At 40.2% G+C, this 288,358-nt stretch overlaps 1 protein-coding gene and 1 long non-coding RNA gene across 10 annotated transcripts; both read left to right on the forward strand.

Annotated features, from left to right (window-relative positions):
- The first annotated feature begins 18,563 nt into the window (after positions 1–18,563).
- TFEC (transcription factor EC) lies at positions 18,564–208,220 on the forward strand. Of its 9 annotated transcripts, none has more exons than XM_075929387.1 (9): positions 18,564–18,652; positions 72,678–72,924; positions 148,599–148,850; positions 150,689–150,775; positions 173,862–173,976; positions 174,873–174,929; positions 180,335–180,410; positions 192,952–193,099; positions 204,986–208,220. In XM_075929387.1, exons 2-9 carry the CDS (start codon positions 72,787–72,789, stop codon positions 205,118–205,120), a joined length of 1,008 nt encoding a protein of 335 aa, XP_075785502.1. In that variant the 5' UTR covers positions 18,564–18,652; positions 72,678–72,786; the 3' UTR covers positions 205,121–208,220. The 9 variants fall into 9 exon arrangements, with proteins under 9 accessions (XP_075785502.1, XP_075785461.1, XP_075785479.1 ...); XM_075929346.1 differs by lacking the exon at positions 204,986–208,220 and adding an exon at positions 193,995–198,999; XM_075929364.1 differs by lacking the exon at positions 204,986–208,220 and adding an exon at positions 193,995–198,999 and having other exon boundaries at positions 174,876–174,929.
- Positions 208,221–260,527: 52,307 nt separating this feature from the next.
- On the forward strand, positions 260,528–266,577 carry LOC142829519 (uncharacterized). Its single transcript, XR_012903956.1, has 2 exons — positions 260,528–263,479; positions 263,530–266,577. It is a non-coding gene; the product is annotated as an uncharacterized LOC142829519 (long non-coding RNA).
- The last annotated feature ends 21,781 nt before the right edge of the window (positions 266,578–288,358 follow it).

The following is a 288,358-nucleotide window of genomic DNA, read 5'->3' on the forward strand; positions in this document are numbered from 1 at the left end:
CAAGAAGCAGTGGACTTAAATTGCAGCAAGGGCAGTTTATGTTGGACATTACAGAAATCTTCTTAACTTGCAGGGTGGTTAAGCACTGGAATAAGTTGCTTAAGGAAGTTGTGGAATCTCCATCATTGGAACGTTTTAAGAGTAGGTTTGACAAATACCAGTCAGGAAGGATCACTTAGTCCTGCTATGAGTGCAGAGGACTGGACTAGTGTTCTATCCCACTGCTATGATTAAGCTGTAGCATGTGGCAAAAATGACAAATATCAGCCCTATGCAATATATTAACATGTTATGTTTGCATAGGACCCATTTCTAACTAGCAAAGTTTCTATATTTTCAAGTGAAATTTGCTGATCAGATCACTTTGTGCACCAGTAGGGATAGATTGCATGTCCATAGTTTGTACTTAGTGTGTAGACTTGAATGTACATGAGCTCCTAATGTAATTCTTCTCCATGAGTAAGCTTTTGTACATACAATGTAGCATCTACTCCGCCCAATAGAAATTGTAATCGGGTGAAAGTAGACACCGTGGTTTTTCTGGTGCACCCTGCATTGGGTCCAGCATTTTTAGCAAGGGGGTGGGCAGCTCTGAGTCCTCAGAGACTACATATAGAATGCAGGCTTCTTTAGGAAGAAGCTTTTCCGGAAGATAGCATCCAAAGCACATCGAAAAAGTGATCTGCTTTTTCAACAGTGTCCACACTGAATGGATGCCATCTCACATGTAAGCTGTGATTACTATGGGCGGAGTGGCCTGGAGGGCACCTGTGCTTTTTCCTCTTTCCTCTTCTTTTCAAATAACTCCCCCTTCCCCATCCACACACGCCTTTTTCCAAAAGAGCTCTTTCACAAAAGGCTTCTTCCTTGCAGAAAGAGGTTTACCAATATCAGAGAAACCCCTTTGTTCTTTCAATTTTTTTTGAAAGAATGCAATTGCAGTGTGGATGTAAGTGAAGTTTTTCCAAAAAAACCTCTGTAGTGTAGGCATAGTCAGAAAGGACAAGGCCATGGGTAGAAGGGGTGGGGCCTCAAGCAGATCCCTCCTCTCCCTCCCCCCCCACCCAGTCCTTCATGACTGGCAGCTGGGACCCTGGGACTGCAGATGTGGAAGCCTGGAGCCCCTGTGCGCTGGCGGTAATTTGAAGAGCTCGGGGTCACACCTGCTACCGCAGCAGCCAAGAGCCCTGGGCCCAGCTGTCCCTTTGTTCTCCTAGCTGTCAGTGACCCAGCAGTAGGGTGTGCTGCCCCTTTAAACTTTAACTTTGCTGCCCGTTGTAGCAAAGCACTGCCATAGCAGCATTACCTGTCCCTACTTCAGGGCTGCCAGCAGGGGGGAGCAAAACGTTGGCTATGTGTGGACCGGATTGGCAGTTGGTTCTTACTGGTGTGCCTCACTGGCACACACCAGCACACTGAAACCTCTGGTTTTAATTTGAAATTGTCTGGGCATGCTTTATTAGCCTTTGGAATACTCTAGAAACTAGGTTTCAGTGACACTCATGACACTTTCTTTAGCTTTCAGTGACACTTATACACAGGCCAGTATTGGTGTTAGAGATGACAATACACATCTTCATGTCATAAATATTACAAAAGCTATGAGGGAAAGAAATTAACTAACAAGAAATACCAAGGACAAAATCCACAAATCCTCTGCACTGAAGAGCTCTTACCATGTTACAGCTCTTACCAACCATGTCCTCAACAATATAAGCAATCCATTTTACAGTGAACCACATCCAGAGGTAACTGATCAATGTATGTGGAATATATCTACTGCATTTTAGGCTTTTTATGGGGCCTTGGCGAAAGTCACATATGGTAAGAATTTTCAAAAGGAATTGGAATGCTTCACTGGAGTCATGGGGATAAATGCATTACAGACTAAGAGGTGACTAAGTTGCTTAGATAATGTGGCAAACAGGGTAAATATAATGCCTCATAGGTTATATGGGAGTAATGAATCTCCATATGTGAAAATGACAATATTAGAAACAGCTGATCAGTTGTTTATTTAATTCTGTTGGTGTGGTCTATTCTCCTCTTTTGAGAGGATAACATTTTAACAAGAATTCATTTGGTAATTGATGCAAAACCTATTTAGATTAACAGAAAATTTCCCATTAATATCCACAAATTTTGGATCAGATTCTTGGCTAGGTCAAATTATTATAGCTTGAATGACAACTTGATTTATTTCCTTCCTAAATTACTTAAGTTTGTTCATTACTCCATTTAAAGAAGATGCTCTGCATTTAGAAAAACTGTATTTAAAAAAAAAAATCAAGTTGCGGTTTAAACACTGTTTTCAAAACAAGATTATCAAACATGAAATATAAGCAAAGCTCTTAGTAAATCTCAATGCAAGTTCGCAATCATTCATTGCATATTATTAAACATTTTTCACAAATCACAGTGTTGTCACTCTAATTAAAAGCCTCTTTAGGTGGCATTATTAGTTTGTTATTTTGACACAAATGTTATTAATACCAGGGTCTTAAATATGACATCTACATTAAAACATTCTTGCTTTTGAAACACCCTGATTATTCTGTTTACTTTAGAGATTTTCACATCATTTAGAAAAACTTAATAATATATTAGGGTATGTCTAAACAGCAGGGCTAAAGTCAAATTAAGCTATGCAACTTCAGCTACGTCAATTGTGTAGCTTAAGTTGAAATAGCTTAATTCGGCTTTTGGCATTTTCGACACAGCAGGAAGTTGAAGGAAGAACACTCTTTCTTCGACTTCTCTTACTTCGTGTGAAATGAGAGTTACCATGAGTTGGAGTAAGAAGTCTTCCAGCTCAACAATATTTTGAAATAATGGCTTGCTGTGTAGACGCACACTATGTTATTTCAGAATAACTGACATTATTCGAAATAACACTGATGTGTAGACGTACGTTTAGAGACTTTGTATTTAATCCTGGTGCAAATCTGATTTAAATTTGTAAAGTCAGTAATAGTCTAAGCTGATTATATTTGCAACTTACATGTTATAACTAAGGCTGGACTTCTAGTATGCTTGCTATAAGTTTTGGAACCAGTGATTTTTACAAAACAGCTATGGTTGGTGGATTTTTGTTTGTTTTTTTTTGCTTTTTTTTTTGTCTTTTGCATTTTCTACATATATGTGAGTGGATGGGAGGAGGGTGAATAATAAATAGGGGAAGAGACTTTAATGAGGACCTCAAATGCTTCAAATTTAAGTCATGGACTGCTTGAGGAGCTATTGGAGAAAAGAATCTTATTAACAACTATCTTTAAGAGATTAAATCCTCCATGATGTCTTAAAGCCCCACCCCTTATCCAGAAAAAAATCTATTAACTTGGAGAGCCAAAATGTATCTCCATTATGGTAACACATTTGTTGAGACCTGTTTACTCCACTGTTAGTCACAGGACTATTCATTTTGCAAAGTTTGTTACTTGCAGTAAAAGTATTTGGAAAAAATAAAAGCTGTGGTGGATGCAAAATAATGCCCGTGATGTCTGACATTTTTAAAACTATATTTCCTTGACTTCTGTCTTTCATGTCACACAGCCCCGCTGATTCTTTACATAAAATACCATTTATATTTAAAAAAATCCATGATAAATTGAGTTTTAATTAGAATATACACGTATACATATCAGATTGTGACCCAGATGCTTAGGGAAGTAAGAAACAAAATCTCCATGGTTCTCTGGAATTTGGGAGTTCTTTCTTGCACCACTCTTTGCACAAAGTAGACTGTACATATCAATTTAAGATTAAAATTATAAATGCAAAAAAATTAGAAAAATCAGAACGGGGAAAGAAACAAGAATGTCACAATAAGATTACCTTCTCCATGTTACAGGTACAGAACCAAATTCAGCTGAGGTGTAAATGTATCTCTAATTCATATTGACTTTGATGGGAGATGCTCTCATTTACAGTGATCTCATGATAAAAATACTGGCTACGTCTAGACTACATCCTTTTTCATAAAAGGGATGTAAATTAGACGTATCGCAATTGCTAATGAAGCGGGGATTTAAATCTCCCCCGCTTCAATAGCATAAAAATGGCTGCCGCTTTTTTTCCGCACGGAGCTTTGTTGTAAAAAAGCGCCAGTCTAGATGCTGATCTTGCGGAAAATAAAGCCTTTTCTGAAAGATCCCTTATCCCTTATTTCATAGAGGGATAAGGGATCTTTCGGAAAAGGCTTTATTTTCCACAAGATCAGCATCTAGACTGGCGCTTTTTTCGACAAAACTCCGTGCGGAAAAAAAGTGGCAGCCATTTTTATCCTAATGAAGCGGGGGAGATTTAAATCCCCGCTTCATTAGCAATTGCGATACGTCTAATTTACATCCCTTTTACGAAAAAGGGATGTAGGCTAGACGTAGCCCTTCTGTTACTAGTTAGGTTGCTACATGTACACTTCACTATACTGGGGCCACCAATCTTTGTAATCTTTGTTACTAAGGGATTTCTCTATGCCCCTAAAGAGAAGTGAGAAGCTGCACAGTGTGAGTTCTCAAGGAGAGCAGAGTGAAACATAGAGGCTGCTGTGAATAAGCAGGCTTCACCAAAGAAAGCTTGGAGATTGGAGGGATGGGGCTGAAACTACAGATGGGAAAGGCCTGGGAATGACTTGATAAAGAGGTAAATGGAGGGACTTGAAAACTGTGGTTTTTTTATGTTTCTTATTTTAATAAAGCAGATGCTAAGAAAGGGCGTGAATGGACAAAATGCTTTGTGACAGAGGCGCCAACTCCATGGGTGTTCTGGGGCTGGAGCACCCAATTAGTGTGTGTGAAGCACCATCAGCATCAAGTTCCACCCAATCTTCCCTCTTGTCCCCCATGCCTTTTACTTGCTTACCAACTCCTCCCCCCTCAGTGCTGCCGGAGCCTCACCATCAGCTGATTGGCAGCATTCAGGAAGCTCCAGGAGAAAGGGAATAGAGTGAGGGCAGGGCATGCTCAGGAAAGGAAGTGAGAAAATGGCAGGGTGGGGATGAGTTCTTGGGGGAAAGGGTGGAATGCAGGTGGGGAAGGGGCAGAGCAGGGACAGGGATTTGGGGGAAAGGGGTGGAATAGGGGCAGAGCTTAGGGGCATCCTGCAGAAAGTGCTGCAGGAGGTGCAGCACAACCTGCAAGAGCTGTCAACTGCTGGGAGGCAGGACTGGCTCTATGTTTAGAGAGCTGAGGTGTTCGCAAGGGCAACCACATCAGACAAAGGAAAGGCTTTGCTGTCCCTCAAGGAGGTAGGCAAAGGAGAAGGATTTGAGACACGACTGTATGGGGGAGCCCTTTTGAGCAAGAGCCTCAGATAGCCTCAGGCAGCAGGAAGTAAATGCTGTCCTGATATCCTGCCTGAAGAACTTCCGTTGGCCTTAATTGTGATTCAGCATTCCATGAGTATGGACACTCTGTTTTGAAATAGCTCTGTGCTATTTTGATGGGCATTTGCTGTGTAGATGTACCTTCGGAGTATTTCTTCTGGAATAGCTTATTCCAAAATAAGCGTGCAGTATAGACGTACCCTCATGGAAGAAACCCAGAGCCTCTTTACTCCCAGGCTACGTCTACACTGGCCCCTTTTCCGGAAGGGGCATGTAAATTTCACTAGTCGTCGTAGGGAAATCCGCGGGGGATTTAAATATCCCCCGCGGCATTTAAATAAAAATGTCCGCCGCTTTTTTCCGGCTTTTAAAAAAGCCGGAAAAGAGCGTCTACACTGGCCCCGATCCTCCGGAAAAAGTGCCCTTTTCCGGAGGCTCTTATTCCTACTTCAAAAAAGTGCACTTTTTCCGGAGGATCGGGGCCAGTGTAGACGCTCTTTTCCGGCTTTTTTAAAAGCCGGAAAAAAGCGGCGGACATTTTTATTTAAATGCCGCGGGGGATATTTAAATCCCCCGCGGATTTCCCTACGACGACTAGTGAAATTTACATGCCCCTTCCGGAAAAGGGGCCAGTGTAGACGTAGCCCCAGTGTAAGAGTCTTTCATCTTGTGAGACTTAGAATCTTTAGAAGGCTGTAAAGCTTTTCTTAGGGCTCCAACAAGGATGCATTTCACTACACTAAATTGCATAAGTTTTCAGACCAGCCACATCATTTCCATTTTTCATTGTGTGCAGTTGGAATGAATGTTACTTTGTCATAGTCTTGAAAGCTGAGTGGCTTGGTAAACAGGCTGCTTCTCTCTTTTTCTCTCTGTGAAGTCATTTCTTAAGATTAGCTTCCTTGAAAGCTTCTAGGTCAGATCCTAGGGTTTGGCTGGTCTGCAAAGAATGCAGGTTGATGTGGGTGTACACACAAGTGCAAAGGGGGTGCAAAAGCTCTGCAATGTATTCTCCTGATTTGAGGTCATTCTCCTGCGTGCCAGGCTAATGCAACCTGAAGGCTGCTCTAAATTACTTGTAAACAATACTACAGTACAGCTGGGAATTAGCTCCTTATTAGGGCATAAATCCTTTCCCCTACTACACAGACATCAGGAAAGGGGAATGGAGTAAGACCTCTATGCAACTGAAAGGAACAGCATTACTTTCAAGTGATTTTGCCAGACTGATTATGCTTGTTTTACTTGTTAGGAATAATTTATAATGACAGCTACATCAGGCCAGTTAATCTGTCCCTTTCTGTTTGATAGGAAATCTTCAAAGATCTTGAACATAGTGTTGGATGAGGAAAGTTTCTTTGTAAAGATCATTTTCTTCTGTTATTTTAGTCTACTATAGGGGTATGTCTACACTTGCATCCTCTTTCGAGAGAGGGATGCCAATACAGATATTCAAAATTGCAGATGAAGCCGTGATTTAAATATCCTATGCTTCATTTGCATATTTGCATTATGGCGCTATTTCGAAATAGCGCTATTTCAAAATAACAGCCGCTGTTAAGATGCGGTTATTTCGAGAGAAAACCCTTCTCTCAAAATAACCCTTATTCCTCATACAATGAGGTTTACCAGTTATTTCATGAGAAGTATTTTCTCTCGAAAATAACCACATCTTAACAGTGTCTGTTATTTTGAAATAGCACTATAATGCGAATATGCAAATGAAGTGCAGGATATTTAAATCCTGGCTTCATTTGCAATTTCGAATGTCTGCATTTGCATCTCTCTCTTGAAAGAGGGTGCAAGTGTAGACATAAACTAGTGACACAACACTTCAGAACTGAATCGCTGTGCTTTTTATTGCTTCTTTAGAACTTTCTCAAATATCTATTTAGGAGATGCTGGAGCTTCTTCCAGGCCTTGAAAGATTTAATTTTTGTTACACAGATGAGAAGATTTTATTTCTTATACTGCTTTTCCCCAAGAGTCATGGTTAACTTAGCTTTTGAACAAAATCCAACATTATATATACAGTACTGGTGAAGAGTCACAATTCTTCAAAGTAAAAGTTCAACTCATACATTTTCTCAGCTAATGCTGCTCTAGTTTCAGCTCTATTTTTCAAAAAGTTTAGCCCAGTTAAACTTCACATCTGCTCAATGACCTAATGTGATATTGTTTTCTTTAAAAAAACTTATTTCCCTCTTCTTAATTTTAAAAATGTATCATGATTAATGTTGGTACTTTGTACATGACAAGGCAAAACATGGTCACTATGTCTGCATTAATCAGGGTAGTATAAAAACAGATGGTTTCCAGTAATACAGTAATTAAAATAGAAAGGGAAGAATGATATTTCTCTAAGATCAGGGACAATATATGTTTCCATATCTACATATTCCATGCTCATTTATTTTTATTTGAGCTGTTAGGAGTATGTTGGGTGCATGATTCTTTATGGCAGCACAGGAATTAGGACAATAGTGTTACTTGTGACTCATGTAACAGTAAGAAATGAATGCGATCTAGACATGGGAAACACCTGTGTAAAGACTAAGGAACCATAAATGTGTCCCTTCAGAGAGTTGGTAAGGTGTGAAATCTGCTAAAGCTTCAGTTGGAAATCCTGTGGATCTTAGACACTCATGGAAAGCAGAAATGAGGGTCTTTCTTCTTCCCTTTTCCTTAGTCCCAGCACTAAGCATCCCTCTTGTTAGAACCTTCCCACAAGAGGCTTTCTCATTCAGTTGAAATTACCTAGCATGCTGGAGAACCCATGGAAGGTAATGCTGATTTAGATTAACAGTCTTTATTCCCCAGGATGGTGCACAAGCCAAAAAAGAACACAGCGGCTACGTCTACACTGAAGGCTTCTTGTGCAAGAATCTTTTTGTGGAAGAGATCTGCCGCAAAAAGTTCTTGCTCAAGAGAGCATCCACACTGCATGGATGCTCTTGCACAAGAAAGCTCTGATGGTCATTAACAGAATGGCCATCAGAACTCTTGTGCTTTTTCTGATAAGCTGTTTTTGCACAAGAAACCCCCGTTTGCTGTCCACACACACCTTTTTGAGCAAGAGCTCTTGCGCAAAAAGGCTTATTCCTCTTAGAAAGAGGAATAACTCTTGTGCAAAAACCCCTCTCTTCTTACAATGTCCTGTAAATTTTCTTGCACAGAAACGCATTTGTAGTGTGGACACTCTGCAGCTACATCTACATTGGCATGATCTTGCGCAAATACTCTTTAATGCAAGAGTTCTTGCGTTAAAGTATTTGCCAAGAGAGCGTCTACACTGGCATGTGCCTTTGCGCAATAGATGTGCTTTTGTGCAAGAGCATCTGTGCCAGTGTAGACACGTTCTTGTGCAAGAAAGCTCCAATGGCCATTTTAGCCCTCGGGCTTTCTAGCGCAAGAAATTCATGTTGCCTGTCTACACTGGCCTCTTGCGCAAAAACAGTTGTGTAAGAGGGCTTATTCCTGAGCAGGAGCATCATAGTTCTTGCGCAAGAAGCACTGATTTTACACATTACAATGTTAGTGTTCTTGCACAAGAACTCCCCGCCAGTGTAGACAGGCAGCAAGTTTTTGCACAAAAGCGGCTGCTTTGGCACAAGATTGCACCAATGTAGACACAGCCTGCGACTTTTTGTGCAAAAACAGCTGGTTTTGCGCAAAAACTCTGCAGTGTAGATGTAGCCAACATAACTTTTAAATCCTATGTTGAGAATTCATGTCTGGCAGCCAAGCGGGTAAAACCCTTCATGTGTAAACTGAAGAAAATTGATGGGGGAGACATTAAGAGGTATTAAATATGGAACTCTAATCACACCTTTATTGTGGAAACACATTTCCACCACAAGGTAGGAGGGGGATTTCTGTTCATGCTATGGCACATGAAGCACCAGTTTCCAGCAAGCAGTACATAAGCATATCCAACAGAAAAAACTTCCAATTTACTGGCTAGAGACCATGATATCTCCATACAACAGTTGTTATAGATGCCTCAGAACTTGAAATGTCTGTTCTTAGTCGGCTCTCCCACATCCTGGTTTTGCTATCAAAGGAGAGCAACATTTGCCGGGAAGGAGGTAAGCTAGGTTCTAGAACAATATTTCTTAAACTTTTTAAAACCGAGGAATACAGTTTAAGAAACACAGTTTAAGAAATGTCCTCAGGAACTTAAAGAAAGGCAGGAGGACAGTTGCATCCTCAGTATTAACCCCAAGTGTTCAAAAATCAAAAGGCGGGTGCCCAAAATCAAGAGGCTGGTTTGTTTTTTCACAAAGAGGAACAATTTCTTAATTTGTGCTATTAGTTTTTCTTACTTGAATAGCCAATACATTTTGATACTGCTGTAGACATGGGACCAGAGGATTTGCGTTAGATTGAAAGACCTGTCAAATAGACTAGAACCAGTCACATGGTATTTTTGTCATACAAAACTTTTCTAGCCAGCTAATTGGCATTCAGTCTCAGTATACTGAAATGTCTAATATTTCAAGACTTCTGTGGTTTTTTATTATGGAAACTTATGTGTTTAAAAAACCCTTCATGTATCAGTGACTCTTGTTGGATTTTTTTTAATGTAGAATGAGATATAGCAAACTGCACAATTTCTTTACAGAACACAGAAGAAGGATATTACGAATTCCCAACTCCTGCTACAGAAGAAGTTTGCTGCCACCTTATGGGTCTGTGAAGTATTTTTTGTGTTCCTTGTAATAATTCATTGCTATGGTTGCGATGATACTTTTTCTTATGAACTCATTTTTTCTTTTAATTTGTATTGGTTATTTGTATTAGAGAAGCATGGAAAATCCCCACTAAGGATAGACGCCCCATTTGCTGCATGTTAAATAGAAGTATACTTTTTGCCATATTTTTTTTAATATATTTTTTATTCCTTCTTTTTCTGACATTAATAAAAAGATGCCCTGGTATTTTATTTTTTCCATTATAGCTTTCCCCATTGAGACTCCTTTGATTAGCTACTAACATATTTATAAATTCTTCTGGGTAAATATATCTTTGCAGATATATTTGGTGTAACTTTAAAAAACATTAATAGAGTGAGTACCAGAAACTGTACCCTTGGCTCACTTTACTACATACTTTACTGACAACAAAGTCTAATAGGAGAAGGCCGATGGAATCTAGTCTTGGACATACAGATGTACCAATTTTATATTTTCTCCTATAGACCTGTAACTATGGAATATCCTGCTCCCTGGCCCAGAACTAGAATTAGCTCTTTTTCAAAGAGATTTAAAGCCTCTCATTTTAGAGGATAGTCATTTTAAGTACTTGGTACATTTTCATACCCAAGAAACTTACAATATTCTAATGGCTGTTGATACAGAATAGGGAGATGGACAGTAGCAGCCACTGGCCACTTGAAACAAGTGACTACATAAAACGCCAAGGTGAAAAGATAGATCACAGATGCCAGTAATATTTTACATTTTTTACTGGTACCGATGTGCCTTTTACCTCCCAAAATCTAATCTAATGTTTGTTTTGGGAATCGAGCGTAATTCATGAATGGCTTTAAAGAAAAACTAAAAAAACAACGAATGGTCTAGCAGCACCTTAAAGACTAACAAAACATGTAGATGGTATCATGAGCTTTCGTGGGCGCAACCCACTTCTTTCATCTGAAGAAGTTGATTGTTCCCATGAAAGCTCATGATACCATCTATATGTTTTGTTAGTCTTTAAGGTGCTGCTAGACCATTCGTTGTTTTTTTAGTTTTTCCAGTTACAGACTAACTTGGCTACCCTTCTGAAGCTTTTAAAGGAAAAGTTCAAAGAAAACTGTCCAAACATTTTTTGTGGTTAAATAATTACTTTGCGAGTAAATAATTAGCCCAAATATGATATTTGAACTTCACTTTTATTTGTTCCTCTAACTGAAAATACTGAACTGCTACCCCATCTAACTTTCTTCACAGCTACTGCTTAAAATCATGTCTTAGTTATTTGAAGACAGTAGGGTGAAAAATTAGTGTCAGCTGATGGTCAGGGCAGTGCATGTGTGTGTGTGTTATACACCTGAGTCTTCAACTGCTAGAACTCAAGGTTCCTTCGCAGTGGGCGGCCTAGGGAAGGTCGACAGGCACCCCAAAGTTTTACGTCCGTGTCTTTAGCTGCTAGGATCGGGTCCCTTCGCAGCGGGCAGCCAACAGGCTGACAAACGCCCCAGAGTTTTTGCAAGAGAGCTTATTACACCCGTGTCTTTAGCTGCTAGGACCGGGGTCCCTCTGCAGTGGGCAGCCTATGGAAGGCTGACAGGCGCCCCATGGATCTGTCCCCTGGAGGTGACACGATCCAAATGCCCAGCTCTGCCTGCGTCTGCTCCCTCTGACCGGCTGAAGTTCTTTTAAATTGTGTTTGGTTCTGTTACAGCAACTGAAGGAGTCAGGTTAAAGCTTAAACAGTTATAGGTTTATTAAAGAAGCTTATAAATCATATGTTACAATGGCTATTGCTCTATTTCTTAACTGCTAGCAAATATAGATCTTAAAAATGGTTACAAAGAAAATAAAGATAGAAAATAGAAATAATGGTACCAAGTGACAGCTTAATCTTTAAAGAGCTCTAAGTCTATGTGTACACTTAAGACAAAGGACACATCCAGGTACAATTTTTACCCCCTTCTGTGCCTCTCGACTCCAGCGTATCAGGCCAGGGATAGTCCCTCAATTCCTAGGAAAGATGAATATGAGGTGGGCGTTCCCGTGGAACCTCGGGAGGCCAATCACCTAACCTGACCAGCAGATAGATGGTAGATTGACTCTCAGAGTAAGTGTGCTGCTGGGCCCATATTTATACCCATAGGGGCCCGTATCCTCTTTCTTATCTAAGCTGCCAAATTGTGTTGGTCCATCTTTGTGATGCCAGTTCTTACAAGGGAGTTTCAACTTAATTTACACTTGTAAGAGAGTTAACTAAATTGTGAGTACTGGACATTCATTACTGGGCGGGAGATTCCTCCCCCCGTGGACGGCTGTGTGTTTGTATCAATATAGGTGCCAGCCAAGGCAGTTCTCGCAGCCTCAAGGTCAATAGTTGGCGTATCTCTTTTACAGCCATCCAGGGTCACTGTGAGCTAGCATATCCGGGCCTCCTGTCAAGGCTTCAAAGACTATGCTGATTTTACTGCTCTGTGTGTGCTCTGTATGCTCCAGGCAAGTAAGATGGATGTTACAGGTGGGGGTTCTGTCTGGCTACAATAAGCAAAGTTCTTAACAGTTGTATCTACTTTATTAGTTCTTATGTGAATAGGGTTAGTGTTCCCTCTAGTGGCTAGTTCCAGCTTGGAGATAACAAGTGAAATGGTTCACTCTGCAGAGCTCCAGCTGGTAGAAACTGCAAAAGAATATCTGCCTATCAGTAGAGGTCACTATAAATCAGGGCAACTTTTTTTGGCCTAAGAGAAACATCTTTATATGAAAAGTATATGGTGGGCCATGAATGCTCTTGAAATTGGGAACTGGAGTGTAAAAGGGGCTGAGGGGTATAGTGGGGTGTGCAAGCTCTGGGGTGAGGCCAGAAACGAGGTGTTTTGAGTGTAGGTGGGGGGCTCTTGGCTGGGGCAGGAGGTTGATCTGTTAGAGGGGGTGAGGACTTTGACTGGAGGTGTGAGCTCTGGGGTGAGGTCATGGATGAGGGCTTTGAGGTACAGGAGGGTGCTTGAGCTGGGAATAAGGAGTTCAGACACTAGGAGAGGTGTCAGTGTTAGGCAGGGGGTTGGGGTGTGGTGGGTGTCAGGGCTCCAGCTGGGTGTAAGAACTCTAGAGTGGGGCTGGGAATGATGGATTTTGGATGCAGGAGGGTGCTCTGGGCTGGGATCAAAGGGTTTGGAATGTGGGAGGAGGATCAAGGCTCAGGGGTGTGCTTACCTCAAACTACTCCTGGAAGCAACAGCATGTCCCACCTCCGGCTTCTATGTGGAGGTATGGCCAGGCAGCTATGTATGCTTCCTTGTTTGCAGGTGCTGCCCCTGCAGTTCCCATTGGCCACAGTTCCTTGCCAATGGAAGCTACAGAGCTGATGGCTAGGGCTGACACAGCATGTAGTGCCCCAAGCTGCCCCTATACATATGACCTGGAGGGACATGCTGTTGCTTCTGGGAGGCACATGGAGTGGGGCAAGTCCCTGACCCTGCTCTCCAGTGGGACCTGGAGGGCCAGATAAAAGGTCTGATGGGCTGCACACAGGCCATGGATCGTAGTTTGCCCACCTCTGCTGTATACACATCATCCTAATGCTGGTCTCCCACTTAATATGCACTGGATTTCAGTTGAATGCAAAGTCCTGATCAAGGTGGCTCTCCTATTATAGAAAGCCCTTCATAAGGTTGGCCTTACTTATAGTCTCTTTCTCCACGATTCTGACCTGCTGCATTAACTACAATCTAATGAAACAATGAAACTGACCAATACTGATCTCAGGGGTTAGGAGAAGAGGTGCCAACCTTTCATAGGAGTAGATCCTGGTCTATGGAACGTATTCCATAAGAGATCAAATTACGATGGGCCTTTCAGAGCTAAACTTCAGCTCAGCACTCCCTCAATGTTTTCCTCACACTTCACTCATACAGAAAAAGAAATGGAGTTTGAATGTGTGGTATATCTAGTTCTGTAATTAGGGTTTGTGTTTTTTTTTTTTTTAAAGCAATGGATACATTGCACAATAGCACCCAGAGGTTCAGTGCTTGAAAAATGTATGGAGCATGTGCTAGCCTGAAGACTATGCATGCTAGCCAGATTTTGTTTTTAAATGCATGTAATACTATGCAGCTCTGATCCCCAGCTCATATGCCATCTTAATGCAAATGAATAAAACATTTGGAGATATGTTATTTGGTGACATATTGTCATTCAACATAGAAGAATAATATTGAATTTATTTGATAGATTTTACTAATATCTGTCCAGTATTACCCTCCCTAGCTAATGTTAGACCAGATATAGAGGTGATTGGATGCCATTTGATTTGTTCTACTTTTAGGCTCATCTAAACTCCTAAAGCTAGCACAAAACTGCTGGGAGAGAAGAACCACGACTGATTTATGGATTCCCTTCCTTCAGCTCCATTCTATCTCAACCCAGTATAGAATTTGGGCCAGTATCTGTTGTGTGTTTAGATATCAGTCAATCCAAAGAGACCATGGGGTGGTAGGCATCTTCAGATGTGTTTGCCTGTCTGTGTGCATCCACTCATGCTCCTGAGGGACAGCAACCATCTAGCAAGCACGTGATAAGGGCATTGGTCACCATCATGAGCTCTATTTACAGAAGAAAAGTTGGCAATTTTAGAATACTGACGATCACTGCTCTGAGAGTATGTCTACTCTTTGAACTGGGGCTGCGATTCCCTGTTCAAGATAATGTATCCATACTAGTTCATCAAGCTAGTGCACTCAAAATAGTGTATCCACGGCAGTGTGAATAGCAGGTTGGACTAGCTATTTTTAGAATGCACTAGCCCTAGGAGAGCTAGCATGAATACATTATCTTGAACTGAGTAGAACTGTAGATGTACCATGACTTTGCTTTATTGGTTACTCACTATGTAAAAGAGGCTTGAAATTCATTAAAATATTTTTTCTAAGACTGGTCTTCTTTATCTAGCTATATTTCTCTGATTGTATTTAGTTTACTTACAAAATGATTGAAATATATTTTACCTTACAGTTTTAAAACCTAAGTACTCTGCACTGGTGTAATGTGGGTCTTGTTGAAGCCAAAGGAAACTGAAGACTTCAAAAGTCCACCTGCAAAGGATTGTTGTGAACACACAGGTCATCTGAACTGTAGATTGGGACACGGAACCTCCAGCCCATTGGCCAGACCTGGTTCATAAAGGTTTGCTCCTGGTGGATCAGCAGACACTTTGTTTACCTGAGCATTCACATGCACGGTCACTCACAGTTCTCACTGGCCGTGGGTCACCGTGCCCAGCCAATGGGAGGAGCCAGAGGCAGTGGCCTGGCCCACACTATTTCCCACAGTTCCTACTAGCTGGGAACAGTGAACCATGGTCACTGGGAGCTGTGAGTGGCCATGTCTGAGGACACTTCAGCAAATAAAGTGTTTGGCCGCCTGCCAGGTGCTAACCCTGGCAAACCACATCTGGACAGTATGCCAGAGGTTCCTCACCCCTGCAGCAGTTGAACTCAGAGCCAGGTTCTGCTGAATAGTGCCTTACTCCTTGAATATTCTCTCTGAAATCAGAAGAAGCACTGATGAAAAAAAGATACTACTCAGCATGAGCAAAGGTATCAGAGTCTGATCCACAGAATTCTGTTTTGGATTCTCTTGAAAATGTACAAATTGGACCTTCTTGGTCCAGCTCCCTAGAGACCTGACCGGTCCCGGATGAGGGATTTTTTCGGATTGGAGAGGTCACTTCAGGCTGCCCCCAGTTAGTCCCACTTCCTGTCTCTCCCCTTCACAGCTCAGCTGAGCTGTGCGCCAGGTCCCTCCCCCGCCCTCGCAGCTCAGATGAGCTGTGTGCTGTCTCCAAGGCCCCCCTCACATCCCAACTGAGTAACAGTTCCTAGCTTTCCCCTTGCAGCCCAGCTGAGCTGTGCACTGGCTCCGGGACCCTACCCCGTTGCACTGCGCTGTGACTCTGATCCTGGAACATCTGTGGTCATTCCAGACCATGGATTTTGCTGGAGCAGAGAATCCCGGATTTTAGAGGTGTAACCTGTATTTTGGGGGTGGAGAGTCCCTAACCTAATAATTATCTTTTTGATTTTCTCCTCTTATGTGCTGTCCCAGTCACATATTTATTATAACTTTTGTACAATAACCCCTCCATACATAAATCACTAATACCATTGTAGGAGAGTTCAGTATGCTGTTTTATTACATCTGCTTTGGTGGCTAGCATGTTCTGAAGTTTTTTTATTTTTGCTAAGTATCAAGAGTTTCCAGAATGTCTTTTAAACTTTTATATTATATATAAAAACAGAAACCAAAAGGACATTTCCAGGTTACAATGACATGCCTTTATACTGAGTGATGGACGTTAAACTCCACTCTATTGAACAGCTTGCCACAATTCTCCAGCAACATCACCATGTTTTTGTAATAGTTATGTCCAAATTGGGATCAATGAGAGAAAAGAGTTAAAAAAGTTGCCAACGTCTTGTGATTTACAACGTGTTTTTGATATAATCCAGTAAATTTAGAAAAAATATTCAAGTCATTTATGGTACAGTCAGATGACAGTGACTCAGCAGTTAAACTCCAGCGTCTGCCACAACAACACCTCTTGGGAGTTTCTAACAAGAACTAGACAGTAATTAGTTCAAAAATTACTTGAATTGAATAAAGAGGAACTACTCTGAGTGAAGAAGGGGCCTATATAAAAACTTCCAACGACAAAATAGGAAAGACTCTATTATCTTTCTTTCCTACTTCAGCGTGAGTGCTGTACGAAGCAATCTGTTCTATAAGGCAGACAAGATGTTTAGGAGACTGACTCTTGAGTATTTTCTGTAGTACCAATAGGATAAATTCTGCATTCAGGACGTGCTCCTTCTCTAATTAAGTCAATGAGAATTTGCTACTGATGTCAACGGGAGAGGGATTGGACCCAGAAGACCAGTAAATATTCCACTGAGGCAATGAAATCTATTAACAAACGTTAACACATTACCTATTTCTACCATTTGTTTTTTCTCCTATCTAGTGTACTGCTGTTCTGTGAGAACTTACATAGGTTGTAAGGAAAATATAACATTTTTCAAACTATATATCTTCCAACTTGCTTTTCCTATGACTGCTATCACAAAAAGAGTGCAAATTAAATTTTATAACAAGAGATAATATTTTGCATAGATGAGTAGGAGAATGGTGGAGGGGGAGGGAGTCTGCTCTGGGAATTTTAGGGCATCCAAAACAACATCAGAGAGGGTTTTGTGCTAGTGTTTGGAGTGAGGGTTAGTTATCCTTTTGCTTGTAGGATTATCAATGCATATTCCATCATATGTTTTACATCCAACATACAGACAGAGGTGGGTGCTCCAGTGGGAGGGTCTAGTGTGGAGTCCTGAAATTAGATGTTCAGTGTCAAGTTGAAGGCCTTTTATTTGAGGCCTGGCTGTCATGCAGAGTTGATATTTCTGGGCCACTAATATTTGTATTGGCCAATGGTACATCAGCAGCAAACTTACCAAATAGTTTGGCAACTGGCCAGGGGGGATATTAAAAAAAGGGAGGGATGACTAGAATCTTGATATTTGGATCCAAAAGTCACAAGTAGGTCCTTAGAGGGTTAAACCCATTCATTAATTCTTAATTGTAATGGTTCAGAAAAGATTGGTGTGAGTTCCAAATAGCTGCTTTGTGAAATAAGCTCTAAATTACTGTTTTGTAAAATCTCTACTAGAGGAACAACCCTTTTCTTTGTTCAGAGAAGCCATTCTATGGGTACAGAAGGACCAGTACTAATGAAGTAGTAAGGTCTGAAACACAGAATTTACTTCACAAAATTCATTAGTGGAAAATATCCAATTGAACTCGTGCTCAGCAAGTTACGCAGCAAATATAACTGAGAAAGAGAAACTATTCAACACAATTTTCAGCCAAACATTGTGCTTCTGCATCCAAAACTTTAAGGATAGAATGGTACATATTTTTATCTCCTGAATCCAAATGTCATTTTATAATTAGACTCCCAAATTGTGTACATCATATATTATTATCATCGTGTGTGTGTATAATATACATTTTAATAATATAAGATTAATTAATTGAAAGATCTATATTGTATAATGAGAGAAATCAAACTCATACATTAAAATGTTAAAATAGTTATGTATATTTTGCATTCATTTATTTGGAGAATAAAGAAAAATATTTATTTGTCCTATTTTGTTTATTTTTATATTGGGAATTAATATAATATTTTGAAATAAAAGTGTGCATTTTTATTTTTTTCTGTAACATGGTATATTGTATTGTAAGAAATATTGTATTCTTTCAACTGCAGTGGAATTATTTTAGGGGAATAGGCATTTTAAAAAAGCACCCTGTTCATCTTCTTGAAGAAACATACTAAAGTAATCCAGCAGGTTATGATCTCTTAAAACAGTGATACTGTACTATTAGTCATTCAGTTGAACATTTTAGTTTTAATAAATGAGAGATGAGTCTGATGTGAAAAAGAGGAAGCAACTTGGGTTGATATAGCTTGATCTCTCTTCAGGGGACAGAACTGCTCATTTAAAACTGATGGAAAGCACATACTGTGTCTGAAAAGCCAGTGAAGAAAACATATACGGCAGATCATATGCCTGAGATATTACTGAAGGTAACGTTTTTCTGAATAACTTTACAGGAAGTGGATACATAGTACCTTTGTTATAGCAAGTTGTGAACATTACAATATTTTCGCTAGATTAATTTGTATTTCATTGTGCCTAGAGAACCCAACAAGGCTGGGTATCTATATACAGATTTATAGAAAAAGACACTTCCTGCCCTCATAGAGTTTAGAATCTTAGTTTAAACCAAAGTTCAACATGTCAGTGAAAAGCTGGGGATGATGGGGGTGAGTTGCAATAAGATGAACATTTATTCATAGACAGTTGTGTACATGTTGTGGAGTTCAATACTGGGTCTGAAATTCAGTTGATACTGTGTTTTCTGATTGCATATCATAAATTATAATTTTTAATGATGCGTACGCTAAGCAGATGTTTTCTTTAAAATACACTCCAATTTGAGTATCATTCTTCAATGTATGTTTTAAAAACTGTCTTAAAACTTGTGTAAATTTAAAGCTTATAAATGGTCAGCATTGGCTGGAGTCAGTATTCTAATATTATACTTAGTGCTAATTACAGAAAAAAAACAAGGAACAAGATTTTATCATCCTCCTTAATAGGATTGTGATCCTACTCTTTTGATGCAAGCAAAACCTATTGTTGCAAATGGGAAATTTGCTCTTAAAAAGGCCGTGAAACTTTTGAGTTCATCGACTAAACATTGTTCCATTCAGTAGTTCATGACAGTGCTAGAACATCTCTCCAATAAAGGATACTTTTCCTACATTCCACATGGTAATCACTTTCTTCACATTGAACACATCCTTGGAGCTCTATGTTCTTAAAGCACTTAGCACATGCTTGGTCTATCAGTAAATCTCAGATTCTCTAGCAAATTACATATATCATAAGGGTTTTATAATTACTCAGGTGTACACACATTTCCCAGGTAAGATAGTTGCAAAGAGGCATATGTAAGAGAAACAAAATGTAAAACAAACAAGAAAGTCTCCCACAGCTTCCCTTGGTTTCAAACGGCGAACCGGACCCAATGGGACCCACAAAGCTGGTAAGTAAACAAACCAGCGCAGCCAGTTAGCATGTTTCTCAAAGTGGTTTCGCAGACCACTTTGAGAAACACTGTAACAGAACATACATGTCAGTCAAAGGGAATGTATGTATGTAGTAAAGGGATCCTATTGTTCAGTGAATACGTTTGTTCTGTTGAGCAGCAAATGATAGCTGGCATCAATAGCGGGTTTGTTCCTTGTGCTATAAGAAGCAAAGCAATAAGACATCTTGCTGTGACCTCAGTATGTCTCTGGTATTGCAGACATAGTTGGAATTTTGTTTATGCTGCACTTACCTAATTTTTAATCAAATGGATTTTGAAACTCTTCAAAGACATATACCTGTTGGTAACAATTAATTATGTATTACTTTGATGGTGACTGGTGTATTTATATTGTTTAATTTTAATTGTTGGATGGATATGCTGCAGATTTGTGCTGTTAAATCCTGAACACATTGGCAGGCATCTTGCCAAATATTTTACCAAATTCAGGAAAGAAAACCCACTCCATTTTTATATAGTAGATATCCAGTTTAATTTTCATTTAAATTGGGTTCTAATTGTTGACTGTTCTAACCACTGGGTACAAATTTTAAGGGAGGCACTACTTCATTCTCCATTTCTTGAAAGGAATGACTTGGGTGCCTCAGCTCTGAATCAAGCAGAGTTGATTTTTGCTGTGGATTGCAAGCAGAGTGAGGTGTGGCCCAACCTACGGTGCATATCTCTGTGGGGAGGGAGGAATTTAGACACATCTCACTCATCAGCATCTGCTGTTAGCTAATTCAGGCGGTCACCTGCCTAGCATGCTGGCTTTTGTGGATCTCATACTTGGGTGCCTATTTCTCCCATTTCTCAAATAGAAAGCCTAGTCACTTAATCCAGGCTTTTTGGACTTCAGTGATTTTTCAAGGTGCCTAAAAGTTAATTGTTACAATACCTAAGTTCCCTGTGGATGTTAACAAAACTGTAAGTTTGAAGGAAGCGGTGGGGACATTACACCACCTGAAAAAAGAAACTGAACATCAGGGGTATTTGGGGTAAGATGGGCTATTGGGAGAAGAAAATAAAGCTTACAGTGTAATGTGCAATGAGAATCATCAAATCTAGTTCTGGGAGAATGTTAGTATTGTATTTGATGTAGGAGGCAATTTGGACATGGAAGAGGGCTCTGATTTTGGTGTAGGACTGATATAACATGGGAAACAGAAAGTTGCAGTTGGGACAAAAAGTTCAGATAAGTATCCAAAAATGTAGGAGGTCATTTAAGCTGAAAACTATTTGAGGTCAGTCCAAAATACAACTCAATATTTTTACATACAGCTTAATTGCCATTTCATACAACATGTACTTAGTATCATACATTAACTATTCAGGCTTCCTAAGAGTTGACTGATAGGAAAGCACATTAATTCGAGTTTGCTTTCTTCCATTTATAAGACCCATCCCAATAATTTTCTTACACAAGAAATTCACAAAAAATGGAATAATGGCACATTATAAATGCCATTTCCCTTGCTCCCCTCACACTTTTGGAAAGTCAAGGAACAAGTCATTGTGTTTTAAGAAATGCATAACACAATGCAATGCTAAGAATCAGATTCTGATACATATATTCATAAAGGATCATAGAATCATAGAATCATAGAATAATAGGACTGGAAGGGACCTCGAGAGGTCATCGAGTCCAGCCCCCCGCCCTCAAGGCAGGATCAAGCTCCGTCTACACCATCCCTGACAGATGTCTATCTAACCTGTTCTTAAATATCTCCAGAGAGGGAGATTCCACCACCTCCCTTGGCAATTTATTCCAATATTTGACCACCCTGACAGTTAGGAATTTTTTCCTAATGTCCAATCTAAACCTCCCCTGCTGCACTTTAAGCCCATTACTCCTTGTCCTGTCCTCAGAAACCAAGAGGAACAAATTTTCGCCTTCCTCCTTGTGACACCCTTTTAGATATTTGAAAACCGCTATCATGTCCCCCCTTAATCTTCTTTTTTCCAAACTAAAGCCACCATGCGTCACAGGTAATCTTGTGGATTTCAGTGAGGCTATTCAAGAAAAAGGAACTACATTACATGAGTAAGGGGTTCAGAATCTGGCTCCACACACTTTGGAAAATACATGTTGTCCTGTAAATGCTCCACCTCTGGGGATACTTTAAGAGTATATATAACAATGATTTAGGTTTTTTAAAACATATTTGACCACATAACATGACAATGCTGAAATCCCCACATCTGCTTATACACAAGGGCACACTTCCTCCTTTCAAATGTCACTACTTATTTTTAGATACAAAAAACCTGGGATCTATATTCTTACAAGAGACTGCACAAACAAGAAGTTTGGGAAAAAGACAATGTCATGCATGCCCTTTTTTGGTTATTTTTTTGGCACAAATCATCCATACCCCCACTATTTCTCTACTCCTTCTTTCTCTGAAATGAATCTAGAAACTTATGGGTGAGGATGTTTGGAGACTTCCTATTTTCTGGTTGGTGGTGAGATTAACACACTTTCCCAGCACATATTTCCTCTTACACTACAGGAATTGTCTACAGAAGGTGAGAGGACTGTGGCTGGGCTCAGCTGGAGGGAATTATTCTGTCAGGTGGGATAAGTTATAAGAGGAATATGGAAACCAGATTTGCCATGGCTTTGAGAAGCTTTTGTTTTATTTTGTTTGCTTGACCCTCAAATCTGTGTTGCTTTTCTTTCACATGACCATTGATTTACTTTTTCTATCACATTGTTGTCTGAACTCACTTTTACTCTTTACAATGATTTCTTATTAGTTTGTATGAAACAGTTCTGAGCTGTACCATTCCTTTACTTCCTCTTTTTAGCATACAACATTTCACTATTCACACTAGTAATCCTCTCCATTATTTGAAAGTGATTTGAAAGAACATGGAGGAAGGCAGGGAAAGAGTATCACATAGGTAAAAGAAGAGAAGGAAAGGGAACGGGGCAGATGAAAGAAAAGAGAAACTAACAGATACTGAAAGATCAGCATAAGACAAAAGATTTACAATAAGACTTAACCACTAGGTTACATTTGATCAGTTCTCCTACTACTGGCACCTGAATCAGAGCAATGGCACTAAATGCATTTTGTGGTTCCATAATGATGTGTCCTAATGTTTGGAATCAGAGGCAGTCTGGAATGGGTTACCTAGGGAGGTGGTGGAATCTCCATACCTAGAGGCTTTTAAGTCCCAGCTTGAGAAAGCCCTGGCTGGGATGATTTAGTTGGGGTTGGTTCTGCTTTCAGCAGAGAGGTAGGATTTGATGACCTCCTGGGGTCTTTTCCAACCCTATGATTCTAAGCAACATAATGAGTGCAGCTGGGTTAAAGTAGTAAGCTACCCTATCTGATTGGTAGGAAGAATCAGCAGACCACCTGTGAAACCCCACAGCAGTTTAGTGGATGCTCAAAACATTCACCCATGGCTGTGATAGTGTCTGTACCTGTTCATACTCATGCTCCTGCATCAGACTAGCCTGTTCTCCTCTGACCATTTTGGTTATGACCTGTGACTCCAGTTCCTGATTTCTGTGTCTAGCCTCAGACTCCAGTTCTGATCTTGGGCTTGCTGGCTACTGACTCCTGTTCCAGTCAGGCATGACAGTCCAAATTCTTGTCTCTGGTACTTGAGTCAAGTGTGGTGCATTATAGGGTAGGATGCCTGTTAAAGATTGGAGTCTGATACCATTCAACAGCTTCTAGGAATTTTTTTTCATCTTGCTTTCACTAAATCAAACTGTGAAGGTATTTCTCAGAGGAAGTTGGTAGATAGACCACCTTAAAGAGCACCTTAGAGAGCACTGTTTGAGAGAGCAGGACCTTCTTTTCTGTTTTGATCATGAAGGGCCATGTTTCAGTCCCATAGGTCACAATGCTGAGCATTAACCATTATATGTCCTTAGCTTCATCTCTCTATTTATCAAGGTGATTGGGGTTTTAGTGATCTTCTGGTGCTACAGTAATAATAATAATAATAATAACAAATAATAAAAATTAAATGAATGGACAGGAAAAAAGTGAAAGGCATACGTGATAAGCAGCAACAGCTTTTAAAAGAATATATTTAATAGAAAGTGGAATGCCAAGCTATTACAATAAAATATTATCAATGTGAATAGCACATGCAGGTGCATTGGCATCTATATTAATGGCATTAGAGGTTTGGAATGAGTACCATATGAAGAGAGATTAAAAAGACTGGGAATTTTCATCTTAGAAAAGAGGAGACTCTGGCTATATCTACACTTGTGGCTTCTTGCGCAGGTACGGCCGTTGTTATGCAAGAATCTGCAGAGCATCCACACTGCCCGCCTGCTCTTGCGCAAGTAAATTTACAGTACGGCGTGGTAAGAGGGGCCTCTTTGCGCAAGAGCTACGCTCTTTTTTGACAGGTGTAAGCCCTCTTGCACAGGAGCTCTTGTGCAAGAGGGCAGTGTGGATGCTCAGCAGGGATTTCTTGCGCAAGAAAGCCTTATGGCTAAAATGGCCATCAGAGCTTTCTTGCACAAGAGAGCGTCCACACTGCCATGGGAGCTCTTGTGCAAAAGCACAGCTCGCACATGGCAGTGTGGACATTATCTTGCACAAGAGTTCTTGCACAAGAACACTTGCGCAAGATGTTCTTGCGCAAGAAGCCGCGAGTGTAGACATAGCCTAAGGGTGGATATGATAGAGGTCTATAAAGTCATGACAGGTATGGAGGAAGTGAATAAGGAGAAGTTATTTACTTGTTCCCATAACATGAACTAGGTGTCACCAAATGAAATTAATAGGTAGTAGATCTAAAACAAACAAAAGGAAGATTTTCTTCATGCAGTACACAATCATCCTGTGGAACTTCTTGCCCGAGGATGTTGAGAGACCAGAACTTTAACAGGGTTCAAAACAAAACAAAACTAGATAAATTCATGAAGGTTAGGTCCATCAATACTTATTAGCCAGAATGGGAGGGAATGGTGTCCCTTGCCTCTGTTTGTCAGGGGCTGGAAATGGATGACAGGAGAGGGATCACTTGATGATTACCTGATTCTGTTCACTCCTTCTGGGGCATCTGACATTGGCCACTGTCAAAAGACAGGATACTGGGCTAGATGGACCTTTGGTTTGACCCAGTATGGCTATTCTTATGTTCTCATGTTCATCTGATAGTTCACAGTGCTATCTTTCTGCTTTGTTATCTTATTACGTTCAGGAATAATTGACTACACATAGTGCAAAGCATTCTGTTAGAGAAACTATGCACTTCAATCTAGCAATTCTACCACTTTATCTAAAGAAAACTGTCAATGTTTGCTTCCATGTATGCATTTTTCACTTTCACTTTCACATTATAATGTCATTTTAAAAACATCCCAGTCTTGAATGTTCTCAGGTTTTCATGGTTACAATGCCCTCTGTTTGCCTGCTGTTTTATTCTGTGGCTTTCATCTTCCTGCTTAGTACATTAGTTTCTATTTCTTGTTTAGAACCTGATGCTGCCACATTTCTTCATGTTGTTGTCTCTGTGGATAGTCTGAAAGAAACCTAGAACTGGGCTCTTGGTTTGAAAATATTAGTGCTAGGAAGTCTCTCCAACTATATATATCTTTTTATGTCACGAGAGAAATATGATTGTGTTCAATGACCCAGATTCTCTAACCTGGCAGCACTGCTCCTGACACTGGATCAGAGGAAGGGGGAAAAGATGACTTTATACCACTGATGCAGTTCCCTAATTCAGAGGCTGGTAGGAAGGCACTCTGTCCTCGTGCTGGGGCTATCCAGCAGTGCATTGGTGCTCCACCCTTACCTGCTTTTCTTCATCTCACTGTACTCAAGCTGGTAGGGGTTGGCGCTAATAACCTGGCTTTGACCATCATCCTAGGGAATGCTTTTATGCAGGGGAGAGCCTCAGAAGGCCAGTTAAATTAAGGCTATGTCTACACAGCAGCGTTATTTTGGAATGAATTTGAAATATTGGGCTTCTTACTCCAACTCCTGTAACGGTCATTGTATGAAAAGTAAGGGAAATCAGGAGAAGAGTGCTCTATCTCAAAATAACTGCTGTGTAGGCAAAAAGTCAAAATAAGCTATTTTGACTTAAGATATGCAATTAGTGTAGCTTATTTCGAGTTTAGCTCTGCTGTATAGACATACCCCAACTTCATGGCTCCTATTCAGCTTTGGAGCTGGACTAAGGATCTAGCCCAATGTTTGCATAACTTTATTTCAGGATGTTATGTTGACAAGAAGTGAAACTGTACTGAAAGCCCTCATCAAACATCTATGAGGTATGGGTCTCGGGGATAAGAAATTGTGCATACTTTTTTTTTCTTTGTGGGCTTGAAAATCATGAGAGAGTGACTCAAACTCACATTGTATTTATGTGACTTAATAAAACACCATCAAATAGTTCCGTAGTAATTGTAAGCCAGTTTGATAAACCTGTGCTGCAGCATGGGACAATGTAAAGTACCACTGGAAAATGACTATAGCTTATAGTTCAGAAGTATCATTATAGATCCTTTTTTAGGATCTAGAACAATGCAGAGAAAGGGAAAAATATCAGCTTATCACTGAATGCTTCCTTAAGCTTAAAACATGAAGTATGGGATCTAAAAATTGTTACTTGCAGTTACTTCATAACTGCTTTGCAAAAATTTCAAAGTAAAACAAAAAACAAAAAACAAAAATGTGAATTTTGCTGCAAACTTTGATTCGGGTTTTTATTGTTTCACTGCAAATAGTTAAGGCCAAATTCTGGCATCGTCCCTACATGTATTTTCATTAGAAAGTGTGAAATTTCTATCAGAATTCAGGGGGGCAAATGTTACTTAATATTTAAGTTAAAGTGTCCAGACAGTGAGCTGCTTTGAAGACCTTACCATCTAAATAAAGATATGTTTTTACACATGCATACAGAACATGGAGCTAGAGCCTAGGAGAAAATAAGAAAGGTTTAAAATAAGGAAATTTTGTGATTGTTTAGACAGTACTGCATGTGCACTGAGAAATCTATTAGTTGTGAATTTTGTTTTATTTCTTCATCCTAAACTATCATTTTGCCTAGAATCTGATGGCAGAATACCTGGCAGAACCCATCTGAATCTATTCATTTGTTCCTGCTTTAGAAGAAAAGAGCATGGTTTGGGGAGGGAAAAAAAAAAAAAGGAACATATTCCATGCAAAAATCCATCATTTTCTGGTCTTTCCTACCAGGCTCAGCAAAATGCTCTGTGTACCTTAGCTGATGACAACTCAGTTGCTACAATAACAGTTTTGCTAACCCTTCACGTTCAGAAATCATGAGTCCCTAAATAATCATGGGATTGGTTTACATATGAGATTTTTAAAAGATAACACAACTTTGAGATTTCTTTTTGTTTACTGCTGATTACTATTTTTATTATTTTTGAGCCCTTACGGTTCAAGTTTGATCACACCCTTCAAAACAAATCACTCCCATTCACCGAAACAGCAATGGTACTTTCCCTTAAGTACAGCTTTCTGAATCCTTTCTCCATATCTCAGACTTAATTAGGTTTCTGTTTAGGTTCTTATTCCCAGAAGAGCAAGTACAGCTCCTTATAGTAGAAGTTCTCTCTCTCATTCATAAGGACAAACAGGCCTATCTCTTTGCATCAATATTCACACTTGCATAAGCTCTTTGAAAGCAGATTTCCATTTTTAATGGTTTTAATTAGCATTTACGGAAAACTGGTTTCATATGATATAAAGTGACAGATTTAATTCGTTAAGTGGCTAATAATAAAATGTGAATTGATTTGTTTCAATAGAGTTTAAAAGGCTTCTGCTCAATGGGGCCTCCTTGTTAATTCATTAAGCATGCTTTGGACCTTATGGAGATTTTTTTATTTAATTAACAGATGACTCCCAGGAGATAGTGCCCTCCACAACCGTAAGTGATAAAGACAGTAATTCAAAACCTATTTATAGGTCTTTGTTTTAATTTACTCTAAAGGGGGATTTTTTTAAAAAAAAAAAACCCTACACAAGATCACTGTAATACAGCAACAGCTATTGAAGTCCTGGAACAAACACACATATTATGGAAAGATGGTCTTGCAGTTAAAGCACAGGTCTGGGCATTGAGAAATCATGGTTAAGTTCCTGGCTCAGGCACTGAGTTTTTTATGATCTTGGGCAACTCACTTTAGGCAAATTTTTTAAAAATAGACACTTATTTTGGATGCATCACTGTGTAGGATCCTATCTTTAGACGTCTGGAGTCTATATTTCTGAAGTTCTGAGCACCTACAATTCCATACAGTCAATGGGAGCTGTAGAAATTCAGTACATATGAAAACGAAGCCCAGAATGGGAAGGTGTCACCTGAAGCATGAAAACTCATTAAAAACAATTTGGCTACTAACTCTATATCTTATTTTTTCCATCTAAACAATGAGAATAAATATAGTTACTTAACATCTCAAGGACATACTGTGAAGATTTATTCAGTATAAGTGTCTTAGGAATTAACCCACCAGCTTCAAAATTCTGATTAGTTCAAAAAGCATTTGCCCGTTAACTCAGGAATATTAACTGACCAAATCACATTATTCGAGTGCTCTGCTTTCTAAACCGGCTACTCATGGAATACAGACTCAAGTTAAAGAATTTGGACCTTATTTTTCAAAGCTCTTCTCTGGAATTGTCCCAAGTTACCTCAGGTACTACCTTATACTACATTGTCATGATCTTCCATGGGAGCTATGTTCTATGAGTGCCGTGGAACTGTTATACTCAAGAGAAAAACGTTCACATTTTGGAGGGAGGGAGGGAGGGAGGGAAGGAGGAAGAGAGAGAGAGAGCTTTCTTGACAACTGGCTATGGAATTCTCTTATAGGAAATAAGAACCCCCATGAATATCACTGACTTCAGATCCATTATTGGCAATTCTTAAATCAAGAGAGGATGTTTTTCTAAAATATGTGTTCATGTTCAACAGAGAATAATTAGGAAAGTTCTACAGTCTGTTATGCACAAAGAAGACCATAGTGGTCCCATTCTACCCTTTATAATCTATGCATTGGATCAAATAGTTAAATCCATTCTTTTGACCTGATCTTCACAGAATAATAAAGCAAAAATAAAACAAATCCCCGCAATGAGTAGATGATAGAGACTGAGGTAATGTCTTTTAGTTTTAGGGTGGTGGAATACCGTGGTATAAATGTCTAGACAGAGTAATGTTTGAGATCTTTGATTGGAAAACATTTAGGATATGTCTATACTATGGAATAAGCAGAGATCAACAAACCGTGGCGAAATCCACTCAACAGCCCCGCACCATGCATGCGCTAGACCCGCACTGTGCATGCAAGCCCCGCTGGTGAACGGGGCGACCGGCTGAAATCTACTCACTATGGGCGAGTAGATAAATGGGTTTGTCGATCCCTGGGGATAAGGATGAATTAAGATATGCAACTTCAGCTATGTTAATTGCGTAGCTGAAGTCTAAGTACCTTAACTCGACTTTTGGCGCTGTCCACACTACAGAAAGTCAAATGGAGAACATTCTCCCTTCAACTTCCCTTATTGCTCTTGGAAGTAAGACTACCAGAGTGCCCCTCTCAGTTTGAATTCACGTGTCTTCACTAGACCCACTGATTCGAACCCTGGAAGATTGACAGCAGCAGCTTTGATCTTCTCTATAGTGTAGACATACCTTTACTGATATGCACAGTATTATTATCCTCAGCTGGATTTATTTTTTGGTATCATGCACTATATATCATCCAATTTCTGCATGAGATGAGGCAGGGTCCTGAGGAAAAAATATTATGTGATTCCACAATTAAAGACTGTACTTGATTTCATAATTAAAGACTATATCCTAATGCATTTGCATCAGGGAGTGCAGTTAGTGTTGCATGACAATCTTCCCTGAGGGTCCGTCTACACAGCATCCTAAACTCAAAATAAGATACACAATTTGTGCTATGCAAATTGCATATCTTATGTCGATTGAATTTTGAAATAGCATATTTTAAAATTTGACACGTCTACACAGCCCCAAATTTAAAAATAACGCGCTATTTTGAGACATCCATTAACCCTTGTGGAACGAGGGTTACAGGGATGCCGAAATAGCGCATGACCTATCTCAAAATAGCAGGTATCCTGAAATAGCCCCGCTGTGTAGACATACCCTAACATTAGGGCAGTTTATCTTGCAAACTTAATATATTTTGCATATTGTTTTTTGGAATGGATTTTCCTGCTTTTTTAAATAAATAAAGATTTGAAATGCAATCTTGTTACTATAAGAATGCTTTGTTTCTCTGAGTGTGCAACTCTGAGCACTGAATGAGGCAGATCTCCTCAAGGCTTGCCTCCTTCAACAAAAATATTAAGGCCATGATCAAAATCCTTTGAAGTCAATAGAAAGATTTCTGCTTGACTGCAGTGGGCTTTGGAACAGCCTGTAATAAAGCACACAAAATGCTCTTCTAGCCCTGCCTTCTTCAGAGCTCTACTACACAGAGCTCTATGGTAATGATGGCTAATCTTTTTTTAAAATGGCAACTATTGTTTGTATTTGTTTCAGGAAGGTTTGGTAGAAATCTTCCCAATAGCTAGTAGGGCTCAGAATCTTGTGCTTTCTATGGGCTTTAATGACATTTTCTCGCTCCTTTGTTTCTGGTGATTCTATGAAAGCTGCTGGTGTTCAATATGATTAATCGGAAAATTCTGTATTTTGGTGCTGAGATCAGGGATTGCTATTATTCACTGTAAAGTTACATATAGTTAGCAAAGGTTGGAGATTGTTCTTCTCCTTTGTTGGTTATTTTATTCTGTATTGGATGGCAAATGTAGAGGATTGTTCTGGAGGACTGCTGCTTCCTCAGATAAAATGCCAGCAGTGTCCTTCCTCTATTCCACTGTTCCTAAGTTTTATTTTATACATGCCGGTTTAGTTTTCATTTAATTTTATTCAGTTGAATTCGATTGTGCTTTAGAGATTTTTAGCACCTGTTGGTTGGATTTTTTTTGTGTTGCATTTCTAAGTCATGGATTATAGAAAAATTCATCGCTCGAGACTATCAATGGCTTTTTTCTTTTAAGAAAGCATTTATTTTTCCTTTTGAGGATTGCTTTTAGGATTTGTCACAGTATTATTGGTGATACATCTTTATTGTTGTTAATTTGTAGGTAATTTATTATTTCCGTCAATATAAAATATTTAAAAGGAAAATCTTTTAAGGATGGGCAATTAAGCTGCAATGATTTTAATATATGGTGTAGGGGCTGCTTATGGTCATATCGAAGACAGTTGGCTGATGCATGAGATATTAGGAGGGAACTTTTATCTTCTGAAGGTTTGTTTTCCACAAGAAAAGTTTAATAGAGCTCCTTGAGAAATCAACATTTTTACAACCATTTTTATTTTAAAATTTTGCAGTGTTTTTTTTTCCTCTTCAAAACAATTATTTTCATGAAAACATTTTCCAGAAATTCAAAATCCAGGAAATGTCAGTATCCTATAGAATGTACACACATTCTTAACTTTTAAGTTCCAACAACTTCAGCTTTGGGCAGAAAGTTAGGCATGTGTTTAAGCATTTGTTGAAGCAAAGCCTGAATTTCTAGGATATGAAAGGGGCCTATCCAGGAGTAAATAATTCCCTCACAAGAAAAAAAAAAAAAAACTTTGCTAAGGTTTTGGACACCAGAAGTTGAAAGTATATTACCTATCAAGAACACTAGAGTTACAAAAACAAAACAGAGCAGACCTTAGAAAATTGAGTAGTTCAGAGTTAATTGCACTGCTTACACAAGGCATCTTGGACTCTGTCCATTTAGGAATGCCTTGAGAATGCCAGAAACTTGTACTACTTCATCCTTCCCAGTGACTTAATTTTCTCAATGACTATCCCAGAATACCTTTCTTGCATTTTATTGTATTAGGACTGTCAAATGATTAAAAAATTAATCATAATTAATCATGAGATTAAAAATAATCACACTGTTAAAATAATAGAATACCAATTTAAATTTATTATAAATATTTGGGATGCTTTTCTACATTTCCAAATATATTAAAACACAGAATACAGAGTGTAGAGTGCACAATTTATAGTATTATTTTATTACAAATATTTTGCCATCAACAAGTTGAAGCATAAAGGAGCTTATGAATGGTTAGCATTTTTGGCACATAAATACTTTGCAATGCCAGCTACAACAATGAAATATGAATGCCTCTTCTTACTTTCAGATAACATTGTAAATAAGTAGTGGGCAGCATTGGCTATGTCTAGACTGCAGGCTCCTTTCGGAAGAAGCTTTTCTGGAAGAGATCTTCTGGAAAAGCTTATTTCGAAGGAGAACGTCCACACAGCAAAAGTGCAAGGAAAAAGCAATGTGGTTTTTCAAAAGATAGCATACCCACTAATTGGACACTATATCACATTTAAGTTGTGAATAGTATGGATGGAGTGGCCACCAGGGCACCTGTGTTATTTCCTGGAGGCCTCTTCTTTCGAAAGAACTCCCTCTTCTGCGTCCACACACAGTTTTTTCCGTAAAAGCTTTTTTGGAAAAAGGCTTCTTCTTTGTAGAAAGAAGTTTACTGCTGTCAGAAAAAATCCTCCATTCTTTTGACTTTCTGTCGAAAGAACGCAATAGCCGTTTTTCAGGAAAAACGCTGCAGTGTAGTCATACCCCTTATCTTCCATAAATGGAAACAAACTTGTTAGTTTTACTGATTAGCTGAATGAGAGGTATGACAGAGTGGATTTCTAGTTACTAAAGTTTTACATTATTTTGGATTTGAATGCAGCTGTGTAAAAAATTCTATGTTTGTAAGTTGTATTTTCATGATAGAAATACCACTACTGTACTTGTACGAGGTAAATTGAAAGATAGTATTTATTATGTTTTTCGTTTTACAGTGCAAATGTTTGTAATTAAAAATAATAAAGTGAGCCCTGTACACTTTGCATTCAGTGTTATAAGTGAAGTATATCTGAAAATGTAGAAAAACATTGAAAAATATTTATATTACATTTAAATTGGTATTCTATTATTGTTTAACAGTGTGATTGAAACTGACATTAATCACAATTAATTTGTAATGGATTTAATTTGTTTTTAATTAAACATTTGAATTAACTTCGATTAATTGTTAGGCCTAAATGTTTTATTGCTTTATGGGACTATATAATGAACGTTGAAGTAGAGCTTCCTGGGATTTTTTCAACAAAATATTTTTTGTCAGTAAAAGCAGATTCACTCAACCCACAATTATTCACAGTGGAGTGACCACATGTCCTTATTTTATTGGATCAGACCTGATATTCAGGGCTTTTTCTCAGGGCATGTCTACGCTATACACTACTTATCGATATGGCTGTGTCAATACAGTCATATTGCTAAAAATTAGGCAGTGTTAATGCTGTTTGTCAGCATTTTATGACAAAAACCTCCACCGCCCACAAGCGGCATTTGCTTGCTGATAGGAGTGCTTCTGTCCTGATTTTTCACACTTGCCATCTGATTACCCTAGTTCATGGGAAAGGGTTAGTTCTGATAAATTTTCCATTCTGAAAATATTTGAATATTGAAATGGTCAAATCATCCCAAATTAACATTTTTTAAATAAAATACTTTCATTTTCAGGTCAAATGGCTTTTTTATTTCAAATTTTAATTTATAGTCTTTTTTAAAAAAGTAAACAAAATCAAAATCAAAACATTTTAATTGACTCGATCTGAATTCTTTTTCAAAATATCAAGTGTGTGGAAAATGTTGAAATTTCATCCTGATTCAGTATGGTGACTTTAAAAAAAATCTCCTAAAATCTCATAGGATGGAAAAACACTTCCCTCCTGGTTTTACATAAAAGAATACTAATGCCTTGGCTAGACATATATAATAAAACTTCATTACGGTCTGGATCCTGTGCGGTATTCTGAGAGTATTCTGATCTATAGGCAGTGATCAGAACCTCTGAGAGTTGTGCTGAAGATCCTGCAACCACCCAAATGTTATATTCTTCATATGCCTGGAATAATATTTATTCTAATTTTTCCATCCATGTGCAAAATAAATGTTGTTTTGTGAACCAAGGCATGTGCAGATATGCACCGCCAGTAGAAACACATGCTGCCCACGGTGGGTGGCTGAGGGCACTCTGCTAATCAGCTGAGTGGCACCAGAATCTCTTGGGTGGCAGCCCAAGTGCTCAGCTTACAGGGAATGCTGGACTGAAGTGAGAAACAATCTCACTTTCATGAGTAAAATAAGAGTATTAATAGCATATAATATTGCATATGCACAAGTATGAAACAAATGATAAAATCAATATGTACATATTTTTTATAAACTTCTTATAAAGTTGGGGAGATGGTAGGCTGTTTTCGGGGGGCAGAGTTAAGTAGTTTAGGTATCCTGCTCCTGCTTGAGATGTGTAACCTTAACTTTGCTATTCCTGGGTTTCTAATGTCAATCTTATGGTGATAAGGTGGGGCTGAAGTTCTTGACAGTAATATACAGTTAAGCCCCTGACATGTGCCTATAATTGTAGCTTCATCTAAATGAAGTTTTTTGTGTTTGTTGTTATTTCCTTCATTTTCAAATAGTTCTCCGAAGGTGATATAGTGAGCACTGCACACTTCGTATTCTGTGTTATAAGTGAAGTATACCTGAAAATGTAAAAAAACATTGAAAAATATTTATAATACATTTAAATTGGTATTCTATTATTGTTTAACAGTGTGATTAAAACTGGCAATCACAATTAAAATGGAAGAATGCCGAGGGGCATTATTTTTATTTTATTTTATTTGCATTCACTGGCAGCCAGCTGCTCTTCCTCCCCATGCCTCCCACTCACCTGCAGCCCTGCCGATCAACTCCTTCAGCTCCCTCCCAGTGCCTCTCACCTCCTGTGGATTAGCTGTTCCACAGTGTGCAGGAAGCACTGCAGGAGAAGGAGGAGTGAGGCAGGGTGTGCTTGGAAGAGGGAGCAGAATGGAGAGGCAGGACAGGGCAGAGTGAGGATGGGAGAAGGCCGGTGGGGGACTTGGGGAAAAGAGGTGGGGGAGGTGGGGCCTGAGATAGAGTGGGGGCAGAAAGGGATACAACGGGATGGGATTTTGGGGATGGGGTGGAGGGGGGATGGGGCTAGGGTGAAGCAGGGGCAGAAAGAGATTGGGCTGGGGGAAGGGGTGAAGTGGGTGCAGGGTCTGGGATGAAATGGAAGCCATAGGAACTTGGCAGTGAGAGGTTGCTGAGGGCATTGGAGGCTGAAAACATCAGAAAGGGCTAATTGGGGGAACTGAGGAGCAGCTCACCACTGCAGGAGAAGACATTAGAGAAGCATTTTCAGTTCTCTTACGTCTGTAGCCAATGGAACTTGGTCTTTAGCAGCAGGACACCATCCAGACATGAGGGGAGCTTTTCTACAGGGCATAAGGAATCTGTCAGTAGCAAAGAGTTCAGGGGCAGGAAGGGGGCAGTTGAGTAGATTGAAGTGCAAAAGATGGGAAAGGAAAACCACTAATGTTTCCTTACACTGTCCACCATATGAACCTTCTGTGGTATGTCAGAGAGGAGGCTCACTCTAGCAGAGTCTTACAGGGCCTGAGAAAGTTTAAACACATGTGAGACTGGGGAGAACCGATGTCTTAACATGGAGAAAATTGGGAAAGTAGAGGGATATTTCCCCTTGCTGAGTTATGCTGGAGGGAGAATCCCCACCAGGCATTAGTCAGTCAACCATGTGAACCTCTGAGAGGAAAAGTTCTCCTTTTCTATTTACAAGCACCGCTCATAGTCTGGTTACACTTTAGCTTTTTTTCCCTTGCAGACATTATGCTCAGAGATGAAGGCCTGGATCCACAAAATGACTTATGCACATAGAAAATCACTGGACTTTACAAAGCCTGAATGAGGCTTCCTGTATAATACATTGGGAAGGACACATCTCTGAGAATAGGAGCCAACATTCTTGTGAGAGAGTTGCCTAATCTAGCCAATGGGCGATGTTGACAAGATGAGTGTATCTTAAGTCCCGATGCTCTCACATAGTTCAGACTGAGCTGTAGGGAGATGTTTGTCATCTGCAGCCAAGAACCCTCTCCTGGAGTCAGGCAGCTTAGGCGTCTGAGGCCAGTCTGCACTAGGGGGCAAAGTCGAACTAAAGTATGCAATTCCAGATACATGAGTAGTGTGGCTTGAATTGGCATGTCTTAGTTCAATTTACCATGGTATTCCCTACCGCAGGTGGTCGACAGGAGAAATTCTCCTGTTGACTTCCCGTACTCCTCATGACCCAATGGTGACCCGGGGTTGACTGCCTCATGAACAGCAGTTGATTTAGTGAGTCTTTACTAGATCCGCTAAAACTACCTCCAGGAGATCGATTTTCACAGTGTGTAGACAAGGCCTAAGCCATTTTTGCAACTCCACACAAAAGAGCTGAGGGAGGGGAGGAGGAGGAAGCCATTTCAATATGAGATATTTTGTTGTACATCTCTCTCAATCTCTCCCTCTGAAGCCATTATTAAATAATTAAACATTAATTGGCCAGTAAGTGAGAATCACCCTATAGTCCAGTGGCTAGTACATGTATCTGAGAGCTGTGAAACCCAAGTGCCAAATTCCTTCATGACATCAAACATAGGGGGCAACTGAACTGAAGTATCCCACATGATCCCAGGCTAATGGCATTAAGGAAGCCTCATCTTTCTGTTTCATAGGGTATGTCTACACTACCCCGCTAGTTCGAACTTTTTTTTAAATGCCGGCTAGTTTGGCCTTGTGGAACGAGGTGTACATCTAGTTCGGATTAGGAAGCCTAATCCGAACTAGCTACTCCGTGCCGTGTGTAGCCGCGTGGCACGGAGTCCGAACTAGCTGGCATTTAAAAATGGCGCCGGCCGGCTTCATGCAAATGAAGCCCGGGAAATTCAAATCCCGGGCTTCATTTGCAAGTGCGGATGACTACATTACCCCTGCTAGTTCGAACTAGTGGGGTAGTGTAGACATACCCATATAGCGCTTCAAAAACAGTTTAGGATTGGTGGTTCTCAGTCATATACAATGCCAGTATCAGAAGAGAGAATTAAACCCAGCTTCCGTAATTCCTAGTTTGTCGGGACTCACTGACTTGACTACACTGCCCAATATGTCATTTTCCTTCATAAATGCATTTGAGATTTCAGTGTGGAGCTGCCCTGTGTATTTTTCATTTGAGGACACAATTTAAAAATTATCTCCCATGTGAATTTAGGGGTAAATTGGACATCACTTCAGCCAGTGTGAAAATATCAGGAGAATCTTTGTTTGATATATGGTTTGGCTCACCTCCACTAATATTAGTGTTCTTTTGTTTTATAACTGGAGATGTCTATTTTTGTGACTGAGAATGACTATGCCATTTTTTTGCTCTTTTATTTTATTTAAGAGGAATAGAAATGTTGTCCTGTCCAGCTCTGTTAGTGGAGTTGTGATGGATATAATTTTGAAGTATGGCAACTTGAACACTGTTTTTTTTGTTTTTTGTTTTTTTCCCCCCAGAATATTTAATGGTCACTGCCCTCTTTTTAGCTGGGTTAATCATACCCCTCAGACACACTAGAGCCTAGAGCCACTAAAAATAACATACTTTTTGTAGACCTTTTCACAAAAACTGAAGGTTAGGAATTTTTTTCAAAATTTCAGTGAAAAAGTATAATCAAATTGTCATCTTTTATCCATTTCTATCATAGGGCTAAATGGTGAAATCCTGGCCCCGACCCTGATGACTCTGATTTCACTGCAAATAGAATTTGAGCTCTAAGCATTCAGTTGCTCTATTCTTTTATTTCAAGTGTTTGCCTTATTTCTCTCTAGCCACTAGGTGTCTCTCTACCCATGTTATTAGGAAGTTATTTTTTATTTGAGACTCTCTTGTTTTTGTTTTACCTTGTCTTGCTACATTTCAATTCTGTGTCTCTGTACATTTTACTCTTGTGCGTTCTTTTTTAGAGCAGTGATTTCATCCCCAGCCCCCTCCACTTCACCTATGTGTGAACTGCAGACATGGTCAGTGATCCTTTTTACCCAGATGAGGTTACAGTTAATGATACAACTTTTGACCCTACTTAGATTCTAGCACCATGGTCACCACTGTGTTATTTGCTTACCTGCACAGTGGCAGCTCATTTCATATTGTTTCCTACTCCACTGGCCATTTGCACTTCCCATTTGATAGCTAATGGAACTAGTTGTATTGCTTTTCAGTAGAGCCCTGGAAATCCATGGATATCCACAGGTATCTGCAACTGCTGATGTGGCTGCAGATATTCACAGCTAATTTTTGTGGATATGGATGTGGATACAAATTTTGTATCTAGGACTCTGAAACTTTGAGGATATCTGCTTTATATCAACAGGTATCTGTAGCTCATTTCTTTTTCCGGATACGCATGTGGATACAAAATTTGGTATCTGTTTGGGGTTCTACTTTTCAGCTTGCCTGCTCCATTCCAGAGCTGTGGTGACACTGAATTCAACACAGGGCATAGGGAATGCTGAATTCCTCTGAGAACTCTAACTGTGTACTAGAGATATGTCTATACCGCAACAAGCTTGAGACTAGGCTCAAGTCAAACACCACTTGTGTCGAACACTGCAATTGCACAAATCCAAGGCTCGGATTCAGGGTCCCAGGACCCTGGAGGGTTGTATGAGCTTGAGTAAGGACAGGACCCAGGACCTGAGCTCTTATGCTTTACAGTGAAGACACAGCCCTGCTTGATTTGTGTCCTGGGAGTCAGCAGGAAGTATCCCACTTTTCTGTTGGGCAACTTGCTTTGCCCTCTCTATTCTAATAATCTGCAATCCATTGTATTGAAAATGGAAGCCACTCTCCCCCTTTGGAAAGGACAGCAGCTCTGGTCAGCAGTTACTCATTGTCTTCTGATCACTGACCTGGGTTTGCAATCAACAGTGACCTGATCATGCTCCTAGATTTACAATTGAGAGTGAATTGATCAAGTTATTTGCAAAGAAAGCTGCTTGGCAGTCACTGAAGTTTTCTGACAGTGCACTATGGTGCACCTAGCGCTAAAGTGGCCCAATTTTGATGTGGTGGAGAGGGGAGATGCTGGGAATTCTGGATTATGGTTACTTATACTTGTGTCTGTGCATTTCACTGTGGATGCTAGAGCTCTAGGTTCGAGCCTGGGTTACAAAAATTTTAACATAGGGTTAAAACACTGGAACCTCAAGCCCAGAGGTCCCTAATACAAGTCATCTGACTCAAGTCCCAGTAATCCAGGGTTTACATTGCAATGTAAACATAACCTAGTTGTTGTGCCTTGCTGGAGGAAGGGCCAAATGGGGAGTAAGTATCTTATCCCAGCTCCTTTGTCATCTAGGGGAATGCATCTATCCTTTATCCTCCCATAAGCAGCTATGGTAGTCATGTAACAATCTCACTCCTGCTTTTCACTAAACCATGATGAAAGCACTCTCAGAAAGAACTCACCACTGTTCTCCTCCTCTCCTAGGCATTGGACCATCAATCCGAAAGGGCTTCTCCAAGGCCACAAGGCCTGATATGTCACATGGGAAGATGTTCAGAATTTCTCCAAAAAGGCTGTTGGAACTGAGATAGAACAGAGGTGGGCTGAAAGGATTTGTAAATTCAGAAGTAAGGAAAAAGTAATGACCAGATTCTTAGCTCTTGATACTGTCTGTTCCACAGCCCTACAGCACAAAGAAACCACAAAGCTGCCCTAATGTGGTAACCAGAGATTTTCCCCAACAAAGGAGAATCTAGGAGGCACAAATGTTAAACAATTTGACTACAAACCTCTTCCTCACTCATTGTTTGTCATGTTATTTCACTGGTTATTTTCACTGGTCTTGTCATAAAGACTCACGGACTAGAAAGGATCTGAATTTATGAGGAACAAACTGGAAAAAATAACTCCTGTCCCTATCCCCTCCCCTTTGAAAAAAATGAAATTAGTAATAAAAAAAAAGCTGCCTCCTGTTCCTTTTTGTTATTAGTCAGTCTTTTTTAGGGTGTGGTTTTTCTGTTGAAAAGATGTTTGGAGATTTTTGCATACAAACCACTATTTCAGCCCTTGTACAGGCTTAAAGGCATATTCAACTGATTATTGGAAACTAACACACTAGAAAGGAGGTGGACAATGTGCACTGGTGGGTTAAGTGCACATTGCTTTGTTTTCTTTCCCCTTAGATCTAAGTTTTGTTATTGCTGGAATCATGCTCTTTATTGTCACATTAAGTCCCTCTGGTGATGGTGATGTGCCATGAAACCACTGGAGGTTGCAAACCCTCAGTCAGTGTTTACCATTGTTCAAGGGCGTGTATTAGCTGCAGGATGAAAGGTCATTCAGACTACTTCTTTTTTTGGTTTATTATTTTGGTTGGTTTTTGTTTTGGTTTGCCCTCTCTGCCCCCACCCTCTGGTGCTGCTCATCTGCACAGTATGAACTTTTTACCTGATGCCCTAAGAGTCAAAACATGCTGCTAGAATGTTTCCGGTTTGAGACCTACTGGCGCCGTTTTGGAATCCTTTTTGCATTCCCTGAGCGCAGCAGATGCAGAACTGCTCTACTCTACTGATCTCCCACCCACAGCAGCACTTACAACCGAGTAAGAGCAAAAGCCTAAAGCTTTATACAGCTTACTGAGTTTTCAGAAAAGTCAAGGTATTGCAAGATTAGTTCTAGTTCCACTTGCCTGCTTTAGGTTTCTAATATTCCAGCTTTGTTTCCAGCCTCCCACACTCTGTTGCAGAGGGCTTTTTCAGGAAGGTGGGAAAGGCTTAAAATGATATTTGTGATCATGCCAGAATTTACTGTGATCTTACCTTGAAGAGCCATTAAAACTCAAATAATCATGACTCCTGCTGTTAACTCAGTCTACTGTAAATGGGCCTATGTAACTGTTATATCCCTTTTGAAAGAACAGGTAGTACCTTCCTTAATTGGGACTCTCTGTTCTGGCAACATCCATGGTCTGGCAGAACCATAGATGTTCCTGGACCACAGAGCTCAGGTATAGGGAGTCTAGCTGTGGGGCAGGAGCGTGATGGAGTAGGGGGGAAGGAGCAACGACACAGCTGGGAGCCCCATGTTGAGGGATGGGGCGGGAGGTGGGGGGCAGTGCAGCAGGGAGATTTGGCTGCAGTGGCTGGGCAGTAGTGTAACCCACATACCTAGTGGCTGTGGTTCACTGTCCCATGTTGTGGCACTTAGGTCCCTTACAGGGAGAGATAAGAATGAGGGAGCTTTACAGCCTAAGCTGAGCGCCAGCTGGCTTTATAGATCAAGCTGTAGAGGTTCCTACACTAAGCTCTAGAAGTCCTAGGTTCAAATCTGCCTGGTTGAAGTTACAGCTAGCAACAGCCAGGGAACTGTGGCCCCAGCCGTGCAGTTCCTGCCCTGGTGGCAGCCAGGGAACTCTGGCTCCAGCAGTAGTGGGGCCACACAGCAGCAGGGCTGGGCTAGAGCCCTAGCTGGGGGCGTGTGGGGGGGGGAGGGGTCAGTGTTAAGCATGGGCCATGAGGGAAGGAGCCTCCCCTCATTTAGAACCTGTCAGGTCCTGAGGGTGCTGGACCAGGGAGGTCCAACCTGTAACACAGTTAGAGGGTGTTTGTTGGGGGGGGGGGGAGGAGAGGGATTGTTACAGCTTCCTTTTTGAAATATAAGAATTTTTTTACTGTAAGGATTTCTATTTTTTACTGCTTTGATTGCTTAAATATTTTCATGGAAAAAAGCATACAAGATTCTTAATTGCTTCCTAAATTGGGTAGCTTCTATATCTTAGGCAGAGAATTAAATTATTGCGTTCTTCTTGTAGATCTGTGTCTTATTAATCTTCCAGATAAAATGAACTCTGGAGTGAAAATCATTAATCACAACATCTTAATAACACGCACTTCAAAAGAAGTATATGCCCTTTCAGATTAAAAAGATTCTATCTGTGAAGCCAATGCTTAATGCAACATACTGGGGACATCTAGTGGCAGAAAGCTAAAATAGTCAAGATACTGTAAAGTTTGCTGAGGATTCTTCTTACTCATTATCGTTGAGAGAGAATCAAGATCCACATTATTTGCACCAAATTTTGCTCTAACTTAAAACCCCATATTATTTACTTCCAGACAATAGAAAAAACATTCTGAGTTTTTGTATGATAGTGTTAGTAAAAATCAACTCATTGTACATGCCTTTAAGTAACACATTTTAAATATTTAAATTTAGTTTTAGACACATGGTTCTATTTCATACCCTTCACCAGAAATGCTGTATATTCATCAGCAAGTAAATTCACCTCTGAGTCTCAGATTCCTCATCTGTAAGAAAGGGAGGACAATATTAACCCAATTTCCTAAAGTGCTTTGAGATTCCTGGATGGAAGATGCTCATATAGGGTACATCTAGACACCGGCGCTATTTTGGGATACTTCCAGTATTCCGAAAGAACGTTTTACATGTCTTGACAGCACGCCCGTTAAAATATTTTTCAACCCCAAATATGGTGTTCAGTTAGACCTTAAGCATGTGGCCAGGCTGTATTAGAAGTGTAAATGGGACTTCTTTCACAGGAAAATCTGGCATTGAAGTTAATTTGCAACTAAGTTTATTATTTATTATTATTGAACGTACCCTTTCATTAGCTGTGATGGTAGATGAAACATTATCAATGTAATTTGATTTTTGGGACCATTGCATCAAATTCTAATCTCTCAATCTGTTTCTCCCCTATCACTAGAGTATCTAGTCATTGGCCCTACTTTCTGAGTCTATCCTGAGTAATTCTGACTCTCCCACTCTCCCACTCTTCATTCTGAAGAGGTATATTGGCTCCTGACATCTGCTACTAGGAGCTCTGCACAGGGCTGGCATATTCTGAGATTGGTCAGGATTTCAAAAATTCTGTGGAAGCTCTTTCAGCAATGTGGCTGCCTGTGGCGTTGCTACTCTCTGAAAGAGAAAGTTGACCATGAGGGTACAAAAATGTCCTCTTTGGGTGGAATAATCGCTTGGGGCTTGCCAAGAGCTGTACTCTGTCGAATGTGCCCTCGATTGCTTTAGTACCCCTGCATGTATGAAAGAGTAATTTGGGCCTCAGTAGGTCTTTCGTTCTCACCTGCCAGCCCTCTTTGAGACTGCTCTGTTACTATGTGCCTGGCTGTCCCTCAGCTGGGATGCTAACATCCAAAAGGCTGGGAAGTCAAGACACTTTCCAGTGCCCTTTCTCCTATATATGGTGGTATGGCAAGACTACTCAACACATGGCCCGTGGGCCTCATGTGGCCCGCAGCTCACTTGTTTGTGGTCCGTGGTGCAGTTTGGGTTTACACAAGGCTCAACATGTGGCCCACAGGTGGGATCTTTCGAACATGGCCTCCGCTGGGCACATGTTCCACAACGTCGAGGAATCTTCCAGGTTGGCTGAGCACTGAAAGATCCAAGTGGACAGGCTGGCTGGAACAGACGAGTACAGGGTGTCAGCATTTCTAGCCCCCAGGAAAGAGGTGCCAGGAACACTGGGTCATTATGTGAAAGAAGCTATTTGCATATGTTTGTATATACATTTGCATGTATATGCAACCACACTTAAGTTGCGGTCCTCAGCATGTACTGTATCATTATGGCCCCTGGGACTTCCAAAGTTGAGTAGCCCTGCAGTATGGTGTTACTGGCTCTGTCCATTGGCAAGGAGGATGGGCATCCATGTTTGCATTTGTATTGCATCTATACAACAGCCACTCCGGGGATGAAGCCTTCCTCAAAATTTAGCTTCCCCATTGGGACCACAACAACTGGTTGAACCATGGCCTAGAAAGCTAGGCAGAACCATAGGCTTTTGGCTGAGGATTTGGTCTGTGGAATGAAATGGCTCTCAGAATATTCTTTCATTCTGGCCACTAGTAAACAAGAACTGTATCATATTGGAAGGAATTTTAAAAATGATTAAACAGCTGAAGAGATTTAATATGTAGAGTGTGTCCCAAGTAGGGAGAGATGTTATAATAATTTTGAAGTGCTATATCAGAAAGTGTAAATAGCGAGGAATTGTTTAGGGTGACTAAGGAGGTATATCTAGAGTAATGATTTGAAATTAAACAAAGCAAATTTAAGCTGCCTACCTAGGGGCAATTATAAATTCTCCAGCTTTTACTACAGTAACAAACTCATATTCTGCATACCTCTCCTAAGTGAAGAAAAGACTATACATCACCAACAATTGAGATCTTACAATAATGTGTGAACTGCCGTTATAATATGACCACAACCTTGTCAAGTAATACTTAATATTCATCTGCTGTCTCCTCAGATATCCCACTTCATTCTCCTACCCACTCCCATACAGGTCTGGCAAGCGAACCCTAGGTTTTGCTCCATGGCAAGGAGGTTATTAAATGAAGGTTTTTCGACACTAGCTAGGGTGGTATTTCTCAAATGTTTGTACAGGTGACCCCTTTCACACAGCATCTAGCTTCAGAGTGAGACCCCCCCTTATGAATTGAAAACACTTTTAAAATACTTAACACTGTTATAAATGCAGGAGATGAAGCAGGGTTTGGAGTGGGAGCTGACACTTCATGACTTCCAATTTAATAACCTCATGATACCTGGAGAGTCACAAAACACAGTTTGAGAACCCCTGAGCCAATGGAATAAATTCCAAAGTCAAGAGACCTTCATGAAGAACCAGGTAAACAGCAGCTATCTTCTGTTACTGAGTGCTTTATCCAAACACTTTCACTGCTCACCACTCTGCCAGTATCACATAGCTAAAAAGATGACCTGCCAGATAAATGGGTCCCAAAATGTTTAGGGCTCTCCAGGTTAAAGCCAAGAACTTGAATTAATAGATTAAAAATAATGGCAGCCCATGCAAATCTCAGAGCAGTGGTGTAATGTGCTCTCTGCATGACACGTCAGTTAATAAGAAGCCAGTCATATTTTGCACTAATTTCTGATCAGAATAGTTTCAATACATAGCCCCATTTAGAGTTGGGGCCTAGTCTAAAGATGATAAAGGCACAGATAGTGGTGGCAAAGATCACTATGGAGAGTATTGAATGCATTGTCCTATCAGCAAGAAGTGGAACAAAGCCTTCTTTGTTCCTACTATCATCCACATGTCCAGAAGTATCTCAGGATCTAATGAAGACACGCAGATCCTCATCTGGAGGTGCAAATTGTGAATGCCATTGAACTAAGATAATCTTTGCTAGTTCTTTCTTCAACCTTCTGATGTTGTCTTTGCCTGGTCTGGCATGGACTGAAGTTACTTAACCCTCACCCAAGTTCAGTTTCATGTAGGCACTGGGTCATTATTTCCATTGGACAGAACCAGTCAGAAATATAATCAAGATAGACCTTACTTGGAACAAAAGATAGGCCTATGTAGCAATTTAAAGACTAACAAGATGGTTTATTAGGTGATGAGCTTTCGTGGACCAGACCCACTTCTTCAGATCAAATTGTGGAAGAAAATTGTGGAAGACTAACACGGCTGCATCTCTATTACTAGGTTGGAAGTGAGGGAGAAATAGAGGTACTGTAGTTATCAGTATAGTGAGACATTACCACTCATATCTCCTCACAAAATCCCCTAATGGCTGTCTGTCTGTCTGTATCTCTCTCTCTAATTGGAGGGGTGACAAAATAGACTCCCTGCAGCATTATGCAGGAGAGCTTTATTTGCCCCACACTTTCCCTTTTGGGACATCTCCAAAAGAAAAGAACAAAGTCACTTACAAGCAATTCTGTCTGCATTTCCCAAGAGCTGTAGTCATGGCAGTAAACTTCATAATTAACAGTAGCAAAGGAAACTAATAATTCCATGAAATGCAATGGTCCTCATCAATCAGAGTTAATCTCCTGGTGCAACTGATGTAGTTTCGGTCTCATATCCAGACCTATAGCCTGATTATTTTGGTTATAGAAAATCAAGACTCCAAAAACTGCCATCACAGCCTAGTCATAAATATATCTATGTCTGTTCTCCAAAACAGAAGATTTGAAAGCAGTTCATAGTCAGCAAGATTGTCAGTATTCAGAGTTAGCTTAATGAGTGGAAGCCCTACTCACTGTAGCTTCTTTAAGAACAGCTAGTTCCAAGATACCATGTAGGTCAATGATGACAGCTGCTATTGGTCCAATACTTCTGTTGGCCTTCACTGGGCTATACTAGGAAATTATTTCAGAATAACTAAATTTGACTTAATAACTCCCAATGTTACAAAATTGAAATAGCGTGTCCCCTCAATGGGGAAGCCTCAAAATTATTCCGAGGCAGTCTCTGTTAATGTGGACGTGCTACCTTGACTTAGAGCCCTGGGAAGCACTGGGGAGTAATGAGTTCGAATTACTCTGGGGAATAGTTATTTCAAAATAGTGGCACCAGGGCATCCACAGTAACGCTGTTTCAAAATAACTATTTTGAAATTAGTGTTATTCCCTGAGGAAAGCAGGAGCACAGATGTCGAAATAAGCAGTCCATTATTTCAAAATGGTAGTGTGGATGCTCTGCTCTGCTTATAAATTGAACATGAAGGATTATTTTGAAATAAAAGCCTAGCGTAGACCAGGGCTTAGTACCTTCAGTTCACCTAAAATGATAAATGCCATTAACCCAGCAAGAGTTTCCCGGGTGTAATAGGTTGACTGATATAGCAGCACTAGCCCCATTCTGAGATGTGCACATGAGATGGGAAAACTTGGTTAAATATTTGTTGTAGTCTGACTCCTATATTTCAGACTTGACACAGACAAAAAAAAGCACAATTATTTTTCCAGTACAAACTTCATTTTCCTCATGCTTTAGGAAGCACAACCAAAGACAGCTGCCCCAGTGGTGCTTCCAAAGCCTCATCCAACCAGCTCTAGGATACATATGCACAGTCAGCAGCCTCATAGATTGAAATAGCATATTTCATCGTGTGAAATAGCATCTCAAGGGAATATTCATAGTGTGAAATAGTGTCTCAAGGGAGCTGATGGAAAATCTGTAGTTTGACTAATTTAGAACCGTATAAAACACTATACTATGTATGCATGTTTGTGTGGAAAGCTCATTGGCAGGAGAAAGTGCTGAGATGACCTAATAGGTGGAAGTGATATATATATAATGAAAAACACTCAAAAACGGTGGGAGATTATGATGGTTATAGTGATTTGGAGAGTTGAAAGACATGACTGACATTTGCCTACTGACATTTGTTTTCTTTGGAATTTGCAATAGAAAGTTATTTATAATGAATTTAGGATTTATTTCTACTATGTAAAAGGATTACATCATTAGCAATGTAAAATTTGGATCTGGTAAAAAAGGTAATTTACTGTATTAATGACAGCCGATTAATAGCAACTAAAAATTCAGATTGAATTTAAATTTCAGTTCCAGGAATTTCTAAGTTCCAGGAATTTCTGTCTTCCAGAAAAACATATCAGTACAGGCAGTCCCTGGGTTACGTACAAGATAGGGACTGTAGGTTTGTTCTTAAGTTGAATTTGTATGTAAGTCAGAACTGGTACATATTGTAGGGGAAACTCTAGCCAAACATTTCTCCAGAGCTCAATTTTATTCTCCCACACCTCACTTCCCTCAGTCCTTTATTCTCAAGCTGAGGTGTCTGCTGAGAAAAGCCGCTCTGCATCTCCCTGGTCTGCTAGGGGGGGTGCTAGCTTCGCGTCTCCCTGGTCTGCTGGGGGGAAGCAGCTAGTGCGGGGTTGCCTCACCCCGTTCGTAAGTAGGGATCCGATGTAAGTCGGATCCATGTAACCCGGGGACTGCCTGTACACAGGAACAGTTAATTGCCTAATGGTTGCATTTTACTGAGATAAATAGATGAGATTTATCAAACATTTTGTTAAGACAACACTGACCAGAATTGTGAAATATTCCCTGGGTCTTGATTATCTGCTCTGCTTCACAATGAAAGCAAGTGTTACTGGAATAGATGTCCCCTGGGACGATGAATGCAAGGAGTGCTGTCCTTAAGACATTATGCACTCTCCTTCATTCCCACAGTAGATGCTACATGTGTACTCTGGAGGATTTGAACTCCACAGTCTTGGAAAGGAAGATGGCCAGGATGGGAGGAGAGAGGAACCGATATCTCTGGCAGTCTCTCCTCAAGAGACAATAAATATCCATTCAGACATGCACACTCAAGTTAATACTGCTTTGCAACATTATTGACATTAGCTCCATACCAGCAATGCCCTCAGAGAAGGAGATTTCCTCAGGCTGGACATATGTTTACATAGGGCAGAAGAGGGATTAGCTAAGAGGACTGTTCTACTACTGGACTCAAGAATCTCTGTGTTGCAGGTTCCCTATGACTTATGGCTTTCGGAGGCTGTGCTTTCCTTCTTCTGAAAGGCAATACTTTGTAGAAAATTGTACAAGGTCTACCTCTAAGAATTTTCTGTCCTACCTCCTGCCTTTCCCCTTCCTTAGAGATGCCCAATGGAGGATAAGAGAAGGGCTTTTTGCCTCATGAATAATATTTTCACATGAAGGGCCTGAGCCTTCTCTCCCAGAAGTAAATTGGAGCAGAATCAGATCCTCAAGGTATTTAGACAGGAGTGGGTTATATTTTAAAAGTGTATGCATATTTTTTTCAAGATGTATACTTTGTATAGACATAATTAAATTAATTTAAAATTATCATGTATTAATTGAAAATGAAGCACAAATAGAGTCAACCCATCATTATTTTTTTGCTCAGTAGCTATTAAAGTGTGTGGTGAGGGAAGAAGCCCTAAACTAATTCAAAATGCCAAGCCACATCACCTTCCTTTCCAGGTATATGCCTTATGCATTAAAAGAAAATGCCCTTGCTGTACCTTTTTACAATTTACATAAGCTCAAAATCCATGATATGGAGAAAAATATGACTTGCATAATGAATTTATCACTAAAAGATGACGGTATGTAAAATAAACAAATCAACCAGATGAATACTAATTATCTATAAGCAAAATCTGGAAACACTCAGTATGCAGAACAAATCACTTATTGCAGTGAGCACTTATTACTAATTTCCTGCAGGAAGAATTTTTTCCACTAGCTTTAGTGAATTTATATACACTATAGAAAGGTTGTAGCTAAACAAATATTATTTTAGTTTAATTGGATTAAAAATTAGAAATGCAAATTCAGATGCACTATGTCTCTAAATCCTTGCGTCCCTTTTTATGGTAATACTCTTCTAATGGTTTAAGCCTATGAAGAAAAAACACTGGAAATTTTAACTAGCAGCTTTGCAGGGGGGCAGAAAGAAGCAAAGAAGATTTAGTGGTGAAAAGAGCAAATAAATAGGTGCTCCAAGATTAAAAAGAGGGTAGAAGTGCATGCTGAGCTGTTGAAAGACCTCTCTGTGTTTAAAGAAAAATATTGTTTGGTTCTTTCACCAGTGCATGATCAAAATAAGAGGTACAAATTAGTTCATGGCTGCTGAAGCTACAAAACATCATGCAGAGAGCTGTCTTTGGGAACGTTTTAATGAGGAGAAGAGGTCATCAGACTGTGACATTGCTTTTCAGAATTCTTCAAGAACAACACAGACTTCCTGTTCCAAATGTGGTAAAGAATAAAACAACCTTAGTAGTAATCGTACAACTTTTGAACCGTGTTCCTTGGAAATACAGTACAGTGCTCATTTTGTAGCTTTAGTTAGCCATCTCAAAGGAACGCTTCCATATTTTCCATGTGCCCTTATTTCAAAAGTACAGTGAAATGGTAGAGCTTCAACGAGGATTATATTTATAAAATAAAGTTTTATTCAGTCTTCTAAAGAGATTTTAATGTTTTCATTGCTCTAGGTGAAATGGTACACTGTGGCTCTGTTCATTAACATTTATCATCAGTGCAAAAATCAAGGATTACCACATGCAGTTTGAAAGGACATCCAAAATGACTTTGAAATTAAATTCACTACAATCTTAGTTTTGCAGCATTTCAAAACGTGATTTTAAAATGTATAAGTTAAGATAATGGCATTCTAGGTCAAATACACCCAGCCCAATAACAAGTCCCACATAGACTGTCATTACTTAAACTTGCAACATACCATTGTGTGCTGAATGAAATAGAAGAAGCTTGATTTTATTTGACCAAAAAAAAAAAAAAAAGTCTCGATATTGTTTAGAGAAGCCATTGGGGGACAGGAAGCATTGGTAAATCAAATAATCGTTCTATATTTCAGTAGCAGGAGTTTCACAATTTAAGTGGCTGCAGGATTAGACTCCATATTAGTACTATTGTAAATAATTCTAGTTCCAAACAGTCAACAGTGTACTTTGCTCCTAATAAAGAAATGTTAGTATATAAGCCAGCCCTGTACTGACACATGCACACAATTCTAATTCCAAAATCTCTGTTACAAAACTCCATAACAAAAATATGGAATACAAATAGGTATAATACAACCAAAATAGTGATATTATTTTAATTTAAGGATATCCTGGCTGATAAAGCCAATGCTTTACTTATAGAAAGCACCATGTGGCATTGTACACTTTATCTTTCTCTTGTTTAGAATAAATTAGCTCTAAATGAGCATTATCAGCAGTGATACTGAAAATATAAGAGAAGGAATTCTGTTTCAGTGTTATGCTATGTTTCTGTTATGTTTCATATGCCATTATAGTACAACTTTTACAGAACGAAAGTGAAATAAGAACTCTATCACTTCAGCCTTTTGTCTCTGTTTATTTCATCAAATGAAGAAAAAGTTAAAATGCATGCCCAATCCTGCTCCCCTAAAAAAAACCTTCTCATATTAGTTTCAGTATAATTTTTTCTGGAATAAAAAAATGAAGGAGAAGACCTGTCCTCTGACTTTTTGTTTACATTGTACCCATTTATGACTAATATTGGACGTTTACAAAGGATGCATAGCTATGTATATGTCATCTCCTTCTTCTAACAAAATAATGAATGAATTATTAAATGCAATTTTAAAAATATTTTTTATCTTAGTGGAAATATTAACAGCTACCTTCATTTATAATCATCTCATTCCAACACTGAGGAAACTTAGATCAGTTTTCTTAAACATAACCACTACTTATTTTCAGTATAGAATATACTAGTACTTTTTCATATTTACATGTTCTAAACAGCACTGGGAAATTATTTAGTTGGATATTTCAACTAAAAAAAATCCCATTGTCAATTTTTCCCACAAAGACTAACAAGATTGCTGATTTTCAGTTTAAACCTTTAATCCTGTTTGAATGGATTGATGTCTTTTGCCTTGATTTACCATAGTCTTGTGTCAGTGATTACGGTCTGGGAGTTTGGTCTAATCTGAGATTTTTCCTCTTTTGGTATTGTCATTCCAGTGCCCATTATTATTCTTTTTTTCCTGTCTAAGAATACCATTGTATTCTGTTCAATAACCATTGCTCACTAAAAGAAGATGTCTTAGATAGCCAATTAGCTGTTATGCATAGAGTTTTTAGCCAGCATGGTAGCAGTATTTGTTACACGACTGTAAGCAAAGCACTGAAAAGTAAATGTTAAAAAAAGAGACAGTAGAAGAAAAAGGAGATTCTGAAAATCTGAATTTTGCTTTCAATTATCCCAAACTACATCTACAGGCAGTAATGACAAGTGTCAGTTTTCAGAATCAACATGATATGAGACAGGAATCTTTGATTCAGTGGATAAACTGTGATGTGGACTAGCTTTACTAGTAAGTATGCTTTTATAATTAGTGTATCAATGACTCTATGTTTAATTCATAAGTGATACTGGGATCTTGGAAACTTTTTGCAACTGTCAAAAACAAGACACTGTATCATGTTCTTAAGGTCAAATTCAGTTAACCCAATGGGAACTTATTGACTACAGCAGAGTTACAATGATGTAACTGAGCGCAGGATTTGTCTCCATCTTATTCAAATTGTATAAATTTCAATAGACTTTGAAAAGCAATGATCATAGGTGTTGCTAAAATTATTGGATATTTTGTAGGAAAAAATCTTTTATATACGATCAGAGTCTTTTCATGGTAGAGTACTGTCAAAATATGTTTTGAGTGAGAAATGAATTCTTTGCTTAAGCTAGGGATATAAAATTAGTGTTTTTATCTTTTTTTAAAGAAGAACAGATCACTCATGCTTAATGATAATTTAAAACTAAGGTCCTATAAAACTACATATATCACATTGTGTGTACATTATTAACATAAATATTCATTTTTTTCAGAATTAGTTATTTGATAAGTATTTTAGTGATTTTATGTTTATTTCAGATCTAGTTTTTTATCTGTTGGTTCTAATTTAATTTAATGTAAGAATTATAAAAATTATAGTGATATTCTATATTAGCAATGTTCTATTTTCATTCTATTCTTCAAAGGATTTATCCTTCAAATTCCCAGTAAAAGACTTATGCACATGCCTAACTTTAAGAACATGAATTAAAGTTGGTTGAAAAATTGGAAAATAACTTCAAATAAAATAAATAAATAAAAGAGACCCATTTCCTGGGTTTTGTAAAATTTTCAGACACACTCTTTATCTACATCTTTAGAATCTGGTTCCTAAAACCTGGGCTTCTCTGAGAAAATATGGGTTTTGATAATCACATTGAAAAACCAATGACGATTTTGAAAACGATTTCAATAACAATTTTTGTTAAAATATGGCAGCAAAATTTGCCAAAACCGGTACATTTCTGTAATGTAGAAATTTTTTCAAGAAACATTCGAATTTGTAAAAAGGCCATTTTTCAATAAAACAACCCTGTGTGAAAACTTTTGACTGCATCTCATGTTTATAGAAGCCAATGCAACTTGTGCCCAGAGTGCTTGGCATCTTGGTAGGCTGATTCTTAAAATTCTAAATATGTAAAAGAAAATCATACTGATTCACTATAGGATATATTATTTATCACCAGATTAGACAATAAGTAAACCTGTGATTTTATAATCTAATAGTATTTTAAATAACCAAACTTATATATGAGTAGGAGTTGTATAGAGTAACATAGAGACCCAATATTGTATTATATCTGACCTATGGCCATAACATCTTGTTTTATGGTCTGATTAGATCTCACTAGTTAATGCAAATGTGTGAGATGTCGGAGGAAAATCTAGGTTCTGTAAGAGGTGGTGCTGGTGATTCAGCAAGTGGTATAGCTTCCTATACATCAGTAAAGAACTTTGGATACAGGAGGTTGTTATGGGGTACTGTGCTGCTTCAAGTCACTAGTTTTTGGATGAGATACTAAGTTGATACTATGCTGTTGTGCTTGGTAAAGATCATATGGCAGTATTTGAAGGAAAAGGTATGTTAGCCACTGTATCCTAACTAATTTCTTGTTTGATTAATTACATTCTGCCACTTCAGAGTTCTTTCACCTATTTCAACAGGACACAGTTTTTGTTTATGATTTGTTTTTTTTTCATTTCCACATTGTTTTCTCTTTGCTACACAGCATCATGTCCTACAATTATTTTAGCATTGGGCACAGTGAGCACATAGATATTCTGGTCTAGAATTTTCATGTGCACCCCCTGAAGTTGACATGAGTTTCCTCTGAGATAAACTAAAACCTAGAGATGGAAATACTTTTTTGGATAAAAGATGCTATGTATATAAAATGTAAGAATTTATTTGTGGACTATTTTTCTATATATAGCCTATTATAGGTAGATACATGTTGTCAGAAGAACTCCATTTGAAACACTAACATTTTAATTATGAGTCATTCCTATCTTGCTTGTTTACATTTTTATGTTTTTAATGCACTGTGCCATAATGCATATGTAGAATATTACATCTCTAGAATTCTGAGTCCATAGTCCTAATTCTCTTTCCCTCAGTGGAAAGGAGCCAAATGGAACCTAGCTGAGTCATGGAAATGGAAAAGCCTTCCCTATGAACTAGTTTCCCATTTCTTGGGATCCTATAGAAACTCCTCCAGCAGAACCCTATAGCATTGTTCATTCTAAGAAATTTAGTCATCGAGCAAGAAGCAACTACCCTCGGAAATGTGACTGGGACAACATAGTGGACAGCCAAGATGCAGTTAGCCAGTGGCAGCATTGGATTTAAAGGGCACATGCGGCCATGGGAAAGGTCAACAGGGCAGCTGTTTAAAGACAAAGGACCTCTGCTGGTCTCCTAAGACCCAGTAACTTATTAGGCAAAACTCTCTATTCACCCATTCCATGGTGGCACGAGGTGGTAAATTGGCCCCAGCTTCAGAAGCTCCCTTCACAGGAAGATGAGTACTGGGAGATTGTGGCCCATAGACTTACAGAGTGAGAAGGCATGTCGTCACTACAGCCTGGATCAACAGGGCAGTGATTGATCTAGCAGGAGCCAATTTATCACCTCTACTATAGATACAATAAATCAACTGAGGATCGCTCTTCTCTCCCGGCGACTCCAGCCCAAGGGGAATCAACAGGAGAGTGTCTCCCATCCATGCATAGCCAGGGAAGACACTGCAGTAAGTAGATCTAAGTATGTTGATTTCAGCTACAACAAAATACAGGACTATGTAGCACTTTAAAGACTAACAAGATGGTTTATTAGGTGATGAGCTTTCGTGGGCCAGACCCACTCCTCTGAGGAAGTGGGTCTGGCCCACGAAAGCTCATCACCTAATAAACCATCTTGTTAGTCTTTAAAGTGCTACATAGTCCTGTATTTTGTTTCAGCTACACCAGACTAACACGGCTACATTTCTATCACGATTTCAGCTACATTATTGATGTAGCTAAAGCAGCGTAACTTAGCTTGATCTCCTATGGTAGTGTAGACCAGTCCTGAGTGAAGAAGAAGAACAGAAAAATAACAGGAAAGAAGCAAATAATTGGTCATATAAATCCAATGCCATATAAATCCAAGTCACATTTTAATGAACTGATAGCTGAACTGTGAGCCTGTGGTAACCGTGCCTTTCTTGTACCACCAACAATCATAAAAGCTACAAGGTTAAGACGTAAAAATACAAATTCTGGTCTTCCAAATGATCAGAATTATTATAATTATGGCCAGACATTCCATTTGATCCTGTTCTCTAGGATCTGTCACTTGGTAGAAGACAGTCAACCAGAATAGCATGCAAGGAAGGGGCAGGATGTTAATTTTTTTGTAGCAGGTTTTAGGTCAGGGATGGGCAACCAGGAGAGGTGGGTGGGCAGCATGTATGGCCCTCCTTTACCTTTGTGGGCTGCAAAAGTCCATGGCCCACTGGGGTTCCACCTGCTGCCCAATGGTCTTCTTGTCTGACCCCTCCCCATGCACTTTGTGCACACCGGGGCACCAGAGCCTGACACTTACTTGTTCCTCTCTTCCCTTCTGGCACTTTCAGAATATGCAAATCACTTGATTTGTTCTCTGTCCTGGCTCTTCCTCCTTCCTTACTGAGTTGGAACACTGCAAACAGCTGATTTGTGGTGTTCCAGCTCTGGGAGGGAGGGAGAGGAGTGAGGATGGAGTGGGGATGGAGCATGAATCAAGTGATTCGTGGCTCCTATGAAAGTGCTGGGAAGGAGGTGGGAGGAGCAGGAAATGCAGGGCTCCTGTGCCGTGGTGCATGGTGCAGTGGGGTTGAGCAGGCATCCAGGAGGTCCTCTAGCCATGGATGGATCCTCATCGGGCTGCATGTGGCCAGGGGCCCCCAGATTGCCCACCACTGCTCTAAGTGATGTTATTACCTACAGTTATTCTGAAAAATAAACAAAAAATGAATAGTATTTATTTGTTTTCCCTATTGGATCAGTGTATTGCAGCATGCATATCTGTATTTCAATACAAGTTGTGAATGTTTTACTCTTTCTGCAAAGATGCATATTCCAATTATTTTTAAATCATGTAAACTCTTGCTCACTGCCTGAGCTTTGCATCTGAATAATGAGAAACTGCCTGCAGTAGCCAAAACCCCAAAGTGATTTTCAGATCCCTACGGAAACACCTTTATATTCATATGCCATCGCTCTTCTTTATTTCAAAGAATAGAGAGACTATCGCAAGGCAAAGGTGAAGAGCAGGTAACGAAAGGAGGGTAAATAGATCAATTTTCACAGTCTAGCTAATGCATTTTGCTGAATTTTCAAAACTATATACAAAATACTGTCAAGGTCAAAGTTTGAATTTTTTTGCAGCGCTTATAACTTCCTAGCAAAAGAAATGTGTGGTGCTTTTGTTGGTTGGTTTGGTTTTTGTAAAGAAATTTACCAGTATGTATTTTTACTACTCTTTACAAGGCTGGGGAACCATTTTTGGTTGGGGGCTGCTGACCTACAGAAAAATCAGTCAGGGTCCATACACAAGTGAGAAGCAAAGTGAGAAGTCCCTGACTAAGAAGGAGAAAGACACTCTCCACATTCCCCTCACACACCGGAGCCTAAGGTGGTTCAGGCTAGTAGATTTTGTGTGCTCCAGGCCATTGGATGGGTAGGTGCCTGCATGGGCTCCCCAATGCTGAGCCTCAGGGGCTGGATCCAGGCAAGCTGAGGGCCACATTCAACCCCCAGACCTGAGATTCCCCACCCCTGCTTTAATATCTAGCACTGAATTTTTAAGGAGACAGTGTCTGGAGGAATGTTAACTCAGCATGTAAAAAGTAAGTATGTATGATTATTATTCTCATGGCGGTATGGCTGAAAACTGCAATTCCATTCACTCATTTTCTTAACTCTACATGTCATGTAGCATGACGGAGAAAAAGGTCTCATGAAGGCAGGAAAAACAGCACTAGCAAATGCACTTGCCAGGACAGTTCACCCTTGTATAATGCAGTTGCATTTGCTAGCAAAATGTTGTTAAAGGTGTGTAGTGTTAAATGTGAGTCATGAATGAAGCAGGAAATAGCAGGAGGAGAAAGGAGGGCCTTGTGATTAAGGAAGTAGAATCCAATTAAGTAAATATATTGGATACCATTAAATGCTGTTATCCAAATATCAGTGGGGATTGACTGATCAAACAGATGTTTAAAAAGAATAAAAAGGTATACTAAAGGTGAAGCTGGCAGCAATATTTATTGTTAAGGTTATTTAAAATGTCCCATTATAATACACTGCTTTCAGTTACTTGTAACTTTTCTGAATCATTTGGTGGGGGAGGAGGGTTAACTTTTTTATGCCAGGTCTCTTCCTGAATCTGATTTTTTGAATGTTTCCCCCAAACTGGTACTAGTGTCTCTGAGAATGAGGTTAGGGGGAAATAGGTTTGTTTTGCCAATATTAAAAAATTCTTACAATTCTTGGAATTGATAAGCTTTTGAGCCACACAGAGCTCTTCTTCAGTACCTTTCCCAGAGCTGGAAAAGAGCTCTGTGTGCTTGAATGTCCATCTCTCTCACTAACTTAAGCTGGTCCAATGAATGATATTACTTCACCCACCCAGTGTCTGTAATATTCTGGAACTGACATGGCTACACTACACTGCATACAACTGTTGGAATTGAAACTTGCCAGGGGGTTGCCATGGGATCAGAAGGATGAATGTCTGGTTTTTCAAATCATCTGTAGATCCTTGTTAGATGGTGCAAACAAAATCCTCCAATTTCCTCTGCCCAGAGTATGCTTCATAACCCCAGAACTACTGAGAATGTTTTAGCCTACGGTTGCAGAGGCTGAGTAACACTTTTACTGCTGTTGCTCCTTTTGCCTGCCAGGATCCACTTTGGTGGCCAGTCATCAGAAACAAAAGCCAGGAGATTCCCTCTCCAGTGCTGTCAATGTTCCCCCTTCAGGTATGTCACAGGCATAAGGGGTAAGAAAACTGGTGGCAAAGTCAGCTACTCAATAGTTACGAAATGATCAAGTTAAAGTAGCCCTTTCAAGTTTATTTTGCCCCTTCATGTTCATCTATTACCATACCATCTTTAATTATGTGGTCACACACTATTAATGCTAGAAGAGCTCTGTTTTACTCTCTGTACAAGATGGATAGTGTTTTGGGAATGAATCAAGGTTGTGTAGAGCCCTTCTTCATTTGTTGCAGAAGTTGGAAGATGTGTAGTGAATAAAGCAGGAAATGGAGGGAAGAGAAAGATGTCCTTGTGATTAAGGAAGGAGAATCCACTTATCCAGGATGGGCTTTAGTCTTTTGAAACTTTTCACAGGTGCCCATTAATTGTTTTCTGCATTTTTGGGTTCCTCATTTTTTTGCAGAAATGCTGAACACATACAAGTGCAGTTGAAGTCAATGACAGCTTGTGTTTTGAACATATAAAGTGACAAATGCTAAGTACTGCGAAAAATCAGCTCCTTGGTTTCTCACTCTATGTACCCAAAAGTAAATGCCACTTTTAATATTTAATCTCTCTGTCATGGTTCCACCTTACTTTGCAGGGATAGTGTGAAGACAAATTTGTGAATGTGAAGCATTTACATGCTGTAGTCCAGAACACTCTGTTGTCTGGAATGATTTTAGTTAGCTAGATGTCTGCTTTTCATCGGTGTGGCCAAGTTTCCCGCAGTCCCATAAAGTTTGTTTAGAGCCCCCGAGGGTGCCAAAATAGAGAGGTTCAACCTGTATAAAAAAAACCATGAAGAAATCAGAACATTTTTATTCAGTGCAAGCTATGAATGTTTTACAGTACATAAGGCATATGGCCATATACTGAATGATGAGGAAAAAAAGAAGCAATTAATAGCAACCTGTTAATTGAGTTCTGAATGAGATAGGGGTCCTTTGGGAAAAAATAGTAGGTTATTATATAATTAAAGACTTTTGCCAGGTCTACACTATAAACTGGAATTGGTAGAACTGTGTCACTCAGGGAAGTGAAAAGTCCACACACCAGTGTAGATGGTGCTATGTTGGCAGAAAGGCTTTTCTTGTCCACATAGCTACCATCTCCTGCAAAGGAAGCTCTCCTGCTGGCATAGTAGCATCTCCCCTGGCTACATCTAGACTGTAGGCTTCTTTTGGAAGAAGCTTTTCCGGAAGAGATCTTCTGAAAAAACTTTGTCCAAAAGAAAACGTCCACACAGCAAAAGCAAAGTGAAAAAGTGATCTGCTTTTTTGAAAGGTAGTGTCCATTCAGTGTGGACGCTATCTCCATTTCAGCTGTGATTATTATGGATGGAGTGGCCACCAGGGCACCTGTGCTTTTTCCTCTTTCCTCTTCTTTTGAAAGAACTCCCTCTTCCCCATCCACATACGCCTTTTTCCATAAGAGCTCTTTTGGAAAAAGGCTTCTTCCTCATAGAAAGAGGTTTGCCAATGTTGGAAAAACCCCTCTGTTCTTTCGATTTTTGCAGTGTGGACATAAGTGAAGTTTTTTCGGAAAAATGGCCTTTTTTCTGAAAAAAAACTGTAGTGTAGACATAGTCCCTGAAGCACAACAGTGGTGCATCTGTGCTGTTGCAGCCTCTTACATGTAGACCTGGCCAGTATCATAATGCATTTACACAGGGGATTTGAGCTAAAGTTGCATGGACAAATTAATTTGGGCATTTCCTAACTGGTAAGTGCCTTGGTTTGCAACCTTAATGATCTTTAAGTATAGCTTTTCTAACATAACTTAGCATTCTATGCAGTTCAGCCTAGTTGTTGAGAGAATTTTTAGGCTCTTCATCTAATGTAACATGCTAAATGTTAGCATCTGGCAGATGGGTTTGTAGTAGCAGCTCTATTGTTTCTTATAGCAGATTTGTGTCACAGTAGGGTTAGATGTTCCCAATATAGGAATTTTTCTATCCCAGTCTGTGCTCAGGACCTGGTTTTGACACCATTGTACCATCACTGCTGCTACTTCAGGTTCAAAAGTGTCAGCATGGCTTAGTTTGAAGCCCTGACTCCAGAAGGAGGCTCTTGTGTAAAGACATCCCATGTTATAAAATAATTGGTGAGCAGCTGCATACTCAAACAATTATTCATCATTTTTTTCTGCCAAAGAGGTGTAGACCTGTCCTGGGGATGCTAAAACTCACAATTTTCTCACAAGTCTTACAACATTTTGTATTTTTCTTAAAACCCTCAGCTCAAGGAATCAAGTAAACTCAACAGAGTGTCAGTTTTCGTTGTTTTTATAGTAAATGTCTCACTCCCTTCATTGCTGAAAAAAGCTGGAAAATGTGAACTCTAGAGGTTCTTAAAGCAGAAGGCAATTAAAAAAGAAATCCAAATTTATTATTGTTAATAAATCTCATGTTTTTAAACCAATTCATAATTTTGAGACCCAACTCATTTTTTTAATGCTTGGAATTGACAATTTTGCTTTATATGTTTTTGAAGGAAGTTGAGCCTGGCAAAGTATGGCTGTTTCTGACAGCCCAGGAGCCTTACACTTGGGGACAGAGAACAATATATCCTCTTTAAAGAGCCTTTGATTCAACAGTTTCCCCTCCTCACCAGCTGAAAGAGATTGACTTCAAGACATATTTACAAAGACAAAGTAAGGGACAGATTCTGCAAATACACATGACAACTGTGTAGCCCCACGTGTTTCAGAATCATAATCCGTCCCAACACAGCCCAGTTTACCTTGGAAGCATGCATGCTGCACCATCCCTTACAATGAGGCAGCTCACTTCCTTCAGCAGAGTGGTGCACACTGGATAGAGCCTTCGTTGCCCTCTTTGGAACTCCAGGCACTAGGATGGAGCAATCTTTGTGCTCTCATGAGACCTGCAACAGCGCACTTCATGGGGAGCAGGAGAGGGAGGGCTGCTTGTACCCTGACCCCATATGTCTATGTCGAATCAGGAAACTATGTAGTCATAATGAGGGTTTGATAAAGATTTGTTCTGGGGAGAGGGGTTTACTACCTATTATGGTTTGGGAAGTTGTTTTAATATACACATTGTTATATTTTTCTCCATGCAAGTTAAGAGGTATTGATTAGTGCAATATAGAAATGGGGGGAAATGAAAAGTTAAATACAAATGTGGCATCATTAATCATTGGACTGCTGGTGTAATGTGCTTAATTCAAAGTAGAACTGAGCAATAAGGACTGAAATTGTGCCACTCAAATTAAACAGCTGAGTGTGTTGATCTTGCCCCCTAGTGGCTTGCAAAGAAGATAATTGCTAGTACTACTGTTAATTATTAGATCTACTCTTTTTGGATCCGTGGGTGGGAAGTTTAAATCCCAGCAGGTATAGATTCCTCCCAAATTAAAAAATTGCTGTTCATATCAAAGGGACTGATTTAATTTTGCTATCGGACAAGTCGTTTGCTGTAAATCCAACATCCTGCACCGGGTATGGATGTTTTATAGTCTTCTATGTATAATATTCATCTGCTTCATTAACATAATTAGAAACTGAACTTATTAAGCATTAGATACATTTTTAAAAATAGAAGCTGCTTGTGTGCTGTCTTCATTTCCATCTTGAACCTGCAAAGGTACGTCTACGCTGGGGTTGACAAACCTGGGCTAGTAGAGGGCTCCCGAGTACTCTAAATATAGCTGTGTTGACAGCACTTTGAAGTAGAGGTTCAGGCTAGATCCAGGGCTCTGAAGCTGGCTACAAACTGCTGTGTCCAGAGAGGGCTCTAGAGTGAATTGACATTAGGGATTAGGGAACTAGACAGTGTGAGGAACTGAGCACTTTCTGGAAGGGGCTAAGTGCCCTCTACTCCCAGGTCTGTACTGGGGAGTTATTTTGAAATAACCCCCCTTACAAAAACTTATTTTGAAATTATAACTTATTTCAGGAGTTATTATTTCAATTAAGTTATTTTGTGAGTTATTATTTTGAAATAAGAACTCCTAAAATAACTATTTTGAAATTACTGTAGTGCAGTCCAGGGCTAAGGCACCAAAAACTGGTTTCTTCTTCGACTCATGTACATTACATGTAAAACTAACAAACACAAATGGATTTTCTCATTGGGAATGTCTACACTAAGAAATTATTACAAAATAACTATTCTGAAAAAGTGTATTGCTCTTCACAAGCAGGAGTTATTATTTTGAAATAACAGGCTTGGTAGTGTGGTCAGTCGTCTTGTTATTTCGAAATGTAGAAATGCCAGTGTAGACATGCCTGTATTGTATTCTACAGGAGTTAGCAGCACTTGGCACTTATTGATTGACATCACGCCCCCAAAACAGTTGTTCTGCTAAAATCCTCCTTGAAATAAGTCCATGGGCAGCTCAATACTGTAACAGCCTGAAAATAGGAATAGAAATCAGGAGCAGAATTTTTAAAAAGCATCTAACTGACTTAGGGTACGTCTACACTACCCCGCTAGTTCGAACTAGCGGGGTAATGTAGGCATACCGCAATTGCAAATGAAGCCCGGGATTTGAATTTCCCGGGCTTCATTTGCATAAGCGGGGCGCCGCCATTTTTAAATCCCCGCTCGTTCGAACCCCGTGCCACGCGGCTACACGTGGCATGAACTAGGTAGTTCGAACTAGGCTTCCTAGTTCGAACTACCGTTACTCCTCATGGAAGCCTAGTTCGAACTACCTAGTTCGTGTAGCCGCGCGGCACGGGGTTCGAACGAGCGGGGATTTAAAAATGGCGGCGCCCCGCTTATGCAAATGAAGCCCGGGAAATTCAAATCCCGGGCTTCATTTGCAATTGTGGTATGCCTACATTACCCCGCTAGTTCGAACTAGTGGGGTAGTGTAGACATACCCTTAGAGGCATGAGGCCCATCTATGGTCCATGAAACATAACTTTGAGGTCACTGATGCTCTTTTGAAAATCCCACCATAGAATGTCATATTGGGATTATAGAGTGGTTGAATTTTTTTGAAAATCTGAATTTTCAGTGACTTTTTGGGGGGCAGGGACATGGATGGCAAATAGACTGTTCTGAGGGACTTCGAGAGCCTTCCTCACACATACCGCCATCTCTCATTTCTATTGCTTGTATTGCCATAATGTCAAGGAGCCACAACTATAGAGCAGGGTCCATAGACTCTGCAAATAACCAGAACATACCTTGCTACCCAATGTAAACAAATGATGGAGGAGTGAGGCAATTTCAGGCCATTCATACAAAGCCTCCTGGGGTGCATAAATTCCAAGCTGCCATATCAACTGGGCTGCTAGCCACACTGACTAGTTCTGGGGCTGCACCCTTTTCCAGTGCACACAGGAAAAGGGAAGCAGAGAAATAGCACCACACTCAGCCTGCAGGAAAGGAATTGCTAGAGTGGTGGGAGGCACGTGTATCTCCATCTCCTTTTCTTCCCATGTTGGGCTTGAGGAAGAAGCCCAAAGTCTTTATCATCCCTTATAGCTTCTGCAGGTGGGACAAAGCCAAGATGAGGATGGGTTTGTTTTCTTTTAAATTAAAACAACAAAAAAGGGGTACCTGTAGTGGATGGAAAGTGTTCCTTGTGCTGTATCGCTGCCTGGGATGGCTGTGGAATCTCTATTGATAGAGATTTTTAAAAGCAAATTAGACAAACACCTCTTGGGGATGGGCGAGATCATACTTAGTCCTGCCTTGAGTGCAGAGGACTGAACTAGATGACCTCTTGAGGTTCCTTCCAGTCCTACAACTATGATTCTATGTTTCCCCCATACTCGGTCACCTACGGAATACTTCATTACGCTTGAATCTTGAGCCTCCCACCCCCCCCAAGCACCCATTAGGGAAGGCAGGGGAGGGCTGAAGCTCCCCCATCCCTCATTCATATGGGAACATTGCTGGCTGTTCCCCTTCATCAAAGAGTTAGGGGAAAGCACAGAGTTTGCTCCATTCCTCATTCTGGCTGGGGGCAGGGGCGCAGGGGGCAGACTAACGTGGAACTGCCCCAGCTGGGGACATGCATTGCTCCCCTGGCTGTTTCAACTGGAGCTGCAGCGGCCATGGAGACACGCTTCTCACCTAGCTCCAAACTGCTGCGATGAGAGAGGGCCAGAGTAGTCTCTCCGCAGGGCAGCCTGCATACTGAATCCCTCATCCGCAACCCCACCCCAGAGCAATGATTTAAATGAAGCATTTTCATTTATATTTAAAACTTCAAAATTATTTGAGTTAAGGAACTGAGCAATGTTGGGCAAATCTTCCAGTAATTATATATAAGAAGAATGTTTAAATATTATGGTTTTCTTCTGACTTTTATCAGATAACTGTACAACCACTCTTACCTTTCCATTTCTCCCAGGGGTGACACTGAACAGTGCTGATTACATGGACATATGATGCAAGCATCTGACTTAGAACTTTATAGGTTCAAAAACATGAACGAGAAATAAGACCTGATAGGTCATTTTGTCCATTCCCTGCCCATACAGATTCATGACCTCCTGTCCAGTATCTGAAATAGTGCGTTGCCAAGTCTAGTTTTAAAGGACTCTGATGATGGGGCTTTTTTGGGACACAATCATTGTCTTTTAAGATTCACTGTCAAGAGTATTTCATAGTATTCTACCTGTTTAACATCCTTAATATAGCTATCATGACTTCCAGTTTATATTACTATAAACAATGACGGAATTACCATCATTGGAAGTATTTAAGGGCAGGTTAAATAGACATATCAAGAATGATCTGGATGGTGATTGTTCCTGTCGTGAGGGCAGAGGACTAGATTTAATCACCTTTCAAGGTCCTCTCCAGTTCTAGTATTCTGTGATTCTATTATCTAATCTCTTTCCGCAGTATTTACATCTTCCATCTGCGTTTGGATTGTTATACATCCCCCCCGCCCATTTGTCACTGAATTCTTATAAAACAATCTTCTGACCCCTTAGAAATCCTTGCTATTCTTTCGTATAATTTCCTTCTAGGTGTACTCATCTCTGGGTACGTCTTGACTACAGGCTTTTTTTGACAGAGGCTTTGTTGACAGATACTGTTGACAAAACCTCTCTTGAAAAAGAGTGTCTAGACTACAACTATTACTGTAGACAAAGCAAGCCGCTTTTTTGAAAGAGAGTCTAGATGCTCTCTTTCGAAAAAGCACAGTTTGCATGCAATAGCGCCTTTTTTCAACAGAGTACTATTGAAAAAAGGCGTTATTCCTTGTAGAATGAGGTTTACCGCCGTCGACAAAACTGCCGCGTTCCGTCGACTTAGGGTACGTCTAAACTACATGGCTCCGTCGACGGAGCCATGTAGATTTGTTGTTTTGGCAAAGGCAAATGAAGCCGCGATTTAAATGATCGCGGCTTCATTTGAATTTACATGGCTGCCGCGCTGAGCCGACAAACAGCTGATTAGCTGTTTGTCCGCTCAGCGGGCTAGTCTGGACGCTCGCCTGCCGACATCAAAGCCCTTTGTCGGCAGCCCCGGTAAACCTCATCCCACGAGGAATAACGGGGCTGCCGACAAAGGGCTTTGATGTCGGCAGGGGAGCGTCCAGACTAGTGCGCTGAGCGGACAAACAGCTATTAGCTGTTTGTCAGCTCAGTGCGGCAGCCATGTAAATTTAACTGAAGCGCGATCATTTAAATCGCGGCTTCATTTGCATTTGCCTATGTGTCTAATCTACATGCCTCTGACGACAGAGGCATGTAGTCTAGACACAGCCTTACTGTCCACAGAACTCGGCGGTAGTGTAAACGCAGGTATAGTTTTGTCGACAAAAGCCCACCTTTGTCACAAAACCCTGTAGTCTAGACACACCCTCTGTGGTGAGAGTGCTCAGACCTATATGTAGTTGTAAGTGCAATGTGATCAGTGGAATAGAGAGAAAGGATATTGCCTGGTCCATAATTTGATGCCTTTGGAAATATAACCCAAAGTCTCACTGTTCTTTCTCCCTGAAACATTGTAATGCAAGCTCATACCTAATTTTCTGATCACTTCTTTCTCTTCCCTTTCTGACTCCAGTCTACTTTTTAAACATTATTGTTGCAATTCCAATTCAGTGAATAAATTGAGGAGTTGGCCAGGACAAACCTGAATAGTGCTGTGATCCCATGTGCTGGATTACAACACTCTGAATAGGGAGCCTACCCTCACCCCATGGGACAGGAACTAAGCCAGTGCTATGGGACAAATGTAGGTAGGGTTTCTCTTTTCAATGATAATTTTTTTAGAATGTTGGGCAATCTGAGTTTCAGAGTTTTTCATAGGCCCCACAAAACCTACACATACACACAAACACCCTCCTTCCATTCCAGTTGCAAAACCCACTTCCATCACAGCTTACAACTATCTTGCCAGTTTTTAATTCAGGAAGTTGGTATCTCAGATGACAACAAAAAGGGAAAATATGAAAAGGCCATAGCGTGCCTTTAAAAATAATCTTCACCTAATCTTGGTTCACAGATAAAGCCTTATTCATGATTGTATTTTATAGAATGATATCACTACAGGGTAGATTTACGTTTCTTTGAGATTCTTTAACGCTGCATTTCCATACCTGAATACGTGGAGCAGTTTTTTAAGTGTAAACTTAATTCCAAATCCCTTCAAGGTCTTTTACCTTTCAGTTAGTGCTATGTACTCTCAATGTGAACTCAATTTTCACATTTGTTTTTTTCTTTTTTGATCTTGGCATTCCCTTGACCAGTGGAGCTAGTATGAAAATTTTGAAAAGTTCAAGCAGGAGGCAATCTTTCATATATATATATATGGCTACCATTGACTGAAATAGATAATTGCCTTGGGGCATTTTTGAAGGGGAAAAATAAATGAAAATGACTAAGGGTATGTCTACACTACCCTCCTAATTCGAACTAGGAGGGTAATGTAGGCATACCACACTTGCAAATGAAGCCCGGGATTTGAATTTCCCGGGCTTCATTTGCATGAAGCCGGCCGGCACCATTTTTAAATGCCGGCAGTTCGAACCCCGTGCCGCGCGGCTACACGCGGCACGGAGTAGCTAGTTCGGATTAGGCTTCCTAATCCGAACTAGCTGTACTCCTCATTCCACGAGGAGTACAGCTAGTTTGGATTAGGAAGCCTAATCCGAACTAGCTACTCCGTGCCGCGTGTAGCCGCGCGGCACGGGGTTCGAACTGCCGGCATTTAAAAATGGCGCCGGCCGGCTTCATGCAAATGAAGCCCGGGAAATTCAAATCCCGGGCTTCATTTGCAAGTGCGGTATGCCTACATTACCCTCCTAGTTCGAATTAGGAGGGTAGTGTAGACATACCCTAAGTTCCTTTGTTTAGAAGAACTACTGTTCTGCATATTATCCAGTAACATTTTTAGTACACTAGAGAGGGAATTTTATTTACATGGGACTGTACTTCAACAGTGGTATCGAAATTGACATAAGATTGCAGAGTCAGAACTCACTGGGGGGGGTCATATTCAGTAATGAGCCTGAATAACTCATCTATGCCCTGGGCATACAAGTCATCGGTTTGGAAGTAGAAACTCTAATGGGTTGCAGAGTGACTGTATAACACTCCGCAGAGGCTAGTATAGGTCAATGACTGGAATAGTTTTCTTGTGGCCTTATGTGGCCCTCTCAACCCTGCAGTACAAAGAAGAGAATGTTCCTGTAACCCACCTCTTTGTTCCTCATATCACACTTCCTGCATGGTGCTGCATAGGGAGCTCATGCTTGAGCCAAGTTCCATGCTGTGAAGAGGAGAATCAGATCCATCTCTCAGTGAAGTCATTGGGAGCAGAGCATGCCCAGGGTGTGCACCCTTTGAGCAGTACCCCCACATTTAGCCTCCTTTGTGTGGAAGAGTGGCACTCATACTGCTGCAAATGGGGCAGGACCTATGTGTCTGCCAAAGAAGGGGATGGATTTTCACTCTTAACACCTGATTTTATATTCATATTAAGCCCTCAAATCCCATTGAACTGAGAGAGGCAATTTGGGATGTTCAAAGAATGCATGATATTAAGGATGTGATGGAGCTAAAGAACATCAATGAATATCTCTGGGATAAAAATAATTCAATAACAAGGAAACAGAACAGCAACAAAGCAGTCGGGTTTATTTTCACTTCTTCTTTGGTGGCTTTGGGCTGTGTTCAGCTACACAAGCCATTTAATACCTGTGGCTGAGGCACAGCCCTGGGGGCCAAGAGATGTAGCAGGGTTCTATTCTCAGCTCCTTTGTCACTTTGGGCAAGTTAGCTAAATCACCTGTCCTCAGCTGTAATGTAGAACTTTGGTAATATGCTATTTTGAGATTCAATTTGCTTATGTTTTGTAAAGGGCTGTGAGAGCCTCAGCTTGATAGTGCCAGAGAAGAGGAAAGGAAGACCTTGATCCTGAAGCTTATTACAAGTGGCCATTGACTTCAGTGGATCTCCATGTACACTTTCATGGAACAACTTGCAGGAGCAATGCTTACGTTATTACACTGTTGTTCAACCAAGAATGCCCTCCTTCTGAGTTCACCTTAACCACTGTCAAATGAACTGAGAAGGATGACACCTCAGTGAGAGAAAAGTGCACAAAAGTTACTAAGCTCTCTTCCACTGAACTTCAAATAACAATAAGAATAAATAGTAATATTCAATATAATGCATTAAAACATTTTTAATGTTCCTTGATGTGTATTGACATGCTAGCTCATAACAGCTACTTAAAAGCTATCATGGTCTAATAGACTCATAAAATGTATTTTTTCAAGAGACTCTAAGTAAGAATTTGCATAATGGGGAAAGGGACTTGCAAAAAATAATGTACATTTTAAAAAGTCCCAGGGATGTACATTTGGAACATTGTCTTATTTCATATGTAGATGGTAGACTCTAATGGCTTTCTATTTGGTCATTACAGATTTTTGGAAACTGTCAAATTTCATACTTGTCTCTTCCAGGCTTCTTCCTTTCTTCCCTTTGTTTTTTCCAATGAAATAAGTTATTAATTAATATTATTTAAAGTTGATTAAAAACAATCCCCAAAAGGCAGCTTATTGCACAGTGTGAAATTTGTCCCCATTTTACTTGATCTTTCACCTAATATAACCCTCTACCAGAGGCCTGCAACAGTGATCTCATGTATCAGGCATGTTGCAGCACATAGACCCACCAGAGTGAATTAAAGAAGCATGTATCCCGAATTTCCTCTGGCAAGTCTGTAGACGCCATCTGCATAACAGTATTTTAAAGTCTATAATGCAGATTCTGTAAATCCTTATGTTAATTACACTTGCTTGTGCATATGAATACTCCTCTTCACTTCTGCATGACTATATAACATTTATAAGGATTACTATTGAACTTCAGGGTTTTGCAGGAGTAGGTCTCTATTTTGTATGTGAGGTCTGGTCTACACTATGGCTATGTCTAGACTTCAAACCTCTTTTGAAAATGAGTGTCTAGACTACAACCAGTACTTTCGAAAAAGCAAGCCACTTTTTCAAAACAGAGCACCCAGGCAGTCTGGATGCTCTCTTTCGAAAAAGCATAGTTTGCATTACATAGCGCCTCTTGCGTTATTCCTCATAAAACAAGGTTTTCCGCGGTTGAAAAAACTGCTGCGTTCTTTCGATTTACTTTCGAAAGAACATGGCAGCAGTCTAGACACAGGGGACGTTTTTTCAAAAAAAGGCCAAGTGTTTAGTTTGAAGTTAGCCACTTTATAACCAGTGCGTCTATACCACCAAGCCCCTGTTGTCAAATTTAAGGGCTTTTAAAGTTGATTTCTACACTCCTTGTTGATGAGTGAAGCAGTGCCAAATTCAACCTTGTATGGTCATCTTTGGGATAGTGAGATACTGTGCTGTTAAAGTTGATGCTCTTGGACTCCGGGAGGTGTACTACAGTGGCTGAGTGTGGCTGCTCAGGCTGCACTTTCAACTCTGCTGTACTGTCAGGTACACGGGAAAAGCCCTGGGAAATTTTGAATTTCATTTTGTATTTGGTCAGCATGGCAAGCCCGGCAGCACACTCGACCATGATTGTGTAGGGTCACAAATTAGTACCATCACTCATTTGTGCATTAGTTCCTAGACCTGATTGCTGTATAGGGAGAGGCAGAACTCTGAGGCAGCAGAAAACCCACTGATATATATGCCAAAATTGTACAAGGCATTGTGGAAAAAGGATATAGCTGGGATACCCAGGAGTGCCAAGTGAAAATAAAGAAGCTCAGGCAAGTGTGCCAGAGACAAAGGAGGAAAATGGTCAATCTGGGTCATCACCGCAATCATGCCGTTTTCTATGAGCAGGTGCATGAGATTGTAGGGGGATCCAATCACTGTCCCAAAACTGTCCATGGATATATCCCAAGTGACTGTTCTGGTAGCCACAGGCAACAATATGAAGGAAACTGTAGATGATGATGATGAGAATGCTCAGTAGGCAAGTGGAGGATCTGAACTCACTGACAGCCAGAACCTTTTCCCAATTTTGGAACCAATTCCCTCACAGGACTTTTTTTCTGCCAGACCCTGATGCCGGTGAGGGCAATTCTGGTGAATTTGCGTTTGTAATCTTGCTACAGTGGTTAAATGTAATTGGTGTCCAGTCTGTCTATATAGTGGAGGTTCCCCAGAAAAGTTTGTTAACGTGTCTGGAGATGGAGCAGGAATCCTCCCTGCACAGCTCCATAAAGCTCTCCTAGAGGAACTCTTTCATCCTTCTCAGGAGGTTTCTGAGGAGGCCTGCCTTATTCTGTCCTCTGTGGTAGGACACCTTTCTATGTCAAGGCAGCAGTAAGTGATCTGGCATCATTGCAGAACAAAGCTTTGCAGCATAAAGTCTACAAGGGGCATCTTGATAAGAGCAACATACATTAGGTCATTCGTGGAACTGGTTTTCAAAGTCTCTCTGGTTCACAATATCTCTCAATGTGCTCTCCTTATTTCCCTAGTATCTAGCGACTCATAATTAGCCACTAGATGATCTGCCTCGACCCCCCATCATGCCAGAAACTTTCCCTCCTTACTTTCACATATATTATGGAGCAAACAGAAAACAGCAACAACTATGGGAGTATTGCTTTTGCTAAGGTCTAACCTAGTCAATCAACTGTGAAAAAATCCCTCTAAATGGCCAAAGCCACATTCTGCCACCATTCTGCACTTCCTCAGCCTGTAGTTGAACTGCTCCCTACTGTTGTCTAGGATGCCTGTGTATGGCCTCATGAGCCATGGGAGCAAGGAGTAGTTTGGATCTCCAAAGATAACTATTGGCATTTCAATGTCTCCAATAGTAATTTTCTGGTCTTAAAAGAAAGTTCCAGCTTGCAGCTTGCTGAAGACACAGGAGTTCCTAAAGATGCAAGCATCATGCACCTTTCCCTGACCATCCCATGTTGATTTCAGTGAAACAGCCCTTGTGATCCACCAGTGCCTGAAACACCATTGAGAAGTACCTCTTCTGGTTCATGAAATCTTTGGCAAGGTGGACTGGTTCCAAGATATAGATTCGAGATGTTAAATGGCATTTAATCAGCTAATCGACTAGTCAATGGAATTTTAAAAGTATTAAGAGCAATCCACTATGTCCTGCATGTTTCCTACAGTCACTATCCTTTCTAGTAAAAGGGTGTTGATTGCCCTGGGTACTTGGATCACAGCAGCCCTCACTGTTGCTTTACTTTGAATTGATTCCCAACTTGACTGGTAGCAGTCTGGTGTTGTAAACTTCCCCAGGGCAATTGCCACATGCCTATCAACTGTCAGAGCGGGTCTCATTCTGGTATTGCTGCACTTCAGGTTGGAGGAAAACAATTCACCAAGTTTGATGAAAATAGCCTTACACATGCAAAATCTTTGCAGTCACTGCTGATTGTCCCATAGCTGCATAACTGTTCAGTCTTACCGGTCTTTGCTTGTCTCATGGGACAAGAATCGACATTCCACTCTGTCAACAGACCTAACTACTGCCAACATATGCCAATTGCTCAACTCGGTGGGTTCCTGCACATCTGTGTTCATAGCCTCCTCACATTGTTCCTCACAATGGTGGCTTCTTCCTAGGCTCTGGACAAACTGTAGCATAATGCGCAAGATGTTTGCAAAGCTTGTAACAGCAGTTTACAGCTGAGCATTTGCCTGGATAACCAGGGAAAAAAGGGTATGGAAAGATTGTTTGACATTGCTTTCAAGCAAGGAGGGAGAGGGGAGATAAGTGAATTCTGGGAGACTGACAACATATACCCAGAACCATTTGCTGCAGTGTCTTTGTCCCATCAGGTACTGGGAGCCTAATCAAAATGTAAAGGAGTGGCAGGTAGTACATTGCTGTTGATGTCAAGGGTAGCCACGCTACTGGGGACATACTCCATCAATTTTATGTGCTCAGTGAGGGCCCAAACCTTCGACTTTTTGAATTTGGATGCTGAAAAGTCGATCTTAAAAATTCATCCTACATTCGTAGTGTACACATATCCTGATTGCACAGAATGAGGACTGTAAAAGATGTCTGCCCCCTAAACATGGATCGATAATATACTTGGCTGCTAACAACACAACTCCTTTAGCAAACTAGAGTGGACACCACATATGGAATTAGTTTTGCCCTTCATTGTTTTTTTTTTTCAAGAGATTACTTACCTATAAAATATAGCTGCTATAGGACAAGTAGGAAACAGAGTAAGGAAAAATGCAGGCTTCTATCAATTGTACTCTATTCTTTTTAACTGGCAGTTGTTCCTATGTTGAGTGTTTGTTTCTACTTTAATGAGGATATCAACTTTCATCCAGTGAGATATGTGGGTCACTTTGTTAGTGCACTTATATACACCAAGGCAATGCAGCAGCTGGAAATTTTGACTTTTAGCTGAATTATTTCTCTCCAGCAAATGGCTTTCCTTTTGACATATTTTAATGTACTTGCACACTGAGAGGAAGAGTGGGTGAACAGAAAACAGACTGTTTTATTAACCCAGCAGTCACCTTTGAGGTTCATACATGTCCACTTCTTTCTTGCCTTTGTACATAATCCCAAGAGACTAGTACCTGGCTTCCCTTGGAATAACAAAGTCAGTCACAAACCTCCAAACATGATTGTTAACTGAATGCCAACTGTTTCTTCTCATCTTTTAGCAATACGTTGGGGATTGTGTTCTTATGGGTGCACTCTAACCACCATAACATTAATTTGGTTTTCTATTTAAGGAACTGTTCTTTCACTGTAGTAGCCTTACATTGTGATATAATTAAATTGCTGCTTCTATTTTATTTTTGTGTTTTTTTACAGTGATTCTTCCCGCTCTGCTAATAGTGAAACAGGAGGAAAGAAAGCTATGTTGCAGACACTAACTGTACTACAATTTCAGCTCTGAGGAAAGATAGCAGATAAGGAGCGGATGGACAAATACCATCAAGAAGAGTCCCGGGCACATTATTCATGGTGCTATATGCCCATTCCACAGTATCCAAGATTCAAAGGATATTTTCCAGTGGGACCACAAATTTCATCAAATAAAACATCTGATTTCTCTGAGGTACCTGTATTACCAACAATAATTGATAAAGCAAAATTCAGCATACTATACTATAAATAGAAAGATTGGTTTTTAAATACTCTTGTTGTAGAATTAACTCTCTTGGATCCTGAAGGGAAAGGAAAAAATGCTGCTGGAATAAACACATCTTAACAGAGGCCCAGGCGTCAAGTAAATCTTAGCACATTGCTCCTCTTTGGGCCCATCGCTGGTCAAAAACACCCTATGTGAGCCAGAAAAAATTTAGGTTCAGCCTTCCATTGCCCCTAAGCCTGCCTAATTACAGTGGATCGGTGGGTGACCTTTGAAAGCCTAACCCTTTCTCTAAGTGTGGTGGAATCATCCCAAGGTTTACCTTATGCAGCTTACTATACTCATCATCAGCAGATCAGTATATGGCAGCTTTCCTGGCTCACCTTTCCTCCTCCATTGATGGTGGGAAAAGTCCTGGGTAGCCTTCAAAACTCAAGTCAAGTCAAGAGCAGCAGAGGAACAATAAGAGGTGGGATGACTGCCCTTGCCCCCACCGCTCCCAGAACCCAATGGCTCTGAGGGGCAATAATACCTAATCCATCTCAACCAGGATGAGTCTGAGGTTGATATCTATGGCCATACTCACCCATGTTATTTTGGTGGTGGTGGTGCATTATGATATTTGCCAGGAATTTCCAAACAGCGGTATCAGCCCATACAACTATATTTCCCTCTCCAATAGAAGATTATTGTGGTCTCTCAAAGGCCACATGGTGGTAGCAGTTGATAAATGCTGACAGTAGTTAGCTGAGAGTAGTTTTTTAATGCATTAGACCAAGGGACACTAATTTATAAGGAATGAAATGACCAAATACCCATTTCAGATGTGATATTCCAGGGATCATAATCTGGAATTTTAGTGGGTTTCTTTCTTTCTTGAAAATAACTACGTTTAGCTGCGGGAAAAAGACACAAGCAGAAATTCAGTTATTATACAAAATCTGAATATGACCATGAGTGTTCTAGGAGTGTGTTTGACGGCTAATCAACTTTCCTACCCCTACTTGCCATTCCTTTTCCTTTGCCCGCCCCTCCAATCACCCGCTTCTGCAGTCTACCTCACCATAGCCTGGGGAAAAAAGAAGGGATTTTTTTAAAATAAAGTTTTTATTTATTCCTTACAGCTTTTCTGCCCCTGTGGGCATTTGTCTACCTGTCTGGCTAATGTGCTGTAATGAATTTGCTCTCTGCCATATATACACCGTTCTATCAATCAGCGAGAGGAAATGCTGAGTATGGTGAGCACTAACAAGCACTCTCAGTGGGTCGGTACACGTCAGTTCAAATGTATTGGCACTTTACTTTTTCCCTACAGGCTGCCTTTAATTGGGAGGAAATAAATGAGGCCTGCATGTGGTTGAGACCATGACTTCCTGCCAATCTCCTGCTTTGGCAAACTGACCAACAGTTTTGACCTGCATGACAGCGTTCACTCCCCTTTTTCTCTATGGTCACCTGAGACAGGGGGCGCTGCAGGAACAGGCACTCAATACTGTGTCTTGCAGGTGATCAATATGTGCTTAAGAGCCTGCAGGGATATTACTTGCCTTCAGCTAGAAAATCATAAGGGCAAATGGAGAGGAAGGGACAAATAGAGAAGGAGGAAAATGAGAGGGTGGAAAAGTGAAACATGGTGAGAGAGAGGAAGCAAAGCAGGCTTGGTGGGTGGCAAGAGAAATTATTTGAAGAAGGAAAATGGGGGAGGAAGCAGGGATGGCAAGTAGGTTGGAAAAGAAAGGGAAGAGAAAATGGAAAAGGAGGAAAAGGGATGCAGAGGAGAAAGAGGTGGACAAAGAGTGTAGAAGTGGAAAGAAAACAAGCTAGAAACAAAAACAATAGAGAGGGGAAAAAAATCTCATATCAAACTAAGTTTGCCCCCTTAGAGTGGATTTGTGGGTGATGTTTAAAAGCCAAGCGCTTTCCCTATATGCGGTAGAATGGTCCTGGGTTTCACCTTATGCATCCTGTCATTGGATCACCTTATGGCAGCTTTCCTGGGTTACTTTTCCTCCTCCATTGATGGTGGGAAAAGTACTGTGTAGCCTTCAAAACTCAGCTTCAGTCAACAGCAGCAGATTGCCCTTGACCCTGCTCTGTTCTCACAGCCCCAGCTATCAGTCACAGATAGGAAATGTTGACTCCAAAAAGCAGGAAGTGTCCAAGGATATGTCTACACCATGGGATAAGGTCGAATTAAGATACGCAATTTCAGCTATGTTAATTGTATAGCTGAAGTTGAAATACCTTAACTTGACTTTTGGTGCTGTCCACGCTTCAGGAAGTCAAAGGGAGAACACTCTCCCTTTGACTTCCCTTACTCCTCATGGAAGCAGGACTACCGGCATTGACCGGAGTGCCTCTCTCAGTTCAAATTAGAGTGTCATCAATAGACCCACTAATTCGAACCCTGAAAGATCAACAGTGGCAGCTTCGATCTTCTCTGTAGTATAGTCTACCCTAAAGGTTCAAGAAAGACCAAGTCACCTGAATTAGGGTAGACATTTTTAAAAAGGCTTTGAACAAAATAGACAAGTCAGACTGAACACTTTATCAAAGTGTTGGTGCTTTAAACTACCATGCTGGAGACAGGTTCATTTCTACATATGATCTCCCGACGTGCTGGCTGGGATGGCTAAGAAACTCACTAGCTGGAATGTATGCAATGCTTGTCATCACAGAAAACAAGTTGTCTGATGGATTAAGATTTGCATTAATTGACTTAGAGGAAGTCCTAGCTCACCTCAGCTGGCAGCGAGTTCAGCAGGCGAGAAATTGCATGAGATAATTCGAAGGGTTTTCAAGCTCTGAAAAAGATACAGAAGCCCCAATATGAACACAAGGAAATATGAGTGTAGTAAGTTGTGTCGTGTGATGGGATGCATTAGGCATTTGTTCTTCTCTGTCTTGGCATACCCCATCCTCTAAAACTGTGCTTTTGGTAGAGAAGAGCAACGAGTTTGGATCTGCAGGGGACTCCCAGGATCAGCTAGTGGCAGAACCAGTGAGATTTAGTTCTCCAGCTGCTAGAAGGGCTGGGAGGAGGCAGAAGCCAATCAGGACAGGACTGGCCAGGTAAAAAGGATTACCTGCCTTTTTTCAAATGCTGGTTCTGGATGAGACTGTGGTAGGCCAGGCTGACAAGCTGTCAGCGGGCAATCATTCCCTGTCTTAAACTTAGATGCCTGGCCTAGTCAGGGGCCAGAGAGCATTGTGGTCAGATCTGTGAAGGGCTATCTTTTCATATTATAGCCCCTAATGCCTAGGTGGGCTAACTGTTTTTCTGTAAAGGTGAGCTTTGTCCATAGGACACCCTGGCACCGGCAAGCCCATGTCAACTTTATTTGGAAAATGCCGCCATTTCCTTCATATGCCTGACTTCCAGCCCTAGCACTGATGCAACTATGTTACAACTGCAGCAGAGCAACTTAAACTCTCTTTTACAAATGAATCTCAATCTTCTTTTCTCACTGTTCCTGGCTCTGGGCTATGAAAATCCATCACGAATCAGCAGGCTGCCATAAGACAGTGTTTGGAATCAGCTCAAGAACTTGAGAGGTGGTTCCCTTTCAGTCGATGCTGAACCATTGTGCAGCTAGAAGGGCCATTATTCAGATACAAAGCCACAATCAATGTTCTGACCGCCTACGATCCCATTGCACTTCTTTTAAGAATATTCTCCACGTAGAAACTGAAGTTCAGTTTTGATAATTACTAGAAGTGGTCCAAAGGTTTGAATGAAATATGTTTTCCACTGGAAAAATTGCCTTTATTAAGAATTATTTTGTGTGAGTTTACTTCCGCAATATCCACTTTTTCCGTTTTTTTAACAAGTTATGGTGTTTGGCTTATTGTTTTTCCTTTTCCCCGTCTCCTATTTATCCTCTCCTTTTCAGGGGCAACGTGAGGAGAAAAGAAACAAAAAAGCAGAAGCTAAAAAATAGGAAGAAGGTGGGGTATTAGAAAACCTCCCCCCCCCCCGAACATTTCAAAACTAAATATTTTAATTTTTTATGAAAAATAAAGTAAACTTTGAATTGTGCTGTTTTTAAATCTGGACCAATAATGACTTTAAAACTTTCCCAAAATAATATTTTGCACTTTTTAACCAGCTCTAGAGATTACACTTAGCTCACCAAAGTTCCCTTTGCAGATTCTCTGAAACTATCCACTCAATGTACAGCTGGAGTCAAAAAAGCAAACAGAATGTTAGGAATCATTTAAAAAGGGATTGAGAATACATAATAAAATTATACCTCTGTATAAATCCATGGCATGCTCACATCTTGAATACTGCATATAGATGTGGTCACCTCATCTAAAAAAAGATATATTGACATTGGAAAATGTTCAGAAAAGGGCAACCAAAATGATTAGGGGCTTGGAATAGGTGCCATATCAAGAGAGATTAAACAGACTGGGAATTTTCAGTTTAGAAAAGAGGAGACCAAGGGGGGATATGATAGAGGTCTATAAAATCATGAGTGGTGTGGAGAAAGTGAATAAGGAAAAGTGATTTCCTTGTTCCCATAACATAAGAGCTAGGGGTCACCAAATAAAATTAATAGGTAGCAGGTTTAAAACAAAAGGAAGTATTTCTTCATGCAGTGCATAGTCAACCTGTGGAATTCCTTGCCAGAGGATGTTGTGAAGACAAGGACTTTAACAGGGTTCAAAAAAGAACTAAATAAATTCATGGAGGTTAGGTCCATCAATACTTATTAGCCATAATGGGTAGGAATAGTGTCCCTTGCCTGTGTTTGTCAGGAGCTGGAAATGGATGACAGGAGAGGGATCACTTGGTGATTACCTGTTTCTGTCCATTCCTTCTGGGGCATCTGGTCATTGGCCATTGTTGGAAGACAGGATGCTGGATTAGAGAGACCTTTGGTCTGACCCAGTATGGCTGTTCTTAAGTGCTTTGATTAGTGAGTCTTCATTGTAGACAAAAGGGTGGTTCCCATACATATATACATATTGATCTTTAGGGCATGTCTAGACTAGATTTAAAAAAAAACTGCCCTTTTTTTCGAAAAAACGTCACCTGCGTCCACACTACAATCATATTCTTTCAAAATTAAATCGAAAGAATGCAGGGTTTTTTTCGACATTGGTAAACCTCAAATTACATGGAAGAACACCTTTTTCGAAAGAGGTCTTTCGAAAAAAGGCATGTGTAGATGCAGTAGAAGGACATTTTTGGAACAATGAGGCAATCAAAAAAAGCACAGGTACCCTGATGGCCATTCTGTGATTAGTAATCAGGGATTTCTTTTGAGAGAGTGTCCATGCAGGCTCGACACTCTCTTTCAAAAAAGCAGATTGCTTTTTTGATCCAGTTTTGAGGTGTGGATGCTCTCTTTCAAAAGAAACACTCTTGAGTGGTTATACTTGGCAGGCAAGTGAAGTAAAGCATATACTATTACTTCAAATGTCTCAAATATTTTTTGTTGAATCATAATAGCAAGTTGGCAACAGCTATTACATGATACCAGAACAAAACTACAAGTAAGAAGGGTATTATGAACTTGGGGACGGGGTGAGGAGGAAAGACAAACTAAAGCCTCCAGGAAAGTTGTGTTTGAAGGAAATGCAGGAGAAAACTGGAAAAGTGGAAGCAAAGACCAGTACCTATAGTGCAGACAAAGATGAATGGCTGCAAACAGCATTACTTCTTCATGAGGCACTTTAAAGCAAAAGCATTTAAGAAGCATTCAATTTGATGCAAGAGATAAAGAAAAAATACAGATCTTAAAGAATAAGTTGGGGTCATACTGTGCACCATGAAAAAATGTCACACATGAGAGTCACAGATTTTCCCCAGAAGTCAAAAAGATGGGGGAAATATACACCAATACATGACTCATTTACAACTGGCAGTTACACAATCTCATGAATTTGGAGAAGTGTGTGAATTCCTCATTAAAGACTGCATTGTAAATTGTGCTGTATCAGACTCAGTCAGGCTAGGTTATTGAGGAGACTAATTTAACCCTTACGCATACTGTGGACATATGTTGGGTGAAAAAATGATAGCAAAATGGCTGAGTGAACTGGAAAACCAGGTGCATACTTTGCAGTGTAAGTCTGCCTTTAGTAAGTCCCCAGACATATAGTCATGCACTACTAGAGGCTCATCCTGCTGCTAAAAAAAGCCTGTGATCAAGAGAAGCCGGTTTAAAGCAAACAAAAGGAAGTACTTTTTCACAAAATGCACATTCAACCTGTGGAATGTGTTAGCAAAGGATGTCGTGCAGGCCAAAAATATAACTGGGTTAAAACAGAATTAGCTATATTTATGGAAGATAGGTCAATCTGTGGCAATTAGTCAAGGTGGTAACAGACACAACTCCATGATCTGGTTGCCTCTGATTTGATGGCTAGATGCTGAGATGGATGAATCACTGGGTGATTACATCTTCTGTTTCATTCTCTTTGAAGCATCAGGCATTGGCTGCTGTCAGAACAGAGGATACAAGATTGGCCACTTTTCCAGGATGACCATTTTTTATGTTGCTGTTTTCTAAGTGGTCATTTCAAATACAGGGAAAACTGAATTCCTGTCACTGCATCTAAAGGCAGAGTAACCTGTAAGATACAGAAAATTATTCAAGTTAGAGTTAAGGATCTTAAATTAGGTTCATAAAATGTCTATGATAATAGGAACCAAAATGATCCATAATGTTGTATATGGGAAACATTGTGTAGTGAGAAATATAAAATAAGCAACTTTGGGTTTACTTTGGTGAAGTTGTGTGGGATTTTTCATACAGTTATGCCTGCATTTATTCCCCTGCTTGTGGAGCTGTTTTCTTTTTGCTGTGGCTCACTGCCTAGCATGCACAATGCAACAAATCCTCACACAGAGTTATATATTTTTTTTCTTGACAATTAGGTTTGATTTTGGGTGGGTTTCCTGCAGAATCTATCTGTACCAAATTATATATTTAATATTACTTAAGAAGTCTCCAATATCTTTTTTTATGATACCAAGTTGACAGCAGCTATTATAATAAGGTTCTTACCAGCATATTACCAGCAAATAATAGGATAGAGCCATGCTCTTCCCTCTCTTACTTCCTGTTTTATTCAGTGGGAGTTCCCTTTCCTCCCTACCCACTCTGGTCTTTTGTGATGCAATCAAATCAGCAAGTTCCTCTGAGTAGACTTATTTTTGTTAGACTGAGTGGCCCCTTTGAGAAAAGTAGTTGTGTTCATAAAAAGATCCGTCAATAGACTGACATAGACTAACTGTAGCCTTTTAAGAATATTTTGTTATCTTGGTAACAGTGATCTGAAGCCTTTTGTGTCAAAGTATTTGAAATCTACTTAGTTAATGAATGAGGGGAGCAAACAGAAGTTTGAGAGGCAAATCACCCGATGAAGAAAGAGCAAGAACTAAATCTTGGGGTGAGTGAGCTTGTTTGTCTGTTTCGTTTCTCTTTTGGTTTGCTTAAAATTTACAGTGTGGCCTGTTGGGGATTGTATAGGAACAGGAGGCGGTCACCCACCAGCTGCTAGCAGAGTGTGCTCTAGTAAGACTTGATCCTTTTCTACCTTGACCCTTGATCTTCCTTGTGACTGACTTTCCCTTGGTGTGTTGACAATGGGACGAGAACTGACCTTGGAGAGAAAACTTAATGGGTACAGCAAATGGGTGTTTGAGAGGAAAGAAAAAGAATAAAATGCTTTGAAAAGGCCACATTGTCAGTGTCAACACTGCTTTTGGCTCCTGCACCTATGTCCTGATAGAGACTCTGACCATGGATGCCGCTACCCAGGTTCTGGTGTGGATTTGCAGAGACTGTGGCCTGATTTCTCCATCATAGAAAGCCAGGCATATTCATATCTCAGAGCAACAAAAACATATACCCACATATACTGTTGTGCATACATAGTCTAATAGCCTGGGATCCACAGGGCTACAACAACACTTCATACAGTCTGTATTGTTTGTTAAGCATCAGCAACTGGGCTATCAACAACCATTGTCTCTCTTCCCACAAACAGCCATCTAAGAGTGAGTTAACTCTTTGCACCCATGTAGTGAGAGAGTCCCTACTGCTAAAATCTCTCAGGAAGCAGATTGGAGAGGTAGCTAAACTGTGGAGCATCAGTGCACAGGAGGAATTCATTCAAGATTTGCATATAGACATGTGAATATATGGTTAAGGAAGTAGTCCAACTGGAGAGAAATGCAGTTGCTCCGTGGGGGGGGGGGTGGGGGGGGTAGTGGAGGGAGAGCAGGACTACTTCACAGAAAGGAAGCTGGATGCTGATTACTTCTGGCAGTTGGCAGTACTCCACTCCTGCACCCAGTCTGCCCTCCATTGAGATAAATAGTCTGTATGCTGTGTGGCAATGGGGAGAGAATTTCACAAGGCTGGAAGAGGAGAAAGAGCCATGTACCCCAAGGTAGGAAGGATCTTAACGTAGGGCAATCCAGCAGGGACAAAAGAGGTAATGCAGAGGGGAAATCAGTATTAGCATAGAGGGGTATAGCTTGTTCAGGAAGGACAGGCAGGTCAAAAGGGAAGAAGTTTTGTCTTGTGTATCAAAGTTGCATACACTTGCACTGAAGTTGAGATAGAAGGCGGCGACAGACCTGATGAAAGTCTTTGGGTAAGAATAAAAGATATGGAAAACAAGGGTGATATCCCGGTGGGAACTTCTTAAGGAGAAGAGGCGGGAGAGGGTTTTTTTTTAAATAACTAACAAAATGATGCCCTCGTAGCCAAAAAGACTAACGGCATATTGAGTTGCATTAGTAGAAGCATTTCCAACAGGTCTAGGGAAGTGATTATTCTTCCTGTATTTGGCACTGGTCAGGTCACATCGGCAGTATTGTGTCCAATTCTGGTGCCCCCCCCATTACAGAAAGGATGTGGACACATAGTAAAAAGTCCAGTAGAGGACAACACAAATGATTAGGGGTCTGGAACACATAACTTATGAGGAGGTGCTGAGGGATTTGTGCTTATTTAGTCTACAGAAGAAAGGACGGAGAGGGGATTTGATAGCAGCCTTCAACTATCTGAAGGAAGATTCTTAAGAGGATGGAGAGAGGCTATTCTCAGTGGTGACAGATGACAGAATGAGGAGTAATGGTCTTGAGTTGCAGTGGGGAAGGTCTAGGTTGGGTATTGTGGGAAAATTATTTCACTTGGAGGGTGGTGAAGCACTGAAATTGGTTACCTAGGGAGGTGGTGGGATCTGCATCTAGAGGTTTTAAAGTCCCAGATTAACAAAGCCCTAACTGGGATGGTTTAGTTGGGGGTTGGACTCGATGATCCCCTTAGGTTTCTTCCAACTCTATGATTCTATGACAGACACAGAGCCCTATCTAAGAGGAGAGTTTGAAAAATGGGTTTATTTAATTTGGACAAGGCTGTGGAGAGAGATAACTCTTCAAGTATGTAAAAGGTTGAATTCATAAATAGGAGGGTGATGAAATGTTCTCCTTAACTACTGAGGACAGGACAAGAAATAGTGTTCTTAATTTACATTGAGAGAAATTCAGGTATGACATTAGGAAAAACTTTCCAAATGTAAGAATAATTAACAGTAGAACTAATTACCTAGCGAGGCTGTGGATCTCTGTCATTTGGGGTCTGAAGAAGAGTTTAGATAGGCACCTGTCATGTATGGTCTTGATAATACTTAGTCTTGCCTCAGTGCAGAGCACTGGACTAGGTAGCCTATTGAGCTCTCTTCAAGTCCTATATTTGTACAATTTCTATTTGTAATCTAATACTACCTAATGGTCCTAAGTGAGTTTGGGCCCCATGTTTGCTAAATGCTATAGAATCAGTAAGGCTATGTCTACGCTACAGATAAGATTGAAGCAGCCACAGTCGATCTTCCGGGGTTTGAATTAGCGGATCTAGTGAAGACATGCTAATTTGAACTATGAGGGCTCTCCCGTCAATCCCTGTAGTCCTGCTTCTACAAGGAATAAGGGAAGTCAAAGGGAGAGTGTGCTCCCTTCAACTTCCTGCAGTGTAGATGGCACCAAAATTCAACTAGAGATACTTCGACTTAAGCTATGCAATTAATGTAGCTGAAGTTGCATATCTTAATTCAAACTTATCCCCTAATGTAGACTGTGGGAGTGAGAGACTCCCTGCTCCCAAAGAAATTACAGTCTAAATAGGTAAAATGCACTAGCTGAGGGGTTTCCCAGGGTTCTTGAAGATATGCAAGAAAAAATGGAATCAAAGCTTCAGACACTCAAGAATTGTAGCCAGTTGTAGTTAGCTAGTGCTCAGCTTGGGCTCAGCTGTCAAATCTTTTTGTCCTTTGTCCCTGCCGCTTTCTGGAACCTCAGTCCTGGGCAAGCTCACTGTTCCCCACTGGTGCTGTGCTTACTATCAGAGTCTTCTCTGATTCTAATTACCTTTGGTTCATGGTGCTGGTTGTCCAGCTACAGGGAACTGAGGGAGAGCAGATATCTCAGTCAGAGCTGCAGTACCTGTCTGCCCTAAGTGTATGGGAGAGTCAAATGGAGCACATAGCTCTCCTAGTTAGTGGTGTCCTCTCCTTTTAAGCAAACTTCTCTTTGTAGCCAGCTTCACCTTTTACAGCTCCCCTTTCTCAGGTAGAGCATGCTCTGCATGTGGCCATATTTGTAGCTACATGAATGTGTGGTATTCAGGCTTGCTCTCAGTGGGATGAGTCCATGGCCCATCAAGCCAATTCCACAGGCAGGACAGTATATTTTCCTTCATTTTGGAGAATCTATTTCACAGAAAATCCTACTTGCTATAGGGGGCCAAACACTTGGGAGTCTGCACTATATGAGAATTTATCATTTCTAATTAATCATAGCCACCTTACTAAAGACACAGAAGCTAATAGAACAGCTGCTTTGATTCTACCATATAGACAGATAGATATAGCCTAAATCCATTGCTGTCTGCATGGTATGGCATCCTACTCACAAGTTTGTAAGATCCAAGTACGAGGCAGTTAGAGATGAATCTGTGTAATATGTATTAGCTGTGCTGAAAGCAATTGCTTCTTTGGGACAAGCATAGGTACAGTAACAGCACTCAGGAGCAAAGAACAGACGAATGATCCACCTATTCTGTGTTTGATGGGTGTCTAGTGTCACTTGCTTTGAGGGAGGATGGAAGCCCCAATTCTTCCTGATTCCAACTAATAATCCGTTTAATAACCCATACCATATGAAGTTATCCCAGCTAATGTCACTATGGTTACATTCTTTTATATATAGATATATATCTTGCTAGGCTATTTGTTGAAATAATATCTAGAGGCCCAACATCCCACGAATTAATGATATATTGTATTCACATGTATTTTACGATATTCATTTTAAATAGGTTGCCTTTTAGATTCAGGAGCTCCCTTATTCTTACGTTATGGGAGAGGATAAATAATTGTTCCTGCCTCATCTGCTCTTTCTCATTCATTAATCTGAGCATAGGTTTAGTCTTTTTAACTCCTCCTCACAGGAAGTCCTCTGTCCCACAGTGTGCCTCATCATTTTTTGTTGCCATTCTTCGGACCTTTTTTTATTTTTGCGATGTCTAGTTCTGCACATAGCTCCTGACACCTGTACATTGCTGTTCACCCACTTCTGGCCTATCATTCCCTTACCATGGAGATCACCAAATCTAGAAGATTTGCAAATAACTAGAAGATTTACTTGGTGTTGCTTGGGTCCTTAACTCAATTTTTGTTTTTCTTCATTTAAATCATTGCTCTGGGCAGAGGCTGGGGATGATGAGTTGAATATGCAGGCTTCCCTGGGGACAGAGGACTACCCCATCCCCCTCTCACCACAGTAGTTTGGGGGCAAGTGAGAAGTGCCTCTCCATGGCTGCTTCAGCTCCAGTGGGCACAACCTAGAGAAGGGCTCATGTCCCTTAGCTGGAACAGATCCAGGTTCTCTGCTCCCCGTAATACCTTTCCATAGTGACGAATGCAGAAAACTGTACTTCCCCCCCATTCCCTGATGAAGAGGAACAGCCAGCAATGTTCCCATAAGAATGGGGGGAGCTGTGCCCCCCCATGTCCCCTAAAGAGTACCTGGGAGATGGGTGGCTTGGGTCTGGGGCAGTCTCAGATGGGGAGGGGGCATGGCATGCCCCCAGATAGCTCCTTTCACTTGCTTGGTGGTTCGGTCTCTTTTCTGTATGGTTTTATGCATTCCCAAACTCTCTCAAATATATAATAGATTCTCTAGAGACTTAAAACTGGCACCTCTTTGTTTGACTCATTGCAAAGCACTTTGTGATTCTTTGTATAAAAGGTGATGTACTGTATAGAAGCGAGAGCTGAGCAGGAGAGGAAAAGATTTGATCCAGCCACAAGATGTGCTGCCTTCCACCAGCATATCTCCTGTTCAGAGTCTGTAGTGGTGGGTGGGAAGTCCATCAAGAGTGTTCCACAAACCTTTTTAGCAGAGCATCATGGAGCTGTCTAGTATACACCACAAATGGTGTTGCTAGCCCAGAAGCAGCATGGCCAGGTGTCCAACAGTTGGAATTCAGTCACGCTTTAAAGCTAGACAAGCTGGGTGAGGCAATAGAGCTGTAGAAGAGCTTTGTATAGCTTGAAATCTTGCTTCGTTCACAAACAGAAGTTGGTCCTTACCTCACTCACTTCTCTAACTAATACCCCAGGACCAACAAAATCACAACAGCATTGCAAACGTAATTTAAAGCTGTCCTTCTATAGGAAAGTAGAGAGTGATGGTGCAAACAGTCTGTGCTTCCCTGGCTATGAATCCATCTCCTGAAGTACAGCAGTTTCACTGGTGCAAGGAGGTGCCGTTTCCACCTGCTTATGACAGCGAGGGTAAATGAGCCCTGTGAAATTGCAGATCAGAAGTGTACCAATGATAGGCACTTGGTGTGATAGTCTAGGGAACCAAACAAACTGTATTAGCAGCACATCTAAAAAATACCAACTCAAGCTTTGCACTTACATAAAGAAAGGTGAGTTGAAGGAGCACAGTAGAAAAAAAAACCTTTGAGATTACCATGCTGTTGCTTTGTGGCAACTGAGTTTTCGATGAGACTTGACTTCCAAGCTGTTAAGTAGCATGGGTTGAATTAATAATTATATGAAATATTGAAGGATAATATGAATTATTCTTATTCAAGTGTTTGTTAAACCTGTATAAGAAACCTTTACCATTCACAGTGAATGCATTCCTGGCATGGCCACGAATGGCTCTGGGTCCCCGTGCTCCTGCACCCAGGCACCTGCAAATACATGGAACCACGAAGAGAGATTCCACAAATCATGAGGGTCTCCTGTCATTCTGATCTAATGGATAACCAAAGGCCTTTATAAAGAAAAGGAAGTTACAGTTCGTTTGTGTGATTGATCTTATTTACAGCAAGATCTCTCTCTAGAAAGCTGGTGGTATTCAGCCTAAATTAGCATTTAGTCAAGTGGGTGGCTGAGCTTCAACTAACATTTATAAGGACAAATGCATACAGGCTGTGCTTTGGTGATACCACTTCGTTTTCAGTGCAGTTAGTTGCCGCTTGAGATGCCAGAACTATCACTGGATAAAAAATCAAATGCAGGGAAATAATCTCTTGGTTATTAGGACCCAATGAATAATTGCTTTTTTTTCTAATTTAAATTTTGTGGCAGAATTTTATACTACTTGTGAAAGTGAGAGACTGAGCTCTCCGGCTATATCTAGGCATAATGAAGTAGGGGGGAAATAATCATATTAACAGTGGTTGGTCTTCCTTGTATGACTGCAAACCAGCTCTGACTTTTACAGAAAACACTGAAATTATTAGATGTGTTTAAGATCATTCATCTCTTTAGAAGAGCCAGGATTATTTATTTCCTACTGCATTCATATATTACCATTTTAAAAAATCCATTTTGAACTTCAATCTGTTAGCTATTAAATTTACCTAGAATTCCTTTAATGAATCAGATATGAAGTTGGTCTAACAGTTTAACTGATTCCTTTTTTTATAAGATCTTTCTTGTTTTTGTTAATAACCATAAGCTTGAAAGCATAATTAAGCACTATCCCAAAATGCAGAGACAACTCCAAGTGGTACAAATACAAATGTAAGACTTCATCACCTCTTGTTATGCTCTTCTCAGTCTGCAAGTCAAGTCCAAGCATTATTCCTTTCAAATTTCATTTTGTATATTTGCCATAAAATGTAGTAGTATTAGGGGGCCAGAGATGATCCCAAATGGAGAATTAATTCTCTCCCATTGAGAAGGTGGTCCCTTCAAATCAAGCCTCAGATTACAAGCAAAAGCAGTGTCTGACAGCATGCACTGTACATTGTACAATAGCTGGCCTTTGGATTAATAAAGGAATGCAGTTTTTAAAAGCTGCAAGTCCTTTAACCTTTATAGAGAATGACAATAATATCTAACTGTCTGATTTCTTTTTCTCTTTTTCCTGTTGGAAAAGTGATCTAGATAAACTTTTGTATCCAGGGCTATGTCTAGACTGCAGGCTTCTTTCGAAAGAGGCTCTTTCGAAAGCATCTTTCGAAAGAGCCTCTTTCGAAAGATCGCGTCTAGACTGCAGGCGGATCTTTCGAAAGAGAAATCCGCTTTTTCGAAAGAGAGCACCCAGCGAGTCTGGATGCTCTCTTTCGAAGACGGCCTCTTTACATTGAAGAACGCCTTCTTTCGAAAGAGGAACTTTCGAAAGAAGGCGTTCTTCCTCGTGAAATGAGGTTTACCGCCATCAAAAGAAAAGCCGCATTCTTTCGAAATAATTTCGAAAGAACACGGCTTGAGTCTGGACGCAGGGGAAGTTTTTTCGGGAAAAGGCTACTTTTCCCGAAAAAAACCCTGAGTCTGGACACGGCCCTAGAGTTTTCATGCACTGGTTGTGCCCACGAAAGCTCAAGATACAATCTATGGGTGCATCTAGACTGGCAAGATTTTGTGCAAAAGCGGGTGATTTTGCGCAAAAACTTGCCAGCTGTCTACACTGGCCTCTTGAATTTCTGCAAGAGCACTGATGTTCTAATGTAAGAATTCAGTGCTTCTTGCGCAAATACTTTGACACTCCCACTCAGGGATAAGTCCTCTTGCACAAGAATACTTGCGCAAGAGGGCCAGTGTAGATAGGCACCTTAATTTTTTGCTCAAGAAAGCCTGATGGCTAAAATGGCCATCGGAGCTTTCTTGTGCAAAAGCGCGTCTATACTGGGCATGGATGCTTTTGTGCAAAAGCACTTTTTGCGCAAAAGCATCCGTGCCAATCTAGATGCTTTTTTGCGGAAATACTTTTAACGGAAAAACGTTACCGTTAAAAGTATTTCTGCAAAATCATGCCAGTCTAGACGCAGCCTACATGTTTTGTTAATCTTTAAAGTGCTACTAGACTATTTGTTGTTATTTGGTCAGTAATCTGAGACCACATGCAGTGGTCTGAGACTGTAATTTTGGTGGGAGGTTGAATTGCTGTCCCTTGAAAGGTAGAAATTTGAAACGGAATTTTTTTAATTAAGTCACTAGAGTAGAACTTGGGAAATCTCACCTCTTTTCCTGAGAGTGCTACTTATACTTTGTCCAAACTATGAACACATTACTTAGACTTAATCTCTGCTGGAGAAATGTGATGTGCTAACCACATTTGCTCTCACTAGCATGCCAGTAACAGATCTCATACTCCCATATACAGTTATTTCCAGTGATACACAGATGTTCACATCACTGTTTAGATTAGACTTGTTTTGAATGATGTTAACAATCATGTCCTCCACTGTCCTCGTGCTTTCTGCCAATTCAGCTCCAGGCTGAATATAATGCAATAGCCTGAAAGGTGCAAACATTCTTCCTCTTCAATTTATCCAGCTACATAAATTCTCTATCTAGCTTCTCATCTTCATGACACAAAGTCACATAACTGTTGAAATAGTGATACCTAGCTACTATCTTCTGGCAGAGATCATGGGATTTAAGGGTCAACAGTAAAAAAAAAAAAAAAAAAAAAAAGTCTTGGACAATAGTAATAGGTCAGGCCAGAAAAAAGGTCTTTCTTACAAACAACAACAAACAAAACAAAAAACCCCAAAACCAATAAACAAAACAACAAACAAATATTTTCAATTCACTTTTCCATTTAGTTTGAAGTACTTTACAATGCAGTTGTGGGGTGGGGGGTAGGTTGAGGAGAAGATTGTTATGCCCCTCTCCCTCTTTATAAAAATTGGCTTATAAGAATAGCCGTACTGGTCAGACCAAAGGTCTATCTAGCCCAGTATCCTGCCTTTCAAAAGTGGCCCAAGCCAGGTGCCCCAGAGGAAATGAACAGAACAGGTAATCATCAAGCAATCCCACCCCTGTTACCCATTCCCTGCTTCTACAAACATTGGCTAGGGACACCATTCCTACTTATCCTGGCTAATAGTCATTGATGGACCTAACCTCCATGAATTTATGTAGCCTTTTTGTAAACCCTATTAAACAGCTGGCCTTCACATCCTCTGGCAAGGAGTTTTACAGTTTGACTGTGCCTTGTTGCCCTTTTCTGAACTTTTTCCAATGTTAAGATATCTGATGTTCAAGATGTGGATGTACCATGAATTTATATAGAGGCAACACGATATTCTCTGTTTTATTCTCTACCCCTTTCTAAATTATTCCTAACATTCTGTTTGGTTTTTTTGACTGATGCTGCACATTGCGTGGATGTTTTCAGAGAACTAGCCACAATGACTCCAAAATCTCTCTCTTGAGTGGTAACAGTTAACTTAGGGCACGTCTACACAGCAGCGTTATTTTGAAATAACAGACATTATTCTGAAATTACAAAATGCACATCTAGAGTACAAGCCTTTATTCCAAAATAATGTTGAGCTGGAGGACTTCTTACTCAGACTCCTGTAACCCTCATTTCATGAGCAATAAGGGAAGTTGAAGGAAGCGTAGTGTCTGTGAGGTAATGATATTAAGGGTGATTACCTCACAGACACTAACCTTCCCCTCTCACCTCCCCTCTGTTCTAAAATCTGATTTGTCAATTTTATGTGTGTTCACTTTTTTTTTTTATTGTATCACTTTGGTATATATGGTTGTGTCAATTTTCTTCCACAAATTGATCTGAGGAAGTGGGTCTGGCCCACGAAAACTCATCGCCTAATAAACCATCTTGTTAATCTTTAAAGTGCTGCATATCCTGTCTTTTGTTTCAGCTAGACCAGACTAACACGGCTGCATCTCTATCCCCTTATTTAGTCTTCACTTCCTTCCAATATGGCCATCACTCCCATTCTCCAATTCCCAAGTAGAAGCTATCATACTTATTCAAAAGCTTCATTTACCTCTGACACATTGACACGTCCACTTTCCTGACATCCCCACCCACTATGACCTTCTGAATCCCAAACTGTGCTCAAATCGCCAGTAACCAGTTTCCCTCAGGAAATTGCCACTTACTTTTGTATAGTGAGTAGAACTGTCATCCTGTTGGTCTGACATGACAGTGTTGGGTCGATGAGCTATCAAAAAAAAATCTCTTTCCAGATTCTGGCATTATAGATTCTGCTCATTCCAGATCTCTAGAGCAACTTGCTTCATCTGTCACTCTGGATGAAAAAACAGCATTCCATCATTTCTGCATACTCTAGAGAGTCATCTTTTCCAGGCCAGGGGCCACATGGCTATTGCAAACAAAACACCATTACCTGCTGGTTTGTGTTTCTCATCTCCACATGGAATATGTTTGCTGTAGCTGACTTACCACCGTATTAATTGCTTTTTTGAAGTTCCACGCTAAACCTCTCTTTCTGAGCAAGGACTGAACACAGACTATGTATCTTGGCCTCTGTGTTTTGAGACAAAGACAAGAAATGCCTTGGTACATAGGGGCCAACAATTTTGAGTTATGGAAAACTGATATATTTGGCACAATTCCAAGGGCCTCCCCAAAGCCCTTCAAAAATCTCCCTCAACCCACTGATTCAGGAACCCAGGCAGGAGGTACACAGAGGACATTGAAATTGCAGTAGTGAATAGGAAGAGTGGATGCAGGGTAAAAATGCAGCTCAAACTACATGGTAATGTGGACATATGCAGCACTGATGGTACCCAGTGCTGTGTACTGGCTCGAATACTAGTGTTTCAGTTCTCTAGTGCAGATAGATACATAGCTTTAATTTCTGTGCACCACTTGTAAAATGGGCACATGAATACACATGGGAGTGTTAGAAACCCCTATTAATAAATAAAAATGTGATTAAGCAGGACTGGACACTATTTGAGCATAACGAGTTGTATCACAGTTGCTTGTGAAGAAACCTACTTTGACTAGCAATATCTATTTCAAGGATGTTTAGGCCAAATGGGGAAAAATACTTTTCTAGGTTAATCATAATTCACAAATTGTAAATTGTACCAGTTGTCAAAGGAGAAGAAGAAGAAACCCCAATCATTCTACATTCCACTAACTTTACCCAAGGCTGCATATTTACTTTGAGATTAATTTGGTACATGCAGTGAGTATTTGCCAAGGTTTTTTTTCCTATTTAAATCTTCAGTTCCAAAGCTATGTTTTAATCCTATTACTGCTAATTGAGTGAAGTCTGCAGTCTTTTTCAGTTAGGTGAAGTTCAAGTTGTAATTGGTATCAAAGAAAGGCACAATGCAAGAACTAAATATTAATATTTAACTCTTGCCATTTTATTATTTCCACTTGAAAATCACAGCAGTGGTTAAAAGACCATTTATGAGTTCATAAGGGCAGCGAATTGGGATGAGATTTTCACTTAGGCAGTGAGATTAACAAAAAATTGCTAGCTTTGTAAGAAGTGTAAATTAAATATTATATTGGTGCCCAGTAGCACTGGTTATAGTCAAGGATCTGGCAGTATTCCCATTATGAAGCTGTACCTAGGGGTTAAGTATCCCCATTGTAAAAATTTGCTCGAGGCTAACACTTGGCATATGAGATTCCAGTCTAGGACATATTTTGTTTTAGATACTCAGTTTGGCCTTTTTGAGATAACAGGAAAATTGTGACAATATGGCATCCTGTTTTAGACTCCAGTAGCATTGATTGTGACATTGAAAACAAAGACAAAGGACTATATTCTGATCTCTGATGTTTACATTTGAGCAAATTCATGTTGCTCAAACTTAAGGATTGTTAATTTGCTCAGTCTGTCCATAGGACCTAATCCAAAGACCATTGAAGGCAAGAAGGACTTCCATTGACTTAGGGTATGTCTACACTACCCTCCTAGTTCGAACTAGGAGGGTAATGTAGGCATACCGCACTTGCAAATGAAACCCGGGATTTGAATTTCCCGGGCTTCATTTGCATAAACCGGGCGCCGCCATTTTTAAATCCCAGCTCGTTCGAACCCCGTGCCGCGCGGCTACACGCGGCATGGACTAGGTAGTTCGGACTAGGCTTCCTAGTCCAAACTACCGTTACTCCTTGTTATAATTCTATTTATGTCTTAAACATATCCCAATATCTTATACAGGCCTAAGAGGTCTGTGCCATTTACAGTACATTCATTTGTGTCTAAGGGACCCAATTTTTACAGAATCAAAGATTATAATGATTCATGGCCCAATGGCCTCCTAAAGCTAATGGGAGATTTTCCTGATCAAACGAGTCCTGTGGCACCTTATAGACTAACAGATGTATTGGAGCATAAGCTTTGGTGGGCAAAGACCCACTTCGTCAGATGCATGTAGTGGAAATTTCCAGAGGCAGGTATAAATATGCAGGCCAGAATAAGGCTAGAGATAATGAGGTTAATTCAGTTAGGGAGAGTGGGGCCCATGTCTAGCAGCTGATCTGGAGGTATGAAAAGATCTAGAGTGGAGAAACTGCTTTTGTAGTTGGCTAGCCATTCACAGTCTTTGTTTAATCCTAAAATGATGGTGTCAAATTTGCAGATGAACTGTAGCTCAGCAGTTTCTCGTTGAAGTCTGGTCTTGAAGTTTTTTTGCTGCACGATGGCTACCTTTAAATTTGCTACTGTGTGTCCAGGAAGATTGAAGTGTTCTCCTACAGGTTTTTGTATATTGCTATTCCTAATATCTGATTTGTGTCCATTTATTCTTTTACATAGGGACTGTCCAGTTTGGCTGATGTATATAGCAGAGGGGCATTGCTGGCATATAATGGCGTATATTACATTGGTAGATGTGCAGGTGAATGAACCAGTGATGGTGTGGCGTTAGGTCCTGTGATAGTGTCGCTCGTGTAGATATGTGGACAGAGTTGGCACCAAGGTTTGTTGCAGGGATTGGTTCCTGAGATAGAGTTACTGTGGTACGGTGTATAGTTGCTGGTGAGAATTTACTTCAGGTTGGTGGGTTGTCTGTAGGCGAGGACTGGCCTGCCTCCCAAGGCCTGTGAAAGTGAGGGATCATTGTCCAGGATGGGTTGTAGATCACTGATGATGCATTGGAGAGGTTTTAGCTGAAGACTGTAGGTGATAGCCAGTGGTGTTCTGTTGGTTTCTTTCTTGGGCTTGTCTGGTAGTAGGAGGCTTCTGGGTACATGTCTGGCATCAGGAACTGGAACCAGATGGAAATGGAACCAGTGTGTTTAGATTAAAGATGTTAAGTAGCAAGTAATGATGAATCGTGTACTCTATAGATTTTGTATCAAGTACACGGTTAGTTGATAAGGGGCCACTGTGGCGCTGCAGTTTAAATGTAGTAGAATGTGTAGTGGGCAACCCAGCTCCTATTACATTTAAACTGCAGAGCCACAGTGGGGGTAGGTCTGGGACCTGGCATGTGCCTCTACCTCCCCTTCCTGACTCCCCTCTCCCCCCCGCACCACAGAGATGGTGCTGGGGGACCCACTTTTAAGCCAGCTACCCCCAGCATCTCTATATCCCACTCCCACCCCCAATATAGAGGCAGCAAGGGGAGAGCGGGAAATGAGAGTAGTTGATTCAGCTACCCACTAAGCCTAGGCTTAGCGGGTAGTCGACTAATTGACTACTCTTTTACATCCCTAGTTTAGATAAGTACGAGCCTGTAGCAGTCATTGATGTTACTGTCATTGATGTGTGTGTATATGACAAAGGAGAGCCCAGATTTTTCACGTATTTAAGTTATAAATACTTGACACTATCCTCTCTCTCACACGTCTACTGTTGTGAAAGGCAGTTTGGTACTCTGTACTTAAGGACCTGGACTTACAAACAAGTCTGAATAGTCTGTCCTATATAGGCTATGTAATATCTAAATATACAGGTAAACAAATTCCCTGAACCTGCTCTTCCAACAGAAAAAGCCTAGTGTAACCATTGGGAGTTCTGCATAGAAAAGAATTGCAGGACCAAGTGCAAGTTAAGAATGCAGTGGAATCCTCCTTACTGAGATCCTTGATTTTTGTAATGATAGAAAAAATGAATTTGAAATGGGAGGATTTAGGTCACATGGCAGCTGATAAGCAAGCGTGGAAGACGGTGGTTAGTTCAATGTGCTGAAAAAGCACAGTATGGACTAAAGTCTAAGGTACCATTTCTGATGTGGTTTACATGGATCTTTTGAGTCTGTTTCTTTCCTAATATGCTCCACAAAGTCAGTCTACGTGCTATGCAGAGACCAAATGTCCAATTTAACTCTTTTCTAGGGAGTTGGCTTTGTTATAAAGGGATTTTTAAAAGATCAGCTCAATTCTTTTACCCAGAACTGATGATCCTGGGGTTCTTCTCTACCTGTCTAAATACCTATTCTAAGTACTTTTATAATCCCTCTCACCATAATGTGGAAGTATCATATAAGCTTTGACACATTTGTCTTAATAATTAGAGCAAAGTAAGTTTATTTCAGTAAGTAGTTATTTCACCAAAAATTGTGGCACCAAAACTATTCATAAATTCCTATTTAAAATTAAATAGGAAACGTTAGAACCATTCTAAATATTTCACTTTGACCTTTTATGTATACATATTTAATTTTGAAAATATCACAGTGTTTCATTTCAACAGTTAATTTTACATTTTGAAATGGCATTTTGTTTTCGTGTTTGGCCCAAAACCCACAAAGATGAAAAAAACACTACTAACAATCCAAACTGAAATACAGAACTTGGGGAAAAAATTGTTTTGAGTCAAAGGAAAAGTTGTGGTCAATTCGAAATGAATTTTTTTTCAAAGGTTTTTTTTTTTCAATTGAATGGATATTTTTAAAAAACTGGTTTTGATTTGGATCTGATTTTTTTTCAGTTCAGTCCCTTACACAAATGCCATCATCTGTTTAACTCTACTCATATCGCCTCTGTGAGAGGTGTGACCCATTTTACAAATAGAGTCCTGAGAACCAGAGAGACTATCTGACTTGACTAGGAAGTCTTTGGGGGCATGTCTACACTACAGAGAAGATTGACCCTCTGGAGGCTGATCTGCCAGTGTTCAATTTAGCAGGTCTAGTGTGGACCCTCCAAATCAAACACTGAGGACATTCTGCGAGGAATAAGGGATGCCAATGAGAGCATGTGCTCCCGTCAGCCTCCCGCAGTGTAGATGCTGTGGCGGCTCGGCTTAAAGTAAGCTGAATACAGCTACGCATTTTGCCATCCTAAGACATTTAGTATAGTCCAGGTCTAGTAGAACAAGTAACTGAACCTAAGCTTCTCAAGTGAAGTCTTAAGGTAGCCCTTGATCCACAGGACACCTCTTTTTTCAACTTGGCATCTCTGTTTCCAGAGAGTCAGTCCTTGAATTATATGCAGCTGAGGTAAATAGTCACTGGTCTCAACAAGTCAGCAGAAGTTACTTAAACCTTTCCCTGCAAAATCAACACCTGCTCCAGGGAGGCATGTTTCAAGCAAATACTATTTGCTGTTATGATATCTGAGCAAATGTTACTAAGTAAAATGATATGTGCTATTAATTCAAGGGCAGAAATCAAATTGCTATGGCAATTAATGACACCAACGTTTTAGAAGGGATGTTAAACCTTGTGCTTCAGAGCTTCAGCTTATTTCCACATCTGCCTACCATGGGGCTCTTTCGCCTTCTTCTGAAGTATCTAGACTACATCGATTCCAGGTCAACGTTCCTATGAAATGGAGTCCCTTAGGAAATGTGATGTGGTATTGCGTTATTACGTTATTTTTGTTCTGCATAAAATAAATGCTGGTTTCCTGCCTGCCATTTGAGAACTGCCAGCTGACCAACAGCCTGTTCCAAAGGACATCGAAGACAATAGACAGACTCCTACTGACTTTTTTGCAAGCATTGGATTAGGCCCAAAAAGAGTAGAGTTTTTTTTTTTAAGTTAACAAGGGAAAATATCACTCTGGTTTTAAAAAGAAAAATGACTCTGAAAAGGTTTCTAAAGCAGTCGCATTCGCCATACCACTGTGATGAGATTTTGTCTCAGCAGATATGCCTCTTATTCTAAAAAAACCTGCATAAAATGAAAGGTATAATTTTGTTTTTAGGAAATATAACTTAAATGGAACCTAAATGTGATCACACACAAAATGGGAAAAATGTATTTTTTCTGTATTCATTATTTGAAATCTTTATACTATGTCATTTCTCCATGCACGCAGGGCTATTTTAAGCACACATCCTAGCAGCAGAAGCTCTGATGACATCTCAGAAGTGATTCCCACACTGCTGTGCTAGTTATCACCACAGTTAATGGGCTACTCTTGTGATAACAGCAGTCTTGCTTCTAAAAATGTGATGATCTTCTACGGCTAGAAACCTCTTCTCCTGCATTATGCACATTGATTAAAAAAAATACAAAAACACTTCTCTGTGGAAAGGAGATCTGGAAGAAATGAGGTTCATTGGGCTTTTTTTTTTTTAATTAAAAATGGAAAAGCATACAAAGAGACTCTCTTTTAGAAGGGATGGATTCCTGTCCTTTTTATCCTCCTCATTATTAATAATATTGAACACGAACACACACGCACACACACATATACACACACATGCACAATCTGTCCTTTTCCATATATAAATAGCCCTGTATGCATGGTGGCATGACTCATTATAAAGATCTCAGATGAGGGTACAGTAGCATCCAAAGGCCTCACTATGTGAAGCATTGTTAAAATACAAAGGAAGACCCCGTCCCTGCCCTAACGAAACAATTATCCAGTTCTACAAGGTATTTCTGGTTGAGGCTTGTTGACTTCATCGGGTGTATAAGGATCCTTCCATGCTATGCCCCTTGCAGGTAAGAAAGCTAATGACATAGGAAGTTAGGAGAAGACGTTATAACCAAATATTTATATTTTTGTACGTATTTGCAATTTAAAATATGTAAGAAGATAGAGAAAATGTCACTGGCCACCATTTTCAAAACTAGAAGCCTAAAGTTAGTCTACTAAATACATATTTAAGCACCTCACTATAGCTTGGATTTTCAAAGGTGGCAAAGAATATTTGGGCATTGCATTTAGGAGGGTGTGATTGCAGCATGTGTAGAAACACCTGAGCTAGCTAGAGTAAAACTGCTTGAGTATCAATAAGAGTGAAGCAGCAGCAGAGTGGGCCATGGCAGGTCAGTTATGTACAGAGGCTTCCAGGAAGATGAAACTAGCCCATGCCATTGTCTGTTGGCACAATGTCTTAAATGAAATAGTAACCAACAAATGGTGTAGAAAAGAGAGTGTATCTGAAATTTTCTTCATCTGAAACTCTCTAGTGTCAACAGCATTGTTGTTAGCTCCAGATTATTTCTTCCACAATTGGAGGATGAAAGTGATTATCTTGATTGCTTTGCTTAAGGTTCTCTGAATCTGGGCATATTCTTAGTCTTGTTTGCTTTTCCAGCAATCTCCTTCAGTTGAACCCAGTCATTTGTTTCACTGGCTTTCATTACCACTCTTAAAAAACCTAACATACACGGTGACGTGTATGTTAGGTCTTTTAGAAACCAGTTTCTCAGTGGGAGTGGAATTTTCCTAGGTAAAGAGATAAATGGAGTTACCTAAGGGTTTAAACAAATGTAATTTATGTATTTTATGCAACAAAATTAATTAAATACATCATAAAAGTCTTCTATTACTGCATTTTATTTAGAAAGTAGATCACACAAGGCAAAAATTATGTTTGATTAATTCTATTTTTTCACAAACTTTAATCATTTAAAAAGGTTGAGCTTCCACACACTAACTTTCAAACTCAATTGAATGTACAATTTTTATATCCATGCACTTGAGATTTGATACTTGAGGTCTCATGATTTCTCTCCACTCTGCTGAGAATATTTTAATTTTTTTTCTCTCTTTCCACTACTCATTTTCTGACAATATATTGGCATGGGCACCTCATCAAGTTTGCATGTGTCAGTATCTCTATTTATAAAGTTATTTTCTAGTTTTTATTTTCCTCAGTATTGAGGAATGTGCAATGCAATAACTGTGATTGTACATGGTGATGATTATTGTTAACATAGTTTTAGCTGACTTTCCTACAAATAGGACATTTCTTATTAGGATGTCTACTGCCACGCTTCCTACTGGGCAACTGTTGTGTTATGTTACTGATCATTGCTTCTGTTGATATTTTATGAAATGCACTATGTCTAGTAGCTATTTCATTTAAAACTATACATAGTAGGTCCTACTTTACTTTCTTCCTGATTTGTTAGGGGGGTTATTTGATATTGTGAAACTCTTTTTTTTTTCAGATCTGCAGACAGACACCTTTGTTAATATTGTTGCTGTAGAAAAGGATAATAGGCTGAACCTCTCTAGTCTGGCACCCTTGGGACCTGACCAGTGCCGAATCAGAGAATTTGCCAAACCATGGGAGGTCACTATTGTCTAGCAGCATTACCAACACTTCCACTGCTTACTGGGCTCTTAGAAGTCCTTTAGGGGTAAATTAGAGCTACATAACAGCCCAGAACACTGAGAGCCAGGACTGGTGACTGTAAAACTTTATGGGACCACAGGAAATTTGGCCACACACATGGTAAGTGGACACCTGGCTAACTAAATTCATGCTGGACTATGGATGTTGCGGACCAGAGCATGCCAGACTAGAGAGGTCTGACTACTATTATATCTTGTTTATTGTTACTGCACTGACTACTCCTGTTTTGTCAGCCTATGTTCATTTAGTAGTGATTTGCTGCTTTTCTTCTTCAAAGTATTTTTATGCTGTAAGTTGTTGTGACAGTACACTAAATAAATGGCTTTACCTGTGTGTATAAACTTGTCACATTTAGTAATGAGTCACTCTGTTTGTGCTGGGGGAGACATTGAAGTATAAGAAGTATTTCTTCGCATACCTGAAAACCTGTAGCATTTCATCTATTTCTTGTGAGTTTTGTATACTATAAACAATGCTTGGAAAATTAAGTAAGATCCTTAAATGAAACACAGTGTGGAAAAGCAAAGTATTATTTTTATTATACAAAATCCTGTAGCCCTTACTTAAGTTAAATTCCCATTCAGTGAAAATATTGCCTGATTAGAATATAAGGATTTGGCCATTTATAAACAAAACATACTGCTTACTAGCTCAGAGAAAGGATCTAATAATAAGGTGCAATGGAGAGGAGAAAAGCCCAGTTTCTGATCCACATTGTCTCAAGAAAAAGATGAATGCAGAAATGTATATGGTTTCAAAACCATCAAATTGTCTTGCAGTATTCAGCATTAAGATAACCTTGGGCAACACCATTTTAAATAAGAATTTAAGGTAGTCATTCATATAATTTTTACAGTAGCTCATTTATTTTAAAGAGTGTTTTTAATTTGTTACCACTTTAGAAAAGAAAGATGTTTAGCCTAAGGATGCACAGTTCAAGGATAAGATAGCAAATCTTTTGAAAATCTCTTCCAGGGTTGAAAGAGCTCATTGTCAGATATTATTATATATCGTGTTAATGCTTAGAGGCCTCAGCCAGATCAGGGCACTGCTGTACTAGGCACTGTACAAATATATAGTGAGCTCCTGCACCAAAGAGATTACAGTCTAAGAGAAGTCATATGTTATTTATTGACTGAAGGCACATCCAAACTTCCAAGATCTAGGTGTTAAATCTAGCAATATATTGATAAGAAGAATGGGTCATAATATACCCTGGACTCAAATATTCCAGTAAGAAAGTTAGGTTTATCCCTCTTGGAACAAGGTTGTAATTTCTATTTCCCTATTACAATGGGGATGCTACACCTGCTGTGGGAGTCACCCTGGGAAGCCAGATGGTGTTTATACCAGCATCCTGCCTATGCATTCTCTGGGCGAAAGCAGGAGCATCCCTAGATGAGCTGCTGGCAACTGGCACCTTAGGTGAAACGCACGATCGGCACCCCCGCCTCCAAAGCCTTCAATGGCCGTTTATCTTGGCTCCCAGGCGATCGCTTAGTTTGCCTGTATTGACGGGCTGCCACTGGGTGAAAGCCACCCTCATGGCTGTGACTCTAGAAAAGCCCTGGTGAAACAGAGTTCCTTGGGTATATAGTGAAGCAGTCCATTGCTCAGCCACCCTTGCCATAATCTGTTCTTGATCATTACTTTCCACTTTTGGGGTTCCTCTGGCCAGCTCTGCCCCTCCACAGTGAATGGTGTCTGGGAACATTTCCTGATCATTGGAGGGCTGTTCTGAATCTTGTGTCCTGAGATATGTTGGTCAGTCGTAGCAAATTCATTCTATCTCTCACTCAGAAGCTGTCATGTCCCCATAGCTGATCTGTATCTTCTGGTTGGTAGTTCAAAGGATTCCCTGTGTGGATTCTTATGTGAGTCAGCACGTATATAGTTTGGACATTAATTGCTGTTTATTTGTTAATATGACCCAATACTCCCCTGTTTTGCACTTTAACTTGTCATTTACTTCGCTGAAAAATATGACCAGATTGGACTCTGAGAGCTTTAAATTCACTTTGTGTAGCTTTAAACATCTACTGAAGGTGAAAGGCAATGGAGAATCAGGATTAAAAGCAGGGGTCCACAAACTTTTCATAGTTGCAATACTTCCACCTTGCCCTCCCAGAGCTAGGGCTGGTAGCAGGGTCATGACTCTGGAGGAGTGGGGTGAGGGGACCTGCAGATGGGATACAGCAGCCATTTGAATGGCTTTAATGTATAACAGGGGGAAGAGGGTCTGTCATTTCTGCCTGGAATAGCCCTGAATCCAAAAGGTACAGAGCCACTTTTGCCCTGTTCCTTCCTGGTGTGCACTTCCTGGTCTGTGCTGCTTATTATGTAATATATACTATATTGCTAATGCCAACTTCAAGCATTCAAAAATGAATAGGTAAGCCAATCACATTATTTTGGGGGAATTAACACTTGATGAGATTTTAAAAATAATAAATATGAATATTAATCTTTAGGATTGATGTTTTCAAGCTTTTCTGTGTACCCGTGAGGCATAACAATGTATTTTTAAAAAAATGAAAGCTGAGATTTCCATATAGCTAATGTCGGGAACTGGGGTTTAAGAAAAAGGCCAAATATTGTGAGAATTAAGATACAGAATAGTCCAGTATATAGTTTTTACTCAGTCTCAAGCCCAAGTCTGTATAAGTAGCATTGCTGACTCAAGCTATTTTCTGTTTTACAATTATAGAACACTTAATCGCTATAATATCAGAGGGGTAGCCATGTTAGTCTGAATTTGCAAAAGCAACGAGGAGTCCTGTGGCACCTTATAGACTAACAGACTTATTGGAGCATAAGCGTTCGTGGGCAAAGACCCACTTTGTCAGATGCATGCTCTTAATTGCTATATACAGTAAAACTCCAATAGTCCGGCATCCAATAGTCCAGCACTCCTGATAGTCCGGCATCAAAATGGCAAGAGCCTAGTGAGTGAGCTTCGGCAAAAAAATGAGTCACAAGGTAACAGCGGCAGCAGCTGAACTGAGCAAAAAGGGTAAAAAAGGCTTAAAAAAATGAAAATATTACAGTATACTGAATACAGTATGTACAATAAAAAGGGTTAAGAACACTTTATATACAGTATATAATGTATACAGCATATATATAACCTGCTTATAGTACCTCCTGATAGTCCGGCATATTTGATAATCTGGCACCACCTAAATCCCATAGGTTCCGGATTATCGGAAGTCTACTGTACTAGCTTCATTTTCATTTTCATTTATGAAAAGATTGCTGTGTTATTGCAAAGAGAGACTCATGTCTTGGTTCTTTAAATCATGTATTATGGGATAGAAACATAATGTTTGTTTGTTTTTAATGAGGAATTGGTAAGTCATAGAATGTGAAAGATTTTACTCTATGCATGGACATGTTTATGTAAGAATGAATTATTTCACAGAGATCTTTGTTGTCATCCAAGTTTTGATGTTACTGTAGCTTTTGAGTCTGAGTTTGAAAGTGAACACTTAATAAGTCTGAGTTTGTGAATAATGAGTGTTTTTGCATTGGACAGGCCAACAGGTCAATCTAAAAGGAAAGGTGATTGACAACATCTTGATTAGACAAACCAGAAATAATTTACATGAGGTTTCAGCTGAAGATAGAACATGAGTGGTTCTGGATGCATGTGTAAAATATGATGAATCTAAAAAAGATGTTATTACTAATATTGTATTATGGCATTTGCCTTTGTATGTGGGTAAAAGCACCTTCCTTAACTTATTTAAGTTCTTATGGCAGAAAACTGAAATCTGTAAACAAATTTTTCCTTTAATTTTTTTCAAGTAGCCTATCCTGCTGGGTGTTACACAGATTCTTATGTAAGGCTTTTAATTATTGGACTCTTCTTTTGGGCTGGTTGCATGTAGGATGCAGGATTTCTGTCACTTGGTGACAGAGATTAGCAGGCACATTGTCAAAAATGCCAAAATACTGCTAAAATTTGCTTTGAAAACAGATCTATGATAAAAAGCTCCATTTTGTTGCTGTAGCTTAAACATCTTCAAAGCTTCCATTTTCAGCTGTTTGCCACTATATCTGTTAATGATGAACCCACATCTAATAAAGGGATTCTGTTCCTTAGTTGTTATTTGCACAGAAACCCATATTGACAGCATCATGTAATATTAACAATGAATGGTACTCCAAAAGCTAATAATTAGATATCTGAAAGATTACTTAAATTCCTACAATTATGAGTATATTAAAGTTGTATAGCATGTTCCTTGCAACTACTGTATTTTTTGTTTACTTCACAGTTTGGACCTCCTTAAAGGTAAACTGTTTGTGTACATGTGAAATGTCTACATTAAGAGCTTAGTTTTCAGCTAAGCCTCCATATACTCTTAAGGGTGTGTCTACACTGCAGCTGGACATGCCATTTCTGGTTGGAGTAGACTTTCCCAGGCTAGCAAAGTTTGAATTCATATGAATTCAAATGAAAAGAAGGCCCTTTAAGCATGCTGTGCCCTGTCTTTATTTCCACTTTTAAAATTGTCCCATGTTGTAAATTATAGAATTTAGAATTGGAATGTTTTGACTAGCTCTATTCAGGAAACAAAACAACTTGTTTCTTTTTTCTAACAGACTACATCCAGAAGTTATTTATTATAGCTAGATATAGATACACCTCTCTCTCTCTATTTATATATATATATATATATAGATAGACGCATCTATCCATGTATCTATATAAAGACCTGTACAGTTCAGTATACTTGCTGTCAGACAAAGGTTAAAAAAAGGAGGAAGCAGTCCATTATTATTTGGTTGCTGTCAGTGGCTTCCAAGGGGGAGAAAGAATGCAATATTGTAAAATTGTTGCCAATTAGTTCTTAAATCTGTCTGTTTCTGTATCGTAAAAGATTTAGTCCAAACTTGCAGCAGTTGCGAGTAGAGTTGTAGCAATGTGGGAAAGAAAATCAGGTTGTTGTAGCTCTTGCCCTCCATGGAAGGAGATAATACAATTGTAAAATATTAGCAAACAAGTTCTTAAATCTGCTTTGGCCTCTGTCATAGTAGCCTTAGTGAAAATATTTTAGGCAAAGCTTTAACAAAACCTGGAAGGCCGTACAAAAATGCTAAGAATTGGATTAATTGGCATAATACAAGGTGGCTGGGCACAGTTGGGGAAAGTGTCAATGTAGGGAGAATCCCCACCAAGTAAGACTGTCTCTGCAATTAGCTATCTGAACTCTAACCCTTCTAGAATAATTAATGAATAACAGAAGGGATCAAGACAAAGACACAAAGTGATTTGGTGGGTGCTAGCAAGTAATACATCAAAGAATGCTGGTAATTGGCCCTGTGGCTTTCATTCTTTGCCCTATTTCTTTCAATTCATTGACTCAAAATAATGGGTTCAGGTTCATTATCAACAGGTTTTAGCTGTAAGAGCACAACACTTCAACAAAGCTATGATTGTAGCAGTGCTGGTGGCTAAGTAAAAAGTTTAGACTGCAGAATTTGAAAGGGAAAGTAGCAGCATAGGCGTATGCTTCGTATTACATGAAACTGTATTCACAAAATTATTCTGAGTTTCCTAAGGCTTGGTTTCCCTACAGTTACAATGCTGGAATACAGTTGGTATGGGCAGGTATGTATAACTCCACTTAAAACAGTCTTATAACAGCAGTGAATATATTGTGTTCCTTCAGCTGTATGAAATAAAATTGAACTATTGGCATCATGTGTCACATGCTTATGTCACTATTTACATATTAACAGAGGCAATTCCTTATTTTCTTTCGTTGTTTGGGAAGCATTGTGGTAAATTGCAAGTAGTTTGTTTTCAATTCCTAAAAATATGTTATTCTTTTGTAAACGTTTAGGTATTGGGGGAAGGGGGTGTTGGCCTGGATTAGACATGAACTATGTCTAACTGTTGACAAGGGTTTTATTCTATAAACTCACTGAAATATATTAACCCAGCAAAGGAGGTTCTCTTTTCATTAAAATATATACCTTTTTTTTATAGAGCATTCAAGATACAACAGAATAGTAGGGCAGGGTTCTCTAACAGGCATTTCAGATGAGTAATTGATATATATTGTTTCGCTAAGGCTCTGTATTTCCAGTTTTCCATCGCTGCTCTCATAGTTGCCCACTAGTTACAGTTTGTAGTATATGTTGTTATTTTATTAGTAATATTTGAATTAAAAGTCCATTTGCAGCAAGGATGTAATGATAAACTTGTCATTTTTGTCTAGTATTTGAGAGAGACATTTACTGATGGTTTAAGTTACATAAGCACCAATGCTGTCAGATCCTTTGTTAAGGTAAAATGTGGATTTGTGCACAGTGAATGTGAAAAATGGTGCAGGTGCTTCAATGACCACATTACACTTTCAAACCGCTTCAGAATACTGAACATTTCAAAACATTGAACAGTGAAAGTATGTCTTACATTCGTCATTAAATTAAGAAGCACATAACTTGCTGTTTCAGCCATATGACCTGGTCCAAAGCCTACTAAATTCAGTGGAAAAACTCTTATTGGTTCCAATGGGTTTTGGATGAATACCTAATTATGAAATAGCTGCTGTTGCTATTATTGGCTGCTTGAACATTCTAGGTCAGGTTCTGAACTCATTTATACCTATATCTATTGGATTAGCTGCATTGGCCTCAGTGGAGGTACTCTGCCTTTACTCTGTACAACAGAAGTCAGAATCTCATCCTATGCATTTTAAAGTTTGCAGATATTAAATCAGAAACTCAGTGGTTAACCTCTTGGTTGCTTCACAGTTTACAATCTTGTACAATAATAGAGGTGGATAAAAAGTTCCCATGCCATTTCATGTTGATCATACTTAGGCTTCTGAGATAACATTTGTGGAACATTCACATATAAGTATGATGAGTCAGACTGTAAATATAGCAGGCAAAATCCATGCTAGTGGTCCATTTATAGGCATTATAGACAGATGTCTTTGTCATGCTTTTGGTTTCATCATGTATGACATTTGTAGAGCTTCTGTGTTAACCGACCGTTGTTTACTTACCAACAAATTATTCGCAGAAAAACTTTGTAGGACGCAGAAAAGATCATCCCAAAAAATATTGAGATAAAATGGTTGAGCAACATTTTTGGTTTTTATGATGATTTCACTTTAGATTTTGTATATAAAACAGGTAAACAATATGTGAAATAAGGTTGAACTAATGATCTGAGACAGGATCAAGAGGATTGTGCTCCTAAGTTCAGATTTTAGCTCGGACACCAGCTTTTTATGTAAGGCAGATGTACTTCTTGGCCTCAATTTTCCTATCAGGAAAATGGGTAGGATAAAATTTAACTGTAATTCTTGAGAGTGTTGTTTTTAAAAGCACTGTGAAGGTGATGAACTTTGTATAAGTGTTGAATACTCTTCTTGTTCTTCATGCTACTACCTATTGGTAGAATAATAAGAAATAGATACTATCATAAAATAAAATTGTATAGCATATGAGCTACAGAAAAGTGATTCCCCACTAAATCATAAGAACTCATTGATTACGACAGAGGTCGATTCCTTCCCCTGATGTGGTCATGCTTTTTAGGACAGTCACTTCTCTTTGTGCACCTTTGTAATCTTCAACTGAACAAGCAATTATTTGTCATGTATTGAAAAAAAGTGCAGGTTATAAAAATACCTTTGCCTTCAGTAATAAGAATATTAACTTCCTTGGACATTTATGTTTGGGATATGGACGGTGTGTGAGGCTTGAGAATCCTGATGGTAGCTTGGAAAACTGGAGGCTTTGTTTTAAATTAAACGTGCTTCTTAGTTTTCTTGATAGTCATATATCCAGACCTCCATGAATGAGTGTAGATTTACATGAACTCTTGAGATGTGTGGTTGATAAAATATCTGTTATTGTTTCTACCAGTAGAAACAAAAATATACCTGTGCTGGAGGGCTAATCTAAATTGCTTATTGCTCGTGGAAATATGAAGGAAAACCCACTTTTGAGCATATACAGTGCCTTGCAACTGTATCGGATGTTACCCCCACCTTTCCAAAGTCAACAACATTTTCCACTCTAGCCTATAGGCAGGCAGTTTTTTCTAGGTACTGATAATGAGTGCTGCACATGCATATTGACAGATGATTATATTTGGTAGCAGGATGTGTCTTATATTTTGGGGGACCAATTAAGACATTTTTTGCCCCTCACCTGTAACCTATTCCTGTCCATTATTGTGAGTAGGGACAACTTAAACATTTTTAAATAGGATTATTGGACAAGAAGCTTAGCTGTTTTATATAAATTGTGTGCAGATGATAGAGGAGATTTTTACATGGATTTAGATTGGTTTCTGTTCTCCAGTCTTGAAAAGGTAGATAGTAAACTCTTTTAAAAATGAAAGCTGAGACTCTCTTTTCAATTTCTAGTTTCTCCATATTATTTACTTATCCATATGTTCAATATTTACTCACCTGTACAGTGCAAGGGACTCTGCGGCTGGTGGCCCAATGGATAATTTGATTCAAAATAGCTCTTAAGTATTTGTTTAACCAAGTCCATTCTTGCTCAGGAAAGCACATTGTTTATGCATATGTTTAAATTAAACACGTCCTTAACTTTAAACATATAAGTGCCATTCCTCAATAAGGATGATTTCTTAAATCAAGGCCTCTGTTTGGCAAATATTCATGTGTTTAAATGTCTCAAAAACTGTAAAACGGATCCTAATTGTATTGTCCTCACATGGCCCATTGTGTTCTTTTAGGCATGTAACTCTTCCCCCCACCCCAGCAAATTAAAAAAAAAAATCAATTATTACATCTCGTGAAGTTCCATGTTGGATTAGGCGGAGGAAAACACAGGGCATCAATAGTTAGAACATAGGTCTTGAGTCTGTAATTGTGGGTTTCATTCCTAATTCTGCCAGCAAAGCTGTATAATCTTAGGTACATCCTTTCATTTCTTTGAGTCAGTTTCCACATCTGTCCGATAACAATACGTACCTATGTAATACCTTTGGGATTCTGAAATTAAGATGTTTGGAGTACTGTGGTTATTTTATTATGAAAATAGTTCATTAAAATGATTAATTTTCATGATCATTAGTAGCAAAGTTAGTTTGATAGATATTTTTGTGAACTCCCTCATGGCTAATGTTTTACCTGTTTTCAGACGTTCTCATGTGGTGGGCTGATGACATCCTCTTTTGATTTCAAACAGAAGGATGTAAGGACTTTGTCAGTTGACAGAGACTTGGAGTCCTGATGTACATTGCAGGCGAGGGAGGGCCTCTCTCAGCCTCCTTTTTCCAAGCTCCATGTTGATTTCATGGAAAGCAATGACTATAAGTGAAGAGAAGAGGCAACACGGGGCACATGGGAAGAGAAAGGGCAGTATAGGACATTACCTCTACTTTTGTGTTTCATTGGCCAGTTCACGAAGACGGCATGGCCTGATGGGTTCCTCCATCCTTCCCCTTGTCTATAAATGGCTCTTCATAGGCCAAAGCTGCCATCTTGCACCTGAACTGTGCCATTCACCCTCCTTACTTGGCTTTTGTTGTAGTTTACATGGGTTGGTTTTCCAGGATTCCCATGGGCCTGGCCTCCTTAAGGTGTCAGGATTTTCTCACAGGGTAAAAAAAAATGCACATGGACTTTTTCATTTCACCGCATGGGATTTAATTCTGTTGAATTTATTGCAAAATTTGCCGGTATCTAATGGTTTGAGTGCTGGATTGTAAATGATTGTTCCCTGGGTAAACCCAAGCATGACACTCATGCAACTTGTGTTAGATCCTAAATTGCTTGAAAGACAGAGACCCCCGCATTTGTACCCTCATCCCACTACAAGAGGATTTCCAGTTATCTAGCCTGATTACTTTATTTGGAAGGCTATACAGGGTGCAACTTGCATTCTTGCTACTTTTAGCTTGAAGATGAAATTTGCCACAATGGACCTGTTCCTGTCTAGGATTCAGTTACTAATCTCTTGGCTATGTCACAGTTAAAAGAAGTTGTAGCATGTTGCTTAAACCCATTCTCAGGCTTGTTTGCTTATATATTCTGAATAATGCCTCCTGCACTTGTGAATCTTGCAAATTAAAGTTAGCTTAGGGTCACCTTAATAGAAATAAATAAAAAGCCCATGAAAATACCGTACTTGTTACTTTATATAATTCATTTCCTCCATTCCATCCCCCTTCAGATATACCTAATCTCTTCTGGTATTCCCTGATGTAATAAGAGGCCCCTTCACTGAAACATATCTAGAAAAACAGAATGAGAAGATGTGTGTCCTTTAGTTGTGAATCTTTGGACAAGTAGGTATAAATATTCTATATGGGGCAGTTGAATCTCTTTAGATACACATGCGATATTAATGTCAGTCAACCCCCAAAATGAGGGGAAAAAATGTTTTTCTGAGGGCTTCAGAATATAGCACCAACATTTAAAAAAAGCTCATGGAACTTACGATTTTTACAATTATTCTTAATTCTGAAGAAATTGCATTATAAGAAGACCATGATTATAGCACTTTTTAATCTCAGTTCAACAAACATTTCTGCATCACTACATATACCTGAGTTACCCTTTTAAATACCTAAACCTTGATCCATATTCAGAGCTTTTTTTCCCCTTGAGTGTGCCTGCTGAGATGAAAGAGTCATCTCATCATATATTAATTTTGTCTCGTGAATGGAATATCCTTATGTGACAGCTTTTGGGATATGTTTGCTGGTACATTGGAGAATGTATCACCTTTAAAGTAATTGTTCAATTTTTCCTTTCAGCTCAAAAAAAATTTTTTTGGGTTGGGGTGTTACACAGGGTCCATTTCTATTTACCACATTCAGTTGTTTTACAATTACATGAAGTTAATTTTGTGAGGAAACTATTCATCTTTGTTAAGTCACTGCTTGTTTCCCAAGAGACCCAAATCCTACCTCAATCTGTAGGTCTGCAGACAGCCCTAGTCAAGTGAAGTGTGTGCTTCCTTGGTGGAATTAGGGGAGCTGCAGACCTCTGATCCTTAGGTGCTTGTGTAACCACCATCAGGCGAATTTGAACCTGAGATCTCTGAAGCAGAGTGTAGGAGCCTCTACCCTCTGAGCGAAAAGCCAGTTTGCTCCCAGCCCATGGTGTAGAGGTCTCTTAATCTTAACTGTTGTTGTGGTCCAGGTACCACTTGCATTGCTCAGTAAGCACACTAGGGGTATGTCTAGACTACATGGCTCCGTCGACGGAGCCATGTAAACTAGTTTACCCGGCATAGGCAAAGAAGCGGGGATTTAAATAATCCCTGCATCATTAAAATAAACATGGCCACCCCGCTTTGCCGACAATCAGCTGATCTGGCACAACGCGGTAGACTAGACGTGGATCGATCGGCTGGGGAAGCCTTTGCTGTAAGCCTCGTTTCACGAGGCATAAGGGATCGGTCGGCAAAGGCTTCCCCAGCCGACCGATCTACGTCTAGACTACCGCGCTGTGCCAGATCAGCTGATTGTCGGCACAGCGCGGCGGCCATGTTTATTTTAATGAAGCGGGGATTATTTAAATCCCCACTTCTTTGCCTATGCCGGGTAAACTAGTTTACATGGCTCTGTAGATGGAGCCATGTAGTCTAGACATACCCTGGGGGTGTGTGGGTTACACTTGCTGGGGATGAGGCAGGGGATATAAAACCACCTGGATCCACCAGCCAGACTCTTGGGAAAGGATTCTCTTTAATAACTCAGAGCTCTCCCCATCTGGCCCTCCTTTGTCACCTCCAACAGATAAATCCACAGCTTATAGCAACATGTATTATTAGCACCTAAATGCATAGCCTTAAACTTGCACTATGAAATTTCATTCCATTTCTATTATTTCAGCTTTCCAGATCATCCAGATCTCTCGTATGAAATCCCAGCCCTTCTCCTTAATGGAAATACCTTCCAACTCTGTGTTGGTCTGCACATTTTTAGTGTACTCCCAAAGGTCAAGGTCATTAATAAAAACATTAAATGTGATTTGTCCCAAGACGGATCCCTTGGGGGATCTCCACTTATAACCCTCTCCAGCCTGACAGTTCACCTCTCAGTATGACCCATTGTTGTCTCTTCTTTAACCAGTTCCTTATCCACCTTTCAATTGTCTCATAATCATCATATTTTCCGATTTAACTAATTTCTCATGTCTAACTGTATCAAATGCCTTACGAAAATCCAGAATGATGAAATCTACTACATTTCCCTTGTCTAAAAGATTAATTATGTTACAGATTGTGCCAGACCAACCTGATCACCATCTACCTTTTGTAAAATCATGTTGTATTTTATCCTAGTTCATTTATCTCTATGTCCTTAACTCCTTTCTCTTTGTTCTAAGTCCTTGCGTACAACTGAGGTCAAACTAAAATGCTTGCAATTTTCCAGATTACTTTTCCCCTTCTTAAAAATAGGAACTCTGGTTCCAGCTGCAAGGAAGTACTTTAACTACGGAACAGTGATTAACTCTTTAGACATTAGTCATTGATTTAAATGCTTATCTATTAACTTTAGTTGAATTTGCCATGCTTTTTTTGTGACAGGAACTGATTGAAAATAACTTGTTAACCAATGCCTCTGGATTGAAATCATGTCACAATTATACTACTGTTCCTCTTGGGTCGTTGTATTGCGCCATAACTAACAGGGGTTATGCTAGGCCATTAACCTAACATACTACTTCCTGAGGAGACATGAACATTATATTTCCCAGTTTGCTAAAATTATTTTTTTTATGAATCAGTAGCCATAATGACTCAGAGTATGATCTTTCACTGCTTACCCATGCAAAACTTCTGGTAAATTCAGTGAAAGACTTGCCTGTACATTCAATACAAGACTACATTCAGGTAATTGTATATGCACTGTAAGCTACCACACACTTTTATAGTATATATTTATGCTTGACACAATTTTAATTTTTAAAAAATGTTGATGAATATTTTTATTTAAGCTATTTTATACTTTCCATTTAAATTTTCACTGTTGACTAAATTATGGGGTTTAAGCCTTTATTTTTATCATCGTAAATTTTCCAAAATTGCCGGCAATGAAAGCTATGTGTCAGACAATTATTTAAGGATATTTACAGCTTTATAATGATTAAAATATAAATAGCATCACACAACATAATATACAAAAGTGAATACCCTTAAATCAAATTCCTAGAAGTGTTCAAGAAGCATTTTTCTCACTTTGAAAATACATATATATTGTGATCATCATAGATGGAAATATTTTTAGTCAGTTTGTATGTGAAGTCTATTTAAATCTCCCCCGGAATATCAGACTGTCTATTTAGTTGCCTAAATGTTGATTTAAGATAACATTTCCAAAAGTATCTAACTTGCTTAGGAGCTTCAGTCACATTCTCAAAAGTGACTTATGTCCAACATTGCTGTTTTCAGCATTGCAATGCTTAACTGATTAAGGCCATTTGTCTAAGTACCTAAATGCCTTTTAAAAATGAGATGTAGGCTCCTAAATCAGTTAGGTGTTCCAAGGTTGAGTGCACAGTGCCTAAATACCTTTAAAAACTCTAAGCCAGGGCTACTCAACACGTGTGGGCCACATGTGGCCTGCGGCCTGTTTGCGGCCTGCAGGTGGGAGCCAAAACCAAAAAGTAGTCAATAAATGGTTTTCTGTTGATTTGTGTTTTAGTAGTTAAATTCCTGGACTGTCATTTCTCATTAAAAGTGCTGTCGTATGGGTAGAAATTGGGAAAATATTGCATTTTATTAATATCAGCAGAACTGACTTAAATGGGCCCTACGTGTTGTGTAGTCTTGCCTTAATCTTTGTATTTATGCCTGCCAGTGTGAAGGAAGCTATTTTCATATATTTGCATATATATTTGCATGTATTTGCAACCACTTAAGTTGCAGCCCTTGGCATGCGCTGTGAGTATCATTGTGGCCCCTGGGGCTTCCAAAGTTGAGTAGCCCTGTTCTAGGCCTAGGAATGTAAGACTGACTAAAAGCTAGTGGAAGTTAAGCTCCTGAGGGTTAGATTTTCAAAGGTGCTTAGGTGAGTTACAAAAGGGTCTACATGGCTAACTTCCACTGGTGGTTGTGAAATTCCCCAGGGTACGATCAGGACTGTTGGACAGCTTTGTCCCCTCAGTTCTTCAATCTGGGATGTTTTTCACACTGTTTTGTTGTGATAATGACAACTTCTGGCCTTGCTCACCCTTGCATCTAGCATGAAAATTACTCGCAGCGGAGATTCCCAAACACTTTAATACGAACATACTCGCTTAGATAAATGATAAGACAAAAAGGTAGATTTGTGATTACAAGTAAGGAGGTGTAAATTAGAATCGGTTACCAAGAAATAAAAGGTAAAATGCAAACTAATGTCTAACCTAACAAGCTAAATGAATCCAAAGCAAAGGTTTTTCTCACCACACACATTTCCTCAGTGAACTCCTTCAGTCATAATCCCTCCTCTCAATTCAGTGTTTCTTCAGGTATTGAAATCATGAGCAGAAAGAAAGCATTTGGGGACTTCTTTTTAAATTTCCTATAGTTCTCTTTTCTCTTTAGAGATTATCTCTTTCTGGGGAACAGAAGACAGGAGGCCTGGAGAACAGGAACAACTAGCTGTACCTTTGCCAATATATACATTTCTTGCTCACTGTCTTCTTCCTGCCAAAGAATGGCCATTTAATCAGGTGAAAGTTCACCTGATTACGTTGACGCCTGACTGAAGGGTTGGCTAGCTTTGTCTCTGATGAAGTGGCCTGAAGCTGTTTTCCCAGGCTTGGAACATGCCTCATACAGTAGAATTTTATAACTTTGCATACAATGTTGCCATACAGTTTACCAGGACAGTTATGTTCAGCAGATTATGATTTTTTCCAAATTATACCTCACAAGACATACTTTATACAAAATTTATCATAGACTTGTAAAAAGGGTAACTATAAGAATAGTCTCTCTCAGTGGTCCGTATCCAATCGACATCCATACTGCTATTTTACTTTAATGGAACTGTGCTTAGTTATTAGCGGAAGATCTGGCCCTGTAAGTACAGAATGAGACAGGACATTAGTTTAAAAAACTGTATGTCAGAGGGACTCCTTCCTTTAATAAAAAGGGAGCAGAGGACCCATGCACCTAACATGATTACCTGCTACCCAGTAGGTCTTAAGGGAGGCATCTGCACCTTTCCCAGAGGAGATTGCTAACAACCACCTGCAGCTGTGTCTCCCTTGATAACACACAGGTTCATTCCCTTTAGCCAGGTGCACTGCTTCCTCCCCCCCACCCCCATTCTTAAGGGAGCCAGTCACTCTGGGTATGTCTAGACTACATGGCTCCGTCGATGGAGGTTTCTAGGCGTAGGGAAATGAAGCGGCAATTTAAATAATCGCTGCTTCATTTACATCAAAATGTCTGCCACGCTGTGCCGAACAGCTGTTTGGCGGCACAGCACAGTAGTCTGAATACTCTACAGTCGACAAGGGAAGCACTTGTCGAGCGCCCCATTATGCCTCGTGAAATGAGGTTTACCCGGGGCAGTCGATAAGGGCTTCCCTTGTCGACCGCGGAGCATCCAGACTACCGCTCTGTGCCGCCAAACAGCTGATCAGCACAGCGTGGCAGATATTTTGATGTAAATGAAGTGGCGATTATTTAAATTGCAGCTTCATTTCCCTTTTTTCGAGTGCACTAATCTACATGGCTCCGTCGATGGAGCCTTGTAGTTTAGACGTACCCTCTGTGACAAATGTGCATCTTACACATTGTTGCAGAATTAATAAATGACATTCCTAGTAGCGGTCATAAATTGCTGTAATCTTCATTTCTGGAAAGCTAAATTTTAGCATTAGTCTTCAATAGACTATTATTATGGATTTATGTTAAGATACAATGAAAGATTTTAAAAAGACTCTCACATTTAGAATGCAAGATTTCTTTAATAGTCCCAGTAAAAATCATCTGAACAAACCAGAGCACAATCTAATAATTTAATCCAAGCCTAATGCTCTTTGTTCTGAATGCTTCTGGAAGGCAGCAAAACTGAAGAGTGATAACAAAGTTAGGTTCTAAAACACACATTGCATTTTAAATTTTATCTGTTTAAGTTTGATTTACATATAAAAAGACTAAGCATACTGCATACCTTTGAATTTCAAGAATGTTCAACACCTGAACTGACAGGAGACTCCAAAGGTGACAATTAGTGATAGGAAGAACAACTCTTGCAGAATTCTTATCTGTGTTAATTTCACAAGTTGTTTACACATGCTATGGTGGGAATTGCAAATGCATTTGAAAAAAATGTAAATTAAAGAAGCTGACTTGAACTGTGGCTATAAAAGGGGAACAAAGGTGGCTTTTAAACTGTTTGCATAGCACCAGTCTTCAATTACAGACAGTCCCCGGGTTACGTACAAGATAGGGACTATAGGTTTGTTCTTAAGTTGAATTTGTATGTAAGTGGGAACTGGCTCCAGATTCAGCTGCTGCCACTGAAACTGACCAGGGGCTGACTATAGGAAGCTGGAGGCAGAGTTGCTCTGCCCCCAGCTTCCTGGAATCAGCCTGATCAGTTTCAACAGCTGCTGAATCTCAAGCCTGGGACAGAACAGCTGGGGTGCTGCCCGGTAGGTTCCCACAGGACCAACCCAGCAGCACGCCAGCTGCTCTACCCGAGGCATCCCGCAACAAAAGCCTGGTCTGCTGGGGGGGGGGGGCGCACTAGATGCGCCCCCTCCCCCCCCAGCAGACCAGGGAGACCCGAGCAAAGCCGCACAGGCGGAGGGACCCCGCCGCCTGTGCGGCTTTGCTCCTGTCTCCCTGGTCTGCTGGGGGGGTCGAGCAAAGCCGCTGGACCCCCCCGAGCAGACCAGGGACACCCGAGCAAAGCCTTCGCCTGGGCGGCTTTGCTCATTTGCCCGGGAACAAAGCCGCCCAGGCAGTGGGACTCCCGCCGCCTGGGCGGCTTTGCTCCTGTCCCCCTGGTCTGCTGGGGGGGGTCCAGCAAAGCCGCTGGACCCCCCCAGCAGACCAGGGACACCCGAGCAAAGCCGCCGCCTGGGCGGCTTTGCTCGTTTGCCCGGGAGCAAAGCCGCCCAGGCAACGGGACTCCCGCCGCCTGGGTGGCTTTGTTCCTGTCCCCCTGGAGGAATAAGAGAATAATTCAAGTAGGAATAAGAGATCCTCCGGAATAGGGCTTTATTCCGGAGAATCGCGCCAGTCTGGACGCTCTTTTCCGGCTTTTCCTCAAACCGGAAAAAAAGCGGTGGCCATGTTTATTTAAATCCCGCGGGGGATATTTAAATCCCCCGCACATTTCCCTATTCCAAAGTTCTAAATTAGCATGGCTATTCCGAAGAAGGGGCCAGTGTAGACGTAGCCTGAGTGTCCAGGGATACTGGAGTGCTCTCCTACTGTTTTTGAATGTTACCATTCTTGATATCTGATTTGTGTTCATTTATTCTTTTGCATAGACACAGCCTGGTATGTGGCAGAGGGGCATTGTTGGTACATGAAGTCATATATCTCATTAGTACAAGTGCAGGTCAATGAGCCCATGAAAGTATGACTGATGTGCTTAGGTCCTATGATAGTGTCACTAAGGTAGATATGTGGACTGGGTTGGCAATAGCATTTGTTGCAGGGATTGGTGCCTGGGTTAGTGTTTCTGTTGTGTGAAATGTAGTTGGTGGTTTTGGTTTCATGTTGGGGTTGTTTGCAAGTAAGGATTGGCCTGCCTCCTAAGGTTTCTGAGGGTGAGAGATCATCATTTAGGCTAGGTTGTAGATCCTTGATGGTGGGTAGGAGATGTTTTAGCTGGGGGCTGTTGGCAATGGCCGGAGTGTTCTGTTACTTTCTTTGTTGAGTCTGTCCTGAGGTAGGTGACTTCTGGGTACACATCTGGCTGTGCAAATCTCTTTCTTTACTTTTCCAGGTGGGTATTGTAATCTTAAGAACATTTAATAGCGATTATTTATGTATTTGTCTGAGGGATTGTTGCAAATGTGGTTGTATCTTTGGGCTTGGCTATAGACAATGGATTGTGTGATGCATTCTAGATGAAAGCTGGAGGCATGCACAGTAACTCTTCATTTAATACTGTAGTTATGTCCCCGAAAAATGGTACTTTAAGCAAAACAATGTTAAGTGACTCCAATTTCCCCATAAGAATTAAAATAAATAGGAAGGCTTAGGTTCTAGGATTTTTTTCCCGGCAGACAAAAGGCAGAATACACAGTAAAAGTTTGAAACAAACAGTTCAATACTGTACACAGCAGTGGTGATTGTGAAGCTCAGCCGAGGGGGGGAGCCAGAAGGTGAATATTTCCCAGGGAATCTTTTGCTACTAAATGATGATCTAGCACTCGGCTGAGCCCTCAAGGGTTAACACATTGTTGTAAATGTAGCCTCACACTCTAAAGGGCAGTCATGCCAGAGTAGCTGTGTGTTGATTGCTCAGTGTGGTGGCTCCATTCTCTGCTCCTTTTGCCATTATCGTTCCTGGGAATTTGTATCTGAAGATATCTGCATCCACAGATATAAATTTGTATCTACACAGGGAGATCTAAAAATCAAGCAACTGTGCACATAAAAGTCTTCAGATAGATACTTGAGATACATAAGTGAGTCCAAAACTCGGACATTTGGGGTATGTCTAGACTACAGAGTTTTTTTTAAAAAAGTGGCCTTTTTTTGAAAAAACTTTCCCTGAGTCTAGACTGCAGCTGTGTTCTTTCGAAATTAAATTGAAAGAACATGACAATTTTTTCGACCATGGAAAACCTCATTTTACGAGGAATAGCACCTTTTTTCAAAAGTGCTCTTTTGAAAAAAGGCGTTATTGAATGCAAACAGGGCTTTTTCGAAAGAGAGCATCCAGATTGCAGCTACATCCAGAAAAGTGGCTCTGTATCCAGAAAAGCGGCTCTCTTTTTTGAAAATACTGGTTCTGTCTAGACGATTTCTTTCAAAAGAGGCTTTTTTGAAAGAGTCTTTCGAAAAAGCCTCTTTCAAAAGAGGCTTGTAGTCTAGACGTAGCATTGAAGTTTGGTTGGAAAGAAATGTAAGTGTGAGCTGGGGGAACTTGTAACAAAAGTCTCAGACTAAACTCACTTTATGAAAAATGTTAGCAAAAAAAAAAAATAGTCAGGAAGAGAAAATGTGTATGGCTCATCTTTCTTTGAAATTGGTGCACAGCTCCAAGGCAAGTGCACATCTCTTTCACTTTAAGGATGGCCCCATACTCCCTTCCTCTTCCTGAGCAATTGACTCTGCTGGCCTGTACTTTGGGGGGCAGGGAGCCGGGGGGGGGGGTAGCCATGGTTTCACTATCTCTCACCTTACTTATAGCAGAAAGGTATTTTCATTTTTAGGTGCTTAACAAACATCAGCACTAAAGAAATCAGGAGTGAATTTGTGCGGAGAAAATAAGTTCAGCCAAGCCTAAATAAAACCTGTGAGGTTTGGAAAAGTAAGAACTCAGGTCCCAATGGTCATCAGGGACCCATTGTGTTAGACACTATACAGATACATACTTCCAGATCCTCCCTGCTCTAAGGATCTCACGGTTTAAATAGATAAGACAGTCAAAAGGAGACAGAGGAAAGAATGGCAAATTGAGATGCCCAGGTTCACATAACAGGTCACTTTCATCCCTAAAATAAAGCCCTCATATCCCAGCTCAGGACTCTTAGTCTGGTGTGCAATTTACTAAACCTGACTTGGTTAGAATATTTTTCACTCCGCTTTCACACATTCCCACACCCTGACACTTAGTTCTGTATTTCCTGGTTTCAGGCAGTGCAGGGTTGGAGACAGTTGTCAAAATAGCAGTGGGGGAAGAAAAGAACCTTCTCTCTTAGACTTTCTGCCTAACCAGAAACAAGAAGTACTGAAAATGTTCAGCGAGAGCCAGACTCTCACAGGACTTTCAGTTTTGTAGACACAATGGGCCAAATGTGTCTGTGCTGCACACCAGTTAAACTCCATGGACTTAACTGGAATTGTTCCCACTTGAACCAAGTTTGAACTTGGCCCAATAAATATGGAGGGTTTTATTTGTCCTTCATGGTAGGTAAAGGCAGCCTTATGTAGTTGATTAAATAAAAATTGTATCTCTAAGGGTATGTCTACACTAGCCCCCTAGTTCAATCTAGGGAGCCTAATGACGGCGACCGAAATTGCAAAATATCCCATGCTTCATTAGCATGTTCCCGGCTGGTTGCCATTTTAGAAATTGACTAGCCCGAAGTAACTGCCCACGTCTACACGTGGCAGTGAAACGGGATTCCAAATTAAAGCCCTAAATCGAATTAGCTATTAAACCTCATTCCAGGAGGAATAACAGCTAATTCGATTTAGGGCTTTAATTCGGAATCCTGTTTCACTGCCGCATGTAGATGCAGGCAAATACTTCAGGCTAGTCAATTTCTAAAATGGTGACTGACCAGGAACATGCTAATGAAGCCGGGATATTTAAATCCTGCTCTTCATTTGCAATTTCGGTAGCCCTCATTAGCCTCCCTAGATCGAACTAGGGGGCTAGTATAGATGTACCCTAACACATTGATAAAGTATTAAGGCAGATAAACAAAAGCTGGCATTTTATACAATTTTAACCTTAATGAACTTGTTTAGCTTCAGCCCTGGAATGTTCCAGCCTCTGCTGATTTAGCCAAAAAAGCTGGGGTTTCAAGTCTATGTAAGGTGGTTTAATAGGGTGCTGAGATGGCTGGGTGGTCTCGCAGTTAGCACATCTGATGCTCCCAACCGTGAGTGACCCAAATTGTGCAGCCTCTTCACAAGCCTGTCCTGAACTAAGTCAGGTTCTTTCCTTTTCATCCTTCTCCAGGCCTGACATTGGCTGCAGGCATAGCAAGGCAGGGCTAGCTGGTTCTCACTAATCCTGCTGCTGGCTTAAGGGCTTTCTTCTCCGTCACAGTGGGGGCAAGATGTGAGGTCCCCCCAGATTCCCCTATGCTAAGGGGGCCAGAAATGCCAGCATTGACCTCAAAATGGTGTGGATAAGGAGGTTGCACAGCCACAGGGGACAATGGGATTTGTTCTTTCCCAATCTATTCCAAAAAGCATGCATCAGCAGGGCTCCTATCGAGCACTGGATGTGTTACGGCTTGATTCTGCCAAGTGCTCAGTGCCTTCTGGATGTTTTCATCTCCCATTCAGGCTAATGATGCTGGGGGTGCTCTGAGAAATGGAGAAGGCATCCAGCACCTTTCAAGAGCTACTTTAAAGTTCTCCCTTTCCAGATTCCCTGAGAAGAGCCAAACTCTAAGTGTTGCTTGTCTTACCCCAGGGATAAATCCTTTTGTTGGTGACTATGGCCCTTTCAGGGGTAAAGGGCTATAGGTTGCAACCCATGTGCCACTACCTACAGAGCATTCCTTGCCTGAGTCCGCAGCTTCTTGCATTTCACAGTGAAATCCCAGAAAGAATGTCTAACCAATTATAAACATCGACAGGAATCCTAGTTTATCTTTATAGTTATTAACACGATGGTAAGTTAAAATATTCCTACTTTCTAACCAAACTGAATTAATCAAACTTATCTTTCTCTTTGATGCCCACTACTCATCTTCCATGATGCATTCTGCAAAATGCTCAAAGGGTTAAATTAAAGATGAAACAGCATGCAGGAGTGTTTGGCAGAAGGTCCCCCCCCCCCCCAACCTCTCAAAATCATATTTAAATGATAAAAAGCCTGTCTACAGGGTTAGTTCCAAACTGTAGAGTTCCTGTTATATTTAATAATGTAACTTCATACATAATGATAAAACTTAATTCTTTAAATTTAATTTCTGGAATTACCGGAATGAATTTCCTATTGATGTACAAGAAGAGTTGAAATGATGCACTGTTTATCTGAATATTGTTTAAAGTTAATTGTTTATATGATTCCGACTTTTTTCAGTGGACTTAATGATTAAGCCCTTCTTTTATTTTGATTCCTTCAACTTCATTGTTTTTTTCTGAGTTCCTATCATTGCAATTAGATTTTATTTTAAATTTAATCTAAGTAGAAATGTGCTCTATTAGTATGTTATGTAGGTTTGCCAAGAGCATGCGCTAGTGAGGACAGTTGGTGCTTAGTGTTTGGAACAACTTCATTACATAGGATATTCCCAAAGGCAGATGGCCTGACAGCAGAAGCATGGCTGGGAGTTTACTTTCTTTTTTAGTCTTTTTCCATCAAACAGGAACAAAAGGCACATTCAGTGAAACTGAAAATTGATAAATAAACTTTCTTTTAACGTAATAAGATGTAACTTGTGGAACTCATTGCCATAAGATATCTTAGAAGCCAAAAGATAAGCCAGAATCCATTTGCAGTTAAGGTAGAACCAGAGGTGAAAGTAACAAGTATCAAGAGCTGGCTGAGCTGCAGGAAAAGCCAGCAAGGAGCTTTTTAAAGATCTGGCAGGAACCTGGGTTGCAATAGGACAGAACCTATAAGAAATGTTAAGTTACTTTCACCCCTAATTAGAACAATTTTTTTTAGCAGAGATAAATATTTATGATTCAGGGCAAAAGCCAATCACTAACTGCTAAGGGTTAGCAAGAAACTTAATCAGGGACAGGTTATTTCCGTAAACATCTATGTCCATTTAGATCATCTATTATTTGCCACTTCAGAGAAAGGATGCTAGACTAGACAGACCAGGGGTTTAATTTGGTATGACTTTTTCTTATGTCCCTATACCATCTCTGGCAATCACTCCTTTTCATAGACTTGCAGTAAATACAGTGGAACCTTAGAATTACAAACACCAGTCAACCACACACCTTGTTTGGAACCAGTAATATACAATCAGGCAGCAGCAGAGACGGGGAAAAAATGAAACAAAACCCACATACCATATAGCATTGTGTTAAATGCAAACAAACAAAAAAAAGGAAAATCTTTTATTTGACAAGGTAGGGAACTATTTCTGCGCTTGCTTCGTTTAAATTCAGATGGTTAAAAACTGCATTTTTCTTCTGCATAGTAAAATTTCAAAGCTGTAATGAGTCAATGTTAAGTTGTAAACTTTTGAAACAATATCCAGAATGTTTTGTTTGAGGTTACAAACATTTCAGAGTTATGAACAATCTCCATTCCTGAAGTGTTTGTAATTCTCAGACTCTACTGTACTGTGTTTTCTGTTTGATCTCTTTGCTCATGCAGTTGTAAGTGGATCAGTCCTCCCTTGCCCCAAAACCTAAACAGGCTCATATTCCCACATGAGAGCCTGAGCCAGGCTATCCCCAAATCTTTGAATGAAAGAGTGAACATTTCTTTAGTTCCAGGTGGTGGGTTGGTTCCTAGTTCACAGGAAAGGGTTTATCTCTTAACTCCAAACCTGTCAGCCTTATAAAGGAGAGATTCCTTTGGACCAAGAAGCAATAATTAAATCTGGAATGAGCAGCAGGGACTTATTAGCCAATGGTAGACCATCTATCAGAAAAAAGCAAGTTCCATTGGTCAGAAAGGCTGTGTCTAAACTACACCCCTCTGTTGGCAGAGGGATGTAAATTGGACGTATTGAAAGTGCAAATGAAGCGGGGATTTAAATATCCCACGCTTCATTTGCATAATGGCGGCTGCCACTTTTTTCCAAAACGGAGCGTTTTGAAAACAGAAATGCCCCATTTTGAAATATCCTGTACTCCTGAGAAATACTCCTGAGGAGTACAGGATCTTTGAAATGGGGCATTTCTGTTGAAAATGCCCCATCTAAACTGCTGTTTTTTTCGAAAAGCCCCGTTTCGGAAAAAAGCGGTGGCTACCATTATGCAAATGAAGCACAGGATATTTAAATCCCCACTTCATTTGCACTTTTGATACGTCTAATTTACATCCCTCTGCCGACAGAGGGGTATAGTTTAGATGCAGCCAATGTGTGGCACTTTTGCCACATCAAACTCTTGCAATGCAAAGCCAACTGAAAAGGCTGCTTTATATAGACATATCAGTGAATTGGTTATTGCATTGGATATGATTCTCTTCAGGCCCGTACACAGGAATTTGCTGTGGGGGTGCATTTTTTGTAAATTTGGGCTGCAAGGGTGCAAATGCACTCCCCTATGAGCCCCCAAGTAAACATGCTCTGGGCAGCTAGGGGAAAGCAGGAGCGGCGCATTGCCCCAGCCTCCCTCCCCCATGCTCTGGATGGCAGGGTGGGAAGGGGGAAGGCTGGAGCCTATTTCCCACCCCCCTTCCCCAGGAGCGAGGCCCAGCCCCATGCCCAGCTTAGCTCCTTCTCCTGGCCAGCTGGAGCACAGGGGAGGGAGGCTGGAGCAATGTGCTCTCCTGCCTTCCACAACCTGGCCAGAATCAGTTGCATAGGGGACTACGGAGGCTCATGGAGGGTGCTTTTGCACCCTTTGCACCCAACCCCTCCAGGTACAGGCCTGCTCTTGTTCAATTATGGGATCTGACACAGTGCTACTTTTTTAATAGATACCTTTGAACAAGGATAATGAAAAAGAGTGGAAGTGATAGTTCACATGCTACTGTGCAAAGATCAGAATAATATAACAATGCTAGGTCCTGGTTAACTTTTAAGTTATTGTAATGTGCAAAATAACAAATACTTTCAGAATAGACAGAATAATTTAAACAAAACATATAATGGCTGTGTCTACATTGGCACCCCTTTCCGGAAAAGGGATGCTAATGTAGACTTCGCAATAGCAAAATTCGCGGGGGTTTTAAATATCCCCCGCGGCATTTGCATTAACATGGCTGTCGCTTTTTTCCGGCTTGGGGATAAGCCGGAGAAAAGCGCCAGTCTAGATGTGATTCTCTGAAAAATAAGCCCTTTTCCGGAGGAACTCTTATTCCTATTTTGAAATCCCCCGCGGATTTTGCTATTCCGATGTGTCTAATCTGCATCCCTTTTCCGGAAAAGGGGTGCAGTGTAGAGACAGCCATAATGTTTACTATAGGTTAGATATATCCAAAAAAAGAGGGTTTTGTCAAGTAGCAGCCTACTTGAAAATAGTTATATTTCTATTTCTACAATTGAGAACAAAGTACACATCTTTTTTTTCTAATAACCTTAGCATTTTCTTAACACACGTGCTTCTATACAGGATGAGAATGTCACTGCTTGCAAAGGGTTTAGAAACTATTTCAAAGTCAATTGAAAACAAAGAGAAGACTGATTTACGTCAGTGATCTTTGTAGTTAACTTAAATGTCAATAATATGTAATTTTAAAAAAATGTATAGTTTTTTGCATGTATGAAGTTAAATATATAACAAAATTGGACCAAAGGAAAATCTGACAAATTTCATTGTGTAATCATATATCAATGAGGGAGATTTCAGAACCTCCCTAGGCAGTTTATTTTGATTCTATATGAAATCAATGGAAGTTAAAGATACTTAGCTCCTGTAAAAAATAAGGGCCGAATTTAATTTTTTGGATGATTGGATTGGTCTTAGATGTACATTTTCAAAAGAGGACTCCATATTTGCAAATAAGTCACGTTGCTGGAATCTGTCTCCCTTTGCTAAACGACAGGGATCATGGTCATAGCTTTGCTGTGAAACCACTCCAGCCTCCTTATTTGGAACCCTATCTAGTCTACATTTTCCTGCTCTTTGCATGCCAGGTGTCAGGGTTTGCACACAATAGTCCTCCAGCACCAAAAAGCACTTGCAAAATGGGAGAAGGTTCTTCTGTTGAACCAAGTATTGTGCACAGGGCCTGTAATAAGTTGCTGATCATTTTTGTTTCTATCCAGAAAAGGGCAGTGGCATACTTACACACAAGTCTATGTGTTTGTATATACCATACTTTGGTTAGATATGTTAACAGCCTCTTCATTAAGTTACCTGAAGTATTATTAGTATTGCATTGGTAGATTGGGTGTGTAGTAATCCATAAAGGAATCTAAAGGCAAGTTTTCTTAGCTAGATATTATTGTGAACTATATATTGCTATAGCTTATGGAAGATTTATATCTAAAGACCCATGTCCAGAAACTTGCTGTTGTCTTGCAAACAAAATGTGTTTGGTGATATTAATCTTGTCCTAAGCAGACATTTATCCTTATCACAAAACCATTGCACAAGATTTCATGGATAGAGGTAAGCCCCTGTAATTGAATAACTGTCGTGTTGCAGGTAAGAACTGAGGTGTGTGGAGAATCTTTCACAGGGTCTGCCTGCATTATACCTTTATCTGTCTCACTTTCATGAGTGCTACATTTCACATACAGTTATTTTTTCTCTGAGAAAGGGCAAACAGTTGGTACCAACCTACACTGTGGTTATCTATTGTTATTTCTTCTATTTTATTAACAAAATAGTAGGGATATGTATAAACCTACCAATATGTTCTCTGCTGGATATCTGCATGAATGTTTCTAAAACCTGACTTTCGGGGAGCACTGCAGGACATGCAGGAAGAGACAATTAATGTTATTGAATGTGTTTTCCCAGCCTTTCATTCCTTCTCTCTTCTTTGTTAATTCAGAACTGTGTTGATTATTATGATGAGCTGTGGCTTTTATTTCCAAAGGAGTATTGCAGAACTGCCAGTTCCTAGAGTTTAAAAACCACAAGTCTGTACCCCTCCAGCGTTCCCTCTAATTTTTCCATGTGCAGAATAAATTTTGTTATGTGCACCAATACGTGTTCAGATGTGCATCCAGTTCCCCCTAAGCATTAATGTTACGCATTAAAGAGTCAAGTTCTGATCTTTTAAGAGTTTGCATTGGCAAGGTCTTCCTGTCTCTGGCCCCACATGCAAAAATCTTCCATACCTTGTTGTCTCAAACACTCTCTAAGTCTAGTACACCCCTTGTGGAAGGGGAAACTCCTGTTAACTAAATACAAATGATAAAAATGCAGCAGTAAAAAGCATGCATCCACCTTCACTTCTGAATATAGAATCATCAAGCTTACAATTACCCCAGGTCCTTGCATTAACTTTTACCCATAATTTCTTTGTTATACCCACATGAATTATCAGCAGGATATTAACTCACAACCCTCAGGGTGTGTCTAGACTACATGCCTCCTTCGACGGAGGCATGTAGATTAGCCAGATCGGAAGAGGGAAATGAAGCCGCGATTAAAATAATCGCGGCTTCATTTAAATTTAAATGGCTGCCCCGATCTGCCGATCAGCTGTTTGTCGGCAGATCGGGGGAGTCTGGACGCGATGCCCCGACAAAGAAGCCTTTCTTAATCGACACAGGTAAGCCTCGTGAAACCAGGCTTACCTGTGTCGATGAAGAAAGGCTTCTTTGTCGGGGCATCGCGTCCAGACTCCCTCGATCTGCCGACAAACAGCTGATCGGCAGATCGGGGCAGCCATTTAAATTTAAATGAAGCCGCAATTATTTTAATCGCGGCTTCATTTCCCTCTTCCGATCTGGCTAATCTACATGCCTCCGTCGAAGGAGGCATGTAGTCTAGACACACCCTCAGATAGACAGCACTAAGGTAGGAACCCTGGCAGGAGGGATGTATGCTGTTGCCCTCTGTGTGGACTAGTCAGTGCAGGCATATGCTCTCAGTACCAATGAATTACATAGATGACAGTGGAATGCTGGGCATCAGGGTTCTTGTTTTGCATACCTTGGTCTAGTAGTTACAGACATTGTAGATGAGTTATTTGAGAGAGTAAACCCAGACTGTAAAAGAGTGATTTTTCTTCCAGTTCAGATAAAGATTCAGATCTTCATATGAAAGCAGACGAAGAATCCATAAATTTGACATATTTGTCCCAATGCTACAGTGTGATACGGGGCCACACTGTGTAAATAAAGTCCATGCATTTAATTTGCCACGCTCCTTCTGTAAGACTTTGTGGCAATGTGGATGAGATTTAGCTCTGTTCTGTTAGAAACCTGGGTTCTATTTTCATAGTGATTTTATGAAAGCTGTCAGTTATTTCAGTTGTGAAACTAGCAAATTATAATTACAGTGCATGAAACCTTGGCTCGTGAAAAGGGCAGTGAAGTGCAAAGACATATTAAAAGCAGTCTATGGAAAAGCTGGGACTGGAACCCATGTTATGTGGGCTTGAAGCTGAATGGGGCCACTAGCAGAACACTGTCTCCAAGGAACAGGGAAGGATTGTTTCTTTGAGGAGTGATTCATAATCTGTGCTGCTCCTGGGGGCAGATCGTAATGGCATGGTCTAGCCCTAACTTTGAAAGGAACAAGCATCTGGTCTTCTGTAGCAAGAGACTAAAAAATACTCCCCCCCCCTTCCACTCTGCACACATTTTTTATGGAAAATGAGTCAGTTAATTTTTGGATAGAGCTGAGATTGTGCATAATTCATTCACTCATGTGGTTGATCATATGCTGTTTCTGGTGCTGCACTGAAGATTTTTAAATGAATGTTTTAGTGACAAATGATGAATAGTGGATGATGTACTTCTAGTGTGAACTGGTAAAACTTTTGACATTCCTAGAAGGAATCAAGTTATATTTGGGTTGGAGGTTTAACAGTTTTCTGCTGATCTGCACTAAATTGCAAAGTCCAGTTTCTCAGCTGGTGGAAGTCACTTGAACTCCATTGATGTTAACAGAGCTACGTTGACTGACACCAAAGGATCTAATCCTACATTCATCTTAGATTTCTTTCAGTTTTGCAAACAAGGCCATATTTGGAGTCTATCTTTTAAAACAAAGGACATATATAAATCATGTAACATCTATGTTCATTAAACATACTATTGAATTTGATAGTTATATCACATGTAAAGGTACATATATTGTTGCTTTAATGCATTCTCTTACTACTTTGATAAAAGCCTTAAGATGTTGCCACTAGTTCTTTGATGTTTTCTTCTGATGTTACAGGACATCTTCTCACCCCCTCACCTCCTTCTTCTAAAAATTCTGGTTTGCATAAACATGAGCTGGCAAGTTTTTTCTAGCTAAAGAGTAGGAACAAAGTTTTATCAAAGAGAACAAAAAACATAATGCAAATTTCATGTACTAATGTCAACCACAAAACTGTTCCATGTGGATGCTTACATTGGACTTGTGGCAAACATAATTAGTTCTTGCCTACTTCCCAATAGCATTTTTAAGAATGATCTCTGGGAACTTGGAAGGAATAATTCCCACAGTGTTTATTACCCTGTAGTTTAGAGATTGCTTGTGGAGCCAATACTATGGATAAACTTATAGTCAGCCCTAGTCACAATTATCAGTGGTTGATCTATTAGGAAAATTCAACCCAGCCTGAATTTCAACGTACAAGGTTTAAAAAAAATATTATTTTTATCTTCAGAGAAAAAAGTGGTTATATGATTCTTAATTTATACATTTAAAATAATAATAAAATATTTGGTTATTGCTGTTGTTGGGGCCAGAAGTCCCAACCAATATTAGGGCTCCATTATGCTAAGCACTGTACAACTTCTCTGTCTGTAGAAGGTGCACACTCACTTAAGGTACCAAAAAGGGGGAACCTTTTTGGGTCAGGGGCCACTGACCCAGAGAAACATCAGTCGGGGGCTGCACACAAGAAGTAAAAAACTCCAAACCAAAACAAAAAAAACCCTCAAAACAGAAATCCCTCACTGATGAGGTACCCCAGCTGAGAAGGAGAAAGACTCTCCACATTCCCCTTGCACACAAGAGCCTAGGGGGGACCCAGCTAGTATACTTTGTGTGCTCCAGCTCCATGGTGGGGCAGCAGGGGGAGCTGGAGCACCAGCATAGGCTCTCCAAAGCTGGGGCTGAGCCTCTGGAGCCTGATCCAGGCAAACTGGGGGCCGCATTTGGCTCCCAAGCCTGAAGATCCCCACCCCTGACCTAATGGTTAGGGTGGGTTTTAGCATGGTGCTTCTCCACTCCCCCAGTGCCTCTGCCCCAAGGGTTTCCAGTCCTCCCCTTTAGGCTCCTTTCCCTGTCACTGAGTGAAACATTGTCAGTGAACTCCCATAGTCACATTACGCAGCTCTTCTCTGAATCCATCCCCAAAACTCCCTTTAACAGAGACTCTCTTGGAACTTGGTTCAGAATCATACATGGGCATGTGGGGTTTTGACTTGGTTCAGTACCATGAGATGCTCAAAAACATCACTGAAATTAGCACCATCGTTTTATTTTCCTTCTAAAGCTTTTCTTATGCTAGTCACTTCACTCTGGCAGAACAATTTGCACCACTTTTTGGCTGCTGCACTGTTTTGATTTGTTCGCAAAGAGCCATCAGTGTGCTTTGCTGTGCAGGAATTGAATGGAAGTTGTGCATGAAGTGAATTTCAATTGCAATTATGAAAATATTTAAACAGTATATGCCACTTATGGAAAGAAAAGAGAGTTATACTCATTCTGCACATTCCCTGATTTATTTTTAAATAATCAAAAGCTTTCCATACAAGACTGCCAAGGATTCTTTTCTGGAATCATAGCTACTCATGTCTATGTTTTAACATATCCTTCCATGTTTTCTGCCACCCGTCCTAACCTAGCAAACTACCATGGGTTCCCTTCATAATAGTTATCTATATTTCTTCTGTTTCATAACATTTTTCAGTTTCATTGTCATTTTACCTTCTTCTTGTGCAATTTCCTTCACCTGATTTTGCCATAGTAGCAGTTGGGTTTTTTATCTTCTAGGATGTCAGCTGTACTTTCCCCTTGCTTTACTATCCAGCTTTATCCAGATTTAAAACAAAGATATCAAAAATACAATTAATAGCAGAAAATAAGACTTGCTGATCAGCCTTCGAAAGGCTGTTTATCAAACCTTAATTCTTTTCTTGACCTTGTCGTCTTGCCTGGATTAGCATGCAACAGTTGGCCCACTTGCTAATTATTTTTCATACATAATACTTTCCACTTTTACCATTGTATTCAATATACAATTTTGGTCTTTCACATATTCATTATAACCAATGTTTCCTACTTTTCCTGATAAAATTTCTGATCATTGCTTCAAAGTTTTTCAGCAAATACAATATCACCTGCAAATCTAAGGTGACTTGGGCATTCTCCCTTGATATTGCCTTTCTTCTCAATCAAGATTTATGAAGACCTTCTCCAGGCAGGAGGTGAAGTATTTTGGTGACATAGCTCAACCTGATCTATTCACTCTCCTTGTCAAACATAAATGTCAACTCAACTGCACTAAAAGCGTTTTTGAAGACAGAAAATTTACAACAATGTGAACTGAACCTTTAGAAGTAAAAATGAAACTGTAGTGGTTAACATGAAAGCCTCGCTTCAGGAGTTGAAAATATAGGTTAAATTTAGCTAGGCAGAAGACCTGAGTGTTAATGTGTTACGTTACATTCTTACACTGGCTATCAGGCTTGGGAGTGTCAGTGGGAATTCTGCACTTTAAATTAGTGGGATTTCTTGATCTTCTGGGAAGGGTAGCCTTGTGCTATACTTGGAATATGTACAGTTGTAGCACTGCACTGTTTGGAAGTACAATATGAGAAAGGGAAAATCAACAGAACAAAGAAGAGCACAGATCCAACATTGGAAGCCTACTTACATTCGTGCTGGTTTACTTTTGTTTACATTCCTATTTTACTTTGTGAATTCTTTACTCATTCTGACAAGCAGTTATTCATACTAACAGTTCCATTAACTTCAGTAGGATTTCTCATGAATTGAACTGCTCACCAGTGGAAATCTAGACCTTAATTAGAAAGGTGAAAACCTTATTGACTGAGGGAGAGTTAATAGAGAAGACACTTTGAGTGCCTTGCCACCAAACTACATGAGTATATAATAGCTGTACCAACATGTCTATAAACCTGGCAAAGAAAAAAAACTACTGAAGCCAAATATATTGGATAAAATTATGGAATTAAGTGACTTCAGAACAGTGAGTCACAAACAAATATATTGAACTGTATGGGGGATATTTCCAGTACTTGATAAACTGTTAGTCTTCAAATAGAGGAAGTTAGTCCCATTCTAGTTAAGAATAATAATACTTTGTTAGGAAAATGCTGCCTTGGCAGGTTCTTTTTTTAACAAGGAAACAGTGATGACAGAGCAATAAAGCAATTAAGGAAAATGACTAACATGGCTATACCATTACCCTATGGTTTACTCCAGCACTGATTCTTCAGTTAGTAACACGTTTTACACACAAATAGGAAGTGTCTTTCCTTGAAAGTGCTTTATCATTTCTTCTTCCTTAACTGAAATTCCAGACTGACTGTAATGAACCACTTCTCTTTTTTCTCCCCTCAATTAAGTGGGTTTTGCACAAAACATACCATACATTATTCGTGGTCACATATATTACACTGTGTTATTCTCTTGCTTGTCCTTAGCAAGCTGCTTATGTTCTGATAACAGGGTTCTGAGTTGATGCTGTATGAAGTGATAAAACTGATAGAAATCCTATCACAACTGCTAAGGTAGCTAAGCTAGTGAGTCAATATTTGTGCTTTAAGTGGTAAAAGCAGCCTAATCACAACTTGCTTTATGTTGCACTTGTAACTTAACAGAAACTGCAATTATCTTGTTAAAGCAGATGGAAAGGAATACATAATTCTGGTAACAAAATTCAGCTGTTGGCAAATATCTCCCTGGTTAACATTCATAGATCTTCAGTTGTTCCACAAATTCTTTGTCATTCTCCCATTGTTAGAACTTCCATATCTCTTGTAACTTACAATTGGGAAATATTTTTAAATTTTAAAATTATCTAAAATTTCATGTTCTGATTTCCATTATAAGACATAAATATCAACAAGCCTGCTTAATAAGATGTTTTTATTCTTTAGTGATGGTTTAATGTGAAATTCACCTCATTATTACACAGTTCATGGCATTAATTTAGAACCAGATTTGGTGTGATTTAATATTGTGTTCTTTGCTTTTAAAAATGCTGGATCCATGTTTCCAACTAGAAAAAATGAAATTTCCCAACTGAAATTTTTTTCTGTGCAATTATACATTTATAACTTGAGTTTTAGTGTTTATAGCATTTATAAGGCTTGTTAAGCATTACTTATTCTGTACCATACATCTTTGAATGAATAATCCTAATAATATCATATCCTTGGCAATCCTTAATTCCTTATTCACACAAAACTCCCCTTAAAATTAAGGGGTATCTCACCTGTTTAACAGACAGCAGGATCAATCTTCTTAATTTCATTTTCTATTTGATTAAAGTATTCTTGAGTAGATAATGACTAAAAATTATTGATTTATAAAGCAACAAAGCAAGAAAACTACCTTTGGTAGTGACAATTATTTGCATGTGAATGTTTTCCCAAGTATCCACCTTTAAGTAGCTACTCCTGTAAATGCTGACTATTATGGATTACTGCTCTCACAGAGAGCTCCTTCCTAAAGTCTACTTAAGTGAGTGAAGGTTTGTTACAGAAAGCTCTAAATGTAAATGAAAGAAACTAAAGTTATAATACTGAATGAATAAGTTGTATTTTCAGGTCAGTTTGTCTCTAAATCTGTTTATAGTCCAGCATTCTCTAGTCCAGCAACATCCATGGTCTGGCATGATTTTAGTTAGCTGGATGTCCACTTAACATGGGTATGGCGAAGTTTCTCGCAGTCCCATAATTTTTTTTAATTGCCACCAGTCCTGGCTCTCAGTGTTCTTGGCTATTTAGTTCTAATTTACCCCTAAAAGTCTTCTGTGAGCCCAGTAAGCAGTGTAAGTGTTGGCAATGCTGCTAGACAATATTGACCTCCCATAGTTCAGCAAATTCTCTGGTTCCGCACCAGTCAGGTCCCAAGGGTGCCGGACTAGAGAGGTTCAACTTGTAGTATATTCATGGTACTGTACCTAAATAGAAAAGCTCTTTTTTCCCCCCAAAAAATGGTTTCTCAAATAATTCAAGACCGAAGTGAAACTTTCATCCATCGCACATTAGAAATACTCTGAATGATTTTTTTTCAGCTAATTGAATGACCATTGAATGGGAGATGTGGTAAACTAAAATTTGTTAATATGTTGAGTGTCAAAATCATTTGACATGTATAATTGCAAGCACTAATTATGCTGTTTTTGTAGGATTTTCAGTTAACTGCAGAGTATATTAAAAATACACATCGTGCAGTTTGCAGTCACCAATTTTCTCTTCATGAATCCCCATCTTCTCTTCATCTCTGTAAGGGATATTCAGATTACTGTAAGGCCTAATAGAAGCTTTTGCAGATTTAAACATGGAAAGTACAAATTTGGGGTACACACATACTGGGTTAAACTTTTTTAAGTAAAAGTTTATTCAAGTTTAACTTGTAACTTTTGCTTACACAGTAGGCAACATTAGTGCTAAGAGAAGAGGGGGAAACATGTCTTATATCTTGCTTACTACACTCCTGCTAATACCTCCATCACCATCTCTTGGAACTCTCTGAGTTCCAGCTTTTCTGAACTAGCCCTCTTCTCTCTTTTCTTGTTCTCTTTTTTTTATGGCAAAGCAGACCTGGCTGAATAGCATGGGAATCTGTATATCTTCTTCCGCAAAAAAAGGCAGTGTAGCTGCAGCCTGTGGGGAGGAGGGGGGACAGGCAGCGAGTCTGTCTGAGGCTCCCTGCTGCCTCTGCAGGCCAGATCTGGTAGCTTGGTAGGCTACATCTGGCCAGTGGAGGGTATTTTGTCCAGGCCTGCTCTATAGCAACCACCAACTATAATTCCTCACTAGCTAGCACGTTGTATCTTTTCACTGTGTCCTGGGTGTTTCAGGTGATATAACAGCACTTTTTAAAATAATACTTCATTTCCTTAATATTTTTTTCTAAAGCACAATAACATTTTTAACAGAGTTTTTACCTCTTTTTAGCAAAGCCTTTAACATGTCCATAGAAAGTGATCAAATAGGGTTTTTTTTTCTGCTCTACAGAGTGCACATAGTCCATCTTTGTCTGTTTATTCAAAAAATATTTGTGTAGTTGGTACTCTTAGAAAAAAAGCACTTCATTAGTCCTATCCAGGCCCTGAAGTATAGCCCTCTTCAGCTTGTTTTCCATCAGATCAGTTCATGTGCTCTCACCTCAAATTGAGTATCAGCCCTTCCATTCCAGGGCTTGCAGTCTCTTTCTGACCCATGGTTGCTTTCTTAGAATTAGGCTGTCAGCCTTCCGCTATCCCAGACACTTCTGCCTTCATCTTGGTTCTCTCCACTTTTAGCAGGCCTTGTTTTCTCTCCTGGTCACAGGTATGGATGACTGTGTCCATGATTAGTAATATCCATGGTTGGAAGTCCTGGCTGCAGTGTGGTGCAATCAAACTAATAACCTGTAACTAGAGAAGACATATCTCCGTTCTGCCTCTGCTCAATATGAGGATTGTAAAACACATGAAAACATCCAAAAATGTTGTTCAATTTTTTTGCATTCTATTGCATTGTTGACGCATATTTAATCTGTGATCTATTATAATCTCCAGAGTTTTTTTCAGTAGTAGTCCCTCCTGTGGAGTCATTCCCCATTTTGTATTTAGGCAATGGATTATTCCTACTTAAGTTAAGCACCTTGTTTTTTTCCTTATTGAATTTTATCCTACTTATTTCAGATCATTTCTCCACTTTGTCAAGATAGTTTTGAATTTTAATGCTGTCATCCAGAATGCTCACAATCCTTTCCAGCTTGTATGAGCCATAACATTTAGGCTACGTCTAGACTACATCCCTTTTTCGTAAAAGGGATGTAAATTAGACGTATCGCAATTGCTAATGAAGCGGGGATTTAAATCTGCTGGGGCATAAAAATGGCTGCCGCTTTTTTCGGCAAGGAGCTTTGCCGGAAAAAAACGCCAGTCTAGACACTGATCTTGCGGAAAATAAAGCCTTTTCCGAAAGATCCCTTATCCCTTATTTCATAGAGGCATAGTGGATAGTGGGGAAGCTAGAGATTTCCACATCTGGATATTTGTGCTCTAGATGAATTTACCACGATGTGGGTACAAAACTGGTTGAAAGACCTCAGAGGATGTATCTGGTGGAGGCCCACAGGGTCAGTAGTGACTTGGATAATGGAGTGGAGAGTATACTTATAAAATCTGCAAAAGATGTCAAGCTCAGAGGCATTGCACTTTGGAGGACAGGATTAGAATTCAAAATGACCTTGATGAATTGGAGAATCGGTCTGAAATCCACAAGATAAATTTCAGCAAAGATAGTGCAAAGTACTTCACTTAGGAAAGAAAAAAAATCAAATGTACCACTACAAAATGGGAAATAACTGGCTAGACAGCAGTACTGATCAAAAGAATCAGGGGGGTATGGTGGATCACAAATTGACTAGAAGCCCAAGAATGTGATGTGGTTGCAAAAAGGACTAGTGTCATTCTGAGGTGTATTAATGGGAGTGTTGTTGGAAAGTCACGGGAAGCAATTGTCCTGCACTACTTGGCACTGGTGAGGCCTCAGATGCAATACTGTGTCCAGTTTGGGGCACCACACAAATGTGATATGTGGGCAAATTAGAGAGAGTCCAGAGGCGAGCCACAAAATGCATAAAAGATTTAGAAAACCTGTGAAGAAAGGTTAAAAAGTAATGGGTATGTGTAGTCTTGAGAAGAGACTGGCGGGGGGAGGAGGGAGGGAAAGAAAGGGAAGAGGGAGGGCTGATGACAGAGCCCTTAACATATTGAGGGTGTAGTGGTGTATGTACAGCCCATCACAGGGGTGATGGTAATCAGGGGCACGTACACTGCCTGGTCAGATGCAGGATTGTTAGCAATCGCTGTAGTCCATAAAGATCCACCTGAGGTTTAGGGTAGTTGAGCTGAGTGGCTCAAGTCAATAACGCTGTCCCTTCTCTCAGGGCAGTACAGTCTACGGGTCAAAGTCCGTGAGTAGCCCTTACTCCAGGACAGTATGGCCTACTGGCCAGAGTCAATAGGATTGGTGGCCAGCATCTCAGTAGGAGGACTTGGGCCCACCCTGCTCCACCGGGTCCCAGCTCAGGGCCCTGTGAGCAGCAGATCAGTCTACCACTCACTCCCTTGGTGGGCAATCTGGCCAAAACATGCCAACTGTACTAGCACTGGTGAGGTGGCATCCTACATAGTGCTTGAGTCTCCCCGTTCTCCAGCAGTGGCTTCTCAGTGGGGCTCTGCTGGGGCTGTGTAGCAGCAGTCTCTTGGTCCTTCGAATCTCACTGCCTGGATCACTGGCTGCTGCAGCTTGGGATCTCTGGCTAGAGGTCCTTGTCCTTCACTGGCCAGCCCAGACTGAGCTGCTCTCTTGCCTTTTATGCTGCCCCAGCACATGCCCAGTCTGGTTGAAGGGGTGGGACTTCTTCCGCCCACAGGGTTTTTACCCCCTACTGCTCTAGTGCAGGGTATGCACTCTCCATCACAGAGGGCTGTTAGAAAGAGGATTATGATCAATTATTCTCCCTATCCAAGGAAGGTAGCACAAAATAATGGGTTTCAGCTGTAGCAAGTAAGACTTAGGTTATCTATTAGGAAAAGCTGTCTAACTGTAATGGTAAGCTAACTCTGGAATAGCCTGTCAGTGCAGGTTGTGAAATCCCAGTCACTGGGGCTACGTCTACACTGGCCCCTTTTCCGAAAGGGGCATGGTAATTTCAGAGATTGTAATAGGGAAATCCGCGGGGGATTTAAATATCCCCCGCGGCATTTAAATAAAAATGTCCGCCACTTTTTTCCGGCTTTTAGAAAAGCCGGAAAAGAGCGTCTACACTGGCCCCGATCCTCCAGAAAAAGCGCTCTTTTCCGGAGGATCTTATTCCTACTTTGAAGTTAATCTACTTTTAAGTTAATCTTTGAAGTAGGAATAAGATCCTCCGGAAAAGGACGCTTTTTCCGGAGGATCGGGGCCAGTGTAGACGCTCTTTTCCGGCTTTTCTAAAAGCCGGAAAAAAGCGGCAGATATTTTTATTTAAATGCCTCGGGGGATATTTAAATCCCCCGCGGATTTCCCTATTACGATCTCTGAAATTACCATGCCCCTTTCGGAAAAGGGGCCAGTGTAGACAAGCCCTGGAGGTTTTAAAGAACAGTTTAGAAGAACTCCTCTCTGGGGTTGTCTAGGTTTACTTGGTCCTGCCTCAGCTCAGGCATCTTTTTTAAGTCCCTTGTAGAACTACATTTCTCAGAGTAACTGTGCTGTTTGGTCTCATTTCTGGTTTATTTTTCACTTCCAATCTTTCATTTAAATGACATAGTGTATAAAAATAATCCCTGTAGTATGTTTGGTTTGTTTTAAGATTATATACTGTTTGTAGACTGCATGTTTTGAAACTTCGATCCTTCTGGGCTAGGAAGTTAAACTGTTCTTAAATGCCAATAAAGATTGCCAAGTTATAAAGACTTATATTTTACTTTTAAAACCTGACAAGCTAGCCTTAAAGCCTTAGGGCTCCTTTCAGCAAAAGTCAGAGTGAGATGATTTTGGCCAAGGAGCCATCAGAGGTTCATGCATCTTGACTGCATGAGTTCAATTAAAGAGCCAAAAGTCTCTCCAGTATTCTAGTGCAATTGGGACAGCAAGCTTTGATGATATCCCTGCAGTCGTATAGTATAGCTAGTTGTCTTCATGCAACTCATTTCCTACTGAATGAATGTTGTGTGAACAATGATGTTAACAGACAGACACAGAGGAAGGAAAGGACTGAGACCAACCAATGAATGTTAGCAAGTATCTCCTTAGGGAAATCCTGTCAAAATAATCACTCTCCCAATTGTTAAAATCACTTTACAGGGAATGGCCAGTTCTAAGCTATAGCCTCTAATGGTCACATGCTGTTGTGTTGATCTTCTGTCTTTCTGGCCATGGGAGAGCTGTTGTTCTACATGTACTTTGTCATACCTTGCAGAGAGCTTTTCCTTATGCAGCACTGGTATCTGCAGTCTCTTTTATTACATTTGACCCACATTGTCAAATTTCTTCTCTTTGCTAATTTGCTGGACCACATTTTTTATCTCCTTTGGCTGAATTGTGTATATTTAAACTTGTTTCCTATGGCCATCGCTCTGACAAGTGGGTGGGCTTTTAGTAATGGTCTATATATATTAGGGCAGATTAACTGTGGGCAAGGCGGGTAGTTGCCTTTCTATCCTGGGGCCATGTGGATTCCTCTCTTACCTTAAGATTAAAGGACTGCAGTTATTCAGTCTTTACTTCCTCCTTTTAATCTAACTCACTTCTCTTCCCAGTAGCCTCTAACTTAGAGCTGGGTCAAAGTATTTTTCAAAGTATTGTGAAAAAGGTCAAAATGTTGAAAATGTTTCTATTTTGCAGAGCTTAAACCAGACCTATTTTCTACTAACAAACTGTGAATTTTTACCCTGTAATTTTGTGTAAAAATCTTACCAAGGGCTATAATTGAAATGATGATTGACATTTTTCATTTAGCAAAAATCAAATTTGATTGTCAGCAACTATTTTAATGATAATCACACCACTGTATTCAAAGATAGTGTCCAAGACTTTGATCCCTGCAGACACTTTTTGTGCTCAGCTTTAACTCTCAACTTTTTTTGCTGTCTTATTAGCAAAACTTTTTCTTATATAGTATCTGTCAAAAAACATTGACTTGTTAAAGGTTTCAAGCCATTTTGTACACATTTTTACAACCTCAAAATTTAGCATTTTCATTGTAAAAAAGATCTGCTATGAATGTTCTATTCTTCTCCTGGTCCTGGTCTTACAAGCTGCTGAGTATGAGAAAGGTAGCATTGAAGTGCATTTTGTAATACACTCTCACATTCAATGGGGTCACGCCGGGGAAGCAGTGTCAGTCACATAAAACAGTTTGCAGGCATGGAGTCCTATTTATCCTTGTTATTTACAGGTTTCATGTAGGCCAGAATATGAAACATTTCTGGTTGTATTTTGCCATTTGGAGCACACCTGGAACCGTAATGTCATTCATGTTCAGCAGTTTGTCTGTCAAGTTAGAAAATTGTGGTTAATTTTAATTAGATTCTGGACACTAAAATGGGCTTCATGGGCGTTTTCAAGGTCTCACTGAAATAATGACAAAGTTCCTTTTGATTCTAGTGGGAGGAGGATCCGACCTTCATGAAGATCTCCCTAATGGTGAGACTAGAATACTGCAGTTTAAGGTCTAGATTTGGGAAAGTATTTAAATGAGTGCTTAGATTATCCCTATTCAGGAGAGCACTGAAACATATTCTTAACTTTTAACATAAATTTAAGTCTCAGGACTCATCTAAGCAGAATATTAATCTGTACTAGAGATATGTCAATTCTAGTGCACACTAGTATTTTGCTCAATAACGGGCCTGTGTGGACCCTGTTGACACGCACACAAAAATTTCCCTAGCATGCATTAATGTAGCACTGTTTGGGTATGTCTATACTACAGCACTAATTTGAACTAACTTAATTAGAATTAGTTAATTCGAACTAAGCTAATTCGAACTAGTGCATCTAGACCTAAAAACTAATTCAAATTAGCATTTTGCTAATTCGAAGTAGCATGTCCACATTGAGTGGACCCTGAACCGAGGTTAAGGCTGGCCAGAAGCAGTGCCGGCAGGGCATCGGGTTAGGACTTAGAGCGTGGAGCTGCTGTCTCAGGCTAGCCGAGGGCTGTGCTTAAAGGGACCCGACCCCCACCCCGGACAGACACTTCTCAGGGGTTCCCCACTTGCTTGTGTAACTCGATGAGGGACAACAAAGTGGTCCTGGCTTGGAGTGCCCTGAATGCCCACACTCACATCACAGCACTCGGCCATCAGCCCGGCTGCACTTGCCGCAGGCTGCCATCGGGGGGGGGGATCAATCGGGGGGCTGCAGGAGAGCTTCCACCCCGAGAAGCCCGCAGAACCACCCCAGTCCTCCCCATCGGGGGCTCGTACCCCATTCCTCCCTCACCTCCTTCCACTTACCTCTCCCTAGCCCCCCTTCCTGATGTACAAAATAAAGGACACGTATTCAAAAATAGAAACTCTCTTTATTGAACAAAACTGGGGGAGACTGGGAAAAGGAGGTGGGAGAGGGGAAGAGAGAGGGTGGGAGAGGGGAGGGCAACTAAAATGATCAGGGGTTTGGAACAGGTCCCATATGAAGAGAGGCTGGGACTTTTCAGCTTAGAAGAGAGGAGACTGAGGGGGGATATGATAGAGGTCTATAAAAGCACGAGTGGTTTGGAGAGGGTGCATAAAGAAAAGTTCCCGCCAGCCTGGTCCAGGGAAGAGGCAGAGGGCTGGGTGGCAGCGGGTGGCTGGTTCGTGCCGTGCAGGGTCTGATGGCTGGGTGCTGGCAGGCTTGCACCTGGCACGGGCACCGTAGCCAGACTGTGCCCCTTTAAGGGCTCCGGGGATGGGAGGGGTGCAGAAGAGTTTCCCTGGTGGTGCCCAGAGTGGCCACCAGGGAAAGCTGGGGAGGGCTAGCCTCCCACTAGTTCGAATTAAGGGGCTACACAGCCCTTAATTCGAACTACTTAATTCGAACTAGGCATTAGTCCTCGTAGAATGAGGTTTACCTAGTTCGAATTAAGCGCTCCGCTAGTTTGAATTAAGTTCGAACTAGCGGTTGGTATGTGTAGCGCCTATCACAGTTAATTCGAACTAACGTCTGTTAGTTCAAATTAACTTTGTAGTGTAGACATACCCTTTGAAACAAAACTACATCAATGTGCAGTAGGAAACTTTTAGTTCACATGAGGAAGGGTGTTCATGGCCAGTTCTTCAACAGCATATTAGTGCTCACTAGAATGTACACATCTCTAGGACAGACTAACGTGCCCAGTTGACAAGCACCCAGTGACTTATTTGTACTTACGTACATACAGAAATGCTTTCCTGAATTATAACTTAAATGACATTTTCCCAAGATTATATCATTTGTCTTCTTTTTGGACAAAAATGCCACGTAACTATTTCACTGGAATATAAATGGCAAAAGTTAATAGATTTCTTCATAGCTGATTTTTTAAAAAGTTTTTTATTAAATTTATACCATGGTTCTAATAATGACTGACAGCCATGATAGAGAATTTTAGAATTCTTCCCCTTCCATTTGTAGCTGTCAGAGTTATTTTAGGACATAGAGATACCAAAATAGAGAAGACAGTAGCAATTGTCAAAGATGTGGCCTTTGTGAAAAACCTTAAAAAACACACTTTTTAAGTCTCTTCACCCTTGAAAGAACATTCACAACTTCTTGATGAATATGATGTCAAAAGGTTAAACAGGATGAAAAATAATTCATTAGAGTCACATGAGAATTTTGTTTTAACTTGAAAGCTGCTATATGGCATCAGCTAAACACAGTTATGGATTGCCAGACTGGATGTCTTTTTCTTTTGTAATCTCTCTTCATGCATATTAATAGAAAAGGTCTCTCATAGTCAGATCAAAGTTCCAATCAACAGAATTTTACATAAAATAATTAATTACTGTGTTTAACTTGAATAATTGACATCATCACACATACGTTGACAGAAGCCCTAAGACGAGCAACAACATTATTTGGTGATACATTTTAGATAGAATAAAATTGTTTTATTGTTAACTTTAATTGAAATGTAATTTTGGTATGAAACAGTGTGACAAATACTTGCTGTTTTAATAAAGCTTAACAAGTTTAACAAGATGATCAGGACAAATAAACAATGTATATTTGGTGCTGCTAGCAGTTAGGAAAGGCATCATCAAATATGCTATCTTTCTGAAAGCTACTTGAAAACTCACAGAAAAATAATAATAGTTTATGTTGCTGTTGCACTTATCTTAAAATGAAATTACAGCTTCAGGTTCTTACAGAATATTTTATTAACAAAGAAGTCGTAATTCAGAGATTATTTTCTAGTACTAAGATTGGAAGAACATGAAATCCTATAACTAGAATAGTTGCAGTTGAACATTTGTATTCCTGTCAAATAGTGATTAGGGTGTTCCCATCAGCATAGCTGTTATTACCACCTGAGAAGTTTATTTCACAAATAGTTAAAAATATGGTAGTACATTGATCTTTTACGCAAGCAGGAAAACTATAGTGAAATCCATTGAGTTGAATCCACTATAACAAGAGTGAATTTAATCCAGCGATTGTATTACAGGACTTTCAGTTTTAATGCTGTGCTGAAAATTCAGAATTTCTTTTAATCAAAGAAAAAGGAGCCGTAAAGCAGCCAAATTTAGAGATTCATAGAGTAAACTTCAGAAGGACATTAGATAATCTCATCTGATATCCTGTATATTACAAACTGTGAAATGTCATCCATTAACCCCTGTATTGATTCCAGTAACTTGTGTTTGGCTGAAGCATATCTGCTAGAAAGGCATCTAGTCTTTATTTGAATACATCAAGAAATAGAAAAGCCATCACTTCCTTTGTAAGTTTGTTGCATTGGTTTGTTCTAATGATTAATAACCTGGATTGTTACAAATGTGTGCCTTCTTTTCAATTAGAATTTGTTGGGTTTCAGTTTTCAGCCACTGGTTCTTGTCATGTTTTAGTTCATTAGTTGAAGAGCTAATTTTCTCCAAGTGAAATTATTTCTACACTTCAATCAATCCACCTTTCAATCTTCTTATTTGTAAACTAACTAGATTAGGTTCTCAAAAGTTTGTCACTGAAGGGCATTTTATCCAGTCCTTTATTAATTGTATGTCTCTTATCTATACCCTCTAGAAGTTTTTAGCATACTTTTAAAAATGTGGATGTTAAAAATGAAATCAGTATTCCAGTACTGGACTGACTGGTGCCATATATCATGTTTAAATGACCTCTCTTCTTCGACTGACTGCATCTAATGATCTCAATAGCTCTTTTTTTCCCCATAGCATCATACTAGGATCTCCTGTCGAGTTGTGTTTTCACTATTACCCTAAATCCTGGTCAGAGATACTGTTTTCTATAATACAGCCCACTGTTCTATTGGTTTAGCCTTCATTCCTTGTGCTTAGTTGTGTAACTTTGAATTTGATTGCATTAAAACTAATTTTGTTTGAATGATTTTCTTACTTTTAACATGAGTGCTACAAAAACCATAGAAATTGTTTGTTTTCCAATTGAAAAATCCCAACAGCAAATAATCAGGTTATTTTTCGATTAAATAAACAAATTGGAGATTCTAGCTATGACATTATGTAAGATACTAATTTTACTTTGATTTTTAATCTAAATGTTATACTTGTGCAGAAATAGAATGTATATTACACAATTTTACCACAGATTTACAACAGTCAAGATGTGTGCTCAAATTAGAAAGTAACCAAGACTTTTGCAGTTGAATCTCTAACTGCTAAGAGGGTTATATTTGTACTCAGCTGACTTTATAAATTAGAAATGCAGTAGATATGAATGACAAGTGAGCTGATATTTCAAAAACAAGACTTAAACTTTCCCCAGAATTTGGGAGTTTGGGTATTCAAGGTTTTGATTCAGCTTAAATTGTGATATTAGGCTGTGATTTTGGGTATGGATTTTAATACCTTCAGTGTTCTGGATGATTGGATTTGGGATAATGGATCTGGACCATTTCATTATGTAACTCTGCCTGGAGTAGCTAAGCAGAAAATAGAGCTTACTCTCTTAAATTACTTAGATGCTTTTGAAAATCTTTCTCTTACTTTTGTCTAAAAAAACCATTTGGGATTAAAGCCCACCTTCTTAGTGATTTTTGTCACCTAAATAGAGAAATACTTGGTAAAAGTCCATCATGTTGGCACATTGTCAAAATTGGAGCTCAGGAACCACATATCCCTCTCCACCCTGACTAAATCTGCCAGGTGCTGAAATTTTTGCCAGTCAAAATTTTCAAAGCAATTTAACCACTGCCTCAACTCCATAACCAATGAAGAACTCAGGGCCGTAGCTCAAGATGAAGCCCCAGAGGCCCTGAGGTGGGAAATGCCTTTCTCATCAATGGGACTTGGTCCCATAGGCCTCCTTGAACCGGCCTAAGACTTGCTACCTTTCAGAACCCACCACAAAAAAGCAGACCAATACAGGGTGATGCAGCTGCGCTTATGCAGCAGATAACCAGGGACAGAGAGAAATGTGGGTCAATAGTTAGAGAAGTATCAAGCATGAACTGAAGACAGATCAAAAAGAGAGAGTGAGAAACATTTTTTACTATTACGACATGAAACAGCTGACTTAATTAGGTACCCAAGTTCAGGAGTGGGTTTGTGGTTAAAACACATCTGATCAGTAATTTGGGTGCCTAAGCCCCTCTCCTCACCTCAACATTTCACTTGTGGGCAGCTTATACACTCCTGGCTCAACTGTCTAGCTTCTGAAAGTCCCTTTCTTAAGTGCTTGACTTATCCCATGAACTTTATAGGGAACCCAAACAGCACGTAGCTTCCTAATGTTAAGTCTGCTAGGCTGCATGCCACCTAGTGTATGTCTATACTGCAGCAGCGAAAGAACCTGCCAGTCCAGACTAGATGCATTCGTGCTAGTGGGGCTTGTGCTACTGCACTGAAAGCAGCAATGTGAATGTGGGTCTCGGGCTCCAGCCAAGCTGCAGTCTGCAGTGTCCACACCGTTACTTTTAGCATGCCAGCATGAACCCCCATTGCTCCAATCTGTCTGCCTGGCCTGGGAGGCTCATTCCCAGCTGCAGCATAGTTCTTGGCTGAGTGGGCCTAAGGGCCTAAGTGCCTAAAACTTTTGAAAATGAAGCTTGACCTGCTAATGGTATGTCCATGGCACCAAGTCTCAGAGAATATCTACACTGTAACATAAACCCAGCACTAGTGGCACTGGGTTAAAGAGCTCAGGCCTTGTACATCTACACCAATTGTTAAACCTCGGTTAAGAATTTTCTAACCTGGACTCAAACCTGGGGCTCTGGCATCCACACTGCAGCATGCAGACCTGAGTCAAACCAACCATAACTCAGTCCCCCTATTGTTCACCCAACACCTGGTCACTCTTCCTTTGACCGTAGTGCACTGTGAGAAGACGTGACTGTTCACCCTAAACATATTAGGCACTTTAAACAACCTGCCAATACCACCTACCATGTCATCATTTTGTCAGTGCACTCCCAGCTATTGGAGCTAGCAACATGGAGGTGGCACTTCTGAAAGAACTTTTCTTGTTTGTGCTTTTACTTCTGCATCAGGATACTGGCAGCGTGCCAGTGAGACACTGGTGGATATTTTGGAAGCGTTTTCTGACCCCCCAAAGGCATCTTAAACTGCTTATGATGGAGGAGAAGGAGGCTTAGTCCAGAATGGCAGACTCAAACTCTCTGATGCTTCTCAGTACACTCATTATAGCTCTGATGCCCTCTAGGTAGACCAGTGGGATCACATCATCATGCAGACCTGAGGGCAGTGCATCCAGAACTTTAGCATGGAGAAAGCTATTCTTCTGGAGCTTTGTGAGCAGAATAAAGACACACATGGGAGGCAACCTCTACTGGTCCAGAAGCACATTGTTATCAGGGAGCAAGGGCAAAGTACACAGTGTATTCTTTTCACTCCTAGCTGGTGAGAGGAGAGAGCAGAGGAGTAAGTAATGCAAGCTGTGTACTTTCCCCTTACTCCCTGATAGGGTACGGCTACACTGTGGGTTTTTCCAAAGAAGGTATGCAAATTGCACTTGCATTTGCATATGTTCTTCTGATTTTTTTTCTGGAAGAGGATTTTCCAATATCTGGCCCATCTACATGGGACCAAATATCGGGGAAAAAAACCTTCTTTCAGAAGCCCCCTGTACACCTCGTTTTATGAGGAATAAGGGGGCTTCCAAAAGAGGGTTTTTTTCCGACATTTGGCCCCATGTAGATGGTCCAAATATTGGAAAATCCTCTTCCAGAAAAAAATCAGAAGAAGATATGCAAATGCGAGTTCAATTTTCATACCTTCTTCGAAAACAAACCGCACAGTATAGCTGTACCCATAGTGAGGGGAAGAGGAAGAAGATGCAGTGCTCCAGTTTGCATGGCTGCAGTCCCCTCCTGCCCTCCTGAAATGGCACCCATCAGAGGAACTCTAAATGCTTTCCTGATTGTAAAACATCTGCTACAACATTGTCAGGATCTCTGTTGCTCCCACAGAAGGAAAACTATCCAAGAAAAACATTGATGATGAACCTGACTTTTGAATCCATGCTAGCTGATTTTCGTTTATGGAAATCACAATGCAATATGACAAAGATTGAAGTGGTGGTCCAGTTGGCAATAAGGTGTCACAAATATTCACTGATCTTCCCAAAAATCAAAGAAGAAAACAATAAAAGCATCAGTGATAAGTGGTAAAGAATGAAGTGGACAGATCACTGATTCAGAGTGATCTGGATCACTTGGCAAACTGGATGAACACAAAGATGAGGTGTTTTAATATATCAAAATGTATATGCTTAGAATAAAGAAGGTCAGTCATATCTACACAATGGAGGACTCTATTCTATGAATCAGAGACACTAAAAAAAAATCGAGGGCCATGGTAGATATCAGCTGAACACAAGTTTCCCCACTGATGCTGTGACCAAAAGAGCTAATTCAATCCTGGGATGCATAAAAAAGGAATCTCTAATAGGAGTATAGAGGTTGTTTTATCTCTGTATTTGGCACTGATACTGCCACTTCCGGGACACTGTGTCCAGTGCTGGTGTCCATGATTCAAGAAGGATGTTGATAACTCAGATAACTTTTATAACACAAAAGCCATGTGAAAGATGCAAGAATTAGAAAGCATGGCTTATAGTAATGGATTCCATCATTTAGCATAACAAAGAGAAGGTTACAGGATGGCTTGATTTATAAGTACTTGCATGGAGAACTGTTAAAGACTCAATATGTAATCCCCTTTTTAATGTTCCATCTTTCACCAGACTGGCTCCTTTTGGTGAAATTAGCTCAGTCCATCAATTTAACATAAAATGACTCAGTCAGCCCTTAAGCTTCAGGGCTTGCAGTCTTTCTTTAATTCTCTATCAGTTCCCTGGAGTCAGCCTAGGTTTGTAGCTCCTCCATCATCTCGGGTCCTTCTGCCTCCCTTTTCTCTGTTTGTCTTCCTTTGTAGCTGGGCTTGTGTCTTTATTGGACTTAGCTGCGGACGCGCGTCTCTAGAAGCTTTACCAGTGTGTTCAGCCTGGTTGCTGTCAGTGGGGAATCCTCTCCTCTTTCCTCTGCTTATGTTCTGATTAGGGTTTGTAAACCCCATTACAGGAACAAATATTTAATATTGGGCTCTTCAGTCTAACAGAGAAAGATATAACATGATCCAATGGCTGGAAGTTGAATTTAGACTAGAAATAAAGCATACATTTTTAACCATGAGTGTAATTACCTATTGAAACAATTTACCAAGGTTTGTGGTGAATTCTCCATCAGTGATGAGATTAAATGGTTTATTTCCCTAAATAATCTGCTCTAGAAATTATTCTGGGGGAGTTGCATGGCTTGTGTTTCACAGGCAGCCAGACCAGACGATCACAATGGTCTCATCTGACCTTGGAATCTATATCTATGAATATTTCTTGTTAATTAAGTGATTACAATATATATATATATATATATGGTAGCTATGACTAGAACATATATATTCATAACTTTAAATTATAGGATTGTTTAAATAGCATTTTTAATATTTTACACTAATGTTCTGCTAAAATGTTATTTAGCGTCTTTAAAGTCTGTATCATGTACCCAATAGCAATATGTATATTTGTTATTGCAAAATTTAATGTTTTTATATGACTTAGTTTATGGGAACTACAATTAAAATAATTCTAAAAGTACCAGTATAACACTATTAATAAAATAAGCGCAACAATATTGTACTAAAACATAGCTAATTTAAATGCAAAACACTTTTTATAGACTGTTTGTCTATGCTGATGTATGGTGAGGGAAATAAAAAGAAGCTTACTAAATGGAATGAAAAAATAGAGAAAATAAGGGCTGCAAAGCAAGATTTACTATTGTGTAAGGAGTATTAAACATGTCTGTACAAAGGCCACTTGAAGAAAATTGATTACAAGAAAATTGTGACTAGTCATACCGTATCATAGAAAGAGAGCCACAGGGCTGAATTGACAGTACAGTTTGTGTGCGTAGTTTTCTTGTGGTGGTTGAATTGCAGGAATGTGACAGTGATCTGAAATGGGACCCGTTTGAAGTAGTAACTGTCAATCTATGCAATTAAAGGATGGCCTACAGTCTTACTCAATTAGCTCTTTTGGCATGACCACTTAGTTATAAAATCCCATCGTCTTCAAAAATTGTCATTCTTCAAGTGGAGCCTGTAAGAGAAATGGTATGGTTTTGGGTTGGTTAGTATCCATCTAGGATTGTATTTGGAACTGCATTGTTTTTTACTTTGCAAAAATACAAAAATGCCTCATTTAACAGACTGCTCTTACTACAAGGTGAGCTAAGCAAATATATTATGAGATTTGATGAATGAATGCTACTGTTTACTTGCTCGAACAATTAGAGTTGCATGTTTTAGAATCCTTTTATTCATGTGACACTTATAAAACAATATTTATGCTTTATTGTGCATACATATTTAATCATATGATTGCCAGTTTTTGCACATCAGTATTTTCAATTAGAAATGAACCACAAGTTTGAAAATAGGAAAGAGATGTACCACATTTACTCTGTATTCTCAAGATCATGTATAGTGATTGTATTTCTACTCTTTTATCCCCTCCCATCATTTAAACTAATAATACAACTATAAAGTGTATTGGGGTGGACAACGGTTTGTGAAATATCTATTTAATATCTAAGAGAGTGAAATCTACCAAAAAGTTGAGATTCATAATAATTCTGGAATGCTGATTTAAGGGCCAGATCTTCACCTGGTTTAAGTCAGCATAGCTCCATTGACTTTAATGGAGCTGTGTCTATCTACTCCCACTGAAGTTCTAGCCTTGTATGTTCTTCTCCACAGTTACATTCTAAAGCAACATTATATATAAATATTTGTTTTTGTAAGTATAAACTTTGAAAATTATTTCCTTTTCCTCACAGGTGCAAACACACTTGGAAAATCAGTCTAGATACCACATTCAGCAGAGCCAGAAACATCAAGTGAAACAATACCTGACACTTGACACCAAGCTCTCCAGCCAGACCCTTGCACTGTCCCACTGTCACACAGTCCAGCCTGCAGGAGCTACACCCATACTAAGAAACGGACACATGCCTCCTGTCAGCGATATCGGTGCTCCAGACAGTCCGGTTACCAAATTATTGGCTCTTGGAGGACATCATGAAAATGTGGTATGACGTATAGGTTTAAGATATAGGCAGGGCTTAGGAAAAGTATGGGAGAATGGAGGTTATCTTGTACATCATATATGATTTGTGGATAATACTTAAATAGATATGTACCAGTTCTTTTCTGCAGCGCATCAGTGTTCCCTTTCTTATGGTCTGGCTTTGCAACCTTCATTCAGCCGAGTACTCTGTGCTTAAAGAAACAGTCCAGCTGAAGTGTATGTAAATAGATGCGTATGGAATCAGAGACTTCAACTTTCAGGGCACATCAAGATATTTTGTATTTTCAGAAAGATAGCAAAGTCGAAGTATGACAGTAATATATTACTCTCCATTTTTTGAATATGTGCCTAGATATGAAAACCAAGCCCCTGTCAAATGGAAGTCTAAAAATGTTATTTCAAATATACTATATAGTAACATTAAACACCAGATCAGACTAAATTTGCTCATTGACTTTTCAGTTAATTGCTATATTTTATGTGGGTCCAATCTTAAGCTGTTGTAAATCAGCGTAGTTCCATTGACTTCAGCTCCACCATTGACTTCAGTGAAGTGACATCTCTTTACATCAGCTGAGGACTTGGTCTGTACATCTTGTACACTCAGATATAAGTCTTCAGGAGGCCTTCAGTAGATTTCAAGAGATGTTGCCTACTAGCAAAAGGAAAATTCACCCAATGGCATAAGAAAGGGGGTAGGTTAATCTCATGATGGTATTTTAATAGAACAAAAAAGACACTTATGAGTATGGTGTGGATGCATTTCAATCTACATATTCTTGAGTAGTTGAAGTCTATGTTGGTGGAATGTAAAAGGAGGCGGAATCTTGTATCCTAATGTAGAACCAATAATGAGGGAAGCTGCCATCTAGTTCCCCTCTCTCTGGGCATGCTGCTGTAGTGACTGGAGACTTCCAGTGCCAGTTGCATAGAGTATTGGAGCCAGCAGAGCTACATAAACTTCACTGGATTGCCCCATTTGTGGCCTTTCATGGTAGCTGACATGTGGGAACATAGGGTGTGCAGGCATCTCCTCATAGCTTCTTCATTTACAGTTCCCTTAATAACTCCCTTTGTATAGAGTCTCCTAACATGAATGACTCTTACATATTCACAATTTAATTAGCAACCATGTTTGACTAAGGGGCCTTCTTCAGGACTGCTTTAAGGATTTAAAACATTTGTGAACCAATCTACACTGTTAGTCAAAACTCAAGCTGACTCTATATTGAGGTTTCAAAAAGTATTTTAACATATTTTTCAGTTTACTTATTTATCAGTGTCATATGTTTCTGATTCTGGCTAGGATCAGACAGGTTGTTTTGGATATACCCAAACTGAGGTGTCGTCAATTTGTGTGCTTCAAAACACATTACTCAGCCTGCTGAATTTTGGCAGCAGCATTATATGCTTCAGTATGAGTGACCCGGATTCTTGAACAACCACAGATTCCTGGCAGCCTTCCTGGACCAGTAGACAAATGTGTTACGGATATGACACACTTGAGAGGGGTTTGGATTGATGGTTGCTAGTTACCCACAGCCCTCCTGACATCTGATCTTGGTGTGACAAAGTGGTAGGCTCAGAAAGGGGGAATGGGTAAAGAACTGTTGGTATTCAGGGAAAAAAAAGTAACTTAATGAACCACAACCACTTTCGCTTTACACATGGGAACTAATATATATGAAAATCTTGCACAGATGGTAGATTTTGTATGAGACTTAAGAATTTGATCTTTTTTTAAACTCACTGTTGTTGTCTGCAGTTTATTTCTCTCTTTAGTTTCATAGAATCAAAATATGGATCATCATTAATAGTTTAAAAATATTATTTCCTTAGATGGAGGAGGTTATTGATGACATCATCAATATGGAATCAAGTTTTAATGATGAAGGGAAAGGTTGCTCCGAAGCTACACTACTAAGTGTAAGTATAGTACAAAGAACTGTAAGTATTTTATGGACTTTCATCCTGCTATTAGTATTATACATTTGTGATATAGACTTGAATTGTAAACTACATCCTGGGGGAATAAGCAGGATTGTCAAGCAGTGAAATTTCCTTCCCATTCTCCTCAGTTATTTGTCTTTCTGCCAGGAAATGCCATAGGGGTTGAGGGAATCCACAGCCTCAGGATGTGGCCAGGATAAGGACAGAGGGTTCCAACAGAGTTCCTCTATAGCTGTTATTGTAGACCCTGAAGGATGGAATCATAGTTTCAGGTCCTTAATACCCCTATGCAGGGGTTTTAAGACTAAATAGATTCATGAAAATTGGTATAAAGTCTTCTTCTGACACCTCAGACAGCATGCAAGAAGTTCAGAGATCCTTGATGTAGCAGCTATTCCTACACCCTCCTCTGAGGTGAGAGAAGGTGGGATGGGCTCAACTGGTTGCAAAGGCCTTTGTACAGACTCTCTAATATTGGTAAACAGCTCCGAACTGGAGTAATTATTAGCAGTGAGATGATAGTATTTTCATACAAGGTGTAGTATTATCTGAATAATAATACTGAACCATTAGATTCAATTTTTAAAAACTCTGCTGAACAGTTTTTTCTATTGTCAAATATGTTATAAGTTTGTGGAAAGAGAGTGACAAGTTTGAGAGAGAAAAGTGGATAAAAATTGGGTAGTAAATAATATAGAGCATTGTGTATTTGGAAAAATATTTTGAGACTTTACTTGATATCATCAGATTTCTCCTCTCAGCCCCAACTCATGTTGTGATCCTTATTTCCAGACTTCACCTTCAAAATTATAGTGCCAGATTGGCAATTAGATCCTATGGTAAATGTTCAAACTTCTATATGGCAGTACAGAGCTCAAATTACTATTTTATACAGAGTTGTAAATATGCAGAACACTTGACAGTACACTTTACAGAATGTATCAGGTAAATATGCAGAACACTTTACAGAACTCCTTGATAAGCAGAGTTAATACTGTCACTCAGATCAATCTGATGCATGGGAGGAGCAAGATGGTATGAAGGGATGGACAGCGAGAGAGTAAAAGCCTCTGTAAAAAGTGAGTTTTCAACCAGCATTGGAATCCTGTAAAACTGAAGAATTTTCATTATGCTAATTCCAGGCTCATTAATGTTTAGCTTTAGTCATGATGTTCACACAGTCTGTGCAGTGTCTATGGCTACTTTCATGTCAAACACTATGGACTTGAGTTTTCTCTTATTTATACTGTTTGACAATGCTGCAACTTCTCAGGGCCAAAAACTGCCACTTACCAGCTGTCCCCTCTTGGAGATACTGAGAGACCTGAGAGGCACCACCTCTTTTTGAACAGCCAGTTGTGTGTCCTTTAGGATGCTACAGCCTGCTTCCCATGAAGCACTTGGACTGCTGCAGGCGTCAATATGGAGGGAGGGCAGGCCATGGCTCTTCCCCCTTTGAGAGGTTTACGCTAACAGAAACACATGACAGAATCAGTCCTCACTAAACGTGTTTCATCCCAGACTTTTGACCGGATAGACTCAAGATTTTGTAGGATTTCTCAAGCCCCCAGCCCAGTCTCCAAAGTCTAAATAATCACAGTGCAGTAGCAGTGAAATGAACATTGAACAGAGCAAAGGAAGGATAGAGAGATGAGTCCTGTTCAGTAAGGTTGCAAAGATGACAGTTCTTGATCTCTTCAGACCCTGTGGCCAGCATCAAGTAAAGGAGAGGACTATATTATTTTCTTGAATTAAAACATCCCTCTGCATTTGGTCCATGTTATAAAAAAGATGTCCCATGGACAGGGATGAGGCAGCAGCCAAGATTAAAACCTCAGGGGTTTCAGTTTTCCACATGAGGCAAGTATCTTTCATATTATGTATCATCTTTGTGCCCCCAAGCAGAGAGACTTCAGTTGTACCCAGTCTCTTGCACAAGCTCACAAGGAATAGTGGGGGAGAATCCTTGTGCTTTCTCCTGTGCTTCTTCACAAATGCCTGACTTAACTCTTACAGTGTTGTCAGATCAGAATTAGGCCCTAGGTCAGTGAGGGGCAACCTAGGCTAGTGAGTGGGTTGCATGAGTGTCCCTCCTTCCTCTCAATGGACCAAAAGATTTTTGTAACCAAGATGGTCTCCTGGGATAGGGTAGTTTTGCTAAGTGCACTTGTGTACGTAAAATTTGAGGCATGTGGCAACTGTGCCATAACAGTACTTTGATTGGATACAGAGGGAGCGCACAGCTTTCACAATGTGATGTGCAATCAGTACACACCTCACTTCACATGCTCTTGTTTTAAGTGCATGTCACTTTTGTAATACTGGTAGGAAAAAAACTATACAGACAAAAACCAGCATAATCTGGCAACCCTGTGTGAGGGCAACAGTAAACAAAATGTCTTGTGGCCCACACGTAGAAGCCTAATGGGGTACATGTAGCCCTCGGGCCGCAGACTGCCTACCTCTGTCCTAGTGATTGTGGGACTGGATCACTTAGGCTATGTCTATACTGCACCCCTCTTCTGCAAAAGCTTATGCAAATGAAGCGTAGAGTAGAATATTGCCACGCTTCATTTGCATAATTAATTAGGGGCCGTTTTTGTGCAAGAGGCTTTTGTGCAAAAAGGAGTTGTGTAGACGGCTCCTTTTTGTGCAAAACTCCCTCTTGCACAAGAGCCATTCTTCCTGAAAAAATGAGGAAGAACAGCTCTTGTGCAAGAGGGGGTTTTTGCGTAAAAAGGAGCTGTCTACACAAACAAGCCTCTTGTGCAAAAACGGCCCCTACTCCGCGCTTCTTTTGCAGAAGCTTTTGCAGAAGAAGGGTGCAGTATAGACGTTGCCTCAGTGGTCTACTCTCTCCTTATTCTCCACTGCAGCAGCTGAGATTTACAGAAGCATTTCTAGAGATATAGCTGCTGCAGCATCTCCTGGCTTAAAGTGGTTTCCTTCATATAAAGGATTTATAGTTCAGTTCAATGGCTGTCAACACTGCCTCTATAGACACACTTTAGATTTGTGCAGATGTGCCATTGTCTATGGTTTGTTGTTCCTCAGTTCTGGAACACATTGTCTATGGTTTGTTCCTCAGTAGCTTTACATACTGCTAGAACCCAGATTATTAGGCTTCAAGGTAAAGGTAATTCTTTCAGTGAATTTTGGTTTCACAGGTTAATCCATAGACCATTTTTTTCCCTACTTTTTCTTAGCCCATGTCATTTACCAGTACATCGGCACTGCTGCGATTGATAAAGCAGTGGTGATTCAGGGGGTCTAGTAAAGACCCACTAACTTGCTTTCAGAGTGCTCTCTGGTTGACTCTGGTACTCCAGCTCCCTGAGAAGAGTAAGGTAGTTGATGGGAGAGTGTCTCCCATTAACATAGTGTCTTTCTGTTCCACTTCTTGTGGCTCCCATTGGCCAGGAATGGTGAACTACAGCCACTGGGAACTGCAGGGCTCCATGCTGGTGAACACTCAGGTAAACAAAGCATCTGGAAGCCCACTAGCGGCTAATCCTGATAAACTGTATGTGGCTGGTATGCCAGAGATTCCCCATCCCTGCTGTAGGTACTCATTGCAGATCCATCCATGCCAAAGCAGCCGGTCATCCTGGTTTTGATGAAATTAAGTCTAATTTCATTGTATCACAACATCAGTTATCTTTTATCATCAACTTTTTTAATCACTAACGAAAATAAAGATCAGGACACAGAACAATTAATCAGTACAGGTATGTCTACTCTATAAAGTTAATTAACTTTCATAGGCGCTACACATACAAACCTCTAGTTCGAACTTAATTCTAACTAGCGGAGCGCTTAATGAGGTAAACCTCTTTCTACGAGGACTAACACCTAGTTCGAATTAAGTAGTTCGAACTAAGGGCTGTGTAGCCACTTAATTTGAACTAGTTGGAGGCTAGCCCTTCCCAGCTTGCCCTGGTGGCCACTCTGGGCCAAGTGAGGGAAACTCTTCTGCCTCCCTCCCGGCCCTGGAGCCCTTAAAGGGGCATGGTCTGGCTACGGTGCCCGTGCCATGTGCAAGCCTGCCAGCACCCAGCCAGCAGACCCTGCACCTGGCACGGCATGAGCCAGCCACCCGCTGCCACCCAGCCCTCCACCTCTTCCCAGGACCAGGCTGGCAGCTCCCAGGAGCCTGCTCGGGGCCGCAACAGGCGGGTGCCCGCCTGGTTTAGTGCGGAGATCGTGGGCCTCATCCAGGTTTGGGGGGAGGCTTCCAACGTCCACAATCTCCGCACTAGGCAAGTGGCCGTCTAGGGCAGGATAGATGTCAGCCTGGCCACCAAAGGCCACATGTGAACCCAGGAGCAGGTTTGCATGAAAATCAAGTTGGTCCAGTGAGACCCCCGACCCTGAGCTCTGAGCTTAGAACATAAGAACATAAGAACGGCCATACTGGATTAGACCAAAGGTCTATCTAGCCCAGTAGCCTGTTGGCCCAACAGCGGCCAACACCAGGTACCCCAGAGGGGATGGACCGAAGACAATGACCAAGCCATTTGTCTCGTGCCATCCATCTCCAGCCTTCCACAAACAGAGGCCAGGGACACCGTTCCTACCCCCTGGCTAATAGCACTCCATGGACCCAACCTCCATGACTTTATCTAACTTCTCTTTAAACTCTGCTATAGTTCTAGCCTTCACAGCCTCCTACAGCAAGGAGTTCCACAGGTTGACTATTTGCTTTGTGAAGAAGAACTTTCTGGGTATGTCTACTCTACCCCACTAGTTCGAACTAGCGGGGTAATATAGGGATACCGCACTTGCAAATGAAGCCCTGGATTTGAATTTCCCGGGCTTCATTTGCATAAGCGGGGCACCGCCATTTTTAAATCCCCGCTCGTTCGAACCCAGTGCAACGCGGCTACACGGGGCACGAACTAGGTAGTTCGAACTAGGCTTCCTAGTTCAAACTACCGTTACTCCTCATTCCACGAGGAGTAACGGTAGTTCGAACTAGGAAGCCTAGTTCAAACTACCTAGTTCTTGCCCTGTGTAGCCGCACTGCACGGGGTTCGAATGAGCGGGGATTTAAAAATGGCGGCGCCCGGCTTATGCAAATGAAGCCCAGGAAATTCAAATCCCGGCCTTCATTTGCAATTGCGGCATGCCTACATTACCCTCCTAATTCGAATTAGGAGGGTAGTGTAGACATACCCTCTTTTATTAGTTTGAAGCCTGCTACCCATTAATTTCATTTTGTGTCCTCTAGTCCTTATATTATGGGAACTAATGAAGAACTTTTCTTTATGCACCCTCTCCATACCACTCATGATTTTATAGACCTCTATCATATCCCCCCTCAGTCTCCTCTTTTCTAAGCTGAAAAGTCCCAGTCTCTTTAGCCTCTCTTCATATGGGACCTATTCCAAACCCCTGATCATTTTAGTTGCCCTTTTTTGAACCCTTTCCAAGGCCAAAACATCTTTTTTGAGGTGAGGAGACCACATCTGTACACAGTACTGAAGATATGGCGTACCATAGTTTTATACTTCCTCTCCTCCTTCTTCCCCTGTCTTCCCCCTTCCAGCTCCCTCCTCCCAGGTTTCCCCCTCCCCTCTTCCACCCTCTCTCTCCCCTCTCCTACCTCCTTTTCCCAGTCTCCCCAGAGGTTAATCTCCCCGACCCCCAGTTTTGTTAAATAAAGAGAGTTTCTATTTTTGAACACCTGGCCCAGTGTCGTTTATTTTGTACATCAGAAAGGGGGGCTAGGGAGGGGTAAGTGGAAGGAGGTGAGGGAGGAATGGGGCACGAGCCCCAAATGGGGAGGACTGGGGTGGCTCTGTGGGCTCCTCAGGGTGGAAGCTCTCCTGCAGGGCCTCCTGGAACCTGTCATCTCCCCGATTTCACGAGGAGTAACGGTAGTTCGAACTAGGAAGCCTAGTTTGAACTACCTAGTTCGTGCCCCGTGTAGCCGCGCTGCACGGGGTTCGAACCAGCGGGGTTTTAAAAATGGCGGCTCCCCGCTTATGCAAATGAAGCCCGGGAAATTCAAATCCCGGGCTTCATTTGCAAGTGCGGTATGCCTACATTACCCCGCTAGTTCGAACTAACGGGGTAGTGTAGACATACCCCCAGATATCTGTTGATGTAAAGTATATGACTTTACGCTTCAGATTTTGCATCAAAGTGCAAGTTTGATGAAGTTGGGGAACACATTGCTTTTGGTATCTGTTGGAAATGGAAATGAAAGCCTTGTGGAGTTTGTTATGGACAGTACATCAGAAAATGTGAAAATGTCAAGAAATGCAAGAGACTTTTTATTTCCAAACTTTTCAGGTTTTGGGTCAATTGAGATGTCGTGATGTTATCTTAGCTACCACTAACCATGGCTTTTGTTTGTGTTACTATATGTTTCTTCCAAAATTCATGGGATGACTTTTCTGTTAGTTTGCTAAGAACATGGTCTCTCTGTAAAGGTTGTTATTTGCAAATAGTTATTATACAGTGATATCCAAAACACCACTGATACTAATAGTTTAAGAAATAGCTGCAGCATTGTAGACAACTGCTGTGTGTCAGCTGCTGATGAATATTCCTTCACAATTTGAATGTGTTCTTTTTTATTGTACATTTTTTTCTGTGAATATGCTAGTCAGTGAGTTTGCTAGCAGTACTATTTCTTGAACATAGCAAATTATAAGTAAATACTGGAGAATACTAGTAGAAAGCACATTTTGAATTGGTAATTATAAGTGCTTATTCCAAAAGCATGATTGTTTCTATTCCCTAAATGAAGGAGTATAATTCTTCCAAACCATATGACCTAGACATATTGAATCAATATAGCTTGTTCACTGATTACGGAAAATGACTTCTTCTCATGAGAACAACAAAAAGTGTTTGCTAAAAATATTCATGAATAAAAATGCTTTAATACATCAAATATTTTGAATTATTCTATCAATTCTACAGTTTTGGCTACAAGTCTACCTCGGGACTTGTAGCCAAAAATCTCTGTTGGGATTTAAGGGTCTGTGTGCTCTCTCCAAGATCTTCAGCATCAGTGCTAGGTCCTTTAAATTTAATCTTTCTTTTGGGCTTCCAAGTGAGTCTTGCCCATTTCTTGAAGCACCTAGGCTAAGCCATTACTCCAGGTCCAAGCCAGGAACCTAATAATCAACAACCAGATAATACTCAATTCAACTTGTTGCTGCTACTTTGCTAGTCCTCTTTATGTTCACCCTTAGTTCTCAGATCCTTCTTTCCCTGCATACCCAGCTACACAAGTGCAGCCAGCAATAAACCCTGGCTGTTCCTCCTATACTCCTATAACCATAGAGAAGTATGCTTCTTTAATCCTCTTGTTCCAGCCAGGGACTGATCTACAGCCTGCTAGGCTCTGATTTAGCTGTTGATAGTAGGTCTCTGTAGTTTCCAAGATGGCTGTACCAGTGAGGCCCCTGTTGGTAGGCCTTGAGGATTTACATTTTGTGCACCCTTTCTCCTGTATTGGTGGTTTCTTGGGTGGGTTGTATTAGGTCTGCCATGCCTTCTGCAGGGAGCTGCAAAGGTTAGGTACACTCCTTCACAAGGTGATAATACACATGTGGACTACGTCTAGACTGGCCCCTTCTTCGGAAGAGGCATGCTAATTTCTAATTTTGGAATAGGGTAATCCATGGGGGATTTAAATATCCCCCGCGGGATTTAAATAAACATGGCCGCCGCTTTTTTTCCAGCTTGGGGAAAAGCCGGAAAAGAGCGTCCAGACTGGCGCGATCCTCCGGAATAAAGCCCTTTTCCAGAGGATCTCTTATTCCTGCTTGCAAGTAGGAATAAGAGATCCTCCGGAAAAGGGCTTTATTCCGGAGGATCGCGCCAGTCTGGACGCTCTTTTCCGGCTTTTCCCCAAGCCGGAAAACAAGCGGCGGCCATGTTTATTTAAATCCCGCGGGGGATATTTAAATCCCCCGCAGATTTCCCTATTCCAAAGTTAGAAATTAGCATGCCTCTTCCGAAGAAGGGGCCAGTGTAGACATAGCCGTGCAGAAAAGAACAGCTCGTGTAATGGAACATCTCACTAGGCAGTCTGTAAGAATTGATTCAGCTTGATAGAGATAGGTAGCTACAATCTCTCAGGGGCCTGCAACCACTGGAGGAAAGGATATAGACGAGCCTTGTAGCTCTTACAGGGAAACAACTAATTAAGCAAATTGTCACTTGCCCACCGGTTCTGTCCAAGCTACTCCTTGTGATGTTGATAACCTGCAAAGCAATAGGAATGTTCCATAAGGAATTATCTTTTCCTGACCAGGTTATGGATTAGATGACCTGATAGTCCATTAACCATCTATAATTTTTATGATTACGTTAACAGCAATAGATAAAAAACTCTCATTAAATCTCTCTGAACTATGCTTTTGACAGTATGGAGATTCTATTTATTGATGAATGCACAATGCTATCTATCTGCAAAATCCCATTGCTATCACAAGGTCTTTGAGGTCGTAATTGCTCATCATAGCATTAATAATTTGTATTTATATTAATTATTTGTCAAGTACTGATGGTTACCATTTGGTATTTGGATGGATTACAAAAAGTGACTGTCCCATTCCTAGAAACTAGACAGAAAAAATATCAGGTAGACTATTTCTGTAAGTACTCTATTTAACAACTACTATAATAATTCAGGCAGGTATCTTTTCTTTATAAGATTCACAGAATAAAGGATAGACCGGTGCTGCATATTGTATGGGTAATTGTCAGTAAGTATGCAGTGATAGTATTTGGCAATTTTCATAAACTGCTCAGGTTCAAAATCATTCTAGGGAAAGGGCTAGAGTAAATATTAACAGCCCTCTCTACTTACTATGTGGGTAATTTGTAAAAGATGCATAACATCAGTGTGAATGCTGTGTCAATCACATTCTACACCAGATTAGTCTTAAAGTCCAAGGAAGAATCAAAGTTCACCTTGGTACATAGGCTTCAGCTTAGCCCTCTTGGGCATTGTTTACAAGATTAATGAAAGAGAAAAATGAAGGAGAAAGCCCAAACTATTGCTATTGTGGAACTTACAGACTCTTCAAAAATAAAACTGGTGAGGAAATATTTTCTTTGTCTTTCTTCAATCATTTTTAGTTTAAAAATAAATAAAGCACGTGGATCATAAGATACTAATCTTAGAATAAAAAAGATAAAGTACTGGGCTAGAAACTGAGTCTCTAAAATGCATAGAACCAATAATGTAGTTAGTTAAGAGAGAACATTCTCTCCTGTTTGTTACCAAGCTGTCAAAACAAATGTTTAGTAGCATTTTTCATGAGTAATATCAGTCTGAAAAGGATTTTGTGTGTGAAATTCATTCATAGTGTGGAAGGCTGGCTCATAGCTCTCTGTTCCAGTGAAGCCCTTCATAAGGGCTGCATGGAGGTTGTTTTGAATGAATGGCAAATCAAGGATGGCAACCACAATGGGTGGGGTCCTGGCAAGGGACCTCAGGTCTATCTCACTGTAATCAGACTGCACTTTGTTAGTTTGCTTTTAATTCACATTCTTAGGTTCTTTTCACACCCAGAATGGCCAATAACATTTTTTAAAGTACTTAAAATATATAGCATCATGCACAACTCAGCAGCAAGGAGTTGATTCCACACCAAATTCCAAAGCTGTACAGGATATGTAAGGCCCTGTTCTTATTTGACCAAGCCTTTGGCTAGACCAGGAACAGTTATGTAGGCACTAACATTTCTACTGGGCAGATACAGTATGTAGGAATCTGAAACTAGTTCATTTTTCTCTTGTGAATAATGAACAAGCTTGCTGCTCATTATTCAAAGATAAAAATAGCCCATTTTCATACATAATATATCTGAGCATTAAGTACCAGGTCAAGCAGTATACAATTATTAACCAGGTAAAAGTTAAATGTAGAAAGTGCTGGAATTCATGCTGGGTGCAAGTACAGAGGTCTGAAACTTGGAGCACTTGCTAATTTGATGTTTTACATGAAAATAAAGAAAAAAGAATAAGGTGTAGTTTGTATTAGCAACAAAGCAGGGCTATTTCCCAATATACTGTGGTTGCTATTTAAAAGTCAATATTTGTAGCATGTAATTATTTAAAAGTTTCATTACTGTAATACCTACTGCAAAAGGAATCCCCAGACTCTTGTAAATACTCATAGTGACAGAAACCAGATAGACAAAAGGGATATTGTTATCTGTGATCTTACAGAGACAGTGTATACAGAGAGAAATTTACTGAGTTGCCCCAGGTGACATAGCTATTCTATGACAAAACCAGGAGTTGGACTATCTGTCCTATCTATATCCTTTCCTTTATGTGAGCAGTTAGTACACACAAAGACAATACTAAGGTATTTTTAGATATCTTCCCAATTTCCCACCTCTGTTAAGAACAGAAAGTATTCCTGGCATTGCAAATAATGTTGTATAGTAATAGTATGAGCAATGAATCAGTCACTACATAGTTATGGACTAAAGTGCAGAAAAAAATCAATGCATATTTTGAAATTCATATCCATACTTCAGAGATTAAAGTCAACTGTATCAACTGCTTAAACTGAACAAAGAAAATGTCAAATGATAAGGAATAAAATATTTTGTTTTTTACTGTTTGAATCTGAAGAAATAAAACAAATTCCTGAAAAGTTATATTTTACTTCATATATGAAATGTACAATTCATATGGTTCTAACTTTAGAATTCCTTCCATATTAAGGATGCAAATGACACCAGTATAAAAACTTCATGAAGGCCCTGTCTACAGTTACAATTTAAAAGATAGCCAAGCATTTTTAAGTAAAAAGGTGTAACATAATTTTCCCGGATGGAGTGGGCTGATAAGAATCATTTTATAAAACTGTGCTAGTTTAAAGTCCAATATTAACACGATTTCAAAAGGTTTACAAACAGTAGCTACATCTATACTGCAAGAGCGCATCCACACTGCCATGTGCTTTTGTGCAAGAGAGCATCCACACTTTCATGAACGCTCTTGCTCAAGAAAGCTCTGATGGCCATTCATACGATTTCAAAAGGTTTACAAACAGGGGCTATGTTTATACTGCAAGAGAGCATCCACACAGGGGTGGTTTTTCCAATAGGGGTTTCTTGTGCAAGAAACCCCTGTTGTCCGTCCACACATGCCTTTTTGTGCAAGAGCTCTTATGCAAAAAGGCTTATTCCTCATAGAGAGAGGAATAACTCTTGCGCAAAAAGCCCTGTTTTAAGACAATCTACTGTACTTTTTCTTGCGCAAACCCACTCTTGGGCTACGTCTACATTGGCAAGATTTTGCGCAAATACTTTTAACGCAAAAGTTAAAATATTTGTGCAAGAGAGCGTCTATACTGGCATATGCTTTTGCACAAGAGATGTGCCAGTGTAGATGCTCTCTTGCGCAAGAAAGCTCCGATGGGCATTTTAGCCATCGGGCTTTCTTGTTCAAGAAATTCATGTTGCCTGTCTACACTAGCCTCTTGCGCAAGAACAGTTGTGCAAGAGGGCTTTTTCCTAAGCAGGAGCATCATAGTTCTTGCGCAAGAAACCCTGATTTCACACATTAGAACGTCACTGTTCTTGTGCAAGAACTCCCTGCCAGTGTAGACAGGCAGCATGTTTTTGCGCAAAAGTGCCACAGCCCTGTAGTGTGGACACTCCGCAATTTTTTGCGCAAAAACTCTGCAGTGTAGATGTAACCATGGTGTAGATGTGAACAGCAGATTCTCTTAAGATTTAATATGCAAGAATTGCAATTTAGATATCATCTGATGTATTAATTTCTATCAAGCAGAAATGGAAATTTACAATTGCAGGTATTGTTATGATACTATACACTCAAGAAGATGGACCAAACTAGTATAACTATTAGAGTGTGTCTAGACTACATCCCTCTTTTGACAGAGGGATATAAATTAGACACTTTGAAATTGCAAATGAAGCCGGGATTTGAATTTCCTGTGCTTCATTTGCATAATCATGTCATGGCGCTCTTTCGAAAAAGCACTATTTAGAAATTGAAACCACAGTCTAGACGGTTTACAGGATCTTTTGTAAAAGGTTTCTATTTTCAAAAGAACCACGTCTCGACTGCAGTTTCAATTTCGAAATAGTGCTTTTTCGAAAGTGCACCATGACACGATTATGCAAATGAAGCATGAGAAATTCAAATGCTTGCTTCATTTGCAATTTCAAAGTGTCTAATTTACATCCCTCTGTGGAGAGAGGGATGTAGTCTAGACACACCCTTTAGAGATGCATGTGTTTGTAGAAGGTATCTGTTCTTAACATGTATCACTTCTCCTCAATAGATGGTGACATGCATTTTAAGATCTAATGGAATAATGATAGCTGCTCACAATATGAGTGCCTTTTGCCATCTAATTTTAGGATAATTAAGGGATTATTGATTGTGGTTTACTGGTGTGGGTGGTAAAAAACAATGCAGATTACTAGAATGTAATAGAGATTATGAAGTTAAAACTCTCACCTGAGCTGGACTTTGCTGCATTGAGGAGGACATTGCAAAAGCAATAACATCTATTTGTGTTTGTATAAGATCTAATAGAATCGGTAGATCCTGATTGAAGACTTTGGCTGCTACTGCAATGCAAATAAATAAAAAAAGCCTCCAAAAGAGGCAACTTGGAAAAATAGCAATGAGATCATGCAATTAAAGACTGTATCATTCATAATTAAGGATACAGTTGTCACAGAAGTCATGGATTCCAGGCGTTTCCAGGACTATGGTGTCGTCTTCTGAGGCAGGGCTGAAGCAACAGCTGAAGTAGGTTGAGCCCCTGCTGCAGGAGCAGCGGCAGACTAGATCAGTGGCGCAGCCTGCCCTTGAGCCACTGGAGCTGTGGACTGCAGCTGACCCCAAGATTGCTAGGGCAGCAGTCCCTGGACCTGCCAGATCTGTGGTACTTGGGCATGCCAAAGCAGTGGTTCTTGGGAAAGTGGGCCCAAGAGGGCTGCCAGAGCAGCTGATTGGTGGACTATCCACCAGACCAGCAGGGGTCTCCTGGGATTGAAGCACCTGCTGGAGGTTAGCCCTAAGCAACCTGACTTTTAGTCTCCTTCAAATTCAAGGGTATTACTCAATACTTATTAGCCAGAATGGATATGAATGGTGTCCCTAGGCACTGTTTGACAGAGGCTGGAAATGAATAACAGAGGGAGCACTTGGTGATTACCTGTTCTATTCACTACCTCTGGGGCATCTGGCACTGGCCACTGTCAGACTGGAAACTGGACTAGATGAACCTTTGGTCTGACCCCGTATGGCCGTTCTTATTATTGCCTGCAATCTGTCTCTGATTTTTATTAAAAATACTTCAGACAGAATCTTAACCTTAATCATAATGAATATGCACAATGGAGCCAAATTAAGGCAATTTTAATTCTGGGATGTCCTCCTTTTTATGTGCTTGAATTTGAAATCTTAATGTTCTTTTAACATTGTTTGTGTCTGTGTGTGTGTATGTGTGTGTGTGTGTGTGTGTACTTGTACACATCCAATATTCATATAAGTGGTCTCCACTGAAAGACCTCTGCCAACAGTTCCCATGCTGTGATATCTGGAATAATACAGTATTTTCCTACATTAGGAAATTGGTTTGCTTATCATCATGATGTTTTCTTTAGAAAAGGAACCATAGTATTTCAGACTTTGAATTGTGATAACTACCAGCTCTTCAATAGCAACCGTGTATATTAGTATAACATGCATGTCTGCAGTCATACTACTTCAAGCTGTAATCTCATTACATGGCATGAATTCTTCAGGGTTTGGCATAGGTGCTGGAACTAGGGGTGCTGGGGTTGCTGCCCTACCGCTTGGCTTGAAATGGTTTCTATTATATAGAAAGGCTTACAGTTTGGCTCAATGGCTTTCAGTACCCACTCTGTACAATTTTTCCAGCACCCCTGAGGTGAGGCCTGAATAGTAGTTGGCTGGGAGCCTTCTAGCAAAATACTGGAGCTTTAGAAAGTGATGTGGGGGGGTCAGGGCACTATGGACTTAATCTTGAAAAATTCTGCTGAGTCCTAGCTAGAGACTCACTCACAAAGTTAACATTAAGCCTGAACTGAAGTCTTTATTGGTCTATGCTGGAGTGCACTGTTCTGTACCTATAAATGAGAACCACTATTTTCAGATGAGATGTAAAATCAATATTCTGATACAGTCATTGAAGAGGTTGAGACATTTTTGTTTATAAAAGCAGGGTTGTTAACCTGGTTTCCTTTGTAAATTCAAATTTTGTTAATTAACAATCTGCTTTGATTAATTCCCCTTGCAGTTTCAGGTAGATATAGTATTATCCACTTTTAATACTACCCCTGGGTGTACCTAGTTAATCCTTTTTTGTGTTAATAGTTCCTATTTTTCTCTAGCTGCAATTTTTAAGTGGGTGAAATGATTAATTATATGTGTTGGAGTAACTGCCTCAAGGCATAATTGAACCTGGGAACTCTGGAGCCTTGTGTGGTAGCTGCTACTGCTTGAGCTATAAAGACAACTGGTTCTCAGGTTAGGCTGTAGAGCTCCCTTGTTCTTGTCTCTTGCTGTAAGTGGTCTACGTGACACTACCATAGGACAGTGAACCACACTAGGGGTATGTCTAGACTACAGGCTTTTGTCGACAGAAGTTTTGTCGACAGATACTGTCGACAAAGCATGTCTAGACTGCATCCAGTCGACACGACAGTGTAGATGCAATAACGCCTTCTGTCGACAGAACGCTGTCGACAAAAGGTGTTATTCCTCGTAGAATGAGGTTTACAGCCGTCAACAAAACTGCCGAGTTCTATCGATGTTATGTCGACAGAACTCAGCAACAGTGTAGACACAGATATAGTTTTGTCAACAAAAGTCCACTTTTGTCGACAAAACCCTGTAGTCTAGACACACCCTAGGTGTGTGGGTTATATTGGTACATGTGTATGACATGAATGTCTACAAAGTACAGTAAACTTCCAATAATACGGCACCTTTAGGACCCAGGGGGTGCCAGATTATCAGATATGCCGGACTATAGGAAGGGGGGGATATGAGGGGTCTGGGGTGGAGTGGGGGGGATGCGTCCCTCGGTGCTGTGGTACCAACCCGACAGCACCCCAGCTGCTCTGCCTCAGACTTCCTCAGTCGGCCACTGCTGAAACTGACCAGCGGATGACTCCAGGAAGCCCAGGGCAGAGCAGCTGGGGTGCTACCGGGTTGGTCCCCTAGTCCTGCTGCTCGGCGCTGCAGGACCAACCTGGCAGCACCCCAGCTGCTCTGCCCCCAGCATCCCCGACTCAACCACTGGTCAGTTTCAGCAGTGGCTGAATCGGGGAAGCTGGGGGCAGAGCAGCTCCAATTGTCCGGCTGCCTGGAGCACTTCCAGGTTCCAGATGGTGCCGGACCATCAGGAGTGCTGGACCACTGGAGTTTTACTGTACATACACAGACATGGGCATATAAACTGAGAGCAAGCATGTATATTTAGTACAATTAGGAACCATTTTTATTGCTCTAGATTAATCACATTTAATAGTGTTATATCAGTGTAAGGTCACTTCCACATACATCATGTATAATTATATCATTGCAAAAGTATTTGTGGGTTTTTTTGGTAAGGATACTGAGTTAAGAGCATATTTGATTGAAGCCCAATATGGTGTATAATGCTTCAGTTTTACGTCACATACCATGATGAAATCCTGGGACATAAAGAATCTTAATATATGTGCAAGTGACTTCATATAATGTGAATGATGCCTAATAATTTGGATAGTAGTTTGGGGTATATTTTTTTCTTTTGTATTTAATTCCAAAATGCCCACATTTGGGTCACAACTATACTAACTTCTGCAACATTTAACCAGGAAACAAAATTTCTCATCTCTTAGTACAGCAAGAGTGACCACTATAGATAGTTAGGGTTATTATACAATCTAAGGTTATAGTCTCAATCTAACTATCTAAGACTCTGCACTAAAATGTCACTCCCATCACTGCATTTCACAGAGTAAGCCAATTTAACTCCAACTTCATGAGTGGTGTAGTGTCAATGTTGATGTAGTTAAGTTGAAGCAGTGTCAGTGTAGACACTATGGCTGTGTCTTCACTGGCCCCTTCTTCAGAATAGCCATGCTAATTTAGAACTTTGGAATAGGGAAATGCGCGTGGGATTTAAATATACCCCGCGGGATTTAATTAAACATGGCTGCCGCTTTTTTTCCGGTTTGAGGAAAAGAGCATCCAGACTGGCGCGATCCTCTGGAATAAAGCCCTTGAAAGTAGGAATTAGAGATCCTCCGGAATAGGGCTTTATTGCAGAGGATCGCGCCAATCTGGACGCTCTTTTTCGGCTTTTCCCCAAGCCGGAAAAAAAGCGGCTGCCATGTTTATTTAAATCCCGCGAGGGATATTTAAATCCCCCGCACATTTCCCTATTCCAAAGTTCTAAATTAGCATGGCTATTCCGAAGAAGGGGCCAGTGTAGACGTAGCCTATGAGTGCATCTAGTGCATCTACACCGCAGGGCTTAACTCAAAATAAGCTTCGCAAATTCAGCTACATCTATTGAGTATCTTATTTCAAAATAGCTTATTTAGAAATTGGAAGCATCTCACAGCACTTATTTCAGAACAGAGCACTCTTCCTCCAACTTCCCTTACTCTTCATACAATGAGGGTTACAGGAGTCAGAGTAAGAAGTCCTCCAGCTTGACAGTATTTTGACACTATTTTGAAATAACTGCCTGCTGTATAGATGCAGACTAAGTTATTTCAGAATAGCGCTAGTTATTTTGAAATAGTGTTGCAGTGTAGTCACGTAGGTTGCGTTCACTGACTGTTGCTAGCTTTGAGAAGCTCTTTCATAATGCCCGACACTGACAGTTTTAATCAGTGCAAGTGCTCTAGGTGAGGATGTGTGTCATTAACAGATGGACCAGGTGTAAACATGTGCAGGTGAGGTAATTGCTGCAGCAACCGTATGATGATGCGAGTTAGGTTGACTCAGTTTTGTAGTAGAGCCATGGCCTCAGGGAGTTTGTCCATTCTTTGTTGAGGTGACCATCGCTGCAGAGGTACTTTCGAATACCGATCTTCTCTTGGGTTCTCAGGTGCAGTTTGTGGTTTCATATGTCACTTTTCATGGGCATTTGGTTCAATGTCTGGATCTTTTTACTCAGAGTTGGGCCTTATCATTCTAGTTCATGCCTTTATGATTAGATATGGGAAACTGGATTAAATCTGTATGACAGATGGCTTAACACTTGAGCTTTAGATGTGTTTTTCAGTTCAACTCATCCATTCATATCAACCATCCCATTCTTTGTCATCTACACTTTCTTTTCTTCAATTGCATTGGTAATTGATGGGGTGGCGTACTACCCTCTTCTTGCCTTTTCTATGAACACAGATAACACTGAGACATTCTAGTTTGTAAATACCATTGTGTAGTTTATTTACAGTATTTTAATTCTTCCCCAACACATTTCAATGCCACAATACTTTAACAAACTGTATCTCAACCTCCTATGAAAGGGGGCAAGGTTGCTTGTCAGGAAAAAACCCTTTGTCAGGCTACCCCAACAGTCTGTTTCTCTCCTTCTCTTTCCTTCTGTGCCTTTTTGTACAGATTCCCTGTTAATGGGCTAATCAGGTACATCTCTGCTAAATTAGGCCTTCTCCGGGGGAACCTAATTAGCATTACTTTTCCTTGCTCTTTTACCAGAGATTCCACTAGGCATCTGTCCCTCTTTGCCTTCAGAGTCCTCATCTTGGATCCTATTTACAGGGGTCACTCATTCTCCACCCACAAAAATCATATTTATTGGATTGGGGTCCTCTCCATAAATCTGTCTCTGCATGAAGTCATCACACTAAGGGCAGCCTGTTGAGCTGTTTCTCCCCCCACACACACACACCTTCTTTGTTGGTGGAGTCATTCTTGCCCATGTGGCTACTGGACCTCTGTTTCTGTACTACTCTTGCCACAATACATTTCTTGCCATATTTTTCTGAGGACAGGCACACTGGATCCAAGATGGTTACTTTGACCCCGCTATAGGGTCCTACATGGTCATTAGTGAGAGCCATATATGTTGCTTGTGCTTTCTCAGGTATATAGGCTACTAGTCAGAAGGCCCAGATTATTCTGTCTCAACTGACTCCTATCCTCTGTGCCTAGTTTCTCTTTCTCCTTGTAGAACTCAGTAAACTTTGCAGAAATTTTGCTAACCTGGGATTGCTCCTATATGAATTCTTGCTGTCATTTTTGCTGCTCTTTACACCAAACAAGCAGGGACTATTTTTCTGTGTGGTGAATTGTTCGAAGGCCTACAGGGTCTGGTACAGCTCTCTTTGCTGCTGTACCAGCCATTGCGGTGTTCCTGGCATAGCCCTGGCTGCCAAACATCTAGATTCTTTGTCAGGTTCCCATTTCACACAGATATAGGCACAATCCTGATCAAGCCTCCAGGTTGTGGTGGGGCAGTATGGCACATCCCTATGCCTTCCATGAAAATGCTACAGAGATCTTCTTGCTTGTAAACATCACTATGTAGTTTGCTTACAGTATTTCAATCCCTCTACAAATACATAGCATTCTCTCCACACCTTTATACACTGTATCTCAAATTCCTGTCCCTGTCCCCAAAAGGGGAGGAAGAAAAGGTATTTCCACTCAGAAGACCGCCCTGCTGACCATTCCACCCTCCCCCCTGTACTTTACAAAGCTTTCCTAACCTTTTGTTTCTATTTCCCCCCTGAGCACTCCTTCCTGTTCCCTGTTAGTGGTGATAATTGGTTTATTGACTGTCAACAATGTGGCCGGATAATCCATTGCACCTCTGTCTAATTAGGTCTTCTCCAGGAGAATTTAATTAATATAAATAGTGGTCAGAGTGCTGGCTCAGGTGCTAACCCACAACACTCTCTTTTTAACATTAGGAATGATAATGTATTTACCATTACTGTGATATTAACACTCGGTTTTAAATATGAATGCATAGCTGAATGAGATTTGTACTGCAGTTATTTGAACAAATCTCATTTGTACATTAAAAACACCTATTGTTTTATTAATAATTATTTCCCCATTATTTCATTAAAATAATAAAATTAATTCCAATGAGGGCCTGATCCAAAGCCCATTGAAGTGAAAGTTAACATTCCCATTTTGATTAAGTTGTAGGAAGTCATTGATAGAGTCAGGAGACCAAATTCTGCTTTAATTTACATGAATATAATATCCGAGTAGTTCCTAAATATACACCCGGAGATTATACAGAGTCCACTGTTATAGCTCAGCTATAGAATGACTGCAACACAAACACTACCAGCTACAAATTATAATAAATACTACTGTACTTTTTGATTCACTACTCAGGAATGAAAGAAAGGTGCCTAAGATAGGAATGTGCTTAGCTTTCAAATCCTACATATGAAACATAGCTTGTTCTTGAGTAATACTCAAGTGAATTCCAAACATTTTTTTAAATTTATATGCATTGAGAGATCAAATATTTAAGCAGATTTTCAAAACTGACTTGGCATGGTGATTTCTAACTGTGTTTAGGAATGCTCAATGCTCTGGGGCATTAGTCTTCTCTTAAGGTGCTTAGTACATAGGTGGTGTTACCTTTTATGGGTGCAATGTGTGCAATGGTGAATTAGACAACTGGTTATTAGGAGAATTTGCAGTGAACTGGACTCTCAAGTGGAAAGGCTTTTAAATAGGAGAGTTCTTTTTGTGGAAGATAACACTTCTTTGTAATTAGATACCTAAAATGACTCACAAAAGAATGTAGTAACACTAGAATGAGGCAGAGAAGCATTAAACAAATCTTTACCAAAGTGCCTTGGTCCCAAGCAGCTTGCAGTGAGGTCTGTGCCCAACCCTGGGGAAGGTATAGAAATATTTAATTAGGAGCTCAGGATGGAAAGGGGAGGCAAGGGAAATCTAGTGGAGACATCCTGAGTGGAAGAGGTAGAAGAGCTGGAAGTGCTTTCCCAGCCCAATCCGAGGCTGTGTCCAGACTCCATGCCTCCGTCGACGGAGGCATGTAGATTAGCCAGATCGGAAGAGGGAAATGAAGCCGCGATTAAAATAATCGCGGCTTCATTTAAATTTAAATGGCTGCCCCGATCTGCCGATCAGCTGTTTGTCGGCAGATCGGGAGAGTCTGGACGCGATGCCCCGACAAAGAAGCCTTTCTTCATCGACACAGGTAAACCTGGTTTCACGAGGCTTACCTGTGCCGATCAAGAAAGGCTTCTTTGTCGGGGCATCGCGTCCAGACTCTCCCGATCTGCCGACAAACAGCTGATCGGCAGATCGGGGCAGCCATTTAAATTTAAATGAAGCCGCGATTATTTTAATCGCGGCTTCATTTCCCTCTTCCGATCTGGCTAATCTACATGCCTCCGTCGACGGAGGCATGGAGTCTGGACACAGCCCTATAGTCAAGATGCAAGAAAGAAGTGGGAGAATGAAGGTCGACACAGTTTGAAAGAGACTTTGTAGATTAAGGATAGAAATGTAGCCGTGTTAGTCTGGGGTAGCTGAAGCAAAATGCAGGACAATGTAGCACTTTAAAGACTAACAAGATGGTTTATTAGATGATGAGCTTTCATGGGCCAGACCCACAGCTCATCATCTAATAAACCATCTTGTTAGTCTTTAAAGTGCTACATTGTCCTGCATTTTGTTGTAGATTAAGGACAGTTTATTCCCACCCACCCCAACTAAAACAAACTGTCTTTGCTGTTTTCATTCTACCATTTTAATTTTTTGAGGGGATCAGGCTGACAAAAGCCCCAGCCTTAGCTCATAATAGCCCCATGTGGAGAAATGCTCTATGCAGTAGTTCTTTGTGTCTTGAAGTGGCAAAATTCAATAGTTGGCATCCTTTCTTCTCATTTTCCCCATCTTATTTTTATGGGGCTGACTTGAGTCACATTTGTTTTTACAGCTGTTTTCACATGGACACACAACAACGTTTAATTTTAAGTCGGGTGTGGGAATAGTGAGTGATGAAGGACTGATTATATAGGACTGGAATCTAAACTGTTCATTTCTAGATTTTCAGATATTTATTTTAAAAGAGTTTAGAATTATTCTAAGAAAAGTTAATATCTTGAGATGCTAGCAGGAATCCATTGAACCACTCTTTCAACCTTCACACCCTTTTAATATATATTTGTTTTGTTTTCGAATATTGCATTGATTTTGACAAAGGAAGGAAATATATAATATGAGTTGTATTTAGGCACACATCATAGACAATAAGAACAAAAGCAAAGTACTCCACTTAGGAAGGAGCAATCAGTTTTACACGAGGGCTGTGTCTAGACTGGCAAGTTTTTCCGCAAAATCATCTGCTTTTGCGGAAAAACTTGCCAGCTGTCTACACTGGCCGCTTGAATTTCCGCAAGAACACTGACGATCTCATGTAAGAGCATCAGTATGCTTGCGGAAATACTGTGCTGCTCCTGTTCGGGCAAAAGCCCTCTTGCGCAAATCATTTGCGCAAGAGGGCCAGTGCAGACAGCACAGTACTGTTTTACTCAAAAAAGCCTCGATGGCTAAAATGGCGATCGGGGCTTTTTTGCGCAAAAGCGTGTCTAGATTGGCACGGACGCTTTTCCGCAAAAAGTGCTTTTGCGGAAAAGCATCCGTGCCACTCTAGATGCTCTTTTTAGAAAATGCTTTTAACGGAAAACTTTTCCATTAAAAGCATTTCCGGAAAATCATGCCAGCGTAGATGTAGCCATACAGAATGGGAAGTGACTGTCTAAGAAGGAGTACTGCAGAAAGGGATCTATGAGTCATAGTGGACCACAAGCTAAATATGAGTCAACAGTGTGACACTGTTGCAAAAAAAGCAAACATTATTCTGGGATGCATTAACAGGAGCGCTGTGAGCAATACGAGAAGTAATTGTTCTGCTCTACTCTGCACCCTCAACTGGAGTAGTGTGTGCAGTTCTGGGCATCACATTTCAGGAAAGATGTGGAGAAATTGGAGAAAGTCCAGAGAAGAGCAACAAAAATGATTAGAGGCTTTGAAAGCATGAACTGTGAGGGAAGACTGAAAGAACTGGATTTGTTTAGTTTGGAAAAGAGAAGACTGAGAGGAGACATAACAACTTTAAGCTCCTAAAAGGGTGTTATAAGGAGGAGGAAGAAAAATTATTCTCCTTAACCTCTGATGATAGGACAAAAAGCAATAGGCTTAAATTGCAGTATGGGAGATTTGGTTGGACATTAGGAAAAACTTCCTGTCAGGATGATTAAGCACTGGAATAATTTGCCTAAGGAGGTTCTGGAATATCCACCTTTGAAGATATTTAAGCACAGGTTAGAAAAATATCTGTCAAGAATGGTCTAGATGGTGCTTGGCCCTGCCATAAGTGCAGGGAATAGACTTGATGAACTGTTGAGGTCCTTTCCAGTTCTAGAATTCTATGATTCTATGGTAGAGCTGAATCAAGGCCATTGGAATTTCTGGTCTATCCTTGTAACTTTGCAAGGTTTGCCCAATTGCATGTTCTCCAGTGCTCTGTTCACTTATATTTTACATGCAATCAAGCCTTAACCTCTTTACATTGTTAAAGCATAACTAATCTGAATTACTAATTCTGAGTTCAAAGGTGTGATTAACTATCCACTAGGGGCTAGGTAAGGACCAGCAAGGTTATTTTCCTTTTCAACTTAGCTCAGCTTTGAAGTGAAGTTCCAGTAATCCTGTTATTGGAAAAGAGGCTAGAGTATTAATTCAAATTAAAACACCAAGAGCCATATTCTTCCATCACTCTACATTCAACACTCGCAATGACTTCTACCAGCATTCTGCATGTGGAATTATGGCAGATTTTGACCCTTGGCCTTTTAATTTTACTTAATATAGGTTAATGAGAAATTCTCCTTTAGATGCATCTGTACAGCTCACACTGAAAAACATGAATCATGAGTACACAATTGGGAGTGGATTTTACTCTTGACATTTACATATATTTTACCTTTTAAACTTGTAACATATTGTGATTTTTTTTCTATTCTTTCTTTGTTTCTCTAAGCTGTCCAATACCATTTTGGATATATACAACAGTGACCAAGGAATGTCACCTGCTAATATGTGTCTTACAAATGCTTCCTGCCCGTCTACTCTACCAGTAAAAAGGGAAATCACAGGTAATATTGCTCTGGGATTTTTGCATGTAATCATTCAGAAGGCAGTGATATCTTGTATTAAAGTTCAGTGAACTTTTCTAATAAAATATTTGTGAAATACATGGTAGTTTTTGCTTAAGAATTTGTAATGTGTAATCCCTTTAAGGAATTGAAGAAAAGGTGAGGGAAACGTTTACACTGTGTCCTCTATTTTAGCAACTCAGAAACAATTTGTACTCTGTCATCTTTATGAACATCATGCTTCTAATAAACCTAATTATTTTAGGAAACATAGAGGATTCTTCCACATTTTGGCTCCTAATCAACAGTATAAATAAATTATCGCCCATTAAATTTGTTCCAAGATTGAACAAATAGCTCTTTTAAAAGCTACAATAAGTCTATTCAAGGAAAATCTATATTAATGGATTAACAACTTTAAAAGTTATGTTCAGTTAATCCAAAGAATGCTAACAACCATGTACAGTTTATTAGTGTTACTCAAAAGAAACAATGAGTTTGTTCAATATGAATATCTTAGAAATCTGATTAGCTCTTGCATTATGGGATATACAAATCCAGATTCACATTAGCTTATTGTAAAGGTTGGGTGTGGGGAGACACTTCCAATGTAAAATACAATAAATTGGAGAAAAATACTAAAGGTGATGTTCTTTCTTAGTACTTCTAATTTTTTAATTTAAAGTACATGTAATAAAGTCTTACGAAATCTGTCAGACACACTGGAAAATGCAATACCGATCAATTAAGCAGTATTCTTTAGTAAGGTTGGAATTGATAAAAATGTTAAAGTCGTTGCCTAAAAACTTTGTCTTAATGAAAATGGTACAGTGTGATGGGGACAAAGTAGCAGACGTGATCAAAGGACTGTTTTAATAAATGTTACTTTCTGTCAGAAGCAGATACACGAGCAATGGCAAAGGAGAGGCAAAAAAAGGATAACCACAACCTCAGTGAGTGTATATTCTACTTCTATATCATAATATGTTATGTGCTGAGGAAAAAGAATTAAAGTGTACCAGCTATCATCTATCTGCTGGTGTCCAAGACTAACAGAAAGAATCTGTTTCTAGAAGGGAGACAAAAAAGAACTTCACAAATACATTGCTTTTTTTCCCTGAGATGATAAAATAATACTGTGTACTAGTATAACATTTTTTCACCTTTGACATACTTTACATATTTTCATGAATTAATTCTTACAGCATATAACTTATAAATATATATTCTAGTATTTAAATAAAAGTGTCAACCAAGACTGAGGCTCCAATTTTTAGGCACTGTACAAATAAATAGCAAGAGATGGTTTTAGCCTCAAAGAACCAGCACTCCAAACAAAGACAGACAAAGGGTGAGAAGGAGCACTTAAGCAAAGTGACTTGCCCAAGTCACACAGTAAGCTGGTGGCAAAGCTGGAATGAGACATGTGGTCTGCTGACTCCCACTCTCCATTAAACCATATTGCCTCCCCTACATCTGAATAAGAATACAGAATAGCAACTGAGATCCAACTATTAAATGGCTCTCCAATGCTGTGATCAGGACTAGATCTCAGGAGTTCTTATCTCAACATCTGCTCAGGCAACAGTTGACATAGGTTAAGCAAGATACTTCCTGGTGTGATACTAGAAGTGTAGTGTCACTCAGCCACCCAGGCAAGTTACTCTTCACTTGTGTAAAGTACGCTTTCCTCACTTAGCTTTCCTCCACCAGAAGGTATCCTTGTTTCCATTCAGATGTTTGTGGAAGGGTCTCTTTGGGTTATAAACACACTCTGGAAATCTTTCTTATGGAGGCTTTTGCTCCCCTTGTGGAGCCCTACTATAGCCACTGCCTATTTCAGATGATTGGCCAGAAAAGAATAGTTACTTCTAAAGGAGGAAAAGTCACAGGTAAGACATTTCTGGTGAGTTGTTTGGACTAATGAGAGGGAGGAAAGAGAGAGGAGCAAACCTACATTTAGGGATCCAGATCTTGTCTTTCAATAGGCTGCTCTCTCTGGGTATGTCTACACTACCACCCTAGTTTGAACTAGGGTGGTAATGTAGGCAACCGGAGTTGCAAATGAAGCCCGGGATTTGAATTTCCTGGGCTTCATTTGCATCTTGCTGGGCGCCGCCATTTTTAAATGTCTGCTAGTGCGGACTCCGTGCCGCGTGGCTACACGTGGCACGGACTAGGTAGTTCAGACTAGGCTTCCTATTCCGAACTACCTAGTCCGTGCCATGTGTAGCTGCGTGGCACGGAGTCCGCACTAGCGGACATTTAAAAATGGCGGCGCCCGGCAAGATGCAAATGAAGCCCGGGAAATTCAAATCCCGGGCTTCATTTGCAACTCCGGTTGCCTACATTAACCACCCTAGTTCGAACTAGGGTGGTAGTGTAGACATACCCTCTGACTACTAGGCCATAATCACCACACACAAATTACATAATTAGGCATCTCAGTGAATGAAAGAAGGATGCATTTAATTGTACACAATATTGGAGGCTGGGTGGAAGCATAGCTATATGCTATGACCACAGTAATCATCCATGGGGCATGTTCCACATTGCTTTGGTTCTGGGTGTATAATTTGGAGCTCAGACTCTCTCTGGAGGCTAACCCTACTTTTGTTTGTGCATTTTATGGCCTTGAATATAAAGGCTTTGCTGGTTAAAAAGTAACCCTTTAAAATAATGGTAGAAATGTAGCTGTGTTAGTCTGGTGCAGCTGAAACAAAAAACAGGACTGTGTAGCACCGTGGTCCCCATCACGGGGAATTTCTCTGCGCCCGCCAAGTGCTCAGGGCTGGCCTGGCCCCGGGCACGTGGTGCATGCGCGGTGCCGGAGCCGGCCCCGGGCGCGTGGCGCACGGTGAGCGCTGGCCCCGGGGGCGCCGTGGATTCACCCCCCGCGGTGCATGGGGTGGGGAGAAAGCACTAGCGCCGGCCCCGGGTGCGCTGCACTTGGGGAGAGAGCGCACGCCCCCTGGCCACGCCCCCTGGCGCCCAGCAACCCCAAATGGTTGGGGACCACTGGTGTAGCACTTTAAAGACTAACAAGATGATTTAATAGGTGATGAGCTTTTGTGGGCCAGACCCACTTCCTCAGATCAAATAGTGGAAGAAAATTGTCACAACCATATATACCAGAGGATAGAATTTAAAAAAATGAACACATATGAAAAGGACAAATCAAATTTCAGAACAGAAGGTGGATGGAGGGGGGGAAGGGAGAGAGGTAAATGTCTGTGAGCTAATGATATTAGAGGTGATAATTGGAGAAGCTATCTTTGTAATGGGTAAGATAATTAGCATCCTTATTCAAATTTGAGTGTAAAGTGTGCCAAAAGTGTCCATCCGCTATGTACATAGGACAAACATCTCAGACACTTCACCAAAGGATTAATGCCCACAAAACAGATATCAGACAGGATCACAAAGAAAAAACAGTTTCCTGCCATTTCAACCAGAAAGGACATTGTCTCAATGACTTGATTATCTGCATCCTGCTTCAAAGACCTTTTAAGACTGCACTTCAAAGAGAATCCTCTGAACTGTCATTCATGCTTAAATTTGACACTTTACACTTTTCATATGGGTTCATTTTTTTTAAATTCTATCCTTTGGTATATATGGTTGTGACAATTTTCTTCCACTATTTGATCTGAGGAAGTGGGTCTGGCCCACGAAAGCTCATCACCTATTAAACCATCTTGTTAGTCTTTAAAGTGCTACACAGTCCTTTTTTTTGTTTCACCTTTAAAATAAGTGCTTCTGTGAGGAACATATTTTTAGAGATGATCTGAAGAAGATGAAAATTACACTAACATTCGGATACCAGGAGGAGTTAAAAGTTCACATTTTGTAATTATAATCAAAATTTTATAAGTACATCTGAAGAAAAACTGGAAAAAGAGGCCCTGTGAATTTATTGACCATAATCATAGAGGTAAGTTTGGATCTAAGAAATCACTTCTAACATCTAGGAAACTGTCAGAGTTTGGACCAGTTTCTACAGTTTTAAACTTAAACTTCAACTTTTATTTTAAAAATTTACTGGAAGTTTCACCAGGTCAACAGTCACAGCTTAGCTGGTCCATAATGGAAGGAGTAGTGGCTGATGGCTTTATGCAATATTTTGTTTAGTTATCTCAAAAATAAATTCCATGTGTTCACTTTGGTATAAAATGCTGTCTCATTGTCCTTAATATGCTGACATGCTGATGATATAACTGCTTTTCCCAGTAATGCACTCTCCCATTGGCAACACATAAAAAGGAGAATACATCCTTTCATAGATAAAATTATTAGCCAGGGGACTAGACATCCTATTTGCGTCTACTTTCTTATTGTTTCAAAAGAATTAATGGGGTGTGGGAATGTAAGTTGCCTGATACTCTGTTTAGCTGGATAGATACTTGGCTTAAGTGGCCAGGTGTTCTTTCAGTGACTTGTCTCTTAGAAGGAGGCAGGTATTCCCGGAACTTTATTCTTGGCTTATCTACATAGTGGGCTAATGTGCTTTGTGGGGAAGTGTTTTCTAATGCTCACTGTCATATTTCACATTAATTGCCCCACATAGACTCTACTTAGGGATATTAAATAGTGCTTAGGAAGCTAATCAAGTAATCAATGGAATTTCCATCAACTACTCAATTAGTCAATAGGGGGATTCGCTGTGACTCTGCTTTTTAAATATAGTAAGAACCGCCAGTGGTGCGGCATCTGGGACCCAGCAGAGGTGAAGCGTCTGGGACCCAGCATGAACCTTTCCCCCCCCCCCGTGCCTTTGCTTCCCCTTCCCCCCACAGAGACGGTGTTAGGGGCAACTGGCTTTTAAGCCGGCTCTCCCCAGCACTGGATCCTGCACACTCCCCTTGCTGAAACAGAGGCAGCAATAGGGGGGAAGCGACTAGTTGAGTAGTGACTTGACTACCTGATGAACCTAGGCTTATCGTCAGTTGACTGGTTGACTAGTCGCTTATATCCCTAAATCTACTAGTACACTTTAATGTAGTACAGTTTGAAACAATATTGCTTTAAAGTGCACTAGAGTAACTTTAGTACTCACCACTTGGGTGCCCGTGGACTGATTAATGTGCCACACAGTGTGCTTTAGAAATCATACCTTGTAGATTACATTACACTATTGGGTAGATAAGCATTCAGTGTATAGAGAATTGGAGGAAAATGGTTTGGAAAGCAAGAGTGGTGAGAGGGGGAGGGAAGGAAAAAAGAAGGTGAAAGAGTGACAAAACTATTGATTGAGGGAGACTTTCCCGTATCTTGCTGGACAGCAATGCTATGTGGATGAAGTTTCCGAGTTTCCAGACAAAGAGGGAAGAGCTTTCAAGAGATGTAAGCTATTCACTTTTCCTTTTTTCCCCTTAATAACTAAATTGAGAATGTTTTATCTAGATCATCTTATGAGCAGCGTTAATCTAGATATGTCAGGGAAATAGCTTGTTTTGTTTTCATTTCATTTCCTTGTTTCTGATAAATCTTGGTTTGGGTAACTTCTATAGACATATGTAAGGAGAGGTGTTGATAGGTAAAATCTTTCTGGAAAGCACACTTTACTCAATCTCTTCTGAGGAGCAAGGTCAGAGGTGCCCTCTTCCAGTGATTTACATTGCTATCAAAGGAAGAACCTGAAGCACCTACAAGGAAACAAGTGTTGCCCAGGCTGTTGGTCACAATCCATAAAAGGAGCTTTGACAGATTAAAGACTGTGGGATCAATCTTATCATGCTCTGAATGAAGTAAAACACTGGAGCTATCAGCATTGAGTTCTACTTAGGAAGAATTTGGCAAATGAGAAGTTAAGTATGACCTTGTAAGCCATATGAGTCCAATTCATTCCTAGGATTGAACCACAGTGGAGAAAAACACAACTACTGTGAGGACTAATGGTGGCCATAGCAGGCAGGAGAAGGAAATGCAGAAGGGACAGACACAGGCACATCAGAGATGTGATAATGGGGCTTCTATGAAACCCCAGCCATGGTAAATGGTGGCAACCTTAATACCATCTGCTCTGAGGTAATTCACCTGCAGGTAGAGCTGCCTTGTGGTTGGAGGGACATGAATTTGCTCCTTCCTTTTTGGACCACAGAGGTAAATCAAGCTCTGTAACTATATTTTACATTAAAAATCAAAATAAACCTACCGAAGGGATATTGAGCTATATAGGTTTTGAATTTGACTTGGTAGTTTATTATTTCTAAGGTAATTTTAGGATTAATTCTATCATTGTGATTCAGAATGTCCTTACATTGGGCCACTTGTTTTAAACTAATTGCAATGTTTCATTAGGCCTTTCCAAAAGACTATTTCACAACGAAAACAGTAAATTGTTCTCTTTTTTTAATAGTTGAAAGAAGAAGAAGATACAATATTAATTATCGAATCAAGGAGCTTGGCACACTTATTCCGAAGTCCAATGATCCGTGAGTTCAACAGTTATTTCTATAATAATGTCTAAAGTGTAAACACAGAGGGGGAAGGAGTGATATGATAGCCATGAGTCTGGCTAATGAGATACAGAGACGTTCACTTCTAGGTCACTATTTCAAAGTCAGTCTAACTGGTCAGGTAGGAAACAAAATCATTAACCTCTGATGGTTGTAATGAAAAGAGTTGGTGGTTTTATCATTCCGTTCCTTCAGAGAGAAGTCTCCACACCACAAAAACCACCATTACATCTAGGAATAATTGCTATTCCTGTTTGGAATCTCACCAGACAGGCCAAGGGTGGACATATATTGGAGAATGAACTACCTTTTCACCCTAGAGATGGTATCTTTAATGGAATGAAACAGCACGTGCACTGCTACTATCCACTCTCTAGATACACAGAATACTTCAGTCTCTGAGGCTGATGATTTGGCACCTTTCATAAAAACCACATTCGCTGAACAAGAAGTTGAAAGGCAAGGGAAAATTAGGTATTTTAAATAGATACAAAATGTCTTTGTATTTTAAATAGATAGAAAGAAAGCTACCTTATTGAGGTTAGAGCATGTAGGGATAAAGTGAGAAAGGCTAAAAGTCAGGTAGAGTTGGACCTTGCAAAGGGAATTAAAACCTATAGTAAAAGGTTTTATAGCCATATAAATAGGAAAAAAACAAAAAAAGAAGAAGTAGGACCACTAATTACTAAGGATGGAGTGAAGGTTAAGGATAATCTAGGAATGGCCCAATATTTGAACAAATATTTTGCTTCAGTCTTTAATGAGGCTAATGAAGATCTTAGGGATAATGGTAAGTTAACAAATGGGACTGAGGATAAGGAGGTAGATATTACCATATTCGAGGTGAAAGCCAAACTTGAACAGCTTAATGGGAGTAAATCGGGGGGGGGGGGGGGTCCAGATGGTCTTCATCCAAGAATATTAAAGGAACTGGCACGTGAGCTTGCAAGTCCATTAGCAAAAATTTTTAATAAATCTCTAAACTCAGGGGTTGTACCATTTGACTGGAGAATTGCTAATATAGTTCCGATTTTTAAGAAAGGGAAAAAAAGCGACCCGGGTAACTATAGGCCTGTTAGTTTGACATCTGTAGTATGTAAGATCCTGGAAAAAAATTTGAAGGAGAAAGTAGTTAGAGACATTGAGGCTAATGGCAATTGGGACAAATTACAACATGGTTTTACAAAAGGTAGATCGTGCCAAACCAACCTGATCTCCTTTTTTGAGAAAGTAACAGATTTTTTAGATAAAGGAAATGCAGTGGATCTAATCTACCTCGACTTTAGTAAGGCATTTGATACAGTACCACATGGGGAATTATTGGTTAAATTGGAAAAGATAGGGATTAATATGAAAGTTGAGAGGTGGATAAGCAACTGGTTAAAGGGGAGACTACAGCAGGTCATACTGAAAGGTGAATTGTCAGGTTGGAGGAAGGTTACTAGCGGAGTTCCTCAGGGATCAGTTTTGGGGCCAATTTTATTTAATCTTTTTATTGCTGATCTTGGCACCAAAAGTGGAAGTGTCCTAATAAAACTTGCAGATGACACAAAGTTTGGAGCTATTGCCAATTCAGAAAAGGATCGGGATATCATACAGGAAGTTCTGGATGATCTTGTAAATTGGAGTGCTAGCAATAGGATGAAATTTAATAGTGAGAAGTGTAAGGTTATGCATTTAGGGATTAATAACAAGAATTTTAGTTATAAGCTGGGGACACATCAGTTGGAAGTAACGGAGGAGGAGAAGGACCTCGGAGTCCTGGTTGATTATAGAATGACTATGAGCTGTCATTGTGACATGGCCGTGAAAAAGGCTAATACGATCTTGGGATGTATTAGGCGAGGTATTTCCAGTAGGGATAAGGAGGTGTTAGTGCCATTATACAAGGCATTGGTGAGACCCCATTTGGAATACTGTGTGCAGTTCTGGTCTTCCATGTTTAAGAAGGATGAATTCAAACTGGAACAGGTACAAAGAAGGGCCACTAGGATGATCCGAGGAATGGTAAACCTGTCTTATGAAAGGAGACTCAAGGAGCTTGGCTTGTTTACTTTAACCAAAGGAAGGCTGAAGGGGGACATGATTGAACTTTTAAAATATATTAGAGGGATAAATACCAGGGAGGGAGAGGAATTATTTAAGTTTAATACCAATGTGGACACAAGAACAAATGGATATAAGCTGGCTAGTAGGAAGTTTAGACTTGAGATCAGACGAAGGTTTCTAACCATTAGAGGAGTGAAGTTCTGGAACGGCCTTCCAAGGGAAGTAGTGGGGGCAAAAGATCTATCTGGTTTCAAGATTAAACTAGATGGGTTTATGAAGGGGATGGTTTGATGAGATAACATGATCTTAGTAACTAATTGACCATTCATTATCAGTGGGAAATAGGTCAATGGAGGGATGATAGGAGTTACTATAGAGAACTTTCTGGGTGTCTGGCTGATGAGTCTTGCCCACATGCTCAGGGTTTAGCTGATTGCCATATTTGGGGTCGGGAAGGAATTTTCCTCCAGGGTAGATTGTCAGAGGCCCTGGAGGTTTTTCGCCTTCCTCTGTAGCATGGGGTACAGATCACAGCTAGAGGATTCTCTGCATCTTGGGGTCTTCAAAGTATTTGAAGGCTTCAATATCTGCGATATAGGTGAGAGGATTATTCTAGGAGGGGTGGCTGAGATTTTGTGGCCTGCACTGTGCAGGGGGTCAGACTAGATGATCATAATGGTCCCTTCTGACCTTAAAGTCTATGAGTCTATAATTTTATGCTAATGTACAAACAAATGTACAGCAACTCAAATGTTATACTGCAAAACCCTAATGCATTCTCTTAAGCCTGGACTATCCTACATGGAAAGGTTGAAGTAAGACATGCAACTCCGGCTAAGTGAATTATGTAGCCGGAGTTGACATATCTTAAATCCCCATCCACACAGCGGGAAGGTTCCCTTACTCCTTGTGAGGAGTAGGAGTACCAGCGCCGATGTAGGCACCCTTTGAGTTCGATGTAGTGGGTCTATATTACTCCTGCTAAATCAAACCCCGGAAAGATCGACCATGGCAACATTGACCTTAGACATACCCTTAAGGTTTATATTTTCATCATCTCTTTTAAATTAATTATAGGAAAATAGCTTGTGTTGTTAACAGTTTTATTTAATAAATAGTATCTAAAGTTTAGCTTTGGGGAAGTCTTTGCAATAACCATAGCCAGTTAAAAGACACTACTTTAACTGTCTTAACATTGAAAAGAGGGAAGCACTGACCATCAATCTGCTGGCTTTATCTGGTATTAGCAAACTTTCAAAACTCTGCAGCAAACAAAATGGAGGAAAATGACACACCATGGTAAAGTCTATTGTAGGATTAGCAATATCAATTCAGTAAGTTATTTAATGCTTAGACTTTTAGCCTTGGATTTCTCATGTCACTCAGTGAAGCCTAAAAGACTGCACCAGTGTGATTGTGACTTGGATATAATTGGTTATACAAATATTGTGGGATTCATTTGTTCGCCAGTGGCAGCTTTGTAATGCTCAGAATATAATTATCTGTTGACACTTCAGCCTTTTTTCCTCAGGGCTAAGAAGTTTTTATTAAATTATGGATTTTTATAACAATTTAAAGCTGTGTGAGACTTACAGAAGCATAAGCTTGGCATGACAAGCCACTATGAGTGAAATCGCCAGTGAGAAAGTTAACACAGTTATAGTCCTTTGTAGGGAATGACATTTTCACAAGCTCAGCTCATTCTCTGGCATCAACCCAAAATGAGTAAAATGAGCAAGTTATTTTTGATGCTACTAATACATTGATGAATGTGCCAATTCAGTTGATTCAGTAAAGTCCCTTAATAAAATTTTGTTCACATTGGATGTCCTGTACAACACATTGGTAATGTTGTTTTAATTGTAGTGTTATATCTTACAGTACTTTAGACCATTTTCGGTAAAGAAATGTGAGGAAATATAACTCTGAGAAACAGTGGATGGCACTGTTGGTTTGCAGTTATGAAGCGCTAATGGATGCAAGTCTGAAACTGATTAGAAATAGGTGTGAGCTGCAAACTTCAGATATGAATCAACATTTGTCAAAAGTATTTAGGGGTGTTTGGGTTGAATATTTTGGTTTGGATTCAAGCCTTGTTTTGATATTTCATACATTATACTGATCTCATGTTAGAACACACAAAATTGGGCCTTAAATCTGTTGTGGTACAGGATGGATTTAAATTATGTCACTCAGTGAATCCTAAAGAGTATGCTGAGGCAAAAATAATGAAGATGTCACATGGTTGATTTTTTCCATATTTGATTAGTTAGATGACATCACAGTTACAAAAAAGTGACCAGTGAATTTGACTGCCTCCATTTTTGAGTGCTCAGGTGGAGGTACTTTGAAGGTGCCTGATTTCAGTACATTCTGAAAATCAGATCCCTTTGAAGTAGTTCAAGTTAAGCATCTCAAAACTGAGACACTCAAGATCACTTTTGAAAATGTAGCATGTTTAATCTTGAAAAAAGATGTGGGGGGGGGGGGGGGAGGAAGAGGGGGATAGGCATTATAACAGTCTTCAACCATGTTAATGTCTGTTACTAGGAGGACTATGATCAATTGTTCTTCATGTCCACTCAATGTAAGACAAAAAGTAATGGGCTTAATCTGCAGCAAGAGAGATTTAGATTAGCTATTAGGAAAATCTTTCCAACTATGAGGACAGTCAAGCACTAGAATAGGTGACAGGCCATGGAATCCTCATTACAGAAGGTTAAGAACAGGTTAGATATTCACCTTCAGTAAAGGTCTAAGTTTACCTGGATCTGAGTCAGAGTAGTGGGGTAGACTAGATGACCTCTGAAGATCTCTTCCAGACCTATGATTCTATGGTCTACTTTTACAAAGTAGATTTTGCTTCTTAGAGGTGTTTCTATCTCGCTTCGTTAGTATGTACTGAAATTATTTGGATCCAGTTGAGCTCACTCCTGATAACATTGAAATCTCTTTTTCTTCTTTTTAGTTTAATTTTAGAATTTTCTGTAGGGATATTGTTTCATTAAGTTGCATTTTTCTCCTCTTTTTAGTTTAATTTTAAGTGCTTAGATAGCCAGGTGATAGGTACTTTCAAAATGTAAAACTATTAACAGGCAAGAAAAACATTTTAAAATAAAACTGGAAAAAAAACCCAACCAAACACTGAGTTTTGCTGAAAATTCAAAGCCATCATTTAAATATTTTTATTTTGTTCCATTTTCCTTTTAATTTGTCTCAACACTTCCATATTCCAATTCCAATTAGTTAAACCAGGCTCCAGCTGGAACCTGGATGTGCCAAAATAATAACTGCAGGGGTGCTATTTATGGAGGGTTGGGGCAGTAGCCCCCTCCTGAGTTTGAACCCCTGGATTTCATGGTTGAGGTCTGCTTAAAGCTGCATGCCCTGACTCCAGAGGCAGTTCTTAAATGCAACAGTTTGGGCAGCTTGCAGCTTTGCATTTGGAGCAGAGAGTAGGTTATAAAAAGAGGGAGGGGGCAGGGCGATTAAGAATAACAAAAGGCTGGTTAATTGAAGAATCATCATGAAAACATTGCTGGGTATGCCACTTAAAATACAGGGGACAAAGCATAGGGATGACTGTTTTGCTGCACGGATCTGGAACGAAGCTGAGCAGCTGAGCGTCTTGAAAATGTGTGTATTTAGCAGCATGTTGTGAGACATGGGTGATAATGAAAGATTTGAAGAGAAGGATATTGGCATTCTAGAGAAGTTGTTATAGAAATATCCTGGGAATAGGATGGATGCAGAAGGTCACCAACGAGGAATTATATAGGACGATACAGCTGAAAGAGAACCTACTGCAGAAGGTTATACAATGAAAGTTACAACTATTCGGGCATATCTGAAGAATGAATGGCAAGCGAATAGTTAAGACCTTGGTATTCAGCATAATGGATGATCTGAATAGGAGAGGCAGACCCCTCAGAGAATGGGGAGATGATAAAGTAGATTGGTGCAGAGCTACTCTACAGAAACTAAGCCACTCTGCACTAGATAGGGAATGATGGAAGGAAATAGTCAGAGAGGCATCAGACATTAATGGGCATTGAGCCCATGGTTGTTGATCATGATGATGATGTTAAACTTCTCATGTTCTTGAAAAGAGAGTAAACAGTGACTAATCCAAAGCTGACTGCAAAGAGTTACAAAGGGATCTCATAAAACTGGGTGACTGGGCAGCACAAAGGCAGATGGAATTCAGTGTTCATAAGTACAAAATAATGCACATGGGAAAATATAATCCTAACTAGAGATACAAAAATGATGGGGTCTAAAATAGCTGTTACCACTCAAGAAAGAGCTCTTGGAATCCTTGTGGATAGTTTCCTGAAAACATCGTCTCACTGTGCAGTGGCAGTCTAAAAACTAAAAAGCTAACAGAATATTTGGAATCATTAGGAAAGGAATAGATAAAATAAAATACCATATTGCCTTTCTATAAAATCATTGTACATCCACATCTTGAATATTGTATGCAGATCTGGTCACTCCATCTGAAAAAAGATATATTGGGTTTGGAAAAGGTACAGAAATGATTGGGGTAAGAAACAGCCTCCATATGAGACAAGGTTAACAAGACTGGGATTTTTGAGCTTGGAAAAGAAATGACTAAAGAATGGGAGGGATATGCTAGAGGTTTAGAAAAATAGAATAAGAAAATGTTATTTATTCCTTCACTAACGTAACACAAGAAACTGACCCAATTAAATGTATAGGCAGCAGATTTAAGACAAACAAAATACATTATTTTTCACAGTCAACTTGTGGAACTCTGGTAGGAGACGGTAGAAAGGCCCAAACTATAACAGGGTTCCAATAAGAACAAAATAAGTTCAAGGAGGATAGGTCCATCAATGGCTACTAGCCAGAATGGGCAGGGATGGTGTCCCTAGCTTCTGTTTGCCAGAAGCTGGGAATGGGCAACGGGATAGATCATGATTGCCTGTTCTGTTTATTCCTTCTGAAGCACCTGGCATTGGCCACTGTTGGAAGACAGGATACAGGGCTAGAAGGACCTTTGATCTACCCAATATGGCCATTCTGATGTTCTTATATAGAGCTGAAATATATGTGCCCCCTTTGCTGTAACCCACTAGACCCCACTCCCCTTCCAAAGCTGAGAAAGCAAGCCCAGGATCCTGACAGGGTCTCTGTCTTCCCAGAGTTAGTATCCAAGTAAGATTATACATTACATTTTTAAGGCTAACTAGTGTCCCTTAAGATGTCAGAATATGTTAGTGTTATAGATGAGAGGGTCTAGTATTCAGGGATCGACAGATCCATGTATCTACTCGCCCGTGGCGAGTAGATTTCAGCCGGTCACCCCATTCACTGGCGGCGCGTGCATGCTCAGTGAGGGTCTGGCGCATGCGCAGTGTGGGGCTGATGAGTGGATTTCGCTGTGGTTTGTCGAGCCCTGCTAATATTTATTTAATCTTCTTACTTTTATATAGGAATTAGATACAGTGCTCCTGTCAGCTAACTGCTATGTTGTCTGCCAAAAAAAGCAGAGTTTTCCAGTGCTTTAGTAACTCCTGGATAGAGATAGTGTGTATAGAAGGGAGGGAAGGTGGGTTTAATTCTCCTCTCCCCATTTGGTGCTTGATTTGTGTTGAGTCTGCTCAGTAACACTGCTGAAGTGGCTGTCCTCAGTCTGCCTCCCATCTTCTCACTCTCTCCTCCCCCCCCCCCACATCACAGCATGAACAGATTGGCCCCCCCTACCAAAATCTGAAATGGTGCCCCTGAATAACTGTCTTTCTCATGGTATCTCCAGTGAAACTGAAGAAGAAATGGGGGGAAAATGTCTGACCTCAGAGCTATGAGCCACAGCAATGGTGGGCAGTGAAACCCTTCCCCTCCAGCAGCAGGGCTCAGGCTGTTATCCCCCCTCAGCCCTATTTTGTCTCCATTATTTTAATGAAAGTCAGGAATAGATCATGGAATTCTATGAATTTTTGTTTGTTGCCTATAACCTGTGACTAGCTTTTACTAAAAAGAACTGAAATTTTTTTAAATTTTACACATAATATAATAGTCTGGGGTCATATTATTGTTATAGTAGCACAGAGATGCCATGGGAAGTACTGAAGTTTCATTGTGATGGACTAAAACATAGGATGACACAGTGAAGGCCAGATTAAGGGGCAGGTGACCCAGCCGATTATCTGGAGGTGCTATTTTTTGTAGTTAGCGACAAAGGGGTGAATTAGAAAGTTTAAAGTAAATATGTCTGATATTTCATATATACATTCATTTTTCGCTAACCTCCTAGAACACTCTGGATCTTAATAGAATCTTGTGGGGTTTCTGAGAATTACATTTTCCTTGAACCTCCTAGAATGTACATATGGGGCTGTGTGTTGCCGGTCCATCAGTGAGATATAAGAATCAACTGAGGTGAAATCCAAGTTGCAATATGGAAAACCTTGTTTCATTGTGTAATTGTGAAAGTGTCCTTGTGTTTTAAGACTTGAAGAGTGAAGCAGAGAATAATAAAAAACATTTAATAAGATGCCAGAGTTAACTATTGAATCCCTACCAATGCATCTATATAAAATAAACACTATTATGTCCTTCATCAGACTTGACACATAACTGGATGAAAGTTGAGTCTAGACTCAAGCTGATTAAAATGTATAAACACATCACATATCTGTGATGATTGGCATTGCTTGCTATTTTGTTGCTTAAAAATGTGGAAGGGAAACCTCTGAGATGCATAGTCAGCACAGAAGTTCGTTCATCACCTTTCTTTTTCTGCTGACATAAATAAGTATGGATGGAACAAAGGGCTATGTGTGGCACTACAGTACACCCACTGATCTTCATCCAGTCCTTTCCCATTGCATGTCTTTCCCCTCCATGCATCAGTCCTAGATTATGAGGGAACTACTGTATGCTGTAATAATCAGAGTTTGTAAGATATCCCACCAGTGCTATAAATGTATATACCAATTAGGAAGAATTTCGTACTATCAGGTATTGAACAATATCTTGGATATCACACTTAAAAAATGTGGCTGATATTGCAAGGATTCAAAATTCATTACTAAAGTGATACCAGAGGGGATGCAAGCTTTTCATCAGAGTTCACACTTGTGGGCAAGCCTCTCAAATTTGTAAACTTCACCGTTTGAACTGTCTAGCATTTGTGTCTTAATTCTTGTGAGCCATGTAGCAGTTGATATCTCCATTGTAAAGCTGAGTGTAGCAATTAGACTCTCAGTGAAGATCTAGTTTAAGAGATAAAAATAGCACCATTTTATCACTAGAAATACAAACTGTCCAGCCAGCACAATTAGGAAATGTAAATAATATTCAGAATATAATATTACGGTTACTAACATTATTCTGTAAAAAAAGAAAGATTTCTAGTTGTTGATTAGTGGGTTCTAATAATAGTCTGTAATGCATATTATTATATCAAGGAAGAATTTACATTGTAAAAAAACACCCCTTTTTGTCAAATTCTCCTGTTTTTGAATTAACAAATACTTGTGTGAAACAGTTGCAAACATATTTTATATTTTTCCATGGTGAGGATGATTCTATCTTAATAATTTCTAATTTGCTGAACACTGAAGTATCTTGCCACCTAATTTTGCAGGATTATATACTTTATTTTCAAGATGAGCCAGGTGGTTGTGAATGGTCACATAATTCTCATGGCATTGTTCTGGTTCCTTGATAGGCTAGGCTGACCTCATGTGGCTAGGAGGATTGGCAAAGCCCATTTTGGATGTGTTTCTCTGAAAAATATGCTATAAGTATTCTTATTTCATGATCACTTTGCAAAACTGCCATGAATGCATATCAAATTGGGCACAAAAATATAGTCACTCTTTCCTTGAAAATAGAGAAAATATTAATGATATTCTAGTCACCACAGGTTAGTGACTAAGTATAGTTTTCCAAGGCTGTCTCTGACAGAAGTATCATTCTGTGCTCTTTTTGGTGTTTATAATGCAAAAAAAATGGGGTTTTTATTTTTTTTTAATTTGTATTTCATTTTCACCATTTACAGAGCACATACAAGTATACTTCGATCCTGCAGTGTAGCTTATGTGGGTTATCTTAACCCACCTTCAGAGCCTGATTAACTACATTCAGTCAGTGTCACTGTTCATGTCAACTGCACCATTATTGCTCCTCTCAGGCTTGTGACTCCATGACTCGTGTGGCTCTTGGGAAGGGACACACATCTCACTCACTCCTGACTGGAGTATTTCTAGGTGGCACCGTTCCTTGCCTTCTCTGTGAATTCCCCAGCAAGTCAGACTGACTGAGCAAGCGTGCTTTACTTTTCTCCTCAATATAATCAGTATAATTGGCTACAGCATTACCACACAACTTTTCCTAATCAAGCCATTTATTCTTAAGATGAAAACATTGAGAGAGACTATATTTAAACAATTAAAAAAACCCAATTACATACATGCTAAATTTACCTGACCTCACTGCAATTGCAGCAAGGGAACAGACTTTCAAACCCTCACCACAGGGTTTTTCTGTGGTTACAAGTTCATAACCACCTGGGCTCCAAACAAGCACACTCATGAGTGTGTGAGCCACTCCTTAATAAAGATTAGGCCTCAAATTTTGTCCTCATCTAATAGGCAATTAGTGGATAAAGGTCCCCTGCTCAGGGTAATGTCTCAAAAGGCTGAGTCCTGGGATAACCAGAAAATTTATATATTAGCATGTGCTACGCTCTAGAGCAGTTGTGGGCAACCAGCAGCCTGAGAGCCACAAGCAGCTCATCAGGGTAATCCACTAGTGGGCCACAAGACATTTTGTTGACAATGACCATCAGGCATGCTCCCTTCTCCCTCACCTTGTAGCTCTTGGAGGACACAGTTCACTCTTTCTAGCCAATGGGAGCTGTGAGAAGCAATGGGCCTCAGGGGATGTGGTGGCTGCCACTTCCCAGAGGTCCCATTGTCCAGAAATGGCAAACCTGCAGACGGTTTTGTTGTGAACATCAACAAAATATCTCACAGCCTACCAGTGGGTTACTCTGATGATCTGCATGCAGCCCACAAGTTGCATGTTTTTCTCCACTGCCCTAGAGATTTCCTGGGAAACCCACTTAACTTTAAAAGTTCAGAATTGTCTAGCCCAGTGTTCCAAATAATCCTCGGAAGCTGATAATACTTCCCAGGGCTTACATTAGGCATGTTTCCCAACTAGAAATGTTACAGCCCTGCGCTGATGGACCAGCAAGGAGAGCAGCTGGGTTCAGGTGCTGCAGCTTTGCTCTACCACCAAGCTTGCATATCCACCTCCATAGTTGGCCACTGGACCCTCCCACTCACTGTACACAGGTGGGCAGCTGGCAAGCCAGGATCTGGCTAGCAGCAGCACTCATCAGCATTGGACGGAGAGGAGACGGAAAGTTCAGCACAATTTGCCCATTTTTTAAAAAAAAGTCAGGACCCCAGTAGGAGGGTTTAAATATGGCACCTTTAAAAACAGAACATCTGGTCACCCTGTCGTAATAAGTTATTACATGTACAGGGCCCTGGTGACTTCTTTCCTCTGCAGAGACTCTTACTGGCATTCTGGCTTTGATGTTGTTGACATGGATATTCTAAAACCTTGCAATCTGTATCTGTCATGTGGGCTGTGCTCGTATCTGTATTATAAGATTTAAAACTTTATCCCAAAATCTGCATTTTTGTTTCAAGGCCACACAGCCAACAAAACCTGTAAGTGCAATGTTAACTTTAAGCACATTGAGTTTAATGGGACCACTTGTGTGCTTACAATTAAGATTGTGCTTAAGATCTTTGTTGGATCAATGCCACAGCCAGTGTGACCCTGGGAGAAGTAGTATTTGGGATTTGTTTTCAGTTCTGCTGCTTAACCGTCTATATATTGTTTCCAGTGTGGTCAAATTGAGAAAGTTTTGTCATATTATACTCTGTGTGATTACTAAACTATAATTTGTCTGCTTCATCTCAATGAGGACCAGCATTCAGGAAGACCATTTTTTTCCCCAACAAGCATAAAAGCTACCTCATTAGAAAGTCAGGTAAAAGGAGAAGTATATTTGAAATGATCTTTAAAAATTTAGGCTTAAGTCCTTAGTAATGTATATTTCCTAGTTCATTAATGCAGAAATACTGCACAGAGATTTTAATCTTAGAGTTAATAATAAAAGCAATTTTCACTAAAAATATAAAAACTGTAATGGTAGAATCATGATATTGCATTTAGCTCTCCCACAAAAAGTCACTTTATTACTTTCTTTTGACACTTATTTTCATTCTGGGATTAATTTTACTATATAAGGGCTTCTTAACTATTCTATTAAAATTTCCATTCAGAAGCAATAATATCTAAGAGTGAATAATAGTCATGTAAATCATTATTTCATATTAATGTAAAAGATTTTGTAAGTTCTTATGAATTCTGCTGACATGCACAATTGTGAAAAGGTTATCTCTACATTCCGCAGTGATATGCGCTGGAACAAAGGAACTATTTTAAAAGCATCAGTGGAGTACATCAAGTGGCTACAAAAAGAACAACAGAGAGCCAGAGAATTAGAACACAGACAGAAGAAATTAGAACAGACTAACAGAAGACTTCTGCTTCGAATTCAGGTTTGTATAAGAATGTCACCATGAACTACAAAGATTTCTCCCTACTTATCCATCATCAAATTTAATTCATTTATATTATTTTTCTCCTAAATGCCATTTGTTAAAAGTGGGTTGGCCTTTTGCAGGAATGATACAATTTTACATCATTTTACAATTCCGTATTTACTGCTATATAGGTATCTTAGATTTCTAAAAAGCCCTTTGATAATTAGGCCATATGTAAGTTAACACATGTATAGAGAACTAATAAAATATTTGAAGAAATGTTGCCTTCTTATGTAGTATATCTACATTATAACTACCACAAAAAAAATCATTTGTTTCCCTAAAACAATATTGAACACTAAATCCTCCTCCGTATTTTCTTTTCCTCTTTGTAAAATTTCCACGGCATTGCATTGCCTTGGGGTACATTGTGCCATGTTATATTAAGTCACACATCATCTGCTCATGTGACACAAAGTATCAGAATCTGGATCTCCATAGTTTGAAATTCAAGATTTAAAGAAATATATAATCAGGTAAGCTACCTGCTCTCTTTCCAAATAGCAGCCCTGAATTTTTGTAGATAATTAATAAGTAGAAATGTCTGCGGCATTTTTCCATCACCTTTAAGTGGTTCAGTACTGTGGGTAATGGTGTTATGGGGCTGTCATAACTCTCATATTCCCATAGGGCTTCCACTTTAATAAAAGCTCAGAATTAAAAAGAAAACCAGCTCATGTTGTTTATTGCTATTTATCGTGGATTGTCCATACATTGCATTTTTAAACATATTGCCACATCTTTTGGATTAAGAATCACTGTGAATGTGCATCTCTTACATAGAGCAGTTCTAATGAAATCAAGTTTCCTTCCAAAACCATTATTTAAGTCTTTTTGTTTGAAACCATAGGAACTAGAAATACAAGCTCGTGCACATGGGCTACCACTCATGTCTTCACTCAGCGCGGTGGATGTAGCTGCCCAAGTCATCAAGCAACAGACATACCCAGCGGAAAATGCCACAGACTATTCTCAGCAACTGGTTCTGGTACATGGACCAAGTGCTGACCTTTGTGATGGATCAACAGCCTTTTCGGATCCTCTCTCGTATTTCACTGATTTGTCTTTTAGCGCTGCTTCAAAAGAAGAACAAAGGTTAGAGGAAATCTTACTGGATAATACAATATCACCATTTGGAAGAGATCCACTCTTGTCTTCAATCTCGCCTGCTGCATCAAAAGAAAGCAGCAGAAGAAGTAGCTTTAGCACAGATGATGGAGATGATTTCTAAAATTAGAAAGGGCATAATGAATTTTTATAACCCTTTGCTGGTGCTAGGAGATTGGGTTACGAATTTAAGTGTGATGCTTGTACTCTGTGAAAAGAAGGTGGAGAACTGTTGTGGACATAAGCTGCTGCAAGTGTAGGATGTAAGTGAGTGCATATTTCAAAGAAAGATGAAAAATGAACATGGATTCCTATCTCTTTGCCCAGAATTGACTTCATCTGTTCAGAGCTAGCATTTGCACAGACCCTTCCTTATTCACTGGAAGGCTTTAGCCATTTCCCTCTGCATTTTCACAGCAGTATTAAAATATTTCTCAGAAAAATGAACACCCACATTGCAAAAACATATCCAAATCTCTTTTGAACCTATCACACTGTTGAATCTACCACTCTCTTCTCTCAAATTTAATGATGAGTTTTAGTCAAGATATTTGTTATTTTTTTTTAAATGAAAGTGAGAAATTTCAGTAAACACAACAATTGCAACACAAGAATGAGGAAATGTTAGAATGTGATGTACCTGCAGTAGTGAGGTTGCAAACATCACAAACAGGAAACACAGTGCTCTTTTCAGTTTAAAGTCAGCATATATTCAGTGCTTCGTGAACTGCATCTACTTCAGAGTCCATAAAGTTGTATTTAGAATCCTTAAAATTTCTATTTTATTCCCATGTAGAAAAGTATCCAATGTTTTATATTTATTTTTGAACGCTTTGGATGTACAGAAGAAAAACAAAAGCTAACATAATGAGAGTGATTTAAAAGAATCAAGCAGAAACAGATGCAAGATTTAAGAAGCTTCAAGAGAGATTCTGTTTAGGCAACAGAATATACTAAGTGCAGGTATGTTCAAGACACAATGAACATACTCAAGACACAATGAACATAATCAGTACAAATAAACCCAGCCATTACTGCTAATATTGCTACCAGCTCTTTGCAGCAAACTCTTTTCTCTACTGTTTTTCCTGATAAAACTTTTTCCAAACATGAAGGCTACGTCTACACTGGCCCCAAATTCCGGAAAAGGGATGCAAAGCAGGTAAGTCAGCGTAGGGAAAGTAGGAATAAGAGATCCTCTGGAAAAGGGCTTTATTCCGGAGGATCGTGCCAGTCTAGACGCTTTTTTTCCGGCTTTTCCCCAAGCCGGAAAAAAAGCGGCGGACATGTTTATTTAAATCCACGGGGGATATTTAAATCCCCCGCGGATTTCCTTATGCTGACTTACCTGATTTGCATCCCTTTTCCGGAATTTGGGGCCAATGTAGACGTAGCCGAATTGTATGTGATTTCCTGTTGTAACATAATAAGGTTTTTTTTCTAAAGGATAATATCTAAATTGACACCTATGTCTTTGAGCCAGTTGGATATGGAAGGCAATGAATTCGGTTCCCATTATATGTATTTTGTCAGAGAGAATTATAATTTGTTTCTAGATTCACTATAAAAATGAAGTAGGCAGATCTTGGAATCAAAAGGGATATTCCTGATTCCTATTGATATGATTCATTGCTTTCTAACATGCTAGTCTTGGGTACTCACAAAATATGTGAATTGATAATGCCACAGATGTTTGGCAGTTGGAGGGCAGGTAGAAGACACAGTTTTTGTACACAGTGAGATTTTGGAGATGTATATTCTTGGAATAGATTGAGTGCAATCATTCTGAATCTAATATTAATACACTGCAAATTGAGCTGGCACTAGCTCTTCACAGCTTTCCTCAGCTGAGTCAGAAGAGGTTGGGTGTGAGAGAAGAGTGTCTTTGTGCAAGTCAAAAGATGTTTCAAAGTAGAAATGTGTTCAACTTTGCTCTATCAGAGCCTGTCTAAAAAAAGGTATCATATAGATGTGGCTAGTGGAGTAGCTAAGGGAGAGTCAATCAGGCTGTTAGTTGAGTGAATGTTTTAAATTTATTGTCATAGAATATGTCTTTACCCTCCTTTTCTTTTTTTTTTTTTTTTTAAAGTGCCATATATCAAATGAGATCTCCTGGATATCCATTCAAATTGCTAAATGGATAGGTCCCTTAGCTAAATGATTTACCGAGGCCATAGCCCATACCTGACTAATGTGCAACAGCATAGCCAGTTTGAGGACCTTAGTTTTCTTATCTGGTGTATTCTTGATCAAATTTTATCTTTTCATTCAATATCAATTGGACTGATTTCATTGCACTGCTAGGAGCTTAAGACATGTGTTTATAAACTGTATAATTGTATCTGAGGATCTCGGGAGTATTGCAGACATATAGTAAAACCAATCCAAATCCATCTAAAGGAAACATTTTGAGTTTTCTGGTCAATTCAAGAAGTTGTATTAGCTCATATATATCAAATTATTTAGACTCTAAACACTTTGGGGCCAGGACTATCTTCTTTTTAATGAGCCTATTACAATAGGGTTCTAATTCTTGACCGAGGCCTTAGTTGTTATTACAATGCAAATAACAACAACAACAGAGATGTTAAGTATTTGTTAAAGAGCATGGAGAGTGGAGATGGGAGCATGAAGGGATATTAACCAAAGGTAAATGAATACAGGAAAAAGAGCCATTTCTAATGGCTCAGTAAACAAGGGTCAGACTAGGAGAAGAGTCTGTTTGGCTAGAGTTCACAGTTTTGTCAGGGACTAGCTTGTAGTGAAAGTTAAATACAAAATAGGATATAGCCAAATATTCATGCACAGATATCTAATTTAGGATGTGTATTGCCCATTTCAGCTGCTAATGGGAGGGGATTGTTGACTAATGTCAAGTATTTTAATTTGTCGTTGTACTGTACCTTCTACTACATTAGTTTTAAATGCACCAATGTGAGTTTGCTCATAATGGAGAAAACGAAATTAAATATGAATATGTTACTTGATTTTCCCATTGAATTTTTAGCCCATACATTAAAACTATACTGACTTTAAGGAACATCCCGTATTTAACCATGTCTACAAGAGCTGCCCCCAAAAAAGTATTACAGTGCAGCCACGATTTTGTAAAAAGTTCATTGTTATTCATCTGACAATGCCCTCAATATGAAACACCAGATATATTTTCTGCATGAGAAATCTAATGGCGTGCTTCTATTTCCATATACTGAATAGCTGTCTCTGCAAATAAATATATTGACAACTGCACTCTCATCAGATGTAGTCATTGATAATGCCATGTCAATGCCATTAAATTATCTTTCCAGTAGAAATTCATAATTTCAGATCATCGTTAGAGTTTTCATGAATTACTACAACTTAATATTTTGTCACCCCTGAAATCATTTAATGGTATAGGGTGGAAAAGACTTCTCCTACCCATCATTTAGGGGATGAATCTTTGGAGGAAAAAGAATTAAGTTGGCTCCCTTGTGACAGAGTCTATAGTTTCCTGGTCTGATCTATTAATACAAACATTTTAAAGTTTACAAAAATGGCAATGGAGAAGCATCCTGCTGGGTTGAGGAAGTATTACAGAGGGCTGGCTGGCCAAAGGTACTTATGTGTTGGTCTCTCTATCCCTAATTTTCAAGAATTAACAATTCTCTTTCAGCTCAAATATAGTGAATTGGTTCTAAAGCTTAGTATTTTTTTAAACCAGGACACAATACTTTCTTCATTGCAAGCTTGTGCAGAGGAAAGAGATTTGATGTATACACGGACAACTCCTGAAGCAAAACTCAGGCAAAACTATTAATGTCAATGAGTAAATTATGTATTAGGATTGCAGGGGAATATGTCAAGATTATTTCTAATACAGCCTTGTTTGTTGAAATCTTATATACAAGAGGTGTGGAGTGTGTCTGTGACTCAGGCCCTGACAAAGGAAAACTTCTGCAGTTCTGGGATATCCCCTATCCATAGGTGCTGGAATTAGGGATACTCGGGGGGTGGCACCTTTGGGCTTGAGGTAGTTTCCATAATATAGAGGCTTAACAGGTTAGTTCAATGACTCTTTGTGCCCCGATTATATAAATTGTTCCAGCACCCCTGTCACTAGCTTCATTTTTTACAGATATGTAAAATGAGGAGTTTTTGCCTGTTTTTAGTAGCAGATATTAAAAGCTGGTCATCATATTCTTACAGTATACATGAACCAGTGAACTGATAATTATACAAAAGGAAAGGGAGTTGAAATATTACCATCTTGTTTAATTCATGAAACGAATATAGATACTATACTAAGAAATGAGACCTAAATTATTTCTCTGTCTAGAGTTGGGATTCTGTTTGAAAAGGTAAAATAAGTGCAAACATTTTAACAAACAGAACTGCAGTTGCTTTATAGGGTAAAGGACTAAATATAATTCAGTCATTTAATCTTAATAAGAACATTGTTATTATAATACCTTTTGACTTTAATAGGGCTGTATATATGAATGGAGGTTGTAAAATTATTGTAATTTAAAATTGTTAAGTCTGTTAGATCAGTAAAGACATTTACATTACTAGCATGAGACTAGAATATTTTTATAATTGCTATTTTTCATTGTTAACCATACAGTATCTTGTTTTCTAAGTAAATGTATGTGACAGAATATACTTTATTACATACAATACATGCAATTTTTATAAAAATGCACTTGATATGTCCTGGTATTTTATGTTTATTGTATTAATGCAATTAAAGAACTAAAATTAAAACATCTTTTTACATGTCCCTTGTGAAATCTCACTGTCCAGCCTCACTAAGAACATACTGTAAAACAATATAATAAGCCAAGAACATTTGAGAAGAAACCGATGAGATTTCACAACTACTAAACATTTAGTCCATTAGTACATCATGATCCAGAAGCCTTCCATTAATGAAAATAATTGATACATTCTTTAATATGGTCTTCTGCCATCTGCTTATTCCTGCTGCTAAGGCTTTGATTTATGGAAAGTGTTTTCAGAATGTTGCAAAATTGCTAGCAGGCATGATGATATCTGTTAAATCACTTAGATGCCTTACAAAAATCTCTTACTAGACTAGAAGTTCCCCAGACAACCTAGGATAAACAGAATATTGTGTTTTAAGATGTAAAACATTTTAAAAGCTGATCATCAGGCAACATTTTGAATTAAGATTTGGTTTGAACATTCTGAATTACCAATATCAAACGTGCAATCTCAAGAATATAGCTGGCATTTTATGTACATGAATAGTACAAATATTGTTAATTAGGAATATATTTCAGCCAGGTTTAGTAGCATTTTTGTTCCTTTCTTTGAAAATAAGGATTTTCTTTGTTTCATATAGTACTAGCTAAACATTGTATTTCAAATGAAGAGAAGTATTGTCATCTTTATTACTATTATTTCATAAGTGCCTTCATTAAGATTTCCCTAATTAATGTTAAAAATCACACAGGCTAATTATTACTTACATACAAAAGTTCTGTGATTACCCACAGGAAGGAAACTTTGCTTGTGCATACATTATACACAAATCTGATTATGAAAGGTTCTTTGTGCAGTGCTGAGAACTCTCAATTCCATTTGAAGAATGGAGAAGCTCAGCATCTTGCAGAATCAAGCTCCGAATGGTTAAATAAATAGCATCAGGAAATCCAATCAGAAGTTATTAAACAGATTAGTGAAGACACTGTGTGTTGGGCTGCTTGATTAAAAATGGTGATGTTAGAAAATGATAGCCAGTCAGGTCTGATGTAGCATCACTTGTATTGACAACCGATGGGAGATTAAAGGAAAACCCCGAAGTTTTGATACTAATCAGTTTCAGGGCCAAAAATCTAATTATAAGGGTGGGTACAGAAGTGAAACATGCTAAGGCTTATTGGTTAAATCACTGATACCCATCAAGTTAAATATATATCAGTTTCATTAATTGGCAACCACAAGACAAGTATACTATATTCCGGATGATGATGATTTTGATATAATTCACCACATTGTGGTTAAGTATATGATTCATGTAATAAGAAAAAGGTGCCTGCAGGCTATTGTTCCTAGCATGGATTAAAATTTACATATTGCTTCTCCTTATGTCAAAACATCTGGTGTCTGCAAATGCTAACATTTCGTTAAAAAGTTTCATGAGCTAGGAAAAGTGGATTGGAAACATTGGCTGTGAATCATTCAAGCATTATAATGGAATAAGAGGCTATGTTAAGAAAAGGCAGATTGCTGAAAACAATACTAGAGTCAACACAGCAGAGTGCTATGCTTGTCAATGTGATGGGTGATTCTGGTTGTATGAAAGGTGAAATTGCCTGAAATCTTATGAAATAATTAATCATTTTCAATTATCATGAAAATTTTCCCTTAAATTCAAAACTAAATGAAATACATATTTCTTTCATTTAAAAAAGTCACTGAAAATTACCACAAAAATTTGAACCAAATGAAAAATGTTAATTTCCTTTCCAACGTGTCCCTGAAATTGATTGCTGTGTTTCCTCTTGTCCTATTCTGGAGCAAAAAGTGTAATGAATCCGAGTGGAGGGTCTATGGAGGATACTGGCATTGTTTCAAGGAATCAGCTGGACAGGGAGACGCATGCCAATAAACTGCCTATTGAAGAGAATATGTAAGAGAAGATTTGTAGCTTTTAATGTCACCTTTTCTTCAGCTCCATGTTTTGGTATATACATATCATGCTTCCTCTGAATGCAACTATCTTTCCCATTTACTGCATAGGTTGAATTGCTATACAATGTTTAGCTACCTGTTGTTGAGCAGTCTTTTTGTTTACAACTATGCAGTCACTTGAATCTCTAAAGATGTTTGTTAGTGATAATATGGATCCAACTACCAAAGAAAGGTACCTGTGTGAGGTGCACTAGAGGAGATTTTTGGCAGATGATTTGGTTCAGCATGTCATCCATACCGGCTCGATTGCTTTAAAGTTTGGTACAACTCACTGATACAACTGACCATAAAAGTAAGCATCAGGGCTTGTGAATGACTGAGATTAGTCTTTTTTTTTACTGTTACTTACTGTTACTCTGGATGTAGAAAACATTAAGTAGATCTACACTGAAATTAAACACCCAGAGCTGGCTCATGTCAGTTGATTTGGGCATGCTTGGCGTGGGATGCTAGACTCTACAATTGCAGTATAGATCACTGGGCTTGGGCTGAACCCCTGGCTCTGAGACCCTATGGGGAAAATATCTCAAAACCCAGTTTTATAGCCCCACAGCTTAAGCCAATTGCCATGGGCCAACCACAGGTTTTAATTGCAGAATAGACATACCTGCAGTGGCTCCTCAAGGTAGGTCCACCCTTCGATGTAAGTCCAGAATTCAAGCTTGGGCTCCAGTCATATCCCCCTCCCTTCTACATACAATCTGGGCAGAGGGCACATGGTCAAGCATGCAAGCCCTATTGCTTTGCAGGGTAGAGGCTACTCCACTGGACTCATGCACGGGGAGTCTCTACAAGCTCATGGTGGACTGTCTCTACAAGTCTGGTAGACAGTCCAGCTTACCCAAACTGTACCAAGAACAAAGGGTTAGAGTAGCTGTGTTTTGCGAGGGCATTAGGAAGGTGATATGGGGCATTGGACTCGGGCATGTATAAATACAGTGTGGATGCTGAGCACCAAGTGGGAATCCAGGCATCAACAGTGCCTTGACTGGGGCTACAAATGAGTGCAGATGCTCTGGTCTTACATTTAAACATCCAGGGTCTGATAACTCAAGTTCTACTAACTCAGGTTGCATTGCAGCATAGGCATACCCTGACAGGTGACAGGGGTTGAAGACAGAATAATGAGCTTGATGGATCTTGTTCTGATCCAGTATGGCTGTTATGTGGGTAGAAGCTGCACCAAGGTAGGTTCTTACATTACTGCAGGGCCATGGTAAACTGAGGCAGCAGCAGATGCCCCCAAAGACTGTAGCAACACCATTTAAACATATTGACAAAAAAGCTGAGTGGGGTAATTAACACATGATAGTCGTTCCACTGTAAAAACCGAATGGGTACAAGACACTTTACTTTTACTGTGAGGTAAACTAAGCATAGACAACAGCTGGTAGGGGATCTAGTGCTGTGGAAACCAACCAGTCTATCGCGAGGCATTCCGGGCCCCTCATTTCCCCCCACCCCCAAAAAGCCCCACTAACTTCCTCCAGCGACAATGGAGGTAGTGGCAGATTCCCGCGGGGTGGACGGTAGTTCTGCAGCTGCGCGTCACTTCCGGGGGTTCCGGAAATGCTCTGGCTGCTTCCTTTCCCCAGGTCTGTGGCGTGACGGGAACTTACTGGGTGAGTCCCGAGAGGCATGCGCTGGGACTTCCTTTCTCTGTGGGAGGGGGGAGTTGGGCCCAGAGGGGGCACACGATGGGGGCTTCCCTGCTCCGCGGGAGGCTTATGCTGGCCTTGGAGGAGGTGCGCGACGGGGCTTCCCTCCTCCATGGGGGGGGGGGGGTGTCGATGCTGAGGGGGCATGTGACGGGGGCTTCCCTGCTCCATGGGAGGGGGCACTTGAGCCTGGAGGAGGCATGCGACAGGGCTTCTCTGCTCTGGGGGGGGGGGGAGGGTGGAATCCTGAGAGAAGGCGGGTGCAGGGGACTCTCTGTCCCCACTGGCACCCTGCCCCCTAACCCAGAACCCTGTCCCCTGCCCTCCCAGCACCCTGTTCCCTCTCCTCTGCCACCACTGGCACCCTGTCCCCTGCCCCAGGACCCACTAGCACGCTTCCCCAGTACCATGTCCCCTGTTCCCACCAGCACAGTCGGGGCCACATTAGCGAGACTTGGGGAGGGGGAAGCATTGGAGGAGGTTTTTTTGTTTGCATCTCACTTGTGTGGCCCCAACTGACTTTTCTGTGGGTCAGTGACCCCTGACTCAAAACAGGTTCCCCGCACTACTCATAAATAAAGACAATGCAAAACCTTTTTGTGTTTGACATAGTATTTTATTTAAAAATGAAACCTGGCCAACAAACCCCAATTGGAGCCAAGCTCCCATCTGGCCACAGCATCATAACACTCCTGCACTCCCCTTTCCCCCAGATCCTACATCTGAGCCTATCATACACTGGAACCTCCTGCCCTGAGCCCCTCACATATCCCGAACCAAATTCCTGAACCCTCACATCCACAAGCCTGTGGCTTGCTTAGTACCCCAACCCTACATCTGATCCCAACATTGTCTGTTCCCCTCCCCGAGCCAGTATTCCCTCCACCTCCTCCTGAATCCAGATTTCCTCCCAGAGCTTGCACCTCTTACCCCTTCCCACACCCAAATCCCTCATTTGCACCCCAGAGCCTACACATCCTGTCTCAATCCAGCGAGGGTACAACTAGACTGCAGGAGTTTTTCAGGATTCCAGAGATACCCCAGAAAAACTCTTCTGCATCCAGAGATGTTTGTTCTTCCACTTCTTTTAGTGGAAGAGCAAACATGCTCTTTTGGTAACCCCTATATTCCTCTTTCCATGAGGAATAAGGGAGCTTCCAAAAAGAAGGATTTTTTCTGACATTTGGTCCAATCTAGACAGGCCAAATGTTGGAAAAACCTCTTCCTACTGAGGAATTAAAAAAAAAGCAGCTGTATAAGGGTTGGGAATAGCAAGTGATGGAGAGTAGAAAGGGCGGGGCTTCAAGGAAGGGGCGGGGTGGTAGATCTTGGCTTGTTCTGTCATTTAAAAAGTAATGTTGGGTGTAAAAAGGTTGGAGACCACAGATCTAGTGCAAACCTCATCTGGCTTACTCACAGTAAACATTACAAATGTCTTGGCTATGCTTAGGATTTTACAGTGCAGTAACTATCTGAGTTTAACTCACTTTAAAAAAAAACAAAAAACAAAATATCTTGGTGTCAGTGAAAAAGCCAAAAACAATTGAGGGGAAAGGGTGTGGAGAAAAGTGCATTTTGTACCCCCAACTGCCAACTTTGGATCTGGAGTTGGTGCACCTTTAAAATGGGGCAGGGAGAAATACACTGAGCAGTGGCAACTGAACGTTCTCAGGTGGACAGAGATCGGAAGAACAGAAAGTTGAAAGCTCATGGCTAGGCTTGGTAACCAGATTCCCAGCATAGATCCACAACCTCTTTGTCAGCTGCTGCTTTTTTGTTCGAAGAGAGAGAATGAATGAGACAGTGGGCTTGTTCTTTCTCAGCTTCCATAGGGTGGGTTACAAGTGCTGCTTCCCAGACCCCCCACAACAGTCTCTCTTACTCTTTTCAAACAGGATTGCATTATTGGAGAAGGAAAATGCAACTGATCCTAACCCCCCCACTGCTGTCTCTCTCTCCCTCCTTGGATGTGTCTAAGCCAGGGCCGGATTAAGGGGGGGGTTGGCCGGGCAGCTGCCCAGAGCACCAACCTATGCGGGGCTCCTGATGGCAGTTCTAAGGCATGCAGTGTGCCTGGCCGCATGGCGCCCCTTAGAGCTGCTATCAGGTGCCACACGCCCGGGGCCGGGGCTGCGCAGCGCCCCTTAGAGCTGCCATCGGGTGCTGTGCACCCAGGGCCAGGGACCGTGCAGCGCCTCTTATTGCTGAAATCGGGCACCACGTGCCCGATTGCAGCTGTAAGGTGCACAGTGCACCAGGGGGCGGGGCCGTGCATGCGCCATGCGCCCAGGGGTGGAGCCACGCAGGCATCGCATGCCCGCTGCCCGGGACGCAGGAATGGCTCGAGCTGGCCCTGATCTAGGCTGTTTCTCTCCAGGGAAAAGCTGCTCCAGATGGAAGGAGTAAAGATGCACCTTTTCCCACTTCCCCTCACCTGCAGCTGTTGAGGACTGCTACCGTACTAGCTGGGCCTGGCACAGAGGGTCAGCAGGGACTGCTAAAGGTAAATTAGTCCTAATATATAAGTAATAATTAAAAACATGTTTAAAAGATCAAGATGGGCTATTTACTTATCCTGACCCTCATTTTTATGAAATATCATAGGCAATTAAAAATGAATATACTCCCTTTTCAGCTGGGATTTCCCAAGGGCCCTGAGGATGCTAAGATTTCCTTGGGATCCAATGGGTATTGGCTGCTTCACTGCGTCAGCTCTTTGAAAAAGCATTATTTGTTTGTTAATACTACCATAATGCTTAGAAACCCCAGTTCTGGGCCAGGCCTCCATTATGTTCACTCCAGACATCTAAGCTGCCATTGAATAAGAGATGTTTCAAACTTACTCTCAAGCATTTTCTCTGATTATAGGAGCAATCCTATTGACTTCACAGGGCTTTCTCTCATAGCAAGGTTTTGCTAAGTCAGACTTTCAGATTCTACTGGTAGGGCACAAGTATTGACAATGAAAAATACTCTGTGTTAAAAGCCATTTGACTGTCTTCTCAATTCAGCAAGAAGTAGGGTCAGACTTATTTTATGCAAAGCAAATATCTCATCCTTAACAGTATGTGTATTGATTCAGTTTATAGCAACTGAGCTGCACTGGGGTAAAGGAGTTGCATTGGCCCTTATAAAATTAACAAGACAGTTGTATGTTTGAATGTATACATACTACACTCAGACAATTAGAAGGGTACAAAAAATGGAAGAGCAGATGAAGATAGAGTGGAGAGAAGTAGTCATGTTATCCACTCAAAGCAATAGGCTCCTGTTTGTTACCTATCTGCAAACCAGTAAAAATAAACTTTTCCCTGCAATTAACTGACTCGTTTCATGTTTCTGTAAATGTAGTTTACAAACAAACTAGGAAATTGTTCTGCAAAATGCTTTGGGCATTTGCTTCCATAGAGCCTTTGGGCTCCTGTTTGGGAGTCTGAATAGGGGTTGTGAGCTATTTTTTATTTTTTGATGGGGAAGGCTAGAGTTTGGAGAGAGTTGAGGGCAAAGAAGTTGGGGGTTGTAAATTAACTATTTTTTTGTGAAGGAAAAAAACCCCATAGGATTGCTATTTTAGTTTGTGATTACATTTCAAATTCTCTGGTCAGGCCCTACGGGTTGGCACAGGTATTTTTTTTTGTAGATGTACTTTGAAATTTAAGGCCCATATTCTGCATTCTTTGCTCACATTGGCCTGGATACACTAGATCAGGTAGGTCAGTTTAAGGTATGCCATCCAGCTATGGAAAAAGCCGAGCCACTGGGGCATCTTCACCATGCAAGGCTGAAGGAAGCACATACTCCTGTTGCCTGCCCTTGCTCCTCACACATTGAGGAGTACCAGACGCCAGCAGGGACTGCTCTCAGCATTTGATTGGGAGATCTACACTAGATCCGCTAAATCTAATGCTAGGAGATCAGCCTCCAGTGGATTGATCTTCTCTGTAGTGTTGACATGCCCATTAAGTAGTGCCAATGGAACTTTATGTGGAATAAGGTGCTCTTCAAAGTGTGTAAGGGTGTAAAGATCTAGCCCTAACTAAAACATGTTAATCATATTACAGCGTATCCCTTGCTCAGAGTCTAGTATTTTTCCCTTCTTGGTGACAGAACTTTTGTAAACATCCTATTCCATTACAGTGACACCTGTGAGAAAGCAGGATGAGGAAGCTTTAGCTTTAGCTTTTAGCACCAAGTCCTCGGGCATCTTCCCCATTTATAAATTATCTGGACCCTAAATCTGTATTATAAATAATACATGTATGTGGTACATAGTCCTAATGATATAATTCAGTTTTGGATTTTTACTACCATTCATAAACTGCTTCAGCAGACCTCTTGTAATTTATTATATCAATAGAACCCCTTAAATTACATCCTATATTCTGCCATGTGTTGCCCTATAAAATAAAGTGGCTTGTATTCAATAAGAGCAGCACTAAAAGCAGAACGAGACAGAAGTCAAATGTCCTTTATTGAGGATGGAAGTTACCGCACATGACAGGGTACAAGACAAGCAAAAACTTGAACAAAATTAATATAATGCACAACTTAATTATTTGCTTCTGAAGTTTTCCAAATATACAGATGAGGGTTATGTAACTCTGGGTGAGAGTCTCAGCATCTCTTTGTACATTTCTCACTCTACTTGTACCAGAGTTTAGCATTCAGATTTCTCTGTAAGCTGTGTGCTTGTACAGCTGCTCAGGAAAGATTCAAGTGAGCCCCAGGAGAGCTCCCACAGCTAGGTTTTTTATTTCTTCTGGTGGTGCATATCCACACATGCCTTAGTGAACATAAAATTTATTCTGCACAGGGATGGAAAAAATCCACACATGGATAGAAAAGATTAGAGAGAATATTGTTGCTAAGGTTTTTTCTACACTGCAATCCCCTAAAGCTTTGTGTAGAATTCATAAATTGCACAGCCCATAGCACAGGTACAAATAGCAGTGTGGATAGTGAGGCACTGTTTAGGTGAGTAAAGACACATCCAAATCCTACAGAGCTCATTGCATGCTCAAGCAATGCTTCCTATCTATGCTACTTCTGGTTTTGTGGGTGCAAGGAGCAATTCCTAGTGAAACCAGTTGGGGTGGATGACAGAAGGGTAGGCAGCACTCCTTTCACCTCACACCTGGACTCCCATTTAAGAAGGTCAAGAACTGCAGATGTGAGGGGGTGGGTAGGGGAATCTTCACAACTCTCTCCCCATGAGTGCTGAGTATGTTAGCTTTATTTCAGATGCTTTCTTCCTCTGCAGTGTGTAAGCTCTCCTTCCAGGGAGTCCTGGGGGCAGCAGCTGGAGGGGGATGCCATGGGTGTAGGGTCCATCAAAGCCCTTCTGCAGAGAGGTTCTGCCTGAGGATTGAAGTGTGGAGGTGCAGAAACTTTGAGGGGAAACTCATGGGGTATGTCTAGACTGGCAAGATTTTGCACAAAAACAGCCGCTTTTGCGCAAAAACTTGCCAACTGTCTACACTGTCCGCTTGAATTTGCGCAAGAACACTGACTTTGTAATGTACAAAACTTGCGCAAGGGGGCCAGTGTAGACAGGGAAGAATTGTTTTGCGCAAAAAGGCCCCAATGGCTAAAATGGCGATCGGGGCTTTCTTGCGCAAAATCGCGTCTAGACTGGCCACAGATGCTTTTGCACAAAAGCATCCTTGCCAATCTAGATGCTCTTTTGCGGAAATACTTTTAACAGAAAAACTTTTCCATTAAAAGTATTTCCGCAAAATCATGCCAGTCTAGATGTAGCCATGTTGTTTTCTATCGCATGACTGTTTTTCTCTTGCATGAGGGATGGCTAGCCTTCAATTATTAACATCATTAGGAAATAATGTGTAGAAATGTGCTGCACAAATTGCACTTGCAAAGCCACTAGGACTCCTCAATGATCATGTTTAATTTTATCCTGTGATAATTTTCTGACAGTTAGTGTGTTTGATTGTTTCAATGATGAAAGTCATATGTATTAAAGCATCAAAGAAGGATTCAGAAGAGACACTAAGCCCAATATACTGGACAAAATATTTGAAATGTTAATAGGATCTTTAGTAGTTGACAATGACCGCTATGATTTTTCAAAGCATTTTAATGCAGTTTGACTTTGTTACCTCTGAAGGAAGAATTTTAGACTTGAGTTTTTCACTTGCAAAAAGAGCAAAAACAATTGCAACTTATTTTATAGATCTAGAGAAACTCTTGTCGTTCTTGTTTCAAAATCTGTACAATTGGTATTGTCCAAGCCGATTTGCTTACATGAAAAATCTAAAAGATTTGATCTGAACATCTAACAACTTTGGAAAAAAATGTATCTGGATCTAAACTACTGGTCATGGTTATATTAAAAAAACAGAAAATGTAATTTTGATACAAATGAGACACAGCACTTTAAAATTTATAGGATTTTTATACAGTTTCCTAATCTTATTGTAGATGCACCTAACTATTTATATAGGACAACCTGCCTGCTCGTGGGAATGTTATCTATACTGCCTTTTATCACATTTACTGTATATTGCTACAGGATTTTATTTAGCAAATTCTTTTTGTGGAATTTAATTCTGGTTACATTGTGTATTTTCCATCAACAAATGAAATGAAATGTATACAGTAGAAAATGAGCTGTGTTTTAAAATGTTCAGACTTGTCAGGTATCCATTAATCTATAGATATATTCTGTGTAGGAAGTAGAAAGGAATATGAGTTTTTACATTCTTTGTATTTAATATTTACCTGTGGCCATGTATGAAATAGTTCTAATAAAACTGCAGCTACTTACAGTTTACAGAATGGGGCTAATGCTGGCAGTTGATCCTAAACTGACACAAACCAGATATTCTCTTAATGTTACTCCAAGGAATTTTAAACTGACTCTGTTAAAGCCAGGGTTATTTGCCTTGGGGATGCCTAATGGAAGGGTTATTATAACACTGTCCACAAATAGGTGTCTTGAGAGAGCTAGGGCCATAATACTTCATTGACAGCTAATAGATTGTGCTATTGCTGTATCATAGTGATCTCTGAGGTCAAAGGTCATATCTCTCCCTTAATATTTAAATAAAGATACTTGACTAGAGCAGAAAACAGCTTATTGCCAGTGATGGCTGCTGCTCAATTTACAAGAACCTTTACAAAGTCATGCTAATTCCTGGCCTTCTTAGAATGCACGGTAACCTTTCATAAATCCATCTTTTCCAGATGTCCTTGGAAATGACAGTTATAAAACTACAAATGATTTGTAATGCAAAATGGGACTGACAGACTTGAAGATTAGTTCTCAATGTACTAAAATGACTAACGACTATAGCTAACAAAAGGCTTAAAATGCATCAATAAGTATCTGCCAAAACAGCTCATGACTATCTTAAACATACTTAGTAACTGCTGGAAAATATGTTTATGATATGACAAGTAGCAGTTTTCCTCATCCTGGAGCAGAACTTCCTGTGCTTTGGGTCAGTCTAGAAGAGAGATTTTAAACAGATCATATTTTAGAATCCCTGACCTTATTGTTTGTGTCATTTTCTTTATGATTGAAACCCTGTTTGAATCACAGGATGATTGTCAAATAACGGGCTAAGTTGTGGACAAGACATGAAAAACTGTGTTTAAGTAATAATGGACCTTTATTGTTTGTGGTAATTTGGAAAAGATCTATTTGTTTAAGAAAAATGTATAGGGACACTATAAACACTCAAGTATTCTGTTATGCCTGCTAATTGTTTTGATAAACAGTATTTTATTGCACATATATAGCAGCAATTAATGCGGTGAGGCTGGCAGCGGGAACCCCACGACTGTCAGCTTTGATAAATATGGTTCTACTGTACTAATGGGGAAAAAAAGTCTGTGTAAAAACCTTCAAAATACATGCAAAATTGTGGGCTGTGCAAACTACGATAATTAATATTAAAAATATTGTGAAAGCCTAATATTGTGGGATTAGCAATTTCTGCAATATCAAAAATTAGGTAGGGCCTTATTTATTATGCATAAAAAAAAAACTGTGGGACCAAATACTGCCCTTTTCTAAACCGGGAGCAAATCAATGAGGTTTAAAGAAACATTTAGATTTAGAAATGAACGCAGAAAACGTGGCTGGCTGAAATTCATAATAATTTCTCCATCAACATTTAAAACACACACGCATAGGCCTTCTTATTTTAGTCTATAGGGTTTAGGAAGTGTATCTGATCATAGGTTCAAATTTAATCATATAGGATGGTGTATATTTATAAAAATATTTTCTGCTACTTCTGAGGCTGTTTATAATTTGAAAAAAAAAAGATGTTTTAGAAATATGCCTTATGAGCAATACATAGTTTTACTATCTATTTTCAACTAATGGAGAAAATCAGTGGGAAAAAAAAGGCAACAAAGATTTCTGGATCTAGTAGAAAACAAGAAAATATTTCCTATTACTTTTTTAGAAATAGCCTTTGATAGCCCAAAACATAGAATATGTGCTTTCTGGCTGGATCCAATCCTCTGATCAGAGTTAGCCTGCTTCATAAAGCATTAGGATGACACTAATAGCTCATAGAAGTAACAAGACCTGCTGTGGGAAAGGAATCTGCTTTATAACCTGCGTACAACAACACCTCTCTTCTTCATTTCCTCTCCTACTTTCAGTTTATGTACCCTCACTTTCATTCTCATATCTATCAGCCAGAATAGGTAACTCCAGGGAAATAATACTACACAGTATGACTGGAATTCTGTGGCATTTTTGTTATTGAGGTGTTTTGGGTTATTGGTTGTGTTAGACCAATCTATACTGCTGATACTGTCATCTTATTCATATTTTCACACCTTGAAAGTGACTTAGAAGAAAGTTAGTTCTTATTAGAACCAAATTATTAGCTGTGATACATTGATACATTTAACCCGGTTATGAATTTTTTGCCAATTCTGATAAATCTGTGGAAATCAATTTAAATACAATAGTTTATCAAAATATATTCCAGCAGATAGGATATTCACAAACTTGCATCTAAGCTATTTAGCATTTCGTATTTGAGGAATGTGGCTCTTTGCCCAGATCTCATGGTATCATTTCTGCTCTCTGACTGGATGAGTGAATATTATTAATCAGCTGCTCCCTGACATTTGAATAAAAAGTTATTCATACAGATATTCATTAATAGCAATTAATGCAGGGCTCAAATATGGTCAAAACAATTATTTAGAATCAGAATGAATGTTTGTGAAACTTGTGTATGTACTTTCTTTGCAAGTCTCATACAATGTGTGTGTGACATTTTTCCCCTCCCTGAAAGTCCTTGGGCCTTGGCTGAGAGCACAATAGTTACTATATTATGTTTTATGCATAGTTAATAGCTGGAATGAACAAAAGGGATTAATAGAAACAGCATGACTTTTATGTGTAACTGCAGTATCTATGGCTTACTGTGTCTATGAATGAGTATAATTACCCTCAGACAGATTTGAACCTGAGACCTCGGTACAGAAGCCTCTACAGCTTGAGCTATAAAGTCAGCATGCTTTCAGATTAGGTGATAGAGCTCCCTTGGTCTTATCTCTCTCTGTAAGTGGTCCAAGTGTCATTACATGGGACAGTGAACCACACCGAGGCTATAGCTACACTGCAGAGCTTTTGCACAAAAACTCGTGGTGCATCCACACTACAAGCATGTTTTTGTGCAAGAAAATTTACAGTAAATTGGAAGAAGAGAGGGCTTTTTGTGCAAGAGCTATGAGGAGTGCATGTGGATGGGAAACAGGAGTTTTGTGTGCAAAAACAGCCTATCAAAAGAAGCACAGGTGCCCTGGTGGCTATTCTGTTAATGGGAATCAGAGCTTTCTTGCGCAAGAACATCTATGCAGTGTGGACGCTCTCTTGTGCAGGAAGTTTTTGCGGAATATCTCTTCTGCAAAAAGCTTCTTGTGCAAGAAGCCTGCAGCATAGATGTAGCCTCGGTGTATGGGGATTATATGAGCATCAGAACAAAGTGTTCTGTTTTGGAGAACGAGTACTGCCTTGACCCCATAACCCTTTCATCTAGCTGGCCATGACAGAATAACAAAGGAAGGGAATAAAGTGTTGGTGTTCACCCAAGTCCTGAGTAAAGCTGGCAATTAGCTTTCCATATTTTTTCTTCCATACAAGAGTGTTCTTACAAGCAGGTTGTCCTCTGCATTCTAGTCCCAGTGCTCACTGTTCTTTCTCCCTCTCCCTCTTCTAGAGCCTTCTGATCTACGCTCTACATAACTCACAACTACAGCTACATACTTGACAATTTCTTCTTAAGCACCAATTACACAGACATCTGTGACATCTGAAATCAAATTAAGACAACGAGTAATTAGATTTGCGGTTATACTGATGTAAATTCAGTGGTTTCAGGTTTACATTCAGGTTACCAAGATCAGAATCTGTCTTTCCATAAAAGTTATAAATAAATTTTATAAAAGAGTTGAAAATACACTTGTAGATACATGCCTGGCTTGTGAGTGGTATACGGACAGTTTGTTTGGCTACACAGATGTTTAACTCATACAGGATAAATCAGCAATATCATGGCTTTTAAAAAAAAGAGACAGTGAAAAATACAAAGGTCAAAGCTGTTTATTTTGTGGGGAGCAGAAAATTAGGAAATAAAAGAAATTTCCCAGTTCAAGTTAACAAGAACTGAACATGCAATGTAATACAAGTAAATCTTTTACCCAAGTAGGTAAGAAATATGACAGGGCAAATAGTACTGTAGCAGCAGCACCATTGTTCTAAAACCTTTAGCTACATGCCCTCATAATAAATCCCTCTGTCCTAGTTCTGACCATTCACCATCAAGAAACTACACAAGAAAGGATGGGGACAGAAAGGCTATGTCTAGATTGGCATGATTTTCCGCAAATGCTTTTAACGGAAAAGTTTTCCGTTAAAAGCATTTGCGGAAAAGAGCATCTAGATTGGCACGGATGCTTTTCCGCAAAAGCACTTTTTGCAGAAAAGCGTTCGTGCCAATCTAGAAGTGCTTTTCCGCAAAAAAGCCCCGATCGCCATTTTCACGATCGGGGCTTTTTTGCACAAAACCAATCTGAGCTGTCTACACTGGCCCTTTTGCGCAAAAGCTTTTATGCAAAAGGACTTTTGCCTGAACGGGAGCAGCATAGTATTTCTGCAAGAAGCACTGATTTCAGACAATAGGAAGTCAGTGTTCTTGCGGAAATTCAAGTGGCCAGTGTAGACAGCTGGCAAGTTTTTTGGCAAAAGCAGATGATTTTGCGGAAAAGCTTGCCAGTCTAGACACAGCCTTAGGGTACGTCTACACAGCAACATTATTTTGAAATAACTTAGTCTGCATCCACACAGCAGGCAGTTATTTTGAAATAATGTGGAAATACTGCCAAGCTGGAGGACTTCTAACTCTGACTCCTGTAACACTCATTGTATGATGAATAAGGAAAGTCGGGGGATCTTTTTCCAAGGGAAAATTCTTTCCTGAACCCAATTATGGTGATCAGTTGAATCCTGAGCATGTCATCAAGACCCACTAGCCAGACACCTGGGAAGGAATTTTCTGTAGTAACTCAGAGTCTTTCCCATCTAGGACACGGAAGATTGATGCTGCCGCCGTTGATCATCCGGGGTTTGATTCAGCAGGTGTAGTATAGACCCACTAGATCAAACTAAAAGGGAACCCTCATCAGCCCTGGTACTTCTGCTCCTCGTGAGGAGTAAGGGAAGCTGATGGGAGCATTTGCTCCCATTGACCTCCCACAGTGTGGACATGGATTTAAGATATGCTGACGCTAGCTATGTAATTTATGTAGCTGGAGTTGCATATTTTACTTCGACCTTCCCTTGTAGTGTAGACAGGCCCTAGTACCCCAGTGCTGGCTGTTGGGGATTTTTAATGCAGTGGCAGACACATACCATTGTAGATGTTCCCATCATCCCCTCTGTAAACTTATCAAGCTCAGGCTTGAAGCCAATTAAGTTATTTGCCCCCACTGCTCCTTTTGGGAGGCTGTTTCACAACTTCACTCCCCTACAATTAGAAATCTTTGCTTTCAGCCTAAACTTGTTGATGGCCACTTCATATCCATTTTTTTTTTGCATCAACATTGGCTCTATAACTCTTTCCCTTCCTGCTTGCTATTTATCCCTCTAATATATATATGGAGAGCAATCATATCTCCACTTAGCCTTCATTTGAATAGTTTAACTAAGAAAAACTCCTTGAGTCTCCTCTCATAAGGTAGGTTTTCCAATCCCCTGATCCTAGTATCCCTGCACCTGTTCAAGTCTGTATTCATCTTTCTTAAACACAGGAGACCAGAATTGCACACAGTATGCCAAATGAGGTCTCACCAGTGCCTTATATAATGCCAATAATAGTTCCCTGTCCACTGGAAATATTGTATCTTGGCTAGGATTGCATTAGTCTGATGGGCACACAAAAATAAGTTGGTGGTCAGAGAGAATATATCATATAATTTGTACATTACCATAAAACTTCCACAAAGAAAAAAACAGTAGAGTTGCGAAGAGGGAATTCAATCTCTTTTGGGGTTCAAGGTTTCCATTTTTTTTACAGTTTAATTGGTTCTCTATATAAGGATTTGTTTTTCCTTTCTCCTATGATGTCTTTGTCATCCAGAAAACAAAAATACGTGTACAGGTATTTTGACTTACTAGTATTTATTTCACTCAAAAATATCTGCCGCCCCAAGGTATCCATTATCAGAATCAGAGTGCCTTGTTTTATGAAATGCTCACACTTAGGTAACTGTCAGTTCCCCTTCAGCATTAGATGGGAACTATTAGTATAAGGCTTGAGAGAACTATGAATAACTTGCCTGGTGAAAAGGCTTTATAAATGTTCTCTTTCTTCCATGTCTGAGGAGAGTTTAATTAATGCAAATTAAGAAAATTAGAGGTGAGTGGAAAAATTAGGGCAGAAGCTGAAAATAAAAATAGATCTGCAAAATATTAGATCTCCCTTGGTCTCAAAAGAGATCAATAAAATCTTAACAAGAGAAAAAGCACTTAAAGAATTCCTCTGGGGCCAACAAAAGTCTAATGTGTGATATTTTGAAAATGCCATAATTTAAGGGCAAAACAATGTTATTTTTATATTCTACAGAACCACACACTCCACCTCATCCTCCTATTAAAAATCATACTCAACTACTCACACCACACTGACACAATATCTTGGGGGGTGGGCATTTCTACCCATTCTTCCCATGTTTCAGCAATTCCAGAAGTCAGTCACCGGAGAAGTCATAATTATGAAAATATCCTTCACAATTGAGACAGGAATTACAGATTCCTTTTAAAGTTATGTACCACACAGGAGATTGGCTGGTAAACAGTACTATAGCAAACAGGCCCAATAATTTTTTCAGGTCATCCTACTCTGACTGTTTGAATCTCTGATGAACTGCTTACTCCATCTTTAATTAGCATTAACGCTAATAAACACTATTTACTATTCATATTTGCTCATATCCCTTAGATTAACCGCTGTTTAATATGTAGTTAAAATTATTCTGCACCTCATCAGCTGATATATGTGAAATAGCAGAGAGAACAAAAGAAGCTTAATCTTCCATGAAGCTTCAGTCAAGTGAAACTGTACATAATCCAGAGACAGTTTCTTTTTGATAACCTGTCCTTGATACACACTGCTTGTCCCATATCTCTGTCTCTGCATATTTTGTACTTGTTCATAAAAAATCATGATTATCATTAATTTACTGGTTTTCACCCACTTGGGATCTAAATGTGCAACCCCTGAATGTAGTGCTTTTTACTGTGACCTGTCCAGTGACAGCACTGTGGGCTAACTACCATGATACCAATAGAACCACTCATAATATCATCATACCCAGGAAAAGAGAAGGGGCTGCAGGATTCAGGCTTTGAAAAGGAACTGTAATTGCAAACTCCTTGAGACAGGAACCTGTCATTTTTGTCTGCTAAGCAATGGCACTTCTGTCTATGGGTGTTGTACAAATAAATACAAATGAAAAATAATAGCAGTTGGCAAAAAACTTACTCATTGATATAGACAGCAGGATTGCTGGTGATCACTTCCTCACACCAGTAGTCCCAGTGAAGTGGCTGGTTCCCCTGCAAGATTATTCCCCTTTTTAAGTGCACATTAGTGTCAGGGCTTCATGAACAGGACTTCATTAAATAAACTAGATTTTCAGAATAAACATTCCTGTAGCTTGAAATAGTGAATATTATTTTAAAATCACATATAGTAGCAGTAGGATTTTAATTTATCAAATTGTTATACCCGTTAACAACTTGGGGCTAGATCCTGGCATAGCTGTATTGAAGTCAGTGAAGTTACAGCAATGTATTGTAGCTGAGCATATGTTCCTTGACACACATCTTTTATTCATATTTCACTCTGGTCATAATATCTGTCTCTCTGAGGCTCCATTTTCACATCTCCTCCCTGATTTTGTATCATATATGTGTATGGTATGCACAGTAAATTAAGCATTTCAGTAATTCTTCAAGATACCTATTCGTTCCTGGAAATAACTTCCATCCTCATGAATGGAAGATTTGTATGTATGTAGAGACACTAGTTCCCCTTAATTATCCAAATTTAGAAGGAACAAAAACAGTATGCTCACCAATTAGTAAAGCAAAAGTTAAGACTTTACAAACTAGGCAAAAACAATAAAACCCTTTTTAGTTACACTTTTTATTCCACTAGAGGTCTCTCTCGTAACAGCTTTCCTTCTGCTGGGATCATTAATTATTTTACTCAAAGGAACAATTCCACCTTTTAGATTGGAATGCCTCACTTTAAGTATTATGCTAGAGAAAGATATAATGCCTCCTTAGCTTTTCCTCCTGCTGATGAGTAGATGTTGGGTTCACTGAATGAATCATCTTGGATATTTTAATACACAATGGATATACTTTAGCAAAGAAGTTTGAGCTTTCACCTTGGCTTCCAAAAGGTTGAAAATTTGACCAGATAAAACAATATGTGACTGTAAAAAGTGCCTTCTCATTGAGAGACAGGCAGCATGATACTTCAGACTCTCCTAAGGACACCCAGCAGTTGGAATATACTTAGATCCCATAATTGCAAGTATGAACCCCCTCACATTAATTTCTATTTCTTTTTAAAGGAAAGTGTTTTCCCACTTGAGTTAGTCCTAAATATTTAGTATTTTCACTTTCTAATCCTGCATCTATTTTTTTTTAATAAAATGGGAATATTACTTTAAAGAGATTCTAGCTCTTTTCATTGTATTGTCATTATAAAAAATCAATTATTATTCATAATTAGTAAACAAACTATTGAAATACAATACTTAAATTTTTAAAAATTCTGATAGGTGCCCCACACCTGGAACCTCCTACTTGGATGAAACACAACAATAACTAGCTTAAAATAGGAATAATTCATTGTGATTCTTAAAAACAGAGGAAATGAAAAAAATGAAAAGAAATTACCCTCCCCATAAACAATGCAAACCATGTTTGAACAAAGTACAGTAAAACACACTGATATCAACTGAAAGACTGTATAAATATTCATGGGGTATAAAGAATTTGCAGATTTCTGAGGACAGTGGAGGAGAAAGGTGGAGAGACAGTTGCATCTTTCTCAGCACAGGGAGTTACATGTAAGAGGCAAAGAGGGACATACTGTAGCAATCAATTCCAATGTTATGTTGGAGGAAGATTCAATGTAAGTGAACAGATTCCACAGCTAAACACAGAGGTAGGCATTATATAACAGTGAGGGGAAACAAAGAAATTTGAAGGAATAGCAGTAATATGACACAACTTGGTCAAAATCAGAAGAAAAAGTCACGAAGTTCTGGAAGGAGACAAACAGTGTTGTGAATTGAGCAAGACAGCATTTTAAGGAGTGTATGATTCCAGAACCACAACATTCAGGCTGTGCTGAAAGATTGTAAGATGCAACCTATTTCCTGTAAGTAACTGGAATGTACAGTTAGTGTGCAAATATATGCACACCACAATACCATATCAGTGAATTTACTTTTGATTTTCAACCCATTGAGATCACACCAGGTGCTTAAAAAGACAATGGTTTTTTTTGCATATCTTTTATGACACCAAAGTATTTGTTCAGGATCATGCTGAACTGCAGCAAATATTTCCTTTAAGGTTTTTAAGGGCCAGACTTTCTACTCCATGTCATTCCCATCTTTCCAAAATGGTACAATTCTGATTTTTCAGCATTTCTCCCTCCCCCCACTTTGTGCTGCCCTTGTACAGGTGTGAATAGCTGCAGAGAGGCAGGGCAGTGTAATCTTTTTTCAGTGATATTTTTTTGTTTGTTAAAAATGGCTCGAATCTTGGGCCATGGCACATCCAGTGAGTGGGTGGCACAGATCTGAACATCCCTGTTGGACCCACCCTCACACAAGCCTGTATTTATTCTGAGGCTATCTTGTCACACTGGTCCCAGACAGGATACCTTCACTTCATTACTGCTGCACTGCTAGGGGAGAGAGTTGTGTTATCTAGTTCCTCAGCCAGCCAGGAGAAATGGAAGCAATATCCTATGTCTACACTGGTGGCTTCTTGCACAAGAACATCTTGTGCAAGGGTTTTTGTGCAAGAAATCTTGCACAAGAAAACGTCCACACTGCCATGTGCAAGCTGTGCTTTTGCGCAAGAGCATCCATGGCAGTGTGGACGCCCTCTTGCTCAATAAAGCTCTGATGGCCATTTTAGCCAGAGGGCTTTCTTGCACAAGAAATCCCTGCCAAGTGTCCACACTGCCCTCTTGTGCAAGAGCTCCTGTGCAAGAGGGCTTACACCTGTTAAAAAAGAGCATAGCTGTTGCGCAAGAAGCCCTCTCTTACCACACTGTACTGTAAATTTTCTTGCGTAAGAGCAGCAGGCAGCGTGGACGTTCTGTGGATTCTTGTGCAACAACGGCCATACTTGAGCAAGAAGTCGCGAGTGTAGACATAGCCCAAGAATCAGAATCTCAAAGCAGGAGCAGCAAGCCATAGGCAGAAGTTGGGGTTGCTGGTGACCCCACTGAATACAGAGTAGCAGCTTGTAAGGAGACATGACAGCATGTGTGATGGAAGGGGTCTTGCCTCCTTACTTTAATGTGGTGGGTAGACTCCTGCTCATCTGCCTGACAGTCCAGGAGACTGAAAGTGCAGCTCCCAGAGAACTCCTGTCTGTGAACTCTAGCAAGTATGCAGTCTGGGCCCCACTGTGAAGAACAATCTTCTCATTGCATGGCCATCAAGGTAGGAGGACATAGCAGCTTTTTTAATCCATCCCTTTTGCCCCAGGAAACCATTTCATTTTGCAGCACTGTTAGGGACGCAGTTCAGTCTATCTTTCCACCTTCTTGAGAAACTCCATTGTAGTCCTCCCTATGGTTCCAGGAAAGGGAGAGAAGGCTCAAACCTGCTATTTATCCTTTGTAGTGTCCCATATTATGATAGTAGCCTAGATCATAGCACTGTTGTATTATGCTCTGTACTACCCTAAGTAAGAGATAATCCCTGATCCAGAGAAGTGAAGTGGTCACGCCCAGGTCGCTTGTCCTACCCTCCTACTTAGCCTTTCACAGGGGCTGAGGGAGTGTTCTGGGGGAGTGAAAAAAGCATGCTGAATGCTTCCCTGATTCAGATGTGGAGGACAGATGCCTGCACTTGTCTTTGTGACATAGACTGAGATTGAAGTTGGCCTCTTTGAGTCATTTTACACGCACACCCTCCAATAGGCAGGATAACCCCTAGGGCTGGTTTGCTCAATGCAGTACCAGATAATACTGCAGCAAGGGGCATGGACTAAAACTAAATAAGAGGGACTAGGGGAATATGGAAGATGCCTGGCTTCCTTTGTTCTTCTTAAAGTAGAGGGTAAATCTCTCCCCCCCCCATCTGCCTTGCTTTTCCTACTTTGGGTCAGCAGCACCTGCCTACAATGACTCTAATCCTTAATTGTTGCAATTAGACTCCCCACTCCTCTTTCAATCTACTTCAGACACTCACAAGGGCCTAACCACATCCCTCACTGCTGAATAAGATAGTCATGGTGCCCACATTTTAATTTGATTCTAATTAGGCTAATGCATGCATTAGGAAAGTGAGAGAAGGCTTTATTGTCTCTGCATGTGCCCTTGTTCTTCAGGCCCTTCACCTAGTATCAGTAATCATTAAGATTTTCAGTTTGCCTGTTCCTCTGATGTGAACTGTTTTAACATACACCCCAAAAAAGAATTGCAGCCATTTTGGAAGGTATTGTGGGTATTGAATATAGATGGCACCACTCATTTAATCGGCTGTTTCTATATAATCTAGGCTGAGGGCTGGATAGAAGACAATCTAAAGTGGAGGCATCACAACTCTGAGAAGAATTCCACTACAGGAGGAGGATTTCTAGTGAAGGGTTTCCATGCTAAAGGAAAACATTGCTTAACTAGGGATAGTCAGGGCTTTCTGGCTCCAGAATTTCATCCAGGGAGCATAGGCTAAGGAAGGAAGATGACCAGGAAACAAGTCTTGCTTTAGCAAGGAAGAGGATGAGAAATTTGGAGGCCAGAGGTTAAAAGAGTAATGTAGGGGAAAGAAATGAGACTCAGGGAATGAGGAAACAAAAGAGAAGGTCCATCACTGGGCTGATTTGAGGGATAGGGTGCCAGAAAACATATTTTTCAATGGCACTAATATGTATATACTGCCCTGTAATAGAATTTGAGTTTTCTGAACCTAGGCTACTTCCTATCTGAAGGGAAGATTACCTGCTTCTCCTGCCCCCCCGGTGACTGTGCCATATTAAATCAGGTATTTTCCAGTTATTTCCCTCCTTCTTCACAATTCCCAGCACAGAAAGGAGAAAAGCTCTAAGTGGTTAGTAATTCCTTTGCATGGCAGGAACTAGGTGAAATAGTCCAAGTGTAGGTGCTATAAATCTAAGAGTCTGCCTCTGTGGAACATAAGAGGCAGGAAGCAAGATCATTTCCATCAGCTCTTCACTCCACCCCCATAGGGAGCTTCATAACTTGCTTCAAAGGTTCAGGGTTTTTTTTTTCCCCCACAGAAGGCTAAACTTTCTGCTTACCCAGCCCAGACCATTGACCTTCTGATCAAGCCCTAAAAGTGTTCCCAGGTTTCCTTTGAAATACTGTATTACTGTTCTGTTGCTTAGGATTTTCACCAATGAGTAAGATAAGAAAGTGATTTACAGCTAGTGATAAGGCTTTTGAGCTCCTGCACTATCCCTGCTATAGGATAAATCCCCATCCGCCAATGAGATTATGTAGAGCTCTGCATATAGATAGTAACAGCAGAATGTTGCAATTGAGTTCCATATAAGACTTGGGGAGCAAAGTTTTGCCATAATAATTTTATCTTTAAAGAAATATTATGTTATGAATCCTTTCCTGATTTGAGTCATTCTGAGGAAATCCTGTATTTACTGCTTTTGCACAGTTTTCCAGTTTTAAAGATTATCAGTGCTCTGGGCTGGAGCTAAACTTGCATTTATCAGAGCAGGGAATCATACCAAAACAATCCTTGAATTACTGTAGAAACCTATTTGGTTAGCTTTTAACTCAAAAGATATATGGAATGCCAGTATATTTATATGATTTCTGAAGAGTGTATCAGCTTATGTGTCTGTGCATATGTTTGTGTTGAACTTTAAAAAAGTTCTTTGTCAGTAGCCGACGCGTAAAGTGAATGGCTTTGTTTACAGCAAAATGGTGACATAAATAAATAGGAATATCAAATCAGAATAATTGCCTTCAGCAGCCTGCACTGTAAGTCATACACAAGCTGTCATCATGACTTGAAACACGTCTGCATATTTAGTACCATGTTTGGCTTGTCTAATCAGAACAATATGTAAACTGTTAGTGCACAGGAGAGCTTGCCAACCCAGAATTATTTACAAGTTGCATTTTGTGTTTCTGGAAATTTTCAAAACAGAAAATATTTTGACTGTGAATATGGGAGGAAGCCAACATATTGGTCAGAGTAATCAGACAAACACTGACGATGTTTTGTGCTTTGGCAATATGTTGTGTTAGATCTCCAGCTTGTATAGATCAGAATAGTTTTACTGAAGCCAGTGAAGCTACACAGATTTACACCTACACCAATCTGACTGGTCAAAATGTTATTTTCTGCTAAAATGAGATTCATGTAAACCAATTATTAAAAGCACATAGATTTTTCAGCTTTCACCCTTTTTCAAATTACGCCATCTTCTGATGATTTATTCTGATCATAATATTTATCACCGTTACCTCACAGACTTTGGAATCTGAATCATGAGCCAGGTTCTCAATTGGTGTAAACTGAACAATTGGTTTAAATGGTGTAACATCAGAGTAGGTTCCAAGACCAGATTCACAAAAGAAATATTTGAAAACAAGAAAATCAAAGCAACTGTAATTCACACACCTTCTGAGTATGGTTCACTGTCTGATCTAGTAGTACTGACATCACTTATGGATATGTCTACACAGTAGTGCGTACCTTGACATAAGCTACATAATTTGAGCTATGCAAATTGCCTAGTTTATTTTGAAATTTGGCTCTGTCTACACAGCACTTTTTCTAAATAAATCGCTATTCCACTGACTTCCCTAATCCTCATACAACAACAAGGTTTACAGGAAGTCAGAGTAAAAAGCCCTTTATTTCGAATTTATTTCTAAATAATGGGCTTCTTGTGTAGACAGCACATAATGTTATTTTGGAATAACAGACATTATTCTGAAATAACTCTCTTGTGTAGATGTAGCCTAGAGGCTATGTCTTCACTGTGAGATCTTCCGGCAGAAAATATGCCAATTGGGGTTCATTAGCATAAGTAGCTATCTCATTAGCATATTTTCTGCCATTTCTTTTTGCGCAAGGGATTTTTGCGCAAAAGAAAGCAGTGTGGACAGTGGTTTTTTTGCACAAAACCTCCGTCCACACTGCTTCTTTTTTCTCAAAAACCCCTTGCACAAAAAGAAACAGAAGAAACTATGCTAATTAGATCACTACTTATGCTAATGTGCCCCATCATTAGCATATTTTCCAGTGAAAAATCTTGCAGTGAAGATGAAGCCAGAGCGAATAATGAGTCTGGCTCTGTTCAATATTTTCATCAACGATTTAGATTTTGGCATAGAAAGTACGCTTATTAAGTTTGCAGATGATACCAAGCTGGGAGGGGTTGTAACTGCTCTGGAGGATAGGGTCATAATTCAAAATGATCTGGACAAATTGGAGAAATGGTCTGAGGTAAACAGGATGAAGTGTAATAGAGACAAATGCAAAGTGCTCCAGTTGGAGTATTGTGTCCAGTTCTGGGCACGACATTTCAAGAAAGATGTGGAGAAATTGGAGACGGTCCAGAGAAGAGCAACAAATATGATTAAAGGTCTAGAGAACATGACCTATGAGGGAAGGCTGAAAGAACTGGGTTTGTTTAGTTTAGAAAAGAGAAGACTGAGGGGGGACATGATAGCAGTTTTCAGGTATCTAAAAGGGTATCATAAGGAGGAGGGAGAAAACTTGTTCATCTTGGCCTCTGGGTATAGGACAAGAAGCAATGGGCTTAAACTGCAGCAAGGGAGGTTTAGGTTGGACATTAGGAAAAAGTTCCTAACTGTGGGTATGTCTACACTACCCTCCTAGTTCGAACTAGGAGGGTAATGTATGCATACCGCACTTGCTAATGAAGCCCGGGATTTGAATTTCCCGGGCTTCATTAGCATAAGCGGGGAGCCGCCATTTTTAAATCCCCGCTGCTTCGAACCCCGTGTAGCGCGGCTACACGGGGCTCGAACTAGGTAGTTCGGACTAGGGTGCCTATTCCGAACTACCGGTACTCCTCGTTTCACGTGAAACGAGGAGTACCGGTAGTTCGGAATAGGCACCCTAGTCCGAACTACCTAGTTCGAGCCCCGTGTAGCCGCGCTACACGGGGTTCGAAGCAGCGGGGATTTAAAAATGGCGGCTCCCCGCTTATGCTAATGAAGCCCGGGAAATTCAAATCCCGGGCTTCATTAGCAAGTGCGGTATGCATACATTACCCCGCTAGTTCGAACTAGCGGGGTAGTGTAGACATACCCTGACAGGGTAGATAAACACTGGAATAAATTGCCCAGGGAGGTTGTGGAATCTCCATCTGTGGAGATATTTAAGAGTAGGTTAGATAAATGTCTATCAGAGATGGTCTAGACAGTATTTGGTCCTGCCATGAGGCCAGGGGACTGGACTCGATGACCTTTCAAGGTCCCTTCCAGTCCTAGTATTCTATGATTCTATGAGACTGCTCTACAGCCTTAGCCGAGAAACACCTGACTTTTGGCTCATGTGATAGAGGATAATGCACTAAGCTCCAGAGATCCTAGGTTCAGTTCAGCCTGGCAGTGTTACACAGCAATTCTCCTTTCTATTACTTGGGGGAATGGGAATGCGGAGCTAGGGTGTCACAGTCTGAAGGAGAGAGGCAGAGCCACTCACTCTAAAATGTGCCTCAGCAGTAGCCTGTTTTGAACCTGTATTGCAACCACTTCCACAGTACATGGGGATTGTGTAGGCTTGGCTATCTTGTCCCCCTTCCCTCCCACCCAGTATTGGGTTAGGGGTGAACTAACATTCTCTATTGGGATGAATTGCTCAGATGGTTCTGGATCGAGCATTTAAAGTAAAAGGCTGCATTGGAGTGATGCAGAGGTGCCCTAAGGAGTTAGCTTTGGGTGGCATTGCAGACACTGTTCAAGACAAATTGACTCCCAGAATTTACTGATGCACAGTCTGAGTGCACGGGCAGTAGCTTTGTCTTGGGAAGGTGCATCTCTGGTGGAAAGGGATGGAATTTTGGCCATGGGTCAGTTGCCTTGCTTTGCCTTCCTGTGCAGAGAGGTGAGTGAGTGGGAAAGGTTCCTTAAATCTTCCCTCCATTGCAAACCAGCACTACAAAATAATATTACTGTTGATTATTAAACCAGGAGAAAAATGCAAAGCAACAACAGACTTCACATTATGAATAGTCTGTCGTTATCTTACCGACAATAAGGAACACATTAGTGTATCACAGATGCTTTCCTTGAGTGTTAGCTTTTCACAAATATGATTTTCTTTTGTTACGAAACGTGCCATCCTACTAGAGGATCCTTTCTAAACTTTCTGGTTTTCTTTGCAGGCCACACACAATTTAATGATGGTGGGCTACAAGGAATAATATAAGTAGAATTATAATGGCCTCCTTTAAATCATGCCTTGGCACCTGACCATGAACATGCACATACTTGGAGGTTTCCACTTATTAAAAATTGAACACTTTTTATTGATCAAATGAAATGGTTCAAAATCACAATGAAAAAGCACTATTACAGTTGATCTTACCTAGAAAAATATGGCACTAAACCTAATGAGAATGAACTGTTCTGTCTCCGTTTTACATACATTTCTGACGTCCATATGTGGCTTTAGTAAAACTATCTTTGGCCTTTTTAGAAAATCTTAATGTGTATTTAAATGAAAACATAAGTGGACTACAATCCACTAAGCTCCTGCATTCAATTAACTTTTTTTTTCTTTCCTCAGTAGAAAGATTTGAATTATTTTATATTGTTTTGCTCCTGGAAAGTCTCTGAAATGATTACTGTGATGGTGCCATTTGTGCCACTGTGGGTACATTTACATCATATTGTTCATTTATAACACCTTATTTCTGAATTTTATGAAGGAGCTATTAGGAGCCTACTTCTGCAAAGACTCAGGCCCCATTCCTGGAAACACATACATGTGCTTAAATTTACGACTGCAAGAAATCCCACTAGTAAAATTAAGCATATTTGTGTTTGCAGGATTGAGGCCTTATGCATATGAGTAATACAAATAGCCACAACGGGGCTCTTCCCACTGTGTAAAATGACACATGTACCTAAATCTTTACAGGATCAGGGCCAAAGTTTGCTTTGGAATGATCTTCTAGGTCTTTGATCAAAAAGCAAATGACTTTAAGCAAATTGAAAAAAAATGTTTTAGTTGTCATATAAGTGCAAAATATAGAAATGATGTAATTTTCAGAGGCTTTCTTTAGCTTATGAATTTTTAAACCAATATTTTAAATGAAATGTTAAAAGGCAGATGGATAGTCAAGGCTAGTTTGAAATTCTTAGATAAAAAATTCTTAGATAACTGGTTTGTTCACATGCACATAGCCACAACCTAATTTTTAAAATAATACATTTAATAACAATACATAGATTGCTCTATTCATGCAGTCGCCACATAGACCTGAGATACTGTAACAGAGTTGATGAAGCAGCTGTTGTCCATTGGGGTTAAAACTGCCTACAAGAATTTAAATAATAGACCATAGTGATTCAAAAGCCTTCTATAGTGTACAAGTTAAATTCAGTAGTTGTCAGTGAAAAGTCAGCATTTGCCAACAGATAGCACTCGGAGATACACAGACATACCAGAGTTGAAATAAATACTTAAATAGGGAATAAGTTGTAGTATAAAGCGTCTTTCTCATGCAGTGTTCTTCAGTCACACAAATAATCCTGTTGACTTTCATAAGGATTGATCAAAGGTTAGATTATAAACCCATCACTCACATTGCTCAACAGTTAGACAAATAGTCCCATTAAAGTCAAAGAAACTCCTTGTATGAGTAACTGTTCTCTGTAGGAATAGGGTTCCTAATTTGGCCCCAAGTGATTAAGGATTTGCAGAATAGCACTTTCCAACAGTTGTAACTGTGTAATAAGCATGGGCAAATGCTGATCTTTTTACTACAGCCATGCTAGTATGTTCCCTCTAAATTACTGTGAATTAGTGAATATAGCCCATGGCTTGTCCATGTTTTTACCTACCACGCCACCTCCCCCTCCCCGTGGGGTATATATGTCCGCATCTTATGCAATTTGATTTTTACACATATTACAAGAAGACAAGATCAACATAATAAAATCAGCATCAACAGATTCTTTTATAAAGGCGGCAGACATCTCTGTGGGTTATGTACATCGGCAGGTAATACATGAGTGCGTGTTATACTTGGATGTGTGTTATATTCGCTAATTTATGGTAGCTCATATTCTGAAATCCATACTTACCAAATAGGCAGTTTTCCTTAAATGTAACAAGTGCATCAAACTGCAGCCCCGATACTGCAGCTATTTACAGATGTGTGTAACTTTTCATATCTTAGCAGTGCCCTTTATACACATGCTTAAGTGTTTGCTGCATTGGAGTCTGATGTTAGACCTACATTTTTGCATTTAAGCTACACATGATTTTCTTTTTTTTCATACACTGAAGTCCTGAGTCTGTGAACTTTTACTTATGTGAGAACATTATACACACAACTAGTTTCATTGACCACAAAGACACTACTCAAACATGTGAAGTTTCTCATACTTGTAAGTGCTTGCAAGTTGATGGTCTTAGTTTCCTATTTGTACAGTTTCATATTTAAAACTGGATTCAGAAATTTTCTTCATTGTGATTAAATACAGCTGAGGAGAAGAGATTTTAGATACACAGCTTCCTTTCATCTTTATTAAAACTTTTTTGTAAAAAAAAATTAAACTCTTCACCTTCGAGTGGAGCTTGAGGTATGATAGTGCAATCCAGATGGAAACTTCCAAAGACATGCATAAAAGAAAATGAACTGCATAGGGGGGACAAGAGGAAAATAAGTTGACAAAGCTTTAATACCACCTTCGATTTAGTTACTAGCTGTTTGTTTTTGCAGGGATCGCAAGTTTCCATTATAATATTTGCCTGTATAAAAAACTATGGCAAGACTTGGTTTCCATGGTGACACTTCTCTTTTCATACATATTTATCATTAAAAAGAAGGAAACCCACCCTTTTCTATCAAAGAATGCTACTTTTAGCACTTAATAATTGAAGTCAAAGCTGATTTATTTTTTATGTCGGTGTCTTATACACATCCCTCTATCAGTGAAAACTCATGTGGTATTACAGTCATTTTTCTGTAAGTAGTTTATTTCATATGTGACTTCAGAAAAACATTCACAGTTTTTAAAACTGGAGAGAGCCTGCCTTCCTTCCTCCCTGGACTTCACCATGGGGATTCATGGCTAAGCTTTCAAACTATTTGAGAACACAGGCCCCACTATACACAAAACCTTCCGTTTCATTAATATGGCATGCAGGAATAAAAATGGCATTTCTAACCCTTGCCAATAATCAGAAAGAACTGAAAGAGGAAGGTATTTCACGAAACAAACCATTTTGCCTTTACCTGGGTTGCATTCTTTTGAAATTGCACTATAGCTTTCTTTTTCTACAGAGCTCAAATGCACACAAAAAGAATCTAAAATATCCCCAATGTCAGATTTGCTTTTCTTAAAATCTGCACTTTACTTGTCACTTTGCTAACATGTGATAAAAGTTAGAAGCACAAACCCAAACAATTTTTCCATTCCTAAGACCCCATGTGGCTGCCTTTTATTAGCTGTGCTTTGTGTCTGAAGGATAGATACCCTTTGTGATTTTAGATTCAAAACTAATTAGACAACACATTCCACAAGGGTAAGTGACATGATTAAATATACAAATGCTACCTGAACCTAAACAAAGCTTACAGAAAATGAGCATCTGATATGGTTCATTGAGGGCAGGGGTGGCCAAACTTTTTGGCTCGAGGACCACATCTGAGTAAGCAAATTCCATGGCAGTTCATAAATGCTCTTTTGCCTGACTTTGTCCCAGTAGTGAATTAGTCACTCGGCCAAAAGGATGTGCCTAGGAGCTCCAGACAATTGGGGAGCGTGGAAAAATGGACACCCCCATGCTGCCACCAGCTCCAATCCCCCACCTGGTGTTCCAGCTGAGGAATGGGGTCAATGGAGCAAGCCCCAATGAGAGCTCAAGGACTGGACAAAAAGATCTGACAGACCAGACATGGTGCACAGGCCGTAGTTTGCTCACCCCTGACTTAGGATCATAATGAAAGACAATGAATGAAGTGTAAATCCCGGTATTACCAGAGATACACAGGGGGTCCTCAACTCAACCTGGGGGTTCTTGGCATTGATGATGGCAAGCAGGACAATTGCCAGGGGTCCCTTGGGCCAGCAGCCCTGAGAAACTAAGTTACACGCTTTAGCCCCAGGCGGCAGAGCTTGGGTGTCAGCCCTGGGCGGTGGGGCTCGGATTTGAAACAAGGCTCATGAGTGAAAAGCAGACTCTAGTATCACACTGAAATGTAAGCACAATATTCATATTCCAGCCAATTCATTTTATACTTACGTTGGAAAAATGAGAAAGTCAGCAATTTTTCAGTAAGTGTGGGCTATGCACGTTGGGGTTTTTAACGTGTGATTTTGTAAGCAAGTAGTTTTTTAAGTGAGGTGAAACTTGGGGCACACAAGGTAAATCAGACTCCTGAAAGGGTTCCAGTGGTCTAGAATGGCTGAAAACTGCTGTATACTCACACATATTCTATAGAACAGTTACCCTAAAAACTTGCCAATTGCCACAGATAGCTACATAACTTTCCTTTAGTATTTGCAGTGCTTGCAGCATTCTCTTATCTTCAGAAGAGCTGACAGACTCCCCGGGCCCTGGGAAAGAAGCGGGGGTGGGGAGAGGGTTGTGGCTCTGTGCTCTTAGGAGGGGTGGGGCCTTGGGCAGAAGATTTGGGGCTAAGGGCAGCCAGCCCTCCATGCCACCCGGAGTGCAGTGTGCCCCCTCTTCCCTCAGCGCTGCCTGGAGTGCAGCATGTGGAGTTCCATTAGTGATAAAAAACCTGGGGCTCTGGCCCAGAGCCCCAGACCCATTGAATCAACAGGTCCCAGGGCAGTTGCTCCCCTTACTCTCCCACATCAGCAGACCTTCTTGGCTTTAGTCAGCATAATACAAGAGATCCAATGAATCCATGGAAGGTAGTATAAACCCATGCTTAAGAAGGTGGACGATGTGCAAGACTGGCTGAATAGCTTCTCCTATCTGGGATAGCTATTATACAGCTGTGGTGATGAGCGTGGTATAAAACATAGACGCTTTATCATTTAATGGCAGGGAATCACTACTATATTAACCAAAAGTGGGACAAGTATTACACACCACAGTGCAAATGGATATAAGTATTAACAAAATACAGCATGCGAGACATAGCAGTTTCAGATTCTGTTTTTTCACTCAAATCCAGATGCTAGGGCTTGGTACACGTAGCTGAACTAGGCATGGGGGAAATGCTTAGGAGAAAAGGAGGGAGGAATCCAGTGGCTGAAGTAGTCTATCCAATTGATTTATGAAAACACCATAATTTACAAAGATGTAAGAAGATCCACAGAAATAGAGTTACTGTCTTGCCCACAAGCCATCTCCTTGCATACCTATGTGATGCTGGGGAGCAGGCACTCACAGAGCAGTCTTTCATGGCACACCAAGCCTGAGTATGGATACCTTTGCCTTTACCAGTCCTTTTCACTCTTTGGTGCAATTCCACTGCTTCTGGACCCTTCCAGCCTTATTCAATATTACATAAAAAGAAACAAAACCTGTTGGAAAAACAGTACAAGCATGAGCTTTATACAAGAGAAGAAAGAGATATGAAGTTGAAACTCAGGGCATTTCAAAATCATATCAAGGTTATGTTCCGAGGAAGAAAACTTTTTAACGTGCAAGTTTTTCTGTTTTAACAGTATTTACGCATTCTTCGTTTTCCAACAATCTAACAAAGACACCTAACTTTCCCTTTCTAGAAATGTGGTTGATCACACCATGTGCAGCTGTTTCAGTCTAGGCCTTGGTCATATCCTCTGGATTTATGTATCTTCCAGTGTGGTACAGAGATGGTCTTTCATATATGTGCTAATAAAGCTTACATTTATAAAATGGAACACAGACTTTCTGTTGAGGTAGAAGACCAGAAGGCCAAAGAAATTAGATCTTCTATCTAAGCAGACTGTAATGTAGAAAAACTTTAGAGTTCTTGATCTGTAATGCTAATACCCCACTTTATGGCCAGAGGTCAAGGCCTTATGTACACTTTCATTTTTCTTAAAATTAGCCTTCACAATCTCTTTAAATTACCCTCAGCATCAGAGAAGCTCTAAGCATAGTAGCTAACAATGAGAACATTAATGTAGCTTAGACATTGGCGTACAATCATTGTGAGTATATCTCATTTGCTAAGTGAAGGCGTGTTTGTAACAGAGATAGACATACCCATGCTTGCTCTAATCTAGTGGGGGTGAGTAACAATAGTAGTGAAGATATACAGGAAGATATACAGGCAGGGACTTGTATTTGGGCTCGGTACCTGAACATAGGCATGTACTTGAGTTCCTAGTTTATGTTTAAGCTCATGCTGCTGCATCTTCACTGGTGCTGTTAGTTATGCTTGCTAGCTCAGATATGCCTACCTCTGCTATAATACACCTTCAGTTTGCTATAATACACACCTCTGCTAATACACTCCTCTACTAGAAGAGAGTTAGGGAATCAAATTAAAAGTCCAGTGGTCACTGGCAGCCATTAAAACTCACACTCCCTTGTTATGATTAGAAAGCAATTGAAGGTAATGATGCAGTGAGAATTTTTAAGAAAAATACTGTGGTGTAGTATTGTGCTAGTGTAGAGTAGGTTCAAGAAAGATGTCTTTTTTTTTTGTAGAAGACATGCATTTATCAATTCAAAATGATAAAGACAAAAGTCAACATCTTGACTGAATTATTGGAGTAGCAATATACCTAAACAATTAATTATACTATACTGCTGAAAATACTCTAGAGTAGAGAATTAATTGGTGTCCATATCTAACTTATTCAGATAAGGGTCCAAAATAAAATGGTAGGGGACTCAGGAATTCCTAAGTCCTGAACCATGGTAAAAGAACCAAAAAATTTTTCTAAGGAGATATTCACCTTTTTACAAAGGACCAGAACCAAGACTGTTGCATTTGCAAATAGTTCTTACATGGCCATAATGTTTTGTTCACAGTTCTGAATATTTCAGAGTTCTGAACAACCTCTCTTCCCGAGATGTTCATAACAGTGAGATTCTACTATGGATGACAGACTCAATTGCACAATCTGCTGAAGTTGCTTGCAGACTGTGTTCAGCATCTCTCCGTTTTTGGTTCCTGTCTGAAGCATTTGGAATTTAAACATAATGCCAGTCAAAGACATGAATGACTGTGACTTTAATTCAGTATTAAAGATGACACTGAAGAGGAAATTCACCCCTCCCTTCATGAAGGTTGCGGTATTGAGTTTTATTTAAGAAGTTTTGCATCATTTCTGGGAAAGGAATAAACTTCATTTACCTTTGGGCAGGCTTTTGAGTTCTCCACCATTTCCTCTAATGCTGCTCTCAGCCCTTAAATGTTCCCTTGGCTCTTCTGCTGGTCCACCTCCAAGAATCCTTCTGCACTGGTGCCATTTGGTTTACAAGATTTGGAGTCTTACATGGTCCATTCATACGTGGTTGAATTGCAGTCTAAATCATTAAAACCTCTTTCGTGAATCAAAACATGTATATTTGGTAAACAATTGCTGGAGTGCACATAACCTACAAAATCCATATACCTGAAAGAACGGGTTGGATAGCTGTTGGGCTCTTCCTATTCCCTCTTCCACTCACTATTTTTCAGGAACCAGTCCATATACAACATGTTTTTTTCATAGTTGTTCATGTATAACCTGATGTCCACATTCCATGTTTATCTTGTCCATTGTTGCTAGTACGAGTGTGTTCCTGCATATCTTAACTAGTCTGACTCCAGCCCAATGCTTACATCCTTATTTATAGTTTAATCTTCCATTCACTTTCTCAGTCATTCCCATTGAGAAAGGAGAGCTTAGTTAGGTTAAGGAGCTTCAGGGGGTAGCCGAGTTAGTCTGTTAGAGAAAAAAACAACAGATCCTTATTGATGCTTTGTCTTCCACCCTATCCCTTTTTATTTCTCTCCCTCCACCCTTTCCCCTCTCCTATTTATTTCGAGTTTTCATATCCACAACACATAACTCTGGTCATCTGAAGAACTGGGCTGTGCCCATGAAAGCTCATGATACTATCTACATGTTTTGCTAGTCTATAAAGTGCTACCAGACCATTTGTTGTTTTTTACTTAGGTTAAGTTACTCATTTCAAGTTACGCCTACAATGCCCTGACTTGATAGTGACATATAAGCTATATAAGAGACTGTATCTGTTTTTCTTTAACTGAATGGTCACCTATAGCATCATTTACCATTTATTCTGTTCCTGTGCAGTTGGGAGGCGTGACAGGTCAAGATTCCAATGTTAGAACAAACATGAGGCACCCATGTAATAGGGGGTCTGCCTCTCAGCTGCCTCCACCCCTCAGTTGATGGAGTTGTATTCTGGAAGTTACAAGCCACCTGGAGAATGGTATTCACAGGAATGTCTTGTGGCATTCTTATAAACATACCAGGAAAGCATAAGATGGTGTCTATAGGCAATGGTCACAGTAGGCTGTAGACCAAAGCACCATAAAAAATTATTTACACAGAATTCCACCCTATGCACAATAAAGGATGTTGGCTTTTTGTGTGGAGTGAATACAACTTGAGTAGATCCTAAACTTGGCCTGCTATGTGGCCTCTAAGACATATGGAAGACTGTTAACCTTCATGTCACAAGACGGTGGCATTGGCTAAGGGCTCTGTATAGAGAAAGGGCGGTGGGAGGGGGATATTATGTCTTACCAGAGACAGAAACGTATTTTTAATTAAAATCAAAACATGGGAGTGAAGCCAGATCATACGTTATTCCAGATCCAGACAACCCCATGCTAGATTTCTGACTCCAACCACTTTCTAAAAATAACATGAAGGCTGTGCTAAAAACTGATAAAAGCTTGGAAATACTAGATTCCTTTTAGCACTCAGGTCCTGATTCTCAGTTGTAATAAAGCCCGTTTAAACAACTCTGGCAGTGTAAAGGGGCTTTGAAGCGGGTGTGAATTACATAATTACATAATTAAATAGTTACATCACAGTTGAACAAAAATAGTGTTGCTACATAAATTAATGGGAATAAGCATTCTCTAGTTCTATCTTCCTGTCCTCTACTGGTTTGTAGAATTTCACATAATTGTAGGGTGTAATTAGGTAGGGTACAATCGCAGTTTTACTGCATGAACTATACTATTAGAAACTTATGCTTGAACCTCAAGCTCACATTACTCAATATAGTAAGTTTTAATGCACAGGATATCAAAGTTTAAATTAAATTGTTGGAAATACTTTTTATACCATATTCCTAGCTAATCTCTGTATAGTCCCATAGTACTAGAAACACAGACTGTTTAGACAGTTATATAGACTTGATATAATAAAAAGTCTAAAGTGTACTGTGTAAATAACATTTAATTCAACAGTTTCATTTTAGCTTTAATGTCATTAAGCAAAACATACTCAGTTTGAGTAAAAAAGTGACCAGACAATGGTTTCCTTGCAGTTGTACCTAATCCAGCTGAAGCTGCTTTTAATAGCCATAATTGGTGATTTTCTAAAGGAAGGATTTTACTCAGATCAACGACAGTAGCTTGTGTATATTGATTACAAACCATGCCTATGAAAATATCATTTGTTACCTTGGGAATGATAGTGGATGAACAGGCTAACACCAGATTGGATGGATCAATGTGTTGCATGTAGGTAAAAAAAAGCTTGCTATCTGAGGGAGCATCAATTTTTCATGGGCTATGGGCAAAACACAAAACAGAAAGAAACACACTAGGTTAGTCACTCAATTGTTAAACTCCCGTGTTTGTTTTCTAGAAAAATTCTGAATCAAGTACATGTTGTGTAGTTCATTTTCCAACCAGAGAGGAAAAAATAGGAATTCCCTAATCCTTGTTAAACTATGCAAGGCACATCGATTACAAACTAAAATAAACCCAGAAACATTGACTAGCATTCTCCTCATATAGGTAGAGTTACAGAAACTCAAAACAATGTATCGTCTTTTAAAAACTTACTGTTTATTAGGCATGTGCTGAGCAACCCATATGTGATTTGTGAGTCATATGAGGAGCGGGGTGACCCCCACCACCAGTTAAAGCTACATATAAATTCCATCCAACTCCTTTCCCCATATGTCCTAGAAATTAGGAATAAAAATAGAGTCACACAAATCATATATCAGAGGGGTAGCCGTGTTAGTCTGAATCTGCAAAAACGGTGAGGAGTCCTGTGGCACCTTATAGCCTAACTGAAGTGTAGGAGCATAAGCTCTCATGGGCAAAGACCCACTTCGTCACATGCATCTGACGAAGTGGGTCTTTGCCTACGAGAGCTTATGCTCCAACACTTCAGTTAGTCTATAAGGTGCCACAGGACTCCTCACCACTTTTACAAATCATATACAAATATGTTCCTTTGTAATTAGGCTATTTCTTCACCTTCCTGAGCAAAAGGGATTGACTAGCTTTGTAGGCCTGACTGTGGGATGGTAGGAAGACAGCAAGCATAAAGAAGTACAGGTTGAACCTCTGTAGTGGGGTACACTCACAACCTGACCAGTGCTGAATCAGAGAATTTGCAGAACCACATGAGGTCAATATTGTCTAGCAGCATTATTAACGCTTCCACTGCTTACTGGGCTCTGAGAAGATATTTAGTGGTAAATTAGTGTTAAATAACAGCACAGAACACTGAGAGCCAAGTCTGTTGGCTGTAATAAAACTTTACTGGACTGTGGGAAACTTAGCTATACCCATGATAAGAGAGCATCCAACTAACTAAAATCATGCCAGACCAGACATATTGACAGACCAGAGATATTGCCAGACTAGAGTGCCAGACTATTGAGATTTAACCTGTGGCAATCTTGACAGTTCACACCCAGGATATTTCAAGGAAGACATGGAGCCTAAAATGAAAAGAGAAAATGCATACTTTTAAGATTCTTAAGATTCAGACTCCTGGTGAACAGAAGGTATCCCACAAGCTGCAGTAGCAGACAAAGGGATTCTGGGCAGTGTGCCTTCTAGATGGATATGCTAGAGGAAGCTAGAGAGGGGGTTAGCAGTACAGGAGTCAATCTGGAAGCTCAGGGTTGCTGTGCAGACAGCTCTGGATCTCTAGTAGACCCGTTGAAACCAGAAGAGTCACCAGGACTTGTAGATTCTGTGGGTCTATCCTTTGCTTGTCCCTGGAGTACAGGCAAGAGGAGGCTAATCTTACTTCCTATATAGCGATCTGATGGAAACTGTGGATTTTTTCCTCATTGTTTGGCCTATTCCATTGGTTTGATTTTGTTTTTGTTTTCTGCAGAAGTGAATAATCTGTTCTTACAGGCTATGTAGGTGAACAATTTGAGATTACCATGGTTTCTGATACTAAATGGCTATGAGTTATGCACCAGCTAGATGTGCTAAAACAACCTATAAATTTTGTTAGGCCAACTTCATTTCCTCTCTACTGGTTGTTTGATTTATCCACTAGTCATGTCATGTCTTGTCTTTTAAACTGTAAACAGTGTGGCTCCTTTACTAAGTGTTATACAATGCCTAGTACTAGACACGCATACTTTACTTAGTTGAGACCTCTAAACACAAATAATAGTAAATGTTTATTATATGGCATTTAAATGAACTACAATAGTAATCTGATTAGAAAGACATAACTGCCTTTTCCATGATCTTTTTATTTTATCTTCATAGTAAGAAGTTTTGATGTAGTTATGTCTAGGAAATTCCTGCAGAATAGGCCATTTTTATCTGTCAGTCCTGTGAAGCATGGAGTGCTGCCACATCTTGTAATTTTTACTATCCATGAGTCCTGTGCTATTTGGTGCTTTTCTCAAAGTTCCAGTTTCTTGATTACAGAGACTCTCCGCTCTCTTCTTAAAACAAAAAGGAATTTTCTAACCCTCACATTTGTAGAGAAAAGTTTGAAAATATGATCTGAGTGCCCCCTATAGGTTCAAAAACCAGAAGGCAAATAAAAGCCTCCACAAAGAGGTTTTTTGTTTTTATTTTTTAAATCTGGTGATTTTTAAACTACTCTCATGATTTTGGAGGGCTTGGGGCAAGCAATATTGAATGTAACTGTGAATGTTATAAAAACTGAAGAAATTTTTTACTTTTCAATCACATTAGCTTGAAGTATTAAAACACTAGGAATAGGTGTCTTAATAGCCTGTATCTCTTTTAGTTTTGTTTCCATCAGTGACAGGATGACTACAGAATAAAAAGACTTTCTACTTCATTAGTGAAGACTACTGTGTCATCACAGACTTTGCAAATTATCCACCTCTACTTCAGATAAAAACTTCTCCATAGTACATATCCCCTAAAATATTCTGGACAGATGAAACAAACCAATTACACTACACACAGATGGAAAAACAGAAAAATAGGAAAACACAAATACTACTGTGTCTTATGGAATTTGTAGCTTAAAGTAAACTAGTAGCTAAAATGTTAATCCTTTATTTGTTTAAAACAATGAAGGTCACGGAAACATTTCACAGTGCAGAATTTGGCACATGCTGGAGAAGTGAGGGCCTCATCAGAAAAGGAAAGAATGGTGGTATTAGTTAGGTAAACTGGATTCATGCTGGTTTCTGCTTCTGCTGCTTTCCCTTTATTTCTAAATATTAGTTAAAACTACTTTTCCTAGCTTTGTTTTCAGGCAACATGATTAAAACTAGGCACTGACTACATTACAATGAGCAAATACAGGCTGTCTCAGAAAATTAACACCCTTATTACATGGTGCAGGGTTTAAGTCAAAATTGATAAATAAGAATGGGCACACTACTGTATATGAACCATAGGGCAATTTTTACATATATAAACATAAATTAACATTTTGCATCAATTTGTTAATTTAATTAGCTATTTTCCGCATTTTTTCAATATTACCTAAGTGGAACTTCCATATTTAAAGCTTTTATGTGAAGGTCACATGGGCAAATCTTGTTTTGCCAGGTGGACTGTCTACAGTGTTCACAGTCTTGATAAAAACCAGCTGCAAGTGCCTGATACTGGTTAAGACTGAAAAAATCAGACTGTGCAAACAAATATATCTTGGCCCTCAATACTTGCCACATCTGCCAACAATTAGTTCTATATCAGAACTAGAAAGAGGCACAGAATAAACAAGATCTGATTTCAGAATAAGCAAATAAACAAGGGGCACAGCATCATTATTCATTAAGTAGATGTGGAATTACCTAACTTAGAGGCTCAGACTTGGAACTGTCAATTCTGGAGATTTAGCTAACCGTACTAAGTAACAAAAGATCTGATTGACGAATATTTTGCAGATGCCCTGGGAGCAAAGGGCCTGTTTGCCTATTCAAGAGTGCCTCCCAAACTGTCAATTGAGATGCTTACATATCTTGGGAATGCTTATGCATCGTTCATATAAGTTTGGAAGTGCCATCTCTAAAGTGTACACTAAAGTATGCCTAACAGTGTTGTTGTATGCAGTTTTGTTGCAGCTATGTTGGTCCCAGGATATTAGAGAGCAATTATACTGGAATTATATGTCATTGATAATTCTGGTATTTCTAGAAATATTGGTCTCAGGAAAGTTGCTTTAGGAAAGTTATTGTTCCAGAAAAGAAAAGGCCATAAGGATACCTGACTGCCGAAATTAGACAATTGTAGTGTTGTGAGTAATGCGCTGGTATCTTGGCTCTAACCTTGTATTTTCAACAAGCACCTGAAGGTTTTCAAAGCTTTTCAGTTTGTTGGCTATGTTGTTGTAGCTGTGTTCATCCCCAAATGTCCCACTTTGTCTCTGTAAAGTTTTCCAGGGCATTCTGACCTCATTCTAAAGATAATGCAAATGGAACAAAGGTTTCAGCAATCATAAATCACATAATGAAAGTAAAATTGACAAATAATAGGTCACGTTTACTTTATTATCGAGCCAAAGCAAGCTTTTCTGATATTCTGTTTCACTTGAAAGATTGTATTCAATTAAAATCAAGGCAGAAAGGAATTTTATTAGCTGCATGCAATGTGGGATATAACATAATGACCTTCATTCAAAACCCCAATCATTAAAATTCTCTAACTGGTGACCAGGGAGGGCTTCAAATTTAGGTCCAGCAGCTGCAAAATATGAATAAAAACTATAGCTTAATTGAATCAATGATTCTAAATCGTAATACACAAATGGAATGAGGAAAGCAAGTGAGTGGAAAAAAAAGTTCTCACTCTAATCTATTACATTGTATTTTGAATAATTTGCCATGCCCGTTATGGTGCTAAAACCTAGAAAGACATTGCACAATATCCATTCTGCCTGGTCGCCAGTTTTATTCTCTTGACTGAGCTAATTAACATTTGGTTCAAGGGAAAAAAAAGTTACAAAATATATTGATTCACCGAAGAAAGAGCAAACTCTATTAGAAGCCATTGCTTTCATCTTCAGTACAACATAATTTTTATACTGGGTCAGATTCTGATCTACTGCAAACCAACAGTTAATACACTCTAGAGCCCAACCATTTGCCATGGTGGGTGACAGAGGGGGTTCTCTGAAGACATAGTTTTGAACCCATGTGCATGGGGATGATGCTCAGCCATCTCCACAGAGGTGTTTCCAGGAGTCTGTCAAGGGTGCTCAGGATCCATTGATATGGCCTGATCCTACAACTTATTGAAGTCAATGGAATGACTTTTGTTGTCTCCAGCCAGTTTTGGATGAGCTCATGGAGAGCAAGTGAGCCATGGCCAAGACTGACTGGGATCCATATTGTCCTTCCAAACTCATTAAGCAGAGCAACTTCTCATTAAGGAATAGCCATTCAAAAGGGAAGTAACAGGTGCAATGATCAAGCGATTTGTCTCCTGCCATCCCTCTCCAGCCTCTGACAAACAGAGGCCAAGGACACCATTTTATCCTCTGCCTAATAGCCTTTTATGGACCTAACCTCCATGAATTTATCCAGCTTCTCTTTAAACTCTATGAAAGTCCTAGCCTTCACAGCCTCCTTTGGCAAGGAGTTCCACAGGTTGACTATTCGCTGTGTGAAGAAGAACTTTCTTTTATTAGTTTTAAACCTGCTACCCATTAATTTCATTTGGTGTCCTCTAGTTCTTCTATTATGGGAACTAATAAATAACTTTTCTTTATCAGCCCTCTCCACACCACTCATGATTTTATATACCTCTATCATATCCCCCCTCAGTCTCCTATTTTCTAAACTGAAAAGTCCCAGTCGCTTTAACCTCTCCTCATATGGGACCTGTTCCAAACCCCTAATCATTTTAGTTGCCCTTTTCTGAACTCTTTCCAAGGCCAAAATATCTTTTTTGAGGTGAGGAGACCACATCTGTACACAGTATTCAAGATGTGGGCGTACCATAGTTTATACAGGGGCAGTAAGATATTCTGGGTCTTATTTTCTATCCCTTTCCTAATAATTCCTAGCATCCTATTTGCCTTTTTGACCGCCGCTGCACTCTGTGTGGAAGTTTTCAGAGAACTGTCCACGATAACTCCAAGATCTCTTTCCTGATTTGTCGTAGCCAAATTAGCCCCCATCATACTGTATGTATAGTTGGGGTTATTTTTCCCATGTGTATTACTTTACACTTATCCACATTAAATTTCATTTGCCATTTTGTTGCCCAATCACTCAGTTTGGTGAGATCTTCTTGGAGTCCCTCACAGTCTGCTTCTGTCTTGACTATCCTAAAGAGTTTTGTATCATCTGCAAACTTTACTACCTCACTGCTTACCCCTTTCTCCAGATCATTTATGAATAAGTTGAAAAGGATTGGTCCCAGGACAGACCCTTGGGGGACACCACTAGTTACCCCTCTCCAATCTGAAAATTTACCATTTATTTCTACCCTTTGTTTCCTGTCTTTTAACCAGTTCTCAATCCAAGAAAGGACCTTCCCTCTTATCCCATGTCCGTGTAATTTACACAAGAGCCTTTGGTGTGGGACCTTGTCAAAGGCTTTCTGAAAATCCAATTATACTATATCGACTGGATCCCCCTTGTCCGCATGTTTGTTAACCCCTTCAAAGAACTCTAACAGATTAGTAAGACATGATTTCCCTTTACAGAAACCATGTTGACTTTTGTCCAACAAATTATGTTCTTCTACATGCTTCATGTACTGGTTGCTTTCCCCATGGGGAGGAAGATGGAGCTCTGCCAGATTCTCTGGGTGGAAGATATTGGAAGAAATTCCACAAGTGGATCCTAAGGGAGTTTTGTCTCCCAGAATCTCTCCAAATCTTTTCTCACACAAGGTGATACTCTTCCAGAATTTGATCTTGATTAAATTCAACAAACACTTTTCTTTTAAATAAATTTGACTGTATATATTATATCTTCTTCAGAGTTATAGCACATTAAGGATGGAGGTTGTCAGTAATTCTGAACAAAATGTTATAGTTCTTTCAAAAGTTTAAAACCAATACTGACTTTGTACAGCTTTGAAACTTTTTTATGGAGATGAAAAAATGCCATGTTCCCTTTATTTGTTTAGTAGTTTACATTTAAATTAGTACTGCATTCTATTTGCCTTTTTTTTCTCACTGATGCTGCTGGATTGCATACTTCCAGTTCCAAATGAAGTGTATGGTTGACTGGTCAGTTTGCATCTTTGGTCTGTATAATTTGCAGGTTCTACTGTACTATCCAAATTCCTGACTAACTTGATAATGCTTTCAAAACTCATTGCTATATATTGAAATGTTTTCTGGGCTGATTAAAAAAATCGCTTTTATCTTATTAACTGTATTTAACCAACTCAGCTGAAGCTCATTTAAAAAAATTAGAAACTAGAAATGAACTCATTAAAAAGTAAATTAGCATTTCATTGACATATATGTTCAACATGGCTGTATTTATACAAATATGCTATGTTACAAATAATTAATATATGTACCTATTGTATATTTTTACTTTTGAAGTTGAAGCAGAGTATGTGGCTACATCTAGAATGTGGGGGTTTTCCGGGATATCAGTTGGAGTATTATGTCCAGTTCTGGGTGCCACATTTCAAGAAAGATGTGGAGAAATTGGAGAGGGTCCAGAGAAGAGCAACAAGAATGATTAAAGGTCTAGAGAACATGACCTATGAAGGAAGACTGAAATAATTGGGCTTGTTTAGTTTGGAAAAGAGAAGATTGAAAGGGGACATGATAGAGGTTTTCAGGTATCTAAAAGAGTGTCACAAGGAGGAGGGAGAAAACTTGTTCTTCCTGGCCTCTGAGGATAGAACAAGAAGCAATGGACTTACACTTCAGCATGGGAGGTTTAGGTTGGACATTAGGAAAAAGTTCCTAACTGTCAGGGTGGCTAAACACTGGAATAAATTGCCTAGGGAGGTTGTGGAATCTCCATCTCTGGAAATATTTAAGTGTAGGTTAGATAAATGTCTATTGGGGATGGTCTAGACAATAGTAGATCCTGCCCTGAGGGCAGGGAACTGGACTCGATGACCTCTATGATTCCTCTATGATTCTATGATTCCATGTGCTTAATATCAAGAAAACCAATCTTTTCGCAACATTTGTACTCTTTTTACCAGCCAATGGATAGAGGACTTCAGTGGATTATAGAAGTTCTCTTCTGGGATTCGTTCTGTGAAGTTACATTTTCTCACCCTTTAAAAAATGAAACAAACTGATAACTATTGCTATCAGAAAGCTGATGTGTGATTTCCAGTTCCAAACATATCCTCAATCAGCTACTGTCTTAAAAGGTTAATATTCCTTATCATGTGCATGTGTAGTGTTCACAGAATGTGCTAGAACAACAAGAAGCTGAAATCTTATGTTAATGCACAGAGCAGGTATAGCTGTTGTAGAATCTATATAAGCTTCTCCAATGTCTCCCACCAATATGCCTTAGTTTAGTTGCATAGGGATCTGAATTGTGAGGAGAGACTAGTCTGCATACACATCCAGTTTTTGACCTCCCTGCTGAGACAGCCACAATGATGCCAGCTTTAAATTGTGCCACAAGTGGTACAGTAATGTCAGCAAATTATACAAAGGGAACTGGACTGGGAACAGCAACTCACTGCACACAAACCACCCAAAAGCCTTGAAATGGTAATAAGGTTCAGGCTCCACTGATTTGAGCTGGATTCAAACTGACAGGTGAAAAACTGCAAACCCTTTGCTAATCCCTGGAGTCCAGATTTCCCTTTGCTTTCTAAATCCCATACCTTTAAGGTCAGAAGCATGACCAGCCAAACTTTTATCATAGTCTGTTGTGCCTCTGTGTTGTTTTTTTAGATTGTTTATGTCCTGGCCATGCAGCAAGAAGGGTAAGATGCAAGGGACATGGTTTAAATTTGCCACAACTCTCTGCATTTGAAGATGCAGAAGTTCAGTGTGACGGACCTGGCGGGGTCCGCACTAGAGGAGGGAGCGGGACTCCCCCTCCCGCGGGAGAAACCGCGCGCCGCAAGCGGCGCGCCGACCAACATCGCAGCCCCGGAGTTGGGGCAGCAGCAAGCCCGACCCGGGGCACCCCGCCGGGAGCGGGGGAGGGCGCGGACCGCGCGGAAGCAGCCAGCCCGCCCGCCCCGGCTTGCGGCTCTGAACGGGGCACGGGCCCACGCTGGGGCAAGGGCGGGGGCGGCGGCGGCGCACGGGCGTGGCGGAACGCCCAGACGTCACTCTCCACGGCGGATGGGGCGGCAGCCCTCAACTCCTCAACGCCCATAAAGGTGGCGGCCGGGCAGACGGAGGTGGGGGCAGGAGTGAGGAGGTGGCGACCCTGGCTTCCAGAGGCACCAAGGGCTCGGCCCCCGGGGCAACCAGGAAGGACGGAGTCGGCAGCTGGCGGCTCGCACTGGGACGCACCCGGAGACTTCGACGTGGTGAGTGCACCCCGATCAGCCCCACCGCCGGGGCGGACAAGCAGGGAGTGGAAGGAGCCCGAGGCAGGGCCCTTTTGGCGCCCGTGGGTGGAGGAGTTGAGGGCTGCCGCCCCATCCGCCGTGGAGGGCGACCTTTAGACGCCAACTCCACTTAGGGCCTCGGGCTGGGACCCGGTGGTGAGGGAGGGCCTGGGTCCCCCACTCCCCCACCCTCCCTGCAACCCTCAAGAACTGGAAGCTGGGTGAACTGCACCAGCCGCAGAACCTTCCAAGGGCCAGGACCCCAACCCCTTTTCCCCAGACACTGTCTGTCCCGACCCCCATCCTGGACAGACAGTTCTCAGGGGTGCCCTGCTTGCAAAGCAGTCCTGGCTTGGAGTGCCTTGAGTGCCCACATTGGGCACATCACAGCACTCGGCCATCAGCCCGGCTGCACTTGCCGCAGGCTGCCATCTGGGGAGAGGAGGCAATTGGGGGGCTGCAGGAGAGCTTCCACCCCTAGATGCCCGCAGAGCCAGCCCAGTCCTCCCCATCGGGGGCTCGTGCCCCATTCCTCTCTCACCTCCTTCCACTTACCCTTCCCTAGCCCCTCTTCTTGATGTACAAAATAAAGATAACGTGTCTTCCAAAATGGAATCTGTCTTTATTGAACAAAACTGGGGGAGACTGGGAAAAGGAGGTGGGAGAGGGGAAGAGAGAGGCTGGGAGAGGGGAGAGCAACTAAAATGATCAGGGGTTGGGAACAGGTCCCATCTTCCATCTTCCTCTGTAGTAGAGACATACACAATGAGATGGGAATGGGTGCGACTTCCTGTTATGGTATTTCAGCATCTAACAATAGTGTAGGCCTGAAGGCTGAAAACCAATTGAGTGTGAGGGCATATGTGTTTGGTAGTGAAGCATGCTACAAAAGAAGCATGCTTGCCTTCCTACCAGCAATTCTTCAGTCTCAGCAACATTTTCTAAGCAACAGCAACAGTAAAAATACTGTACTGAAAGGTTAAAAAAACACTTTTCAAACCATTTAACCGATGTAAGTATGGAAAAACCATGTTTTGAATATATTATATAAGAGTTAAAAGAAGACATAAAATGTGTTTCTTCTTTTACATTCATGGCTTGTATGACAAAAAGACTTGGAAAGACTGTACTTCACACCTCCATCATCTTTTCCCTAGACATAAAATAGCAGGGAAGGCATAGATTAGAAATGAACATCCCTTGATTCTTGTCACCTGCATACAAATGTATAGGGATAATATAGCACTACTAAGAGTGAATCTGTTACAGAGAAACTCTCCTAATTTCACTTCCACTTGTTACTGCTTTAGTTATAATAGATGGATGTTAAATGGAAATAAGTCAAGGTCATGGTTTTGGACTATCAGTGAAATTCATCAGCCTCAGCCTTTCTTCCCCTATCTCCTCTGATTTGTGCTAAAACTTTTTTCTTTTTCAGATGGCTTATGTGAAGAATTCTTTTAGTGTTTTCTGTGGCATATTCCAGTATGATACTTGGAGCCCTCAACAGGGAAATTACAGTGCCTGTCAAATTGTTGTTCAAATGCTACTGAGCTTTTGTGGGGTAGTTTTCCTTTTCTTTGATATTTGTTTCCCAAAGAACAGACAAATTTGTATGAGGTTGAGCAAAAGATATTCATTATCACAGGATGTTGTTTAAAACAGCCAAACTATAAAGAGTAAATTATTGGCTGAGTATTTTGCAGTCAATCCAAGATCTCAAAATTTAACTTCCTTTCTTTCTATTTTTTTTAATCTACCACTAAACCATTCATAACAGTTTTGTGTTATGGGAAGTACATAAATTACTGACATAAATATACAGAAGTAAAATGTATTAAAGGAAAATTATTCTCTCAGAGTACATCTACACTGCATGTTCATTTAAGAATAAGCGATTCTAGAAGATATAGTCAGAAATAGCTTATTTCGAAATAAGTATCCCCACTACAGGGAAGCCTCAAAATTAGTCGGAGGCAGACTCCCCTAATGTAGACATGCTATCTCAATCTAGAAGCACTGGGGAGAAATTACTTAGAATAGCCCTCGTGAGGAGCTATTTTGAAATAGCGGCAGTGTAATGTCCACACTGAAGCTGTTTCGAAATAGCTATTTAAGAAGAGGAGTTATTCCTCGTGGAATGAGATTTACAGAAGTCGGAATAAGCTGCCCATTATTTCAATATTATTTCAAAATAATGGAATTCCTGTGTAGATGCTCACATTGTTATTTCGGAATAAGACTAGTTATTCCAAAATGACAGTGTAGTGTAGACGCACCCTCAAATGCATGTCGGTACTCATCTTCATTATTCTGTTCTCTCTACATATATGTATCATTCATTCAAGTATCAGAGGGGTAGCCGTGTTAGTCTGAATCTGCAAAAGTGGCGAGGAGTCCTGTGGCACCTTATAGACTAACTGAAGTGTAAGAGCATAAGCTTTCGTGGGCAGTGGGTCTTTGCCCATGAAAGCTTATGCTCCTACACTTCAGTTAGTCTATAAGGTGCCACAGGATTTCTCGCCACTTTTGTATCATTCATTGTCACCAGAAAAAAATGGAGTGCTTCCATACAGATCTGAGAATATGTTTCCTGAGAGTTCTAAATGCAAAAATATGGTCTCTCATTCTACAATTTGTCATGAATGTTAGAGCTGGCTCAAGTTGGTGAACATTTTTTCTCATGGGTTATCTCACAGAAGAATTTAGCACTTTGTTTGGGGCAGATTCAAACAAAATGTTGAGGAATCAAAAGTTCTTCACAGTTTGTTATATATTAGCTTGTTAAAATTGGCTTCTAGCTCAAAATTACATAATTTCATAAATTTTGAAACTTCACCCAAAATACAGTTCAAGGATTTTGACTTGGGAAGAGAGACCTAGGAAGAAAAAAGTAACTTATACAGGTAGTAACATGAAATTGATACAGTTACAAACATACAAATTCATACCAAGTTAAGTGGGGACTGATGTGGCATGGGTTGTACTCACTTTCTACTACTAGTAGTGATGGTAGTATCACTCTCACATCCTACACTTGCCAATTGAGGAGATGCATGGATTTAAACTGGAACTGTGATCACCTGAATAAGCAAAGACAATTTTTAAGGTTGTGGGCATGTGTTGAGGGGCAACCTACCCTCAGAGGCCCCTCAAATCAAATCCCCTTCACTACGGGTAATACGGCCTAGCGGCCAAAGTCCACACACAAGTCCCATTACTAGGGAGTAATGTGTCCCAGCGGCCTAGTCCATATGCAGATCACCTTTCCTAGGGGTAATACAACCTAATGGTCAGAGTCCATACACAAGCCCTGTTTACTAGGGGTAATACAGCCTAGCGGCCAGATTCCATACACAAGACTCTTCTAATAGGAATAATACGGCCTAGTAGCTAAAGTCCACATGCAGGACCCATCTACCAGAGCTTATATGGCCTAGTGGCCAGAGTCCATACACAAGACTCCTCTAATATGAGTAATCCGGCCCGGAGGCCTAGTCCAGAGGCCTGTAGGAAAACTTCACCCACACGGGCTAGCTATGGAGGAGGTAAGGGGACCCGGGCCCTATCTCTCTACCAGGTCTCAGCCCAGGGCCACTACCCGCTCAGCTGGGAATCCTGCTGCCACATGCTGAGTGCACAGAGAACAATTCCCTGCCCTGAGTTACTTCAAACCATCACCTGGCAACTGGATTCTCCTCTCACACCTGGCTGGTAAACTCCCTTCACCAGCCAGGTGTGAGAGGAATGCACAGAATGCAAGTACTTTCCCCACAGTCCCTTAGCGTCCGGGGAACGGGATGAAAAGCAAGGCGTGTCCCATAGCGCATAGCTGATATTCCCCCTATGTGCTCGAAATGGCGCTCTTGCTCCCTCCACTTCAGCGGTCCACCCTGACTGAGCTGCTCTAGAGGCTTTTATAGTCTGTCTACAGTGAGAACATGGCCAGCAGGGCTGTGGGGGTGGAGCCTTCTCAGCAAGCTGGGCCAAAGCTATTCTCATAGTTTCAGTGCAGGGTTGGTACACCCTGTCACAGCATGACAGCCATTCTTTTACTTATGTTTGGTGTGGCAGCTCTGTCTATTCCAGTGCACCCATCCTTTATCAGTTCTAATAAGCTACCCATGGGTCAGATGGGTTCCCTGCACTGGTTTGACCATGACACAACTTTAAATGAGTTGGGTGTCTAAATCTGGGATGATTTTTGGGTTTATATCAAAACTATGTGACATTGGCCATTCAGCTGAGTTTTGTATTGATTTTTTGGGGGATTCATTTGAACACGAAACTCAAAGTGAAATGGAAAAGATGCACAACCACATAAATCAAAGCAAATATCCACATAGCCACATAGATATCTGTGAAGTGAAACCAACAGCCATCAATTGAAGTTTTCTGATTCAGTTGTACCAACGAGTTTAGCAGCTAATTGTCTTTTACTTTGCTCCCCTCTTCGTGAACCTAACACAAGCCTCCTCTCACTTTATACCCAAAGTTTTGTGTGCACAAAAACTGATAGCATTTACTGGCTAGCACATGATTGATTAGGGTGACCATGTTTCCCTGTTCTGAATACAGGACAACTGGTAAAATTACTTGTATTCAAGCAAGTTCTATGGTAATCAATCAGAACTATAGCAGTACAAATGTTCAAATTGAAATTACTGAGCATTTATTAAAAAGAAATGCTGCTTGGTTGAATTATTTTTATTGACCTTATCCTTCAACACTTAATGGTTCACACAAGGTGAGGTGACACAGACACCCCTATCTCCCTTCACACACACACACACACACACACACACACACACACACACACACACACACACACACACACACACACACCACACACATATGGAGAAGTTACACACAAATATTCTCACACAGGAATGGTTCTTTTCACCCTCTTTGCCTGACTGGGTCCCCCGGACAGACTCACTTTTCCTATTACCTAATGCAGAACCTTCCTGAGGCAATGTGTGTATGTGTGTGGGGGGAAGGGAGGAGAGGGTAGGGAGGGTCACAAACACCCCAACATCAGCTTTTCAGCATTGCATGGGAGGTAAGAGACAAGAACTGCTTCATAAGAACATAAGAACGGCCATATTGGGTCAGACCAAAGGTCCATCTAGTCCAGTATCCTGTCTTCCAACAGTGGCCAATGCCAGATGCCTCCAAGGGAGTGAAAAGAATGGGGAATCATCATGTGATCCCTCTCCTATCATCCGTTTCTAGCCTCTGACAAACAGAGACTATGGACACCATTCCTCCCCTTCTTGGCTAATAGCCATTGATGGACCCCTCCTCCATGAATCTATCTAGTTTTTTTTAACCCTGTTAAGAGTCATGTTATTTAAAACATCCCTGGCAAGGAGTTCCACATGTTAACTGTGTGCTGCATGAAGAAAAACTTCCTTTTGTTTTTTTAAACCTGATACCTATTAATTTCAATTGGTGACCCTAGTTCTTATGCTATGAGAACAAGTAAATAACTTTTTTCTTGCTCACTTTTTCCACACCAGTTATGATTTTATAGATCTCTATCATATCCCCCCATTAGTCTCCTGTTTTCTAAGCTGAAAAGTCCCGGTCTTTTTAATCTCTTTTCATATGGGACCCGTTCCAAACCCCTAATCATTGTGTTGCCCTTTTTTATCCTTTTCCAATGCCAATATAATGCATTGGTCTGAGATGAGGGGAACCACATCTGCACGCAGTATTCAAGATGTGGGCGTATCGTGATTTTATATAAAGGTAATAAGATATTTTCTGTCTTATTCTCTATCCGTTTTTTAATTATTCCTAACATTCTATTTGCTTTTTTTACTGCCTCTGCACACTGAGTGGATGTTTTCAGAGAACTATCCACAATGACTCCAAGATCTCTCTCTTGAGAAGTTGCAGCCAAATTAGTCCCCATCATATTGTATGTATAATTGAGATTATTTTTTTTCCATTATACATTCCTTTACATTTATCAACTTTAAATTTCATTTGCCATTTTGTTGCCCAATCACTTAGTTTGGTGAGATCTTTTTTAAGCTCTTCACAGTCTGCTTTGGTCTTAACTATCTTGAGAAGTTTACTGTAATCTACTAACTCTACTACCTTACTGTTTACCCCTTTCTCCAGATCATTTATAAATAGGTTAAATAGCATTAGTTCAGATCCATTGGCTACGTCTAGACTGGCATGATTTTCCGCAAATGCTTTTAATGGAAAAGTTTTTCCGCTAAAAGCATTTGTGGAAAAGAGAGTCTAGATTGTCATGGACACTTTTGCGCAAAAGCGTCTGTGCCAATCTAGACACGGTTTTGCGCAAGAAAGCCCCGAGCACCATTTTCGCCATCGGGGCACAAAACGGTTCTCAGCTGTCTACACTGTCCCTCTTGCACAAAAGCATTTGCGCAAGAGAGCTTTTTCCCGAATGGGAGAGTCATTGTATTTGCGTAAGAACACTGACAATCTTACTTTAGATTGTCAGTGTTCTTGCGCAAATTCAAAGCGGCCAGTGTAGACAGCTGGCAAGTTTTTCCACAAAAGCGGCTGCTTTTGCGGAAAAACTTGCCAGTCTAGATGCAGCCTTAGGGGGACACTACTTATTACTTCTCTTCTTTCTGAAAACTTACCATTTATTCCTACCTTTTGTTTCCTGTCTTTTAACCAGTTATCAATTCATGAAAGGACCTTCTCCCTTATCCCATGACAACTTACTTTACTTAGAGACTTTGGTGAGGGACCTTGTCAAAGGCTTTCTGGAAATCTAAGTACACTATATCCACTGGATATCCCTTGTCCACATGTTTGTTGACCCTCTCAAAGAACTCTAGTAGATTAGTAAGGCATGATTTCCCTTTCCAGAAACCATGTTGATTTTTCCCCAACAAATTATGTTAATGTATGTGTCTGACAATTTTATAATTCCAGCCACAGGGATGCAGGAAAGAGGGAAGGGATGACCTGGCCTGTGCCTTTACAGAGCTTATCTTGTCCCCACTTCCACCTCCTGTCTGGCTGCAATCAACTTGTCCATTCCTGTTTGCACAGTGTCGAAAGCCAACTGAGACCTCTAGCCTGCTGCTGGCCACCAACATAATCTAGCAACGTCCTGCCCCTGACTACAATGTGGGCAGGAAGGAGTTAAGCCCTAGGTATATTGTGCATCAAGGCCCAAGGAACCTGACTAGGGGTTTCAGTGAACCTGATCAGAGAGATGACTCAGCAGGGGAGGGATGGAGCAGCCCCACACTTCCCAAGGGCAGGACCCAAGGCTGAGAGTGAACGGGATGCTAAGCACCTGCCCAGAAGGCTGCTGAGGAGCCTGCAGGTTCATAGTGTAAACAGGCTGGAACAGGAATGTAAATAGAGTGTAAACAGGCTTTGTCACTCCAAACTGGAATGCTTCACTGTGATCACCCTGTGCAGGGCTTTGGCACACGCAGGGCTTGGCTCCTCCTGAACAGCACTTTGGTATGTAAGGTCTTAAGTGTTGCTGGGGTGCTGGCCCAGCCTGAGGTAGTGGAGGAAGGAAGCAGCCTGCCAACCATGGGCAGCAGCTATTATATAGCAATTATTATTGCTAACCTGCCTCTGGGTGCCTGGGTTCTGGTGGCTGAGTCACTCCATCACTATCACCCCTGTGGGAGTCCCCACTGCTGACTGTGTCCCTTCTCCTTTTGGGAAGGGGTGTGAGGAGGGAAGTGGCAAGCTAGTGGGTGGCTAGCCAGGGGTGTCTGGTGGAGGAGTGAGGCAGCTCGTCCAGGTGCTTTCTGGTGCTGAGGTGGGTGGTGCTGGCTGCTTGAGGGGGTCAGAGATTGGCAGCTCTGCCAATGCTCAGGGACTGGCAGCTTGGCCCAGTACAGAGGGTTGGGGGCTGGTGGCTCAGCCCAGTGCTGGGGCCAGTGCAGCGGAGCGTAGTGGGCTGGTGGCTCAGCACAGCTTCGGTGGAGGAGTCAGTCCAGTGTGGCTGGGGCAGGCCAGCAGCTTAGACTGGTGTGGCTGGGGCAGGCCAGCCTAGGCTCCTGTTGTTAAATGGTGGGGTGGGGTAGGTGGGGGGAGTTTTCAAGGTTCTGGTGTGTGGGGTACAGAGCTGCAGGAGGAAAAGGTGAGGCTAGCAAACTAGCCTCACCAAAGTAGGGGTTCATCTGCTGCTCATGCTGCTAGACTGGCTGCTGGTGAGCTGAGCACCCTTACCAGGGGCTGGTTCTCCACCCTGTGCTGGGAACACAATGCACCCTGCTAGGAGGAATATGGAGGAGAAGCGGCGGGAGGTGGGGGAAGCATGTACAGTGTTGATGGATGGGCAGCAGAGGTGACATTTGCAGTGTGTAAGCAGTGCCTGTCAGAAATGGGATGGGAGTGGGGCCCTGCTGGCCTATCTTGGCATGCAGTGGGGGCTGCGCTTAATGACCAGCAGAAGGAGCCGTCAGCTTCACATACAGCATCTTTGACTCCTTCACAGTCATGAACACTGCTGGCCTTTCCTATTGTCAGCAACTGGACCCCCCATACACTGCTGGTGGGTGGGCAGCTAGCAAGCAGGGAATATGGGACTTTCCCTTTGAAAATAGGATGTCTGGTCACTCTGATTGGCTTTAAGTAAGGAATCATTTGACAGAGGGAAAGTTCAAGGCAAGGAGACTTTAACATTTGTTTTCTTCAATATCTTTATAATCAAAAAGATATAAACAAGACATTATGTATGCTAGTGATATTAAATTAAGAGATTTTGCAAATACCTGTGAGGACAGTAAAATAATAATATGAGTTAGGGGGGTTAGCAATATGGGATGAGAATATTTGAAGCACAGATATTCAGTAGAACAGTGGTACTTGAAAAGTAACAATGCTAAAAAGACCTACTGTGATATAGTATAGTGAATGGTTCCAAGCTTACAGTATGACATAATGGCAAAAAACCAAAGAATTATTATAATTAAACCATTTTTGATAGAAAATCCTGGCTTGCCATTTTGCAGCTGCAGCATATCTTGAGGCAAGGTCACTGTCTCTTGTTAAGTATTTTATTATACTCCAATTAAAACTGCAGAATTTCCACAAAAGAGAAACATTTTAGTATTCTACATAGTGAAAGGAATAAAACATGTCTCATTTGTTCTTTCAGCCACCATCTATATGGCTACTGCTCTGGAGAGACTTTTCAATTCCCTTGTTTGCTTATGCAATAATGGGCTCATCAAGGATCACCTGAAGATAAAAGTCCTAGTTTATCAATTTCTAGCATAAAACAGATTTTTTTCTATCTTTATTATCTTAGTGTTCTGAAAATAAGGTATATTGCACAGCCAGCACAGGCTGATCCCTGCGGAGTCCATTGCAACATTATCCAGCAGATTTAAGAGATGATCTAATAGCATGAATTTGTTATTTTATATTAAGTTTTCTTTTAACCCTAACAGGGGAAAATGCTCTTGTCAATTGATTTAGTTTAGAAAATCTGATTTATAGCTGTAGTTATAGGAGATAATTCCCTGACACTAGAACTGGCACACAAGCCCCTTCAATGTGATTCATTTTGCCTTGCAATAAGAAAGTTGAAATCAGGTGGATATTAGACAATGTTAAGCTGTTACAAATGCATGTCAATGAACATAATCTTCTAAATGAAGTCACTGAATTATCTGACTCTGTAAAAAATTTTATTTGTCAGCATCTGCAGAAGCTTGAGGGTCACTGAAACTGAGATGAGAGGAAAGATGAATATGCCTGGAGACATAGAGGAGCACCTGAACTGGCTGGTGTTGGAATATTTTCCTTTAAAATGATACTTCAGGGAATAGCATCACAATTGCTAACTGGATTGAATGGTTGTTTCTGCATCAAAAATCTATTTCTTCCTCCTAGGCAATCATTGTGGGAATGTTTTAAAAAAAAATCACCTAAAAAATTTATACCTATGCCTAGTGGAGGACCATCTTCAGGAACTGGTTATTCCAGCTGGATCTCCATTATGCAATGGAGAGTCAATGAGGAAGGGAAGGGAAAACCTGAAGGCAACTTAAGCATTCAGAAAACATTTATAGTATTTTGTTAGTTTTCATAAGTATGAGTAAAAATGACTATCACAACTCTCATGAGTCATAGGACACATCTACACTGCAGGGCAAAAGTCAAATGATGATACATAACTTCAGCTATGTTAATTGCGTAGCTGAAGTCAAAATAGCTTAATTTGGCTTTTGGCACTGTCTACACAGTAGGAAGTCAAAGGAAGAACACTCTTCCTTTGACTACCCTTACTCCTCTTGAAATGAGGATTACAGGAGTCGGAGTAAGAAGTTCTCCAGCTCAACATTATTTCAAAATAATGGCTTGCTGTGTAGACGTGCACCATGTTATTTCAAAACAATATAAATTATTCTGAAATAACAGTGCTGTGTAGACATACCCATGGATTCCCTGACTTCCTTCTCTTTACTTTTTCTTTCAAAATGGAGTCTGACTTATGATATTTGGTTTTGTGCGTGTGTGCGATTCTATGAGCGGAGGGTGGGAGAGGGGAATGGAATGGTTAAATAAATAGGCAGTTGTATATCCTTCACTGAGTCTTAAATCTTTAGTTCTGATATAGTATCTGAAACTGAAGGAGAGAATGAGGGGGTTTCACAGAATGATTGAACCAGAGCCCCATTGCTCAGTTGTTTCACATGCTGCAATTTTCAGATGCTTGGTTTTCACAAGAATAATAGTGCACTTAGGCAGATAGTAGTTGAAGAGGAAGTGGCAAATCCTCACATAATCTGGAAAGCTCTGATTCTCTGCTCTCTCTGTGTTCTGTGGAACACAGGAAATAATGTGCTGGGAAGCTGTTGATTTTTTTTCATCTGGTTTTTACACAGACTTGCTTGCCTTCTGCTTTGAGGAGGAAAGTGTCTCACTCTAAGAAAATATGCACATTCATCGAATCAATCCATTCATATTTAGTAACATTTTGAATTCACTATGCAATCACTCTGCATAGATGTAAATGAATTCAAGGTGTGGAAAATCAGGCCTATAGCAATTGGGGCAGCATGCGCATGGAGAGATAGAGAGCTACTGGTGGATAAAAATATTGGGTATGTCTACACTACCCCGCTAGTTCGAACTAGCGGGGTAATGTATGCATACCGCACTTGCTAATGAAGCCCGGGATTTGAATTTCCCGGGCTTCATTAGCATAAGCGGGGAGCCGCCATTTTTAAATCCCCGCTGCTTCGAACCCCGTGCAGCGCGGCTACACGGGGCTCGAACTAGGTAGTTCGGACTAGGTGCCTATTCCGAACTACCGTTACTCCTCGTGAAACGAGGTGTACCGGTAGTTCGGAATAGGCACCCTAGTCCGAACTACCTAGTTCGAGCCCCGTGTAGCCGCGCTGCACGGGGTTCGAAGCAGCGGGGATTTAAAAATGGCGGCTCCCCGCTTATGCTAATGAAGCCCGGGAAATTCAAATCCCGGGCTTCATTAGCAAGTGCGGTATGCATACATTACCCTCCTAGTTCGAACTAGGAGGGTAGTGTAGACATACCCATTGAGACTAGTGTCTTGGCTAGAACCCTGTGAAGCACTGCAGCTGTTTCTGCTATCTTTTTTTCAGGTGAAGAAGACTTGTAAAGTGGCGTGTATGATATTGGGCCTCAGCGTTGTTCTTAGGATTTATGTGGTTCTACACAGTCCTATTAAACTTGTGTTCCTATGCCCAATGGCAGCCTGGGTGATGGGATTATGATTCTTTAGAGATGTGATTTTATAATCTTCAGCAAAACAATAATGGCATAGGTTAAAGCAAATTTTAAATGAAGGTCCTGTAGAGTAACACAGTAAATCACAAACTGATGGTATGTACCTGGGTTTGGCAAATGCCTATTAAATGGTGTCATTATCACTTGAATGGATTTTTCACTGGGCCAGTGTTCTGCTAATAGGACTGACAGGGTTTTTCACTTTTAAGTTATCTAGATCCTCTCTGGAAGAAGCATAGCTACAGAACAGGGATAGGAAGAGGTGGGTAGATGGACATTAAAATCCAGTAGGGTCCCAAATTTTCAGGTGCCCTATGCTGCTGCATATGGGTAAGGACAGCTCTTCTGGGCTTGATTTACTAGTGTAACTTGATGTACGAGCTGTGACAGTGGGTCTATACTATCCAAGAAATCCTTTAAGCAAGGGGAATCCTTGTGTGGCTGGATTTGTTTAGTTTATGGATGCTTTGTACCTTCAGAGTGACACAGAATAACCAGAGGGCATCTCAGGATCCAGCCCACATACCCTAGTGGCCTTGAATTTATTCTCACTTGAACTCATGTAAATCAGTTATAAGTCCATTAAAGTTGATAGAGTTACAGTGTAAAACCATTAAAAGCAATAGTAGATTCAGGCCTCAAAAAGGGTGGTTGAAGTTAAATGTCTCAGTGTTACGTTTTTCTGTGTTATAACCTTCTGGGCTCTTAAGATGAAAAGTTTAACATAAGAAAACAAAGGTTGGCAGCAGCCAGGGAAGAATATTCTGGGAAGAATACCCTCCAGTACTTCCAAGAGAATGTTAATTTTGTTCTTAGATATCAAGTTAAAAAGTTGTGTCACTGGTTATTACATGTGGATAAGGGGAAAGTCATACAAGAATATGATCCCAGTAGTTTCCCTAGGAAATCTGACAAAACATGAAGCAAAATTATTGTATAATGGCTGGGACTTGGTACCTGTTAGTCATCCCAGATAAGAGGGCGTGCTGTTTATCTAACTGAATTTCGCTCAGACCAATTGTTTGCCATTTTTTAAAAGACATAACATAAAATGGTAACAAAACCAGACTGATATCAGTCAAATAGTCTCTCTCATCTGTGATCCCACCTCATCACACTGAAAACCATGAGAAAGGATTTTGAAAAGTTAGTACCCAGTGCAATAGGGATTTTTCCCCTTTTAACCAAATCAAAAATGCTATAAGATTTTTTCTACTTGAAAAGACTCCTCCTATTCCATTTATTACTTACCTTACTTGATCCAGGGTTTAAGAATAGCGTACATGCTTCTTTCTAGTCTAGAGTCAATCTGAAGAAGGAAATACAAAGACTTATTGAAAGTCTAGTGTGATGCTGCTGCAAGATGTAGTTTAATGAAGAGAATGGGAACTGTAAAAGCTCATCTCCTCAGTCTCCTGCTTCTTCCATAACTTCCAGTAGCTTTGCCCACTAAGCTGTGGCTCTGAGTGAAGAATAATGGAATTGATGATAACTTGTGACAAAAACCTCAGCGGAAAAAAATCTGCCTACTTCCATTCCATTACCAGCTCCTTCTATGGCTGAGTTGTACTGAAATCACAATAGAAGTCAGGCAGTCTTTCGAAGATAGCCTTGCATATTGACTTCTGAAACAAAATGAGCGGCCTGCCTATCACAATTTTTAATACTTCCCTTTTCCGCTTTTATGGAGAACTTGTTCATTTTTGCATGTAGAATAGTGATAGAAATGTAGCCGTGTTAGTCTGGTGTAGCTGAAACAAAAAATAGGACTATGTAGCACTTTAAAGACTAACAAGATGGTTTATTAGGTGATGAGCTTTTGTGGGCCAGACCCACTTCCTCAGATCAAATAGTGGAAGAAAATTGTCACAACCAAATATACCAAAGGATACAATTAAAAAAAATGAACACATATGAAAAGGACAAATCACATTTCAGAACAGAAGAGGGATGGGAGGGGGAAGGTAAATGTCTGTGAGCTAATGATTTTTAGAGGTGATAATTGGGGAAGCTATCTTTGTAATGGGTAAGATAATTAGCGTCCTTATTCAAATTTGAGTGTAAAGTGTCAAATTTAAGCATGAATGACAGTTCAGAGGATTCTCTTTCAAGTGTAGTCTTAAAAGGCCTTTGAAGCAGGATGCAGGTAATCAAGTCGTTGAGACAATGCCCTTGCTGGTTGAAATGTATCCTTTGATATAGATGGTTGTGACAATTTTCTTCCACTATTTGATCTGAGGAAGTGGGTCTGGCCCACGAAAGCTCATCACCTAATAAACCATCTTGATAGTCTTTAAAGTGCTGCATAGGCCTGTTTTTTGTTCATTTTTATTTTACTGCATCTGCAAATGTGGTTTCTACCACCTCTGCAGTAGTATTGGGGCATAACAGGTGAGAAAATATGGTTGATGAGCTTGGTGCAGGTATTGCCATGCAGAGAGTTTTGCAGGATACGGTGTTAAAGGGATTAATTTGTCTTGAGAAAATCATCATTATAGGGGTTTTTATGTTTTTTGTTTAAGAAATGAATGTGACAGAATATTGTACATATTAACTTTTCTTTGGAAAATATTATAATTGTTATTATTTTAACCCCAAGGAAGAGCCAAATGTACAAAGATATTTTGAAGAATGTAGAATGGAATGGAATGGAAAATACCTTATTTTTAAAAAAACCCTAAAATCCTTTTTTGCTAAAAGAATTATGAGAAAGAAGCCACAGTAGCTATGTTAGCATACTATAAAAGGTAATCTGGAGCAGTGTTTCTCAACCAGTGGTCTGAGTACTCTTAGGAGCACTCAAGAGAACTCTGCGGGGGTATGTTAACACAACTGAAATTTGGAGAAAACCGAATTTTTATGTAGATTTTACAGTGTTTTATTATTTTTGTACTTTTTACACCCAAAAATTTCATCGCCTGCTTGACTATGATTAAGTTGTTTAAACAAATGTGTTGCAATGGTAGAAAAACTGTCACGGGTGGTAAAAAGGAACTGAGAAGGAGGAGGGCCAGCAGGGGTATATATGCACTGATATACCGGCTCCACTCCAGGGGGCTCCATGGTTGGCCCAATGTGTACTGCTAAGGGTAAAAAGCTTCCGGAACTCATGTACACAGCGTGCATACACCTAAGTGGAATGGACATAAGCAAGCACTCAAAGAAGAACTGGAGGTACTGGGGGTACTTATAATTTTTTTAAAAGGGGTACTTTATAAAAAAAAGGTTGAGAAACACTAATCTGAAGCATAACGTGACATATATTATTATTTCACACACCCCACCACCACCCAGCCCGTGAAGCACTGGAGAATTATAGAGGTCCATTATATATGGGGTTTGTCTGAAATATTCATCACTAATAATTGCAAGGAAAAAAATGCTAGAGGAAAATGGCCTGTATGTTGTATTGACTATAACATATTTTATTATTGCTTTTTTCCTGAAGACTCTTTCCTTTAAATGACTATAAATCAGCACTACCTTCTTTGTCGTGAAACAGATGAGAGAAGAATCAGAACCAGGGATGTGAAAGGGCTTTGTTTCTACCTAGTCATTTGTTGTCATATATAATAGGAACTGTAATAAGTCATTTCTTTTTTTTCCCAGCTAATCCAATGGAAGGCTCAATGGTGATTAGTATGAGACAACCCCTTCACTGGAGAGAATACATTTTTGTCAAAGTAAATCAGAGTTTCTACAAGGGATCCCACTTTTCTGCAAAGACCATAGTTGAAAGCTATGGTCCTTTGTCTCCTCAGTCAAAGTATGCCAGAATGGCTTTTTCTCTCTTCTTGTACCTTCCCATAGTTCATTGACTCTATTTCAATAGGAAATAAAGATTTCCAAGAGCACAGTCTCCATCTTTTTCCACTTGCTCTCCTAATGGCTTGGTTTCCCTTGTAGGTAGATGTGCTTTTCTTTGTCTTTGGTCATACCTGGTTTCATTTACATTGGAGACAAATTCAAGCAGGCAGAATCACATTCCTTTGTCTGAAAAAGCCCTGTTATAGGTCCTGCTTAGAAAATACATTTTAAGGACAGATTTTCAGCACATGCTTATAACTCTGTATACACTCTACATATACCACAACATGATTTTTGGACAATTGTATGTAGTCCCCTTACTAAAGGTACATATGCTTATTCTCTGGGAAGATCCTGTGTGCTGCAATCTAGCCCCAGAGACTATAATTCCCATGAGCCCTGGAGGAAACCAGGAAGGAAGTGACTCTTTGTTTGGGTGCTGGGTCTCTCCACATGTATGGAGAGACTGTCAGCGGTCTGTGGACTCTTCCCTTTGTTTTTGGAAAAGAGGAGCCAGGCTGCTGTGGAGGAGTTTTAGACAGTCTAGGAGTGTGGCCAGACAGCCTGCCTCCATATTATCCATCTTATTTGCCTCTCTGAAGCACAGGGCAGAGAAGGAGCAATAATATCAGCATAGTCTATGCTGGCTCATCTGATCCTGAGAAGCTGAAACACAGATATGTGGATAGAGAGCAGTTAAGTCAATAAGCTGGCCTCGAGGCTGCGGCTGGCACCTATGTTGATTCGAACACACAGTCCCAGGAAGAGGAATTTCCCACTGAGAAAACAATGTCCAGTACTTCAAAATTTAATCATCTCAAATCTCTCTTACAAGTGTAAATTAAGTTCACAACTCCCTTGTAAGAACTGGTCTCACAGCAGACAGACCAGCATCAATTGGCAATTAAGATAAGAAAGAGAAATACGTGACCCCATGATTATAAAAGATGGGCCCAGCACATACTCACTTGGAGTGTCATTCTACCCTCTACCTGCTGGTCGGGTTAGGTGTTTGACCTCCCGAGGTTCTATGGGGACGCCCACCTCGTATTTTCGTCTTTCCTAGGAATTGAGGGACCGGCCCTGGCCTGACATGCTGGAGTCGAGAGGCACAGAAGGGGGTAAAAATGGTACCTGGATGTGGTCCTCTGTCTTAAGTGTACACATAGAAAGAGTAAGCTGTTACTTGGTACCATTATTTCTATTTTTCTATCTTTATCTTCTTTGTAACCATTTTTAAGACCTATATTTTGCTAATAGTTAAGAAATAGAACAATAGCCATTGCAACCATATGATTTATAAGCTTCCTCAATAAACCTGTAACTGTTTAAGCTTTAACCTGACTCCTTCAGTTGCTGTAACAGAACCAAGCACAATTTAAAAGAACTTCAGCCGGTCTAAAGGGACAGTTATAGGAAGAGCTTGGGCGTTTGGATCTGTGTCACTCCCAGGTGACAAGACCCACTGGGGCATCTTTCAGTCTTTCCTCAAGGCTGCCCGCTGCGAAGGAATTATGAAATTCTAGCAGCTGAAATCTAAGATGTAATAAGCTCTTCCTATATAATGGGGCGTCTGTTGGCCTGCTGGCCACCCTCTGCGATGGGACCCTGGTCCTAGCAGTAAAGGCACGGACGTTAAACCTTTTCTCGGAAACATACACACACACACTGCCCTGACCGTCGGCTGACAGAATTGGCGTAGTCGGCAGGATTGTGCTACTGGTTCACATACAGCAACATGAAGCCTTTCATGATAGATATGGATTTTAGTGGTATGGAGAAAGGGTTTGCCCAAGAAGGTTGGGGCAACCCAAAATGGGATAGAGAAATGTTAGAAAAGGATTGGGGAAATCCTGAGGAGTTGTGGGTGCAGTTCTGTAAGTATAGAACTGCCTGCAAGCTAAAGAATGGGACAAAGCCTGAGTCTGTGGAAAGGAGCCACTTTCCATTTAGCAAGGAAAACAGGATCAGGCCCAGGCAAGCAGGCAGAAAAAGGAAAACAGGATCAGGCCCAGACAAGCAGGCAGGTAACAGATAAGATTGAAAGCCTTGTGGTAGAACTGAGAAAAAGGCAGTAAGTACTGGAAATCTAAGTCCTTAAGCATACTTACAAGAGTAATATCTGAAACAAGGCCAGTTTTTATTTTAGAGATAAGAAAGTGTTTTAAGAAAAGAGAATCAGAGAATTTAAACTCTGCAGAGAATGGAGAGCAAATGCAGTTGTGCAAATGCTAAAATGGTGTAGATAGAAAACTGTGGTTTCTTTACAGTCATTCTGAAGGAAAAATGGGCCCTTTTTCCAAAGGAATGTCTGTAAATAATCCAGGCAAATTTGATTCAAATCTGTACATTTGATTAGAGAGACTGCTAAAAGAACTCTAAAGAGAGGGGGTTCTATTGGAACTGAACTACCCCATTGAATAAAAAGGGAATGTAATTGTTGTACAGCTATGTAGAAATAGTGTAAGAAAGGTTCAGAGAGAATGTATGTGTACCTGTGTGTAGATATATATATATATAGTGTAAGTAATAAATGAAGTTTTAAGGTCCAGTAATCTTGTTTGTTTGTAGGTTTAAAACAGATTGGTTTGGTTTACTTTCAGTAAGACCATTTTAGTCCAAGTTGTTTAATGAAGGTACAGGAAAACTGTAAGCATAAAGAAAGAGTTACACTCTATGCAAAGTTTAATGTGGCTAAGTAGTGTTGTAAACAAAGATTGCACATTTTCCTGTAAACTATAAAATGAGCAAAAAACTGCAAATAGACTAAAATGCTGTGAAAGCTCCAAGAGCCACAACAGGTTGTGATTTCCTTTGTGATGTAAATGCCCTAGCTGGCAACACAAAGAAGTTTTGCAGGTAATAGCTAAGTTTGATTAGCAAACTAGCTGAGATCAGAAAGTTCAAATTGTAGCCCTCCAGAAAGAAAGAAAAGGAGGTACTGGTATTGCTATTTTAGTCCCAATAGGAGGTTGGGTATACTAGGAAAAGTTTAAATGTAAGCAGTCTTTTAAGAAGGCAGAGAGAAGACTGAGAAATTGGCATTTGTAAAAGATGTTATCCCTTTTTGAACAAGATTCGGGCATAGCCCTTGGTCTGATCAAGTGTTAATTGCTGTCCATACAATTTCAGACCTAGAAGACAAATTGACTAACTTACTTGTGTATATGTAAACCCTCAACTTCAAAGGAGAGGGAAACAGCTGCAACTTTTGTCTTCTGTGGAAAACCTGTAAAGAGGTGTTCTTCAAAATTGGCTGATACCTCTGCTGCAGACATAGAGAGGTAGAAATGCATGTCCCTCAGTACTCAGACAAAGCTAGATTCCCTTAAGGATTGGTGCTGAGAGTTAAAGCAACTCTCAGATTTACTTTTTTTGTTTTTCTTCCCTCAGGAATATGCTTAAGAAAAGGACCAGGAGGTATGAGGCTTAGTAAACAAGCTCACCCTCCTTACCAAATTAATAGTAGACAAACCTGTGTCATTGGGAAAAGTCATTTAGCATGTGAAAAGGGGAAGGCAAAAGTTTGGAGCCCTATATGGACATAGTTGAAGGAATAAGGAAAGTAGAGCAGACATTGGAAAGTTACTAGGAATGAGAAACATTTTCTTTGAAAGGACAAAGCAAGTGATTTGAGGGAATGTGAAGATAAAAGGTGGACTCTGTGGGAGTGTGGAAGGAATTAAGTGATGGTTGTAATATGTAAAGGGAAATCTTGTTTTAAAAATGACACCTTGTTTCTTTGCAGCCTCTTCCTTAAGCACTGTGCAAACGATCTATGCAAAGAAACAATCAAATGTAAACATTTTGTCTATGAACACCTTTGTTAAATCTGCAAAGGAAAATTAGGGATTCTACTGAAACTTAATTGGTTAACTGCATAAAGAATGAGCTCTATATTGTAACTCTATTTTGTGGATTTCAAATGAACTAGTTTTATTTTGTTTTGGATAATGTCTGCTTGCTTAAAATTGCAAACAGACAAGGCACAAATTGGTTAGTGCTTGTGTTGGGCACTCAAAGGACATTTAACTTTCTAGAAACCAAATTATTAGTTTAGAAACTCAAGCTTTGAAACTTAACTGTCTCTTTCAAGGCTGAGTTGATAACACTTTTGGCTTGCTTTTAAATTCAACATTATATGTGAATACAGGCTGCCTGGCTATTTCAAAGGAAAGTGGACAGGGAAGGCTGTTGCTGTCTCAGCAGACATATCTGCTGCACCCCTGACCACAAACATAGAAGGAACAGCTCAGTTTGCAGAGCTGGCAGCAATCAATTAGCTTGTGAGGCAGGGGCCAGTACCATCTACACTAACTCCTACGCTGTATGGGCTGGAGCCACCCAGTGGATAACTAATTGGAAGAATAATAACTGGGAAATAGGAAAGCCTGTTTGGAGATTGGAATATTGGAAATGGATATACCAGCATGCAACCCCACATGCCTTAAGCATAAGTCATGTGTCCAAAAGAATAATACTCTAGCTGCACAGTTAAATAACCTAGCAGATGCAGCAATACAAATTTTTGCTGCCCAGGTGGATTGGGAACGCCTGTACATTTGGCTACATGAAACCTTGGGACACACAGAAAGCGATGAGCTGGTGCGGCAGGCACATGCCAGGGGGTGGCCTATCACCCACAAACAAGCCAAAGATCTGGTACAAGCTTGCACCCTATGTGCTGAACTCAGGAAACATATAGCAGAAGGGCAATGGTTTGCCAGACTAAGAGATGGAAAAGCACTATGGGCAACCTGGCAAGTAGTTTATATTGGTACACTACCCACCAGTAAGCAAGGGTGGAAGTATGTTTTAACTGGAGTGGAAATTGTTTCAGGAATTGGTTTTGCTTACTCAACCCCAGTGGCAACAGGGTTGTTTACAGTCATGGGACTAAACCGCTTAATAGCCCTGTCCCAACACCCCAGTTTGGGAACACAAATCCATTCACTGCACTCCTACAAGGGAAAAGGAGTCTGGAACACCAATAACCATTACTGAGGCTTGGATTGTATCCAAGACCGGCAAACCTTATGTTTTATCACAGGAAACTGAGGCAATATCCCTGAACAGTGCTCCAGTGGGATGGATCCCTCCCAATGCTGGTGTGGATCCGGGAAACCACCATGAACTTTTGTATATATATATATACACACCACTTGCTGTTGTAGCGCTTGCAACCACTGTTATTAGTTACAGACTATTGAAATGAGACATGGCATTCCAACTCGCCATGGTCCTCTTCCTCATCCCAACTGCTACTGCTGTACCAGAACACCTTACTTGACTCCTCCACTGGACTGGGAATCGAGTTTGTCCCTCTCAGCCCAAATGACTGGTGAAACAAGAGTGACATCTTCAGATGGGGACTGGTATGGTTCAATGACAGCGACTACCGCAGTCCTCAAAATAACTTTGGGGGGAGGCAAGGGAAGTGGCAACGAACGGTATGGGATAAGACATGCTGTAACTAAGAATGTAAATAACTCATGGCTAAATTGGTTAGCCCAACAGCTAAAACTTTCCTTAACTCCTTTCCTACACTCTATTATGATCACTGTTTTAATTGTTTTGATTGTTGTACTCCTTTTCTGCATAACCCTATGTATTGTGCAATGCCTAGATAATGTAGCTATCTCTTGTGCACATTTAATACACAGCACCAGGAAAGATCCCTAGTCAATTCCTAGATCCTAAACCCTCTAATCAGGCCATTGGGTACTTTTAAATTCCTCCAAGGTGGGCAAGAGGCACTGGCAAGCCACCATCTTGCATTCCTGGGATGTGGTGTGTCGTATCAGGGGGTGGAATGTGGCCAGACAGCCTGCCTCCATATTATCCATCTTATTTGCCTCTCTGAAGCACAGGGCAGAGAAGGAGCAATAATATCAGCATAGTCTATGCTGGCTCATCTGATCCTGAGAAGCTGAAACACAGATATGTGGATAGAGAGCAGTTAAGTCAATAAGCTGGCCTCGAGGCTGCGGCTGGCACCTATGTTGATTCGAACACACAGTCCCAGGAAGAGGAATTTCCCACTGAGAAAACAATGTCCAGTACTTCAAAATTTAATCATCTCAAATCTCTCTTACAAGTGTAAATTAAGTTCACAACTCCCTTGTAAGAACTGGTCTCACAGCAGACAGACCAGCATCAATTGGCAATTAAGATAAGAAAGAGAAATACGTGACCCCATGATTATAAAAGATGGGCCCAGCACATACTCACTTGGAGTGTCATTCTACCCTCTACCTGCTGGTCGGGTTAGGTGTTTGACCTCCCGAGGTTCTATGGGGACGCCCACCTCGTATTTTCGTCTTTCCTAGGAATTGAGGGACCGGCCCTGGCCTGACATGCTGGAGTCGAGAGGCACAGAAGGGGGTAAAAATGGTACCTGGATGTGGTCCTCTGTCTTAAGTGTACACATAGAAAGAGTAAGCTGTTACTTGGTACCATTATTTCTATTTTTCTATCTTTATCTTCTTTGTAACCATTTTTAAGACCTATATTTTGCTAATAGTTAAGAAATAGAACAATAGCCATTGCAACCATATGATTTATAAGCTTCCTCAATAAACCTGTAACTGTTTAAGCTTTAACCTGACTCCTTCAGTTGCTGTAACAGAACCAAGCACAATTTAAAAGAACTTCAGCCGGTCTAAAGGGACAGTTATAGGAAGAGCTTGGGCGTTTGGATCTGTGTCACTCCCAGGTGACAAGACCCACTGGGGCATCTTTCAGTCTTTCCTCAAGGCTGCCCGCTGCGAAGGAATTATGAAATTCTAGCAGCTGAAATCTAAGATGTAATAAGCTCTTCCTATATAATGGGGCGTCTGTTGGCCTGCTGGCCACCCTCTGCGATGGGACCCTGGTCCTAGCAGTAAAGGCACGGACGTTAAACCTTTTCTCGGAAACATACACACACACACTGCCCTGACCGTCGGCTGACAAGGAGCTGTTAGGTTGCAGCTTCAGACTTAGATTCAGAGCCTTTGGGACTGGAATTTAGCAGGCTGCTTCTGATTGCCTTTGGGCTGTACCTGTGGCTAGAAGTACTACTCTGCACCCAGCACACAGAAGGAGCCTAGAATCATCTACTCCAGCTGCAAATTCTTCGAGCGCCCCCACGCAAGCAAGAATATGGTACTGAGAGTCCTGAGGAGTGCATACTGTGGGGTGTGATAAACAGGGGCAGTGCAAATGCCAGATAGACACATTCCTATTATTTCTGTGTAATTTGTTAATGTTATTCACTGTTAATCTGTAAAATTCTTTCTTTAAGTTGTTAAGTAAAGGTTGTTCTTTCTACTGTAATCTATCAGATGTATACTGTTTATGATTTGTAATTGTTGTTCTGAAGCTAGATCCAGATTATTGCTGGAATAATTTTATTCCTGGAGGCTCTCAAGGCACACCATTAAGTATGTACAGGACCAGCCAGGTGGAGGCACCAGCATTGTATGTTCTTTATCAGCAAGGGACAGCAGCAAGGGGGTGGATAGGGTTTCCCCAACTAAACAACATCACTACCGGGGTACTTAGGATCTCCTTTTATGTTAAAACCATCAGGCTCCCAGGGCCACCTGTGGTTGTGACCTGCTCCTAAGTAACCTGGGGAAGAAAAAGGGGGTTACATGTGTTACTCATTTGTATCTGACACATTTTTTGGGGGTGGGAACCCTAAGGCTCAGAGGCCAGATATGGCCCCTGGCTTGCCTGGATCTCAGGCTCAGGGCTCTCCTGACCCCAGTATTGGGGAGCCAGTGCTGGTACTTCAGTCCCCCTGCCCCAACACATGACTGAAGCATACAAAATCTACTAGCCTACTAGATGAACACCTTTTAGGTACAGATTATGACAACAGTTTGTGAGTGTAGTGAAAAGAATTGCTAACACAGTGAAACACCAATAGTGCTCTGTGTCACAACAGTTCTGAAAATATTTTACATAATATAGTAACAAATGTTGTAAATCCTAGATTTGCTTTAATTGAAGGACTGAAGAAAGAAAAATACTTTCAGATATCTTGTTTTTTGTCTGCTTTTTAGGCAAGTTAAATTTGTTCTGAACACTCAGTGAGTCCAAGGGACTCTGAAAGAAGTCCAAATTGATTGCAACATACTAGTTGAGAAAACTGGAAGAGAGCTTAAATTACACTGACATAGACCTTGTCTACACTTATCGAGAGATTAACACCGTAGAGTTTGATCCCTCTGGGGTCAATTTAGTGTGTCATCAACTGCTGATTGTGCTCTCATCTCTGGCACTTTACCAGCTCAAGAAGCATAAGGGGAGTCAATGGAAGAGTTTCTCCCATTGACTGCCCACAGTGGAGATGCTGTGGTAACTCAGTCTAAGGTACCTCAACTTCAGCTACCATATTCACATTGCTGGAGTTGCAAACCTTAGTTCAACATTGCCCTCAAATGTAGACCTGGCCTTAATCCTTCTTTAGACTCTCTCAATCTCACCTCTGAATTTGGTCCAGTTGTGGTTTAAGTGAATTCAAAGTGAATTTTTCCATTGATTTAGGAGGACACTGGATTAGAACTTTAGTTATCCAATTTCCTCTGTTATTTGTGTCTGTATCAGATAGCAATTGGGAAAAGAAATTTTGTTTTTGAAAATAGGAAAATATGATTATAAACTTCTGGTAGAGGGTTTCAGGAGCAAGTTGGCTTTACATTTACCATGTGACTTTTAAAAATAATTTATGTTTTATCTAGCATCAGTAGAAACTAGATTTGGTTTGAATCTTCTTTAATTTGTCACTGGTTATTTTTAGAAGAAATCCATTATTTAGAAACAAACCCAGATGAGAACATATGACAAAGTACAACAGACATCCAAAATGAAATGTGGATTGTAACAAATAATTCTTCTGAACAATATTCCTTGTTTCTCAAATTTTGAAAATTCTGGCTGTAGCTTACAACTAGGCCTTCTATGTTTGCAATATTTCCATCTCCAATACAATATATTCTTGTCTATGTATATTTTCTGTGTTCAACACTTGATAAAACTTTTTAAAAATTGACTTACTTCCCAGGATATGTAAATGAGTTTTCATCCAATCATGTTTTTATGATATGGCAATATTAAAAAGGATGACAACAAAAAATATCTCTAATATAAAAGCCAAAGGAATATCACCAGATTAAAACCCTGAGATAAGACTGAAAATGGTGTCTAATTTGTGACAATTTTATTTGCTATCACAACTTTTATCTTCAGAATGTATTATTTCTTCTGTTTTTCATTTATGTTACAAACTTTATACATGAGAAGAATTATAATTTTATTTTCCCCTAATGACCTATGGCAGTATATTCTAGTACCTATGTTGACCTCTTAAATACAGTGCATTTTGATTGGCTTACTTTTCCACCTTTTTCTGAAAGGTTTTTCAGGCTGTCAACAAGGGAAGGACTGGAATTATCATCCAATCAAATTACAGAATACTTAAAAGGTCAAAATAGTACAGCACACTAACATAATTCAAGGAATATATGAGGCATTAAAATCTCAATGCCTCATTCTTGTAACAAAGGTTGTAATGAGAGGAAGAAATGGCACAACATGAATTCATTCTTGTGACAATAATTATAACAAGAACATGAAATGCTATAAACTTAACCCATTGCTTCTGCTAAAATAAGAGTGTATCATTAGGTGCCATTGTAATGCCAAAGTACCCCCAACAATGGCTTGAATGCAAAATATTGACTGTTACTGGGGGATACTTTGCTTTTTATAATGTGCACCAAATCAATTGTTAATCATCATCCTATATTCGTCATGCATTCTACATTATGTCAAAAACAGGCAGTTAGAAAATAATGTAGGGGATTATCTTCTGCATTATGTTTATTTGCAAGCAAAACAATTTCTGTTTTTCACACATGTGGTAAAATGTTACATCTGTTTCCATTTTGCTATTAATAAACTTAAGATGTATTGGCTAACAACTGGCTTCTCTGCAAAATGGAAATGCAGAAGTGCCACCCAGAAGTCCAGACACAATAGATTTCTTTTTTAGCATAGAAATTGATGTGTTGCAAAGTTCCACAGGAAAGAAACTTGTTTTTTGTAGGACTCTTTAGTTCCCCAGCATTGCAGTTATTAGAACATGTAAAAATCTTACAGTTTTTCTTTCTGATGGACCTTTGAGCTTTAGATCATAAGCCTTGTCAGTATAAATAAGTATAACTCTGACAAGTAGGCCAACCTTTAACATCCCAGTATTATGGGAAGGGGGACAAAGTTAGTTTTAAATAATATAAGGTGTTTTTATTTTAAACATTCTTCCCCCGTGAAACATGTAGGATAAATCCATTAAGTAGTTCTGTCTATGGAGGGGAAATAAAGACTGATTTAACATGGAGACCTTCGGTTAACTCCTTCATAAACTAAAAATAAAATATTAACTCATCTTGAAATTAGTAGTGGAAAGGGGAAAAAAACCCATACATTCCCTCATTGAGAGTCCCTTATATATAAAAAAGAAGAGTCTGCATATAAAAGACAATCCACAGACATCTTTGAAGGTTCTCTTTCAAAGCATTTCTACTTTCCAGAGTGTCTGGGGATTTCTGTTATTAATTGAAGTTAATTTTCTAGGATATCAGTTTGCCGTGCACGTGGGAAAGATTGATAGCCTCTTCGATTCTCAAGAGGGTTGAAAATGACACTGTTCCATCACCGGGTGCCTTCACTTTTATCATCACAAATCAAATTATAAACATTGGGGCAACCTTGCTGGAATCTGGCTTCGGGAGATTTCCATAAGATTAATTAGGCGGCCAAAGCAAAGATGGTAAAATATAAAGGGGGGCTAGTGTGGAGGAGAGTGGCGGGGGAGGGAGGGAGGGAAAGAAGAACCATTCATTCCTTGTAGAATGGGAAGTCATTTCAACAATGGGTAATTAGCGTGGGCCATGGATTCTCAAAGGCACTGAGGACACTGGACTCTTTCTCTCACTCTGATGTTTAGTGCTGTATTGTGGACCCCTCATTTAATTAGTGCACTTTGATACCCACAGGAGCTTGAAGCTCCAGGGCATGCTAAACACAGACTGACACCAGCAAGCTTCTGCCTCCTTCCACTCTAATTAGAGACACAATGAGCTGCAAAGACAATGTTTTACTCCAAGATTTCTTCTGCAGATACCTCTGGCAGGAAACAATCGTTTATTTTGTGTCTATATTGGTATTCAGATTAAATTGTTAGCATGCAAAAGATGAGCTTAGGGCACCCAGCTATTAATGTTTAGCAGAGTTCAGAAATGATGGAAGCAATTTGTGTGTTTTTTTAAAAGTGTCCCTTTTGAAATCTTAGGTCTAATAGTTTTATTTTATTTTATTTTATTTTATTTTATTTTATTTTATTTATAATTCTCTCATCTAATTAAAAGTAAATGGCTTGACTAAGAAAGCCAAAATAGGTCAAATTCCAAAGCATCTTTTATAAAAAAACATTTTTTCTTTTTACATTCACATTTTTTACTTCTCAAACAAGGGAATTTTTAACATAACCATTTACAGAAGATGGGGTGGAGGGAGGTGGGGAAGAAACCAGCAAGCTCTTTTCTTCATCTTGTCTATTGAAACGAACAGCCAACTGATTGTAAAGTTATTTTTGCAGAAGGATTATTAATCTGACTGCTACTCTTTTAAAGAAGCTCTGAAAAGTTTGTGGTGGCAAGTTAAAAAATATGTATTTATAATGTTACTTTTGATGGACAGTTCTATGCTGATTGCAAGAATATAAATATCCCATGGGAAACTGCGTGTTGAGAATTAATCTCCGCATACACAAAATAGTTGTATGAGCTGCTTAACAATATCTTGGAGATCCATTGCTCCTAAAAATTCAACACTGATGTTGCTTTACTTTGTCATTATTTTCTATTTATTTCTTGAAATGATTAGTAGGGAGCTAAGGTTTATTAATATGTTGGCACTGGCAATAAAACAGTGCGTCTCTAACTCATACATGATGACCTTGAAAAATGTACAATCTCTACAGTAATATAAGAAAAACACCAGAGAAGGTTAACAAAATAAGTTCCATTTACATACATAGGGGAAGATCCTTGCATTTGGCAAAGGAGTGTTTAGAAAGGGCAAAATTAAAGTTATTTCATGCCCTATTCCTCCCTCCAAATCTTGGCCTCTTGAAGCTAGTTTAGCTTGTGTCACAAGACAGAGCAACCACAATGTTGCTGTAACTCGAACCAGTTGCAGAGGGCCCTTAGCAGCTAGGCTTCTTAGCAGCACTTCCTCCATACTCTCCAAATTCCTTCAGCACTAGGGCAAGAGAAGGGAACTAGTGGCTGCACCACCTCTGCACCACCAGCAAGTCGAAGCAATATGAAAGCAAGTGATAAAGGAAGTGATAGAAATGTAGCCGTGTTAGTCTGGGGTAGTTGAAGCAAAATGCAGGACAATGTAGCACTTTAAAGACTAACAAGATGGTTTATTAGATGATGAGCTTTCGTGGGCCAGACCCACTTCCTCAGATCAAATAGTGGAAGAAAGTAGTCACAACCATATATACCAAAGGATACAATTAAAAAAAATGAACAAATATGAAAAGGACAAAGGAAGTGCACACTCCAGAGTCCAGCCCATACATTTTTAAATGAGTGGCTAAATTTGAGCAGCAGTGGGAAGCAAAACAGATTTTTTTTTAATCTTTGTTCTGGTTCCACATGCAGCCCAGAAAGTGAAAATTGTAAAGGTTGTCTAAGAATAGAGCCAGGAACGGTCATACCAGTTCAGTGTGTGGTTTGTATGCTTCTCATCTATGACCCCTGGCAATGGCAGGCATCCCCTCCCCTATAAAATAACTTCCAGTTTGGGCAGGAAAAATCTGCCTGAGAGCTCTGTTGGCCAGAACAAGTGCATCTTAGTGCTAATCCAACCATGTTCATGTGTGCCTGTACTGGGGGTCTTTTCCATTTGGGTCTTTTACAGCCCTTATCCCTGTGGTCTCTGAGTAGCCAAATGGGGCCAAACTGTAATTGGCCAAATGAATCAGATCAGAATTTGGCCCCATGAAATCCTAACTCTTAAACTTTTTGATGAATAGGGAAAACATTAAATTCTTTTCGTGAATCATTGTAATCAAAGGTCTATTCACTGCCCACTAGTGGCTAATTCTGTGGGCCTGGCTCTGGGAAAACTTTGGAAGTCAGATGCTTTATGTAAGCAAAGACGTAGTTACTGAGAGAAATGTAGCCATGTTAGTCTGGTGTAGCTGAAGCAAAATGCAGGACAATGTAGCACTTTAAAGACTAACAAGATGGTTTATTAGATGATGAGCTTTCGTGGGCCAGACCCACTTCCTCAGATCAAATAGTGGAAGAAAATAGTCACAACCATATATACCAAAGGATACAATTAAAAAAATGAACACATATGAAAAGGACAAATCACATTTCAGAACAGAAGGGGGATGCAGGGGGGGGGGGGGGAAGGAAGGAAGGTAAGTGTCTGTGAATTGATGATATTAGAGGTGGGGAGAGTGGGATGTTTGTGAGCTAATGGTATTAGAGGTGATAATTGGGGAAGCTATCTTGGTAATGGGTAAGATAGTTTGAGAGTTTGTTCATTCCTTCTCGGAGAGTGTCGAATTTTAACATGAATGACAGTTCAGAGGATTCCCTTTCAAGTGCAGATGTAAAAGGTCTTTGTAGCAGAATGCAGGTGGTTAAGTCATTGAGAGAGTGTCCTTTCTGGTTAAAATGGCAAGAAACTGTTTTTTCTTTGTGATCTTGTCTGATATCTGTTTTGTGGGCATTAATCCTTTGGCGAAGTGTCTGAGATGTTTGTCCAATGTACATAGCAGACGGACACTTTCGGCACATGATAGCATAAATTATATTTCTGGATGCGCAGGAATATGTGTTCTTAATCTTATAACTCACTTGGTTAGGTCCAATAATGGTATCAGCAGAATGAATATGTGGACAAAGCTGGCAACGGGGTTTGTTGCAAGGGAAGGTACCAGGGTTGGTATTAGTAGTTACTGAGGCTCTGATCCTTAAATATAGCCTCACTTTCTAAGTAGGCTAGAGCAAGATGGTCGGCTTTAATCTTTGGGGAGAGAAGGAAATGGCTGCAACAATATGTCTTCTAGTAATAATACTTTACTGTAGCTAGTCTTACTTTAAAGGCAGAACCTTTTCTCCCAAAGGCAATGTATTCCCTATCCAAAACATTAAAGTAATTGCTGAATAATTAGCTGTGGATACCTGGGAAATTAATGTTTAAAATCAGCCATAACTTGAAAAAGATGAGTACCTTTTCTCAAAGAAAAAAGTGCTCTAAGATTTAAAAAAATGGCATGCTCTTTATATGTGTGTGTTTCCATGTATTCATTTTTTGTCTCTGCGTGTGCACTTGCATCTTCTGTGAAAACAACCTACAAATTAATAAAGTAAGTATAAGGATTTCAATAGATTATAGGCAACATGTAGCTTTTCACATGAATAGAACAAAACCTGTGCCTAATGGATATGAGCCACAACTGAAACAAAATGTTTAATGCTATGTAATAATTAATTATCTCCTGGGCTTGAAAAATTGATATCTTCACTAACTTTCTCTGGCGAGCATGGAGCTCCAAATTAATTTCTGTATATTTTAAATTTTCATTGTGGCTCTTTCATAATATAAAGTGATGGAGTGTTGTCTTCCTGAGTGTGCACAAGCAATGCCAGTGCTTTGATTGCTGCCCATGACAATGATATAGTTTCATTTACACAAGTGGTACAATCATGCCAGGGTCCATGAGTTAACTCAGAGAGAGGAACAGCAGAGGCTGCCCTATTTTTGTTATGCCACTGTCTGCCTATGAGCAAACAACCAGCTGCAGTTCCGAAGAGGAGTAAGTGGCCCTCAGCTGGGATGCCAAGAAAGAGCTCCTACTTCCTCCCTGGGCCCTGCTGCTTGGGGGCCTGATCTCTGACATGGACTGGCCCTGGAGCACTTCTACGACAAGGTACTCATCCAGAATGGTGTGTGTCAGGCAGGGGGAGCAGTATGAGGATATAGAGTGTGGGGCTATACAGGGCATACAGGCTGGGAATACAGAGTATGTGGGATGGGATTAGGGGCATGGAGAGTGAGGGGAGAGGAGGCAGAGATAAATTGTAGGCTTGAACACACTGGGCTGGAGGCTTGGGGGCATGGGGTGCTGATGTCCTGTTATGGTTGAACTGGGTGGTTACAGGGGAAGGGCTGTAGGGGGCAAGGTCCCTAGCCTTACAAGCAGGATGCTGGAGGATGTGGAGACCAGAGATATGTTGCAGGGGATGGATGGGGAGCAGCCCTTAATCAGAATTAATCCCTTTAGTCAGAATGAATCCCTTTAGTCAAAAGCCCTTTAATCTCCAAACTAGGCTAAATTCACTGATGCACTCTAGCTCCTAAGGAAAATCTTCACAATGGAAAATCATTGTCAACCAGGCCTGATCAACCACTTTAATAGGGTTTATGGAGGTGCCTAAATGTAACCAGAACATACCAAAGAATCTTTCCCCATATACAGTAAGATGAAGTGCTATCCAAATAGGTTGCGTCTAGACTGGCATGATTTTCTGGAAATGCTTTTAACGGAAAACTTTTCAGTTAAAAGCATTTTCAGAAAAGAGCATCTAGATTGGCACGGACGCTTTTCCGCAAAAGCACTTTTCGCGGAAAAGCGTCCGTGCCAATCTAGACGCACTTTTCTGCAAAAAAGCTCCAATCACCATCGGGGCTTTTTTGCAGAAAACAAATCTGAGCTGTCTACACTGGCCCTTTTGCTCAAAAGCTTTGCGCAAAAGAGACTTTTGCCCGAACGGGAGCAGAATAGTATTTCCACAAGAAGCACTGATTTTTTACAGTAGGAAGTCAGTGCTTTTGCGGAAATTCAAACGGCCAGTGTAGACAGCTGTCAAGTTTTTACGGAAAAGCGTTTGATTTTCTGGAAAAACTGGCCAGTCAAGACACAGCCATAGTGTATTTTAGGCTGTGTCTATACAGCAGCATTATTTTGGAATAACTGGAGTTATTCCGAAATAACAAAGACCATGTCTACACAGAAAGCCATTATTTCAAAATAATGTTGAGCTGGAGAATGTCTTACTCTGAAACCTGTAACCCTCATTTCACAAGGATCAAGGGAAGTTGAAGGAAGAACACTCTTCCCTTGACTTCCTGCTGTGTATACAGCACCAAAAGCCTAATTAAGCTTTTTCGACTTCAGCTAAGCAATTGACATAGCTAAAGTTGGGTAGCTTAATGTGAGTTTTGCCCTGTAGTATAGATGTGCCCTAAGAAGTCTTTAGAAGATGTTGCAGATATTGTTCAGGGATGGTATTTTTTAATGTAGATCAGGTAACTTTCCTATGGTTTGGAAGCCATCATATCATAAGCATCTGATTTATACAGTAGTGTGCAACTGAGTATGTATTGTGATCCCATGAGATGTGCTGAGAATATTGTTGTTTTAATAGTTTGTTTGACTGGTTTTTGCATTTTAATTCCATGACTATATGGATACTTTTATTTTTTTCCAGAACATATTTTCAAGAGTGGTCTCTGTATGTATGGCAATGCTGTTTTGCAGTTGGTGTCTAGTCACATGATTAGTGAAAGCAGAGCAAATGGTGTTGGTGGTTACATTGCAAGTTTTGCCATGGGCAAAATTTTGGATTTGGATAAAAGGTTCTGGGGTTTTTCCCCGATGAATTACTCCACCTTTACAGACCCATTCATTTAGTTCCAGTGAAGTTGCACCAGTTGAAAACTGGAGCAAAACAACCGTAACTCAAGCCTTAAGACTTTTTGGACTAACTATATCTGTTTTTGCACGTGCCTCACTAGTTAGTTTAATCTGGCTTATAAAAACTGAGTTTTTATGTTTCTACTATATGTGTATTGATGACTAATATGTGAAATCTCTTAACTGCTGTTGTGCAGCTGTTCAATTAAATGTTTACCAGTGAAATGTTTGAACAGATAAGTTTTGAATATGGGTGCTTTGTTTTAGAATAACATCATGCACAAGATAGGGTTTGGAGACTTATGAGTGACAGAATGACCAGCCTGAGATCATTTCTGAAGGACTCCTGCACAGTGAGCATTCTGTATAAATGTATAGATGGAACTTTTCTGTGGAGAGATAGCCTATGTATTGTGCGTATGTATTTATGATAAGATGGCTATGTTCTGATTCTCCAAGATAGTAAAGGTAAGCAACATTTTAGATTTTGGTATCAGGCCCCTAATGTATTCTTGCACTGGAACTGTCAGGGGCTTGTCACTCTCCTGGCTTATGACTTTGTACAGCAACACCAGAGTGAAAATAATGTGATAGTGGCTTATTTCTATGAAATCATTTCAGACATATGCTGCTATTGCTAGGGAAAGCAGCAAGGACAGGTACTAGAATTATTGGGAGAGGAGGAGGGTCCAAAATGGAGGCTGGAGTAGGTAACTGTAGTGCAGATCTGGCCTTCAGCAGAACTCAGTTCAATCTAAAGTGGGGATTAGTGATGAAAAGCTTTCCTCTTAGTAGTTAGAATTTGGCAGAGCTTCCATGATCCATGAAACCAAATAGCTAAAGCTAAATGTATAATCCCTAAACAGGAAGTTGGTACAACACCCTGCTAGATATCCCCACATACCCTCATTTCCCTGAACTATTTGAGGTTGGGAAGTGGATCATCAGCTATTGTCCCAAGATTTTTCTGCTGTCTGTTTCTCAATTTCAACTTTTTTATCTAGTAGACTTAGTCCTTGTGGGTATGTCTACACTACCCCGCTAGTTTGAACTAGCGGGGTAATGCAGGCATACCATACTTGCAAATGAAGCCCGGGATTTGAATTTCCCGGGCTTCATTTGCGTAAGCGGGGAGCCGCCATTTTTAAAACCCCGCTGGTTCGAACCCCGTGCAGCGCGGCTACACGGGGCTCGAACTAGGTAGTTTGGACTAGGCTTCCTATTCCGGTACGAGGTGTACCGGTAGTTCGGAATAGGAAGCCTAGTCCAAACTACCTAGTTCAAGCCCTGTGTAGCCTCGCTGCACGGGGTTCGAACCAGCGGGGTTTTAAAAATGGCGGCTCCCCGCTTATGCAAATGAAGCCCGGGAAATTCAAATCCCAGGCTTCATTTGCAAGTGCGGTATGCCTACATTACCCTCCTAGTTCGAACTAGGAGGGTAGTGTAGACATACCCTCAGTTAGTTATTGGTTCAGTTTTCAAATCCAAGTCTATTCTGATATTGGGCCAAAATCCAGCAGTCCCTTCATGAGCAAAATTTTTAATTGTGATGGTACTTATATCTGTGTGATTGAACCCAGTTTCTGATGCATTATTTCAGATGATAAGGTAAACCAAAAGCCAAATAACAGCATTGCCAAGAAAAACAAGAAATGCCAGAAAAAAGGTTTCTGTGCTCATGTTCCCTGTTCCTTATTGTTTTCCTTAGTTCCATTTGCCAGTTTTCTTCCCCTTCCTGCTCTGTCTTTGTTTAGAAATTCATGGCATTCCCTCTTGAATTCAGTGATGCTCCTTGCTTCAGGGTCCTTTATAGTAATTTATTCCATATGCTTATAACTCTTTTGTGTAAGATAGTTTTGCCTTAGCTTTTTTCCTTGTTCCCTACTTTCTAATTTTTAGATCATGTCTTCTAGCATCTGTAGTCTTGCAAGTGTAAAGAGCTTGCTTGGATCAATTTTATCAATCCTCTTCATAATTTTTAAAACTTCAATTGGGCTTCAGGAAGTCTCTTCTTTTCCACTGAGAATATGCTCAACTTTCCCAGCCTTTCCTCATAACTTAAATCGTTGAGATCTGGTATCATTCAGATAAGTGCACTACACTGCTCCCCCGAAGAGCAATTAAACCTTTGCAAAGATATAGTGGCCAGTATTGTATCAGTTACTCAAGGTGAGGGTCTAAAAAGTACCTTAAATAGGGATAATTGTGATTCCTTCGATTTAGATAGGAATTCCCCTAGCATCTTTACCTTACTTCCAATGTACTGTATTTTTAATATCAGTTGTGCAATGAAATGAAGCATCCAAGGTGATTGAAATCATTTCCCCATGTATAATTGGTGAAGTTAAGGATAAAGAAACAGCTTATACACCTATAAAGGTGTGATAGCAAGAAAAACAGTGCCAAATCAGAAACAGGAAAAAGGTTAGTTAAATGTCTAATTAAACATGCCCCAGTATGGGGCTAGCATACCATTCTTGATCCTTCTAAAATGCATAGAGCAGTTGTCAATTGAGAAAGAAGGATCAATTTAGCCCTAATTACAAGAATACTGAAAGAATACACTTTCAATGCTTGCTGTTGTCAGAGCCCCCTCTCAGATTGTCTAACACATTTGATCTTGCAGCATACAGACAAATAGTTGTGCTTTGTTGAGCTCAGCTTTAAGTTACTACAGTGACTCTTAAGCTCTTTCCCCTTGGTAGGAGGAACACCATCTCCCCATTAAGTAGGGTTTTTTTTCCGTGTTTCTGAGCTTTATATTTCTCCACAGTTTTCTGTTCTGTACTGTACTGCAAATACTACTGCTGCACCAATCTACACAAAAGGTGTGTGTTCTTCAGAAAGCACAGCAGTTCTTAAATATTTCCTATTCACTATGTGTAATTTTGCAAATCTTGCTTTCGCCAATTACTCATGTCATATTCCTGACCTATAGTAGGTGGAACATTTTAAAACAGAAAAGTATTCACATATATTTTAAAAAGTTAAAGTGGCTGAAAGTGTAAAAAATGTAAACTGTTAATCTCTTTTTTTTTTTTTTAAAAAAAGCTTGTTTTTAAAAGCCCTGTGTTGACTTAGCTTTTTTCTGAACAACATGAAAGACCTGAAGAAATGTGGGTCTAGGAAAACTGCACTTAAATATTGAGTATATAGAAGTATTTTGACTTTCCTTTTTTAAAGCGAGTTAAATAATAAGGCTAAGAAGGCTAAGTATAGCTAAAGATGTAGAAGAGCATACATGCAACAAAAAGACACTTGTAGGCTACGTCTACATTGGCAAGATTTTGCACAAATACTTTTAATGCAAGAGTTTTTGGGTTAAAATATTTGCACAAGAGAGCATCTACACTGGCATGTGCTTTTGCGCAAGAGATGTGCTTTTGTATAAAAGCATCCATGCCAGTTTAGACACTCTCTTGCCAAGAAAGCTCCGATGGCCATTTTAGCCACCGGTGTTTCTTGCGCGAGAAATTAACTTTGCCTTACTACATTGGCCTCTTGCGCAAGAACAGTTGTGCAAGACGGCTTATCCCTGAGCGGGAGCGTCAGAGTATTTGTGCAAGAAGCACTGATTTTATACATTAGAACGTCAGTGTTCTTGCGCAAGTACTCACGGCCAGTGTAGACAGGTGGCAAGATTTTGCGCAAAAGCAGCTGCTTTTGTGCAAAATCTTGCCAATGTAGACACAGCCCTACTGTTCTCATGGTTCAAACTGCTCTTTGAGATGTTCCTTTTGGTAGTTTCTTAATTTCAGGAGTGGCAAATATTATATCTTTCAGAAAATGAGATGCTTTCCTGTCCCACAAGTTTGTATTCTGTGACTCCTATTAAGAAAATGCACCAGATTCTGATAGTGTACATTGTCTTAGTTCCATGAAACCATCAGACCTTTGCCAATTTATAATCACTGAAGCTCTGGCTCCTCAACAGGTCCAGAGTCAACCTTCCTATATGTGCATGCAACTGGAGTATAAATCAATGGGATTGTTTTAGCTTTATTCTTGGGAAGAATCTGGGACAAAATCTTTAGACTCCTCCACACAACAGTCTGACAAAGTTATTGAAAAATCCTTTTCCAAGAGAAACTGGAATTTGAAGAGGAGGAATTCCCTGCAGCACCACAGCAATTTTTGCAAAGCAATTCCCTGCTTAATCTTGGGACTCTCCAGAAGGAGAACCGGCCTGTTTAAGAACAAGAAGGATCACTGATGACTCAAACCTATTTCTAGCATCCTGAGATCTTTGGTAGGGGGATTAAGTTAATACTGCTTCTGTATTCACAAGCTTCTTAAAAGAGCTACCTACCTGTTCACATTCTGCAACCTTTCCATTTGCTGTATTCCATTAAGATGCAACCTAGCTTCTCTTTTAGCTCCAAATCAATCTCTTACCCATAGGTTTCACCCATCTACCCTGACTACATTTATAAAGCTAAAGTCATACTTAGAAAGTTGTCCTTTGACTGGCAGTATAAAATGAAAGCTCCTCTTTACAGCCTAATGTACTTGTGCTTTCAGTAAGATGTTCTGTTTTTTATGTTGCAAATAGAGACTCTTTTCCTTTATCTCATTTATATCCATCACCACAGATGGTGTTCTCTTATGGCACATTTAAAACAATGCATCTCTTCCTTTAATATCATTCCAGGTGGGAAATCAGTGTCTTAGATATGTGAAACATGTCTGTAAAGTATTCCATAGTCTCCAACTGCCAGCATGTCCTCCCTCATTGCAAGCACCATTGTACACTCACTTGTCCTTTGAGATACTTGATCAGACAAAGTCTACCATAAGCTCTGCTGTACCTTGCTCTTACTGTACATTTTTTCTTTTGTTTGTCATTCACTTTTTACTCCCTCTCTTTATATAGACTATATTTCTCATCTTTCTCTTCTCTTTCCAAAAAACTGTTCTCAGCTTCTTTCCATTGACCTTCTTACTGCTTTTCATCGTCTGCATTTTAAACTAGCCATGTTTCATTGATAAATCTTACACTTATTTATTCTCTTGAGGACCTCTCCTTCACTATCCAGCTCTTCCATATGCAACTTAAGATTCTCAATTGTTAAACATCCATCACATGTACAATCCTTTCTAAGCCCCTCTTTGTTCACAGATGAATGCAAACCGCAGCTCTAGCAACTGATGACTGTGCCATATTCAATTTAGAGGACTCTGGTTTTAACACAAAAAGGGCAAAATGATAAACTGATAGAAACTTACCACTAGCACAATTGCAACATTTTTACAGAAAAGTAAAATGCAAAGTGCACTATAATCTTTGTGGCGTTAAAATAAATGTATTGAGGAATGTAATACACTGGAAATAGAATAGAATATACACATAGAATCGTAGAATCATAGGGCTGGAAGAGACCTCGGGAGGTCATGGAGTCCACCCTCAGCCCAAAGCAGGACCAACCCTAATGAAATCATTCCAGCCAAGGTTTTGTCAAGCTGGGACTTAAAAACCTCTAGGGATGGAGATTCTGGCACCTCCTTAGGTAACCCATTCCAGTGCTTCAACATCCTCCTAGGGAAATAGTTTTTTCCTAATATCCAACCTAGACCTCCCTCACTGCAACTTGAGAATATTGCTCCTTGTTCTGCCATCCGTCACTACTGAGAACAGCCTCTCTCCATCCTCTTTGGAATCTCCTTTCTGCTGGTTAAAGGCTACTATCAAATCCCCTCTCACTCTTTTTTTCTGCAGACTAAACAAGTCTAAATCCCTCAGCCTCTAGTCATGAGCTAGACAAATTGGAGGATTGGGTCAAAAGATATCTGATCAGATTCAATTAGAACAAGTACAGAGCCCTGCACTTGGGATGGAAGAACCCCAAGCACTGTTACAGGCAGGGAACCAACTGACTAAGCAGCAGTTCATCAGAAAGGTACCTGGGGATTACAGTAGATGAAAAGATGGAGTCAGCCTTATGTCCTTGTAGCCAAGAAGGCTAAAGGCAAGTGCATTAGGAGGAGTGTTGTCAGCAGATCTAGAGAAATGATTATTCTCTTTATTTGGCACTGGTGAGGCCACATCTGAAATATTGCATCCAATTCTGGGCCCCCCATTACAGAAAGGATAATGGAGAGGGTCCAGCAGAGGGTAACCAAAATTATTAAGAGGCTAAAGTACATGACCTACAAGGAAAGGCTGAAGGATTTGGGCTTATTTAGTCTGCAGAAGAGAAGAATGAGGTGGGATTAGATATCAGCCTTCAGCTTCCTGAAGGAAGGTTCCAGAGGCTGTTCTCAGTAGTGACGGATGGCAGAACAAGGAGCAATGGTCTCAAGTTGCAGTGGGGGAAGTCTAGGTTGGATATTAGGAAAAACGATTTCACTAGGAGGGTTGTGAAGCACTGGAATGGGTTACCTAGGAAGCTGGTGGAATGTCCATCCCTGGAGGTTTTTAGGTCTTGGCTGGGATGATTTATTTGGGATTTGTCCTGCTTTGCCCGAGGCTGGACTCGATGATTTCCTGAGGTCTCTTCCAGCCCTAGGATTCTATGACTCTATAAACTCCAGAATCATTTTGGTTGTCCTCCACTGGACTCTCTCCAATGCATCATTATCCTTTCTGTAATGGGGAGTCCAGAATTGGATGCAAATAAAAGGGAATAATTATTTTTCTAGATCTGCTGGCAATGTTCCTCCTAATGCACACTAATATGCCATTAGCCTTCTTGGCTACAAGGACATACAGTTGACTCCAGCTTCTCATCTACTATAATCCCCTGGTACTTTGCTGCTGAACTGCTGCTTAGTCAGTTGGTTCCCAGTCTGTAACAGTACTTCGGGTTCTTCCGTCCCTTGGGGTTCTTGTTTAATCTGATCAGATTTCTTTTGGCCCAATCCTCCAATTTGTCTAGGTCACTCTGGGTCCTATCCCTACACTCCAATATATCTATCTCTTCCCTTAGCTTAGTGTCATATGCAAATCCAGGTAATTAATAAAGTTATTGAACAAAACCAGCCCAGGAACTGCACTTCATATTGACCACCAACCAGACATCGAGCCATTGATCATTATCTGTTGAGCCCAATAATCTAACAAGCTTTCTATCTACCTTACATTCCATATATTTAATTCATACTTCCTTAACTTGCTGGCAAGAATACTTATCAAAAGCTTTGCTAAAGTCAAGGTATATCACATCCACCGACTTACCCATGTCCACAGAGCCAGTTACCTTGCCATAGAAGGAAATCAGTTTGATCAGGCATGACTTCCCTTTGGTGAATCCATGTTGGCTATTCCTGATCACTTTCCTCTCTTCCAAGTGATTCAAAATGGATTCCTGAGGATCCCCTCCATGATTTTTCTGGGGACTGAGGTGAGGCTGACCAGTTTATAGTTCCCTGGATTGTCCTTCTTCCCTTTTTAAAAGATGGGCTGTACTATTTCTAATCATCCAGGATCTTCCCCAAGATCCATGAGTTTTTAAAGATAATGGCCAATGGCTCTGCAATGACATCTGCCAACTCCTTCAGCACTCTTGGATGCATTAAATCTGGACCTATGGATTTGTGTATATCCAATTTTTCTAAATAGTTCTTAACCTGTTCTTTCTCCACCATGGGCTGCCCACTTCCTTCCCATACTGTGTTGCCTAGTGTAGTAGCCTGGAAGAATCATAGAATACTAGAATTGGAAAGGACCTCAAGAGGTCATAGAGTCCAGTCCCCTGCCCTCATGGCAGGACCCAGTACAGTCTAGACCATCCCCGATAAACATTTATCTAACCTACACTTAAATATCTCCAGAGATGGAGATTCCACAACCTCCCTATGCAATTTATTCCAGTGTTTAACCACCCTGACAGCTAGAAACTTTTTCCTACTGTCCAACCTGAACCTCCCTTGCTGCAGTTTAAGCCCATTACTTCTTGTTCTATCCTTAGAGGGCAGGAAGAACAAGTTTTCTCCCTCCTCCTTATAATATCCTTTTAGATACCTGAAAACCACTAACATGTCCCCTCTCAATCTTCTCTTTTCCAAACTAAACAAGCCCAGTTCTTTCATTTTTCCTTCATAGGTCATGTTCTCTAGACCTTTAATCATTCCTGTTGCTCTTCTCTGGACCGTCTCCAATTTCTCCACATCTTTCTTGAAATGCGGCGCCCAGAACTGGACACAATATTCCTTCTGAGGCCTAATCAGAGCACAGTAGAGCGGAAGAATTACTTCTCGTGTCTTGCTCACAACACACCTGTTAATGCTTCCTAGAATCATGTTGGCTTTTTTTACAACACTGTGACACTGTTGACTGATAATTAGCTTGTGGTCCACTTTAACCCCTAGATCCCTTTCTGCCGTACTCCTTCCTAGACAGTCACTTCCCATTCTGTTTGTGTGAAACTGATTGTTCCTTCCTAAGTTGAGCACTTTGCATTTGTCCTTATTAAACTTCATCCTGTTTACCTCAGACCATTTCTCCAATTTGTCCAGATCATTTTGAATTATGACACTGTCATCCAAAGCAGTTGCAACCCCTCCCAGCTTGGTATCATCTGCAAACTTAATAAGCATACTCTCTATGCCGATATCTAAATAGTTGATGAAGATATTAAACAGAACCAGTCCCAAAACAGACCTCTGAGGAACCCCACTTGTTACTCCTTTCCATCAGGACTGTGAACCATTAATAACTACTCTCTGGGAACAGTTATCCAGCCTATTATGCACCCACCTTATAGCAGTCCCGTGTAAGTTGTATTTGCTTTATTGATAAGGAGCTGACCTTGTCTCTGAAGACAGAGGCTAAAAAGCATTGAGTACTTCCGCTTTTCCCACATCATCTGTCACTAGATTACCTCCCTCATCCGGTAAGGGTCCCACACCTTCCCTGACCATCCTCTTATTGCTAACATGCCTGTAGAATCCTTTCTTGTTTCCCTTTACATTCCTTGCTAGCTGCAATTCCAATTGCACTTTGGCATTCCTGATCACACCCCTGAATGCTTGAGCAATATATTTATACTCCTCCCTAGTCATCTGTCAAAGTTTCCACTTCTTGTAAGCTTCTTTTCTGTGTTTAAGCTCACCAAGGATTTCATTGCGAAGCCAAGCTGGTCGCCTACCAAATTTGCTTTTCTTATTGCACATTGGTATGGTTTGTTCCTGTACTTTCAATAAGGCTTCTTTAAAATGCAGCCAGGTCTCCTGGATTCCTTTCCCCTTCATGTTAGAATCCCAGAGGATCCTGCTCATCAGTTCCCCAGGGGAGTCAAAATCTGATTTTCCGAAGTTCAGGGTCTGTATTTTGCTGCTCTCCTTTCATCCTTTTGCCAGGATCCTGAAATCAATAATCTCGTGATCACTGCTTCCCAGGTTGCCATCCACATCTACTTCCCCTACTCATTCCTCCCTATTTGTTTGATAAACACACTATATTCAAATGGACCCTCCTTTATGGAATGCCCAAATCCACCATTTGGATGTTCATTACTACCAGGATTCTACCATTTTGGATGTTCAGAACTACCAGGATTTGGAGAGGCAGATTTGTAATTGTGCTTCCCAAGTGTATGTAAAGTCATGGCAACACTGTACCACATTTAGAATCCTTTTGAGGGACAAATATTGGAGAATCATCATCAAGTTCAATAGAACAAAAGGCAAGATCACAATTTTTTAAAGTGGCTACTAATTTTACATATCTCTGCTTTTGAGGGCCTCTATGGTACACCTCATCCTGATTTTCAGAGACACTCAGGGCTTAAAACTCCAAGAAATCAATACATTCAGAGAAAAATTACCTTTACAAAACATTACAATAACTGACAGACTTAAACCATTAGAAATTATTCCCCTTTTTGCTCCAGGGAAGTCCCTTTCTCAGTTGTGTAGTACTGATGTCAACAAATTCCTCCTAGAACAGAGGTGGGCAAAATATGTCCCTAAAACTGGATCCAGCCCACCAAGCTGCTGGATTTGGCCCATTGGAGCCTCTTCTAGGTTCCCTGTTTGTCTTGTCACTTCACACTGCTCTGAGCAGCTCTTTGAACACTGCAAGCACAGGGGGAGGGGCAAGAGACTTTGCGTGCTTCCACCTACTCCCAGCAGAATCTTGTAGCTCCCATTGACCAGTTTCCAGCCAGTGGGAACTGCCTTTTTGCAGGACAGACAGTGTGCAAAGTACCCCTCTTAGCTCATAACTTTCAGAGCCACATAAGGTCCCTACAGTCAGTGCAGAGGCTAAGAAGGTAGGGACCCTAGCTGAGGAACCAGCTGGGCTGCTGGCTGGGAGCCACCCAGGTAAGTGCCTCTGGGCCAGAGCCTGCCTCTAGCACTTAGTCCCTCCCTTCCCCAAAATCTTTGCTCTTTCCTGCACCTTACTCCATGTAACCCAAACCCTCTGCACCCCTGCTCCTATACCATCTCCCCTCCCCGAACTTGCACCCTCTCCTACACTCTTCCTTTGGATCGGAATCCTCTCCTGCACTCATCCCCCCTCCTGGACCCAGCACCCCCTCTTGCATCCCAGTCTCTTGCCCCAGGTCACAACCTCCTCCTTCACCCAAACTCCCTCCCAAATCTCACACCATCTCCTGCATCCCAGTCTCTTATTCCAAGCTCCCTTCTGCACCTAACCTCCATCCCAGACTCTTCACCTCCTCCATTAATATTATAGAACAGTGCAGCCCTTGACTACTTATCAAATTCTTGGAGTGGCCCCCATCAGAAATTATTGCCCATGTTTGCCCTAGAGAAAGCTACAGAGAGGCAAAGTGGAATGTTCTCCTCTCTGTGTGGCCAATAAGTGAATAGGTGAGTGGTCTAGGAAGCAGAGGAACAGTGGAACAGTCACTTTAAGCAGCATATTCCCTCTGCACATGGAAACAACAGGAATTGGTTAATGCTACTTAGAACCCTATTTATCACCTTGACGGCATGATAGGAGTCAGTCCTATTAGACACCTTGCATCCAAGAAGGAGAAAAAGTGGTTGCATCCCCCCCGCCCTTTTTGTGCTTTTCATTTTCCTGCTACTGCTATAGTTCTTGTTTTGATGCCACGCAGAGACTGCTAGAATTCAGTCCCACTCCAGTCACATCTGTTTGTCCTGAGTGGTGACCCTAGTATGCCCCATATGCCAAATTGGGAAGGGGTAAAGGATGGAAAAGGTCGTCTCTTTTCCTTTGCTACATTGCCATTTTCCAGATCAGTTCAGTGAGGGTCAATAAGGGGCTATAGCCTGGTGCTATTAATTTTTTTAAATTCTCTTTCTGTATGTAACCTCCTCTCAACCCCAGATCTCTTCATTAATTTAACTGCCCTTAGTTTAAATCTTTTCTATTATGTCGTGTCCAATATTAGATAAACTAAACATAACATTGGATTTAAGATGAGTTCTTACCATTGATTTCCACAATGTGGCTGTGACTACACTGCACCCCTTTTCCGGAAAAGGGATGCAGATTAGACTCATTGGAATAGCAAAATCCACGGGGGACTTAAATATCCCCCGCGACATTTGCATTTACATGGCTGCCGCTTTTTTCCAGCTTGGGGATAAGCCGGAGAAAAGCGCCAGTCTAGACATGATTCTCCGGAAAATAAGACCTTTTCCGGAGGATCTCTTATTCCTACTTTCAAGTA

This window comes from Pelodiscus sinensis, chromosome 1, assembly GCF_049634645.1.
Source record: "Pelodiscus sinensis isolate JC-2024 chromosome 1, ASM4963464v1, whole genome shotgun sequence".
NCBI classification, from domain to species: Eukaryota; Metazoa; Chordata; order Testudines; family Trionychidae; genus Pelodiscus; species Pelodiscus sinensis.

What these genes read in the sequence shown, in the direction of transcription:
- TFEC (XM_075929346.1), top strand. Translation starts at nt 72,787, where the DNA reads ATGGACAAATACCATCAAGAAGAGTCCCGGGCACATTATTCATGGTGC. An exon ending in CCGAAGCTACACTACTAAGT is followed by an intron (nt 150,776 to 173,861) that starts GTAAGTATAGTA and finishes TGTTTCTCTAAG; the next exon opens with CTGTCCAATACCATTTTGGA. An exon ending in GACTTCTGCTTCGAATTCAG is followed by an intron (nt 193,100 to 193,994) that starts GTTTGTATAAGA and finishes TTGAAACCATAG; the next exon opens with GAACTAGAAATACAAGCTCG.